Source organism: Manis javanica, chromosome 17 (genome assembly GCF_040802235.1).
Source record: "Manis javanica isolate MJ-LG chromosome 17, MJ_LKY, whole genome shotgun sequence".
In the NCBI taxonomy this organism is placed as follows: domain Eukaryota; kingdom Metazoa; phylum Chordata; class Mammalia; order Pholidota; family Manidae; genus Manis; species Manis javanica.
The window spans coordinates 11871861-12148138 of record NC_133172.1 but is presented as its reverse complement, the minus strand read 5'-3'; the positions used below and the strand labels follow the sequence as shown (position 1 = coordinate 12148138).

The window sequence follows — 276278 nt, the reverse complement described above, 5'->3', positions numbered from 1 at the left end:
TTTGTGAAGCAGGGTCTGGGTGCAGTGATGAGAGATGTGTACCGAGGTCTTGGGCGTAAGGTTGGGCTTGACAGCATGCTTGTACAGCATTCTTGAAGCTGGGTTTGAGAAGACAAGAAAAGAAAAGATTGTCCCTCCCTGAAGTCTGCCAGTCCATGGAAACGTTCCCTGGCTCTTCCATAGTAACAAAGCGTCCCGTGTCAGGGAGTGGCAGGTGGGCCAGGAGGGAAGCAGGTCAGGGCTGCAAGCAACATCTTCAGTTGCTGGTAATGTGATTTCACGTCTACTTTCTAATTTCTGGGTGATGCTGGACAGAGGCCCACCCGTGCCCATTGTAGAGGTCCAGATCCCCTTTTCCCCTGAGTTGCTGGCCAGCCTATAGTTGGTTGCAATAACACTTCTGGGGCCTTGGTGCCCCTCACTTCTATCAGTCTTTGCAGGGAAAATGGAGGGTTTCTGTGGCAGAGGCGGTGGTCGGGAAAAAAACTCCGTGTGTGAGTGTTATGTGTGCATGCTCACACCCATGCTGTGTGTGTGATGGAGGTTAGCCTTTACATCCCAGATAGCATGCTGGCCAGATTTTCTTCCAGCAGGTCCATCAGAGGCCACCCCAGGCCACCTCCTTTCTGGTTCATATATACTTGCTCCTTGTATGCAGGAGCCATAGTCCAGAACACTTCTCCCGCCTATTTGACAGCTGAGCTAGGGACCCCAGTCTCAACACCCCTCTGGTAGAGCTAGTCAGAGCCCAGGTTCAAATCCTGATATGTGGAGACATGATGTAGGAGTATGGGGACAGATGGCCATACCAGGGAATGCTTGGTCCTCACTGGGGGCAAGGGAGCAGTTTCCATGTCTGTCATGTGCTGATTAATTTCCAGGATTTTTTTCAGAATTGAAATGCTTGAGAAACCCAGATGGGGAGAAATTGTCAGAGGAGTGGGTGTGGGGTATTCTCAGACTGGTCTCTGTTCTTTCCTCTAAAGATGTATCACCCATCATTTTTCCCTGGGGCCCAACACCTCCTGGCCTAGTAATACTAATAATGACAGGGCCTCCTACATCCACCTAGCTCTTAAGGACACCCTGATTGTACCCCTTTCACAGAAAAGGATTTGAGGTCCATACCATTGTCTTACCCTATAAGGAACCAAGCAGTGTTGGGACTGAGGTCTTTGGACTTTTAGTACTGAGTTTGGCCTGTCTTTAGACGCCTGTGCCTCTCCCCTGAGCTGTCCCAGCACCATTTCCTTTTTCTAGGTTGGCCCCTCCCCCTTCCTACCTGCCCCTTGAGATGTCCATCCACAGACCTGTCCCCCAGCCTGCTGGGTGGATGGATGTCTTATGTGACTCAGCAAGGACTTCGAGGATCTGGGTCTTGATCTGTATCCCGAAGGGATACCCTGCACATAAGGTCAAGAGCCCACTCTGTTGCTGAATGTTTGGGGTTGGGCTGTTCAGAGACAGGGATAAGGAAGAGCTTATGTTCCCCCAACCCCTGCTGCTGAGCAGCCACCTTCCCAGATGTATCTTTCTTCACTCACCCATAGCCCCACCTGCATAAGATCCTCAGGGCAGGCAGCTTTTCCAGCCCTCACACTCAAAAGGAGCCTGGAGGTCGGGGGCCCCACATACTAGGTCCCCACATTCAGTTGCTATTTATTGAGTGGTGTGAGTCCCTGAGTGAATGAAGTAGTTAGTTTCCTAAGGTATTCAGGCAATCATTACATGATCACTTCTTAACTGCAGACAATTGTTAGGCACCAGCTATGGACTTTGAGGTGGATCCCATCCCAGCCTTAGACAAGATTGTGGGTGCCTGGGCTGTGGGCACAAAGGAAGTTTCTGGGTCACTGGGAATCTGGAGAAGGAGGGAGGTATGAATTTAAACAGGCAGGTGGGTCTTTGACTATGCTCAGGCATTGAGGGCAAGGGAGGTGGGAGGGCAGAAAGATGGCCCAGAGAAGTGGAGAGGAAGCAGCCCAGGTTGGGGGCATGGCCCTAAGAGCAGAGGTCTGCCTAGTGTTGCAGAGCCTGACTATGGAGGCTCTGAGAACTTTGGACTTGATCTGGCCTGCCCTGGGGAGCTGTACTGAGTACAACTGCATGCACACATGTACATCTCTTGACAATGTACCTTGGACAAGACAAACTAGTATGTGAGCATGAGTGTGCATGCATACACACACATACAGATAGCACTTCACCCTGGCATCTGTTGTGATACAATCTCCCTCACAAAAACCAACAAGAGGGGTACTTTAGCCCTCACCCCCAGGATCCTATACCATTCAGGGCTGTGACCCACACATGTGAGTGTAAGTGCAGGCTGGGGACCCTCCCCCTCCAGGGTGGGGACTCATGTGGCATTCACAGACTTAATCCACTGCAGTGAGGCCAGGGAGGCAGCATCTGTCACTTTCACAAACACAAGGAATGGAGTCTGGGAGAGACACACTCCACTTGCTCACAACCACTTGAGAACAGATGCCTGTAGCACGCTATCCCCTGTGGCCCCCCACACCAAGGCCAGACCTCTATAGCCAGTCACTCCCTGCATTAAAGCACATGCATGCACACACATGTGTACACACATGCAGCACAGCCCCTGACATCCTAACTCTCCATGTGCACAACCATACACTCAGACTCTTTGACTTTAAGCACAGCTGCTGGCATCCTAACCCCTTATTCAGACACACACATGCATGCACACACACTCCTTTTGACTTAGAGCACAGCTGTAGCCATCGCACCACCCATACACACATGCCTACAAGCGGACTTACACACACACACACACACTCAAACACACAGCCTTTTGATCCACCAGAACCACCGTGGCCAGCGGGCACTGAAGAATGACAGCATGAGCAGTGTGCCGAGGGGGGGTTGCCCTGAGGCATGGGCCGTGGGTCACACAACAGGGACCTTGGACTCCCTTGAGGAAAGAGTCAGGGAGACCCTGAAAGGGCTCCATTGGTTTGGACAGTTCTGCCAGGTAAGGGAGATTCAATAAATGCAGGCCAGAGGCGGGAGTCGGCTAATGGCCGAGGCTGCCGATGGCCGAGATGGCTGGTCAGTGAGGAGGGGAAGCTCTACAATTGATGTGACTCAGGGCTGGACAAATGATGGTGCATTTGGCTAGAGCTGGCTGGGGGCTATGGACCAGAGCCAGGTGGGGAAGGGGCCAGAGTGGCTGGGTTGCAGCAGTCTGGGCTTTGCAGCCTGGCTCTGCCATACAACCTGCCTGGTATGTGTGTCTTGGGGTCTTTGTATGTGTGAGTTTGAGTGTGCCTGCATATATGTATTTGTGCACATGTGCATTTATCTGCGATTGTCAGTGTGCACCCACCTCAGTAGAAGTTTGAGTCTTTGGGGTTCTTGATATGCATCTGTGTGTGCACCTCTGTGTGTGTTTGCTTGTGTGTGTGTGTGTGTGTGTACATGCCTACCCACAAAGTATTCAGGGACCTTTTTTGTTGGACCCTGTGCACCTTTGTGTCCAAGGATGCATGTGTATATCGAGCGTGTAGAGACCTTTCTTATTGTAAGATGCTATGTGCTCTTGGGTGCTTGTGTTATTTCTGGCATTGGGATGAAGGTTGCAGTGAGGGAGATGGGATGGTTCTGGCTCTGGACCCCCAGCTATCTGTGCATCTGGTGGCCCACAAGCCCATCTTTGTGCACTCGTTTGAGCCTCTGTCTGGGTATCGGCAGGTGTGAGCTTGTGTGTTTGCCTGCTCCAGAGTTGGAATTTCTGTGCGTCCACAGCAGTATCTCCTGCTGAGCATGGCTGTGGGTGGGGTGGGCCAGGATGAAGGGGGCATCTCCCTGAATCTCATCATCCTTCTGGAGGCAGTCACATAACCCATGCTAGGCCTGGTTGGGACCCAGCAGCACGGCACAGTGCAGACCACCCCTCCTCCTCCTTCTCCCCCCATGACCTTTGAGCACAGCAGCCCCAAATACATATTTATCAGAGGGGCTGTGGGGACCAGCCCCTCCCCCACCACTCCCCTCAGGGCCCAGCCTGCCTGGCTGCGGAGAAATTAACCTTGTGACACAGGAGCTCGCTGACACCCCGACCCCCTCCTCATCTGCACTACACATATGAGCTTGGGTGGGTGGGCGTGAGGGAGAGAGACAGAATAGGTACTCATCCAGACTGGGAAGGCAGCAGCAGCCAGGGGAAGAGACACACAGGTATACACATGTCCATGTCACCCCTGACACACACACACACACACTCCAAATGACAGAGGCTACAGAAGTCTCAGACAGATACACAGGCAAATTTTGAAATAGATACACATACAGACATATGCTGTGGCCCTGAAATCGACACACACATGGCTTTTCAGACACATAGTAGACATTGGTCTCCGTGGGTCCTGAGACCCAGAGACACATATCCTTGGTCAGAGATTCTCTTAGAAAATGTGTAGATAGCAAAGTCTAAAGATTCACACAAACATTTGTGCACATGTGTACAGAGATGTTGAAATGGATGCATAGATTTGGAAACAAGGATAAGCATGTACTCATACAGGTATGAAAGCCTAGACATCCATGCATGTGAGTAGGTACCAACACATCACAGGACAGGACAAATACCAAAACACTAGGGTGCTCCTCACATAGAGATTTTTTTTCTCAACAGAAGAGATACAAAAACAGATCCTAAAACCTGGCAGCATCCCAGCCCACATGCCCATGGGTGCTACAGGCCGTGTTCAGAAGTCCCATGGTGAAGCCACACACGGTGACTGGAAGGGGCAGGTCCTGAGTCATAGCACACAAACCTTCCCCTCTTTAGACTTTTTCCCTTAAAGCAAAATGAAAATGGGTAGTTGCTCAAGTCTGAAAATGTTCATGGAATGAATTTACTCATATAGGAACTGAACTGTAAGCCAGACCCTGTCTTAGAAGCTGGAAAATAGTAATTTACAAGACAGACCTGGGCCTTGCTCTTCAACAGCTCCAAGCCAATAGTATGGGCACTGATCAGACCTCAGTGTATAGTTAGCTGTAAATGGTGATAATATCTGGGAAGGAAAGAAACAAGGGGCAGTGGGAGGGGTCATGAGAGAGCCTGGTTTAGATTGGTGGGTCAGGTAGAACACCTCTGAGGAAGTGACATTTAAGCTGAGCATTAGACACAACACACAGATTCTAACTGTGCACACACATCCCTCCAGAAACTCACTGAGACCACACAGGCATAAATAATGCAGGACACAGATGCTCCTACCCAACACTGATGTGCCTCAGTGTCCCTCTTGGAGACTCCCCTGGTGGGAAATCGGGTCCCCCCAGCTGAGGCTCAGATGTCTGACTGACAGAGGTGCACAGAACATCCAGGGGCTACACTGAACGGGAGGCCAAGCTACCTGGGATTGTCAAGGGGGCTTCACTGAGGAGGTGACATGGAGAAGGTTGGGTAGGGTCTAGAGGAAAAGGCGGGGGCAGAGGGCTTTCCAAATGGAGGCACTCTTTGTGCACAGACACAGAGGTGTGAGCAAGTGTGGACATCCCTGGGCAGGTAAGTATGTGCAGGAATGGGTGAGAGATGAGGCTTGACGTCATTGGGAAGGGCCAGGAGGTTCAGGATTTATTCCAGGAGCACCATGTAGCTGGAGGGGCTTGAGGAGGGCCTCGCCAGGATGTGAGCTGATACTATGTCAGGAATCCTTCAGAGTCTGGTGTGGTGGAGGGACAGGAGGAGGATGGGGAGACCTGGAGAGAGGGATCTCCGGCCCTGCCCATCCGCTCTGGCAACCCTGGATAAGGCCTGGCCAGGGTGGTGGCACAGTCTGCCCTCTTCTTGCTTCCAGACCCATTTCTTGGCCACTGGACAGAGTTGAATAAGCTACCACTTGCTCCTGCATGGAGATTTGCTGGACAGTGGCAGCAAGGGTAACAGTCTGCCTTAGTAGCCACGATGCTCTACTATTTTCTGAGGCTTCCTGTGGCCAGGCCTGAGCTGAACAGATGAGCCAGACCCTTCCCTGCCCCAGAGGAGTCCCCAGTCTGGGGAGGCTGACCCTAACAAAGCCCTGTCAGGGACTCTAGAGGTTTATTGAAGGCTCTTGAGCTTGTTTTTAGAGAATGAATGGGTCAGTAGGCCCCAAAGGGTATATGGGAGCGGGGTGAGGATGGAACCTGGGTTTTGGAGGTGAGACCAATCAGTACCTGCCACAGTGAGAAAGCCTGTCTTTCCCTTCGTCACACTCAGAAGCCCACACTTCCTTAGCCTAGAAGCCCTATATAAGCTGGCACTTCCTTGCCTCCTTTCCTCTTGCCTCAGGAAGCTCAGCCACCCTGGCCTTCTTGTTGCTCCTCAGATGCACCAACCCTGTTTCTGCCTCAGGGCCTTTGCACCTCCTGTTGCCTTTGCTGGGAATGCTATTTCCCACACTTTATTTGGGCTGCTACTCAAAACCTACCTTTTCCCAAGGCCTTTCATGACCTCAGTCTAAAGTAACATCATCTTGTAACCTACCCCTTCACCTGCTTTATCTTCCTTCTTAGTTCTTATTATATCTTTTCCTCCACAAGAAGGTCAGTGACTTTATCTTGGTTACAGCTGTATCCCCAGGTCCTAGAAAAGTGTTCACCACAGAGTAAGTACTAAGTGGATGTTTGTCAGATGAACAGGAGCTGAGTCCCCTATCATCCTAGTTGCCCAAAATAATGGTGGAAGTGGACGCTTGGCATGCCGAACAAGCGTAGAGGGAGCTCACTTTCTGGAGGGTGGCACCTACCAGTGCAGTAGGGGACATTGGCAAGTCAGACCACCTACTGCCTGAGCCTCAAAGCAGCCAGACTCCAAACCCATCTTCCTGGGACTGTATGTTCTGCTTTGCCTCCTTCATAAGGCTCCCCTCACCCCAGCCAACTCATCCTTGCCCCCATCATCATGTCTGTTCACTCCCCCACATGGCTGGCCTTCCCCCTTCTTCACCTCAGACACACACCTTAATGCCCCTCCTCCTAGCCCCCTGGGAGACCCCAGAAGGTGGAGTCGCACGCATCCTGGCCATGTGGCAGTGTGCAAATCACATCCCTCCTTTTCAGCCTTAACTTTCCTCGTCGGCAAAATAAGGTTTTTGTGGGAATGAAGAGTGATCGCGTGTGATGATGATACTAATAATAGCTGCTATTTTTCGAGTACCTGCCAGGTGTTAGGCATTGTGCTAGGTGCTTTGAACCTTTTTTTTTTTTTCATTAGAAAAAAAACGGAGGAAGAAAACCTGAGCATGGCGTGTCCCCAGAGTGTCAGCACTGGTACATGGTGCTGTGAATCACAAAGGTGAACATAGCCGGTCTGAACAGAAGCTTAATATTCCGGTGTGTGCTCACATGCACACACACACAACTGAAGTATGGTGGGGGCCCATTTCAGAAGAAGCCCCAAGAGATAGTTTGGAGGCCACTAAGGCAGCAACTTTCAGATGAGAGACCAGCCCCAGCCATCCCTAATTCCCCTTTACTAACCCACTGGGAACTTCCATTGTTCATATCTGGATTTCAGGGCCCTGCACGGGGTCTGGCCTAGAATTGGCCTCAGGAAGTGCTTATTGAATGAATGAATGAATGAACAAAGGAACATATTTAGCCAGGTCTCTTTATTGCTTTTGCTCACCCCAAGATAACCAGGACACACCTTCTCCCTTCCCCTCCCACTGTGTTCTGCCCCTACCTTCATATCTTACTCACATATATCATTTGTGGCTGATGATCTGAATATCCTTTCTGCCACTCACTTGCCCCTTTCTGTGTCAGCCCCTTTGCTAAGTTAGTTATAAGCAGGGTCTTACTGACTCCTTACGCCAGCACTATAAGGCAGGTGTTATTATTATCTCCATTTTATGTTGAGTAACCTAAGGCTCAGAGAGGTGAGGTGACTAGCCTGGGGTCACACAGCACAGCGGTGGTAGACCTGCGTTTTGACCACCGTGTTCTTCTGCCCCATGGAAACGCATCCTCTCTCACTGTTCTCTGGCTCATGTGCACATTTGCTCTTGCAGTTTTTCTCCTTCCAGCACTGGGAGGGCATGGTCCAGGATCTAGCAACTCTGCTTCGGTCCCAATTCTGTCACAATCTACTGTGTGCCTGGGAAAATTCTTTCCCTCCCTCTGGTTCTCAGCTTCCCCTCAGCTGTTTCTCCTGTCTGTAAGCCCTCAGCTAGTTTCCTGAAGAGGAAACAGAATTGGGCTCAGTTTCCTGAAGAGGAAACAGAATTGGGCTCAGTTTCAGCCTGCTCTCTCAAACAGAGAAGCTAGAGGAGCATGTGCCTCTCCAGTTGGCAGGTCCCTTCACATTCCCAGGGGCACTGGGCTCTGCTGGGCCTGGGCACCATGGGAACGTAAAACAAGCCTGGGTGGGGAAGGGAGGGGGGCAGGGAAGCCCTGCTTGTGGTGGGTCCACTGACTGCCCAGCCACAGCTCTGCTGACACAGGGTTCTTTAGCCCTACTTCTTGTAATACAAACAAGTGTTAACTGACATGGCACATGTTCATTGTAGAAAAAATATAAAATGAAGATATTCAAAGAGATGAGGAAAACAACCCATCAGGATAATCTAGTTAAATGAAGAAAATTAACTTCTTGATGTCTACCCTTCTAGATATCTTTTTCTGAAATGGGAGTATGCTGATGAGTTTACCAAAGAAATTATTAAAATTCAGATGCCTGGGACCAAACTCAGCATTTTGACTTCTGCTCTAAACCTTTTATTTGGGAAGAAAAACGTCTGTGTGTGTATGTGTGTGTTTTATTAAAAATAGGATTGTGTGCTACATACTGTTTTATAACCTGCCTTTTTTCCTTCCTAACAATGTCTTACGAACATTGCTCCCATGTCAATGAATTTATTTCAAGCATATTTCTACAACTCTGAAGTCCTTTATGTGGCTGCTGGGCCATCATTTATCATACCAGTTCTAGTCGCAGGACATCTACATTGTTTTCTGGCATTCTTGGTTATAATTATCCCCAGGTAACAGATGAGGACACTGAGGCTTGGAGAAGTCCTTCACATGTGTGAAGAGCTATGGTACATCCTAAGGGGAGCTGGGGGGGGGAGCTTGGGTGCAGGGTCGGTTCCCAGCCTCAGTCTGGGTGGGGCTGAGGGGCCCTGAATTGGAGAGAGGGGCTTGGGTAGGAGCGCCCAGACAGAAGGTGGGGTGCTTGAGGAGACCACCCTCCTCCAGGCCGCCAGACCCAGGCATGTTGTGGGCTCGCACGCTGCCGCATATGGCTTCCCCCAGCCCTCTCACTGCCTCCTCCCCGAGCCCACTCACTGTCTGCTCCATCCTTGCCAGCTTATCAATAGGTTAAGTGGTCAGGTCAGCGATATTGACCATTTGATTAGGACCTTGTCAGATCAATCCCTGGCTCATCTCATGGGTCTCCTCCCCTGCCCACACCCCCGCCCTACTCTTCCGCGCCAGGGAGCAGGCGGCCACAGAAGCCTCCAGCCTCCCTGCACAGCACCCCAGAATGGGGAACCTTTTGGCAAGTTCAGAGAGAGTGAGGGCCAGCCTTAGCCTCACCATCTCTGTTCTAGTCCTGCCAGGTTAGGAGCCCAGAGGGCCACCTCCAGTTCTGGCCCTGCCTTGCTTGCCTGCCCCCCACCCTAAGGCCCTGTGAGGTTCCCTCCTGATCCTTCTTATAGGTGCCCATTTCCTGCGCTCTCTCCTTGCTTCCTATTCTCTTGCTCACAGTCATAGATCTTATTTGCTTTATGTCCTGTGCTTCTCAGAGTTCAGTCAGACTGAGCTGTCCCCTCTTGGCTGTGTGACCTTGGTCAAATAACTTCACCTCTCTGAGCTTCCATTTCCTCCTCTGTGTCATGGGGATGATACCAGGCAGTCATGAGGATTCTGCGAGATCATATCCCAGAGCACCTAGGCCCTCCTGGTGGCCTGACGAGTAGCTAGCACTCAGGAAGCATGGGTGCTCTCACTAAGGGCTGCTCTGCGGCACTTACCCAGCTGTGTGTTTGTAGGGGCCAGTCATCCCATCCCCCATCTCTCAGTGGGGGTGTATGTGGGCAGTCTGTATGTGGCTCCAAGGGGTACTGTCCTCTTCAAGCTCAGAGCCATAGCCTGTGCTGGGTCATGCTGGGGACCCCAGAGGAGCTGGGCCCCAACCTACCCTCCCCGAGCTCACAGTCTGGCAGGCAGATAACAGACACAGCCAGCTAGGGAGAACTGAGGGTCCAGGACCAAACGCTGAGCTAGCATCACAGTCTTCTCTGTAAGGGATCGAGATCCCTGTAAGGTACCTGTAAGGGACATAGACTCTGGAGTTAGAGAAATCAGGGCTCAAATCCTAGCCCCTCCATTTCTTGTTCCAGGTTGCTATGGGCCAGCTGTCTCCCTTTCCTGACCCTCAGAGTCTCCGTCTGTGAAATGGGGAGAAGGCATCTTCTAACTAGCTCCCACTCCCACCATTTTCCAGTCTTAAGGCACTGCTGGGAATGCGGCTCCCAGCTCCCACAGGGCTGTCTCGTCTGCAGGGGACATGGGTCTGTGCGAGGGCCTATGGGGTGCGAGGGCCTCCGAGGTGAGGTGAGGGGATCTGGAGGCAGACAGGCCAGGGGTGGCACTGCCCATGGGTGTTGCAGTTGAGAGGCAGAGGTCAAGGGGGAGACGCAGGTGCAGGGGCTGTTGCTGGACAGAAGTGCCAACACGGGGTGCTGCCTCAGGGAAGACCCCAGCCCTAAGGCGCTGTCTGACTCCAGGCCCCTCAGAGGCCCAGGGATTCCCCCACCCGCCCTGCCATCACTTACACCAATATTGACGGTTAATGCCGTGTCGCCACCGTGTTCAACACTCAGCGCGGCTAATTGTTTTGACTGGGAATCGGCAAGGCGATTAAACGCCATCGATTTTGCCCTGCGCGCTGCATCGATTTTTAAATTTCCTATTGATCCCGGCCCTAAATCTCCTTAACCAAGACCTCACGGTGGAGATGACAGCCGCTGATTAGCTCCAGACTTGGGTGGGGGGTGGGGGGTGAGGGAGTGGGGGAAAGTAGCCCCTGAAGGGGGAGAAACCCCAGCTTCCCCCTCCCCCCAGGGAACAGGTGTCTTGGTCCCCTTTCCCCCTGAAGATGGAGGCCCAGGTACAGAGGGGGAGTTGGGTGGGCTCTTTCTTTTACCCTGTTTTCTTTTTCCCATTTGGGCTTTTCTCTGGTCTCTGTCTGTGGCTCCCTCCACTCCTCCTCTCTGTCCGTCTTTGTCTTCCCTTCTCTTCTCTTCCCTATCTGTCCACCCATCCATTCATCTATCATCTCGATCCCTGCTACCTCAGTCCATCTTTTCTCTTTCTCTTTTCTCCTCCTGTCATGCCTGCACTAATTCCTTGTGTCCTGGCTGGTCCTGGGCCTCAGTCTCCCCATCTGTGCCGGGAGATTTGCCAGGAGATAGTAGTCTGCCACACTTCAAAGTCCATGGCCACCCTGCCCGTCACCTTCTCGCCTCCCCTCTTGGGACTGCGCCCACAGGGACACACAGGCCTCAGACAAATGTGGGCTTACTGGCTTTGTTCCTGCCCCCACAGGGCTCTCCCTCTCTGAGCCCGGGCTTCAGGCCTTGCTCACTGTGCATTCATCAGAACCCGCCTGGTGGGAAGGGCTTTACTCTGGGAAGGCTTTCCTTATCCTGCAGACCCTGCCCCTTCCCTGAATGCCCACAGCAAGCAGGGGCAAGGGTGGTCTTTGTGTGGGTTCAAGCAGCTTTTCCAAACTCACATTCCCAGATGTAGGAAAGCAGGTTTTAGCGGGAGGCAGGTAGGCCTGAACTCTCGAACCAGCTCCACCACTCACCCAGCTGCACAGGACCCTGGGGAAGTCACATCTCTCAGCCTTGCCCACCGCGTCTGTAGAGTGGGAGATGATAGAAGCAGTCACTGCCTTCCTGCAGGGTTGCAAAGAGGCTCAGCAAACACTCTGGGGGTGGGCCTCCCCATGTCTTGTATGTCTTCTCCATCTTCTACACAGCACACAGCAGGACCTTTCTGAAGACAAACTGGGCCGTGACCCTCCCCCAGCTCCTGGACCAGGCCCTGTAGGGTCCCACCTCTCTCATTGAACCCTGGGTGGGCAAAGCCCTGACATTCTCTTCCCTCCCACCTCACCCTCCGCTTAACTAAAATTTATTTGTTGCCAGGTGTCACTCAGGGGTCGCATTCTCCCTAGGTCTTCCCTGACGTCCCCTGGGATTCCCACAGCACCCTCTGCTCACCCCATGGGATTGGCATTGGTTCTTTATCCCGTCCCCAACTTGCCTGTGAGCCTCCTTGTAGGCAGGGCAGAGACCTTGTCTAATCCAGCTCTGCACGTTCCCATACTTGGTCCAGAGCCCAGCTGACACAAGCCTTGGTATTTGGTGACTAACAAAATGAATGAATGAATGACCAAATATACAGGTAAAAATATCATCACGACTTCTATTTTCATTTCCCCACAGCACATAGGCACCTCATAAGGAGAGACCCTTTCAAATTTCTTTCTCACTTGTTCTTTTCAACAGTCTTTTGAGATGTATAGTTTGTTAATTAATTCCCCCATCCATCTAGCCATACACACAGTCATGCATTGTGAACTTGCTGAGCATGTCGTGTTTGCCAGCCCTCTGCCAAAGACTAACACTTCAGTCTCTGCCCTTAAAAAGCTTCCAGTCTGATGGGAAAAGTGATGTTCAACAAGGGCAAGCAGCAGTATGCCCACTTATGAGATGGGGACACTGAGGCTGAAAGCCTGCAAATGACCACTGAAAGCAACAAGTGGCTGACAGGGTCTGAGTCCACATTCACCAACTTGTGGCTCCTGATGGTATGACAGGAGCAGAGTCCCTCTCCTCAAGGAAGGCGTCATCCTGCATGATTTGGAGATGCTGCTTAATTTCCCCAGGATGTTGACTCCCTTCTTCTCTCTCTCCAGGTTCTCAGCTGGACCGGGTTGGTGGCCTGAATGTATTAGTTTTGCTGCATCTGCCTAAGAGGTAAGGGCCAGGCCTCAGAGCTTTGCTTACGGCTGTGCTTTGGGGCCTGTTTCCCCTTGGAAGCACCTGCTTTCCCATCTTCTTCCCTGTCCCCGTCCTGGGGGCTGCCCTTCCTTGTTCTGCCTCCGCCCTCCACGAGGTTAGTCTGACTGATTTGTGTTTTCATAATCGCTGTGTCCTTAGGTCTCTGACCAAACCAGTGGTTCTGGGTGTAGGTGAACGTGGAGTTTTCTGCTTATGAGTGTTGGGGCTCAGTAGGAGAGAGATGGGATAACTTGGTGCTCAGATTACAGCTTGGAGTCAGTGTCTAAAACCCTTTTCTCTCCTTTCCGAACTGCCAGTGACTTCAGAGCCTCCATTTCCTTATCTATAAAAGGGAGTAATAAGAGAGCCACCTTAAGCTCCTGAGGACTAAAGGCTAGCGAGACAGTTCAGTTTCCAGCTCCAGAGCTGGATGGCACCAGCTCTGTCCCCTGCCAGCTGTGTGATCCTAGTTTTCCCATCTGTCAAAGGAGGGGAACAGCAGCACCCACCACAGAGGATGTGAAAGTGAAAGAAGTTACTCCCTGAAAGCATATAGCCTAGGAAGTGGGGGCTCAAAATTCAGCTGAAAGTTCCCCTGGGCAAGTGAGGATTTGTGAGACCCCTCATTGGAGCCTCCCAAGTCTCCCAAATGAAGCAGGAGCTCTCAGCTGCTCAGCTCTGCAGGAAGCAGGAGCTCCAGGCATTTGTTCTTGTGTTTGTTCCACTCAGCCTGGTGAGGCTCTGGCAGACAGCATGTGGAGGGGGTGGGACAGGGCCTCTGGGGTGGACCCCCGCAACATGCTGCCACTCTACTCCAACCAGAGGAGGTTAATCCACAGGCCTCAGGACACTGGCAAGGCCTCTGGTTGCCTTTGGAGGGCCTCCTCCCCAGGTGTCCTTGCTGCCCCAGGGATCCCAGACTTTGAGAAGCAGATGAAAGCTGTAGCCCAGGGTTTGTGACCGGGTGTGGTAGAGGCCTTGGCAGACTGGAAAATGCATTGTGGGGGGCTGCTTTTCAGCTTCACTGACTGCCCACCTGCAGAGATGCAAACCCACCCCCACTTGCCAGATTTTCTGATTTTTCAAGAAAAGCCAGAAATCCACTGTTATGTGAAATCTCCCAATTTTTAAATGTTGGCAACTAACACAAAAATTGTGAAGTCCCATTGTAGTCCAAACCACATGTTTCAGGCAACCTTTGGCCCAAAGATTTCCAGTTTTACAACATTTAGTATAGACTTGCTCCCAGGAAAACACCTCCTTATAGCTACCAATTGTCTCCCGGCTCAGGATGTTCACAGACCCCCTGAAACTCATCGTGGACCCAGTTCTAACTGGTAAGGAGTCTGAATACAGGATGTGTGTTTTCTCCATGGAACCAGAATCATAGCTTTCTCAGGAACCCCTGTGTCCTCTGATGCTCTTGACATGGTAAAGAGGGTCAAGGAGCTTCCAAAGGTTGCAGAAATGGGGCTAGTGGCTGGTCTTGAGGAATGCCTGGAAGTTGGACTAAGGAAATGAGATTTGAAAGGAATTATCTTTCAGAGTTGGTAGATGTTGCAGTCAGGTCTATGATTTTAGTTTTTTGTGTTCAAATAGATCTTTGTATCCAAGATTTCATGGAAATATGTGTGAGGGATTTGGTAACATATGCCAGAAAGCTGTTACAACCTAATGAGTAAACTGATATTTATCAGGGACCAGCTGCTCTATGCCAGGATGTGTTCTGGGCGCTTTGAATTTAATCCCCATGACAACCCTGTAAAGTGGATATTAGTCACCAGTTCAAGAGAAGGAAATAGCAGCACGGAGAGGAGAGGCATCATGGCCTTTTTCCTGAACAAGTGAGTGGTAAAGGCAGAATTTGCACTCAGGTCCGCCTGAGCTTTGAGCTCTTACTCTTCCATCTCATCAAAAGCCACCCCAGGCTTTGGAATCTCCTCATGGCGGCCAATCTTTGTACTTTGGGAATGAATTTACTTTGGGGGAACACCCTTGGATTTACTTGGCACCAACTCTGATAAATTTAGCAATGAAGGGGTTGGATAATACCGGGGCTACCTGGTTTTTTGATAGAAACTAGAGACACATATACAACAGAGAGGTGTTTTGCTGATGGAGTCTGTAAATTGGCCTTGACGGCTGTCGCCAAAATGTCTGAGTGGTTCAAGGCAAAGCTCACCCTCCTAGGGAGAGGGTTCGGATGAAGCCACACTCTTTAGGTGTATACTTTTGCCACAAAACAACAACAAACATTGCCCCTAGCCCCACTGTCTTTCCTTTATAGCACACTTGGACGGTGAGTGAGTGAATCCCCAGAAGTGTCTGGGAGGCCTCCTCAGTGCCCTAGTAGGTGCTGGGGCCTGGAGCCCCAGAATGAGCAAGACCCCCCCACCAGCCCTGGAGATACTGGGGCAGCCTCTAGTGCCCACGTGGCTCCCCCTCCTCTACTCCCTCTGGCCCTTCCTCCGGCTTCCCTCCCACCTGTGCCAGGCCCTTCTCTGTACTCGTGGCTGGGTTCACTCCTCCACCTCCCTGAAACCTCCACCTGCCCATTCTTCCTTCTTGAGCACTGTCATCATATCTGATCATATATTATGTGTGTAGGGTCTTCACCTGTAAGCTTCATGGGTGGGGGAGGAGCTTTTCTATTTGTCCAACATGTCTGCACCCTGTCCCTGGCACAGTGTAAATGCTCAGTATTTGCTGAATGAATAAATAAGTGAGTACACAGATGCATAAAGCCATATCCATCCATTTATTCCTTCAGCCAACATTTCCTGGGATTTCTTGTGTGCCAGATCTTGTGTCTGTGACACAGAGTGAAGGCAGACCTGTGTGGCCTCTGAGGGGTCCCCAAGCTGATGGGGAGAGACATAAACACCATTACCCTAAACCTATGCTTTTGCAAGGTGCTGGGTCAGGACAGGATGAGCAGGATGTGATCAACACGCCTCAGGCGTCTTTGCAGGGAGGCAGTGGTATGGGCATTCCTGAAGGGTTAAGAGAAGCCAAGGAGTGAGAAGGATTCCAGTGGGTGGGTCACCACTGGGGACATGGATGCTGGCCTGGCCTCAGAGTGCCCATGGCCAGCTTCCCAGCGCTGGGCAGGAGCAGGGCTGTGTCCTCACCTTGTTTCTCCCTTCTGTCCCTCCATCCTTCCACAAACCAGTTGGTGGTCTTCAGTGTGGACCAGGCCCCAGGGTCACCCAAGCACCAGGGCATGCCCACAGTGCTCACACACCCCATGAGGGAGTCTGGAATGCCTCGGAAGCAGGAGCTTAGCTGTGGCTGATGGACTTCCCATTGCTGGATCTCATGAGGTGACTTGGAGAAAACCCAGGGCTGCATAAGGGGCAGGGACGTTGAGCTGCAAGGTGGGCATGTCCTCCCATGGGTGAGAGTGTGGGTGTGATAGCAGAGGCTCCAGGCTTGGAAATGCAGGCCCACATGGCAGCATAGGCGTTCTGCAGACAAGAACCAAGAAGCCAGGAGGCAGGGTCAGGGATTTGCCCAGACCCCCAGGCTCTGTTAACCACCTGATTGTGCATGTGGCAGGACTTTGGCTAGTGAACAGCCTAGGTACTCTTACAGGTGGGGCTTGGGGGGATGGGCTGGGAATGGAGCTTCAGCGTGGGTGTGGCTCCTTGGATGCTGGCAGGCTGCGACTGTGGCTGTGGGGTGGACCCCCCAGGGGTGGTCCTAGGGTGTGACTGTGTGAGCTGAGCAGGCCTGTCTGCTGCACGTGTGTTGGCTGGGCTGCAGGCAGTGGCTCTCCTGCTGGATGTGGAGTTGTGGATTCCAGGTGCTGTTTGCCACTGTGGGATGCAGGGAGGTAGGAAGAGATAAGTTGAACAGTTTGGCTGCCTTTGCTGCCACTGGGTGGATGGAGACGGCTCTCACCCACCCAGGACTGGGAGTGTCTCAACCTCGGAGTGGTGCGTACAGATGTGGAAGGGGTAAAAATGGCTCTCACCTCTCGGCGGCTTCGGGGACTGATGGGTCCCTGGCATCCCTGAGAGTCCCAGAGCAAATGAGGCTGAAGTGCCCCCTGTCCTGGCAAGCGTGGTTCCCCGGGGCCAAGGCAGGCACTTGACCCTGACTCCCAGTAGAGGCTCTGCACAGACTCTGACCCTAGTTTTAGCCGTGATTATTGGAATTCATGCTGAGTGCCTCCTACCCCCCACTGGGCGTCGTCCGGCTCATGTTGCCCTGCCAGCCAGTCTCTGGTTCTGGTTTCCTTCCGCTCCTCTTCCTCACCCTGGGGCTCCACCCCACCCTCTTCTTCCCTTTGCTTGGTCGTCACCTGTCGTCGTGACCTCTCCATTCCACCAGGCTGCCTCCTTTTTCTCTGAGCCTGGATCTGTTTCCAGTCTTGCGTGGGGTGTGTATGGGTCCTCGTCCAGCTTTCTGTCTTGAGGGAGAGCCTCATGGAGACACGGACCTGGTGAGGGTGGAGAGAGTGGAATGAGGAAGAGGGAAGGAAAAACACTCTTGAGGGAAAAACAAGAAAGGAGGTGCCCCCAACCCCCAGAACAGCTTCTGAGGCCCCTGCACAGCATCTACGATCCTCCCTTTGGGGCACATGTATACAGGCAGGCCAGAGGGGTCTTCAGAGAAGGGGGAGTCCAGAAATGGGCCACAGATAAGTAGAGTGGGAGAGAGAGTTGGGGAGACTCAGAGAGCACCCCATGACAGAGAAATGCCTGGAGAGAAGGAGCGGAGGAGAAGACCAGACAAAGAGGTGCGGAGATAGCAAAGTCAGACAGTGGGAGAGCCTAGGAAGAGAGTCAGAGGGAAATAAAGGGCGTGCATGGGAGCAGGGAGGCGGAGGAGCTGAGATTGAGGCCAGCGGGCTGCGGGGAGGGGACAATGGGAGAGCGGGGGCAGAGGTGGCCCCGGGACTGGTGGGTGGGCAGGGCTGCGGGGCCCACCCCTCACTTGGCTAACGTGGCCTCTGTGGCCGAGCCGGGCCCCTGGCGCGTGTGCCCCTGTGTGTGCAGGAAGAGGGGGACAGGGAGGGTGGGGATGTACTGCTCTCACCTGCCCTTGTAATCATGAGCCTTGTGTGGTGGGTCCCCTCCCTGCTGTTGCCCAAGACCATCCCTGTCCCTCTGTTCTGTCCCCTTCCTGCCCTCAGCTCATAGGGGCCCAGAGGACCACGAAAAGGGCTTGGGCACCCCTGACTTCTGGCCTGGTGGCCTGGATAAAGTGGTGTGCGTGCGTGTGTCTGTGCATGGGGGTGTGCCTGTGTGAGGGGCTGCTTTGGACTTGGTCTCCCTCTGCCTCTAGCTTTGCTGCCTCAGTCTCCCTGGCATCACCAGCTTCCCTCCCCCTCCGGCTGTGTGTCTCTCGAGGCCTCTCTCCCCATCTGTCTCTCTCTGTCTTTATCTCTGGCTTTGATATCATCTCACTCTCAGTCTCTCCATTTTTCTCTGTTGCTCTCCCCAAACCCCAGTTTCTCTGTTCTCTAGTGCCCATCTCTGCCCCCCAACCCCCCTCTCTATCTGTGCTTCCCCTCTGTTGTGCTTTGGCTCTGTCTCCTGCCTCTCAGTCACTTGGGGTCTCTGTGCTTTGGCGTCTGTCGGTCCATCCTCCCACCTCCTCTGCTCTCTCGCTCCCCTTTGCCCCCAGGGACTGCCTCTCCTCCAGACTCTTTCATCCTGTGTCTCTCCTGTTCTCTGTTTCTCTGTGGTCTCTCTCATCCCTGGCTCTCCAGATCTCTGGCTGTCCATCCTGGCCTCTGCGTGTCTCTTGCTCCCCCTCCCTCTCCCCCCCTTTTTTTCTGTTTCTAACACCCACACTCACATCCTACCTCAGGAGTAATTGCTTTTGTCTGGGTTGGACTGGACTTGTGGTGGGGGGAGGGTGGGGGGAGCGGGTGGCACTGGGGGGGTTCGGAGGGACGGAGGTCGCTTGGTGGAGTTGAGGTGGCATCTGCCAAAGCAGGGGGTACTGAGGAGCAGAGGTCCGGCTGTCCCAGTGGGGAGGGGGCAGCAGCTAGAGGCCCAGTCCCATCTGGGCAGGGCTCTGCAGCCTCTGGCAGGGAAGGGAAGAAGTCAGGTCCTCAATTCAGGTTTGGGGACAATGTAGCGACACAGTGGCTGGCCGGCATCACTGTGACAGCCTCTGCTGTCTTGCCACCCTCTTCTACTCAGAGATCCCCCCCCAGTGCTGTCGTATGTGTCGAGTCACCATGACACACCTGAGGACACATCCAGAGCCTCCAACCCACGTGTGGAAACACTCGGCCATTGGCACACAGGGACACACAGAGTCACGTAGACACACAGAAAGCACACAGGATTTCTGACGTTCAAAAAGAAAGAGCCTCTGATACAGAGAGACAACCACACCTATAGCCACGTGCCGATAAAGGGACAGAAGCCCCCCACACAGATGTGGGGGACTCACTTCACAGTCCCACGCACTCACAGAAACATTCAGGCTCAGACACACTTGGGTGGGAACTTGTATACACCAACACACAGGTTTCCTGGAACATAGGAACATGTAGCCACCACATTACATGGGGACAGGAGGTCACTGAGATATTCCCAGGAATACATCCACACCCCTTCAAGGGACAGACAGATCTGCATATCCACATTCAAACATCTGTGGACACCCAGAGTGGGGGAGACACTCATGGAGGTACACACACACAGAGCCACCTGTTCACTGGTGACACACACACAGATCCGTGGGTGCACAGACATGACTCAGTATCATGAGACACGGGGACACATAGACCCGGAGTTCCACAAAAGAGCTTGAGGACTCAAAGACACACGGCCACCAAGGCACACAGGGGACACATGCACACCCGACACCACAGCCCTCCTGGGAACCTCCTGTCCGGAGCCTTACAAGCCTCCTCAACATACACACACACACACACACACACACACACACGCAGGCCAAGCCCTTGGGGAAGGCCAAGGCAGCTTCTGCTCACAGAGACCCAAGGATGGGTGAGCCAGGGCTGTGGGTGGGCAACAGGCTGCCCAGGGGTTTGCCTGCAGATGGTGGCACTCACTCACTCTAGCTCACTCCGGCACCACTCAAGCCTTACCCCACCCTATGGACTCAGGACAATGTCTCCCCAGTGCCCCCCAGGTGCCCCCCTGCCCACCTCCCAAAGGTCCATCCCATCTCCCTGAGCTGCTCCCAACTGAGGGATGTCTGCTTTTCCCCAGTGGGACTGTCCCTCAATTTATCCCAGCCCCTTACCTGCCATTGTGATCCCCATCCCATCTGCTTCCCTGCCCACCCCCATACTCACCCCTGTCCTGGCTGTCCAAGCTCTCAGCCTCCCTAAGCTCTCCTGCTGGAGGGGGTGGTAGTGGTTGGCCCAGGCCCCTCAGAGGTGTGGGTAAGAGGTACACAGGGGTGGGGGGCCGGGGTGCGGCTCCAGGAAAGGGAGGCAAGGCAAGCTGGGAGAGAGAGAGGCAGAGGCAGGCAGCCAGCCAGCCGGCTTTATATCCCTGCCGTATTGATCTACCATGTCACAGCCCCGGTCGATAGCTGAGAAAGAGAGGGAGAGGAGGGAGGGGAGGTTTGGGGGAGGGCAGCGGGACCCCTATAGTCCTCTGCCCATCTGGGGCTCCTTGGCAGGCTGTGAGGACAGGTTCCAGCTGGCCCCCCACCAAAAGGTCTACCTATTCTCCCCCTCTTCTTGGCTGTGGCCCTTTCCCCGAGAGCCACCTTGGTAGAAGAATGTAAGCACAGATTTGCCCATTTCTGCCTCTGACAGCTCTTCCTCTCTCACGACATGGGGCCAGGGGTCAGGGAGGCTCACAGCTGTTCACTGTCTCATCTCCCCTCCAGTCAGGCTAGGCAGGTGGGAGGCCTTGAGGCAGTGCTGGGTGAGGTTGGGGATGGATAGGTGTGTGAATACTCCTTCCTTGCTGTGTGACCATGGACAAGAGAGAGAACCTCTCTGAATGCCATCTTCCCTAGTGATCTCGAGCCAGGCACTCAGGAGGGGACATCCACGTTGGTTTCCTGCCTATTCTGACTTGAAGTTCCACCCCCAAGCTGCAGCAGGCCAGTGCTAGAAAAAGACCATATTCAGAATTCTTCCTTCCAGCTCCTCTGCCCCCAGTGGTCTGAGAGAGAAGAAAATTGAGCCTTGCCCTCTCAGCCTCCTCTTCCCTCCATACAGAACCTTTTACCACCTGCCCCTGACCCAGGCCAGGAAGGAAGGATGTCTCCCGAGTAGAGGGGAGAAGAGGAAGAGGTTCCTGACAGCGCTGAGAACCTGGGCCTGTTTCTCTATCATGGATCCCAGCCCTGGCTGTCTCCCCTCTCTGGGCCTCAGTTTCCCCTTTAACACCCACCCAACTTGGCTCAAGCTTGAAGATTTTGTATGGCTCTGGGATCTGCAGGGATTAGTGCAAATGGGAGGCAAGGCCATCCAGGGGGTGAGGCCAAGGCCAGAGGGGTGCCTGGCGCCCCTCCCTCAGCCTGGGCTGCATGGGTCCCAGGTGCATGCCCCCAGCCCCCAACTCCCTCGGGCTTTCCTTCTTTGTCTGTCCAGATCCCCCTCCCTTCCCAGCCCAGCCTCCCAGAGAGGTTGAGGAATCACCTTAGCCTTGACCCGAGGGGGAGGGCAGAGGAGGGGCAGGCAGGCCCCACCCCCACCTCCTGCCCATGGCCATCCCCACAGCCCCTCTCCTCCCTGCTTCCCTGAGTACCAGGCCACCCCCCAGCATCACTGCTGTTCCCTTTGTTAGGAAGGGGGAGGGGAAGAGCCGAGCTGAGGGGACGTGGCCTGACCTTCGACCTCTCCCCTTCCCTCCTCCCATCTGGGTCCCCAGGGGCTCAGAGCCCCCTTGACGGACAGTTCTGACCATCAGCCAAATGGCTCTGGGAGTGAGCAGTGGGCCAGGTAGGGGGGAGGGGAGGAAGGCCTGGCCAGGGCCCTGAGCCCACCAGAGTGGGGGTGAATCATGGGTGAAGGGAGACCCCCAGGATGAACAGTAGGAGAGACAGGTATCCACAGAGGCAGGCTCTGGGGGGATACTGATTGAATGGGGGATATGGAGGCAGAGTGGGGCTCAGCTTAGAGCTGGCAGCTCTGGATGCCTGTGGGTAGGGGCCTGGCCTGGGCAGACGCCCCCACCCAGCCCCCCACCCAGCCTGCAGCATTGGGAGCAGAGCAGGTTTTAAAAAAAATTAAAAGAAAAAAAATAACAGGAGCAGGAGAAGCTGGGGGAAAAATATATAAGAAAAAATATAATAAGAACTAAGCGGTGGCTGCAGGAGAGAGAAAGGGCAGGAGGCGGGGAGGGGGGCGCAGGGGGGAGGGCAGCTCGGGCCCTGGTCGCTGCGGAGGCCCGGCCGCCGGCCTCTGTGCTGAAGCCTCCGCGTCCCCCCTGCCGGCCCCCTCCAGCCCCGATCGATCCAGTTTCTTGGCAATAAAGCATTTTTATTGTCAGCTGCCCTGAATGCCAAATGTGAGCCTGGTCCTGCTCCCCCACTCAACTTGCTTCCTCACCACCCCTCCCCCAGCCCTCCTCCACCCCTTCCCCCCAAACCCCCACCGCAGAATCAGCATTGTCCATCACCAAGACCCCCTCCTCTTCCTCCTCATCCTGTCAGCCGCAGTCCGCTACATCCTCAATAATCCACCAGGCCCCCTCCCCATCTGGGCCGCTAGGCTCCCTGCCCCAACCCCAGACCTGCAGGGGAGTAGAAAGTGGGCTCTGGGTGAGTGGTCTGTGGAGGGTACAGGACCACGTTGGAGTGGGCAGGCCGGGAGATGATGGCCACAGGTTGAGGGAGGCTGGGCGGAAGTCAGGAGAGCAGAAGGCACCTGCAGCGCAGCCGGCAGGGGAGAACAGGTGGGGAGGGCAGGCGTGCGCTCTGGGCCCTGTCCCGTGCCCTTCCACACTGAACTTGGGCCCCTGTCTGGGGGCAGGGGGAGGAGATGGCTTGGGGTTGGCACCTGTCCCTCACACCCATCTCATCCTGGGTTTATAGGAGGTCCTGGCGGCCCCACCCCAGCTTGCTCTTCTTGTCCCCTTTCTGTTCCCTCTTTCTCTTTGTGTCTCTTTCTTCGTATCTTTTTGTCTCTGTCTCTCTCTCTGTGACTCTGACTCTCCTCAACTGCTGCTTCTCTCTCCAGGGATTTAAGCACCCCCACCCTCTTCTCTGTGATACCTGCAGGGCCCCCAGTTTTTCTTCTTCTGCATCCCTCTTTTCTCTGCCCTGCTACATGCTTTTCTCTCTCACCTCTCCAACCCTGCCTGCCCTCCACATCCCTTCTCTCATTCCTTGTCTCTCAGTTTATCTTTCCTTCTGCAGTGGGAAAATAAAAGAGGCACAGGCCCCTGGAACGTTAGCAGAAGTGCAGAGAAAAGGTCTCAGTCCCCTCTTCCCTTCTCCTGGGGGCATCCGTGTCCTGAGTTAGAATGTGTCTACGGCTGCAGAGATGGAGCTGGAGAATTTAGGGTTGGGTCCCATCTGTCTGCCACAGATGTGCTGCGTGACTGTCGCTCAAATCACTCACCTACCCTGAACCTTGTTGTCCCCTGAAAAATGAGCTGCTCAGATAGCATGTTTGGCCCCTCCTATTGATAACCTAGGCCTTGAAGGTCCAGAGTTCTCTCAAGCTCCAGGGGAGGGAGCAGGGAGTTGGGGGACAGGATCCTCTCGTTGCAGAACATGGTCCCTGCTCCATCCAGGTGCCCCCACAGCGACATCTCAAGGCTGCAGGCCCTCTCACCTCCTCCAGGCAGCTCAGGAAGGTGAGGCCCAAGATGCCAAGACTTTTCCTGTCAGGAAAAGGGTCTGGATCAGGGTCATGCTTTAGAGAATGGGGCAGGGCATGGATTCAGCACCCCAGGTCCTATCTCCATTGTCAGCTCTGGAGGGCAGGGGCTGCGTCACTTCTTGGCTCAGTGTCGGCCACATGGAGGCTGTTCAAGAGATATCTGTAGAGCAAGTGAGTGAGGAAGTGAGAAAGAGTATGTATGGGCAATAATGAGTGAAAAAGAGAGAGAGAGGTGCCTCAGGATGGGGCAGGTGGGGGCAGGGCTGGGAGTAGTGGGGGAGGAGCAGAGGAATTCTGACATCTCTGGGTTGAACTGATGGGAAGTTGACAGATGGGGGCATTCCAGAGGCAGAGGATTCTGGGGTGACCCCAGGTTTCCTTTTCAAGCGACTACCCTTCACCTGGGACTCAGTGGCCCACCCAGTCAATCAATCCCTGTGTTGGGGCAGCACTCACACTTCTTGCCTTCAGGCCTCACAGCTATGGGCTTTGTGGAGAGGAGCAAGGAGCGCTGAGTTAGCAGAGATCAGCACGTGGAAGAGGCAGTTTGTGTTAAAAAGCTGGTGTATATGCACACATACCTGCTCACATGTCATATGCTTGCTTGTGCCTGAAACAGCTCTTACTTTTCACCATTAGGCATCTTTGGTACTATCTTCAGATGATAGTTTTCTAGTTAGTAAAGGACCTTCCTAACAGAAGAGAGAAAGATTGTTGTGGGCAACATAGGGGAGGCCAGGGCTTGAGTGTGAGGGTCGGGCTGGAGCCGGGGCTGGTCTGGGATGGAGACCAGGCTGGTGAGTAAGTGAGGTGTTCTGGGTTCTGGTTGAAGCCCAGGAGACCTGAAAGGAGGTGAGCGGTCTGGGGTTGGAGGGTGAGAGAAGGACAGGAGATGGGGAGATCCTTCACTGGCAGCAGCCATTTCTCCTCCTCCCTGGCTGCCAGTCCCCCTGCCTGGAGCCACTCTTAGGAGTGTGGGGCATGTCAAAGCTTGCCCACCTTGATAGCCCAGCACAGACTTGAGAGTCCCTTGCTGTCTGGCTCCAGGTGCCCCTCTTGTAAGAGGTCCTCTCTGATTGACCCTCTCTCCACTGGCCTCTTGTCACTCCCCAAACCTGCCCTCAAGCCTCTCCTTATGCTGTTCCCTTACGTGGAAGTCACAAACCTAACAGCAGCTCACAGACTGTTTATTCCATGCTGTGCACTCACCCTGCTAGCTCTTGCTGAATCCCCCAAGCACTAAGTGGTGAGCATGTTCATTACTCCCAGTTTGTAGATGGGGACACTGAGGCTTACAGAAGGAAAGTGACTTGCCCAAGGTCTCCAGCCAGTACGTGGCAGAGCCAGGATCGCCATTCAGGCCCAGGTGACTCTGGTTAGCCCTCTTCACTGATCCAGCCCATAAGTGTTTGTTAAGAGTCTAATGCAAGGGGTCAAGTTCTGTTGAAGGTGCATGGGAAACATGACTGCCTCTGTGTGCAGGGCTCAAATCCTGGCTCTGCCATGGACTCACCATGACACTGTGGGCAGGTGCTCTGTCTGGGTCTTAACTTTCCTCCTCTGGGTCATAGGTACCATCTCAGAGGATGCAGCAAATGAGGAAATGTAACATTTTTGGCAGATAAGGTTACTTGACAAGTGCCTATGCCCTTCTCTCTTGCTCTTCATCTTGCCCATCCTCTAGGCTCCAGCTCTTTCAAGCATTTATATTTGAAGAACATTTTTTCCAAAGCACAGTCAATATTCATTGTCTCTTTGGATCCTCACCACTACCCTGTGAGGGGGGTATTATCTTCATTTTATAGAAGTAGAAACTGAGGCTCAGAAGACTCAAGTCCTCTGCCTCAGCTGTTTGTCCCCATAAAGGACCCATTTAACTGACACATTCCACACCTCTGCTGGGCCCTTGCTGTGTGCTGGGCCCGGTGTTGGTCACTGGAGATAAAGCAGTGAATGAAACTGGCATGTCTACTTTCATGTTGCAGAGAGGATGCAAATCTTTAAGTGTAAATATCAAATAAATAAGATCAGGAATTGATAAATTCCCCCAAAGAAGAGACAAGAATAGGGAACCAACAGAGAGAAGGCAATACATTTAAACAGAACCTTGAGAGATGAGTGGAATCTAGCTAGACAGAGAGCATCATTCCAGGCAGATGCAAAGGGAACAGAATGTGCAGAGGGCCTGGGGTTGGAAAGAGCTTGGTTTAAGGGACAGAGAGGAGGCGGTGTGGCTTGGGGCTGAGAAGGTGAAGGGGAGAGTGACAGGGCAAGAGATGGGAGGTGTGGGCAGGAGCCCTGTCCCACAAGACTCTGTAGGCTGGGTTAAGGGGTTTGGACTTTATTCCCAAATACAGGGAAGTGTCTGAAGAGTCATTAGCAAGGAAGTGGTGACACAGCCTGATTAAGGTCTAGAAAGACCCTGTTGGGCCAGGGTAAGACAAGACTATAGGGTCGGGCATGGGAGCACAAAGACCTGCAGGGAGGAGGCTCTGGAGTTTCCCAGGCCAGAGACTTGGTGGCCCGAGGAAGTGGGGGGAATCGGAGAGTGCTTTTAGAGTTGGTGCTGCTGTTGGGGCTCAGAGACATGGAGTTGCAGACCCAGGGTTCCTGGGTTGGTAAGGCAGAGAGAGAATCTGACCCTGTATGTACCCAAGCTTTTCCTTTTACCAGGAGAGGTGCTGCTTTCTACCTAGGAAGCCAGGAAGCCTCTGGAAGGCAGAGGCCTGGGTCACATCTGTTTGGTGTTCTCCACTTGCACCTCAAAGTAACTGGTGTTTTCTGCACTGAAGAGCAGTTCACTGCCAGACAGAGTTCCTGCATGGAGGTGGGAGGCCTTCCTTTAGGAGATTCCATGGAGGAGGTGAGCTCTGATCAAGGTGGTACCAGCCTTGCAGTGTGAGCTTGGAGAATGTACCAGGGCCCCGGGGACACTATGCAGTGTGCACGCCAGCATTGCTGTGATTCAAGGAGGGCAACCAACTTGAAAGCTTTTAGTGAGTGGCTCCTCTTGGCAGGAGGCCATAACTGGAACAGGAATGGAAGATACGTGGATGTCTCAGTGCAAGCCCAGGTCTAAGTCCAGTGTTTCCTGCTGAGCCACAGAGAAGAGGTGGGCAAGGGTCTTGACAAGAGGTAATGTGTGGTGGATGGCAACATGGACTTTGGAGTCCAATTGTCTGGATGCAGATCCTGATTCCATTTGTGTGACCCCAGGTAAATGATTCAGCCTTCCTGAGCATCAGTTCCTTCATCTGCAAAATGGGCATGTTGACAATGGTTCTCTTGTAGAACCATTTAATTAGAAGATTTAGGGAGAGAATGTGTGCAAAGGGTTTCTAACCAGTAGGTGCAAGGTTCCTCCTTTAATTGTCTAAAGCAGAACTCTTAATTTCTTGTCCCTGTCACAGTAAATGATTGTCACACTAAAAACCTACACTTCTTCCCTAATCCCTCGCTTTCCTTCAAGTGTCCAAAGGTCAGAGTTCGCTTCTGAGATGGCAGAGGCTGTCTCACATAAGTCCATTAAGTTAAACTCCGAATAAATGTTTATGGAGCACTTCCTGCAGGCAGGGCCCTCTGTGGATGCTGCTCAAAGGCCTTACAGTCCCAGGAGAGGCACAGAGAGGTTGGGTGGCTTGCTGGAAGTCACACAACAAGGACTCAGCAGGCTCCATAGAAGCTAAGAGAGGCTGAGGCTGCTTCTAAGTTTTGAGCTTCCCAGTATGCTGAGAATGAAGGAACACCAAAATGGAGTTACAAATTTGTGCTTGTAGCAATGGCAGCAACAAAATGCCTCATTAACTGATATTTACAAGGTCATTTCAGGATTCATTAAAACAAAATTCATTGTGTCCTACAGGAGGTGTCATCTGGCAGAGGCTCCCAACTGTAAAATAAAAAATGCACATCTTGTTTAACAAGGCTCTTAACGAATGTGACACCTAGGTCAAGTAACCCCCCACCCACACTTCACTGAGCCCTGCAGCTGGGACCTTACCACCTATTAAGTGACTCCAAAGTGGATATCTTTTCCACCATCCTCAGTTGCTTTTGCAGAGATGTAGGAGACCCAGGACCTCACAGACTTTTGAGGGGAGAAACAAGCATTTGACACAGGCAGCATGCCTGGCAGTAAGGAGAGCTGGGCTCTGGAATCAACCTGTTCCTTCCTGACTCTAAGTGAGTCCTTGCCCACTCTGACCCACCTCAGGGTGCTCCTCTGGGGAGGAAGGATAATAACAGCACCTGCTTTATTGGATCACTGGGAAGATGCCAAGAGATGACGCAAGGAAAGCAGTGAACACATGCCTGCACAGAGCAGGCGCTGGGCAGCTGTTCTCATTGCTTACGATAATAGTAGATAGTCAAGGAGCTGGAGGCATAGAGGTTTGAGAATTCCTCAAGGGCATGGCCAAGCCTGATGAACCCTGTAACCCCAACTCTTGGCAACTCTGGCACAGCAGGCCCTCCAGGAAGGCATAGAATTGAATCATACTGAAAAGGCTTTTGGCCCAACTTAGCAGGGTTTGGGAGCACCAGGGAGGATAGGGGAGTTTAGCAGAGGCCTGTCCTGTGATTTCTCCTCCACCACCATCTACCTCCTTGTGAGGCCAGGCGGGCACTCACTCCCATTAGCTCCCTTTTGCATGGTGTGGAGGTCACTGTCCCTCAGCCTCTTCAGCAAATAGATACCAAATGCCTCCTATGTGGCAGGCACAGGGGACACAGTGGTGAATAAGACATGAATCGGTGTGATTATTGTCACAGTTCCAACCTGAATGTTGAGTGGTGGGTTCGTGTGAACATTTTATTAAAAACAAACAAACAAATAAATAAATAAATAAAATAAATTGGCAAATAAATAATGGAAGAGGGCTCTGCCCAGCCCAATGATGGGAGTATGCCATGAACCAAAGATTATGATTAATATAATTTTATGCAGCTGAGGCCCTTTTAAAAAGGAGGATAAAACCAAACAGGACAGACATGCTCCCTCTCTTCCTGGCATGCATATTCAAGTGGGAAAAGGTAACTAGAAAATAAGCAGAGAACATGCAGAAACTTGAGTGTTAGCGAGAGGCTGGAAGAAAATGCAACATGGTAAAGGACAGGGAGTGAGGAGAAGAGGAATGACTACTGACCAAAAAGATTCCTCTGTGGAGAGGATGTGGAAGCAGAATCCTGAATGGGCCATGGAACATCTGGGGAAAGAAAGCACCAGGCAGAGGGTAGGACAGCAAAGGCAAAGGTCCTGAGGCACGATGGAGCTAGGGCTTGGGTTACAGGAAGAGAAAACCAGCGGGGAGGAGTGAGCGAGGACTGCGGAGAGATGGGAGGCATTGTAGTAGAGGTGGGCAGGGGCCAGGTCACATGGCCAGGTCCAGGGATGGCCGGTTAGGATAAAGAATCTTGAAGCTGGCTTCTTTGGCCAGCCTCCCCTGAGGTCTCCCAGGCGTTAGTACCCTGGACAGCAGCCTCGGCCTCTCCGAGTACTTGCAGCAATGGGGCGCACCCTACCGAGCATGGGCTTCCATTAAGGTCTGCTCCTGGGCAGTGGGGAGCAGAAGACACCACAGCGTGAACGAATTGGCCCCTGCCCACAGGAAGTGCAGGTGTGTGGACTAATCATAAATGTACAGTTTGATCGATTTATTGAGCAAACATCTATGCAGTCACCACTTAGGTAGGGATAAAGAAGGTGGCCAGCGCCCAGCAGCCACTACCCCTGCTGGAAGTAACCACTCCTCACTTTGGGGATGATCATTTCTTTGCTGTTCATTGTAGTTAGCCACCTGTATATTGTTTAATATATTCTAAGTTTAATTCAAAAGATGAATACAACCTCATTATGAAAATCAAAACCATTACAAAAAAGGCTAAAATCCTTCTGCTTTCCTGTCCTGGTCCCCTCAGAAAGCATTGCTGTCATTAGTTAACCAGTTACCTTCCAGATATTTTTCTCTGTGTTTATCAATATCTGCACAATCATAGAAAATGGATAGTGATTTTTGTATGTGTTTTACAGAAATGGTATTAAATTATACAAATCATTCTGCAACTTGGTTTTACACTCAGCAGTGTCTTAGAGAACTTCACATGTCCATATCTGTAGGTTTGTTTAATTCTCTCTGTGACCACATACTGAGTATGAATACACTACAACTTACTTAACCACCATCCTATTGGCAGCATCTAGGTTGTTTCTGATTTTTTTTTTTTAGGTTAGCAAAGGCCCATGTCCACTTGAGCTTGGAGAGCCAGCTTTGGACTTCATTCTGTGAGGTCTTGGAGCTGGAGGGATTTATTCATTCAGCAGATAGGGTTCGAGCACTTGCTGTGTGCCAGACACTATTTTAGGTGGTAAGAATACCACAGAAAACAAGTCCAAAAAGGACACCTGCCTTCAGAGAGCTTAAATTTCAGAAGGGGAAATAGTAAAACAAGTCAACAGTAATTGAGTTCCAGAGAGTGCTATGAAGAAAATGAAATGGTGATGGAGTGAAGAGAGGCTCAGAGAGGGCCTCTTGGAAGAGGTGGCCATGGAGATGAGTCCTGAAGGATGGGAGGAATGGGAAGAGATGGAACAGCCTTCTTGGAGAGGGGTCGGCAAAGTCAAAGGCTCCAAGATAGGGGCAGACTTGGCTTCCCTCAGTGTGGCTGGTGTGGGGTACTCTCTTGGGGAGAGGTGAAGTCCTGCAGGGCCCTGAAGGCCATGGTGAGGGGGCTGCATTGTTCTGGAGGCAGCAGGAAGTTATTGGAGGGTTTCTGGACCGAGGGCGACTGCCCTTGTGTTTCAGCATTTGGACAGCTCCCCGCACTTGGGGGACAGAGGTGGCCTGGAGCCTGCAGTCATGCTGGGTGAGTGGGAAGTCCTGGCTGGAGCCTTGTCAGGGAAGTGCCCAGGGTCAGGCACCTGTTTCTTTGGCTTCTTTGGAGGCCCTGGTGGGTATGTGGTGATGGCTGCCAAGAACCCTGTTCTCAAAGGACCTTCAGTCTGACAGAGATATGTACAAGCCAAGGTGAGGATTGGTGAGCTCAGCACAGCAGTTTGGGCACAGGCTTTGGGGTCAGAGAGACTGCGGGTTTACGCTGGCTTAGCTGTGGGACTGTGGCCCTCAGTTTCCTCGTTCCTAATATGGAGATAATAAAAGACCCCAATAAAAGGTGAGGAGTCAGTGGAACCCTGAGTATACTCAGCCAGGTCCCCCCTAGAGTAAGCTTGCAAGACAACTCTGTCCTGTAGCAAGTTGATCCAACAGACTATGTTGCCTGTTCTTGTTTTTTTCTGCCACAGAGTATTAGAACTGGAAGTCTTAGAGTGCTCCTCCAGCCTACCTCCCACTTACAGGTGGGGAAACTGAGGCCCAGAGCATGCAGGGGGCCAGCCCTAGGTTATTAGATGGTCAGTTCAGAAGGGGGACCTGACTGGTCTTCTGACTTTTATCTTCTTAGAGTCATATCACAGTGCTTCTTGATTTCTTCTTACTTGAGGTGAACTCCTGGGAATCCTGGTTGGTTTGGGAATCAGTCGCAGTGGTGGGGGGTGCAATGAGGAGTGTCTGTGTTAATGTGGATTTACCAAGCATCTGATGGCCTCCTGGTCCATAGGCCTCGCTGCTTCTGAGATGCCTCTTCCTGATCTTTCCCCTGAACTGACCAGAGCATCTTCCCCTAATCCGATCCTTTGGTGGTGGCCTCAGTGTCCACCCAGCCACCCACTTACAGGCCTACTAGAGTCCTGTGGACTCCTGCTTGAGGTTGTACCCTCATGGTCCCATCCTCCCCTGTTGTCTGGGCCATTGTTCCATTGTCCCAGCCTCCTCTCCCAGGTCATCTGCCCCCACATTACACCCACCAGCCTGTCCTTATACCAGTCTCCAGTGAGTCTCCATTGCACAGATTCTCCCTGCTCAAAAGCTTTCCACCTTCAACATCAAATCCAACCTTTAGGCACATACAGTGCCTTGCTCCTTTTTCATCCAAGCTCCTCAACCCCTCCAATCTTTCTGTGGCAGGAAAGGTACTTATATGTTCCTGGACCCCATTCTTGACTCCTCCCTCTCCCCCACACCCCACCTTCAGCCAGTCACCAATTATGTTGGGGTTATCCTCACAATTGCTTCTAGGGACACCTACTCCTTTCCTTCCCCACTGCCACCTCCCTGGTCCCAGCTGTCATCATCTCATGTGGACACTATCTATCACATTCTGGCCCTCCAGGCTAGCCTCCCACAGCAGCCAGGATTGTCCATGAAAATATTCACAGAACCATGTCACTTCTCTGCTTAAATCCTCCCAGTGGGATCCCACTGTACTTTCAGTAAAGTCCAGATGCTTGTCTGGCCTGCAGGGCCCTGTAGTCTGGCCTGCCCCCCCAACCATGACTCCCTTTCCTGTTCACCCTGCAAGCCCCACGCACCTCCTTCTGCTCCTGGAGTTGCCATGCTGCCTGCTGCCTCGGAGCCACCATCTCCTCTATTTCTGTTGTCTGCAATGCTCTTCCCCACATTCTCTGCCTTAGGGAGAGTGGAACTGCTGTGTAAATGCCACCTCCTCACATGACTTCTGCACCACGCCACCCTCCATCTTACATTGGTATCATCCTCTTCCTATTTTTGAAAGCACTTTTCCAAACTTTAATTACATATTTATCTGATAGTTTAAAAAAAAACTGTTTTCCCCCAAAAGACTGTAAGCTCTACAGGGGGAGAAAGAACATCTTTGTTTTGCTTTTAAAAAAAATGTCAGCTTTACTGAGGTATAATTGACTGTTTTGCTTTTAACCACTGTATTCTCTGAGCCTAGCAATGACCTGCGCATAATAGTGTTTATCGGATGTTTACTGACTGAGTAAAGGAACAGCAGGGTATTTTTCACTAATTCTGGTCTTCCCCTGACTGTGGACTCCTTGAGGGCAGGTTTCATATCTGGCTCATCTCTGGGTTCTTGGCCTCCAACCCAGGTCTTGGCACTAAGGGACATGTAGGAAATGTTTGAATTGAAGGAAATGGGGAAGTGCTGGCCCACCTTCAGCCAGGAACTGATGGGTCACAAGGAAACTGATGCATTGGTGACTATCAAGAACAGACTCAAGGGCTGTTGGGTTTGGCCTGTGTGCTGTGAGGGGATCCTGGTGTCCCTGAGTGCCAGGGAGTTGCTTTCTGCTGTCCACCAGAGGATGGGGGCATTTCAAAGCTCTAAGAAAGCTCATAGCAAAATAGAGCAAAAACTGTGAGGACAGGTCTGGGTTTGAATCCTAACTCCACCGCTCACATGCTGTGTGACGTGGGCAAGGTGACTTCACTTCTCTGAGCTCCAATTTATCAATAAAATGGGAATGACAACAGAACAGACCTTGCCTCCACAGACTGTCATGAAGACTAGAAATAATGTACTGGCTAGCACAGCATATGGCAACTAGCTCAGAATAGCAGTGATGGAGCAGCTGCTGTTGATGACAGTGATGACGGTGATGATGGAGAAGAAATATTTTAAGTTCCCGGATGCTGGTTGCTCCTAAGCAGAACATGGGGTGGTTACAGCTTGACCTTGACAGAGGGTCGCAGGAGAAGCAGTTCTGAGGGCGGAGTTGTGTCAACAGGAAATGAAGTCTTCAGCCCAGAAGCCAGGAAGGTGGGGAAGAGGTGGGCAAGCAGTGTCCAGGGTGGGCCAGATTCGAGAGTATTTGAGGCCCATTGGAGGATCCGATGGTCCTGCAGCAGGACCAGCCAGGCAGCCCTTTGTTGGTGTGTCTGTCTGCCACCCTCACTGTGTTTTCCTACGTGTTGAGGTCTCTAAGCCAGCCTTCCGTGACCCCCTGGAGGCTGCTCTGTCCTGGACTCCGTGGAAGGCCGACATGCTAAGACGCAGAGGGAGGTTACTGGCAATGGATCGGGAGTTCATCTCCTGATCCGGCCCTTGACTCACAGTGTTGCTTGTAACATGGTCTTCCTATCTTCTGCCAAGTTGGGGGTCTAAGGGAACTCTCTCAGCTCCCACACACTACAGACGTACAGATGAGGCAGTGCTTGTGGGGAAAGACCCTTTGGGTCCCCATGCAGAGTAGGGATGTGGCAGGGGGCTGAGTGGAGAGGTCACCAGAGACAGTGGGAGTCCAGAGTGAAGCTGGGGAACAGAGCCACAGAGAAGGTCCCCAGGGGCAACTGAGAGGAAGAGACCATGGCTGGGGGCCCTGAAGGGTGAAGAACCCTGCTCTGCTGTCCCCGGTGGGCTGGCTGCTCCCCCCACCACTACCCGCCAGGCCCCCGGGGGACCTCGCTCTAATAATGTATTTGATCGACTCGCCGGCCGCGTACAAGCGATTATTGTCTTGTCGGGAGTCAAACGTATCGATCCGGTGAGAAATATGAGCAGAGCAATGGGGCCCGCGTGTCAGTTACCAGCCCCGCTGGCCCTGGGGAGCCCCCTACGTCTCCTTTAATTACCGCTCAGCCCTGAGCCTAGCCTGGCCTCCTCTGCACTGCCTCCCTCCCAGGCTCCCCACACCCCAAGTGGCCCCCGCTGCTCCCCAGCTCCCATGACTTACCTACCTTGTGCAACATGGCTTGAGGCCTCTTCTCCAACTGAGAAGCTACCATATCCCCTTCCTGAGCTTCCCCATTCGTCCTACACACCCACTGTGCCCCCAAACTCTGCCCTGCTGCCCTTTTCTTGGGCAGGCAGAAATCTCAGGCCCATTCTCCTTCAAGATTTCCCGATTCCAGCATAGGGACTCAGTTCTGGTCTGCCTAAGGTGATAATAGCAGAGCCAGCATGGGAAGCAAGGTGGGGGAGTCGGAGGCAATTTCATCCCGTGGGGGAGCAGGTAAAACTTTCCCCCGCTCCCTCACTCATCTGCAGACCTGGAAAGGCAGCTCCAGAAATGGGCTGCATCTCTCCTTGCTCACATAAAGGGCTGACACCAGGTCATGTCCAAAAACATGCTCCTGACATGGAGGATGTTGACTATGTCTGGGGTAGGGCATGGGGGTGGCGTGGTGGGTTTGTGGCTCCCCATAATATCCCTGTTGTCCTAATTTCCAAGCCCCCTAAAACGTAAGTCCTAAGTCAAAACAACTTACTGGGCCAATGCAGTTTCAAGACAAGTCTCCTGCCACCAGATTGTCTGAAAAACCCTCATGTATAGAAATCCTGCATCTGAGAGAGAGAGAGATGGGCCAGGAGGCAGGAGGTGTGAGCTGGAGCCCTGTTAATGTTGTGTGGTCCCTGGATCTCAGTGAAATGGCCTTTACGATATGAGATGTTGTGGAGGGTAGATGACTGGGAACTGTCTCTTCTGTATGCAGATATAAAGACCGATGGTCATTTCCATGAAGTGGGCCTGCCTGCCTGGGTGGGCCTCATGAAGGTCTGTCTGCATGTGTGTGATATCCTGCACCAGTGTGCCTAGTGTGAGTATAGGCACACATGGCCACGAGGCATTCCTGGACACACTGTAGATGTGTTCTTGTGCCTGTGTGTCCACCTGGGGGAGCAGAGGGGGTGTCCATATGGGGAGTGACTGGTGGTGGGTAGAGAAGGTTAGAGTTGGTGCCTGTGCTCACAGAGGAATGTTCCCGTGTGTCTGCGTGTGCACGCGTGTGTGTGAAATGCTGGGGTCCATGTGTAGAACTACTTGAGTGTATGTATGTGTCTGGGTGGTTCCAGGCGTTCCTGTACGCGTGTGTGGCTTAGTAGGGTCTCCCAATGTAAGCGCAGAGTCCTGCGGGACAGGGGCCAGCCGGCGGGCTGTTTGGAGGCACCAGGCAGCCGGACAGCCTCGGACGGGGCGCCGGGAAGAGTAAGAGGGCAGCAGGCTCAGCCGCGCCTTTGTCTGCGCGGCCTGGCGCCGGGCGTCCTGCGCCTTTGTGTGACCCTCGCAGGTGTGCACGCGGGGCTAGAGGGGGGTGGCGGGAAAGGGAATGGAGGGAGGGACTCCTTCCTCCGCTGCCGGCCCCGCCCTCCGGCCTATTGACTGGGCGCTTCCTCCCTCTGGCGGGCGCGGAGGGAAGAGCCGGGCCGGGAGCGCCGTAGCGCGGAGGGTCCGCTGGCAGCTAGGCGACCCGGTGCTCCCCTCCACCGGAGCCACGTTGAGCGCGTACATCTGTCCTCGGGCCGACTTCTTGCCGCTCCCGGCCAAGGCGCCGACCGGTCGCCCGCACTGCCGCTGCCCACGGGCAACGCGTCTTTTCAGTGGTGGGCCCGGACGTCTCATCTGCAGACAGATGAGGGGCTGGGTCTTCCCTCCCCAAAGCCAAGGCCTCCTCCTGCCTCTCTTGAAGGCTTTGCGTCTTGGCTCTAGGCCCTTGGGAAAGCCACCTCACTTCTCTAGTCTTGTCTTCTCATCTGTAAAATGGGACAAATAGTGATCACATCAAGCGATGACATCTGTCAAGTGTGAAGTGCAGGGCCTGGCATTGGGAAAGAGCCCCCAGAACTTCTAGCCAGTGTTTTAGGGTTGGTGTTGTTATGGGCTCACCTTGTCACCTAGGCCCCCATGCCCTGTGCCAGGTCAGCCCTGGTGGAGGTGGCAGGAGAGCTGGGGCAGCTGCAGGTGCCTCCTGGAGGGTCCAGCTATGGGAGTCAGCTCTTGCCGCCTGTGCTCTGCCACACTGCCCCCACTTCCCAAACACACACGATTTGGGATCTGCTGCCTGCTGGGGTGGGCCTTTGGGCCAGGGTATTTTCCCTTCTGAAGGAGGCGGACCCTGTGGTTTCCTCCCTGGGTAACTTCCGGCAAAGAGGGTTTGGCCCCCCCAGAGAGGGCGGGGAGATGACACAGTTGTTCCCCCAGCCCTGCGGGGCGGGCAGCATGGTTCACTCCAGCATGGGGGCTCCAGGTAAGGGGCCAGGGCCGGCACCACTTCCAGAAGCTCAGGCAGCAATTTGGGGTTTTTCCTGCTGTGCCTGGACCTCCTCCTTAGCTGTTGTCTTTGCCCCTTTTGCTCTGTACCTTAGCTGCTCCCTGCTTCCCACTCTGGGTTGTGCCCCCAGCAACTCTTTCCCCTCCCCTTCCACATCAGACACCTGGGGGCTTCCGTTTCTCCCCATCTCTGCTGCCCTGTTCTGAGGGCTCTGGGGGAGGGAGATGGAGCCCGGTGTTGGTAGCAGGCTCTTACACAGAGGGCCAGTGGGTGGGCAATGTGAGTGCCCCCTGGGTGGGGGCAGCAAAGAGATTGGAAGACTGAGTTGCTTAACTTTTGAATGTGTGCACGTCTGTATTCGTGTATGTGAGCGGTAGTTCTGTGTCTCCTGAGTGTGACTGTGTGTGGCATCATGAGGGTAGTCTTGGCAATTATTTCTTGGCTCACTTCCTCACTTCATTGGCTTCAGGTGTCACCTCCTCCTGGAGGCTTTCCTTGAACTTCCAATCTAAACTGGCAACCAATCCCACTGTCTTGGGTCCCCTCACCCTGCTTAGTCTTTTCTTTATGGCACCTATCACTGCCTAAAAGTTCATTATACATCTGTGTGTGTATTAACTGCCTCCAACTACCAAATGTCAGTTGATTGAGTGGACATTGTGCTCCAGGCACTATACAAGGTGACGTGTATTTGTTGGCTCATCTGGTCTGCTGTGTGTATCTGCATAATGATAGTTCTCTCTCAGTAGTGCTGATGGGAGAGTTAAATGAGGTAATGTGTGTAAATGTTTAACACGGAGTGCCTGGAACACGGCATCAGTACTTTGTGCTCATTTCATTTGCGGTTGTATAGATGTGACTGTGGGTATGTCACATTTGTGGGTGTGTGCAGGGATGAGTCTTGGTTTGGCATGTGCCGTCCTACGTGAATCTGTATGCAGGCATCCCTGTGACCCTTCAGCAACATGTATTTATCAAGCAGTTCTGGGCTGGGTATGCTGGAAATACAACCAAAAAAGGCAGCTTCAGGTCTGTTGTCCTGGAAACCCCAGTCCTGTGGGGGAGACAGACCTGTCCCCAGACAGTGGAGGGAGCACAGGCGACGCAGTCAGGCCTGGGGCGCAGGGGACCATGGGAGCCCAGAAGACCTGCCCAAGGCAGCCGGTGGGGTGCCGGAGAGGGCTGCCTGGAGGAGGGGATGTCTGGGCTGAGATGTGAAGGATGAGTGAGTTTGAGCAAGCCAAGGAGGTAAGGGGGAGTTGAGATGGAAGAATACTACTTGCAGGATGGCATGTGCTTAGTTACTGAGGTGTCTGTATGTGCAGTGGTGTCTGTGTGTATACACATACAGTGTAGACACAGAGATATGGGGTGTCTGTGCATGCATGTCATCTGTTCCACAGTGACTTGTCCCTGTCTGGGGTTGAATGTGGCGTTGTATGTGCTCACACTGGGTTAGACCCCTTACTTGGAATTTCTCACAGACCTGGTCTGCCTTGGAGGCCTGCCCTGGGTTCCCCTGCCTTGACATGAATTAAAATTTCTGTGGCTTTGGGCAGGTCATGTGTTCTTCCTGGTCCCAGCTCCACATCTGTGAACTGGTTCTAGGGGTCCACCCTGGCCACCTCCCAGGATGGGGAGACTCTGGGCATGTGAGCATGTGCATGTCTGTGTGAGTGACCTGGGTGTGCGTGTTTATGCACGTCTGTGTCTATCTGTATGTCTGTGTGTGGCTCTGGGGTATGAGTGTGTGTAAGCACAGGTGTGCATACACGTGTCTGGATGTGTGTTTTGCATATCTACTGGTATCATTGTGTGTGGGCATGTGTCTTCATCTGCAAACGTTCCCGTCCAGGATCTGTGCACACCTGTCCCTGTGTGTTTGCATGGTCTCCTTCCATGTCTGGGGTGCTGCCTGTCTGTAGCTGTGGTGTGTGCAATGTGGCAGCTCTTGCCTGTTGTCAGCACAGCTGTGGGGCTACCTCTCTTGTTGTGTCTGCCGCCCATATCTCCATCCCTCCCTCCTGACAGTTCACAAGTGTTTACTCCCTTGTGGCCACCCAGGGACAGATGTGGGGCAGGGAGGTGTGAGGTGCTGCTCCTGCGGAGGCTGGGACTGGGCCAGCTGGGCCTGCAGAGGTTCCCGGCAGCACAGACCCTGCCCACAGGGGCTCCCAGGCCACAGCCTTGATTGAAGCGGGCTGTGGAGGTAGGGGACCCAAGGGACAGGCCAAGCAGGGCCAGGAGGGGTGAGGGGCAGCCCTTGGGCCCTCTATATTTAGCCCAATTTTCGGTAAGTGCTAACGAGAAGCTGGCCCAAGTCTGCTAAAACTGGCTGGGGGAAATGCAGAGGAGAAGTGAAAGTCCGGGGAGGGAGGGGCAAGGGAGGGGTGTGGAGGGTGGAGGTGACCCAGGGTCCCAGGGTCCCAGGCTGGGGCAGTCGGGCAAGCGACTGTGAGCCCAGGGGCATGTGCAGCCCTGGGAGGGTCTGATCCAGGATGGTGGGATTCACCCGGCCTTGCAGGGTTCTCCACTGCTCTTCCCTGCCCAGTTTCCTGGGAAGTTATACACTGTTTGGGATGGGAGAAGGGCGAGGGACAACCAAGCTTTCTAAGCAAGTGAGGCTTTAAGAGGGACTTCCAAAGGTGCTGTGGGCTGGAGCATATTAGGATCACCTGGGTAGACTTTTAAAAATCTGATGCCCGGGTCTCACCCTGTCCCAGTGAAACCAGAGTGTCTGGGATAGGAATAAGCGTCAATATTTCTCTGGGGTCAATAGAGGGGGCCCCGAGAGTGCTGCCTAGGACCAGCCGAGGCAGTGGCAGAGGCAGCGCTGAGACGGAGGCAACCGAGGCCCTCAAGTCCCCACAGAAGCATCACTTGGCTTTGGGTGCATGGTGGAAATGGAGTCCCCTCTTCATCTCTGGTGGGGGTGATTGGATGAGACTCTTTTCTCAGATTGGGCTCTGGCAGGGGAGAAGGAAAGAGTGAGAGGCCTGGTGAGGGGCAACTCCGGGCCGTTGGCCACTGTGGGTCTGGCCAGGTGCTGCAAAGTGCACAGGCTATGTGTGGGGGGTGTGGGGGGACGCAGGGAGAATACGGAGACAGAGTGGTGGAAATTTCCCCTCAAACTACTTTTGCCTCTCCTGCCACTCTCCTTGCTTACAGGATATTACCTTAATGGTTTAGGGATTGGGGCTGAGGGTTGAGGTGTCAGGTGACAGCAGGGAGAGGGGCTTGTTCAGGTCAGGACTAGGTAGGGGATTCTTCATATGTTCATTTGTTTCAAAGAAACTGTCCAGTCTGTGCAGTAATGACTCCAGCCTGGGCCCTAGGGAGCCCCTGACTCTCTCTGAGAGAGTCACTGCCCAGAAGGTCAGGATGTGTTAGGGAGGGCAAGGGGAGCCCAGAGGGAGAGGCACTGACCACTGGGCAGTCAGGGAGGGCATCACGGAGGAGGTGCCATGTGAGCTGGGGCCTTACAGAGGAGCGGGAGTTTGCTAGTAGGGAAGGAAAAGGTCACCCCAGGTGGAGAAAAGCAAAGGCCAAGGCCCGGAGAAGTGAGATCAGGGCCTTGAGGCCTCCCTTGTTCATTCCACCCACATGTCCTGTGCTGGGCAGCACTGGGACCCAAGATGAGTCAGACCTGCCCTCGAGGGGTTCCTGGTCTGCTGGGGGAGACATGCTGGGAGACACATGGCCTCTAGGACAGTGGGAGGTAAGATGCCTGGCCAGGGGGAGCCAGGATGGAGGGAGCCGAGAGAGACCTGTGGGAGCATCAGGGGTGACTTCATAGAGGACAGAGCCTTTGCTGGGTCCCAAAAGATGAGTAGGAGGTCACCTGGTGAACAGAGTGGGGCACCAGATTTTACCAGAGGGACCAGCCCATGCCAAGGCCTCAGGAAACATTTGCTAAATGGCAGAGACCACAGGGCAGCTGCAAGAACAAGTAAAAGAGCTTCAGGGAAGGACTTTCAGCAAACATAACCCATTCTTCTGAGTTGGGTGATGCTGGGGACCCAGCAGTGAGTCAGACCAGGCCTGTCCCCTAGTCTGATGGGAAAGGACGGGGACACACAGCAACAGCCCTGCCGGCTCAGGGTTAGGACAGCGAGAGGGCATGACAGTGGGAAGCTGTGTTTGTTTGCTGGAGTTGCCGTAACCAAGTGCCACAGACTGGGTGGCTTAAACAACAGAAATTAATTTTCTTGCAATTCTGGAAGAGGGAAGTCCAGGGTCAAGGTGTCAGCAGGGTTGGTGTCTTCTGAGACCTCCCACCTTGGCTTGGGTTGGCTGTCTTCTCCCTGTGCCTTCACATGGTCTTCCCTTCATGTGCCTCTGTCCCAATCTCCTCTTAATAAGGACACCAGTCATAGTGAATCAGGGCCTACTCTAATAGCTCATTTAACTTGATTACCTCCTTGAAGACCATGTCTCTGAATAGTCACATTCTGAGGCCCTGGGGGTTGGGACTTCAGCATAGGAGTATTGGAGGACACAGCTCAGCCTGAAACAGACCTCGGAGGAGCACCAATTCTCTGGGGCGGAGGTGAGGTCAGAGGCTGCCCTGGTCTGTGGGCAGGAGAGGCATTCACCACTTAGTCAGGGAGTAGGGGCACAGCAAGCTATGGTGGCCCCGTCAAACAGAGCCCCAAGCAGAGGGAGACACCTGACATGGTCCAAGGGCAGGATGCTTGAGTGGCAGGAGACGGGCAGTGGGCGGTTTGGGACCACACCCCTCAGGCCAGGTCAGGGGGCCTGGGCTCATACTGGGGAGATGGGAAGCCACGGGAGGATTCAGAGAGTGCTGGGTGTGGGAAGGCTCTCCATGGGGCAACGCGGACACCAGCTGGAGGGACAGGCTGGGGAGAGGCCTGGGGCAGGGGTTTTGGGGGTGCTGGGCCAAGTGGAATTCAGGGCCATTAGAGTTAGTGTTACATGGAGCAGGGCCAAGGTCTGGGTGAATTAGAGGCCAGGAGCAGGCAGGACTCCTGCCTTTGATGCCCCAGAGTCAGGAGCCTCATTGCCTGGTACCCTTTGCATCCTGTGTCTCTCAGGGTCATTAGCCACTCTGTGCCCCAGCCCCAGTGCCCGGAAACAGGCTTGGGCACCTGCTCCCCACCCCACCCGCACCAGCCTACGCCTTAACAGACTATGTGCTGGCTTATCACTAGTGTTTTTTTAGCCTTGAAATGTTCTCTCTTTTCTTTGTGAAAACACAATACAGTAAAATGCTCAAATTTTAAGTGTTAAGCTTAATAAATTTTTACATATGTGTAGACCATGTAGCCACCAAACAGATCAAGATTGAGAACATTTCTAACTCTCTGTAGGCTAGGCTTCCTTACGCCCATTCCCAGTACCCCAAAACTATACCCACTAATCTGATCTTGATCATCTTATGTTATCTTGCCTATTTCTGAGCTTTGTGTAATTGAAGTCCTACTGCCTGTTGGATTTTGTGTCCGATGCCTTTCCCTCGGCATCCTGTCTGTGAGATTCAGTGGGGTGAAGGACTGCGATGGCAGGAATTTGTTCTTTTCTTTGCCATGGAATATTTCATTGTATGGACATACCACAGTGTGTTGATCTGTTTCCCCCATTGATGGCTTTGGAGTTATTTCCAAATCAGGGCTGTTAAAAAGGGCTGCTGGGAACTTGTGTGCGCATGAACCTTGGTTGGGGTGATTTTCTCGGGTAGATGACCCAGAATGGATGGGCCAGATCTTAGGGGCGGGATCCCTCTTCAGGCTTCCTGAAATGTGCTTGTATTGATTTACACTCCCACCAGCAGCATGTGACCTGGCTTTTTAATCAGGAATTTTAAGCTGGAGTGGCATTTCATGTCAAGTAATCCTCAATCGCAAAATTCCTGGATGTTTTTTCTTCAGTTGCTAAGGATGTCCAAGCTCTCTCCTCTGCGGGCCTTAATATCTTGGGTGCAGAGCACACTAGAATTGGACAGCTTCTTTGACAGGGTGGGGTCATGGTTTAGGCTGGGATTTGGAGTGAGTTGTGGCAGTTCCTTTATGGTCAGAGTCAAGGTCATGAATAAGGTCTGAAGCCAGATGAGAGTCAAGGTCAGATGAAGGACTTAGACCCTCTGGATGGGAGAAGGGATTCGGGGTGGGTGAGGGGATTGAGAATGGGTTGGACAGAAGCCCAGATTTTACCTGGGGGTCTAGAACCAGGAAGGGCTGGGTTCAAGTCAGTGTCAGGGCAGTTTGGGTTGGTGTGGCTGTTGGAGATGAGGTGGGTGGTAGTCACAACTGGGCTCCATTAGACTGCAGCAGTCCTGATGGAAAGCGGGAACCCCGGAGTCATGATGCCTGGGGGTTCAATCAGGGCACCTCTGCCGTCTCACACTGCTCTTGGGGAGATGACACCCCACTTTGAGCCTCGCTTTCCTCCTCTATAAAATGGGGATACTAGTACCAACTGCTAACGTAAGCTCTGAATCATACTTAGCACTGTGCTCGACTCTGGTAAGAGCTTGTCCTTCTGTCAGCAGCATCAGAGCGCTGTGAGGACAGGGCATTTGTCTCTATTGCTTTGTGTCTCCTGGTGCAAGCTTGCTTCCCTGCCACCTTCCTTTGGGCACATCCTCTCATTTCCTGGGTCTCTGGGACCATAGAATAGGACTGTATTTGCCAGGGTGGGGTGACTAGGTTGGATTTGCGTGTGCAGTTAGGTTTCAAGGCTGAAATCCCAGCTGAGGTCTGGGATGAAGTTGGAGTACCAGACCAGAGTGGGTCAGCTAGGCCTTTGTGTGAGCATAAGAAGGGAGGCTGGTGGGGAGTGAGGTGCGGACAGGAAAGTGGTGGGCCTGGGGGAGGGAGCCAGAGGGCGGCTGAATCACACTGGGAGATCTGGAGACTCGCTCTTCTGGGGATGCTGCAGTCCCTTCACATCCCCCAGGCCCCACTCAGAGTGGAAAACATGCCTCACCCTACACCTGGCGAGGCAGGACAGGCGCCTGGGCGACATGCACAGGGAGGCCCAGGGCTGACTCTCTGCTTTGTAACATCTTCACCCTCCTCCCAGGGGGCCAAAGCCTTCTCAGGAGCCCACTGTTTACCTCCCCTCCTGCCCCAGGCCCTCATGGGGTGACCCTTCCTGTGACACCATCTGGAGGGGTGAAAAAGATGAGGCAAGGTCTCCAAGGCCTGAAGGCCTCTTTCTTGTCCTGCCAGAGGAGGGCAGAGGCCCAGAATAGAGGGCATGACTCCAGGAAAAAGACAAGATGGCAGGGGGTGAAGAGAGTCTTGGAGGAGGCTGGGGTAGTGCCGGAGGAGGGCATAAGGGTCCTCCTGGCTGCCCCTCCCTCACCCCACTTGTATCCCTCCTCTATCTGCAGAAATAAGGATGTCTAAGCCCTTGGAGGCCGAGAAGCAAGGTCTGGACTCCCCGTCAGAGCACACAGGTGGGTGGGGAAGGGAGCAGGGGGGCAGAGGGTCACTGGGAGCAGCGGGCAGGTGTGGGAGGGGAGCTGCAGGGGGCGGGGGTGACAGTCAGACCTTTCCCTCTTGTTGCAGACACCGAAAGAAATGGACCAGACACTAACCATCAGGTCAGGACTGAGTGGCTGGGCAAGGGTGGGAAGGGGGAGGAGGAAGAGGAGGGGACTCTGTGGGGGAGGAGCGGGGTGTCAGAAGCTGCTTCATCTCGCCCTTCCCATCCACCACTCCACCTTTCTCTTCACAGAACCCCCAGAACAAGACCTCCCCATTCTCTGTGTCCCCAGCTGGCCCCGGCACCAAGGTAAGCACCTGTCAGAACAACCAGGGCAGGGAAACAGGGAGAGGTGTCCTGTGAATGGTGGTGTTTGGTGGGTGGGAGAGGGTCCCACAGGCCTGCCCTGGGCCCAGGGCCTGAGGAGGCATGGAGCCCTGGTACCTTGCTGACAAAGCTCCTCCCTCCCCTTCTCACCCCTGGGCTCCCGCCCCAGGCCTGTGACTCACCCAGGCTCCTTCCCCTTCCCTGGGGGGGTGGGGGTGGCCAGGGAAATCCCCCCCAGAGCCCCAGGGCGATGAACAACAGGAAGCCAAGGGCCCCACCCCCATCCCAACTTCCCTGACGGGGACCTGCCCCACCCCCTCGCCCCCCAAGACACATACTCAGGGGCCAGCCCATGGAGGGAAGCTGGGAGCAGAGGCTAGTTAAGGGATGCCATGGAGAGGACCAGGGGGAGGTGGGAAACAGCCAGACAGAGCAAATCCCAAATCCAGATGGGGCCCTACTGCTGGGCACTGCTGGGCTTCCTGGGGTGTGTGGGGCTCAAGTCTCTGTCCTCTAGCCTGGTGTGGGCAGCTGGCAGGTCCAGAGGACCGAAAGCAGCATGGAGGACAGGGACAGAGGGGGCATGGGCCAGACTCGGACCCTGACCAAAGGTGGTAGAGGGATGGGGTGGGGGGCTGGGAACTGCTCTGTGACCATGGGAAAATCACTTCCGCCCTCTGGGCTTCTCAGTTTCCTCTTGTCTAACATGGTGGGTGCAGTCAGATTGGATAGCCTCTGAGGTCCCTTCCACAGCTGGTGCACTCTGATCCTGCTTAGTGTTTGGGTGTCTTGTCTCCAGCGTGTAGGACAGGGCCCAGGGGAGAAGGGCTTCAGCTCTGACCTCTTTCCCTCTGATCTCAGGCTTGGTTCTGGCCTTGACCTTGGAGCAGAGGCCATCCCTACCCCTCCATCCTCAGCTGAATCTTGGCAGCCTTTGCTCGCCCCACAGCAGCCCTGCTTCTTCCTGGGGAGGCCAGTGGGGCCCAGGGAAAGAAGGGCTCTCACTCCCCTTCCCTGGCCTCCCTGGCCTGGGTCCTGGTTCCCAGGAAAGCCTGAGGCAGGCAGGGTAGTGGCCTCTGACTTGCGTCTCAGTCCACGTCTTAGCCTGTCCCTCTCTGCCTCAGCCTCTCCGCCTCACACTGCCTCCTCTTTGTCAGCCTCTCCACATGCTCCCACCCCAATTTCAGACACATCCACACATCGCCCTACAATTATGTACAGTATAACTATGTTAATTGCCTGAATTTTAAAAATTATTTCATTACGGAAAGTGTGAAACAGATGTAAAAGGAGAAAGAATACAATGTTATGAAAATAACCCCCCCAAGTACCCAAAAACCAGCTTCAACACTTATCAGCTCATGAACTGGCTCTTTTTCAACAGCTAAAACAAATATTTTTTAAACGGAAATTTCACGAATGGAAAACCAGAATCACTTGCCATGGAAATAAATACAGTGATTATTAAAATGTACCCGGAGACTCTTGCCTGCTGAAGCGGCTAAGCTGGAGGCCTGTTCTCCATTTGTTAAAAGGGGAGATCAGCCAGTGTTGGGGAGGTGGTAGAGACATCCTTGCATCTAACGGAAACTTCCGTAAGAGAACCAGAAAGAACGGAAGAGGACTGAAAGAGGAATAGTGCTTTCACTGTGGCCCTCAATGGTGTTGGGTTTATTTCCAAACTTTTAATTAAAATGTGACACACATGTAGATCGTCAGTGTACAGGTCTGGATTTTCGAACTGAATACCCATGTCACCAGCACCAGATCGAGAAGCAGAACACGGCCAGACTTCTGAAAGTCCCTTTGTTCCCCTAGGACTGTCCTAGGCTTCCAGTGCTTACTGTTGTTTCATGCTACAACCCTGTACCCCTTAAACTTTCTGACATTTGTTACCCACGCTTTGGGGCATGCTGCTCGCCCTGTTATTTGGCCTTTCCCAGGCCTCTGTCTGTCTTCTCAGTCTGCATTCCAAATGCCGCTTTGTGTCCCTGCCAAGTTGCTGTGTCACTATGCACAATTGCTTTCCCTCTCTGGACCTCCTTTTGCACAATGGTGCTGGGACATTGGGCTAAAGGATGATTTCTAATGTCCCCTCCGGGCCTGACAGTGATCCATCAAGCCACGCCTCCTCCCACCCCAACGTGTCCTTTGCCAACAGACCTCTCCGGCAAGCCCAGTGTCTGGCTTTTTATGCAAGAGAGGCAGAAGGCTAGGATGCCCCTGTGCTGGTCTGCCCTATGTGTTTGATGTGAGATGTGTCCTGCACAGAGATGCATCCACACTGACACAGAGAGATGAGGAGGGGCCGGGCCGCCTTCAGGCTGGGACGGCTGCTGGCAGCCCCTGGGCCACATCTGGCCCACAGCGCTCTGCCTGTCCTGCCAGGGTTTTTGCTTTAAATTTGAAGTGAGTGGTCAGTGGGAGCAGAGTAGAGCTTGGGGGCCTCCCCTTTGGGTGGGTGGGTCTCTCCAGCCCACACTGTCCACGGCACCCATTTATACCGTCTGCCTGCTCTCATATGCATTTGAATTTGTGACCTGTGTTCTAAAGTGGTGATTTAAAAAAATAACCTGAGGCCCTTTCTTCCAATAAAGTCTTATTCCATTGGGCAATAAGAGAGACACCTTTGGCTGAAGCAGATGAGGGGTGCGGGAACCAGAACCCCCTTATTTGGCATCCTGTGCCTCCTACTGGCATCACTTCCCATATTATAGATGGGGGAATTGACTCAAGAGGGGAGAAGCGCTCTCCAGAGGTGATCCTCTCCTCTAGGAGTTTGGGTGCAGGGCGTGCATTAGCCTTGACTGTCTCATGAGGAAACTGAGGCCAGAGAGGTGGTCTGAGGCTCCCAGCTGGTCAGTGCAGGGTTTTGCCTCTGTAGCCCAGTCTGCTCCTCCTGTGCTGGCCTGAGGCTTCCGTTGCCACACACATGCCCTCTCTTTGGTTCACAGGTGGGCATTCTCTCTGGCCTCCACTTAACATTCTGGGGTCCCGGACCCTGCCTCTCTCCCCCCCAGATCAAGGCTGAAGACCCCAGTGGTGACTCAGCCCCAGCAGCACCCCCGCCCCCCCAGCCGGCTCAGCCGCATCTCCCCCAGGCCCAACTCATGTTGACAGGCAGCCAGCTCGCCGGGGTAAGTACTTGGGGAAGACCGGCACATGGGCACAGACCAGCTGCCTCCCATCCGTTACAGGCCTGGTGGCATGGGGTGTCCTGCCAGGGCCACGGCTTCTCTCATGCCTGCCTCTTGCCCTCCTCTGTCCTCCTGGAAGACTTGCCCCCTAACCTGCTCGGTTCAGGCACTAACCCCTCTCTGCCTTTTCTGCTCCTCTCCATGCCCGGCCTCCGGCCCTGCCGCCCTCCCACACAGCTCACTGCTCTGATGCCAGCTCAGCAGCAGCTCCTCCTGCAGCAAGCGCAGGCCCAGCTCCTGGCCGCCGCCGTGCAGCAGTCCAATGCCGCCGCTGCCGCTGCCGCCGCCTCCTCCTCTTCCTCGTCCTCCTCCTCCTCCTCCTCTGCCTCCTCCTCAACCTCACAGCCCCCAGCCTCCTCTGGGGGCAGCGACCTGCCACCACCACAGCCTGCCAGCCAGCCCCCAGGGACCCCACAGCTAACCCTGTCCCAGCCCATCCAGCTCACAGCACAGGTAAGGGCATCCCCCGGGGAGCACCCTCCCTCCAGGAGAGGACCCACAGAGGCCAAGAATGTGCAGGGGGTGAGCTATTCTGGCCACCGGCCACATGCCGGGCAGTTCTTAGCAACCCTGAGAAGCCTTGGGAGCTGCTGCCCCCATCTCGCAGAGGGTAAAGTAAGGTGCAGAGGGAGACATCCCCTGTGTGATGGAGTGCCTGGCTAAGTGCTTTCTATGCCTCTCACTGGGGGTTCACAGCCACCTGGGAGGTTGGTGCATTATCCTCAATTTACAGCTGAGGCAACCGGGAGGCTCCCCTGGGAACCATACTTATGTAGCTGCAGAACCAAAGGCAGAGAGACAGAGCTAGTGCCCCACATCGTGCCCCCTGACACATGCAGTGAGACGCTCTTTCAGAAAAGGGGTCCGGGATGCCTGAGTTAGGATATGCTGCATCCTCTCTTCCCAGTCTGGAGACTTCTGGGAACGAGAGGCTGTATCTATTTCCTAGGGCTGCCATGACTAAGTACCAAAAGCTGGGGGGCTTGAAACAACAGAGATTTATCGTCTAGGACCAGAAGTCCAAACAAACCAAGGTGCTGCTCTGAAGGCCCTAGGGGAGAATCCCCCCTTGTCTCCGCTAGCTTCCAGTCATGCCAGGACTCCTGGATCGCCCCAATCTCTGCCTCTGTTGTCATATGGCTGTCTTCTTTCTGTACAAATCTGTCTCTGTGTCCAAATTGCCCCTTCTTATGAAGATACCAGTCATTGGATTAGGGCCCACCCTAATTACCTCATTTTAACTTGATTACAGCTGCAAAGACCCTATTTCTAAATAAGGTCATATTTATAGTTACCAGGGATTAGAATTTCCAACATATATTTTTGGAGGACACAATTCAACCCTGTTTAACTTCCCTTAGTCCCGTGATTCCCACAACTGCTCAGCAGATGGCTTTTCTCTCTCTATCCACCCCCTTCCGGGGATGCCCTGGGGCAGAGGCTGTGTACACAGGGGAGTTGTCCGGCACCAGGAAGCTGTTCCCTTGACAGAGTTAAGCCTCCGATGAGTCAGTTGCATTACTGACCAGCACTCCCATTCGGGACTGTCCTTGTCACTGAGCTCATATCTGCCTCCTTAGAGCTTCTTGCCGCTGGGCCTGGTTCTATAGAAACACAGAGCACCGTGCTCACTGCTCTGTGACAGCTCTTCCAAACATAGCCCAGCTCACCACAGTAACTATAACTTGAATCTGGCAGGTGCTGCCTTGTGTCGGGCCCTGTGCTAATGGTGACCCCTTGAACCCACAAATCCTCACCACAGCCAAGGCTCCAAAGGGCAAAGTAACTTGCCTGCTAATACTCTGCTCACACTCAGGGCTCCTCGCTTGTCTCAAATTTTGGTGCCCTTGTTCCTGTTTCCCTTTCTACCCCTTTACCTTGGCAGCTGTCTTCATTCTTTAAGCCTCATCTTGGGAGTCCACACCTCCAGGAAGTCTTCCATGACTTATCTCCCTCCAACAGATTTGATTTCCTGCCTCCTGCCTCCTCTGGGGTCCCCCAGCCCATGCCTCTTCTTCTGCCAAGGCCCCTATCACCCAGGGCTCTATCCAGGGAGCATTCCTATATGCCTGAGGAAGTATCTGTGCAAGGAACAAAGACTTCAGGGAGGAGGAGGAACAGGGCAGTCTGTTCCAGACCCAGTCAGGCCGTCAGCCCCTGGGAGCAGCAGACATGCCTTCTGTTCATAGGCCTCTAGAACCACCTCCTGCACACTCCCCGCAGACCTGGCAGCAGCAGGCCAGCCCTCTGCCACCTGCTGTCCTGACCAGGTCCTGATTCTCAAGGTCTCTTTGAACCCTGCCTGCAAAGCCTTTCGTCTCCCTCCTCCTGCTCGGCTTCCCTCAGCTCTGATCTGCCCCTGTGTATCCTCTGCAAGTGCAAAGCTGGGCCAAGTTTGTTTTTCTGTTACACGGTCACCCTGTAACCTCATTTGCCCAGCAGACAAACATTTATCCAATACCGCCTGTGTGCCAGACGCCATGCTGGTGCAGGCTGCGGTGGGACTACCTTCTTCCTGCCTTAACTGCCCACTGCAGCCACAGCTGTCCTGGCCCCTGGGCTTGACCCCTCTCCTCAGCCTGTCTGCTGTGCCCATCCACTTCCCATGCCTGCTCAGCTCTGTCCTACAGTCATTTCACAGACATTTCCTGGCATCCTGTGTGTCGGGCCCTGGTGGGAAGCTGAAGACTTAGAAGTGACTCAGACCCATGCTTGTCTCTGTTCTTGTAGGGAACAGATACACCAATGAACCACTGAGAAATGCTTTACTTGAAAAATACTAAGAAAGTCAAAAGCACCCATAATCCTATCACTTTACATTTATATAAAGTATAAGGGAAAGTCCCCCATCCATCCCTTTAACTCAGCTTCCAAAGTAGTGTTGCTTAAACAGTTTGGCAGGAACCTTCCCTGCATTTTCCTAGCTTGTACAGAAAAAGGAAATGATTATAACACAGTTTTGACATGTATGTCCAACACTCAGCCCAGTGCGGCATGGGGGTCGCATGCATGTTTGCTGAATCAATAGGGGGTTTTGTTGCAGCTTTTCAATCAAGGGTTGGGAAGACACCTCTCCAGGGGAGTAATTCAGAATGTCTGGGATGGGGTAGGCATTGATTGAAAATACACATTAACTATTAAAACATTATTTTGTATTTGGAGAGTGAAAAAAGAAGCCCCTATTTTCTTAATATGAGCATGGCAGATATAACTTGACAAAATCTTTTAGACTGGTAGGACCCAGTGAATAAAGGTTTCCTAGAGAAGCCTATGCTTTGTGGTGGGAATATGGGAAAAGAGAGGGGACCTGTGTCTGAGGGAGTCAGGAAAGGCTTCCTGAGGGAGGTGGTAATATGAGCCAAGGGATGACAAGTGGTAGTTTGCCAGGTGGATGAGCTGAGAAAGGGGTTCTGGGCACAGGAATGGCAAATATGAAGTGAGAGCAGGATGGGCTCAGGGAGTTGGGGGGCGGGAGCTGGTGATGGAAGACAACGAAGATGAGCCAGGAGAATGTTGGTTGGGTCAAGCTCCACTCCAGGTGGCCAAAGAAGAAAAGGCAATATTTGGCTCATATCACTGAAGAGGCCCAGCCTGGAGCATCAGGCCTGGCCCCAGGAATCTGTCTCCCTTTACATTCTGGGGAAGGCAAAATGGGTGACTTGCAGCCACCCTGACCAGAGAGATAAAACATGCCCACTGGCCAGGTTTGAGTCAGTGCCTCCAATCTCTGAGCAGTCGGGGTCAGCCTCACCTAGACCGTGTGACCTGAAAGTGGGGAGGGCGAGTCCCCAAGAGGAAGAGATGGATCCTGTTGCCTGAAGAAGGGGCACTGAGTACCAGGCCAGCCGAATCAGCCCCCTGGAGGTGTGTTGGCCGTGCACCCACATGCCCCTGAAGTCCAGAAACGGGCCGAGGCATACCAGTCACTCCATGGCTCCTGTGCTGGGGTCTGCTGTTGCCTGTCTATCCCAGAACTTTAGCACGAGGTAGCGTGGGAGTAATGTTGAATGGTTCTCTTCTGCGGTGTTCTGCCCCGATTGCTGGGACTTCTTTGGCTCCCTGTGGCAGGACCAACCTCTTGGGAACAGGGGTGTATACAAGAGCCCATGCTAGAGACAGGCCTCTTCTGCCCACCCCCAACCTTTAGAACTTCCCTGGGGGAGTGACTGGAATAATCATCGTCATTTATTCATTCAATTAACATTTATTGAGTACGTTGTGTATGACAGGTGCCCATTAATGGCCCTGAGGGGGCAGCTGTCAACAAGGCAGGGGTGGCTGCTCTTGATGACCTTACGTCCTAGTGGAGAGACAGATAGTAACAAGTACACAAACCAGCAAAACAAGACAGTTTTAGAGTGAGTGTAATGAAGAAAATGAAACAGGAGTCATCATAGAGAGGGGAAGCCGTGTAATGGGGCTGTCAGGAAAATTTCCACTAAGAAAGTGGCCTTGAAGAGCCAAGGCCTCAATGAGTCAGTCATGAAGAGCCAGAGGTAGTGGTTAGGAAAAAGTAACAGCAAGTGCAAAGGTCCCAAGGCAGATGCCAGCCTCACTTGTTCAGGGCACAGAAGAAGGTCGTATGGCTGGAACAGAGCAAGTGAGAGGCGAGGGGGAGGCAGGCAGGACCAGGTTTTACAGGGCCTGTAGGATAGATCAAGGAGTTTGGAATATATGCTAGGTATGATGAAAAGCTGTTGGGGGACTTTAAACAGGCAAGTGGCATGACCTAACTGACCCCTTACAGAGCTCTCTCTGGCTGCCAATGGGAGATGGATGCTGGGGATGGGAGTAGAAGTGAGGAGCCCAGTGGGAAGAAGGCCTTACAAACATCCAGGTGGGACATGAAGGGTGTGTGTGTGTGGGGTACAGGATTTTGTATGGATTGGATAGATTAAGGATGCCTTCTGGGATTTTGGCTTCATCACCTGGTCGGTGGGGAGGTGGTTTCTGAGCTGGGGAAGACAGGGCAGGCCCCGGGTGTTTTGGAGAGCAGCAGTAGGGAACCAGGAGTTTCACTTCGGACATGACAGGGTGCAAAGCATCTTTGAATCATCCAAGTGCAGACATCAGATAGGCAGACAGATACTTGAGGCTGAAATTCAGCAGAGAAGCTGGGCGGGGACTGCAAGTTGTGTTTTCAGGCAGGGGATGAAATGGAGAGCCAGACAGGGCTCCTGCCCTCAAGAGCTCCTGGGTAAGCCAGTGACATGAAGGGGGTGACATGAGGGGACAGGGGGAGCAAATGCTCATGTTGGAGGAATATGTTGTGATTTCCAAAATGCTTTGCAGATAATATTACTCCAGCCTCAGAACAACCCAGTGAAGAGTTATACATTATCACCCCCATTTTGTGGATGGAAAAAGTGAGGCTGTGAGAGAGAAATGACTCAGTAATAACGACCCCCATTTATGGAGGACCACTTAGGTGAACAGGGATCAGGCAACACATTCTACATGCATTGTCTCATTTAATCTTTTAACGGCCCCATGAGGTGAGAATTATTGAGGTCCCACCTGAGGATATTGAGGCTTAAAGAGGGTGAAGGACTGCCCATGGTCCCACAGTGTGTGACAGACAGAGTCAGGTTTCTGGACGTCTCCACAGCCTGAGTCCAGGACAAGATGCTCCGTCACCCCACACAGGGGCTCAGAAGAGAGAGTTGGCTTCACGCAGCAAGAAGCAAGTGAGAGGGTCAAAACCACAACAAATGCCACCAGTTCTCAGCTGGAAGGGAGCTCTGTCCCCCTCCAGTCCACCCTCCCACCCAGCGTGGGGCACGCCCTCCGAACTGCTGGGCGTGTGGGGGTGTGGTTCCACCCACGTGGCTCCCAGGATGGGTGCTCACCCCTTCCCAGGCAGCCGGTCCTGCCTGCCACTGGGCAGACTGACACTGCTCAGAGGAGCAGGAAGCCCATCTGTTTTGAACACAATCCATCACAGTATGATTTTCATGGTCTCTAGATCCCCACTTCCTGTCCTCCCCACTCTGTCTGAACTTAATGCTAGGCCGTCCATGTCTTATAATCGCTGTCCGGAAGTGGTCATAGTTTGCTGTATCAGAAACCTCCGTGAGCGCGGCTGCCTGCCTTGTGGGGAGGCTGTAGGGCATGGGGCGTCTGCCACTGGCACTGGACACGGTCACTGCACGTGGCCACCGGCGCCCCAGGGCCCAGCCTCCTCTACCTGCTTCTTGATGCTTTATCCCCACCATCCCACCCAGGGTGGAACCAAGCCCAGAAAGGAAAGAGGACAATTACACTCCAGCTCCCCATGTGTCTCAGTCTTCCTGCCCTCAGTCTGTGGCCAAGGTCCCAGTTGTGGCAAAGCACAGCCAGTCAGTCCCTAGACACTGACAGTCCCAGGTTTTACCTCATTCATTCATTGAAAATTCATTGATCGCCACTTAGGTGCCTGTGCTGGAGTCGGCGGTGTTCACAATACAGCGAAGAGCAAGAATTGATTCCTTCCCTTCTTGGCTTCAATGGGGTCTGCTAGCCTTCTGTGTTCGTTTTTTCTGATGGGTTAGGGACTGAGGAGATGATATGATAAATACCCTGGCCAGGGGCAGTAGGCATCTCTCTTACTCTAACTTCTTGACTGTCTGACTTGGTCCTAACACGCCCCCAAGTGGCTTCAGATGGCAAGCTGCCTGTAGATTGTGGAGAAATTGGGCCATCCTAACTGGCTAACTCCAGTACTGAGCCAGCTCAGCACCCAGAATCTTCTCTCTTTCTCTCATTCTTTAATTTCTTTAGTTAGCAAGCATTTAATGAACATCCACCATGCCCAGGCACCTTTCTGCATGGTGGATACAGTGAGGAATAAGGCAGATAAGTCTGTGACCCTGGCAAGCTGGCACCTTCCCTTGTTGAGGATATAGACAAGAAGCTGATAACTGCTCTGAAGGAAGGTTCAAGTATAAAGTGACAGTTACTGAGGAGAGGAAGTCTCTTCATTAGAGTGGGTGCCCAGGAGGGTGCATTTTAGGAGGATCACTTAATAGAGGCTGGAATGATTAGGAGGAGTCATGTGCAGATCAAGAGGAGGGGAACAGTATGTGCAAAGGTCCTGAGGTGGGGACTTCTTCCTGGGCTCAGTAACGGGAAGGAGACCAGTGTGGCTGGATCAGAGTTAGGGAGTGAGAGGCTCATGGGAGTTGAGGAAGGCTGGGTCATGCAAGACCATGGTATGGGTTGGATTACATTATAGATGTGATGAAAGCCACTGGAGGCTTTATGGTTCAGTTAATATTTTAGAACAGGAACCTGGATTCCACAGACTTACCCCTGGAGGGTTCTCTGGATAGAATTCAGGGGGATCTGTGAACTTTAGAAGTAAAGAAGTTATGTCTCAAGTGTTACTATTCTCTGTCCAAAAAGGTAGCATTTCCTGCTATTGTGAATATAGGCAATGGACCACAGTGGCATTAGCAGGACCTGGACTTTGTCACCAGTGGAATGCACAGATGATTCCATATTCTATTATGGTTGTTACAGATCTCTTGAAATTATTGTTTTCATTCATCATTGCTTTGAAATTATAGTAGTCATCTGACCTATTGGTTGATCTTGTTATTTAATGTGCTAATAAAAAAGTCCATAGATTATCCTATTATCGTAATTCAAAATGTTTGATGACTGTATTTCAATATATTTCAAATTTCATTTGAGATCCTACATACTTTGTTTCACAAATTTTTTAATTCTGAAAAGGGGTAGTTTAGAACTTTTTTTGGTAGAACTTGCAGATGGCTTGGATGGAGGAGAGGAAAGTAAGGTGGGAATCAGGACTGACCCCCAAGTTTCTGGTCCAAGTAACAGTGTTTTGGGCATGGTTAAATTCATCTGGACCCCTCACCATGAGCTTCCCTGCAAATTGGGATGCATTTTCCCTATCTTTTCCCTCCTTCATGATTCAGAAAGAAATCTGCCAACACCTCTCTTTCAGGTTTCTGGGAAGAAAGGGGGATTTTCACTTAGTCACACTGGGGAGAGATAGGAGTTAACAGATAATTTTTAAAATGAAGGTATCATTGCTATGCAATCTTATGAAGATTTCACATGAGCAACATTGTGGTTCCAACATTCACCTATATTATCAAGTCTCCCCCACCCCATTTCAGTCACTGTCCATCAGCATAGTAAGATGCTATAGAGTCACTACTTGTCTTCTCCGTGCTGGACTGCCTTCCCCACCTATATTGTGATTGTTAATTATAATGCTCCTTAGTCCTCTTCTCCCTCCCTCCCCACCCACCTTCCCCCACTCCTCCCCTTTGGTAACTGCTAGTCCCTTCTTGGAGTCTGTGTGTCTGCTGCTGTTTTGTTCCTTCAGTTTTGCTTTGTTGTTATAGGAGTTAACAAATATTTTAATCAATAAGTTAAGGGTTATAGGAAATCAGAAAAATACTAGTAATAAGACTTAATTTCAGTCCTTATTCATTTGATTCAATTCAGAGGGCATTTAATGGGGCTTACCAGGCTGTTTTAAGGGTTAGGGATAGTAAAAGACATGGTCTCTGCCTTCTAGAGTTTCAGTCTAGCAGAGGAAGAATATTTATAAGCAAATGCATTGTATCATGAGAAATGCAGTCAAGAGCAGGGTGGGTACAGGTTTGTGGAGCCTGAAGTTTGTATAATTTCTACTGACTTTTAGGAAAAAAGAAACCGAAGTTATGAGACCAAAATTAAGTACTTGGCCTTGGAAGGGTCCATTAAGGGGGGAACCCTGAAGCCCAACCTCCACTCACCTCATTTGGAAGGGAGGCAGCTATGTGAATTTTACTGGGGTGGGGTAGCTGAGAAAGGGAAGGCAGAGTGGACACGGCTTCAAAGATAAGAGTGGTGGACTTCAACACTTAAGCTGCATTCTTAGATGATTAGCAGCTACAGTGAGAAAGGTGAGTGGTCAGGAGCACCTGTGTACTCAGCTCACTTGCTAGAGCCCACAGAGAAAGCTGAGGCCTTTGCAGGTGGACAGGGAACAGCCTCGAACTGTTGAAACATGAATGGTTGGAAAAGCAGGGATGGTGGGTACTAGTGACTGTTAAACTGGGTGGGTAGGGGCAAGACCCCTGGATATTTATTTATTCCTTTATGCAGATTCGGTGAATGTTCAAAATTCTAGAAGTGTGGGAGGATTTATAGCATTGCCAGTTTCTGATACAGTTTTCCAAATACAGTCTATGCACACCCAATAAATACCTAGATATACTTTAAAAAAACATAAACTGGCACATCACACCCACTCTTCTGCCTTTTGAGCTTTCCACTCAACAGGACATCTTGGAGAATGTTCCATATCAGGACACAAAGAGTGTCCTTGTTCTTTTTGATGACTGCATAGTATTCCATCATAAGGATCCACCTTAATTCATTTGCCCATGCTCAGCTTATTTCCACTCTTGTTGAATATCTTTCTAGAGAGGTCATTTTGTGTAAGTGTAAATGCATCCCTAAGATAAATTCTTAGAAGTGGAATGGCTGAGTTAACAGGTAAAGTGCATTTGTAATTCTGATAGGCATTGCCAAGTTACCCTCTTCATCAGTGATGTGCAGGAGTGTTTCCCCACATGCCCCAACATAGTGTGTACTTTGCTGATATGATAGGTAAAAATAGCATCTCAATGCAGATGTAGCTGTTTATCTTATTGTGATTGAATCTGAATGTTTTTCACTCATGAAATTTTTGTGTTTTTTTTTTGCTGGGCTGTGGCTAGACCTATCTGTTGACCAGATTACTGTTAGGTTATTAGTTTTCTTTCTGACTGATTTGTAATTGCTTTTTATATACTAGAGAAACAAGCCCTTGTGTCAAGTTGCTTATATTTTCTCCCAGTTTTTTACCTTTTAGGACATTAAATTATTCTTTGGAATAATAGTAGTGTTGGGAGGAATTGAGAGGTATGTGTCATCTTCCCCAATTTCTCAGAAGGAAAAATATTGTAACTCTAAGTAACATAGCTTTCCACTACACATAAAAGTTGCTAAGAAAGTTATGGAGCATCAATCTTGGTTCATTGAACAAATGTATGTGGAGCACCTACTGGGTGCTGGATGCTGTTCTAGCTGCTGAGATTACAGCAGTGACCAAAACTGTTGAGATCACACTCTCATGGAACTGACATACCAGTAAAGAAGATGCACTGTGAAAGAGTAGACAGAGAGAGAGATACCTTGAGATAGTGAGAAGTCTTATAAAGGAGGTAAAATGGAGGTGACAAAGGGATGTGTGGTGGTGGGATGGGTTCATTAGATGGTCAAGGAGGTCATCTCTGAATAGGTGACTTCGTGTTAGGACCTGAGTGTCAAAAAGGACCCAGGCAGAAGTGTTAAGAACTAGAGCTGTCTGGCAGAGGAAACAGCATGTGCAAAGGCCCCAAGGAGGAACTGAGGTCAGGAAGACTAGCATAGTCCTCAGTATGTCAGGGGCCAGGTGGGGTGTTTTGAGTGTATTGTTGTGGGCTACAAGAAGCCATTGGAGTGTTTGTGTGTGTGGAAAGGGGTTTTGTTTTTTCTTTTGGAAATGGTAAAACCTAAAAATAGAGAATGATATAAGGAACTGCACTTAACCTTCACCCAGCTCAATGGATATCAACATTTTGCCAATCCTCTTTCACCTGTACTCCTCAGTTTTTTGGCTGAGGGGCTAGATTCTTTTTCTCTTTCTGTCTCATTTCCATTAAAATAAAATCTTTTCATTGAAGTATAACAAATACCAAAAAGTGCACACATCATTAAGTATGCAGCTCAATCATAAAAACTAAGCACAGCCATGTAATTGGCACTCAAATCAATAACCTGAATATAGCCCGCTACCCAGAAGCCCTCTGGGTTCCCTTTTCATCTCTACCTCTCAACCTTCTAACACACAAATGCAACATAAAAGAATCATACAGGATGTTCTCTATCTTGATTAGCTTGAGAAGCTTATATTGCTGTGTGTCACTGTAGAGTGCAGACAGCTCGCTCTCATTGCTGCACTGCTCCACTGATTCACAGTTCATTTAGCCATTCAGTTGTTGGGTGCTTGGGCTGTCTTCAGGTTTGGGCTATTACGAATGGTTCTGCTGTGAACATTCTACTACATGTCTTTGGTGAACACATGTATGCACTTATGGTGCCTTATGCCCAAGCATGGAACGACTGGGTCATAAGGCAGGTGTATGTTCAGCTTTAGTAAATTTAGTATGTTCAGTTTGTTAGAGCTGTCATAAGAAGGAACCACAAACTGGCTATCTTAAACAACAAAAATTTATTTTTTATCTCACAGTTCTGGAGGTCACAAGTGTGAAATCAAGGTGTTGGCAGGCTTGGTTCCTTCTGAAGGCTGGGAGGGGAGGGAAGGCTGTGTCCTCGGCCTCTCCCCTTGGCTTGTGGATGGCCATCTTCTCCGTGTGTCTTTTACATAGTCTTCCCTCTGTGCATGTTTCTGTCTGTGTGCAAATTTCCCCTTATTATATGGATGCCAGTCATACTGGATTAGGGTTCATCGTAATGCCTCATTTTAACTTGATCATCTACAAAGACCCTATCTCCAAATAAGGTCACACCTCTGGGGTCCTGGAGGTTAGGATTACAACGTATCTTTTTTTGGGGGGGAACACAAGTCAAGCCATAACAGTGCCAAGGAGTTTTCCAAAGTGGTTTTGCTAATTTACTCACCATTTGCGGGAGTATTTTAAAGCTAATTCCAGGTGAGATCATTCACATTGGGAGTGTTTTAAAAGGAAGGAAGACTTGGTCTGATTTACATTTTTAAACTATTCTATTTGTTCTGTGGTAATGTAAGACAAGGCAAATATTTCACCAAGAAAGAGAAGGTAAATAAAGAGGGAGCCCTCCCGGGACAGCCCAGATAGGATGCTCCAGCTCCCTGGGATTGGGGAGCCTCCTGGGGGCCCTTAGCACAGGGATGCTGTTCAGTCTTATACTCCATTCGTCACTGCCCAGTGCCAGGCCACCCTGTGGAAAATGCCTGGCAGCTCTGGGATGCAGAGGGAGAAGCCAGGCCAGGACTCAGGCTGTCCTTCTATTCATCCATTCCCTGCCAGGACATACAGCAGCTCCTCCAGCTACAGCAGCTCGTGCTTGTGCCGGGTCACCACCTCCAGCCACCTGCTCAGTTCCTGCTGCCACAGGCCCAGCCGACTCAGCCAGGTAAGGCCCCCCCACAAGATGGCCTCCCTAATGCCTCCACAGGACTCTCCCTGCCCCCTCCATCACCTTGTGCATTTCCCCTTGTCTCCCCAGGCCTGCTACCAACACCAAATCTATTCCAGCTACCTCAGCAAACCCAGGGAGCTCTTCTGACCTCCCAGCCCCGGGCTGGGCTGCCCACACAGGTGAGAGTGACCACCAACTGCCCCAGGGTGGGCCAGCAGCAGGGCCTGCTGGAGGCTGGGTAAAGAGGGATGTGGGGGTGAAGGTCTCCTCTCCAACTGATCCACCCCACAGCCATGGGGGCCAGGACAGGAGTAGGGAGACCTGGGGCCAGTCTGCTCTGCCACTAATTGGCCCCTTAGGCAAGCCTCTCTCCCTGTCTGGGTCAGCTTTTTCCTCTGTAGGATGAGGGGAGTCAACCAGACCAGTGGTTCTTAACCCCTCAGACCCATGAACTCCTTTGAGAATCTGACAAAGGTTTGTATCTGACCCTATGGACCCAACAAGCACACATGCACAAACACACAAACAGCCCGTATATTACAAATGCTCTGGGTCCCTTCCAGGACTCCAAATGGAGGGTACACTGAGGAAGATGTCTGCTTGGTACTGATTCACGTCCCCTTCCAAGACTGGATACTGAAAATGGGGGCCTACAAATGCATTTTATTCAGCCCATACCATATTTTAAAAATTGAATTAGTTGTCAACAAAATACTCAGAAAACACCAGCTTCCCAGCTTCTCTTGACAAACCAGAAGCTCTGACAAGGCTGGATCTTCATCCCCATGACACGGTTGCAGTGGGCTGCTGGCTGCTGGTTGGAGCAGGATTCCCCTCACACAGGGCATGAACTCTCCAGACCACCTCGGCGTCCTCCTGCCTGGCCCTTGTGACCTTTCTTTCAGCTTTCTGACTGGGGTCTAGACTTTAAAAATAATCCTTTACCGTCCTTTACAGATTTCAGAGTTCCCTCCTACCATTTTTTTTTAGCAGCCCCTTCAAAAAATACATGAACTATTTCATGTATTTCAGAAGACCCAAAAAGTTTAGAGGCTAATACAGAACTTAGCTGCAATTCTGAAATCCAGAATGTTCAGAAAATCAAGTTGTTATTGTAATGCAGGTACCAGAAGTCATTTGGCTTCAGAGCTGAGGCAACGCAGCAAATGACTTTTCTTTATTCTTTTTGTGTGTTATCAGTGTGTTGCTGAGAGCTGTTAATGTGCCCAATTATGGGGTGATGCCTTGACCCTGATGGGGGGGTCACATTACCTATGATATATGCCCCATGTAATCTTCTAAAATCTACAAAATTTTGACATTCCAGAACACATTTGGCCACAGGGTTTTGAAAACTGGATCAAGGACTTGTGTGACCAACATCCCTGCATCCACCACCTGGTTCAGATCTTTTATTTTTAGGGAAATTAAGCATTCCAGAGGGAACTCTTGCTTCCTTGTAAATCCTAATAGCCCATGTATTTTTAAAAGTACTTTTAGTTCATTTGCGACCTACTCATCTTTACTCAAATCTCCCAACAACCCCATGGGGTAGGCAGGGCAGCCATGATTGTTCCCATACTGCAGACAGGGAAACTGAGGCCCAGGGAGATTAAGAAATTTGCCCGGAGTTAACCCAGCAATTCGACAGCAGAGCCAGTTCTTGAATCTCTGACTGAGAGGAGGAGCCCCCAGCTCTAGGAAAAGAGCCCTTGGTGAAAGGAGCTGACTGCCCCTTTTGGGAGTTTGGAAGTTGGGAGGGATGTGCGGAAAGAAATGAGAAGACCCTTGTGGAGCAGGAGAGTGTCATCTTGATTGGACTGACAATGAGCCCGGAGGAGACTCTTGGGGGCAGGCGGAGGGGAGTCTGCAGGAAGAGCCTGAGCAGCAGGGAGGGCGGGTGGGAGAAGGAACCGCGCAGCCTTTGGTGAGCCCCATCCAGGTCCTCGGTCCTGTATCCCACCACCTGCCCACCCCACCAGGCCGTGACCCGCCCCACGCTGCCAGACCCGCACCTCTCGCACCCGCAGCCCCCCAAATGCTTGGAGCCACCATCCCACCCCGAGGAGCCCAGTGATCTAGAGGAGCTGGAGCAGTTCGCCCGCACCTTCAAACAAAGACGCATCAAGCTGGGCTTCACGCAGGTCTGCGGCCCACCGGCAGGACTGGCTGTGGGCGTGGGGGTGGCGGGCGTGACCAGGCGCTGGACCAATGGGCGTGGCCATATAATGGGCGGGGAGAAGGGTGTTACCTCTAGTGGGCGGGGCCATCTGGTGGGCGGGGGTGTGCCAATTGCCCGAACCCTCAGTCTTGACCACCACCCACCCCTTCCTGCCGCACGGGCCCAGGGTGACGTGGGCCTGGCCATGGGCAAGCTGTACGGCAACGACTTCAGCCAGACGACCATCTCTCGCTTCGAGGCCCTCAACCTGAGCTTCAAGAACATGTGCAAACTCAAGCCACTCCTGGAGAAGTGGCTCAACGACGCAGGTGGGACTGGGCTGGGGCACCACCGCGGGCGGCGCGCGGCGGGGTCGGGGAGGCGCCCGCTCATGCCCTCGTGTCCCCGGGCACAGAGACTATGTCTGTGGACTCAAGCCTGCCCAGCCCCAACCAGCTGAGTAGCCCCAGCCTGGGTTTCGACGGGCTCCCTGGCCGGAGACGCAAAAAGAGGACCAGCATCGAGACAAACGTCCGCTTCGCCTTAGAGAAGAGTTTTCTAGCGGTGAGGTCCCGCCTCCTGGGCGGCCCTGAGGGCTGGCGGGCGGATGGGCCCGGGCTAACAAGCCCTCTGCCTGCAGAACCAGAAGCCTACCTCAGAGGAGATCCTGCTGATCGCAGAGCAGCTGCACATGGAGAAGGAAGTGATCCGCGTCTGGTTCTGCAACCGACGCCAGAAGGAGAAGCGCATCAACCCCTGCAGCGCAGCCCCCATGCTGCCCAGCCCGGGGAAGCCGGCCAGCTACAGCCCCCATCTGGTACCAGGAGCCCCTCTGGGGGTGGGAGCATAAAGCTCCGGTACCCCCGACCCCCAGCAACCTTGCCCCTCGGCAGGCACCTTGTGTGAAGCACAACTTACCTGGTTGTCCCCTGTGCCTAGAACAGAAGCAGGGAGAGTCACCCTTGGGGACAGTGACACATGAGTGAAGCAGTCACACAGGGGCAGAGTTTCCAGGCAACTAGGGGTCTTATGTGGGGGACGCAAGCACCCACGGACACACACTGGCAGAGCCAGTTATTACCAGATGTAGCCATACGCGGGTGGGTATCGGGGAATAGAGGCCCCCCCCCACAGGTTCACAACCACAGACACAGGTAAGGACATCATCACACCCCTGGGTGTGCGCTCAGGTTCACAGCTGTACCCAGACACACTGGGTCATCCCTATATTCCATCTAGTGTGGAAAGAGTGGTGATGCTGAGGAAGGGAGTGAGGGCCCAGTGGAGCCCCCACCCCCTGGTGTGGAGGAAGAAGGGACCATGTGAGCTGAGTCCACAGGAGTACCTTGGGGGCTGCTGGGAGAGGGTGGCCTAACCATGCCTTCCTTCCTCTCTTCCCAGGTCACACCCCAAGGGGGTGCCGGAACCTTGCCGTTGTCCCAAGCTTCCAGCAGTCTGAGCACAACAGGTCAGGGAGGGCAGAAGCTGGTAGGGGTGGGCTGGAAGAACACAGAGCAGGTCTGGGGTTCTCGAGTGGCCCAGGGCTTCCATGGGCCTCAAGACTGCACCTGGGGATAAGAGGAAGGGGACGGAGAGGGCAAGAGAGGGCAACTCTACCCCACCAGGCTCAGCTTTCTCGGCTCCGTGATTTCATATGAGCAAAGCGTAGAGTGGCTGAAAGGCAATGTACGTGGATTCTGTTCCTGGCATTTGTGAATTGTATGAACTCCAGAAGAGACTACCTCTCTGAGCCTCAGTTTTTATAGAATTTAGGTGAATGTATAATAATAATACAGAAGTTGTATGTGTGAATACATACACGTATATATTGGTATCCAAAGCCCTTCTTTCCCCCTTTCTGAGAGGGTGTGTTTAACACCACATACAAGAATAATATAAAACAAACACCCATTGTTCATCCTCAGATTAAGAAATAACTGATTTATAAAGTAGGAAGTGTGTGCCTGGCACTATTCTAAACTCTAAAGAATGTCGATTTATTTAATCCTCACACCCATTTCACGAGGTAGGTTATATTATTATCCCCACTTTCCAGGTGAGAAAACTGAAGGCCAGAGAGGTGAAGGCACTTGCCCAACGGCACAGCTGGGACCCAACAAAGCCCAGAACTGCTGTCCAGGCTTTTGGCCCCTGAATCTTGCTTGGTTCTGAGCTCTCACCTGCTCAGCGTGCACAGCCGCACTGCCCTATCTTGCCCCTAGAGGGAGCCACAGGGCTTTGTCTTCTGGGCACCCCTGGTTCTTGTCTGTATAAAAGGAGCCAGGCAGTGAAGGTTCAGGGTGGGGTCTCGGGGTGTGCATGCACAGGGGCACGGGGCACATATCTAGTAGGTGGCAGCTACTCTTACTGAGATTATGTGACTGCTGTTATATGGCATAAGCACAAAGAAATGGCCGTGGGAAGAGAGGGCAGGAGGCCTGAGTCTGTTTTCATGGAGGAGATACTGTGGGACAGGGTGGGGAAAACAAGCAGGAACTGGCCCTAGGTTCCTTGGTGGAGGACAAGTGGAAGCTGAGGTCTCCATCTCTCTGTCTCTCTCTGGCAGTTACTACCTTATCCTCAGCTGTGGGGACGCTCCACCCCAGCCGGACAGCTGGAGGGGGTGGGGGCGGGGGTGGGGCCTTGCCCCCCCTCAATTCCATCCCTTCTGTCACTCCCCCACCCCCGGCCACCACCAACAGCACAAATCCCAGCCCTCAAGGCAGCCACTCGGCTATCGGCTTGTCGGGCCTGAACCCCAGCACGGGGTAAGTGGGCAGCTGCAGGTGGGGAGGCTGTGGGAAAAATCAGGGTCCTGCTGCTTCTAGGGTGGGGAGCTGTGCCCCAGTACTTCTGGCAGGTCCCCGCCCCTGCTAACGCCCCTGCTTTGCCTCTTGCAGAAGCACAATGGTGGGGTTGAGCTCCGGGCTGAGTCCAGCCCTCATGAGCAACAACCCTTTGGCCACTATCCAAGGTGCGTGCTGCCTCATGTCACTCCCATTGTCACCAGCCCAGCCCCTGGGGCCTCGAGCCCCCCCATTGCTGCTCCAGCCATGCCATCCTGCCCCTGCTCACTGCATTGCTCAGCTCTTCATACACATCTCACCTTTGGGGAAGGTGTGAGGGGTGCTGATGGGGGTCCGTGGGGCCAGCGGGAAGCCAGGGAGCTCTGTGGGCAGGACGCCGGAAGGCGACCCCCCCCCAGCCCAGACTCTCTCTTTCCCCACCAGCCCTGGCCTCTGGTGGAACCCTGCCCCTTACCAGCCTTGATGGCAGCGGGAACCTGGTGCTGGGGACGGCCAGCGCAGCCCCCGGGAGCCCCGGCCTGGTGACCTCACCGCTCTTCCTGAACCATGCTGGGCTACCCCTGCTCAGTGCCCCGCCTGGCGTGGGCCTGGTCTCAGCAGCTGCTGCGGCCGTGGCAGCCTCCATCTCCAGCAAGTCTCCTGGCCTCTCCTCCTCTTCCTCCTCGTCCTCGTCCTCCACTTGCAGCGAGGTGGCAGCACAGACCCCTGGAGGCCCAGGGGGGCCCGAGGCAGGGTCCAAGCCTGAGTGAGGGCCCGTCATGCTTCTCCTCCTACTCCTCTGAGCCCCGCCTCAGCCCCCAGCCTGGGAAGATGGCAAGGGGACCAACGGTGGGGGTGCAGAGGGTCCTCGGAGCAGGAGTGACAAAGGAGGAAAAACCAAAAAAACAAAAAACAAAAAACCCAACCAACCAAAAAGAAAAAAGAAAGAAGAAACCAACCAACAAAAGAAAACCAAAAATAATCACAACAGAAACCAGCTGTCCCAAAGGAACCAGAGGTGAAAAACAAAAATAACCAAAAACAAACAAAAAATTCCCCCACCAAACCAAACCAAAAACCAGTTGCGAGCCAGACCTCAGTGTGCTCACCGCTACGACACCAAATAAGAACCCCAGCCAGGGGCAGAGAAGCCTCAGCAGGGTGGACCTCATGCCGAGCCCCTGGCTGTGGGGCCAACCCCAACCTTGCCTCCCCCCGTGGGGGCCAGAGAAGGAAAAAGGGAATGTGCCAGCCTCCTAGCCCCAGCTCCTAGCCCTGGGCCAGCGAAGACAGGGCCAGCGTGGGGCCGATGGGGTGGCTCAGAACCATCCTTCAAATGTTCTTTTCCAGAAGGTTAAAGAGAAAGGGCCTGAACAACCTTACACCAAATATTCAGTAGCTTCATCCAAAGGATGTACAGAATTTTTAGCATTGTGCTCAACAGAATGTGTCCCTACCATGTGTCCCCGACCTCCCCTGGCCCCCAGCTCTCCCCACCTGGGCAGGTGGTCTTGCTTTAACCTCTTTCCTCCCCCAGCCAGGGGAGAGTTCAGTGGCAGGCCTGGGATGACTTTGCACCCCTATACCTCCCCCTTTCCCTGTGAAGGGTGGGCTAGGCTGTTTTTCCAAGTTCTAGCTCTCACATGTCCTCCTCAGTCCTGTCACCATCCTCTGCTCTGGAATCTATCCCCCTCCCCAACCTATGGGGAGGTGGAAGTTCCTGGCAGGAGGGGATGACTTGAGGGCATTCAAGCTTTTTTTCCATCCTTGTCTGTCAGTTTCCCTGAAAAAAAAAAAAAAAAAAAACTCATATTCCAGTGCCTATCCGTGGGATCCTTCACGTTCTTTGACATTGACCAGAAACCAAAAAGAGAACTCACCTCTCTTCCAACCCTGTGCCCCTCTGATACTGGTGGATGCCTCCCCCCTACCATGCACACACACACACACACACACACACACACACACACCCAATGGTGGGGTTCCTCCAGGTGGTGTCCCCATCAGGGTCCATGTGGTGGGGACAGTGCCATGACCTGTGGTCCCCATCCAAGAGGGCACTGTGGTGGCCACCACTCCCATGAGAACTCCGTGGAGTTGTGGCTGGACCCTGTGATGCCCAGCTCTGGACACACCTCGACGGACAGAGGAGAGGTGCCGCTGGGAGCCACTTTGCCCTCCTACAATTGTGGAGGCCAACAAAGTTTGAACCAAAAACAAAAATACCAAACAATAAATTAAAACTAGAAAAGAAAAGAATTTATAGATATATATATATTTAAGGGAAAGAAGATGAGGACTCTTCAAGAATAAGGAGGAGCCGCAAGGCGGAGCCAAGCCCCTGCACCTGTGGTCCAGGCCCTTGGTCCCCCAGTCGGATGGAAGGACGGATGCTTCTTTCTCTTCACAAATACCTCATGGACGTCGTCTTCGGGAAAGCTGGAGGGGTCGGCTGGGGCAGGGCCTGTCCCTCAGCCAGGGTGGATGGGAGCGGGTGGGCAGGGCCGAGAGGGTGTCAGGGACAGGGGTGAAGAGCCCAGCTCCCTGCACCCCAATCAACTGAAAAAGCTTTAAAAAAAAAAACAGGAAAAACAAGAATAGGGAAGCAAAAAGAATGGACAAAGGAAAACAAACTTTCGGGTGGTTTGATTCCTCTGATTTCTTTTTCTGTTCTTTTCGGTCTGTCCTCTCCCCTCTGCTCCCTCTTTCCCTCTCCCTCGCTCGTCCCGCCCCTCTCGATATAGTACTTTCAGTGTCTCTCCTCAAACCAAAGTGTTGCTGTGAAGGACGCGAGCCATGGAAAGCAGAGCGGCCCTGTGGCCGCTGGGCGGAGCAGGGGAGCCTGGACCCTCCCAGGAGAGGCAGACACAGCTCGGACGCCACCCTGGGCCCTGGGGCCTCAGCGTTCTTTTTTGTCTCCCTTCTCCCACCCGGGAAATGGAACTGTTGGGCTGGGCCGTGGAGGCAGCAGAGACTCGGCTGTTTCGGGGATCTCGGGGTGTCTGCCCCCCAACATTGGCACCTATGGGACCTGGCATGCCGTCGACCCAGCCTTGCCAGAATGTAAGCATCTCCGCCGAACGACTCCCTGCCCTGACCCTACCTCTGAGTTTGTCCATTTTTATTTCTTGAAGAGAAGGGACTGGCGAGAGGGCCTGGGCCTCAGCCTAAGGGTGGAGAGGCAGCCAAGGGCTCCTGAACAGCTAGGAAAGATATTTGAGCAGAGCAAAGTGAAAGGAATTACAACCAAAAAACCCCTCCGAGAAGACAGGAAGCATGGAAGGCATGGTGGAGATGACTCAAACAAAAACTATGATCCTAGACCAAAAAAAAAGAAAGAAAAAAAGGAAAGAAAATCCAGGACTCATCACCACCCACTTCATCCTGCTTTCTCCTCATCGAGTCCTGTCCCCCCCACCTCTCCCTCACCCCAGTGGTGTTGGGGGGAGGGCAGGGCAGATAGGATGGGAGGAATCGGGGGCAGGGATGGGGCCGATGCCCTGACATTGGTGGAGGGAACCCCATGCAGCCGGGGGTGGTGGGGACCCTCCCCATCCAATCCCCATAACTGGGAAAAGGAAACAAGAAAAATGAAAATTCCTGGGAGGGGGAAAAATAACCAAATCCCAAGCTTTAACTACAGCTGTGAAACCAAATATTGGGAAGGGGGTGGGAGGGAGGGAGGGGCAAGTGTGCCCCAGGTCTCCCTCCTGGGCCCCCCTCCCCCGAGGACTCGAGATAAGGCACCAAATACCTCATAGAACTTTAATGTTAAAAAAGGAAACCAAATATCGTTGGCTGGGGGCCAGCCAGGGCAAGGGGCTGGGGGGCTGGAGGGAGCCAGGGTTGGGAAGGTGACGGGGGAATTCATGTCCCCCACCCCACTCTGCCCCTTTCACTCCAGTACCCCGGTCTCGACTCCGGGAAACAAAACTATCTCATCGTTTTTATTTTGTGGTCTGTGCAGAGCCTGTGTCCGTGTGTCTGTGTGTGAGCGAGAGAGAGCTAAGGGCTGGGGAGGGAGACCCAGGCCGGGCTCTGGGCTAGCTGATATCTGAGGTGGGGGGCCAGGGTCCTGGGCCAGAGATGAAGATGTGTGGACTGGGAGAGCCTTCTGAATTTCTCTTCTCCCGAACCCTGACCTCCTCTTAAGAGAGGGACAGAGACTGGGTCTACCCTAGTGGTGGGCCTTTTAATTGTGCCAAAAAAAAAAAAAAAAAATGCCAGTAACTTAAACACCTCTCTGTTCTCTTCTGGGAGGGTGGGAGCTGGAAGTGGGAGGGAGGGGATGGGAGGTAAGTGGGGGTGGGTGGCTATGGGGAGCCTGATTCCCTGCCTGAGTAGGGCTAGGGTCAGGAGGGGGAAGGGTGTGTTTCCCACACAGTGCTTCCCTGGGTTAAGGCCTAGAGAGGGTCTCCAAGCACCCCCACCCTGGGAAGATGGAGTAAGGGACTAGCCACCTAAGGGATGACTTCTTGATCTAAATTTCCTCACCCACCCAAACCCCAGGGTGCCTCTCTCTCCCTTTAGCTCAGGGTAGGGGGAATGGAGTGAGCGAGCGAGAGAGCGTGAGACAGACTAAGCAAGACTGAGACACGCGGGCCCCCACTGGCCTCTGAGTGGGAAAGGCAAGTGCGAGAGATAAAGGCCTCCAAGAAAAAAAAAGAAACAAACCAAAGATTTAACCATTAAAAAAACCCACAGACAACTCCGCTACCTTTTTATATGTTGGAAAAAAAAGTGAAAAAAATTAAAAAATTAAAATAAAAAAAATACACAAAAACTCCAAGCCACAGTTCCTTCATGCGGCTTGAACTTTGACCTCAGCAGTCTCCAAAGCAAGATGACGATGACAAAGGCGAAAAAAAAAAGAAAAAAATAATGTATATTTTTAAGTATTTGTTCTTGAGATGTTAGCTCCTTGTTGAACAAACACAAAAAGGAGAGAAAATTCCAGAGAGAAGTGTTGATGGGACGGAGACGACTATTTACTATGTCTGTGACTCCCCCCTTCTTCTCCTCCACCCCTGCTGCCCCTCCCCCAGCCTCTCCTCCAAGCCCGGGGTGGGGGGCTCAGTATTTATTTATTTATGTAAGTGCAGGGTGACTAGAGGCCTCTCTCGACCACTTGTAGAGAGGGCCTTTGGATCATGGTGGGGTGGGCGAGGGGCAAGGAGTTGGGACTAGCAGGGGCCTCTGAGCAACTCCTCTCTGCTCTTTTCTGGCTTCTTATCCCACTGCTACCCCATCACCTCCCAAATCTAAGTCTGCACTAGGCAAGGTGACAACTCCACCTTGTGAGGATCTGATTGGCTTGGTCTTTTCTGGGTGGGTGTCTCTCACCCACTCATTTGAATGACCAAGTTGGAATGGAGATGGGAAGTGGCGGCAAGTAGTGGGCAAGGGAGACCAAGCCGTGGCATACAGAAAGAGTGGGCCCTGGAGGAGACATGCCTTTCCTCCATTCTCACCAAGTTAGCCCCCCTTTGAGTTCTGTCTGACTCCTGTGTTGTTGGTAGCCCCTCCCTTCCCATCCTGCAACCCTTCCCTGTCTCTTCTTGTGGTAGCGGGTTAGCGTTTCAGTGTTCTTAACTCCAATCTGCTTGTTCATTGTACAATGTGCTTCTTTTAAGGCCCCATTTTTGTAACTTGAGTGTGTCATTCATCTGACATCAAAAAATTAAAAATTAAAAACTGTACAGAGAAATGCTGCCTGCTCTTGCTGTCTCCTCTGTCCTGTGAAGGGTGGTGGGGCAGTCAGGGTTTGGGGTGTGTATGCATGTGCTGGGGAGAGGATGGCTTTCCTTCTCTTTAAATAGTGAATGTTCAGAAGCAAGGCCTGAGCAGTTTTTTCACTAATCAGAAAATCAAATCTTTAAACTTAGGATGAATTCAAATTCCTGTATTTCAAATCCCATTTCTGGCATTTTACAGATGGGTGAGCTTCCGTGTCCACATCTGTATATGGGCAATACCTGTCCTATGGGGTTGTAAAAATTGAGTATTGCATGTGCTGACGAAAATTCTCTCGTACCTAGGCTTCAATAAACAAGAACTATGAAAAAGCCAGGATGCCAGTGAGTACTTCCCCATTTCCGTCCCTGAGGACTAACAAGACCCTTTAAAAAGAGCTGACTTTGAAGTCATCTGGCAGAACAAGAGCTTCACAGGCCAGGCCATGGGCTGACCCCCAAGATCTCACCACTGAAAGTCAGAGATGGTGTCAGTAACTGGGTTTTTCCACTGCCATCAGGTCTCCTTGTCACTGTTCCATCCATAGGTACTGGAATTCTACAAATTTAATAGTGAGGGATGAGGGGACAGGAGAAGAGACAGAGGGGTTTGATCATCTAATGAGATAGAGTATTAGTACCACATTGTTTTGGCAAAATTGAAAAACAGCACTTGTCCAACTCTCAAGTCTGTAGGGATAGGGGAGTGGAATATTGGGATAGAGGTTCAGAATAGTACCTCAAGGAAGGTCATTTAGTTCAGCCCCCTGCCTGCAGGGTGGTGCAGTCAGAACCAAAAGTTCCTTATCTTACAGGCCATCCTGTGACAAGCAGAAGGCACACTTGAGAGCACGATGGAGCTGAACTAGGCATCCACTTGTAGCCCTGTGAATGTGCCTAAGAGACCCAGACATGCTTACTGAATCCAAATCTCTGGGGATACTGCTTAACACACATTGGCGTTTGAGAACCTTTGCCTACTTAACTTGAACGCCAGCATCCAACAAGTTTGATCAGTGTCACCTTTTTTGGGACAGTGGTTCAACTGAGGACCATGTAAATTTCAGGGGTGGGATAGTAAACTTTTGTTAATAACATGTTTGCACAGGAACATTCATTTTTTCTAGAGTGGGATTCTGAAGTTTTCATTAGAGGCCCTAATAAGGGTGGTAATCCCACCATCAAGGGCTATTCTCTGCTGAAAGCATCATTGTCTTGAGGTCAACCAGTACCCTCAGATTTTCCCAATTCTACCCCTTTTCTTGATTCAGCCTGATTATTGCCTGGTTTTACAAGGATAAATTCTCCAATTTTTCTAAGCACTTATTTGATATGGACTTTCAGGATGTTATAGTTCTTGAGAGAAGTTTGAGAATCAGTCCTTACCTCGGGACTAAGGGGGTCTGGCATACTGAACTAAGATGGCTCAAGTCCTTTCTGCAGGTTAGGTCGTCCAAGGTCAACACATTCTGGTCAAAAACTGTTTAACAGGTAACTGCTCTTCATTAGAAGCTGTAGGATATCAAATGGATGAGTGCTTTTTCTTTTTAAAGATGACTAAAATAAGCATAGTATAGTAAAATCTTCATTCATGCTTGGGAGACCTGGTTTCCAGTCCTGGCTCCACCAGGCCTCCTTCCTCTCTAAGTTTTCATTTTCTCACTCCAGCAACAGGCTAAACCAGTCTGTCTTTGAGCCCCAGAGAGGCTGTGTTTGTGTGGCTTGTGGGCCTCCATTTCCCCTGGCTTCAATGCAGCTTCCCTTTCACCCCTCATTTATTAAGGTTCCAGTTAAGAAATTCTCTCCAACAGAAAGACTGGAGTAATCTTGAGGAGACTTACTTTTCTTGGGGTGTGGCTCTTAAGAGACAAGATTGGCATTACAACTGCGCATTCCCACCAAGTCACACACTTGTATCTCCTTTCTCCACAGTCTGAGCCAAGTACGCAGGAGGCAGCAGAGTACAGTGGAAAGCACGTGGGTGATTCACCCAAATGAAAGCAGGCTTGGATTCAAGCTCTGCCTTATCTGGGTTGAATGACCTTGGGTAAATCACCTCACTGCTTCTGACTGCAAATTTCTTCCCTACAAAATTTTCTCCTAACAGGACCAGTGTGAATTATTCCAGTTAAGTGTAGGGAAGTACTTGAGGCAAACTAGACATGTTTGAGGCGTTTAGATTATCAGTCAGCCACCAAAACCACCCCTTGCTCTATAAGACTGTTGGCTGAGCCTGAGTCCAATCCAGGTGGGTGTTAAGGTACCTCCCCGTAAGAGGATTCCTACCCCCAGGGAAAAGTTACTATCTCTACTTCCACAGCTGGGCCTGGCCCCAGGAGCTACCCACCTCTACTTGTTAAGATCATGCCTTTCCCACACCTGCCTTTGCCCTCAGGGAGCCACAGTGTGAAAACCAGATGGCCCTAGGGGAGATGACTCACCTCAGGCTGTGGTGGTGAGAATCTGAACATTTTCCCAAACGTTCTTGCCAGTTAGAAACAGCTTCCAGTTCTTCTAAGGGGCTGTGGGGGCCTCTAGTGGCTAAAGAGCCACAGTGCCTTCCATGAGCACCGGAGTGAAGCCATGCCTATGGATTCCTTCCTTTTCAGCAAATGTTTACTGAGCTCCTGTTACTTGCCAGGCACCCCGTTCCAGACACTGGGAACAAGCCACAAAAAATGAGCCCCAAGTACCTGGGCTCATAGCTCCCAAATTCCACCCCACACAGCCAGGCCAGACAAAAGCACATAAATGTCCAACTCAGTCTTTATTGACTGCCTCACCTTGGGGCCACCAATGCTAACAGGTGGAAGGTGGGTTTTATGCTTACTTTTCAGGGACCCCAGAGCACCCCTTCAGAAGAGAGAATCAATCCAGTTAGAGAACTTACATGACTGTTGGGAGGGGTGGAAAAAGGGGCACAGCAGGTACAGAGACCTAAGGGGCTGGTGGAGGAGGCTCTTTTAGCAACAGGGCACGGTGGCGCTTAAGAGGGAAGCGGGGCAGGGTCAGCCACTAATCTGAACTCCCTCAGCCTCAGCCAGAGGGTAGATTTCAATGGCCTCCACCAAGGGCAGCGCCTCCACTGCAGTCTCCATCACAGCCAGGCCAACGGCAGCCTCGGCCTCTGCCAGCTGCTGCCGCACAGCTGCCTGATGCTGCTGCTGGTGGGTCTTGCGGTGCTTCCACAGGTTGGAGAAGGAGCGGTAGCTCTTGCCGCAGTCGGGGCAGGAGTAGGGCCGTTCCCCAGTGTGAATGCGGCGGTGCTCTGCCAGGCGCATAGAGATGGCAAAGGCCTTGCCGCACACTTCGCAGGCAAAGGGCCGCTCGCCTGTGTGCAGGCGCCGGTGGTCCTTCAGGTGCGTACTCTGACGAAAGGCCTTGCCACAGTCTGGACATGGGTATGGTCGCTCACCTGTGTGGATGCGCCGATGTACCTGCAGCGAGGTCTCTGTGCTGAACAGCTTCTTGCACTCACTGCACTCCAGGCCCCGGCGACGGGCTGGGGCTGCAGGGGCGGCAGGGGCTGCACTTCCAAGGGTTGTCGGGGAGGCAACTGGGGTGCGAGTGGCCCGCGGCGCCCGCGGGGCCGGGGGCTCCTTCGCCAGGACCTCTCCGGGCCCAGCAGCTGCATGGGCAGCCTCATGTGCCTGCAGCCGGGCAGCTGAGCCCACTTTCTTGCCACAGGTGCCACACTCAAAGCGCCGTGGGGCCTGCGCGGCAGCAGCTGCACAGCGGTGCTCACGGAGCCGCAGTGAAGAGGGAAAGGCAGCCCCACAGGATGGGCAGCGGTGGGGCTGGCGCCCAGCATGGGCCACAAGCTGGTGCACCTCCAGCAGCCGGCGAAGCAAGAAGGAGCGGGGGCACTCACGGCACTTGTAGGGGTACTCGCCTGTGTGGTGGTAGCGGTGCATGAGCAGGCGGTAGGGGCGGTGAAAACGCACCCCACACTCCTGGCAGCGGTAGGGGAAGTGCTGGGCATGAACCAGGCGGTGCTGCCTCAGCGTGGAGCTTTGCGTGAAAGCCTTGCCACAGTCCCCACACCGGTAGGGCCGCTCCCCTGTGTGCGTGAGCCTGTGGCGAGCCAGGTTGGCAGGTGAGTTGAAGGGTTTGGAGCAGTCTGGGCAGGGGAAGGGCCGTTCCCCTGTGTGGGTACGCAGGTGGTTACGCACATGAGACTTCTTCTTGAACATCTTGCCACAAATGCCACACTTGTGGCGCCGTTCCAGCCGGTGCACAAAACGCTGGTGCCGGGTCAGCTGCAATGCCTTGCCAAATTCCCGGCTGCAGAGGAGGCAGCGGTAGGTGCCTGGAGCCGCAGTCCCTGCTGAGCTCTCCTCGGACACAGGGGGCTCTGGAGCCTCTGGCTCTCCAGTCTCTGCTGAAGCAGGCTCAGGGAGACCAATGACAGGCTCCTCTGGTGGGACTGGTGTTGTGGGCAAAGGGACACCCCCAACCCCATGGGTACGCCGATGATACAGGAACTTGGTGAGGTTGACAAAGGTCTTTCCACATGGACATGAATGCAAAGGATTTGGGGTGTGGGCTCGCCGGTGGGCCAGGAGGAGGGCCTCTGTGCCGAAGGCAAGGCCACAGTCCACACACAGGAAGTGAGACTCGCTGCTGTGGTCTCCAAGGTGCTGGTCCAGACTGGAAGGGCTGGGGAAGACGCGACTGCACAGAGGACACTTAAAGACGCCCTCTCGGTGACTCCGCAGGTGCTGCTGCAGCTGGTGAGGCGAGAGAAATAGCTGGTCACAGGCTGAACAAAACAGCTCCTGGGTGGCTGCCCCACATGGCTCTCCACTGTTGTTCCTCCGGGCCTTGCGCCCCCGGCGATCACGTCCAATAGCTTCACCATTGCGCAGCTCGTAACTGTGGTCAGAGGATGGCAGGGGGTCAGGCTGAGACACAGGCACCTCTGCAGGTGATGGGGTCAGAGTCTCTTGTTGCAAGGCAGGTTCCTGAGACTCAGGGGTAGGAGCAGGGAAGTGGGTGGCCTGGTGCTCCAGGAAGTCAGCTGGCAGCTGGAAGAGTTGGGAGCACTCTGAGCACTTGTAAAGGAGCAGCTCCACCTCAGTCACCACCTCAGTGGTGGCGGTAGCGGCAGAGGGGACAGCCGCCCCTTCCCCACCCTCTTCTGCCTTCCGGTACGAGTGCTCCACAGCTACACGGGCCTGGCCCATGGGGGGCCCTAGAACAACTGGAGAACCCAGGACAACTGGGGCTGGAGGCTTGGTGGGAGTGGCCCGGAGGTGAGTTTGCCGGTGGTTCAGCCAGAGCTCCTGGCTGGCGAAGAGAGCCTTGCAATCCACACACTCATAGTGGATGGTACTGGAGCTCAAGGGGGGCACCTTGGGTGGTGGCTCAGCTGGCACTGCATCCTGGGGCGCCATCATCTTCAAATGCAGCTCCTGGTGTTCCAGGAGCTGGCTGGGGGACATCAGCAGCTGCCCACACTCCAAGCACTGGTACTGGCTCTCCTGTACTAGGGTCTGATAGAGGCCTGTGCCAGATGCTGCCTCTGTGGCCACAGTGACTCCAGGGTCGGCCACACCCACCAGCTCAAAGTGCTGCTGGGGCACGTGAGAGTTCTGGTGCATGAGCACCTCCTCCAGGGATCCATAGAGCTGGTTGCACTCTGAGCAGACATAGCGGTGCTCAATGTACAGAACTGTCTCCTCTGATTCCTCAGTCATGGTGGCAGCAAGGCCCTGGGCTGGTAAAGGGGAGAGGTGCAGACAGATCACAGCTAAGCCACTGCCTCCTCAGTCCTTCCCAGGGACAATTCTTTCCCTTTATCATCCTCCCACCAAAGCCTTGAATCTATTTCCCCCTCTAACTTCTTGCTTCCACTTCCCCACTCCCACCAGCCTTCTTAATAATCCTCCCTCTCCTGAAAACCCAAGAGCACCAAGCACAAAACCTTCCCAGCAGGCTCTCCCCAGAATATACCCAAGCCTCACCTCTGAATCAACTTGCATCAAACTCCACCCACTAGATCCTTGTAACCTGTCCACCTCCCGCCACCTAGTCTCCAATACCTCACAACTGGCCCAAGACCTGTATCCTCTCCACTGAAATCTCCTTCCACCGACTCCTTTCCAACTCACTATCCCATCCCCACTCCCAGGTGCCCAGTAGAGTCCTCACACAGGCCCTGACAGCACTTCTCCCACCCCATTCAATCTTTCTCTTCCCACTCACCCCCACCCCCATTCTAGACCTCTTTTTACCCGACCCCTCAAGCACCCCCAATGTCCCTGCCACTTTCAGCACCCTCACATGATACAACTCCTCTCCTTTACACACAGCTCCCTGCTACCCCTCCCACTCTGGTGCCCAAGCTCCTCACATCAAACTGTCCCTTCCTCCAATCAACTTTTCTCCCAAGGCCTAACCCATCTCCACACCCAGACTCTTCCCACTTTAAGCACTTGCTCAACCAGATCCTCCTCTTCAAACTACTTAACTCCCTCTACAAATCAAGGCCTGAGCACCCCCCTACACTAACCCTCTATCCAGAATACCCAGACCCATCTTGCAAAAACCTAACCCTTTCTTCACACCCAGACCCTTCTTACCATCATTAGTCGTTTGTCTCCTGGGTACAATTCTCTTCCCCTTAATCACCTCTTCTTTGCACTGAGACCTCATCTACAACCCAGATCCCTCTTCACACTGACTTAAACCCCTTTTCTTCAAACACCATCTGAACCCATTCAGGTATTCCCAGACTCCCTCTTCACGTTTGTTTTCTTTGCAAAACCCCTACCACCCTAACCCATTCTAGAGATGCCCACACCCCTCCTCACATCAAAAACTAGGCCTCCCACCTTCAGAAAAAGATCCACTCCCAGGTCCTCCCTTCACGTTATTAACCAAACATTTTCTTCTTTGCAAAAAGCCCTTCTCCCCTCAAATCCATTTAAGGGATGCCCAACACTTCTTTTTAGGCTAACCCAAGCCCCTCCTCTGTGCAAAAGGGCCACCCCCACCCTACCCATTCCAGAGATGCTCAGTCCCTCTCTACATCAACTTAATTCCTTTTCTTTGCAAGAAGATCTGCACATACTCCAACATAATGCAGGGATACCAGGCTCCTCCTCACAATGACTTCAACTCCTCCCTTTCGCACACAACTCTCCCTCTGCCTCAAACCCATTTAGGGATACCCAACCCCTCCCCCACCCAACCCAGCCAGAGGACAGACAGATCCGGCTTCCCCACACCTAGACCCCTCTCACAGCCCTGGGGACACCCTGACCTCCAACTTCTCAGCAACGTTTACATTTCATTCTCATTCGAGGGATACCAACCTCCCCGCCCCAGACGAGCACACAGCTCTCTCACCCCACCACCCCAGCACCCTCTAGTGATACCCACTTCTCACTCTTCACCTTGACCTAATTCTCTGTACTTTTCAAAAGACTACCTCCACCCTGTTTACTTTAGGGATACGAAGGCACCTTTGTCACATAACCCTTCTTTGAACATATTCTCAATTCGTTGCAAGGGTACCCCATTTTGGCTTAACTCCTCTTCGCGTTAACGTAACCCCATTCTTCACAAGGACCTCTCCATCCGCTCTAAATCTCTTTAGGGATATCCATTTCCTGATCTCTTTTCACACCAAGACCCCTCTCACTGGCCTAATTCCTTCCAGGCATAACTAGCTTTTCTCTTCACATTAACCATGCCCACGCCCTTAACCCTTCCCCGGTTCACTCCCCTTCGGTCCTAAACTGCCCCACCGCCAAACGCTTGGCCCCGAAGCCCCGCGCACCGTGGAAGCCTTCTGGGGATAGCGCTAACGCATTCCTTCCCACCCCGGACGCTCCCAGTTCCCAGCCCGGGCCCCGCCCCTCCTCATTCTGCCCTTCACCCGACTCTAGCCCCCTACCCCGCCCGCCACCGCGCCCGGCCGACCGCCCGCGCGCCCCGCTGGCCGTTGGTGCCGCTCCGCCCTCCCCACCCGGCGCGCGTCCCCCAGCGGCCCTTCAGTGCGCAGGCGGGGTGGCGAGGAGAGGCCGCGGGTGGGGGCGGGGAGGAAGCCTGCCGACCGCGCGTCGGCCTGTACTCACCCGCCTCCGTTGTCTCGCACACCCCGGCCCGGAGCAGGGCCGCTGCTCCCCTCTCAGAGCCACTCTAGCGCTGCGCCCTCTCTAGCTCCGCCGTCTCCTCTCGCCTGCTCCACAGCCTCGCTCTCGCCCCTAATCGCCCTCAGTAACGCTCCGCCCACCTTCCTCCTCGGCACCGCGCGGACGGCCGAACGCTCCCAACCATCGCCCTCCTCGCCCCCGCCGTTTGGCCAATCGACGCTCACGTCTCTGAGCCTTGGGCCAATAATATAGAGCGTCTGCATCCCCTCAGGGCTCAACCAATCCTCTAGCGACATTTCTTCACCGGTCAGCCTCCCGGATGATAGTGCCCGCCTCCTTAAGCCTCCGGAGGATGCACCTCCTCTGCCTCTTCGTCGGCTCCTGCTGATGGCTCAAGATGGGAGGGCTGCGCGGTGACGTTAGGGGCGGAGCGAGGCGGCGGGCGCCATCTTGGGGGCGCAGGGCCAGAGTCACGTCGGGGTCGGAGGGGGATGTCGGGGAAGTTGGGTCACGCGACACCTGGAGGACGGAAGTTGGGGACCTGAGGCGCTGGAGGCTCCGGGAAACGGAGGGAGAAACTGAAGCAGCAGTCAGCGCGAAGGGGAGAGGGAAAATGGCAGCACCAAGTCCCTGGAGGGAGAAAAGGGAATCAACGCTGCAGACTAACTTCGTTACCGAGGAATGAATGAGGCAGCAAGAAGAGAAAAACCTAGGGACTCTTGAGGGAGCGAGAAGGAGAAATGTCAAAATGAGGAACAGAGAGAGGAGATCTGAGGGAGCCAGGAAAATCTGAAGAAGGGAGGAAATGGGAAAATGGTGGCAGTGGGGGAAAGCAAGGACAGGCAGTTTCATTTGAAGAAATAGGGAGTGTGGGGTGTGGAAGATCCTAAAGGCAATCACGGTGACAACCTGCAGGAAGTGACCCTGTAGCAGATCCGACTCTGCTTCCTGAGTGCCTGCCTCGCAGGCTGTTCCTCTGAGCTTAAGGGAAGGTGGAGTCGCCATGTGTCCAAGGGGCACTGGCCAGCCCTGGCTACTCTTCCCTTTTAGCCCTCAGGGCCTTGGGAGCCCATCGCTCTACGTTGTTAGAAATGTTTCCAGAGCCACTCCTTGAACCCGAGAACAGGATTCGCTTGTTAATAACCGTGCCCACACCATTTCTCAAATGAGTAAACTGAGTCACAGAGGATTTAGTCCTTTACCTTATAGAGGCCAAAAGCTACCAGGGGACCCCAAACACAAAGTAGGGCCTAGGTCTGACTCTTCAGCCATCACCTTTGCTGGGGCCTTCAAATGATTTCTAAGTGTGTGTCTTAACTTTCCACTAAATGCCCTCACACCAGACCCATGTTTAATTAAACTGGGCTGTCTGGATTGGAATCCTGTCCCTGTTACTTCTAGTTGTCTTGAGCAACTCCCCTATGCCACAATTTCCTCATCTGTGAAATGGGAATAATAGCCCCTGTCATGGTTTTTGTGAGGAACAGAGTAAGAGCTAAATAAGAACTTTATTAGGACTTGAAGGAGACCAGTACTTTAGTGGAGTTGATGTGCTAAGTATTGTGCTCAGTGCTTTCTGTGCATTATTCAGTTCAATCTCATCAACAACTCTAGGAGGGAAAAACTATTTCCTCACTTTACAAAGAAACTGAGGCCCAGAAAAGTTAAGTAGCTTGTCCATCAGGAAGTTAACTCCATGGTCTATGTTCTTGGCTCCCAGGCTCTATTGCCTGGCAGGTGGGAAGTCCAGAGTGGCATGTAGAATGGATGGATGCAGGAAGTAGAGGGAAGAAGTTGGTGGGAATCTGTGAGCTCTAAAACTGGTAATCTGGGTTTGCCCTCAGGCTGAAATAACCCAGGGTGGGAGCTGGAGAACCTGAAAGCTAGACTCAGGCTTTGACAGGCTCCATTCCCTCAGGCAGGTTCTCACTCCTGATGAGACCTCTCCCTACTTGAAAATGCAGGGGGTCCAACTTGGCTTGCACGTTCTGCTTAGACTTCCCAATTTATCTGGGTTGTCTTGGTCCCTTCTCTTAGATGATGCAGAGTAAGATCAGGCCTGGATCAATCTTTTTGGAGATGGTGGCATGGGACTAGAACGTCTGGGACAGGTCCAGTTTAGAGAGGATAGGCATTCTCTGCTGGGGTCCCTGTGTAAGCAAAGGCCTGCAGGCCAGTGTGAGTCTGGCCTTTCAGGCCTACCTGGAGCTAAGGGTTGATGCTGGGATGTTGGTGGGGTGTAGGGTGAGGAGGTGTGGGCAGAATTGGTGGTCCTTCAGGGTCAGATGTACGTCGGGGATTACCACATGCCAGCTGCAGAGGGCTTCCTGTGCCAGGCCAGTGTGAGAGGTGCCGTGTGCCATGTGTGTGTGCGAGGCATGCAGTCACGTGTGGTGGAGGCTGCACGTGCATGTGTCAGTGTCTCCTCCCCATCACGAGCGTTGGAGGTGGTGGTGAGTCACGGGCTCAGCCTTCAGCGCCAACTGTCATGTTCCTTCTCCCCAAATTCCCCCCCACCAGCCTTGCACCACCCACCCCAACTCCAAGATCTGTGTCACTGCTTTTGTCTTCCATCCCCCTGCCCTGCTTAGCTCCTTCCGGGAGGCTGCAGAGTGCTCCCTGGGAGGGGGTCTCCCACTTCTGCTGGTCCTGCCCTCCAGTTCCCTGCCCTTTCCCACTGTCTTTCTGCTCAGGTGACTAGAGGACAGGGTCTCTTCACCCCACCCAGTCATCTCTGTGGGTCCCGAGGATTTCACTATGCATTATGAAGAATTCTCATACTCACCACCCATCCCTTCACTTCCACAGGAGCTACTTCTATTTCTGTGTGCTTGTCTCTTGTTTCTAGGGGCTAGCTGCCCCTGCCTCTTGGGTCCATAACCTTACCTTGTGGGTTCCCTGGTGTCTGTGGGCCCCTGCACTTTTCCATGGCTTGCTCCCACTTCCCTTAGCCTTCCTCTCTGTCCCTCTGAGATGCGTCCTTGTTCCCTTTTCTGCAGGCTTCCTGTCCATGGCCTTCTCCCCTCACCATGGACCACTCCCCATGCCCAAGAGGTGCTCTCAGTCCCCAAGGGCCTCTCTGAGTCCAAAAGCTATCCCATGTCCCCATGGTCGGGGTGGGGGGCTCTGTCCACCAGTTGCCCTCTTCTCTGAGGTCCTTTGCTTGTTTCTGAGGTCTGCACCCTTGTCTCAATGGGCCTTTCTCTCTTTTCCCTGGGCTTTTCCTGTCATTGTCATTGTGGGGTTTGCCCACCTCTATAAATTTTGATGGGCTGTCTTGCTACTTTTCTGCATTTTTCTTCATCTATATAGCCCTCTGCCCCAAGCTCTATGGCCTTCTCCCAGGTCTCTCTGCCTCTCATCTCCATGGGCTCCTGTGCCCAAGGGCTGCCTGGGCAGGGCGGTGGCACAGTGTGGTGGAGGGGGTGGCCCGGGGGTGGGCCGTCCATCCAATGCAGCGCCTTCCCCTCATCAGCATTCTCCTCGTGGCCCCCCAGCCCGGACCAATACGGGCTCCCCCTCCTCCGACTCCCCTCCCTCCTCTTCTGCCAGCCTTCCAGCCTTCCTCCTGCCTGCCCTCCTCCCTGCGCCCTCCCTCCCTCATCTCTTTCCCCCGCCCCCCGCGCTCCAGGACCCAGCGCAGGCGGCAGGCGGCGGCCTCAGAGGGGAGAAGGAGAGGTGGCGGCGGTGGCAGTGTCGACAGTGGTGGCGGCCGGCGGCAGGGAGGCAGGCCCAGCTGGGGACCAGGGCCGGCGGCTGCCCCTCACAGGGGACCGGAGTCCGTGGCCAGGCCCTCCCCCCGAGGCCCTGTGCTGGGCGCCCCGGGACACCCCACCCTCCTCGGCCTTCCTCTCCTCCCTCCTCCTCTCCCTTCTCCTCATCCCTCTGTCTCGCCTGCCCCCTTCTCAGCTCTCTGTGTCTTCCAGCACCCCATCTTACTCAGCCCCTCCACTGCCCAGCCTCTCCCAGCCCCCAGCATGCTTTTCTCTTGGGGGCTGAGGGCTTGAGGACCCCAGGCCCTTGCCTCCTCCGGGGCAGGGCCAAGGGTCCAGGGGGGAGGGGGGAAGGGGTGGCCCCCTCCCCCCCAGGAGGCCTCCCCTCCCCCACTTCTCCTGATGGCCGGCTTCCTTGTCTCCACCCAGTCCTTGCCCCCTGTGGCCCCCCCAGGCCGGCCCGGCTAGGGGAGGGGGCAGGGGCCCTTTCCTGGGCCGACTTCCCCCTCCCCCGGCTTTGCCTGTGCCCCCTCCCTTCCGTTTTCACCTTCCTCTCCATTTGCTCCCCCCTCTTCTGTCTCCCCTTCTCTCCTCCATTTTCTCCTTTCCCCTTCCTCCCCTACCCGGCCTGCCCTCTCCTCTTCCACCTGTCCTTCCTCCCTGCTCCTGGGAGCCCCCGATTTGGATTAGTTGGGGGCCACCACTGGAGGCGGGGGAGGGGGCCCTGTGAACTGCCCTCTCCCCCCACCCCAGCCACACCACCACCCAGCACCAGAGCATCTCCCCGTTGTCTTCCTCGGCCTCGAGGGAGCCCAGCCCTCCGTCCCACCAGGATCCGTGAGTGTCTGCGGGGCGGGGGTTGGGCTGGGGCAGACTGGGTCCTGGAAGGCTGGGCTCAGTGCCGCTGCCTCCCCCACAGGGTGCCTGCTCCCTCCTCCTCCAGCCTCCGTTCACCCCAGCCTTTTCTCACCCCTTCTGCTGGGTGCACAGTGCACCCTGGCACCCCAGCACCAAGCTGCTGGGGTCCTGAGGGGCCGACTGGCTCTTACTTGTGTCCTCACTCCTTCTCCAGGACTCCCGATTGTCTCCGCCCCTGCCTTCTCCAGCCTTGGTCCCGCGGTGACCAGCTCTGCTCTCTCACTCCCTCTCAGCTTCTCTTTCCTTTGAGCCTCATCCTCTCTGCCTGACACGGGCCCAGCCCCATCCCATCCGGTCTCTATCTCCTGGAAGTGTCTTTCTGCTCTTGATCTCCATTTCATGTGTCTCTTGGGCCTCCCACTGACTGTCCAACTTCTCTCTTCTTTGCCATTAGCCCAACCCTGCCTTGCTGAGTCTGTTAATCTCTCCCTTTCCCCAACCCTCTCAAAACTGGCACTCATCTCCCACACCAGGTCTCACCCTCTGTCTACTTCTGTCTGTTGTTTGCTCTGTCTGGGCTTCTGCCCACCTGCCCTCCTCCGGCTCCAACTCTGGGCTTGGAGGCTGGCTTCCTTCCCTCAGTTTGCTGCTTTCCTTCCCAAATCCTCTCTGGGTCGTCTCCTCCATCCCTTATGCCTTGGCTTCCTGGTCCATTTTGTCTTTTCCTTGGTGGCCTTGCCCACCCCCATCCTCCCTTCCCAATTATGTGTTCCCCACCTGGCCTTTTAGGTCCTGTTCCTCCCCATGCCCTGGGGCTTGCAGGCTCTGGGACTGACCACCCCTCAAGGCCTGCCATTGTTAATGCCCCTCTGTGTGGACTTGGTCCCCTTGTATGGCACTTGCCTTGTCTGCTAGTGCCCCCTCCAGATCACTGACTCTTTCTCCACACCTCAGTTTCCCTCCCTGACTCACTGCTCCCCTCATCTGTGAATCTGTCTCTTCCTGTCAGTGTCTCAATTTGTTGTCTGCCCCGCTTGCCCCTTTCTTCTATAGGTCAGCTCTGTGGCTCTGGCATACTTCCGCTCATCTTTCTCTTCCCAACAGGCCCTTTCTTTTCAGAGTTTTGTGATTTCCTTCCTCCCCACAAATCTTGTTGGTTGTCATTTTTTTGTCCTGTCCCTCACTCCAGTTGCCTTCTCACCTTTGCTACATCCCTTGCTTGCCCTCTTTTCTGTCACTCTCCCCTGGCAGAGCCCCTACCTCAGCCCCTTTTATTCAGTTTGCTGCTGTGTTTCGACCTTTATCTGGCGTAGCCTAAGACTCGGGGCCTGTGGGGCTCAGGTCTGCCTGATTCCCTGCCTCCCCTCTCTCATATCTGCCACCATCATGTCTCTGTCCCCTTTGGTGTCTCGCTTCTAGGTGATATCTGTGGGTGCTTCTCTTTCTTTTAGCCCCAGTTACTTCCTTCTGGTCTGCCTGTCTATCTGTGCCTTCCTGTACCTTTTTGTCCATCTGTTGCCCCCAACCCTATCCCTATACTTCATCTTTCTGTTCCCACCTGTGTCTGCCACCTGTGGGCCCCTGCCTTTCTGGTCCCTGTCTCTTCCTCAGTCTTTCTGTCCTTTAGTCTCTGCTACCTGACCTGCCCCCAGAAGCCCCTGGTGTCTCAGGATGACCCTCCCCACCCTGGCTCCTGCTTCACTCCTGGCTCTGCCCTCCACACCCCTTCCCCTATGAGTTCTCCTTCCAGGTCTCCCAGCATTCCCTGCTCCTCCACCCATGACAAGCCTTCACCTTAGATCCAAATTATAGTCCTCAGTGCCAGCATGACCTCCCATCCTGCAGCCTGTCTGGCCCAGAGTCCCTGAAAGACTGGGACTTGCTCAAGGTCACAGGAGAGTCAGGGGTTGAGCAGGGACTGATGGGGTCTCCTGCTGCCCTGACCCAGGCCATAAGGGATGGTCTGAGGCGTGTTGTGCCTCTGCCCTCCCCTAGCGGCTTTATTCTTCTATCTCACCAGTTCAAGAGCTCCTTCCCTGAGAATTGGGTGAGGTACAGGGAGACCCCCAGGTTCACCTCATGGTACTCCAGGCCTCACAATAACCATTCCCACAGAAACCCAAGGGTCCCTTTCCTTGGGACAGGGCCCTTGGCTAGGTTTGGCTGTGCATCTATCCAAACCCGACTCTACCCAGTGGCCACTCTGCAGAAGTCAGGGGTAGCCAGAGGAATCTTCAACTGCTGGGAATGGAGCAGTTGTGGGGAGCAGGGGTGTACTGTCTCCCCCTAATCTTCAGCTTCCCAGAGCAGGGTGGGGACCCATGGTTTGCCACCTGCCTGGGCAGACAGCACAGTCCTGCCTTGCTCACTTTTCCCTCCTCCCTTCCTGCTTTCTCTAGTGTCCTCTCAAGTGGGTTTATGTCTTCTCTCCATACCCTGTCTTCCCATCATATTCTGTTTCTCTTTTATGTCTTGATGCCTCTCTTTTCTGCCTGCCCTCCTTTCCCTGCCCTTTTCTCTCTCCTGCACATCTCCCTATCTTCCTGTCTCTTCTGTCTTTCTCTTAGTCTCATCCTTATCACCCTGTTCTGTTTCTCTCCAGTTCTATCCCTGTTTTTCTGTCTTCTTATCTTCCTGTTCCCTTATATTCTGCCTATTTCTTGATTTCTCTTTGTCCTTTCCTGAGTTTCTTTGTATTTCCCCTCTGTTAGCCTCTCTTCCTCTTTCTGTCTCTGTTTTTTTCTTCTTCTCTTTACTCCTTTTTCTTTTAGCCCCTTGGATGTTTTGGGTCCATCCATATGTTTCCATCTATGTTTCTCCATGCATGTGTCTCTCTGTCTCCATCTTTCTCTTTCTCTCCAAGTTTCCTAACTTCCAGATACTCTCCCCTCCAGAGCCCGGATGTCCAGGCCTCTCTCCCCATGGGATTGTGGGAACCAGGGACGTCAGGAAGGTGGCAAGTGAGGCCTGGGATGGGGTTGCCTAGCAACCACCGCATCCTCTCCAGCCAGTTTCTGTTGCCTAGTAATGGCTGCCTGCCCAGAGACAGGGGCACGACAGGGTGGGGAGTAACACTTCCTGGTTTCCTGTTAGGGTAGGGATGGTCCCAGGAATTCACTCTTACCTGAGATCCGCATCATGCTTCCCTCCCTTTTTGGTAGCTGTGACTGTCCTCTAGCAGTGTCTCCCCAACTCAGTGCCTGTGAGCTCCTCCCTGGTGGTGCTCCTCAGAGCCTGCACTTCCTTCTGAGCAATGCCCTCAGCATTGTCAGCTCCTAGCAAGGAACATCTGTTCCTTCCTTCATGTCTGCTCTGCCTTCTCCTTCTCAGAGCTCACCAACAATGTCCTGGGGTCTGTGGCCACCACTCTGTCCAAAAAGTCCCCATTTCTTCAAAGGGACTCTGAGGTCTCCATATCAGCAATCTCCCCATGGGTTGGGGGTCACCCTACAGGTGGCGAGTGGGGGCCGCGGCAGCTGCGTCCCCATGAGGAGGGGAGGAAGATGCCGGCTGAGCTGCTGATGCTGCTGATTGTTGCCTTTGCCAGTCCCAGCTGCCAGGTGCTCTCATCACTGCGCATGGGTGAGGCCCTACAGCCCCCTGCCCCTGCCTCCTCAGACACCCTCCCGTTAGGCCCTGGAGCTCCTTGTGAACCCATGCATGCCAGTCCCTCAGGACCCAGGAGTGTGGGCATCAGGCCTCAGCTTTCCTCAGCAGCAAGGAGCAGCAACCTCCAGTCCCTTCTTTCCCCTGGATGCAGCAGTCCAGACCCCCAGCTCTCTCCAACCTTAGGACCAGGAGTCTAGACAGTTAGTCCCCACCCCCACCCCCACCTCAGAGCCCAGGGGTTCAGGATCCCAGCCCCTCCTCTCTTAGGACCCTGGAGTCTGGTCCCCAACCTCTGTGTTCCCTCAGCTGCAATCCTGGATGATCAGACAGTGTGTGGCCGCGGTGAGCGTCTGGCCCTGGCCCTGGCCCGGGAGCAGATCAACGGGATTATTGAGGTCCCAGCCAAGGCCCGAGTGGAAGTAGACATCTTTGAGCTGCAGCGGGACAGCCAGTACGAGACCACGGACACCAGTGAGCAGGGTGATGGGGCGTGGGGTGAGGCAGGGCAGACTAGTGGCCTTCAGTCCATCTCTCAGCTCCCAGCCTCCTCAGCTCACCGTGTCTTCTTCTAACTCCATCTGTTCCTTCCTTCATGTCTGCTCTGCCTTCTCCTTTTCAGATATGGTGCTGTTAGGTGTGGGGAGGTGGGGAGAGCACCAGCCCCAGTCCCATCCTGAAGGAGCCGAGGGTCTCATTTGAAAGATAAGCTTCATAGCTGGCTGGGGACACTTAACCCCCAGAGTTGAGTAATGAGGGGCCCAGGCAGTGAAGCCAGGGGGACTCAGGGGCAGGGACAGTGAAGGCATCTGGAGAAGGCTAAACTAAAGCTGAGCTCTGAAAGGTGAGCAGGATGTAGAAAGAGTGGTGTTGCTCAAAGTAAGCCCTGTGGAGTGGAGTGTCACCAGCCACATCGTAGGGATGTGTGAGTGTTTGTTGAATACTAATGGACTTAGTGAGTGTTTGTAGGTGTCCTTTAAACAGACCTGCTGGGGTTGCAGACCTTCAGGGGATGCTGCCTTGAAACATGTTTTAGACAGGTTGCTTTCTTGCAGGCCTTATCAGAGCCTTTATCATGTTCATATGTGTTTCATTATTAAGTTCATGTGTGTTTCAAATCACTGAGAGGGGGAATGGGATATAGTGTTTCCTGGATTTTTTTGACTGGTGCAGCACAGAACACAAATTAGTATGGAGGGTGAGGAGGCAGATGTTGTTCCAGGCATGTGCCTGTAGTCTGGAGCTGGGGCAAATGAGAAGGGTAATATTAAGAGTCAAGGAACAGGGTGTGGGGTTGCACCCATTCTGATCACCTGGACTCAGGACATGCTTAGGGTGATAGAGGATTCTGGGCTGGAGTGTGACGGGGCACCGGGAAGGGAGGCTGGGCAGATTGACAGACCAGCTTGAGGTGGCCTGCATTGGCAGGCTGAAAGGTGCCACCTTCATCCACAGGCATGGGGGGCCATGAATGGGTTTAGACCAGGGAGCTGGGCTTCCAGAAGGTGAATCTGGAGGCTGGGTTTGGGTGAGTAGTGTGGAGGTATATGTATGCTGAATCAAGAGCTCTAAAAGCAGGGCAGGGGAGGAGAGGTCCCAGAGAAGGGGACAGATGTGAGGAAGTTTGAGGACAAAACAGAGACAGGACTTGGTGACTACCTCGGCTATGGGAAGAAAGATTAACAGGTATTTGGTCTGTGCAAATGCAGAGGCCTTCCCTGACATGGAAGGCACAGAAGGAACAAGTTTGGAGGAAGATGAGGCATTTAGTTACGATGCTTTTGTTTGGATATGGTAGAAACCCTACTCAGGCTGCCTTAAGGGAAAGAGAACTAATCAATTCATGTCACTAAAAAGGCCTAAGGACTAATTTCAGGCATGGTTGGACCCAGATATTCATATGATGTCCCGTGATTATTTCAGGCATGGCTGGATCCAGGCACTGAAACAATACTGTAGAAATCTCTCTGTCTTCCTCTGTGTGTCCTGCTTTCCTCTAAGTTGGCTTCACTTTCAGGAATGCCCTCGAGGCAAAGATTGACCAGTGGCATAAAACTTACATCTCACCAGTTCAGCAAACAGTGGTAATTGTAGCAGAAGACCTCAGGAAGGTTCTCAGCGGTCTGGTTTAAGCCTGTTCCCATTTCCAAACCAATCACAGGCCAAGACAGTGTGGTTCTCTGATCTGGATCAGGTGCCAGTCAACCCTGAGATCCACATGGTTCCCTGAGGAAAAGTTAGGGTTCTGCCACGAGAGAGCCACCTGCTGGGGAGGGCATTCCTGAAAATGAAACCAATGTAGAGGAAAGAAGGACCCACAGAGGAAGACAGATTCCTGCAACTCATGGCAAAACAGCTTCCATCTCCAAGTAGTGAGATGTGTTAAGTGTTTAAGGGAAAAGAAAGCAGAAGAAAGGGGAACAACTGAATGCAACTGCAGACTGGTATGTGGAGTGTAGAGTACAGAGGGGATGTGGGCTGTGGGTTCACGGAGATGGGGGGTTTGATGGACCCTAGTTTGTAGTGTGGTTAGCAAGCTGGTGAAGGATGAAGGCTGAGAACCTGGGCACAAATTTGCAGCCAGAAGGAAGCCCCTGGTGTTTCCTCTGCATCCTTCCTTTGTTTCTGTCTTGGCCTGACCTGTCCCTCTGTTGCTGTTTCTCTCTGTCTCCCTGTCTCTCTCTCTTGTACCCCTCCTTTTATCCTCTGTGGTGTGTGGGGTCAGGGATTGGGTCTCCGGGTCCTGGGCGAGCAGGGTCAGGGATCTGCTTCTGGCTGGGGCAGTTTCCTGAGGAGTGGGTCAGAGAGAAAGGTCCCTGACTCTGCAATCTCCTTCCGCTCCTCGCAGTGTGTCAGATCCTGCCCAAGGGGGTTGTGTCTGTCCTGGGGCCCTCCTCCAGCCCTGCATCTGCCTCCACTGTGAGCCACATCTGTGGGGAGAAGGAGGTGAGCAGGGAGCGGAGGGGAAGGGCACAGCGGGGGTGGGGGTGGGGGTATCTCAGGAAGGCCAGTCTGGGGAGGAGGGAGCAGGGTGGAAGCAAAGGCTCCTTCTCTGTCCAGATTCCCCACATCAAGGTGGGTCCCGAGGAGACGCCCCGCCTGCAGTACCTCCGCTTCGCGTCTGTCAGCCTGTACCCCAGTAACGAGGACGTCAGCCTGGCAGTCTCCCGAATCCTCAAGTCTTTCAACTACCCCTCAGCCAGCCTCATCTGCGCCAAGGCCGAGTGTGAGGGAGGAGAACTGGATATTTTATTTTCTATTCTCCCAAATCCCCCTTCCCAAGAGATCTGGTCTCCCATATCATCGGCGTGTCCCCAGGCAAAGGCTTTCCTCGTCCCCACCATCCCTTCCCTTGAGGAACCCAGATGGCTGATTCTGGACCACACAGTCCACAGATAGGGCCTAGCACCAAGGTCAGGCCCTGGCGGTGCAGCAGTGAACAGCGGTAGGTGTGTTCCTGACTTCACAGAACTCCAGAGCTAGCAAAGGGCACAGTAGCTGAGCAGTGGTGATGTGGAGTGATACATGTTCTGTCAGGAGATGTGGCTGTGGGTTCAGAGCCTGCATTCCCAAGAGAGGAACTCTAAGCTGGACCTGAAAGTGGGGAAGTGTTGGGGTGGGGGAAGAGTTGGTGGGAACAGGTTCTAAACAAAGGGCATGGCAGGGCAGTGGCAGAGGGCCCAGGGGACCTAGGCTTCTTTGAGAGGTCCAGGATTCCCCCAGTGGCCAGAGTGTGGGAGCAAGGAAGTGTGGACACGGCAGGTGTGATCACTCAGGGCCTTGGGTTTTATCCTGAAGGTGATGGGGGCTATGGAAGGTTCCCACACAGGGCAGGGCAAGGGGCCATGGCCTGATGCGTAGTGCAGGAAGAGCCTTGGAGGCGGTGTGGAGAAGGGACTGGAGAGTGACATGAGATGTGGCAGGAGACCGGTGAGAGGCAAGGAGAAACAGTACTGGTTAAGGTGCAGGTTGTGGCAGTGGGGTGGAGAGGCCAGGGTGGACTTGAGAGTCGTGAGGTGGGGTCATGGATGGTGACAGGGTTCTGCCCAAGGAGGGAGATCAGTCATTTCAGGGGCACACTCTGGGTTCAAGGTGTCTTTGAGACATTCATGTGGAGATGTCCAGTGGGCGGTGGGTTTGTGGGTGAGTGGCTGCAGAGAGAGAGGGCTGTGCTCAGTAACTTCTGGGAAGAAGGTGCTGAACGCCTTCTACGGCTCAGGTAGTGTTCTTGGTATCAGGGATATAGCAGTGTGAGAGCTGGGCCAGGAGTCCTGGCCTCGTTAGACCTGCTTCTGACAGACAAGCTAGGCAATGGACGCAGATGAGGGTGTTGAATGGTCATGACACCTTTAACATGTCACATAGCAGTAAGAATATAATGTATAACACAGTAACAATAATATGTGACATAATAGTAATAGTTATATAATATAGTAATAGGTGTGTACCAGATTATAGTTTACATGTAATATATGATGTAGTAGTGATGATATAAAACATAGGATAAGTATATAATATGTAATAAAGTACTAAGTATGTGATATAGTAATAATTACAATATATAATACAGTGATAAGTATATAACATGTAATATAGTAGTAAGATATATGATGTAGTAATAACATACAATAGAGTAATAAGTATGTGGTAACCCACTAACAAGCAATAACATATAATCTAGCAATAATGATTATAATATGTAATATATTAATAATTCCTATGGACCAATAGAAGAGGATAAAGGGGATCAGGAGTGCTGGAGGCAAAGAGGGAGGGAGCCGTGTGGAGATCTGGGAACAGAGTGTTCCACAGAGGGAACAGCCAGCACAAAGGCCACGGGGCGGTGGGCGGGCCAGAAGGGGAGATGGAGTGGGGCCTTAGGGGCTCTGAGGACTCTGGCCTTCACGCTGAGTGAGTGAGAAGCCGCTAGAGTGTTTGGAGCAGAGGAGGGACACGTGCTTTACATGGTTCTGGCTGCTGTGCAGCGATGGATTCTCAGGGACAGGTGTGGCTATGGTAACAGGCAAGAGATGACAGAAGAAAAGTAATGGGGCCATGGCAGTCATGGTGGTGTGGTGCCATGGGGTCTAATGTGTTTTGAAACTGGGGCCTAGGTGGATTGGATGTGGGTGTGAGAGAGGGAGAGGAGGCCAGGTCGGCAGCAAGGATGTTGGCCTGCGTGACTGGCAGGCTGGAGCTTGTTCACCCACTCACGAGATTTGGTGGTTTGGGTACGAAGAGCTGAGTGGCTTTGCACTGTCAGTCATCCCAGTGGGGTCAGAAAGGTGGCAGAAGTCGGGGGCCTGGATGTCAGGGAGGTCTAGGTTGGGATTTTCATTTGGGAGGACATGGGCCTCGGTCCCCAGGCCCAGGACCAAGAGAGCCAACTGTGCTGTGGACAGCTGCCCCATCTCCTGAACATGCCCTGGTCCACTCGCTGCCTGCCCCATGCTGGGGAGAAGGAGGCAGTGTCTCCCCATGTCTGGGCAAATGGAGGGGCTCTAACCCATGCCAACCCTTCCCTCAGGCCTGCTGCGATTGGAGGAGTTGGTGCGTGGCTTTCTCATCTCCAAGGAGACACTGTCAGTGAGGATGCTGGATGACAGCCGGGACCCCACACCCCTGCTCAAGGAGATCCGTGATGACAAGGTGTCCACCATCATCATTGATGCCAATGCGTCCATCTCCCACCTCATCCTCCGTAAGGTGGGTACCCCTGTCTCTGATTCCCTACAGGGTCAGGACAGAAATGTGGTGACAGAGCAAATTACCTCCTGCCCACAGGCCTCAGTGGGCCCATGGGGCTATGGAGACCTGTTTCCTACATGCACATGATAACCTCAGCTCTCAGCCACTTCCCATTTGCACCCCTCATTGGATTCTGGATCCTTGTCACCTCCCCTCTCTGCATAGCTGCTGCCTCAGTGGGTTGATGTGAGGGTTGATGAGTTAACAGTGGGGAATGCCTGGGACAGTGGCTGGCCCAGAGTAAAGCTGCTGACATGTGGGGAGCTCTCTGAGCTTTACTACATGCCTATCTTGCTCTGTGTTGAGGCGCTCTGCATGTATTCTTTACCTGGGCTCCCACCCCACCCTGCAGGGCAGGTATGATCATTTTGTGGATGAGGAAGCTGGGGTTTCAGGAAGAACAGACTGGCTCAAGGGCACCCCAGCAGGGCCAGCACCAGGACCATCCCCTATGGGCCTGCACATGCCGTCCACCAGCGATCCATGTCCATTAATCATTGCTTCCCTGCTCTTAATTGCTCCTCATAATCTAATCTGTATTATTTATTTTTCTGTAGGTTTTTTTCTTTCTTTCTTTAAATTAAAACCTTAAGTCATTGCTGATCATAGCTTAGGGGAGAAGTGTGCACAGAAGCCATAGGGCTCCTGAGCAAGATGGCTTAGAGAAAAGATTTTGGACTTGGGAGGCAGACTGGCATGGGCTGGGGTCCCGGCCCCTCCTGTGCGAGCTGAGTGATCCTCTAGAAGGTGGAATGGGCTCTAACCACATAGTAACAGCTCCTGCCTCTCTGTGCCATTTAATGTTCTAACGATCACAGGGGATCAGGGTTGGGCACTCATGGCAGGAAGAGCTCTTCCAGCTTTTTTCTGCTCGAGGATGGTGAGAAAGGAGGCTCAAGGCATGAATATTAAGGTTCCAGTTGGCTGCCTTTTGCTGCAAGGGCCTTTGAAGACTGTATGGGGAGTTTATCTGTCTGCTGAGCAGGCTGAGCCCTGTACATTGGCAGCCCAAACTTGGCTTTGGGGCAGCCAGGGTTAAGATTGAGGTTGAGGTTGCCCTCCACTCCTGTCCCATTTCCAGGTGTCCCTTTGCCTGTTGGTCTCCAGAAGGCAGTCTTCTAAGTGCCTTAAAGAGGGACACAGGCACTTGGGGGTGCCATTCTCTCCAACAAAGTCTTCATCCCACTTGAGGCACCATGGTCTCCCCCTGCCCCCATGCATCTCCTCCTTCCATCTGTCTCTGTCTGTGGTGTCTCTTACTGTGTTTTCCATGGTGTCTTCTGGCCAGGGCTGGCTCTAAATCTCTCTCCTCTCTGTCTTCTCTCATGTCTGCTTATGGGTCTCTGCCTCTCACACCAACTCTTTGCCTCTCCACGTTCTCCAGGCCTCGGAGTTGGGCATGACCTCAGCGTTTTACAAGTACATCCTCACCACCATGGTGCGTACCTCTCCAGCCCCTCTGGCCCCCACTTCCCTCCCACAGCATCTGCCTCACGTGGCACCTAGCCGCAGGCCTCACCCCCACTTCTTGGTCCCAGGACTTCCCCATCCTGCACCTGGATGGGATCGTGGAGGACTCTTCCAACATCCTGGGCTTCTCCATGTTCAACACCTCGCATCCCTTCTACCCTGAGTTTGTGCGCAGCCTCAACATGTCCTGGAGGGAGAACTGTGAAGCCAGTACCTACCCGGGCCCCGCGGTGAGCATGTGCCCTTGTCCCTGGCACACAGACCCTTCCAGGGGCCCCTTCAAACCTTGGTCAGGTGGTGCTCAGAACCTGGTTTCCCAGTACCTGCCACGCGGCCCCATGGTGTGGGCCCTGGGATAAGTCTGACCCATTTTCTTTCTCCACCCTCCCCAGCCACACTACCTGCTCCAAGTGCCTCTGCTGCCCAGCATACACGCACCTCAGGGCCTTTGCATTCACTCTTCCCCGCTGCTTCACTTGCACTTCCTGAAAGAACCAGTGACTTGCTTCCTCATTGCCAAGTGATTGCTCAAATATCCCCTTGGTTATAACACCAACCTTGGTCCCCCTATTTAAAAAATGGAGAACTCCCCACTATTTAGCCTCATCTAAGCCTATCTTGCTTAGATTCAGATACAGATATATAGATTGTAAGTTCCATGAGGGCAGGGGTTTCTGTTTGTCTGGTTCACCATTGTATCTCCAGCATCTGAAACAGCCTGGCTCAGAGTAGGTGTCTGATAATATATGTTGAATAAATGCAAACATACAAAAAATGAATATTTATGTGTATTTGTTCACAGACATCTAATCATATACTAAGATACTGTGACACCCCTATGTGCTCAGAAATACATATAGACATCGGGCTTTGCAGCTGGAGGCGTGCATGCAGGGTCCTCACACCCATACACGGACAGAGGCACATTCGTACGCACCCCTACACTTGCCTACACTGCACAGATACTCACCTTCACACCAACCCAGCTAGGACACTCTCAAGCGCACACATGCAGACACCCTGTCCTCAATCACAGCTCTGGCCAATAGGTGTTGAGCGCTTGCTGTATGCTGGGTGCTGTTTTGTGCTCTGCATTACATGCATTACCTCGCTTGGTCCCCATACTAGCACTTGGAGGCAGAGATTTTGATGATCCCCATTTTACAGGGCAGGGAACTAAAGTTTAGAGAGAGGTGGGGACTTGGCCCTTTATAGGAAATATGAGAGCTGGGCCACCAGCTTGGAGCTGCCTGCCTCCCAGGCCCAGGCTCACAGCCATTATGCTCTCCTGCCTCCTAGACCCCACACCCATGCTGTGTATGGACCAATGGGTACATTCATCCAGTCCCACCCACGTAAACCTGCCCCAGGCACACTGAGATGGGCTGTGGCCATCCTCCCCAGCCTGCATCAACCACACAGACACAGATTCCCAGGCACAACCTCAGGCCCACAAACATCCCCCCGTGGGGGTGACACAGCTCGCTGTCCAGGTAAACTCTCCCAGGTGTGCCCTTTCCTAAGCAGACACATGGCTGTGTGCCTTCAGGAAGAGCTGTTCCCACAAAAGCACAGAGAGCATGCACATCTGTCCCAGTGTTGCCCACGTTCCCCGGAAAAGACACCCAGAGACCGTTTCACCACTGACCTGCATGGAAAGAGAGGAGTTGTCTGAGGTCTTGGGGTAGTACCAGAGGGGCTTCAGGGCTTCCCTGGCTATGCTGCCTCTTTCTCATCCTGCGCCACCTCTGTTCCCCTAACCACAGCTATCGGCTGCCCTGATGTTTGACGCCGTGCATGTGGTAGTGAGTGCCGTCCGGGAGCTGAACCGCAGCCAGGAGATTGGTGTGAAGCCACTGGCCTGTACATCAGCCAACATTTGGCCCCATGGGACCAGCCTCATGAACTATCTGCGCATGGTGAGCTGGGATTGGGCCGGGCAGAGGGGTCAGGACAGCCCACCTCAGGCGGGGGCACTCACTGTGTCCACCCTGCGGCCCCTCTGCCCTCTCCCCTCACCTTCAACCTCACCCACCCACCCCCTTCTGCTATCTATGGGCCTCTTCTGGTCTTCCTCTGCCCACTGCTGCTTTATTCTATCTCCCTTCTTTTGGTGGTGTGCTGTGTGGTCCTTCCTGGTCTCTTTCCCTCTCTCTTGTCCCCTCCATCTCTGTCTCCCCTCCCCTGGGTCTCTCCCACCCATCTCTCTGGGCCCCCTCTCTGCCACCCTTCCCTCTGCCCGCCTCCCGCCCTGCTAGGTAGAGTATGACGGGCTGACTGGGCGGGTCGAGTTCAACAGCAAAGGGCAGAGGACCAACTACACTCTGCGCATCCTAGAGAAGTCCCGGCAGGGCCACCGTGAGGTGAGCAGGCCCAGGGTGACACCAGAGCCGTGACAGGGTGGGGGCAGGCCCAGTGGGCTGACACATCCTCAGGCTTGGCCTGCACTGACAGCACCCTTTCTGCCCCAGATCGGGGTATGGTACTCTAACCGGACCCTGGCCATGAACGCCACCACCCTGGACATCAACCTTTCTCAGACACTGGCCAACAAGACTCTAGTGGTCACGACCATCTTGGTGAGTGTCCTTTGCAGTGGGTGGGCCATAGGTGAAAGGGCTTTTCCCAAGTGGTGCCCCAGCACAGTCCTAGTGAAGAGGAGGGATGCCTTGGCTCGTAAGCACACAGACCAGTGGGGGTTGTGACTCACACACCCCGCAACTCCTGACTGTGACCATGGTGCCACCAACCTAATTGCTGTGGGAGCTAGAGAGGGCACAGATTCTGCCATCAGAGCCAGGTCCAGTGCCAGGCTCTGCCAGTCTGCTGTCGCACAGTGGGAATGGGAATGACCGGGGTTAGGAGGATTCCATGAGGCAGTTCAGTCAGGGTGCCTCGCACATGTCAGGCCCATGGCAGGTCCCTGTATATCATAATCACACTTGCCAACTGAGTATGTTACCACGTGCCAACTTGTTTAGTATCCATCTTGAAGATGTGGAAACCAGGGCTCAGAGAGGTGAAGCAGTTTGCCCCGGGTCACACAGTACAAGCACGGCTAAGCCAGGACAGAAGCCACATTCTGAGGCTCCAGAGCCCAAGTCTTAACCACTGTGCTCTGAATATTTAGTCCTGTCATCTTTGAGCACCAGCCAAGGGCATCATCCGTTAGCCCTGGGGTGCTGCTCCTGCATTTTACCAGATCAGAGACCAGGGAGCCTTGTCAAGGAATATTTATCTCGTACGCCCTCCCATTCTGCATCAGGCATTGTGCTCAGCCCTTTTCGGGCCTCAGTGTTTAAATTTCTTAGTTGCTCTGTGAAGTTCATCTTGTTTTCCTCATTTTGAAGGTTAGGAAACAGGTCACAGGGCAAGTCCCTGATGGAGCTGAGTGACATGCTCCAAGTCAGTGCCCTCTCCCCTGCACCCTGCTGCCTCTACCAGGCATGGTGGGTTTCTGGGAGGTCAGGGAGGGGTGACCCACAGGCCCTGGTGAGCAGGAGGCTGCCCAGAGCAGCTGGGCCTGGAGGCGGGGCACGCCAGGCAGCCATGCTTTTCACTGCACCAAGTCCCTGGCCTGCTGGCATCATTTGTCTATGGGAGCCCCTCAGTAACAGCGAGCTGGGCTGAACTGTGAGCACTAAGGTTGAGAGGATTGCTGCAGGTTCCACAGGGTATCAGACTCACCCTAAAGCAGCATGGTGCAGAGCTGTTCCCTCAGTCCCTAGGGAATTACTACCAGGGAGGGACAGATGGCCTGTAGGAAGCCAGACCCTTCGTAATAGCCTTACTGAGGACCCTGAAGGCCACAGGTCAGGCTGGCTGGGAGAAGTTGCACCTCCATGTGTGGGGGATTGTGGTCAGTCTCAGAGGCTTCCTGGGAGGGGAAGAAGTGGGCGTCCTAGGTGGGGCACAGAGGCAGCAGTCAGGGCGACTGAGCCATGACCTTGGGGGCTCTGAATCTCTTTCTCCACTTGTCTCCCCTTCTTCCCAAAGCCCACAAGCCAATGCCATTTGCGTCCTGATGATCATTCTTCTTTTGATGGATTCATTTGTTCCACAAATACTTACTGAAGCTGTTGTGCTCCAGGCTTTACACAAATATGACACAGAAATAGTCATAGGTGGTCTTGTGATTTCCCTGCTCTTGGGTGGCACTCGAGGAGGGGATCCCAGTCTGATGGAGGAGACACACCTGGACGTAGTCCTTCCAGCACAGGGTCATAAGGGACCCCTGCGCAAAGGAGGGACTGACTCAACTTTAGAAAGTTTAAGGAAGGCTTCATGGATGAGGTGGCATTAGACATAGCTTTAGAGGCTGTGTAGAAGTTGGGTGCACAGGGAGGGAGGGCATCCCAGGAAGAAGCCACACAGGAGCAGGGGACTCAGGAAGCATTTGCCAGACTGGACACGGGCAATGACATTGGTAGACATGCCTATCTGATTACCAACATTTTCTGACTTGTGTTTCTGGGCACTTGTGTGTCAGACACTTAGGGATTCAGATATGAGTCAAACTGGGTGGCTGGGGCAAGGTGAGTCAGGACTTGTCTTACTCCCTACTCTGTCCCCAAGGCCTAGCAAGCACAGAGGAGTGGTGACAGAGGTGGCCCAGAGGCTGTGGAGCGGCAGGTGGGGAAGGGCCTCGAAGGACTCAGTCATGCTTATCCTGTACATTGGGGAGGGTTGAGCAAGAAGGGGCAGCTCCCAGGTGTGGGGCCTGATGGACTGAGCCAAATGAGGGGGGCAGGCAGAGGTCTGAGATCGGCTGGGATGGGAGCTACCTGTCCCTGGGCGGGGCTCACTGGTCTGGAGCTGAAATGGGGGATGGTTGGCGCAAAGACTGAGGGAGGCCCCGGGAGGAAGCGGAGGTGCAAGCGAAGGCCAAGGGAGATGAGAGTCGGAGGGGCCTCCCCTCCCGGAGTGCTTTCTCAGGACACTCATTGGTCCCCACGATTCCCTTCATCAGGCTGTGATGTCTCATCCTGCTCTTCGGTGACTCTGGGGTCAGACATACCTCCCTCCCCCTCCCTGGCTTTGCCTCCTCCCACTTAAGGTGTTCTAACTCCAGTTTCTAATCCTTCTGTAAAATGAGTCTCCTAATTGCACCTTGCAGGGCTGCCGGAGGATTGCTTGGGAAAGGAGCCTGGAAGGCATGCTGACCGCATATGCATCCCTCCCCCTCTCCGGGTCTTGCTTTCTTGATAAAATAATGACCATCATGGTGAACACTCAGCCCTGTGCCAAACCCTTTGCTTATGTTACTCAGTCTTCATGGCAGCCTGGCGCCTGGCACCTGTGACCCTCCCCCATTCCAACCATATTGTGGTTTTCATTTTCATTATTTCTCTGATGGTCAGGGCCAGTGACCACCTTTTGGGGTTTATTGGCTATTTGGAAATCTTTTAGGAAGTCCCTGTTGAAATCTTTTCCTATTTAAAAGAAATTGGGATGTATGACCTTTTTATTGATCTGTTAAGTTCCGTATATAGTCTGGATTCAAGTCCTTTGTCAGATGTCTTCTCCTACTCGTGGCTTGCCTTTTCCTTCTCAATGGTATCTTTTGATGAAAACGTTTTTAATTTTGTTGAAGTCCACTTTTTCTTTTCTGTTATGATTAATGCTTTTAGAATTTCAAGGTCATGAAGATAGTCTCCTGTTTTCTAAAAATGTAATCATTTTACCTTGTATGTTTAGATCTACAGTGCACCCTGAATTGATTTCTATGTGTCATGTGAGGCAGGGGGTCAAAATATATTTTTTCCATGTGGATGTTTAATGGATTAGCACTGTTTATTAAAATAGTCATTCTTTTCCCCTTCACCACAGTTGTACATTTGTCATAAGTCAACTGTCCATTTATGTGTGGATTTCCAAGCTCTTGATTCTGCTGTCAGTGTGTCTGTTTTTGCTCTGATACCACATTGTCTTAAACACCATACTTTTTCAATGAAGTGTTAATGTCTGCCAGGGTAAATCCTCCAGTTTTCATGATCTTCTTTAAGAGTGCTTTAGTTCTTCTTGACCATTTGCATTTCCATCTACATTTAAATATCAAACTCAAAAATTTTAATATTTAGCATTAAAATTTTTAAATTTAAAAAATTCATTACACTGGGAGAAGAACAGAAATTAATACAAACCTATTTAAAGTAGAATTCAAAGAGTATGTGGGAGTAAGGGATAAAAAATCAGTCCCTTTCCCTTTCTAGTCTCCCATTTTTTTCCCAGGGGCCATATCCTTCCAGAAATGTCTATGTATATACAAGCATGTTCCCACTTTTTCCTTCACAAAGAGTAGCATGTCATACACATTGTTCTGTAGCTTGTTCTTTTTCCTCTTTATTTATTTATTTTTATTTTGTTATCATTAATCTACAATTACATGAAGAACATTATGTTTACTAGGCTCCCCCCTTCACCAAGTCCCCCCCACAAACCCCATTACAGTCATTGTCCATCAGCATAGTAAGATGCTGTAGAATCACTACTTGTCTTCACTGTGTTGCACAGCCCTCCCCATGCCCCCCACCTACATTATACATGCTAATCGTAATGCCCCCTTTCTTTTTCCCCACCCTTGTCCCTCCCTTCCCACCCATCCTCCCCAGTCCCTTTCCCTTTGGTAACTATTAGTCCATTCTTGGGTTCTGTGATTCTGCTGCTGTTTTGTTCCTTCAGTTTTCCTTTGTTCTTATACCCCACATATGAGTGAAATCATTTGGTATTTGTCTTTCTCTGCCTGGCTTATTTCACTGAGCATAATACCCTCTAGCTCCATCCATGTTGTTGCAAATGGTAGGGTTTGTTTTCTTCTTATGGTTGAATAATATTCCATTGTGTATATGTACCACATCTTCTTTAGCCATTCATCTACTGATGGACACTTAGGTTGCCTCCATTTCTTGGCTATTGTAAATAGTGCTGTGATAAACATAGGGGTACATCTGTCTTTTTCAAACTGGGCTCCTGCATTCTTAGGGTAAATTCCTAGAAGTGGAATTCCTGGGTCAAATGATATTTCTATTTTGAGCATTTTGAGGAACCTCCATACTGCTTTCCACAATGGTTGAACTAATTTACATTCCTACCAGCAGTGTAGGAGGGTTCCCCTTTCTCCACAACCTCGCCAACATTTGTTGTTGTTTGTCTTTTGGATAGTGGCGATCCTTACTGGTGTGAGGTGATATCCCATTGTGGTTTTAATTTGCATTTCTCTGATGACTAGCGATGTGGAGCATCTTTTCATGTGTCTGTTGGCCATCTGAATTTCTTCTTTGGAGAACTATCTGTTCAGCTCCTCTGCCCATTTTTTAATTGGATTATTTGCTTTTTGTTTGTTGATGTGCATGAGCTCTTTATATATTTTGGATGTCAAGCCTTTATCGGATCTGTCATTTATGAATATATTCTCCCATGCTGTAGGGTACCTTTTTGTTCTATTGATGGTGTCTTTGCTGTAGAGAAGCTTTTCAGCTTGATATATTCCCACTTGTTCATTTTTGCTTTTGTTTCCCTTGCCCGGGGAGATACGTTCATGAAGAAGTCACTCATGTTTATGTCCAAGAGATTTTTGCCTATGTTTTTTCTAGGAGTTTTATGGTTTCATGACTTACATTCAGGTCTTTGATCCATTTTGAATTTACTTTTGTGTATGGGGTTAGACAGTGATCCAGTTTCATTCTCTTACATGTAGCTGTCCAGTTTTGCCAGCACCATCTGTTGAAGAGACTGTCATTTCCCCATTGTATGTCCATGGCTCCTTCATCATATATTAATTGACCATATATATTTGGGTTAATGTCTGGAGTCTCTATTCTGTTCCACTGGTCTGTGTCTCTGTTCCTGTGCCAGTACCAAATTGTCTTGATTACTGTGGCTTTGTAGTAGAGCTTGAAGTTGGGGAGCGAGATCCCCTCCACTTTATTCTTCCTTCTCAGGATTGCTTTGGCTATTTGGGGTGTTTGGTGTTTCCATATGAATTTTTAAACTATTTGTTCCAGTTCATTGAAGAATGTTGTTGGTAATTTGATAGGGATTGCATCAAATCTGTATATTGCTTTGGGCAGGATGGCCATTTTGACGATATTAATTCTTCCTAGCCAAGAGCATAGGATGAGTTTCCATTTGCTAGTGTCCTCTTTAATTTCTCTTAAGAGTGTCTTGTAGTTTTCAGGGTACAGGTCTTTCCCTTCCTTGGTTAGGTTTATTCCTAGGTATTTTATTCTTCTTGATGCAATTGTGAATGGAATTGTTTTCCTGATTTCTCTTTCTATTAGTTCATTGTTAGTGTATAGGAAAGCCACAGATTTCTGTGTGTTAATTTTGTATCCTGCAACTTTGCTGTATTCCGATATTAGTTCTAGTAGTTTTGGAGTGAAGTCTTCTTTTTTCTCTTAACATATCTGATAGAACTTATTTTAGTAGTTGCCTGGGATTCTTTGACGACATCAGTAATCTTTTAACCTGTCCCAAATTAGGCTGTTTCAGCCCTTGTTCTGCTGCAAGGCCCTGCTGCCGTTCCTCTTTCGGACCTATATTTTGTGTTCTGGTGCACAGCCATGTGTAGGATGAACTCTCAGAATCAGACTCAGCAACAGCCCACTGTCTGTCTGCAATGCTGCCACGGAGGATTTGCTTCCAAGTCTGAAAGCCCTTAAGGCTCTCCATTCTGATGGTGTGTGGCTCCCAGTTGAGTTCCAGATCATTGTTTTCTGATCTTGAGTTCTGTTTATAGGCCTCAGTCTCAGTTTCTGGCCTCGCAGCTCAAACCCTGATCCTGATGCCTTGAACCCAAATCCACAATCCATGTACCTCAATCTTGAATTTGTATATCACTTGGCCTAGTGGAAGGAACAAGAGTTTCAGAACGCACGGCAACTGGGTTTTGCATCCCAGCTCTGCCCCATCTCCCCTTCTCACTGCCCTGCTTCAGCTGTGTGGCCTTGGACAAGATACTTGACCTCCTTGAGCTTCAGTTTTCTGCTTTGTATGTCAGGAGAGATGTGGGAGAGCCTTCCAGCACTAATGCTAGTGCTAGTGTAGAGAATTATTGATTTCTGATTCTCCAGCTCTGACACCTGGCCTGGGTGCCCTGTCTCTGTGTCTGGCTTCTCCTGTGTGTCTCTTGTTCTGTCCAGTTGTGTTTAGACAGGGCTTACGACCAGAGTTTTGGAGTCACACCTACTGGTCCATCTCAGCCACTTACTACTTCACTTGTTGGGACCTCAGTGTCCTCATATCTAAAGCAGAGGTAATAATACCAACCTCCCACACTGACAGAATAACTGCCACACAGCAAGCCCACAAGAGATGCTAGCTGCCGCCGCTATTTTTAGTACAATCTCACATTCCTACTCCCAGGTCTGCAGTTCTGGGTTTGGAAAGGCAGCTTGGCAGAGAGAGAAAAGTACTAACTTCCCTCCATCCCATCACCCTCAGCAATGGGGCTTCATGGGGTCCAGGAATCTAGAGCCGTATAGGATGTGGCCTCAGAGTATCTATTGTTGTGTGACAAACCACTCCACTTGACCTCTGTGAGCCTCAGTTTCCACTGTATAAAATGTGTCTAATAATACCTCCTGTGTAAGGTCACTGTGAGGAGTGAAAGTGAGGTAATCAAGGGCACACACAGTGCGGGCTGGTACTCAGTAGATACTTGATGCCTGGTCACCAAATGCCATTATTGCCAAAGGTCTTCTGGCTACTTCCTAACTCCTTTTATTCCTAAGTCCCAAGTGACAAGGTACAAACACCCATTTAGACAATAACCATGTCAAGAGAAGCTTCCATTTTGTTACCATCACCTTCATTTGCCTCATCTTAAACCTAAGCTTTCTCTGCTTTTGTGCTTCTGTGGCCTAATGGGGGTCAGTGAAGTTTGCTGGAAGCCCTCAGGAATAAGCATCAGCATTGCAAAGCAGCTATCAGCTAGAAAGCACAAACTCTCAGGTCTTTGTTTAGCCTACAAAGCATTAAAAAAAATGGTATTAAATTGTTGCTAGCCTTATAATCAGGAGATATGTACAAAACAACCTTGGTTTCCAAAATCTCTTAACATTGGACCTTCTGGCATCTCAGGCCTGCTTTCCTCATGGTGGTATCAGGCTGAAGCTAAATCCTGGTAGGGCAGACCCTCTTTGAGCCATTGCTGGCTCATGGAGTCAGTTCAGTGGGTTTCTACTGGTCATATAAAAAAAATGAAATACAGCAGACCAAAAAATACCAGGCTGTATCACCCATAGTCACTAAGGGTTTTGTGGAACTGAGCCTCATTATGTACATGTGTGTGCACGTGCAACTTGGTTTGCAAAATTTGTAAAATGTATCTCTTAAAGTGGGGCATAGTCCAAAACTTGAAAGACCCTCTTCCAGTTGGGCACAATCTCTTGATTCACTCTTAAATTACCTGTTTCCCTCATAGGTATTTAAGCTTGAGAGGATCAAACATCAGGTTGGCTGGTGGAGATTAAAGTGGCTCCCTGTGATCTGCTAGGGGTGGGCAGTGGCTCTGTGCTTTCTTTCTGGCCCATCCCTGACTCCAAGCACTTATAAGAAAGGAATGTGTGCAATGACTCCATCATCCCTACTCTGCAAGCAGATTCCTGATCTAGCTGCCCCGCCTGGGCTCTGGATTTTTGACCCAGCCCCTGGTGCCCAGTCTCTGACCCCTCTTCTTTCCTCCTTCCTCAGGAGAACCCATACGTCATGCGCCGGCCCAACTTCCAGGCCCTGTCGGGGAACGAGCGCTTTGAAGGCTTCTGCGTGGACATGCTGCGGGAGTTGGCCGAGCTGCTGCGCTTCCGCTACCGCCTGCGGCTGGTGGAGGACGGGTTGTATGGGGCACCCGAGCCCAATGGCTCCTGGACAGGCATGGTTGGCGAGCTCATCAACCGGGTATGGCTGGACTGAGGCTGGGGAAGGGGCCACGGCCTAGGTGTGTGGGGAGGGCAGGCCAGTGGGCAGCCAGTGGAACCTCTGAACTAGTCTACACAGAGTAAGAGGAGTAAGTCACTGAGGGCTCCTCACACCAACCATGCCCATGGTATGCTGTGTACCTGTTGTGCCTGGTGAGCACCGTGGAGTAGGCAAGTAGGGACAAGAGGTGATGCATCACCTCCTGGGTCCTGCTTTGCCAGATACTCCCCTCATGTCACTTTGGCTTAGTGTACAAAGGTTCATTGAGTGAATGAAAGACGTGGAGTAGGGAGTTGGGCAAAGGCCAAGAAGGTCGAGGGAGGCTCTCTGTAGGAGGCAGGATCAGGCCAGGAGGACAAGGATGGTGCCTCATTTGTGTGAGATGCCTGTACCTGCCAGGAGAGCCTGGCACATTACAGACATCAAGGCTGCCTGCTGAACTCACTAGTCCACTCATTCAGCAGGTTTTATTGAGCACTTACTATGTGCTTTGTACCATGCTGGGCTCAGGATATAGTGCCCCCAAGAGCTTAGGGTCACCACCTTATGGTACAGAAAAGCAAATGACTGTGAGACAGAGCCACTGGGGTTGTGATGTGAGAAACTCAGAGGAGGGACCTAGAGGAGGCTCCTGACCCAGCCAGGCATCCAAGGAGGGCTTCCCAGAAGAGATGCCATCCATAGGGTGTGAAGAATTCAGCAAGGTGAAGAGGATATGGCAGTTGGGGAATGTGTTCAGAGCAAAAGAAATGGCATTTACAAATGGGGGCAGGGCAAAAGAGAGTGGGTCACAATGGAAGAGCCAGCCTGGACCTAAGTGTGGGCAGGTTTGGATGCAGATGAGGAGAGAGAGAAGCAGGGGCGTGGGAGGTGGTAGCTGAGGGTGCTGCAGCAAGAATATTCTGGAGTTAGGCCACCCTGGGTTTGAATTCTTAGGTGAGTTGTTTCTCTTTCTTGAACCTTGGTTTCTTTCTACCATGGGGTAGTGATGCCTTAAGGGTCTAGTGTGGGTTACAGACTATGGGTATAGTGAAGGTTACAGGAAAGAGGGACAGGTTGCTTGTCAGAGAGGGGGACCCGATATGTAGTTCCTCTTTATTGCAGGCACAAGAAACCATGTGGGCAGTGGCCCAGAGGCAGGACTGTGCCACAGGAGACAAACAGACCCCTGGCTTGGCCACACCCAGGGCAGGGGCCCGTAGCTGAGCAGTCAGAGTGGCCTTGACATGGGACTTGGCTGATGGTATCAGGGATTCTCACTCTCCTATCTCTCCATTCCCAGAATTCACTACATCTAAGCTGCTGAATGTCACCAGGGTAGACTCAAGAAGGCCACTTTATTCCTTAGGACACTGATTTTCAAATGTTGTTTTGACTGCAGAAACTTTTTTCCAACTGAAAGTGCCCTCAGAACCCTGGACAAAGCACAGAGGCTCTGGTGGAGGCGGAGGTGGGGGTGTCCCCAGGGTCCTGGGGACTAGGTCTCCCCAACCCCATCCCATAGGCAGGCCTGAGGCACTGTCCCTCAGCTGCCAACTGGTTTGAAAGCTGTTGTGCCGGGTGGGCTTGAAGGGTCAGAATCTGGAACCTGAGGAGACAGCAAGTTAGGAGAGCTGGTGGCCTGGTGCCCACCCCACTGGCCGGCTTCACCAGGACCTCCATTTCCATGGCCTGGTCCTTAGTCTCAGAGCTTAGAACTTATTGTTCATCAGGGCCCCCAGAAATAAGCAGACTCCAGGAGAATACCCCCCAAATAAAGTCACTGTAAACTGGATGCCAGTTTATTCATCTACAAAATAGTGGAATGGGCCCATTTACAGCCATGTGATCTGGGCAGATCTTAGGCCCAGTGCCCCGGGCCTTCCCAGCAGGGGCAGAGAGGCTTTGGCACAGTGGTCGCTGGGGTTGGCATAGTGCAGTGGCAGAAGCTTTTCTGATGGGTTGCTACAACTGTGGTCCTGAGTCCTATTTGAATCTTGACTCCGCTGCACACGAGCAGTATAACCTTGGGCAAGTTACTCAACCTCCCTGTAATGCCATTTCTTCAACTGTAAAACTGGGGAAATAACAGCCACGAGCATGGAGGGCTGTCATGAGCCGAGTTACTCTAGGGGCTTAGAACAGGGTCTAGCAGGTAGCGGGTGCTGCATGCATGGACTCCTCATTTATTGTTAATATCGCTCCTGTTGGCACGGCCAACACAAACATACATTTGTGTGTTTGTCTGTTCTCCAGCCAACTAGCATTTATTGAGTGCCTATTCTATACCCCCTGGGGATACTGTGGCCAGGCATGGCCTTGCCGCTGTTGAGTGGGTTAAAGTTTGGCCTTCAGCAGGGGGTGTTGCGCCCCCAAAGTTTTTGAGCTGGCTCAACTGAGGAAATGGAATCAGTGGGCTGGAGGCAGCAGGGCCTGCAGGGTGAGCAGCAGGGAGGTAAGGGCTGGGCAGAGATGGAGATGAGGCAAACCTGGCGAGCGTCAGGGCTTGGTGACTGCCTGGGGTGGGGGTTGCAGGAGGGAGGCTTGGGCAGCTGGGCAATGGCGATGACATTTCAGGAGAGAACACTGGAGGAAGAGCAGGATGGGAGCACACAGGATGGGCAGTGTTTGGCCTTGCTGAGAGGCTCAGCTGCCTGCTGTGGGTTGGCCAAACAGGCTGAGCTTCTTGCAGATCTTCACAACCATCCACACAGCAGGGGCAGCTGCTGTTTGTTGACTTCACACCACGTGCCAGGAACTTTTCAAGAGTTACTTAATTCTCCTAACCATCTTTCAAGGCCCAGAGGCTCTCTGTTCCCCTGCTGATGCTGTATCTGGGACTCAGCAGCATCCCAGCAGGCACCTGGGAGCCTGGCATGTTCAGGATAATGCTCACCCACACCAAGCCAGGCCTTTGTCCAAGCTTTCTAAACTTGTGTAACTCTTTGACTCCTGGCTACCCCATGAGGAGGGCCTGCTATTAGCCTAGTTTTCTCTAATAGAGAGTAAGGTACCAGGGAACCATGTCCAGGCCACATGGCTAGGGACTGACAGGGCCAGGACTGGCACCCAAAAGGCTGGCTCAGAACCGATGAGTGATTTCCAGATGGAAGAAAGCCCGGGACACCAGCATCCCCTCAGTCACCCCCCGGTTAGGTGCAGGGCTCATCCGTGGGTCTTGTATTAAGGTCCCTTTATTCCACCCAGTGGCCACTGGTGGGATTGGCTTTCTCCCTGCCATCGTGGTGTGAATTGAGGCCCGGGCCCCTCTCACTGGCCTCCTGGCTTCTCTATCCTCTCCAGTTTGTCCTCCAGGAGGGTCTTTCTGTGGTACAAGTCTGACCTGTCACTCATATGCTTTAGCCACAGGGCCCCAGGACCCTCAGGATAAAATCCGCACCTTCTAGCCCAGTCCTTAAGGGCAGAGCAGATATCTTAGGTCAGGATCACAGGACACAGATTGAGATAGAGGTTAGCAGGCACGGGGTGTGTTGTGTGCCCTTGGAAACCAGCTCTGTGAGGGGGTGAAGGAGCAGGCCTGGGCAGAGGAAGGAGTTGAGTAGCAGTACAGTCATGGCTGGGCCTCAGCTGTCCCCCAGGCCGCTCTGGAGCTGGGGAGGTCATCAGAGACATCCCGCTGAGGAAAGGGGGGCAGCCTTTATATGCCCCACTGACATGTTATTGGAGAGGGCTGTCCTTAGGGAGGATCAGGACATTGGACCACACAGCTCTTCCATCTACAGAGCCAAGAACAATCAACCACCAGCACCCTCAGTAGCTGGGGCAATAAGTGCCTGATCCTGAAGGAGGGTCTGTGTAGCATCTGCTACGGCCATGAGCTGGTGAGTAGTCAGGCAGACCTCACTTCAGGTTGCCTGCGTTCCAGTGTGATCCCTGGCAAGCCACTTCATCTCTCTGAACACAATTTCCCCTCTTGAAATGGAGATGATATATTATCTCCCTCACAGAGTTTTGTGGGAAGTGGGTGAGGGAGATTGTAAGGTCCCAGAGCAGAGCCCAGGTCGTGGGAGCCTTGTGGGTGAGGAGTTTAGATGTGATTTTTTATTGTGTGTGAAGCCACTGGAAGGATTTAAGCAGGGAATATGCTATAATGTAATTTGTTATTTCTTCTTTTAGTGAGGTGAAATTCATGTACCAAAATTAGTCATTTTAAAGCATTTAATATATTCATAATGTACAACCATCACCTCTATCTAGTTCCAAAAACATGTTTATGACCCCAAAAGAAAACCCCCTACCCATTAAGCAGTCAATCTCCATTCCCTCTTCCCCAGCTCCTGGCAACCGCCAGTTTGTTCTCTGTCTTATGGATTTACTTATTCTAGATATTTCATATAAATGGAATTATCTAATATGTGGCCTTTTGTTTCAGGCTTCTTTCACTCAGTGTAATGTGTTTGAGTTCATCCACATTGCAGCATGGACTAGCACTTCATTCCTTGCTGGGGCTGAACAATATCCCCCTGTATGGATATACCACCTTGATTAATTTTTAAGTCACTTAAAAATGATTACTTTGGCTGCTCTCTTGAGAAATAACTGTAGTGGGGCAAGAGTAGAAACAGGGTGGTCCATTTAGAAAGCCAATGGGTTCAGAAGAGAGAAGAGGCTGGCTTGCGCTTGAGTGGTGGCTGTATCAGGTGTGCCTCCAGAGCACATGTGCACAGGAGGGAGAGAGGAAGCAAGGGTGACTTCAGGGCTTGGCCTGAGCAGCTGGGTGAAAGGTGAGGCCAGTTTCTACCATGGGGAGGACATGGGAGGAGCAGTTTGGTGGGGTTCGGGAAATAGTTTATCTCCTGGCATGGATTGTTTGAGATGCCTTATTTGAAATTCAAGTGGAAAAATATAAATTTCACTGTGTAGCTGAGCATGCATTATTTAACTCATCCCCTATTTGGGTGGTTTCCAGTTTTTTCTAGTATAGACAATGCTGCTGTCAACAGGGCCTATGGATATGTGGGCAGGTTCCTGAGGGATAACTTCCAAGCCGTAGAAACTCTGGGTCAAAGAGTCTGAATGTTTTTTAAGTATACACTGCCAAATGGCTGTTCAAAAAGGTTCCACCAATTTATATTCCCACCAAAAGTGCATGAGAATGTCAGATTTCCCACACTCTTTGCCAACAATGGGTATTATCAATCTTCTAAAGAAATCTTTGCCAGTCTGGAGGCCAAAAATAATATCTTATTGTTTTAACCTAAACAGAAAGTTACATGGCTGCATATTAATCCCCATGTGAATGTGCTGTAGTTTATTGAAGCATTTTTTGTACTTGGTTGTTTCTAGGTATTTTTGTTTGTGCTGTTATAAACTATGATAAACATCTTTATGCACACAAGTTTTGCCTGCATTGCAGCTGCTTGGGAATGAACGCCTGGAAGGGGAAGACTCTTTCTATGGCTTTTCTTATATGTTGTTGAACTGCTTTCCAGAAGGACTACACTAGTTTCTATACAGCCTCCTTTGCAACACTGGAAGTTCTGATTGGCTTTTAGATACTTGGACAACTTCCTGTCATTTTTATAGATGGTGAATCATTTTGATTTTTCCTGCTTTGCCTGGTGGACCACAGTGGTGCTTATGTGGTCAGGTGATAGATGGAGTCTGAACCTAAGTTCAACTCAGAATGGGCCTGATAGGTCTGTGTTTTCACCAGGTCCTGGTTATATAATTGGAATAGACATACACGGCAGCTGGCAGAATCATACACTGGCTCACTGATCCAGGGAGTCAGGGCCCTAATGATAGAAAGAGCCAATGGAAGCCTCTAGAATTTCCCATCTTTCCCAGGACAGTAATTCAAAAGCAATTCTACATCTTTCAGGGAAATTGCAGAGATTGGTGCTGCCATGAACAGCTTCAAAGGTGCATGGGTAGTGATCGCATTCCCATCCAACTGGCCTGTTTGGCCCATGCAGAAGGCGGATGGGTCTTGGAGAAGCACTGTGGATTACTGTGAACATCATCAGATGGTGACTCTGATTGCAGTTGGTGGCCCAAAATATCTTTACTAGAACAACTCAGCGCAGCCCTTGGCAGCTGGTGTGAGCTGCTGACCAAGTGCTTTTTGCTCCATTCCGCTTTTCGCAGACCACCAGCAGACAGCAGCCTTGCCTCAGGGCAACATCAGTTCTCTGGCTTCCTGTTGTCATATGGGCCACAGAGAACTCGATCTCATTAGCCTACACACCCTGGTCCACTCCACTGGTAACACTGTGCTGATCAGATCTCATGAGCGGGAAGCAGCATTTAGTAAGGGGGTTGCATTTAGTAAACAGTAGCAAATAATGCTGTTGCTGATACCGGTCACTCGGGGTCCAACTGGGAGACAAAAACACCATCGATTACTTGGACAGAATCACTCAGCTGTTTGAACAGAGAATTGGACAGAAAGAATTGTTAACTATATGTAAAGTTGTTGACTAGCTAACCAAAAAACTGAAAACTAAGAGATCATGGAGGTAGCTGCCACAGGAAGCAGCCACCACCCAAAGGTTGAGGGGACAAGGGAAGAAGTTTGAACGATTAGAACTTAGAAATCCAGGTAAAGGGCCCAGTGGAGCTGAAACTCTGAGGAGAAGGTACTATTTGTCTGGTTCTGGTGACATCTGATGGGATTTTTTTGGATTTGGGCAGCAACTTACAACTGGGTATAAGTTGTGTGTACTACTTCAGTCTGTTTACTGAGCAACCCATGAGGCTTTTCATTTTGAGAGAGGCCCAGAGCACTCAAAGTCTGTGCAGCAAGTTCCCACGGCCTGCAGGCTGGTCAGCTCCCTGGGCCTGATGACCCAGCAGCTCAGGGCTGTGCCGAGTGCTGGGGACAAATAGGGATGCAGGCAGCAGGAGACCTCTAGGGTTTTGGAGTAGATCATGTTCTCTTCTGCAGATAATACCCTTTTCAGAAACCATTACTGGGCCTTCCTAGAGAACCAACACCTGTCTGTGGACTGAAGTGACCATGTAGCCTGAGTACTCACTGACTGGACATTGTCATTTCTGCATTAGTCTGTATCTTGCCAGGAGATAAGCCGTGCCAGATATTGAATTAAGAGAATTATTTACTAGGAATAAAGTTGTTAAACTAGCAAACTGAGAGGATAGAAGTTGAACACCAAAGCAGGGATGAGAAAACTTTCTCTATAAAGGGCCTGATAGTAAATATTTTTGGCTTTTGGACCATAATGTCAACTACTCAACCTTTGTTGTATGGAAAGTAGTTAATGGTACCTAAACATCCAGGCATGGCTGTGTTCCAATAAAGCTTTATTTACAAAATCAGGCAGATGGGCTGGACTTGACCTGAGGGCCATAGTTTGCACTGCCTTGCTCTCAGGTGTCATGGAGGTAGCATGGGTGCCTAGTTCTGAAGGAACAAAGGGAAGAGCTGAAGCTACGGAAACTTAAGGGAAGGGCTCTGCGGGGCTGAAACCCAATCCCTGAGGAGGGGGGTGCTCGCTGGCTGGCACTGCTGTCCCCGAAGAGGGGTTTAGTGAGGCCAGTTCTGCAAGTGCTGGGAAGCTGCAAAGTGGAGCCACCTGCCGCACCAGGGAGGAACCGCTGCTTTGCCACCGGGAAGGAGCAGACGCCTTCTCCCGGCTCCAGCCCTACAGCCTCCTTCTGCTCCCCCTGTTGGCAGAGCCTGACAGGGAGCTGATGGCTGAGCAGAACCACACGGCTCTGGTTTAGAGGGCAGGTTTGGGGCTGGGGGACAATCACAAGTGCTTTGGGGGGCTTTCAGGCATCTAGACAGCCCTCCTGTCATTTGTATAGGAGGCTCATTATTTGGTTCCCCATTTAATCCTAAGATTAAATTGTCAGGGTCCCCTTGGGGAGAGAAATCTTCTCTTAAGAAATACATGTCTCCGCTAGGAAATAAAGGGTAGGGAGGAGGAGGTGGGAAGGGCACTTCAAAGGAGCCTAGAAGGAACGTGCTGCACTTAAGGATCTATCTGTCCTCTGCAGAAGGAAACCCCAATCTGACCTCCCGCCACCACCCCATAGGTCCACCCCCAGCTTCTCCTGGGACTTTTTCAGTCGGCCTCCTGGCCCCCACACCGCTTCCACTCTTGCCCCTGTGGTCTGTCCTCACAGCCAAATCATTGTCATCCCCCTGCTCACACCCTCTGATGTGACGTCCCTTGTTGCCCTTGGGGTAGAACCCAGCCCCCTTACTGTAGCCTCTAAGGCCCTACAGGGCCCTGGCCCCGCTGTGCTGCATTTCCTGCCCCTCCAATTCTGTTCCAGTCACTCTGGACCTGGCAAGTTTCCTCTGCCTTAGAGACTGGTCCCTCTCTGGAACTTTCTCTCCAGATCTTCTCATGGTTCTCTCTGTGCTTCCCCCATTTTGTGCCCCCAGCGGGGAGTGGATCCAGACTAGCCTCTTCTGGTAGTCTGTCGTGTGTCCTGCTTCATATGTCTTCATGGCACTGTCACACATGACCTTAGGTTTATTTTCACTGCTGTATTCCCAAAGCTAGAGCTGTGCTTGGCCAGTTGTGGGTATCCCACAGATTCTTGTTGAGAAGATAAATGACTGAATGGACAGAGGGGCAGAGTGCAACGGGACACAGCCCAAGATGGCAAGTGTCTTCATCCATTTGTGCTGCTGTAACAGAGCACCGCAGACTGGCTGGCTTGTAAACTGTAGAAGGTCATTTCTCACAATTCTGGAGTCTGGGAAGTCCAAGATCAAGGTCCAGACTCAGTGTTGGGTGAGGACGCGCTTCCTCATTCACAGATGGCCATCTGCTTGCTGCGTCCTCACGTGGAGGAAGGGTTGAGGAAGCTCTCTGGTGGAAGGGGTAGGGGCACTAATTCCATTTGTGAGGCTCCACCCTCACGGCCTGCTCACCTCCCAATACTGTCACATTGAGGGTTAATATTTCAGCATACGAATATGTTGGGGGGACACAACATTCAGTCTGTGGCAGTGGGGGATGAGGCTGGGGAGGTAGTAGGGGCCAGGTGGGGCAGAGCCTCCTGGGGCCAGGCCAGGAGTTTGGATGGTAGATTGCGAGCTATTGCAGGGGCTGGCATGACTGAATCACATTTTCTGGGGTCCCTTGGGCTGCCTGCTGAGCAGTCTGGGAGGGAGAGAAGAGCTTTCCAGCCCTGAGACTCTGATCTGGACAAAGGCAGGGCAGTGGAGGCCGAGAGAAGCAGCTCGATGCTGGAGGTGTTTGGGGCAGTGCTTGAGGATCGGAGCAGTGGGTGTTGGGGGAGCGGGGGGCGAATGGAGGGTCAAGGATGCCTCCCAGGCTTCTGCCTGCAATGGCACTGGGAGTGGGTGGAGACTGCGTCTGCTGCATGTTCACGGAGGCTCAAGGACTTGCTCTCTCTGGTCACTCTGTGCTCCCAGACCAGAGATTGTTGCACACCTAGACCCTGACCTCAGACACCCCTGGCCATGATTGAGGGTGCAGTGGATTGAGGGTGAAGCCCCCTCAGGGGGAGTGGTTCTGAATCTGGAGTCCACTGGACATGGTACTTAGCTTCACTATGCCTCCTTAGCTGTTACTTCATGTCCCTCCCATGTAGGATTGTTCTGGGAGTGAAATGAGCTGCTCTGGGGAGAGAAGGCCCTTGAACAGTGGCCGGGGCTAAGTGCCATGTGAGTGGGAGCCCCTGGACCCGCGTGAGGATCCACAGGCCCAGGGAAGAAGAGGTTGTCCCAAAGCCTCTGGGAGGCCCCAGGAGGGAAGGGGCAACATTCTTGGGCTTTCAGTAGAAGAGACACATGACAGTCTAGCTGGCCCTGCCTTTGAAGGTCTAGTAGCAGAGGCAGAGAAGCAAAGTTGTTTTCCAGCCTGAGCTAAGCTGGCTGAGATCAAGGGGTGTCTAACACATGGGGGTCCATGGTAGATGTTGCAGTGGTGGGAGAGTGCAAGAGGGCCCTGTAAGGATGGGTGGGTTCCAGTTCTGTAGGGCAGAGAGGATGCTCAGGCCAGAAAGCAGCTGGCAGGAGAGAGGTGGCGAGAAGCCCAGGAATGTGGTGAGGGCCTTAGCCATCTGGGTGCCATTCAGTGACCAGGCTTGGCCAAAACCAAGTGGTATTTGTTGCGAACATACTCTGCATAGGCTTTGGGGTGGACCTCTAAATAATCAGATAGGCAAGGAAAGTTAGTAGGGTAACAGGTAGTGGGAGAGAGGGTATCCTGGGGTGGGCATGGGTGGAATCTAGAGGCTGCTGGGTCGGGCAGCAAGGGTGAGGTATGAGCTAAGCCTCCAGTGGTGAGGAAGGGCTGGGGAGAGTGTATGCAAAGTCCTGAGGTGGGAACAAGCCTGTTGTGTTGAAGAGCAAAAAGCAGCTGTTGTGGCTGAGCTGAGGGTGAGGTAAGGCTGGCAGGCAGGGGGGTCTCAGGTCACGTAAGGCCTCTTAGCCATGAAAGGTTTTGTCTTAAGTGCCGTGGGAAGCCACTGTGGGTTTTGAACAGGAAGCTCTCCCTTTGGGTTGTGGGGTTATGAGTGGCAGCAGAGAGGCCAGTGAAGTAATGCAGTTGTCAGGAGAGAGTCATCCATGGTCTGGGCTTGGGGTTGGAAGTGGCGTGAGGCAGGTGGATCCCAATTGTGTTTTGGGAGCAGAGCTATGCTGCCCTTGCTGCTGGAGGACACACAGGGAGGCAGGAAAGAGAAGAAGGAGCCCCTAGGTGATGAGCCTGAGGCCAGGTCTCGGGAGTGGGAGAGGCTGGTTCCACCCAGCAAGGGGTGGAACGGGAAGGAGCCGGGAGCCCTGCAGTCTTTGGGGAGGAAGTGGGCTCCCAAATGCCGGGCCTGGGGACCATGGGGACCCTCCCGAGTCCATCTGAGAGGCTCCTGTCTCCTGCTTCCTGAAATGGGGACCCAGGCCCCTGTACAGGGCCTTGCCAGGACAGATCTCTCTGGAGGCATAAAAATAATAGGATTTCTTTACTGGCTGACATTGTTCCTGATAATTCATGTATCAGTCATAAACACGGCAGGTGCACAACAAAGGGGAGAGGTGCTCCTTAGTATCAACAACAGGAATTCCCAAGGGCATGTCCTGGGTCCCTGCCATACCGCTGCCTCTGGATTCCACTTGGGCTGTGCACCCGTCCTGCTGGGGCCAGTGCCATCTCCCTGTCACTGTGTTAGCTGTTTAGTTAGACCAATGCCATCTCCCTCCTCTTGGTTTATCTTTTGGGTCTGTCCTCTCTCCTGACATTGAATTATCTTTGAGGTCTGTCCCTTGTCTCCCTGACAGGGGCTTTCATTTCAGACCCATGTGATCTCTCCTTGACCTTGGTTTTATTTTCAGCCTGTGCCACCTCTCTCTACCTTGTGGTTATCTTTTGGACCTGTGCCCTCTCTCCCTGCCTCCATTCTAGCTGGGCCTGTACTAACTCATGTGCTCTCAGTCTCAGCCCCTTTGTGGTGAGCGTGTCTCCTCCTGGACCAGTGATCCAGGACCTTAAGCCTTATTTCAGCCCTAGGTGGAGGTCTCTGCTTGGAGTCAATTCTGGGGCCTGGTTGAGACCTGGTGGGTGGGGTCAGCATGCCTGGAAGGGGTATCTGGGTACCAGGTCCCAACCCCAGGACCGGGAGAGCTGTGTGAGATATTTTGCCCAACTCCACCTCCATTATACAGATGAGCAAACTGAGGGCCAGAGACACGGAGGCCCTTGCCCAAAGTCACCCAGGGCACTCGGGCCTAGCTGGGACTCCCTAGCCCCTTGCCAGGCCCTTCTCAGTACCCTGCCATGCCCGTTCTGTCATGTATGTACACACAAGAGCCGCTTGTGTGAGTGTGTGCCCCCACCTCCCACGTGGCTCCTCTCCTCCCTATGCCTGTGCACAGGGCCTGCGTCTCTGTGGGCAGTGTGTCACTGGGTCAGCCTGTGTCTGGGCCCACACGTGTGGGTATGGTGTGCACATAGTGGTGGCATGGACATGACCATGTACAGTGCTCACATGTGCAGGACATATGTGTGTGTCAGTGTGTGGGGTAGGGTGTGGAACTTGCCGGGTTGTATCCCAGTCTGTGTCCAGACCACAGCTAAGGGTTTGCTAGTGTCCACTTGGGCCAGAGTGAGATGGGTCTTTGGATCAGATTTTCCTGAGTGCCAATCCAGACCATTCTCTCCATCCCACCCACCCACTTCCCATGCCTCACCGCTTCAGACCTGGGTCCCAGGCACCGTTCCCCTACTCCAGACCCAGGGCAGCTTCCCTGCATCGTTATCTCAGTTGAGCTGGGCGCTGCTCCAGCGCCTGAGGAGTGCCTTCATGCACACATCCAGGCCGCCAGTGCCTGATGGGGCAGGAGAGTAGAGGTCCCATCTCAGCTTTGTGGTCCCCAGCTCCTGCCTGTCCCTTTTGAGATGCAGTTTCCCCACCTATAAAATGGGGCTAGCAGTGGCCCCAGGGAGCTGTTGGGAGGGGTATGCTATGGTAATTTATATAAATCTATGGTAATCTATATGAAGTGCTATCTAGCATGGAGCCTGGCCCACATAGTGAGCACATAATAAATATTCCATGTCTTTAATTGTTAAGACAGAAAAGGAAAACAAAGCCCAAAGAAGGTCCTGAATGGTTCAGTATCCAGGCCTCTCGACTCCAATCTCAGGCTTTCTCCAGGACCAGGTGGTGGGGATGGTCAGGGAGATGGGGGTCAGTAGTAGGTTTTATAAAGTAGCATCTTACTGATGAACTTGATGGGAGCAGGGGGAATTGGAGGGTGTGTGCAGCCTGGCAGGAAGGAGGCCACAGGAGCCTCTTAGAGTAGATGTGGGATGATGAGCATCTAATTTCTGGCACACGGTGCACCCCTGGGGCCAGTGCAAACTCTTGTCTCCTTCTGTCCTCCTCTCTTTTGGCTTCTGATAGTTCCTCTCAGTTGCACTCTCAGTGCGTTTCTCCCTAACTGCCCGTCTGTCTCCCTGGCCCACCCCCATTCCCCCACCCTGCTTCCCCTCCAGCAGAAGGCAGACCTGGCTGTGGCTGCATTTACCATCACAGCCGAGCGGGAGAAGGTCATTGACTTCTCCAAACCCTTCATGACTCTGGGAATCAGCATCCTGTATCGAGTGCACATGGTAGGTTCCCCTGGGGACGTGAGGCTGGGGCAGGGGCTGGCAGCGGGCTGGACCTCCCATGGTCCAGGTGGACTGCTGGGCCCCTGAGGGCGGGGGAGGGCTGGGGATGCAGCTCAGGTCAGGGTGGTCCCAGGTCTCACTGCCTCTGCCCCCAGGGCCGCAAGCCTGGCTACTTCTCCTTCCTGGACCCCTTCTCCCCTGCTGTATGGCTCTTCATGCTTCTCGCCTACCTGGCTGTCAGCTGCGTCTTGTTCCTGGCCGCCAGGTGAGTCCGCCTCCTGCTGCCCAGGAAGAAGGGGTGGGAGGAGCCAGGGCCTCTGTGACTGACCTGCACACTCTGTCATCTGTTGGTACCATCCTTGACCTCTGTCTGGGGCTTGGGGTTCCCTGCACCCCCGTTTTCTCCCTGTTTCAGGGCCCTGTCTCTCTCTCTCACCCTGTGGCTCTGACTTTTGCTCTGTGGTTCTCTCTCTGGGCCTCTCTCCTTCCTGTTGTTTGTGTCTCCTTTCTTTCTTTATCTCTGTGCGTGCCTCCCTGTCCACCTCTCTGTCTCTCTTTTCCCCTCCGTTTTCTCTCTCCCCCATCTCTTATAACCATGGCGGCTCTCTTTCCTGTTTCTCTGCTTTTTCTCCCCACCTGTCCACCCCCCACCATGTCTCTCTCCACAGGCTGAGCCCCTACGAGTGGTATAACCCACACCCGTGCCTGCGGGCACGCCCCCACATCCTGGAGAACCAGTACACACTGGGCAACAGCCTCTGGTTCCCCGTGGGGGGCTTCATGCAGCAGGGCTCGGAGATCATGCCCCGGGCGCTGTCCACTCGCTGCGTCAGCGGAGTCTGGTGAGAGGCTGGCTGGCTGCCTGACCCGGGGCTGGGTGGAGCCATCTGGAGGCTGGGGTGAGGGGATCCCCATTCCCACTGCCAGCTGTGTGACAGGGCATGGGGTGGGGAGCTGAGCCTGAGCTCTACCACTCACTAGCTGTGTGACCTTGGGTGGGCCATATCCCCTCTTCAGGCCTCAGTCTCCTCTCCTGAAAAATGGGGATAAAAGTGCTCATGTCTCAGGTTGTAAGGATTGAGGTAGGCTGTTTTAGCACCTGACGTGAGGTGCTACGGTTGGGGCAGCATTGGTGCCACCTTTGCTGGCTGGGACTTTGCCCTGGCAGTCATAGAGACCTAGAAGCCTTGAGCAGGGTCAGCCTTCACTGTCCAGAGGCTGAGGCTGAGGCCTGGGCCCATACAGGGACACCTGCTCCCTCATGGTACCTTGGGGACCCAGTAACTTGCAGAGAACTTATTTTGTGACAGGCTCCACGAAGCCACGTGTCAGAGAGCAGACACTGACAACTTGTGGTGTCTCTTTGGCCCATGGTTTAAAAAAATTTTGAATTAGTTCACAACATTTAAAAATTGGGCGAATTCACTCACAAATCCAGATTTGTCACTCTTCTTGAAAATTCAGGAGATCGGGTAGTACTCAGCTAGCATTCCCACCTGGCGTGGGCCTCAGTCCTTGCCTGGGCTCCATACGCATTCACATTCTTGCCCTGGCTTTCACGTGGCAGCTGGGCTTCATTGCAGTTCATGTAACTCTTCTCACCTCCTTTTCCTCATTAGAACCACAGAAAACTGAGGAGAATGCGTAAGACAGGGAATGTCTCCCTGTTTTATGGAGTAGAAGACAGAGACCCAGAGAGAGTGATTTGCTAAAGACCATGCATCCAGCAGGAGGCAGGGCCAGGTGGAGCCGGCTCCCTCCCTAGTGCCATCACCCCAGCGCTGCCTGAGCCTAGCCCTGCTCCCCAGGCCCTTGGCAACCTCTCCAGAGCAATCCCAGGGTCGGGCCTTTGGAATGCTCCTTCCTCACCTCCTCCCCATCGGTCAGAATTCACATGTCAGCAGTCATTCAACAGATGGTCCTTGAGCCTTTCCATGTGCCAGGCACTCAGGTGAAGAGTCAGCCCTCCAGGTAGAAGAGCTGAGTATAAATAAGCAACAGATAAGCATGGAGATGTCATGTCTTATTCCAAGAATATGTCCTGAAGATACTGTCTAATTCAAAACATGTTCAGTTCAACACTAACCTTAATGGGTAGCAGGTTTCTCTCCCACCTAAGTGGGTCTGCTTCCCATGCGGTTGTTTATAATTCCCCAGGTCCACTGGCTTGAAACTTTTGAGTCTTGATGATTTTTTTAAAACATTTTTGGATTGGCATCATGTCAAGTGCTAAACCCCGTATTGCTTAGCTGTGGCTACTGCAACAAATTCCCCAAACTTAGTGGTTTAAAACAATATCGATTTATTCTTACAGTTCTGAGGTCAGACATCCAAACTAGGTCTCACTGGGCTAAAATCAAGGTGTTGGCAGGACTGGTTCCTTTTACAGGCTCTGGGGGAGGGTCCGTTTCCTTGTCTTTTCCAGCTTTAGGAGCCACCGGCCTTCCTGGCCTCGGCCCCTTTGCACAACTTCAAAGTCAGCAGTTAATACCTTTAAATCTCCTTCTTCCACTTATAAGGACCCTTGCAATGCCATTGGGCCTGTCATGGTTATCCAGGACAACCTCCCCATCTCAAGATCCTTAACTTCATCACATCTGCAAAGACCTTTTGCCCTGTGGGAACATACTCGCAAATTCCAGGGATTAGAATGTGGATATCTGGGTGGTGGGGCTTTCTTCTGCACACCACACACCCAAGTGAAACTTACTAACATTTTCAATATAATGGTGTGTGAGATGCACTCAAACTGTGCTATTGAGGAACCACACAGGGTGCAGTAGAGAATGGGTGCCCAGTACGGGTGCCTCCTAGGAGGCGACATCTAGGCTGAATCCTCAAATAAGGTGAGGGAGGAGCATTCCAGACAGGCTGGAGAGGTCGTGTATGTGAGGAGGTCGCTAACTTGTGGGACAAATCAGGCCATGTCCCCAGGTGAGCCAGGAAATCAGTGACCGCCTCTTGGCAGGCCATCCCTTCTGCTCTGTGATCAAGTCCCTCTTCTCCAGCTGAGCGTGCTCTGCTCCTTCCCATCACTGTCACCGTGAAGCCCCCAGGCGCACCTCCTCCCTTCCTCCTGTCTCCACCTCGAATCCTCCCACACATTCGTTGGTTCAATAGATATTTCAGCAGGTGTTTATGCATCTCTATATGTGACCCTGGCACGAGGATTTGGCAGGTCAGGGCCAGTGGTGAAGTGGGGGTGGGTGCCAGTATCCCAGGGGACTTGACTGCCACTTGAGCAGCAGCAGCCAGACCAGAACCTGCCTCTTAGGACCCTCATCTCCAGCGTCCACTCAGGCCACAGCCTCCTGCAGCCACACCCAAGGCTTGTTGTCATTTTAGACAGCTCTGCCTCGGAAATCAGTGTTTCTCAGGTTAAGCTCAACCACAGCCTTGTCCCTCCCAGGCCCTCTCACTCACTCCCATGAAGTGAGTTCTCGGACCTCCCTCTTTCCTATCCTTTGAACCCCACTTGCTTTCATGTCTGGCCACCTGCAGGCAGGTTCCTAGGCCATGTCTCCAGCCATTTCTTTCCCTCTGTCTTCAGTTCCCCCTCAGGTCATTCTGTCCTCACACCCTCCTTGTTGTAGGGCAGCTGAGTCTGGGGAGGTCTCTCCCCATGCACAAGGTGAAACAGCCTGGACGGGGGAGGCTTCTTAACTCTGAGAATTCTCGAACAGGTTGAATGAGTGTAGGCAAGGAAGGAATTCATTAAAACAAGAGTAGCAGCAAATAGCAGCAACCATGCAGGCAGCAGAGAGAGCAAGGAAGAATAGAGGGAATAAAGGGAAGCTCATTGAACTCCTGCTTGGCACAGGGCAGATCTCTTGCCAACTCCTGAAGCCAGGGTCACCTGGCATCCAGTGTCGGCTTGAATCTGCACGGCATGGGAACTAAGCTTCTACCACTCCAGGATTGGGGGAGCTGCAGAGCATTGGATGGAGTGAGATTATGTTCTGAGAACTTCTGAAAGCAAAGAAGGCAGGCTACTAAAGAGCATGATCATACAGCTGCAGTCCTGTCCGGGTCACCCAGGTGATGGGAACTTGCAAGCTCAAATCAGAGATCTCAGTAGCCTTTCCCTACTGTTTGAAGTAGGACAGAGAGAGACATGACTTGTGCCTAAGTCTAGAAGATGGAATGAAATAACACAATAACAAAGACACCACTAGAAGGGTACAGGGACAAAACATAGTAAGTTGAGCAGTGATAAGGCTTATTTAAGGCAAAGTGCACACTCAAAGAAAGAGTGTGGGCAGCGTTAGAGAGGAGGCCTCCTTAAGGGTTTAGGATTCTGTCATTTAAGGCTTTCAAGAATGGGGCAAAGGGCCGGGGCCAGGTGGGGTATAGGCTTGATATGTGGTCACATGATGTTTCTCCAATGAGAAACATTATGTCATTATCCAAAACCAGTAGTCTAGATCTTCTGTAAGATAAACTTAACACAAGGAATTTCTTAATCCTGTTCTTCTCCAAGATAGTGGTTACCCACAAGCAGTGGGGACATACCATTTAGGACTACTTGCCCTGCCTTAAGAGTAGGGTGGGCTATTGGCTGATTACCATAAACTTTGTTAGGAGTCTTACCTCCTAACTCCCTGGTTTTTAAAATGGAATCTTAGCCTTAAGATGGAATCCCTTCTGTTCTTACTATACTATTTAGATACCATCATTTTTCATCACAGGCAGGAAAAATTCATCATGATGCTTGTCCCATGTCCCTGCTCTGCCTCATCCTGGCCTGCAACCTCAGAACTAGCCAGCAGCTTGGGTCCCCGACCCTGGCTCCTCCAAGGTCACGTAGAACCCCTTTACTGACATGTCCAGTACACCCTGTTAGCTATCTGTCCCCCAGAAAGTCCTCGCTTCTAGGCTGCTGTGGCCTAGTTCCTTCCTACCTCTTTGGATCCTCTGTTCAATTTGCTGCGGGTTCCTTTTTCCCTTGCCATCTCACATGGAACCTCCCACCCCACACCAGTGATGTTTCAGGGCTTCCAGGTCCAATGCCCTCTTTTTACAACAAATATTTTTTAACATACCCTTTTCCACCCTGATGAAATTCAACAGCAATATGTCTACCTACACCTGTGATTTAAAACGAATGGATAAAATGCCCTAATAACAATATAATGGAGAAAAAAGGAAGTGATTTATGGTAAAATAATACCATAGCAACACATAAATGCTTGGGCAGGGCTGTGACAGAAGACAATGCAGTAGCCAGGTGCTGCACCCACATAACGTGGTTACATTTAGAACTACAAGCAGTAAGCCCATTTAATAGAGTTATGTGGACACCTAAGACTTGACACTTTGGAATAGTTGGTAAATGACTATGTTTGTACAAATACAAATAACCATGAATGTAATGATTTAGCAATAATTAGTCCTCATGCGTTGACTTGGTGACTCAAGATACCAGGAGCAGGGTTGCTGTCAGAGACATGATCCCAAAATGGTAAACGGTTCTTGGCAGAGTTTTAGATAAAACAACATTCAGTTGTCCTCAATCTGAACAATAGGTGCATTTCTAGAAATTTCAGTTTCTTTTATAACCTTGCAAAAAAGACTGGTTTTTAAGTATCAAGGATTATCATGTACCAGACTTCCTCTGTTGTTCAGACTCAGCTGTATTGTTAGACCCCTCCCACTGACACCAGGAGCCACCCTCAATCACTCTGGCCACCAGAGGGTCACATACCTCATCAAACACCTTTCTCAGACACCTTCTGGGGCTGATCCTCACCTGGGGACCACTGCTGTACACACTCCAGGCCCATCTTATCCACCCCTGGCTTACCCGCCATTTGTAACACACTTCCCATGTCCTCGTCTCCAGTTGGCACCATGGGTGCCCGACAAGCATCCCAAAAACTCAGCTTGCCCCAAAACAGATTTCATGCCCTTGCTCCCAGATCACTCCTTGTCTGTGTCCTGCCCTGTCCCAGTGAGTTGTCCCGCCTCCCCACCCCATCACCACCACCAGTCAGCCACTCTGTGCCTTGGCTCTCGGTGGTGCCTGGTGTATACTGGGCACTGAGTAACTTTGAGTGAATGGATAAGAGAGGTTCGGAGGAGAGACTTGGCTTCAAAGAGCTTGTGTCAGACCCTGGGTCTATGTGTGTCAGGTTTGGGTTTTCTTTGGCAGGAGGCTGTATTATTCATCCTCCGTCCTTTGCTCCACCTCCACCTAGCATCTAGCACAGTATTAGGACACAGCAAAGGACAACTTCTGTTTTCACTATTACCTGCTACAGGAGGGGGTGGGCTGGGAGGCCCTCCCAGTGTCTCCCTATCTTCACGCCCCACAGATCTGTACCATCTGTAGGGAGCCTGGCCACTCACCTGCTAGGCAGGAGGACAGGAGCAGGTGAGCAAGTGGCTGCTCTTGAGTTGCACAGCTAGGCCAGTGGGCTCTTGTAAGTCAGCAAGGCAACGAGAGCACACTCTTGTATAACACCTGCTCTGTGCCCGGTGCACCTCGCTCTTACAAGAGCCTTGTGAAGAGGGGCCTATGATTGTGCTCACCTCACAGGTGAGTGCAAGGTCACACAGCTAAGCAGTGATGGAGCCAGGGTTTGGGGATTTTCCAGAGATCTTTCTATCACTGATTCTAGTTTAGTTCCACTGTGGTCAGAGAACATTCTCTGTAGGATTTTAATCCTTTGAAATTTATTGAGACCTGTTTTGTGCCTCAACATATGGTTTATTCTTGTAAACAGTGTATGTGTGCTTGCATAGAACGTGTATTCTGTGGGGTTGGGTGCGGTGTCCTATAAATGGCATTTAGGGCCAGTAGGTTAGATGTTATTCAAGGCTATATTATATATCCTTATTGATTTTCTGCCTGCTTGTTCTATCAATTATTGAGAGAGGAGTGCTGAAATCTCCACCTATAATTGTGGGGAAATTGTATCTGTTTCTGTCTTCAGTTCTTTCAGTTTCTGCCTCATGAATTTTGAGGCCTGTAGTTAGATGCATAAATGTTTAGGGTTGTTATATCCTCTTGATGAATTGATTCCTTTGTCACTATATAATATTCCTCTTTATTTGTGGTAACATTCCTTGTCTGAAGTTAACCTTTATTTGATTTTAATATAGCCACCCCAGCTTTCTTTTGCTTGGTGTCTTTCCCCCAACCTTTTACTCTCAACCTACCTATATCATTCTATTTAAAGTTGATTTCTTATAGTTAGCATATACTTAGGCCTTGGAGCAGGGGTTGGCAAACTTTTAAAGGATGGGGACAGATAGTAAATATATTAGGTTTTGCTGGACATAGAGTCTCTGTCACAACTACTCAACTCTGTAGTGCAAAAGCAGCCATAGACAATACGTAAACAAATGAGTGTGGCTGTGTTCCAATAAAACTTTATTTTGTGTATGCTGACACTGAAATTTGAATTTTATATGTCATATATCATGAAATATTATTTTTAAAATTTCTTTTTAACCATTTAAAAGTGCGAAGACATTTCTTAGCTGGAGGACTGTACAAAACAGATGGCAAGCCATATTTGGCCATAGTTTACCAACTCCTGGTTTTAGACCATTTAACCTTTAATGAAATTACTGATATATTTGTGTTTAAATCTGCCAACTTGCTATTTGTTTTTATTTATTCTTGGTTCCCTTTTCCCTCTTTTTCTACATTCTTTTGGATTTACTGAGAGTTTTGGGATTCTGTCTTATGTCTACTATTGATTTATTAATTATACTTCTTTTTTTATTTTTGTTAGTAGTTGCTCTAGGTTTGCAATATGCATTGTTAATTTATTATAAAATACTTTCAAGTAGCATTATACCACTTCACATAAGATGTGAAACCCTTACAACAATATACTTCCATCTTCCCCCCATCCTTTGAGCTACAGTTTCATGTATATTACTTCTATATATCTTGCAAGCCCCACAGTATACTAGGATTGTATATGTTTGCTTAACCAGTAAATGTCTTCTAAAGACATTTTTCAAATGAAGAATATGTCTTTTATATTTACCCATACATCTACCAATTCTGTGTTCTTCATTCCTTCTTGTACATCCAAATTTCCATCTAGTATTATTTCCTTTTACTTTTCTTCAATATTTCTTGAAGAGTAAGTCTGCTGGCAATTAATTCTCCCACTTTTTGTTTGTATGAAAAATTTGTGTGTTTTCTTTGCTTAAGGATCTTTTCGCTGGATGTAGAATTCTAGGTTGACAGTTTTTTTCCTTCAGCACATTGTTGCATCATCTTCTGGATTGCATACTTTTTGACAAGAAATCTACTGTCACTTTTATCTTAGATTCTCTGCATATGTTTTCCCCCTTCTGACTACTTTTAAGATATTCTCTTTGTCATTGGTTTTTAGAAATTGATTATAAAGTGTCTTGATAGGTTTTGTGTGTACGTGTTCATGCTACTTGGGATTTATTGAGCTTCTTGGATCTGCAAGTTTGTAATCATCATCAATTCAAAAACGCTTTGGTCATTGCTTCTTCAGTTTTCTTTTTTTCTGTTACCTTTTCTCTCCTCTCTTTTTGGGATTCCAGTCACTTATGTAACACCACTAGATATTATTCCACAGATCACTCAACTCTGTGCTCATTGTTACTTTTACCTCACTGCTTCATTTGGGATAGATTCTATTGCTGTCTTCCAATTCCCTTTTCTTTTCTGCTGCAGTTCTAATCTGTATAATTCCTTCCAGTAAAATTTTCTCAAATGTTGTATATTTCATCTCTAGAAGTTCCATTCACTTCTTTTTTTATGTCTTCCATTTCTCATTATGCTCATGTCTTTCTTTATATCCTTGAGAATTCTGAATATATCTATTAAAATAGCTGTTTAATATCCTTGTCTGCAAATTTCATCACCTGTCAATTTTGGGTCTGTTTCAATTGGGTGATTTTTCTCTTGGTTATAAATTACAGTTGCCTTGCCTTTGTATATCTGGTAATTTTTTGTTCGATGACAGACAGTGAATTTTACATTGTTTACATTTTGAATGTATTACTTTAGAGAATTTTTCTGGCAGGCTTTTAAGTTACTTGTGAATAATTTTAATCCTTTCCAGGTCTGTTTTTAAGCTTTTTTAGGACAGGTCTAGTATAGTCTTTATTCTAGGACTAGTTGAACCCTATTTCTAAGGTGTTTTCCTTTTTCTGGGTCTGTACTGAATGCCTCATGTATTCAATGAGATCTTGCTACTTTGACTGGAGGGAGTTCAAAAGATTCCCAGCCATGTTTGAACCCTGGGAATTGCTCTCTCTTTGAAAATTGTTCTTCTCCAGCCCCTTGGAGTTTCATGCTATGCGTATACAGGTTGATATTCAGTCAGAGACTCAAGGGGACCCTGTACAGATTTCTGGAACCCTCTCTTTCTGTGCAACTCCCTTTTCTTAGGTCCTTTGTCCCACAAATTCTAACCATTTCGGCCTGTCTGATCTCCAACTCTGCAACTCAGTGAGATTGCCGGACTGTTTGGGTTTCCCTTCCTGGCATTGCAGTCTGTAAATTACATCCAGCCTAACAGCCTGGACAGTGATAAGGCTTGCTTTGTTTCTCTTTTTACAGGGATGGCAGTCTGGTGATGACTCTTGTCCTGTGTCTCTAAGTAGTTTCTTATATTCTGTCCAGTTTTCTAGTTGTTCACAGTGGGAGGGTATTTCCAGACCATCTTATTCTCTCATATCTGGAAGCAGAAGTCTCAGGAAGCAATATTTAAACAGAATCCAGAATCTGTGTTCCTAGCCTTTCCACTAGTCAACAGTCACCGAGCCTTTTAGATGCCAGGGTCACTGAGAGGGCACCACCAGTGGGGCCACAGGCGTAGGGTGGTAGGGCTGGCTCCAGCCTGTAGCTTACTCCTCCCACCCCTCAGGTGGGCCTTTACCTTGATCATCATCTCCTCCTACACGGCCAACCTGGCTGCCTTCCTCACCGTGCAGCGCATGGAGGTGCCTGTGGAGTCAGCCGACGACCTGGCGGATCAGACGAACATTGAGTATGGCACCATCCACGCTGGTTCCACCATGACATTCTTCCAGGTGGGACCACTAGAGCCATCCAGGCTTGGTGTTGGGATCCCCACCATGCAATGCAGCTCAGAGTGGGGTCAGACAGGGCCTCCTGGAGCAGAGGGGACTGATTGTCGGTGACATTTAAGGAGGCTGGGGAGCAGAAGGACGTGCTGGCACTGTCAGGGAGCACTGCCGTCTGGCTGGGCAAACTGGGCTTTTGTCCAGGGAATGGGAGAAACAGGGCAGATGTGGGATCTAATGTCGAATCAGTGCTGGATGGGCCAAATGGAGTCATAGAGGCTACTAGAAGTGTCAGGGGAAGGCCCTTCGTGGTGAAGGCATCTTGTCTTGTGTATTTTTGAGTGGTGGGAAGGAATTGAAAGCAAGCCTGGCGAGAAGGCTTGGGTGAGCCTGCAGAGGCCTTGAATACCAGGATAGGGCTGAGATTGAACCCTGTAAGTAGGGAGGTGGGAATGGTACCTGAGCAGAGGGGTGACCCATTTAAAGCTAGATGTTCCCTCTGGGGCAGGTCGGGTAGACTAGTGGTCTGAAGGAGGCTGGAGCTGGGCAGGGGCCAGTGGCTAAAGGGTAAAGATGAGGAGAAGGTGAGTCCCAGGTGTCCCAGGTGGGAGACCAGATGAAGTTTGAGAGGTTGCCAAGCTATGGGGAGTGGCCTGTGGGGCACCTAGGAGGAACAGTGTCAGGACCTCAGATCAGAGTGGGAGAGGCAAGTGTGGGAGGGCACATGTCATGAGTAGCATCAGGAATCCTCTTTCCCAGGCTGGCCCCCACACTTCTGCCCCTCAGGGTTTGCAAAGCCTCGGCTATAACTGGGGCAGGGCAGGGCATTCCCCAGAATTCCTGCATGGCTTATAGGAAGTAAGCTGTCCTGGTTGGCATGGACATGGGTCTCTCTGAGTCAGGCTGAGCCCTGGGTAGATTTAGGGTTGAGCATCGCTTCCAACTTCTGTGAGTAAGGCCTGCGAGGCTAGGAAGACAGGGCTGAGAGTCGGACCAAGACAGGCCCAGGGGTAGAAGAGAGAAGAAAGGTTGAAAACAGACCATGGCTGTTTCTTCCCAAGCCTTTGGCTCTTTTGGGGCTGGTGGGTGTGTGGATGACTTGAACTTGGCCTTGAGCAGGCTGTGTGTCTCGTCTCTCTCTTTCTGGCTCTAACTGTCTTCCTCTGGTCTCCTCACTCTTTCTCGGGTTGAGGGAGACTTCCTGGAAGGCAGGGGACAGGGCTCAGGGGAAGGCAGAGGATGGAAAGACCCTCACCTGACCACCCTTTGTGCCCCCTCTGCCCAGAATTCACGATACCAGACATATCAGCGTATGTGGAACTACATGCAGTCAAAGCAGCCCAGTGTGTTTGTCAAGAGCACGGAAGAGGGCATTGCACGTGTCCTCAACTCCCGCTATGCCTTCCTGCTCGAGTCCACCATGAATGAGTACCACCGGCGCCTCAACTGCAACCTCACCCAGATCGGGGGTCTCCTCGATACCAAGGGCTACGGCATCGGCATGCCACTGGGTATGGCAGCAGTGGTACTCACAAATGTGGTGGGGGCCCTGGGCTTCTGAAGCCAAGCCAAGTGAGCAGGCGGGGACTCGGCCAGGCACTCCTAAGGCAGGCTGGGTGTATTGTGTGTGGTCTCTTGGCTGTGTGACCTGGGGCAGGTGACATCACCTTTCTGAGCCTCTGTACCCTTCACCTGCAAAGACAGGCCTTGGAGCAGTGAGTTCCAGCCCTGCAGACGCTGGGGGGACCCAGTGAGACTGTGTGTATGACTCAGTACACCTGGGCCCTGAAGCTTATGACTGCCCACACTGGCCCGGGACCCCCATGAGGATGAAGCCCTGGCTTTATTGGCTTCATAGTCTCTGCACCAAACACAAAGCCTGGTTCAGAGCAGCTGCTCATAGAACGGATGATGATGTCAATGGATGGGAGGGTGGATCTGCTGGGGAGGCCTGGATATGTTTTCCCAGGGTTCAGTGCAGGGAACCCATTGTCAGTTTTGTCACCAAGTCTTGATATTTTGTCTTTTAGATTCCTCTGTATGCTGATGACTGCTACATTAGTTATCTGTTATGGCACAACAAATTACCCCAAATCTCAGCAGCTTTTTAGTAGAGTCAGTGCTGTGCCAGGGAAGCGGTGCAACCTGGTGCCTTGTGGGGACAGACTCTGTAGTCACACCAACCTGGAATTCAAATCCAGCTCCCTCCCTGACTCAGCACATGACCTTAGAGTGTCACCTGCCTCATACAGAAAACGGGGGTGGTAATACCTCTTAATACTAGGCTCACTGAGAGATTTGAATTAATTTCTATAAACTGAGGGTTGGGCAAATATAGGTGCCTGATAAAATACTAATCACCCTACTCACTCGCCCCGATCCCTAGCTCCTGGCACTGGTAGGTGCTCGAGGAGGATGGTAGTGAATGGAGAAGGGGTCACATAATGGGATATGTGTAGGATGTGTGGGCCCAAGGATGGTTGAAGGGGAGACTCTGAGGGCAGGGAGGAGAGAGATGGTCCAGGGTTGGGGCCAAGCAAGGAGAGGTATGGCTAGTGACTCATTCACTCGGCAGACCTGTCTGATGCCCTGTGTGCCAGGCACCATGCTGGATGCTGGAATACCATAGCAGGGAGCTGCCAGGCCTTAACCTCCTGCCTTCTACTGACGGGCAGACAGCAGACAATACACAGATGGCTTTAAATGTGGTGTCAGGGGTGACAGCTGCTCAGGGAGCAGGGTGCTTGGCACATTTTAAATAAAGTTAGAGAAGACCCTCTGAGGAGGCACCACGTGGGCAGAGACCTGAATGGAGTGAGGGAAGGAACATTCTAGGCAGAGGCAAAGGTCCTAAAGTGGGATTGTGCCTGGCGGATATGAGGACCAGCCAGGAGGCCAGTGTGGCTGGAGCTGAGCACTGCTGGGGCAGCTGCAGGCCTTGGGGGGGGGAGTCCAGCGAGTGCGGGATCTTGTGGGCCAAGGCAAGGACCTCGTTCCAGCTGCTCCAGGAAGCCAGTGAAGAGTTTAAGTTCAGGAGGCGTGATCTATAACTGCTTCCGAAACTCCCTCTGGCTGCTGTGTTGAGCGGAGACTGGGCGGGGGGTGAGGGGAGGCCGCAGGGAGGGGACTGTGACAAAGGTGATGGGAGATGCAGTGGGGGCTTAGCCTGGGGTAGTCTCAGGGAGGTGGCAGGCAGTGTCAGACTCGCAGGTGGACAGGGAAGACCCTGGGGACACAGCAGAAGCAGGAGGAGCAGCTGGGCTCTGGGGCCCCGACAGCCAGTCCACTCCCTCATCTGCCCTGTCCAGGCTCCCCGTTCCGGGATGAGATCACACTGGCCATCCTGCAGCTTCAGGAGAACAACCGGCTGGAGATCCTGAAGCGCAAGTGGTGGGAGGGAGGCCGGTGCCCCAAGGAGGAGGACCATCGAGCTAAAGGTCAGCCACCCCATCCACCTTGCCCCCCAGAGACCCCTGGCGGCCCCATGTGCACAGCCCTGACCTGTGGCTCCCCCACCAGGTTTGGGCATGGAGAACATTGGCGGCATCTTTGTTGTGCTCATCTGTGGCCTCATCATTGCTGTCTTCGTGGCAGTCATGGAATTCATATGGTCCACACGGAGGTCAGCAGAGTCCGAAGAGGTGAGTAGGTTGTCAGAGGGCGTGGGGCCGAAGTGGGACCCTGGGGCAGAGGGTGTGAAGATGGTGGCCTTGGGAGCCTTACTGCAGGGATGCAGAGGCAGGGGTCTGGGAGGTGAGAGACCTGAGGAAAGGAGATCCATGCGGAGGTGAGAGCAGACAGGAGAGAAGCCAGGGGCAGGAGAGGGACAGAGGAGGATCGGCGCCTGCAGAGACAGGGATGCAGGGGAGAGGAGGGAGAAGGGGGCAGAAAGGAGCTGGGGAGTGGCAGAGGTGATGAAGCAAGGAAAGCTAGGAGGAGAGAGGCGAGGAGGCAGCTGAACACGACGGAGGAAACAGGCCTGCTGACTGGCCTCACCGCCGTAGGGTGCTACCCGAGGTCCTCCAGTTCCGGGCCCACTCGCGCCTCTGTGCTCCTGGATGCCCACTGTTCCCTCTCCACCAGTCCTTCCCCCTTTCCCCCGCCTCACCTCCGGCTGACAGGCTTGCTCCCATTGCCCTGAAAAAGCACAGGAGTGGGTGGATGGGAGCACACAGACCCACTTTCCCCAGCCAGCCGCTACCCGCTTTCTTCGCTCACCCCATTAGGTGCCCCCGAATGAGCCTGCTCCTGGCCGAGGCACCCTCTGCCTGTGTTCCATCTTTCTCATACTCCCAAGGACACCCCCAAGTCACAATATTGGCCGAAGGCTCACCCAGGGCTGGAGGGTCCACTTCCAAGAGGGCACAGTGTCTCAAAATGTACCTGTGAGGTTTTAATTTATGGGGGTGACTGAAGGATGACACAGAGGAGCCAGTGCTGTTGGAAGATTTTGATTACTTATGCTTCCAAGAGGGCGCCCACCATGCTGTGCAGGGCCTCAGTAGAAGCACCAGGTTTGGCAGGAGGGAAAGGCAAGAGTGGTGGGAATGCCCAGGCCACAGACGTTACTGGGGTCTCCACAGGAAAGGCAAGGCTGGGCAGGGGAAACAGGAGTGGCTAGTGTGGGTACTGTGGGTGGGCTCTGGGTTAGAGGGATGGTCCCTAGTTGTCTGGCACCTGCCCTCAGTTGATTTAGGGCAGGGGAAATACTGGCTTGGTGTATGAGTTGGTTCAAGAGGCTGATTGTTGGGGGTATGTAGGCTGATAGGCTGGGGTTGGTCGGTTTGCATGAGAGGTGAGCTCCCAGCACTTTGGTCTACCTAAAAACTGTTTAGCTCTGGGCAGGCCAGTCTGTCCCTGGCCAGCAGGATGGATTTTTAAGACATCAGAACCTCCTAAGATAAAAAAAACATGATTAATACACTCATTCCCGAGACAGTGGGCAGGAGGCCTCAGTTCTTCACATAGGGTCCTCCCTGTAGGGCTGCTTGAGGCCTTGGCAGCTGATGTCCCCCCGAGTGAGTGATCCAGGGGAGAGCCCTGCAGAAGCCAAAATGTCAGCTTACCTAGCCGTATTCTATTGGTCACACAGCAGTCCTGATTGGCAGAGGGGACCAGACAAGAGTGGGAACATGGGCAGGCAGGATCTTGGGGCTACCTGCCATAACCCCCAAATGTGCATCCCACATGGCACCTCTCCCTGAACCCAGGGTTTGTAAATTCAGTTCCGTACCTGACATCTAACAGGTAGCACACGTAATGTCAGGTAGCCAATGCAGAGCTCCTGCCCACCCACCAGGCAGCACCATCATTCTGCTTGCTCAGGCCAAAATACACAGAGTTACCCTTCACCCCTCCCTCTTTCCTATCCTCTGCCTCAGCAAATCCTGTTGGCTCCACTTCCAAAATATGCCCAGAATCCAACCTCTTCTCACCAACCTGGCCAGTACCGCTCTGGTCCAGCCACTGCCCTCTTCTGTCTAGGTTATAGTAGCACCTCCTCAGAGGCCCTGCACTTTGTTCTTGGCCTCCCCTCCCCGTTTTCAACACAGCACCAGAGCCAATCCTGGGAAGGCATAGTAATCCTCTACTAAAACTCACCAGTGGCCCCCATCTGACTCAAAATGAAAGCAGAATTCCTGCAGGAGCCTGTGAGCCATAGAGAGCTGCCACCATTGCTCCTCTAGCTCATCTCCTCCCCGCTCCCACTTGTGTGCCCCAATCCAGTCATCCTGACCTGCACTGGGTCCCTCCAACACCCCATGCCCCTCCACCTCAGCCCCTGCCCAGCTGCCATGTCTGCCTGCTCTCCCCACCCCCAGCTAACCCAGCACCACCTTGCCTTTCTGCTTACTTGGAGGTTCATCCTCTTCTCAGTGAGTTTCCCCTACTTCCTGTCTTGAAATTCAGCATCCCTCCTTCCCCACATTCCCCACCTCTCTTCCTGATTTTTTTCTTTCTCCAAAGCATCCATCACCAGCTGACATAGGACCTACATTTACAGATGTGTTATTTTTGTCTCTGCACACTGGGACACCACCACGAGGGCAGGGGCTTCTGTTTCGTTCTCTGCTGTATCTGCAGTGCCCAGAACAGTGCCTGGCACACAGTAGGCACTCAGTGTCTTGCAATAATGATGGCATGAATCAGAGCCAGAAGAAAAACAAGTAGGAGGGAATGACTAGAGGTAGTTAGAACCTTTGGAGTGAAAAGGCAGGAGAAAATATGAGCCTGAACAGGAGGCAAGGCTCTCTGGGGAGGAAACCCAGGGAATGGGAGTGGGCAAAGGTGGGGAGGGCGTCGAAAGGCAAAGAGGTGAGAGCATAAGAGCGCAGGGGGATCAGGAACTGCAGGGCAAATAGGTTAAGATGGGAAGTGACGAGAGAAGGCGAAGGAGGGACAGGAAGAAGGGAGAAGGGCGGAGAGGAGCTGGAGGAGGGGAAAGAAGGAAGGAGAAGCGGGCGACGAGCGCGTGGGATGGTGACACCGCGCCCCACTACCCGCAGGTGTCGGTGTGCCAGGAGATGCTGCAGGAGCTGCGGCACGCGGTGTCTTGCCGCAAGACGTCGCGTTCCCGCCGGCGCCGGCGCCCTGGCGGCCCGAGTCGGGCCCTGCTGTCGCTGCGCGCCGTCCGTGAGATGCGCCTCAGCAACGGCAAGCTCTACTCGGCCGGCGCGGGCGGGGATGCGGGCGGCGCGCACGGCGGCCCCCAGCGCCTCCTGGACGACCCGGGGCCGCCCGGCGGGGCCCGGCCGCTCGTCCCCACCCCCTGCACCCACGTGCGCGTCTGCCAGGAGTGCCGGCGCATCCAGGCGCTGCGGGCCTCCGGGGTCGGCGCGCCCCCGCGCGGCCTGGGCGCCCCCACCGAGGCCACCAGCCCGCCCCGGCCGAGGCCTGGCCCCGCCGGCCCCCGCGAGTTGGCCGAACACGAGTGACCACAGGAGGGGCCGGGCGAGCGCCCGGACTGACTGCAGGGACGGGACCCGGCTCAGGCCCCCGCCGCCCCTGCTTCCCCAGCGGGCGAGGGACGACGCCTCGATTTTGCCTTCGGTTCCCGGGGAAGTCCGAGGCCCGGACCGGAGCCTGCCTGCGCCCCCTAGTGGACTCGACAGAGTGTGCCGCGGATTCTGTACTCCGCACCCACTGCGGACGAGAGGAGTGCAGGAGCAGAGGACTCCAGGGGCCGGGGGCTGCGGGGCCTTTCCCGGAAGCGGAAAGCAGTCCGCAGGGAGAACCCCATCCTGGGACTGCTCAGGCTCCCCAAGACTTGACGCAGCCCTCCCCACTTCTGGAGGAGGGGAGGGCCTCTGGGCAGATGGGTGTCACCTGGCGCCTCTCTATTCTTCTCTTTCTCTCCTTTTTTTGGGGAGAAACCTCGGAATTTCTATGAGACCCCCAGGGAGGGGGTCAGTTGGGCCCCCATCCCTGCCCCTGCCTCACCCCAGTCCCCGTTGGAATAAAAAAAAAACAAAACCCCCAAACCGGGGATACCTGGGTCTCATTTTCTGGGTGTGTGAGGATATTGAGGGCTTGGGTCCCCCAGGGAGCCTGCTGAGAATCACAAACGGGATGTTTGCTCCTGCACTCCACTCTCCGTCCCTGCCCACAGCCAGCAGGTCAGCCCAGGTCCCAGCAGCCCACGTTCTCCCCTGACCTCTCAGGACAGAAGGAGCCTGTGACAGAGAACCTGAGACAGATGGAGAGATTTGGGGATCTGGAGAGGCGGAGACTCCAGGGAACAGAAACACAGAAAGACAGAAACCAGATGGGCTGGGCGGGGTGGGGGGAGGGCAGGCAAACTGTTCAGTGTGGCAGGGCCCTGGGTGGCCTATGTGACAGCAAGTGTGTGCCTGGGCCAGAGTGATTTGGTGACTTTGTTATCACGTGTATGTGTTTGTATGTATGTCAGTGAGGCCCTCTTCAACTGTCTGTGACTTTGACCCTGTGTTTCTGCTGAAAACGTATCTCCCCACCCCCCAAGAAAGCAAGTGAGAAATCTCAGTAGAATTGGGGGTGGGGGTCTGAAGGACCGGTAGAGCACGGAGAAGGGTTGGTCTGCTTTTGGTTCCCACCCTCCCCCATGCAGCTGGAGGTTTCTGTGGAAACTGCAGCTGAGGAAGGATGAGTGAAGGTCACCCAGCAAGATCCAAAACGAGGCTGAGTAGAAGGGGGAGAGGTGGGGAGACAATGACAGGGTGCGGGTGGGGAGAGGCAGAGAGGGATAGAGGCAGAGATGGGATACAGGGGGAAGAGAGAAATGAGAGAATGAGGGAGGCCGAGAGGAAAGGAGAAAGAGGGGCAAAGATGGGGAGGCACCAGACCGCTGTGATGAGGTGAGATAGAATGGACAGGGGGACAAGAACAAGGGGTTACAGAGATGAAGTAAGGAAATTGAGAGGCCCAGGGAGTTGTGGCTGAGAGAAGCGGAGATTGAGGTGGGACAGAGGCAGGTGAGAGACCAGAAGCCATAGAAAACTAGTGGAGATGGGAGGGGGCCGGGGCAGTGAGGAAAGCCAGACGGGAGAGGTACTGAGAGGGAGAGAGGCTGGCCCGGCCCTCGGCTGGCGGCCCGAGCCAGGGAGCTGTCCTTTCAGCACCAACCTGTCTCCAGGGCCTGCCTACTTTCACAGTCCTCAATGGGCCACACCCCGAGAGACCCTCACCTGGCACACAGCACCCCCCTGGCTGTCTCTCAACCTGGCCCCATGTGTGTGCTCCTCGAGGACAGGTTGTAGGTAGGGGCGAGCTTGTGTCTCGGTCTCTATGCTGTCTCCACATCTCTTGTGCAGACTTAATCAACATCTCTGCCCTTGGACCTGACTGTCAGTCTGTTGAGGTGGCTAGAATATGACTGCAGAAATTTGTGGTCTATCCCCCTCTCTGTCCCAATACCACACAGCTGATCTCTGGGGCCTCTTCCTGTTTCTGAGTCTCCCCTGACATTTCTGCTCTGAGTCTCTCCCCAGTCTGTATCTTTTGAGTCTCCCTAGTTTGCCAAATGTGTCTCTGCCTGGCTCTCTCTGTCCCTGTGTCTGTCACCTTCATTGAATAATTCTGTTGCTGTCTCCCTCAATTTGTTTTCTCATCTCTGTCTTTGCTGGTGTCTCTGTCTGTCTGTATCTGCCTCTCTCTGGTCCTGAACTGTGTCTGTTTCTTTTCTTAAGTCTCTCTGACTGAGCTCCCCTGTCCCCATCCATCCCTGTGACCTTCCTAAATCTTCCCTCCCCCCCGCCCAACTTCTGCAGAGCCTTGAGCTGGGAGCACGATGCATAGTCATCAGTCTCACCAGGCTCATGTCTGAGGAGGTTGTGCATAAGGGGGGACAATGGCCTGTGTCTGGGGTATGCTGTGGAGGGGCTGAAGTCTTCCCCAGCCCAGCTGGAGAGGAGAGAGGTAGAATCTCTTGGGATCCAGATGCTGCTCCCCCCCCAGGCTTCTCTGTGCCCCCAGTCCCCTTCCCCAGGGTCCAGCCCATCCCTACATGACAGGGTTTCAGGAGAGGGAGGGAATAATGACATGCTGACAGGTGCTCCCCTAGGAAGAGGGCAAAGTTAGGAAGGGGATCTGGGGGCCAACTACCTGGGTCAGGAGATGTGACTCCCTCTTCCCCAGTCTCCATGGAGACAGGCCAGGTCTGCAGGCCCAGCCTCCTTTGCTGCAAAGTCAGCCTCCTTATTACCATGGCAACAAGGGACAGCAGGCTGGGATGGGGACAAGTCAGAGTACAGGATTGACTCTGAATACTACGGGAAGCCAAGGAACCTGATTCCCTGCCCCCTTTTACTTTCTGGCCCTGTCTCCTTGTCCATTCCTCTGTGGCTCTGAATCTTTGTCTCTGTCTCCCTGTTTTTGTGTCTTACTCTGGCCTTCAGCCTTTCATACATTTCCCTGACCAGGTCCTTAACCTTAACCTTCCCCTTCCCCATACCAGGCTCGCCTATCACCACCACACCTCCATTCCCAAAGTGGGAGGGTACCCTCATTCTAAGAAGGTTATGGGGACATGCTCTCATGTGCTCTGTGCCCCTACCATCTGCAAGGAGAGTCTGGGAGTGTTCCTTGCAGAGCAGCCCCCTAGGGGTGAGAGGCTGTGACTCCTCAGGCTTCAGTGTGTGGCGGCCCTGGAGTGTGGGTGCCAGCTGTGTGTCTGTGTGTGTATACACATACCGAGATGGGATGTGTGTGTAGTGTGGGTGGGGGCACTGGGGTGTTTGCAGGTGCAACAAAGGTGTGTGTGAAGCACTGCAATATGTGTAGGGGGTGTGTGGGATGGTGCCGTGTGATCCGCTTCGGTGAATTACTGTGCCATGTGTGTCTGTGTACACCTTTTTGTCTCTCATTCACAATTAGCAACACTTTGGCAATTTTGCCCTGTGGCCCTTTGCTCAGGCCCAGATGTAGAGGAGAGGAGTGTGTGATGATGTGTGACTGAGCAACAATGTCCTCAAAGGCTCGTGTGGTGTCTGAGGCCTGAAAGTGTGCAATGGTGCTGGTGTGGACGTGTTGGATCATGCGTCCGTGGGTTACATCGTTGTGGGTATCCACGTGAGATGGTTCAAGTCCACCTACGGTGAAGCGTGTGATGTATGTGTCTATGATGTAGTCTTCTGAGGGTGTGTTTAACATACATGGCCCTTTGTGGCTGTGATTGTGATTCTGTTGTGATATGATGGGTGTGCATTTTATTTCTGCATGTTGGTGAGTCTCTGGAGTTGTGTGGCGGGGTAGTATAGTCTGTGTGAGGGTACATGCTGGGGTGTGATGGCTGCAGTGGTGTGATGGGGTGGTGTACGTGTGCCCCCACATCCGGGCTAGCTGGTGTTGGTGATGTGTGTGGCACCCGGTGGGTCCTCTGGCTGTGATGCACCTCCTGTGTGCCTCTGCAGTGTGTCTCACTGGATAACTGCCAATAGTAGGGGGGCACACAGTGAGGGGCCTCAGGGCTCCTTCCCCTTCTTATGCTGGGGTCTTCCTTGCCTCTTGGGCCCCTCCAGTTTCCCTCCTGAACAGCACTCCCCAGCACAGTCTCCAGGGCCCCTTTCCCCACTGAGGCGGGAGGTGCTCGGGTCCCCCTGCGTTGTTGCGGTGGTTTACGGGGCTTTCCCCCACCGGGTGTCCACCTCCCGCAGCGCACCCTCTCCCTGGTGACACACCCCTACAACGAGGGGATTTTCGGAGCTCTCCCCCCTCAGCGGCCCCCTCCTTGGAGGGGCCACCGCACACTGCGGAGGTCTCCAGTTTCCTCGCTGCGGGGTCTCCGGGATCCCCCCGCCCGCAGCGATCCCCCTTCGCAGCGACGCCGCCACTTTGCGGAGGCTGGGGGGAGGGGAGGACAGCTGCAGTACTGGGGGCGGGGCCTCGGGCCGTCCGTCAGCGCGGCGGCGCCCCTGATTGGCCGGCTCCGGCCCCCCAACGGGCGCGGGCATATGAGGAGGCGGAGGCGGCGGCCGCCGCAGACTGTGCACAGGGCTGCCGGCCGGACCGTCGCGCGGACCAAGGCGCGGGCGCTGCAGAGCCCCCGGCCCGAGCCCGCGCCTGAGCCCGCCCTGAGCCCCCTGCCCCGGCCCCCGCCCTGCCCGCCTGCCCCTCTCCCCTGGAGCTGCCAAGATGGGGGTAGGTGCTCGGGAAGGCCAGGTGGGGCGCGTGTGCGACATTGTGGGACCAGTGGCATTGGGTGTCTGCGGAGGTGGGGGCTCCGGGGCCGGGTCTGCGGGACCTCGTGAGCTGGCTGACCCGGCCCGTCTGTGTGGTTGTGTCTCTGGTTGAGTGTACTCGGGGCCGCCTGGGGCCGCGGGGGTCGGTGGTGCATGTTGCCGTGTCTTTGTGTATCGGATTCTCAGGGACACGCACCGGCCCTCGCATCTCTTGCCTAACACGGAGTGTTCGCTGGCTCGGTCGTATGTGTGCGTGCGTGAGCTCTTGGCTGTCAGGCCCTGCCAGCACGTCTGCCTGTGGCCCAAGTGTGTCTGTCTGTGGCTGTGTCTGGGTGTGTCTGAAAGCTTGTATATGTGTCTGGGGGTGTTGAAACCCCCGTTTTCCTGGCCAGGTGGGGACAGGTCCAGGTCCCCGGATGAACACCAGATGACCTCTCTTTCTCCTTCCAGGCCTGGAGGGGGGGGGTGTGTGCTCCGCAGTGCAGTACAGCCTGGGGCTGCAGTGTGTCCAGCCCCTAATCTGGGGGAGTAGACATGGGGGTCTGGGAGGAGAGGGATAGCCATGGCAGGGAGACTGAGTGCCTGGCTGAGGGCATACGTGTGCAAATGCATGGTGAAAGGGGCATTGTGCATGCCTGGCCATGCCCTTATCTCCGTGTCCGTGTGTCCTTGTCTGAGAGTCTCTCCAGCAGATGCCGCCTCTTCCCTGACTGACCACCTGACCCCCGCTGCAGCCCTGGATTCCTCCCTGCGTGTCTGGGGCTGGGCCATGGGCGGGAGTGGGGGAGGGAGGCGGGTGGGCCGCGCTGGGTGGGATGAAGAAAGAGGGTAGAGATGGGAGAGGCTAACGGAGAGGGAATATGAAGGATGGGGAGAAAGATGGCGGATAAAAGCTGATGAGCCCAGGAGGGAGGTGGGGGTGGGGTTGCAGATCTCTGGATTGGGGTGGGTGAGGGGGGATGGAGAAGAACCGGGTGGAGAGAGGACTGGGAGAGAGAAGGGGGAAGGTGGGAGTCAGTGATGGCTTCCAGGTAAGTGGAATTGGGGGAGGCAGAAGCCGTGGGCAGACTGAGGAAAGGGCTGAGGCCAGCTGCCTTCTAGAAGGAGGAGGGGGCTCAGGAAAACACGTTGGGGCCAGAGAAGGGAGGCACCTCAGACATGGGAGGCAGGGAAAGAGGCAGAGACATATGGAAAGACAGTTAAATGGACAGAGACAGAGAGATGCTCCAAAACGACAGAGACAGAGAGAGACACAGGGGAGACACAGGCCAGAGAGACATGAGAGAGACATAGACATGGAGAGACACAGAGACAGAGAAACTGAGGTTTAAATAAGGAGACCCAAGGACAGATGTTTCCTATCCAGAGACAACCAAATTTAGCCTCAGTGATGGGAAGAGGAGGCAGAGGGCAAAAGGGGAAGTCAAGGGAGAGATGCTCAGAGATGGCAGCACTAGACACCCTGAGAGGGGGAGGGGGGCTGCGTGAGCTGGCGGGCATCACGGGAGGCGGAAAGCATGGAAAATGAAAATGGCGAGGAGCCGCAGAGGCGGCTGCAGCGAGACAGGCGTGTCCCCCACCCTCAGAGATACTCCTGCCCCGCAGTGCGCCCATCTGGGCCTCCTGCTTTGACTGGGAAAGCCTCGGCTCCCCCTCCAACAGATGGAAGCCCGCCCCCAAGGGCGTCTGGTCATAGCGAGGGCCAGCAGGAACCAAAGCTCGCCTGCCAGGGACTGGGGTGTCCCAGGCCCTCCTCCCTCAGCCCCAGGAGCGCAGGCCCTCAGCGGCCCTCAGCCCCTCCCCCCTCAGACCCAGGAGCCCAGGCCCCCGGCCCCTCCTCCCCCAGAGCCAGGGGTCCAGGCCCCCGGCCCCTCCTCCCCCAGAGCCAGGGGTCCAGGCCCCCGGCCCCTCCTCCCCCAGATCCAGGAGCCCAGGCCCCTGGCCCCCTCCTCCCCCAGACCCAGGAGCCCAGGCCCCCGGCCCCCCCCTCCCCCAGACCCAGGAGCCCAGGCCCCTGGCCCCCTCCTCCCCCAGACCCAGGAGCCCAGGCCCCCGGCCCCTCCCCCCTCAGACCCAGGGGTCCAGGGCCCACCCTGGGCTCATAGGAATTCCATCATCAGTTCCCTGCCTTCCCTGCAGTTTCGGGGGCAGTTTTCTCCCCAACTCCTGCCAGGCTGCCATCTCTTTCCTCTTATACCTCCCCCGTTATATCTCTACTGACCCATAACCTCACATCTCCACATTCTCCGTCCCTGGGTCTGCCCCTCCTGGGAGGCTGAGATGGCTCCTGGTATGGGGAGTGGAGGGGCGTCCCACTGTCCCCGAAGCCTTCCTGCTCCGTGTCAGACGCAGTGCTGCTGCAGGGCTGGCCTGGGGCCCAGCCTCCCTCCCACCTACTGGAGCCCTGTTAGAGGCTGTCAGGCTCCAGGCTGCAGTACCCCCGAGGATCAGCCTTTGGGTCTGGGGGGAAGAAAGCAGGCTGCTCAGCCCTCCACAAGGTCACGAGAGGATTAGCACTGAGCCGCACCGAGCCTGGGATCCTGGCTTGGCCCTGGGCCTGTAGGATCTGTCATCAGCTCTCTACCAGGACCTGGCTTCCCTCACGCCTCCTGCCAGCTTCAGAGGACACTGCCTTCCCCATCTGCCCAGGCCCCCAAACTGGAACCTCAGTCACTTCCCTTCACACCACATCCAGTTGAAGCCAAGCCCAGAGCTTCTGCCTCTTGCTCCTCTGTACCCCAAATCCCAGCCAGCTTTTAGTCTGTGGCCCAGAGACCTGACCATGCCACCCCCTGTTCAAACCTGTCTGTGGCTCCCACCAGCCCCCACGAGAGAGACCAGGGCATTTTAACACATTTTAACCTCAGTTAAAAGGCCCATGGGTGGGCTACATGTCCAGCCTCCCTGCATCTGCCCTGTGTCTCTGCAGCGAAACAGGCGTGTCCCCCATCCTCAGAGATACTCCTGTCCCGCAGTGCGCCCATCTGGGCCTCCTGCTTTGGGAAAGCCTCGGCTGCCCCTCCAAAAGATGGAAGTCCGCCCCCAAGGGCATCTGGTCATAGCGAGGGCCAGCAGGAACCAAAGCTCACCTGCCAGGGACCGGGGTGTCCCAGGGCCATGGGACGGGCTACATGTCCAGCCAGGCCACCATCCTTGCACAGAAGGCTGCCTCCCAGGCTTTTGGTCCAGCCGTGACCAACACCTAGAGTGCCCTTTCCTCTCCATTCCTGACAGGTCCCCCAAAATCTGCTAGGTCCTTAGAGAGACAGAGACTGAGATGTCCATGGGGCTGGGGAGAGAGGCCCAGGAAAAGAGCTGGATGGAGGAGACCTGGAGCTAGAAGGACGAGATACCAAGATGGACCTGGAGGGCGCGACAGACACAGGGAAGACAGGAGGATTACAGAGGGAGATGGGGAGAGACGGGCAAGATAGTTAAAGCAGGAGGGACAAGTGGGAAGAGACACACCAAGCCTTACAGAGTAGGAGACAGCCTGGGAGGTAAAGGCACACACAGTGACAGAGAGAGGCAGAGATAAAGCTGGAGGAAGACAGGAGGCAGAACGTGTGGGCACGTAAAGATATTCTGAGATCCCAACACATCGACGTGGAAAGAGATAGGACCCCAGAGAGAACTCAGAGAGACAGACTCAGGGAAAGAGAATTCAAGAGGCAGAGACAGACATTGTTTGAGACAGAGAGATATAAAGAGCCAGAGATCTGAGAGAGACAAAATCATAGAGAGACACACAGACTCAGAGACAGAGAGAGAAAGACAACATGAAGTGATGAGAGAGAGAGAGAGTGACAGTCTCAGCGCGATAGAGATGGAGAGATAAAGAGGGAGAGGGAGATAGAGACAAAACAGAACAGTGAGACAGAGAGGCACAGAGACCTGGTGAGGCAGATTAAGAGAGCTAAACAGACAGAAAAAGATATATATAGAAAGAAAGACAGACAGGCATAGCAACAGACAGTTAGGGAGGTTGGACAGACCCAGGGACAGGGAGAAAAACACAGAAAGAGATCAAAAGACATAGAAAGACTGAAGGGAGAGACCCACAAAGATGGCACAAAACAGGAAGAGAAGCCCAGACAGACCCCGACGGAGATCCTTGTGGACAGAGACCAAGAGGGACATGGAGCTAGAGCCGGTGAGGCCAGTTGGAAGAGGTGAGACTCACAGGTTCTGAGAGACACCGAAAGCCAGAAAGGAAAGTCACCCAGAGACACAGGGCAGACGCAGGTGAGCCCAGAGAGGCAGACTGAGAGCCCCAAGCCATCCACTATGCAGAGAGGCCGCGCGCAGATGCGGCGTGGAGGGCCGCTGTCCCCCTGTAACCCCCTGTCACCCGCAGTCTGGTGGCTCTGACAGCTATCGTGTCGCCACCTCGCAGGACAAGAAAGATGACAAGGGCTCGCCCAAGAAGAGCAAGGGCACCAAGGACCGCCGGGACCTGGACGACCTCAAGAAGGAAGTGGCTATGGTAAGGCCCACCCTCTGCGCCCCCTCACCCTCTGGGTAGGCCTGCCCCACCCCTGCTCAGCATGGACACTGACACACCTCCCCCCAAACCCCTGTTCCTCAGACAGAGCACAAGATGTCAGTGGAAGAGGTCTGCCGGAAGTACAACACAGACTGCGTGCAGGTGCGGCTGGCCTCGGGGAGGAGACCCTGGGGGAGGAGGGCCTGGGGGCTACGCTCTCCAGGTGCCTGGGGGCACTCATGAAGTGTTGGGGTGCCAGAGTTGCTCAAGAAAGTTTCTGTGTGAGTCGTGTGTCCCCCAGGGTCTGACCCACAGCAAAGCCCAGGAGATCCTGGCCCGGGACGGGCCCAACGCACTCACGCCACCGCCTACCACCCCGGAGTGGGTCAAGTTCTGCCGACAGCTCTTTGGGGGGTTCTCAATCCTGCTGTGGATTGGGGCCATCCTGTGCTTCCTGGCCTATGGCATCCAGGCAGGCACTGAGGATGATCCTTCTGGCGACAACGTGAGTGCCCTCCACTGCCCCAAGCAAGGGCCTGTTATTTAGGGACACGCTTCTACCCTCCCTTTAGACTTTTCAAAGCCAGTCTCCAACTTCTTATCTAACATTAACACTCACCCATGAGAGGAGCAGAGAAGGTAGGAGGAAAACTGAGGCTCAGAAAGGCCAAGTAACCTGTCCAAGGTCACACAGCAGGACGTGTGAGCTGGAGCTCCATCCCAAGACTTCAGTGGCCCTGGGGACAGACCACCAGGTGGTCATGGCCTGAAAGTGTGAGTGAAAAACCCAGAGTGAGTGTGCTCATGGGAGACCCAGGCATACCCACCTGCTGATCTGTCAGGACCCATCCACCCAACACAGGGGACACTCATGGGTACACAGTCCCAATGCCCATACAGTCTCTTACACTTACTACGTAGAGATACTCACATGCACGCATGCACGTGTGCAAAGAGTCAGTGCAGACAGTCATGCAGATGGTCACACTTGAATAGAGATTCAAACACAGCCCCCCAGCACAGCACACAGGCACCGACAGACACAGACACAGGAACTCAGTGTGCATAACCAGTGACAGAGAGATGAAAGAAATAAGCAGACAGACAGTATTCTCAGAAATAAATTCTAAACAGGCAGACAGACACAGTCTCAGACCTAGGCAGACCAACAAAAGCAGAAAGAGACAGATCCACATACAGAGACTCAAACAGTCCCATAAATTTAAAGCCAGGTGTGCAGACAGACACATGGACCATAGCAAACATTCATATTCTCTAACACAGACAGAAAGACAGAAAAAACAGAGATATGGATGGATCTAGAGACTCAGACACGGATAAGCAGATGGACCTACAGACAAGGCCAACTCAGACACACAGACCCTCAGATGGACACAACCTGGGGTCAGACACACAGATACCTGCTGCATTGACTTAAAGCTTCCTTCCCAGATTCCACAAACCTCCAGGTGGCGCTGGTGGGAGGCAGCTCTGGGGCGGACGGTGACCCTGTGTCTCCCCACAGCTGTACCTGGGCATTGTGCTGGCGGCCGTGGTCATCATCACCGGCTGCTTCTCCTACTACCAGGAGGCCAAGAGCTCCAAGATCATGGAGTCCTTCAAGAACATGGTTCCCCAGGTGAGGGGTGCCAGGGAGAGGCCAGGTGGACAGGGGCCATGCCTAACCCCAGGGAGGGACAGCTGGGAGGTGACTCCTCTCCATCCTGTCCCCAGCAAGCCCTGGTGATCCGGGAAGGTGAGAAGATGCAGGTGAATGCTGAGGAGGTGGTGGTTGGAGATCTGGTGGAGATCAAGGGTGGAGACCGAGTCCCAGCTGATCTACGAATCATCTCAGCCCATGGCTGCAAGGTGAGCCTGGGGTCTGGGGCCCAGCTCTGCCCTTCCTGGAGTGGCTCAGGAGTCCAGACCCCAGCACCTCCTCCCCCAAACCCAGGGGTCCAGGCCCCCAGACCCCCTCCCCCAGACCCAGGGGTCCAGACCCCAGCACCTCCTCCCCCAGACCCAGGGGTCCAGGTCCCCAGACCCCCTCCCCCAGAGCCAGGGGTCCAGGCCTCCAGCCCCTCCTCCCCCAGACCCAGGGGTCCAGGCCCCCAGCCCCTCCTCCCCCAGACCCAGGGGTCCAGGCCTCCAGCCCCTCCTCCCCCAGACCCAGGAGCCCAGGTCCTCAGACTCCACCTTTCAGATCCACAAGTACCTTAGGCCTTGGCAAGAAACCGTGCACCCTCCCCACCTACAAGAGCCAAACCTCTGGCCTCCCAGATACCACTCACCCACCCAGGCACCCAGGGGTGACCTCCAGGGGTACAGGGTTCAGCCCACACTCCTCGGGACAAATGCAGGGGCAGATCCCAGGCACAGGGCTGAGCCCTCTCTCCTCTGCACCCTGCTCCCAGGTGGACAACTCCTCCCTTACCGGCGAATCAGAACCCCAGACCCGCTCTCCCGACTGTACACACGACAACCCCTTGGAGACACGGAACATCACCTTCTTTTCCACCAACTGTGTGGAAGGTGAGGCAGGGCAGGTGGGGGCACCCAGGTTGGGGCAGGGCTGGTTCGGGGTCCCCCTGAACCCCCACCCCCGCTTTAGCCTAACTCCCCCTGGCCCCACAGGCACAGCCCGGGGCGTGGTGGTGGCCACGGGTGACCGCACTGTCATGGGCCGCATCGCCACCCTGGCTTCGGGGCTGGAGGTGGGCAAGACACCCATCGCCGTCGAGATCGAGCACTTCATCCAGCTCATCACTGGCGTGGCTGTCTTCCTGGGTGTCTCCTTCTTCGTCCTCTCCCTCATCCTCGGCTACACCTGGCTGGAGGCTGTCATCTTCCTCATCGGCATCATTGTGGCCAATGTCCCAGAGGGCCTGCTGGCCACTGTCACGGTAAGACCCAGGCCCCTGGGTTTGCGGGCCTGGCTGCAGTGTTCTTGGTGTGGGTAACATGGGCATCGAGGGCTGAGGCTCCAAGATCTTAGATGAGGTGAGTCTGGGACCCAGAGCCTCATTAACAAGACAAAAACCTGGAGAACCACACCAAGACAGAAAAGGCTAACATTCCCGTCACTTTTTAAGTTAATTTATAAAATTAAGAAGTACACCCTTCTAGGAAAAAGGCTAAAAAATATGTTAAAGTAGTTAAAAAATAAAATAACGGACCCCCCCGCCTCCCACTGCCCAGCAGTCAGCCTCGCTGCAGAAGCACACGCTCTGCCCTCCTCCTGAGGTGTGGGCACAGTGCCGTGTGTGTTAAATGTTGTTTTCAGGGTGCATGGAAAGGACCGTCCTACCATTCTTTTGCCTAATATAGCCTGCAAAGTTTTCCATATTAGCATACTCGAAGCTGCTTTAGGTGGAAGGCTTTTCATGGCACATAACATACACACCAAGGGTTGCCCATGTGAACGCACAGCCCGGCGAGCCACACCCACTGAACACAGCCGTGCCAGCCACACCCAGACTGAGTTCCCCAGAAGCCCCCTTGAGACCTCATTCAGCCCCTACTCCCCAGCCCAAGGGTACCCCCTATCTGGGCTTCTAATAGCATGGCTGTCATCCTTCCTGTCAGCAGACTAACTCAGTGTGAGCTCGCTTCTGCTTTTTTGCTGAACGTTGTGTCTTTGAACCTCATCCATGCAGCTGCAGGGCCTCAGACAGCAGTAGGTTGTTAAAGTCTTCTGTGTTCTACTCTACAATTTACCTATCCCTTCTGCCATTAGTGCACACCTGGGCTGTCCTCGGTTTGGAATAAGTGCTGCCATGAACATTCCAGTCTTTTGGGGTGCATCTGAGCCCATTTCTGTTGTTCTGCTCCATGGGGTGGATTTGCTGGACTTGCTGGGCGACACCCTTGTCTTCTGCAGGCCACTCCGGATTCTTCCTGGACTGGGCAGTTGGCTTGTTGGCACTCAGGTTGCTGGTGCAACTTGCCACCCAGCTCTGCCTGTAACTTGCCTGCCCCCAGGTGTGCCTGACGCTGACTGCCAAGCGCATGGCTCGGAAGAACTGCCTGGTGAAAAACCTGGAGGCTGTAGAGACCCTGGGCTCCACGTCCACCATCTGCTCTGACAAGACAGGGACCCTCACCCAGAACCGTATGACGGTTGCCCACATGTGGTTTGACAACCAGATCCATGAGGCAGACACCACCGAGGACCAGTCAGGTGAGCATGGGGCCTGGGGGGGAGTCGAGCGGGCCTGGCCCCAGGGCGCCCCGGCCTTGACACACGCCTCCTTCAGGGACCTCGTTCGACAAGAGCTCACACACCTGGGTGGCCCTGTCCCACATCGCCGGACTCTGCAACCGTGCCGTCTTCAAGGGTGGTCAGGACAACATCCCTGTGCTCAAGGTGGGCCCGGCCTCCTGCTCACCTTGGCCTCACTGGAGCCCAGCCCCCGCAGCTCTGCTCTGACCAGCCTCTCTTCCCCAGAGGGATGTGGCTGGGGATGCCTCCGAGTCTGCGCTGCTCAAGTGCATTGAGTTATCCTCCGGCTCCGTGAAGCTGATGCGCGAACGGAACAAGAAAGTAGCTGAAATTCCCTTCAACTCCACCAACAAATACCAGGTATTCTGGGCTCCCTGGGAGAACAGCCTGGACCTCAGTTCTTCCATGATGCCCCTTAGCAGTCACCTCTGTGCCACTGCCCTTCTGCTGTGGGCAAGTTACTAATCTTCCCAGAGCCTCAGTTTCCCCATCTGTAAAATGGGAATGATAGTATCCAGCTAGTGAGAGGAACATGCAAACCCCAGGGTAAGAGCACGGTCTCTGCCGGAGTGGGAGGCAGAGGAGAAAAGATGTGCCTGCAGCAGAGTGGGAGCCCACTAGAGATCTCTTTCATTTGTTCAACAAACTTTTTTTTTGAGCAGCCACCACATGTCAGCCACATGTTTTGGGTGTTGGGGTACGTACAGCAGTGAGGGGAACAGTGAAGTCCCTCCTGTCATGGAACTTACATTGTAGTGCTAGAAAACAGACAATGAGAAAGGCATGGGGAAACGCAGACTATGTGGGCAGGTCATCATGCTGTGGGAGTAAGCCCTGCAGGTGCCCTCAGGAGGAGTGTTCCAGGCAGCGGGCACAGCATGTGCAAAGGCCCAGGGGCAGGAGTGTATTAATGTGTCTGAGTAGCAGCCAGGAAGCCTGTGTTGTGGAGCAGTGAGCAGGGAGTGCAGTGGGAGGTGAGGGCAGCGGGTGCTGGGCTCGTGGGCCATGGAGAGGACTCGGGTGTGGCTCTGAAGAGGGACATGAGCCAGAGGAGGGCTCCCAGCAGAGAAGAGATAGGACCTGACTCACCTTTCTTAAAGAACTTTATTGAGACATAATTCAAATATTGTAGATCACCCATTTAAACTGCATAATTCAATAGTTTTAGTATACTCACAGTGGTGTGCAGTCATCGGCAGTCAATTCTAGAACATTTCATCACCTCAGAATGAAACCTCACACTTGGCCCTAAGCAAGCACTAATTTACTTTCTGTGTCTATGTACTTGTCTATTCTGAACATTGCATAGCAATGAAATCATATAATATGTGACTTCTATGTCTGGCTTCTTTTACTTACTGCAGTGTTTTCAAGGTTTATCCACTGTGTGGCATGGACCGGCACTTCAGGCCTTTTCGTGGCTGGATGGGGTGTGGGGCATGGTGTGATAGTCCACGTTTTGTTTTTCCGTTCATCTGTTGGTGGCCCTTTGAGTTGTCTGCACCTTTTGGCTCCTGTGAATGCGCTGCTGTGGACACTAGCGGACAAGTTCTTATGTGGATATAGTTTGCATGTCTCTTGGGTGTATACCTGGGAACGACTGGGTCATATGGGGACTATAAGTTTAACCTTTGAGGGAACTGCCAGGGGGGTTTCCAAAGTGGCTGCTCCATTTCCCACTGACTCACATTTTTTAAAGGACCCTCCTAACGGCAGTGGGGAAGAAGTGTGGGGTCGGGAGGGCAGAAATGGGGTGTCCCTGTGAGGCTGCTGCAATATTCTATCTGAGATGGTGGCAGCCAGATGGGGCCAGGAGGCCAGCAAGAAGATACACCCAGAATCTGGGTGTATTTCAGAGGTGAGCTGACTGTATCACTGATGGGGCAGGTGTGGTTGAGAGGTTACTGGGGCGAGGCAGGGAGAGAGGCACATAACCTAAGGCAGCCAGGAATCCTGTGAGACAGAATACCTGCAAAATGGACAGACAGATGGGCACGGGTGAGCAGAGATCCCTCCGAGAGTGTCCAGGAACAGGTGAAGATCTCTTGGATAGAGAGATTTGGGCAGTGCTTCCTGGGGACTCCAGCAGTGGTCTGTCTTGGCCTCCATGGCTCTGTGCCGGGGTGGGGGTGGTCCCCTTGCCCAGCCGAATGCAGGCAGCCTCCAGGTCCCTGCAGAGCTCAGGCATGCCCACCCTCTGCTCTGCCCACAGCTATCCATTCACGAGACAGAGGACCCCAATGACAACCGGTACCTGCTGGTGATGAAGGGCGCACCGGAGCGTATCCTGGACCGCTGCTCCACCATCCTGCTGCAGGGCAAGGAGCAGTCACTGGATGAGGAGATGAAGGAGGCCTTCCAGAATGCCTACCTTGAGCTTGGCGGCCTGGGCGAGCGTGTGCTTGGTATGCACTGTGGGTGGGGCCAAGCTGGGGCAGCTCTGGGAGCCCCTTGAGGCTAATGAGGGGTGTGATGCTGCTCAAAGCTTGGCTCAGAATACAGCCTCCCAGAATGCACTGTGAATGAATGAAAGAATGAGCAGGGAGAGCATCTTTAGGAAATGAATGTTTGACTGGCAGACTGGGAGATTGACAGTGGAGCGCTGTGGGGCAGGAGGCATGGAAGTCCAAGGCTGCAGCCCTCACGCCCCACCCTGTTCCCACCACCAGGTTTCTGCCATTACTACCTGCCTGAGGAGCAGTTCCCCAAGGGCTTTGCCTTTGACTGTGACGATGTGAACTTCACCACGGACAACCTCTGCTTTGTGGGCCTCATGTCCATGATCGACCCTCCACGGGCAGCCGTCCCTGATGCCGTGGGCAAGTGCCGCAGTGCAGGCATCAAGGTGAGGCCAGGTGTGGCTGGGGGAGGCAGGGCTGGGGCTGGGGCGGCGGCGGGGCTGGAGCATCTGAACACCGTGCCTGCAGGTCATCATGGTCACGGGCGACCACCCCATCACGGCAAAGGCCATTGCCAAGGGCGTGGGCATCATCTCTGAGGGCAATGAGACTGTGGAGGACATCGCTGCCCGGCTCAACATTCCCGTCAGCCAGGTCAACCCTCGGTGAGCCCGGCGCAGCCCGCTCAGGGCCCTTCCCCACCCAGCCTCCCTCTGGGACTGCAGGTCCCCCTTCCCTCTGGGTTTCCCCTGTTGACTCAGCGCCTGGCTCCTGTCCCTCCTCCATGCATGAGGGCGGGCAGCCTGGCATAGGGCTACATCCCAGCTTTGCCACTCATGGGGGCTGTGTGACCTTGGGCAGGTCCATTAGCCAACCTGAGCCTCAGTCCCAGAGCCCAGTCCTCGGCCTCTCGTGTTGTGGGTCTGGCCTGCCTGGCTGTCGGCCATCAGTCGTTGCACCAGGCCCCACACGTCCTGACCACTCTCACTCTTCCCAGGGATGCCAAGGCCTGTGTGATCCACGGCACCGACCTCAAGGACTTCACCTCTGAGCAAATCGACGAGATCCTGCAGAATCACACTGAGATCGTCTTCGCCCGCACATCTCCCCAGCAGAAGCTCATCATTGTGGAGGGCTGTCAGAGACAGGTGGGCTGGGGCTGGGGTCTCTGGGAGGAGGGGCCGAGGCCTCCGGGCTGCATCCTCACCTTCCTCCCTTCAGGGAGCAATCGTGGCTGTGACTGGGGATGGTGTGAACGACTCACCTGCTCTGAAGAAGGCTGACATCGGGGTGGCCATGGGCATTGCCGGCTCTGACGTCTCTAAGCAGGCAGCTGACATGATTCTGCTAGACGACAACTTTGCCTCCATTGTGACGGGCGTGGAGGAGGGTGAGTTGACCAGGGGGTCTCTGCATGAGGCCAGAGCAGGGAAAGGTAAACAGACCAGGGCTGCAGGAGTGTGCAGGGCAAGGAGACTCCACGGCTGGGCCCCAGTGGAGCCTGAGCTTGCCCTTTGCCCTGCGAGGTTGGGGAGCACTCTAGGGGCAGGACTGAGCTGACACACTTCTGGGTCCAAACACACCCAACACAGGCCCATTCTGGTGGGCGAGGCAGATTTGGAAGCATTTTTTAAATACTCATAAGTGTAACCACATGGAAGCAGAGGACCCTGGGTGTCCCTTGGGAGCCCCCTCACCAGTCTGGGGTCAGAGATCAAAGAAGCTTCCCAGAGTGGACAGGGACCTCTGTGCCGAATCTGAGGGCCATGCTGGCATTTCACGTAGAGCAGTACCAGGAAGGGAGCTGCAGGTGGGGGCAGCAGACCATGCAGAGGCGAGGCTGTGTGAAGGAGCCCGGGTGAGGCCAGACCCGGTGTGTGATGCGGGCACTCCCGGAGGAGCCCAGGCCTCAGAGCCGCCAGACACTGCCTCCTGATGGGCCTTGATGCTGCCGCAGATGGGGCTTGTTCACATTTAATTTTATTCTGAGCATAAAAGTAATTCATGATAATTATGGAAAATGCAGAAGGATGTTAAGAAGAAAATTGGAATCACCCGTAACCTCACCATCCAGAAATAAGAACTGTTCATGCTGTTTCCAGTTTCTCTTGCCCATATGAAGTGTCCCTAATGTAAAAATAATGTGTGATAAATGAGAATTCAAACAGTCAAGCTGAGCCTAAAGTGACAATATAAATGCCCTTATTCCTTGTCTCCTATGTCCCAGAGGGACACCACGGTTAACCCTTCCTTATCCCTTAAGGCGTCATCTATGCACTCCCGGATGCACACGTTCACACCGTCCATTTACTGGGCTCCTCCTTGTGCATCATGCCAAGTGCTGGAGACGCAGCTCTGAGCAGAGCAGACACGGTCCTGTCCTCAAGGATCTGGGAGAGGCAGCCTTCAACAAGTTAACAAATTGTGACATAACAAACATAACCACACATGGTGACAAGTGCTAAGAACACAGCAGGGTGCTATGATAGATAATAACAGGGGTCCTATCTAATAGAGTGGGATGAGAAAGGCCTCACTTTAAAGAGGCCCATTGGGGACATTCCAGGTACACACAAAGGCCGGACAAATGGCACAGCGAGCCCCGGTGTCACCATCGCTCAGCTCCACCAGTTACCATCTCATGGCCTGTCTTGTTTTGCCTCACCACACACACTGGATTATATTGAAGCACATTTAAGTCATATTTCACCCATAAATATATTAAGATGAGACCCCAGTGGGTTACAGGGATAAGTAATAACAGGGGTAAACACCCAGGCGTCTTACCTTTTCACAAAGGCAATCAAACCATCCATCCCACCAGGAGCCTGCTTTTCTGATCCTTCCTAGAGACACATCTTGTTGCTCAAGCCTCTCAGCACACGAGGGAGGGGCTGGTGGGTTCATCCTTAGTGCCTTTCTATTTTAAACACACCATACTGGTTGAATGTCACAGAAGGTGACATAGGTACATTGGGTCGGGCAGCTCAAGGACTTTTTCACACATACATACCCAGGCAACCACCAGAACCCCATCAAGAGAGAGAACATGCTGGCTTCCCCATTAGGGTTCTGTCAGGTCCCCTCCAGTCTACCCTCTCCCAGGGATACCCACCATCCTGACTGTTAGCAGCGTAGATTAGTTTTTGAACCCATGATGTGAATGCTTTTGTGTCTGGCTGTTTTCATGCAACATATCATCTGTGAGATTCATCCACAAAGTTGGGCATGTCAGCAGTATATTTCTTTTTCTTACTGAGTGGTATTCTGTTATGTGGATGGACCACTATTTATTCACCCACTCATGTGCTGATGAGCCTTGGGCTCCGTTCTGGTTTTTGGGTGTTATGACTAATGCTATGATAACATTCTTGTGTTTGCTTTTTGGTGGCCATAACAGTCGTGTCTTTTAGCTATAATTCTAGGAGTAGGATTACTGGATTAATAGGATAGAAGGATGTTTGACTTTAATAGAAACTGCCAAACTGTCTTCCAAAGTGGTTGTATTTCAAGAGCAAGGGTGTTTGAACAAGGGTGATATGGTTGGTCATTTGTGTGGAAAGGCAGGTGGGTAGGATGGATCAGAAAGAACTCAGGGGGTGGGAAGGGAGGGACAAGGGGGGAAAGGGGCATTATGATTAGCAGACATAATGTAGAGGGGGGCACGGGGAGGGCTGTACAACACAGAGAAGACAAGTAGTGATTCTACAGCATCTTACTATGCTGATGGACAGTGACTGTAATGGGGTATGTGGGGGGACTTGATAATAGGGGAAGTCTAGTAACCATAATGTCACTCATGTAACTGTAGATTAATGATACCAAAATAAAAAAAAGAAAGAACTCAGGGACTGGGCAGGGAAGAGGCGAAGGGCCATGTTGGCCCGGGTCTGAGCGTGCCCTTGCTGCAGGCCGCCTGATCTTTGACAACCTGAAGAAGTCCATCGCCTACACCCTGACCAGCAACATCCCTGAGATCACCCCCTTCCTGCTGTTCATCATGGCTAACATCCCGCTGCCCCTGGGCACCATCACTATCCTCTGTATAGACCTGGGCACTGATATGGTGAGCCCCAGCTGCCCTGGGGCCCCGGGAGGGTGGGGTCCCCCACTCCCTGGCTCACCTGGCCTCTCCGGCCCAGGTGCCCGCCATCTCATTGGCGTACGAGGCTGCTGAGAGCGACATCATGAAGAGACAGCCCAGGAATCCACGCACTGACAAGCTGGTCAATGAGAGGCTCATCAGCATGGCCTATGGGCAGATTGGTGAGGACCTGGGGACCCCGCCTCATACTTGGCTGCTTGCCCAGGGCCCACACCGGGCATGCAGGAATCTCGTATTGGACGAGTGGAGTAAGTGTAGGATCTGGTGCTGGAGGTTTGGAAGGACCGACTTGCACCAAGGTGGGCCCAGCACAGCCCTGGGGGGTGCATCGGGCAGCATATGGGACACTGTATGGCAGACCAGGCTTGGCCCCAGGTTGGCCGCTCAGGAGCTCAAGGCACGATAGGAACAATAAGAGCAGCCTGTGAGCTCCCTGAGGGCAGAAGTGAGCCTCACCCCTCTCTGCCTCCTTCTCAACCTGCTGCTTCAGAGGATGTGTGCAGAGCCTTAGAGGCACTTAACCCCCTCACCCCACCAATGCTGGGAGTAACCCAGGAAGCAGAGGCTTCTTGACGGAGCCTGGGGAGCTCATTCCTGCATGGAGTGAGGGGGGCTTCAGACTCACACCCAGGGATTTTCTGATGTTCAGGTGGCCTGAGTCAGGTGGGGGGGAGCCTCTGGGTCACCCCTCTTCAGAGAGGCCCCTCCTCGAGGTTCCTGTCCCAGGCGGCCCAGCTCAGATGCTCACCGCCAGGTAGCCCCCTCAGCCTGCCCCCTGGGCACCCAGTCCCAGATGCTGCTCCGGCGAGAGGACTGCAGTAACCCCCCGTGCTCCTGGGCGGGGAGTCTAGGGGCCTCAGAGCTGCACCAGGCTGCCAGCCGGGCCCCCATGCCTCTCCTCATGCCTGGTCTCCTCCCCCAGGAATGATCCAGGCTCTGGGTGGCTTCTTCTCCTACTTTGTGATCCTGGCAGAAAACGGCTTCCTGCCCAGCAACTTGGTGGGCATCCGGCTGAACTGGGACGACCGCACTGTCAATGACCTGGAGGACAGCTACGGGCAGCAGTGGGTGCGTCCCGGCCTCAGGAGGCGCGCAGGGCAGCCATCCAGGGCTGCTTCCTGCCACGGCCCGCTGCCCCCTGGGGTGGCATCAAGAACCCTGGTGCTCTTGGCACAGCCCATCATCCTCCTGATGTCCCCTGGCCATGCTCTCTGTCCCACCAGGCAAGATGCCTTGGCCGCCCTCTTCCCTTTAAACCCCAGCTGGCGTCTGTCCCTTCGGGAGCCCCACAGGGCCCCTGCTGACGATGGAGGTCACCACTAACCTCTGCCCTTCCTTGTACATCTCCCGACTCTTCCTGCCCCACCTGGACGGAGTCCCCGCTTTGCCCTGGGACCCCACACAGGGGTGCAGACCGGGAGCCCAGGGGCAGTGGGGCTGTGCATGCTGACGACGCCCACCACCCCCGGCGCTCTTGCAGACCTATGAGCAGCGGAAGGTGGTGGAGTTCACATGCCACACAGCCTTCTTCGTGAGCATAGTCGTCGTCCAGTGGGCCGACCTGATCATCTGCAAGACCCGCAGGAACTCCGTCTTCCAGCAGGGCATGAAGTGAGGGCGCACGCACTGCGATCTGCCCCGTGCGTGTGTCTGTGCCTCCCCCCTGTGCTCTGTGTTTCGGCTTTTGCCTCTGAGTTGACTTTCTCTCCCGTGGTCACATCTCGGATTCCCTCTGTGTGTGGGGAGTGTGTCCCCGTGCCCCTCTCCAAACCTGCATTATCTTTTTATACCTCTGCTGTCTGTCTGTCTGCCATCCTCCTGCATCTGTCTGCCTTCCTCTTTTTGTTTCTACCTCTGTGCACCTGCTTGTCTGTGTCCCACCTCCCTTTGTCGTCCCTCTCTCTGTGGGGTGGGGGTGCGGGTCAGGTTCTCTGGGTCCAGCCTGCCTGTGCCTCCAGGAACAAGATCCTGATCTTCGGGTTGTTCGAGGAGACAGCCCTCGCTGCCTTCCTGTCCTACTGTCCCGGCATGGACGTGGCCCTCCGCATGTACCCTCTCAAGTGAGTGCCCCTTGCCTCTCCCACCACCAGCCCGGGGCCTCTGAGGGACCCTCCCCGCAGCACCTCTGCGTGGCCCCGAGGCCTCAGCCCCGATCGCAGGCCCCATCTCTCCTGGAGGCTCTCTGGACCTCCACTGCCGTCCTGGTCTGGTGCCACTGAGCCTTCCGCCTTGGGACATCATCACAGTGGGGGAGTCTGCAGACCCCAGCCCACAGCCAGGGCCAGGGCGCCCCTCACCTGTGGGCGTGAAGGATCAAGGGAGAATCCCCTAGGGTGGCCCCTCCTGTCCTCTGAGGCCCTGCCCCATGGCCCCCACCAGCCCCCACTCTCATCGCCCTGCCCCATGGCCCCCACCAGCTCCCACCCTCATGCCCCCTGCCCCATGGCTCTGCCCTGTGGCCCCCACTGGCCCCCACCCTCACGCCCCCTGCTCTCTCTGCAGGCCCAGCTGGTGGTTCTGTGCCTTCCCCTACAGTTTCCTCATCTTCGTCTATGACGAAATCCGCAAACTCATCCTGCGCAGGAACCCCGGGGGTGAGGGGCCCCAGGGGCTGGAGGGGGCGGCTGGGGGAACAGGACAGGGTGGCTGGAGGGCTGGGGAGGAGCCCTGTGGACACTTGGGCGCAGCTCACCTCTCTGTCTACCCCCCTCCCACCTCCCCTCTGTGCTGCCTCCCCTCTCTCCTCCCGTCTCTCTGGTCTTCCCACGGGTCTGTGTCTCTGTCCCTTTTGGTGTCTCTGGGCCGCTGTCTCTCTCTCTGTCTCTCCCTGCCCATCTCTCTGTCTCTTTCATCCTTGCCTCTCCAGGTTGGGTGGAGAAGGAAACCTACTACTGACCTCAGCGCCCACGTCGCCCATCTCTTCCCTGCCCCCCAAGCCCAGGACAGCCTCCTCCAGGCCCCCCATTTTGTATTCTGGGGGGGGCTTTCTCTCCCCATTGGCCCCAGTGCAGCCCCCATCCCCTCAAGTTACCTCCTGCCTCCCTCTCCCCCGCTGGCTGGCTTCTCTCCCCGCCCCAGCCCCACCTCTCTCCTCTCTTCTGTCCCCCTCCTCCCCCTGCCTCCCAGCCCCTCCCAGCCCCTCCCAGCCCCCTCCCAGCCCCCTCCCAGCTCTCTCTTCACCCCTGTCTCCCAGCCCCTCCCAGCCCCTCCCAGCCCCCTCCTTACCCCTGTCTCCCAGCCCCCTCCCAGCTGTTTTTTACTCCCCGTCACCCCGGCTGGTGCCATCTCTGGTTCTGGACAATTATCAAATATATCAGTGGGGAGAGAGAAGTGGTGCGTGTGTCATGCTTGCTTCTGGACGGCGTGTGGGCGGCTGCATCCCGTGTTGGCACACATGGCTGGGTGACTCATACCACCCGGAATTTAGCCTGGCAGGAGCCTGGGAGTTGCAGAATCTCAGTCATTGAAAGTTAGAGTGAGGGCAGCCCCAGTTTGCCTGGGGATGGGATTATGAGATCAGAACAGGGTAGGGGAAGGGAATCAGACTCTCTCATGTTAGAGAAGGACCTAGGGAGGGGATGACGGGCCGGACGATGCCGACGATGGTAGTGATTCAGTAAGCGCCCGCTGTAGGCTGTGCCCTTTTTAGGTGCTCTGTGTCTTTAATCCTCACAAGGTGTGCAGCACAGAGAGGGAAAGTGACTTGTTCAAGGTCACACAGATGAGAGGTGACAACCTGGGATTTGAACGTTGGCTATACAAGTGCTACATCACTGTTGTTTTCGCTCTCTTCTTATTGAGATAAACTTTCATACATTGAGGTGCACACATCTTAAGGGTACAGCTCAAGGATTTAAAAAATTACATCCAGTGGAGCTAGAGAGTATTATGCTCAGTGAAATAAGCCAGGTGGAGAAAGACAAGTACCAAATCATTTCACTCATCTGTGGAGCAAAAGAACAAAGCAAAAACTAAAGGAACAAAACAGCAGCAGACTCACAGAACCCAAGAACGGACTAACAGTTACCAAAGGGAAAGGGACTGGGGAGGGTGGGTGGAAAGGGAGGGAGAAGGGGGAAAAGGGGGCATTATGATTAGCACACATAACATGGGCGGGTCACGGGGAAGGCAGTACAGCACAGAGAAGGCAAGTAGTGATTCTAAAGCATCTTACTACGCTGATGGACAGTGACTTACGGGGTATGTGGTGGGGACTTGATAATGGGGGAATGTAGTAACCACAATGCTCCTCATGTGAAACCTGAGCATTAAATTGTATATAAATGATACCATAATAAAAAAAAATTACATCCAAGTAACCACCACCCAGATGCAGGTATAGAGCATTTCCACCCACCCAGAAAGTTCCGTCCTGCCCTTTTCCAGTCAGGCCCCTCCAGGGGCAATGGTAGATCTGATTTCTGTCACCATCCTTTAGTAGTGCCTGTTCTTGGACTTCATATAAATGACATTTACAGCATGTTTTCTCTTGTGTCTGGATTATTGTCCTCAGCATCATGTCTGTCATCCTGTTGTTGTGTGTATTGGTACCCTGCTCTTTTTCACTGCTATGTTGTATTCCATTGTGTGACTATAACACAGTCTATCCATTCTGTTGATGGATATTCGGGTTGTTTCCACTTTGGGAGCTTCTAGGAAAAGGAACATTCCAGTAATGTCTTCTAGTGATACACGTATGTTGGGTTAAGCCAAGGAGTGGAATTTTTCATTGTGGGATAGCCTGTGTTTCACTTTAATAGAAAGAGCCACAACCTTTCCAAAGCTCTTGTGTCATTCTGCATTCCCCCAGTGTATGAAAGTTCCAGCTGCTCCACATTATCTCCAACACTTGGTATTGTCAGTCTTTTGAATTTTAGCCATTTGGGTTGGGCAGCTATACCACTTCCATTGAGGCAGCCTCAACATAACCCAGGAATGAGAGTCAGAGGAGGGCCTGGGGTCAGACCCTACCTGCCTCCCAGCATGAGTATGAGTGTGGGCATGCCCACTGTACTGTGCATGAGCACCTGAATTGGGGGAGGCAAGCAGAGAGCACAATCATGTGTGCCACACGTTACTTGTGCTGCCCAGGAAAGAGCCTAATCTTGGTAGGGATTGAGCGAGCGTGGACCTCCCCTAGGGAGGCTGCAGAAACTACATCATTCATTGGGTGCTGGGTAAGAAATACTCCCATAGACACATGGGCAATCGGAGGCCTAGAAAGGGCAGGATTGTCCTTGAGGTCACACAGCATGGATATAACCCAGGTTTCTGATTGTGTATGCTGAGGCCTTCCTACCCTCCCAGTTCCATTTCCTCTGGGGGTCCAAGAGGCAGGACGGATGCCTCAGACTGGAGGAACCACAGGGTCAGGGCCCATTTCCCACTATCTTTTCAGGTGTCTCTTTATTTCCTGCCATCCCCCTAATTCAGGGCCCATCTGCCATAGGCCCCTTCTCCCCCCATCTCCCACCACCCCTGTCTCAGGGATCCTGCCATCTCACACTGTCTCTGCCTCAGGCCCCCCTCTCCCACAGTGTTTCAAGGGGCATGTCTCCCACATTTCCCCTGCCCCATCTCCCAAAATCAAAGCTCCCCCCACTCCTGCTCAGAGGGCCCCTCTCCACTGTCCATGACCCATGCTCTTCGGCACCTCTGGGCCCTTCACCCATTATGGCCTCTACTCACAACAAGTACTGGTGGGCTATGGAATGAAATCGCTCTCATTGAACCCCTATAAGGAAACCCAAGAGATCATAACTAAAGTCAACCCTCAGTTTCCCAAGTTGGGCCGTGGGAGGAGGCAGCTGGACCTCTGCCCCTCAAGACTCACCTTCCTCTTGGGGGTTCTCCTGGCCGCCTCTGCCCCCATCACTTTGAACTCAGGGGCTGCTCCCCCACTATGCTCTGGGCTAATAGTGTGTTCACAGCCCCTCTGGTTTCCTGAAGCCAAGCTGGACCCAAGTGGGAAACAAGATTCTACAGGAAGCCTGGGGCTGGCAAAGGGGAAATAACCAATAACCGTCCAATCTGATCTTCAAAGTACGGCCCATTCCACTTGGGCTTGGGGCCCCTCTCCTCCCTGCCTGCCGCTCACCAGCCCCGTGGAGCCTCATGGGTCCCTCCTGCAGGACTCAAAGCCCACACCCAAAGGGATGCAGACCTCGGAGGACAGCGCTGTGGTTAGCAGTGTCAAGGTTAGCAGTGTCGACTGAAATCAACACGGCTATCCTATCAAGAAAGATGGAGTTTATTCAGTCTTACTGAGGACCATGACCCAAAAACCATTAATCAGACAGAGTTCTGATCAGACTGTTCTGCTGGCCTTCTGTCTAAGAACAGCTTACACACCTTTTACAACAGGGACCGCATCAATCAGCACGTCAGAGCCGTGTGCCGGGGGTACATTTGCTCAGGGTCTTAAAAGAACAGATCATGCCCTTCAGTGCTGTATGTGAGGGGATGCAAGACTTAGGGCTGTTACACATTCTCCTAAAGAATTATATCCAGGACGTGAGGACCAGGCTCCCGCTCAGGCTTGCCCTCTTTGAGCTTGGCTGTGGGTGAGGGGCTGCGGCAGTCTGGCTGACACAGGCGAGACTGGCTGTATGGTATCCACACAGCCCAGCATGGCATCCTGGCTGACTTGGGGCCTCTGCAGCCTGCACAGCTCTCCTTGCCTGTGGGACCACAGGGGGACCATAAAAATTTCATTTAGTTCACAAATTCCTCCTTATGGCCAGTTAACAACCCTCAGTTGCGTATCATGATCATAATGCGTTGCTACCGTCAGGGATGCTGCTGCTGAGTGGGTGTTCTCCTCTTGAACTCCTTTCCTTCCTTAACTTATTTATCAGACTATGCTTTCCAAAGCATTTCTCACTTTCTAGCTCTTTCCCACAATTGCCTTCTCCGGTACCCAGCACAGTACCTGGGTGCTACAGTAAAAGTATAGTTGGGATCGCAGTAGTGGTTACACTTTGAACAATGTCTATGTGTGTGCAGGAACCAAAGGGGCAAGAAAACCATCCAATAAAGCCTGAGCAAACATCAGCATATTCCCGTATCAATTTGACTGTCCTTTTTCCCGCTTCTCTGCAGTCACTTGTGTCTGGGGTAAGTTTTGTCAGACTGGCGCACGCCTCCTTTACTCCCCGAGAGGCCATGTCCAGTTTTTCCTCAGGCCAGTCATCTTCTGTTATTTTTTACCTCGGCTGGAGGTTTTAATTTGAGTTCCCAGGAAGCATAATTGTCCTCAGCAGTATTATCGTTATAAGTTCTACTAACCTCAGCTAAGTATATTTTCCCTATAATTGTTGTATCACGCCATAGATAGGAAGTTGTTTATTTTAAATTCAGTTTGTCTGCAATAGTGATTGGATAATGGACAGCCTGATTCTCAATTCCTTCCCGACAAAACTGTCCCCTTCCCCTGTACCATATATTGTTTTGTGTAGGAGTTTTTACCATGGGCCAAGCTAAGGTTATCTAGGGAACCCAGTGCTCTTGAGGGTGCAATCAATTTCCTTTGTGCTGTTCCACTTTAGGACTGAGATGGGTTCCCAGGGAGGGGAGGTGTCATTTTTCTCAAGGAGGGCCCATCAGCTACCCATGCGAAGCATGCAGTTATTTTCATGAGTGGTGCTATTCCCACCGGCTGTACTACTTCCCATTGGCTTTTCACTGATTTAATTTAGGGACCAGTGCTGTTAGAGAGCAGTGGGGTAAGTTTCAAGTTCCTTCTATTATTTCCCATAAGTTGGGAGGACCGTAAGTTTTCCGTAAGTGTCCTTTTTCCCAAAATATCATTTGAGTTTCTCTAGGGCTTATTAACTAAAGCGGTTTAGGCATGCATATGGACTAAAAAAGGACTGAAAAAGAGAGGTGCTAATTTGGGTGTTATTGGCTTGGTCCTGATTCTTGGGAAAGCTGTCCACACCAGCTGTCAGCTTCTTCTTATCCTGGTCACACTGATGCAGTTCCAGTCTTCGATCTGATGCTGTTTCCGGAGACCATTCTGGAGTAGGCGCCCTTTTTAAGTGAGAAGCATGGATCCAGGAGTCAACATCCAGCAATTTTATAGCACAAGAATTAGGAGGATTTGGAAAGGTGCTTTCCATTTGGACTGTAAGGACTTTCTCATTCAGTTGGTGATTTTTTCAGTATGTATAGTCAGTTGATTTAGGGTCATGAGTCTGAATTTCTTCCTCTGTTGATACATTTGTGTTATGAATACCAATAACCAACCTTGAATGTTCCTTAGTAGCTTAGTTGTTTATAATAATGCAATGCATCCTCTTCTAATAACGTAGGCTCCTATAGCCCATCATCTCTTCTCCTGGGTCTGCTCATAATTTGTTTACTCTTTGGGTGGTTGCCCTTCCACAAGGAAATGTTGCAATCCAGTAAGAAAACATGTATTTGATAACAAGAACATCTATAACTCATTCTAAGTGGCAGTTGAATGAAGTCTAGCTGCAGGTGTTCACAAAGTACAGAAGGAGGAGGTCTGAGGCCTCTGGGACCAAGACAGCTTTCTTCAAAAGCATTAAGGTGAGTGGAGGAACGCAAAAACCAAAATAAGGAGTTTGCCAGGGGCCAGGGAAGGACCAGGAGGCCGTTTTAGATTTCCCAAAGCCCTGACTGTTCCTTTCATTTATAATTATTGTTTATTTATCATAATTTCTCTGATTTAGGAGGATGGCAAAGGCCTGGCAATGGGGGGGCCAGTATTTGCAGAAGTGGAATGCGCTTCATTCATGTGTGTCGTTATGTTTACAGATCCTCTTGTGAAATGGCCTTTGCATGAAAATCAGGGCATTTCCCTGATAGTCAGGTTTAATTCCTTTAGTGTGATCCTCAGTTTTAATGACAGCAATTTCAGAAGGTAAGAGAACAATTATAAATGATAACAGTGTATCAAGACATCTTAGATTTCTAGGAATTCACTAAAAAAGTTTCAAACATTTGGTCAAATAGGATCCTAGGTCATTGTGAAGCATATTTAGTTCTCTGTTTAATCAAATGCAAGATTTCATGGGCAAATATAAAAGCTTACATAGTTGCCAGCAAAATTTAGGTCTTTTAATAGAGAAAACTCAGTTTTTGTTTTTGTTTAGTATTCAAGGATTTGATGAAGACTATGTTAAGCACAGGAAACATTTTCCTAAGACACAGAGTCTTTGTCTCCCAAGCTGACCCATATTAAAGGCAAACAAACTTTGTTTATATTTTCTTACTATGAGCAGAGGAATAGTTTAAGAAAATTTTGTCTTTTTAACAAAGAGAATACCGAATTCTAATCTTGCAGTGTATCAGTATACTTTTAAGAATAAAAATCTCCCCCCCTTTGTTAACTTAAATCTATTTCAACCTTGGACAGCTTGTCCACACATAAAATTCCTTTCATAAGACTCCTTTTCATGAACTTTTTGCACCTTGTTGTATCTGTTTGGGTTTTGTCCTTTTTTCCATTCTTACTCCAGAACAATCATTTTCCTCTAGAACAAACTTACTTTTTTCCTTCAATAAAAATGCATCTCCATTCCTCACATTGTTTTTTACAGACACTATACATCCTACTTTCCTTAACCCGTAAAAACTTTAATCGTGTTTTTCATTAAGCACCATAACATTTCCCTCTTCATTCTTATCATTTTCCCAGGCCTCCTCTTTCTTAGCTCTTAGCGTCCTAGCGGGGCTTTGTTAGAAGCGGTCAGATCTTCATCCATGGCTCATGTGCCCTTCTTGCTCCGCAGGACGATACGCTACGGTCTTCGACTTACCCTGCTTTCCCGCCTTGTCCGACAGCCCTCAAGCGGGTAGAGCAGGGGACCGCTCTGTGTCCTTTCCTGATCTCAGCTCTTTTCCAACTTTCTAACTCTTCGTCGTTTTTGCTTTTTTGTGAAATCTAGGAAGTAGGCGATTGGGAATTGTCTATCTTATGTTAGCATCCTGTAATAGAGTACAAACATATATATGTCTCAAAATTTTTAGAAACATAATGCTTCTTCATAGCATACTATTTTAATAAAATGCAAAACACATTTACCAACAGAGCCAAATTCATCTTTAGTTTCTCTGTATAAGGAGACAAAAGTAGGTAACCTTAGGCTTGTTTAGTAATTAACACTTCAGCATTCTATCTTATTTGGAAATGATCTAAATATTTAAAGAACTTCCATCCTTTAATTTAACCTAGTAAAATCCTAACAGTGAAAGTTACCAGAGATTTTGGGAAACTCTTTTAGTAGACATACCATAAAACATAAATATTGCTGAAAAGTTCACTTATATACTTTTATCTTACATCTGTTTGACTTGTTCTTGATTATATTGATTACCTATAAAATTTCCTGAGACATCAAATTCTGGCATTTTTCCAAGCTATTTTTTAGAATATTATGTAACAGAGATAACATCAACCTATTTGACTTTAAGTAAACCCAGGCAGAATAAAAGTTTTTATTTTAAATGCTGATGACTCTGAAGACATGTCTGTTTAATTAAGCCAATATCCTGCAATTAACTTTAATACCAAATATTTCCTCAAATCATATGAACTTGAAAAACATTTGGGTTAGTTTCTTTTATATTTCTGAGGTTTAGAATATTTAGTCCTGACAAGTGCTTACTTTTAAATCCATCAAATGAGCTTTTATAAATTGATTTTAGCAATACCATCCAGAAGTAGAAATACCATACATTTACAACACATGGACATAAAGATAGATGCAAACAGAGACTTTATATAGTTATTGCTGAAAGTCTTTTAGCCATGAGACAAGTATGATAATGCAAAATTCACTACTGTAGTTAGCTCCAAACTATTTTCTGGCAGATGAAATAAGTTAAGGCTACCTGTTAGGCTGGCTAAAGCTTCTTCTATTAATGCCTGTGGAGAAGACATTTAAGATTTGTATTTGTCCTTAGAAGCTGTGGGCTAGATTTTCAGGCAAGGGGCTTCTATAGCCATTTACATTTTTAAAAGGCTTCTTTTTCCATTTTTTTCTTCATTCTCAGGGGATTGTGGGCTGTGTTTACATTTCAAAGACATAAGATTTATGACACCAAAATACAGAGAGGGAATGCAAGTTTTTTTCTTTCCCTATCAGCTTTTTGTAACAAAACTTTTAATGAAGCTTTTTTTTTTTTTGCATTTTAAAGCCTTTGCTTTTAAGTGCATTCTTAAACTGATTTTATTTAATTGGAACGTTCTTCATAACGGCCATAGTTATTTTAGTTTGTAATTCCCCTGAAGATTTGGCACAGTTTGCTAGGACCCTAGCTGTAAATGGAGTTTAATCCATATTTGTGTTCAGCTATAAGGTCCCTAACCTAAAAGTGATTAAGTCAAATTCTCAGGACAAAATAAACTTAGTAAGATTTTGCTGCTTTTGCTACTCACAGCTTCTGGAACCACAGTGCTAGAAGGTAGCATGCTTGACTTCTTAAAATGTAAAGATTACTTTCCCCCTTTGGATGTTTCTAAGTAACAATCAAGATATGAATCTCATTCTGTTTTTTTAATCTTGTGGCCGGCTTTCTCTAATTGCACATGCCAGAACACTAGTTTGGGCAAATTGAAACAGAGTGAGATCTGCTTTTATTCTTCCCAGTATCTTACAATTGAGGTTTTCCTTATTATTCTTTGCAATTCCCTTTCTCGTCACTGACTACAGAAGAAACACCTCTCAGGGGGAGTGTGCAAACAAGTATTGAATAAACTCAAGGACAATCAACCAAAAACAGGAGGTCTGGGGCTCAGGGAAGACACCTGCCAGAGCTGGCACTCTGGGGAACTGGCTGCGCTCAGGGGGCCCTTGCCAGTACTAAGGCACAGAGTCCTCAAGGTGTTTCAGGGGCCTCAGTCTGTGCTGGGTCCCTTTGTGGTATCCAAGAATCATCAACTTAAATCAACATGGCTATCCTATCAAGAAAGATGGAGTTTATTCAGTCTTACCAAGGACCACGACCCAAAACCATTAATCAGAGAAAGACTGTTTTGCTGGCCTTTTGTCTAAGAACAGCTTATATACCTTTTACAACCGGGACTGCATCAATCGGCACGTCAGAGCCGTGTGTCACGGGTACATTTGTTCAGGGTCTTAAAAGAACAGATCATGCCCTTCGGTGCTGTCTGTGTGTGAGGGGAGGCAAGGCTTAGGGCTGTTACACGTTCTCCTAAAGAATTATATCCAGGACGTGAGGACCAGGCTCCCATTCAGGTTTGCCCTCTTTGAGCACTCCAGGCAGTTTCTCTTCTTGGCCGTGGGTGAGGGGCTGCGGCAGTTTGGCTGACACAGGCGAGACTGGCTGTATGGTATCCACACAGCCCAGCATGGCATCCTGGCTGACTTGGGGCCTCTGCAGCCTGCACAGCTCTCCTTGCCTGTGGGACCACAGGGGGACCATAAAAAATTCATTTTATTTCATAAGGGTCACCTGGATATCTCAGGTGGGTATTCTCCTTCAGTGCCACCCAGCCTTGGAAAATTAGGACCTCAGTTCATGTAAGGGAGCCCTGGCTTCCAGACACTTTCACATGTTTCTTGAGGCTGTTCCGGTGCACCTCTTTAGAACTCTGGCCAGTTTCCCACAGTCCACTCAGGGGCAAGAGCAAAGACCAAGAGATAACTATAGGAACTAGGGGAAAGGCCTGTGTCTCAGATGCCAGCCACTCTGGGACATCGAAGGGACCATGAGTCCCTCATATGTTACTGTTAAATTTGAGAAGGCTGAACTCTAGAAATAAGCATAACATTTATGATAATGTAATTGAGCAGTTATAAAGTATCAAGACTTTCAAGCATGGATCTTTTAATTGAATCGTGGTAACTCTATGAGTGAATGTGGCACTGTCAAGATCTCCACCGTCCAGATGAAGACACAGAGGTTAGGGAAGTGATGAGGTCAACACAGCCTGGATTTTCACCTCTGACTCCAGAATCTCAATTGTTTTGTTAACAACGTCCTCTTTTAAACATCCTCAACTCTTTTCCTTCCTAACTTTCATCTTTCCTGTCCAAAGGGGGTAGGAGGTTTTTGGAGGCCTCTAGTCCTAACCCATTCAGCCCTGGGAGCTCAAGGGTTTCTCAGAGAACCCCTCCACCAACCATGGCCCTCTTGCTGGCCTCTTGAAGGAACAGATTCCTGAGAATTCTCTACACTTTCACTATTCAAAATGTGGTATATGGACTGGCAACATCATCATCTAGTACCTTGTTAGAATTGAAGATTAATGGACTCCACTCCACATCTGCTGAATCAGAACATCTGAGAGTTTTATCAGCCCTCTAGATGTTTTTTATGTCCTGTAGTGAGAACGACAGCTCCACACGGTCCCCATTGTTCCCTGCACCGGCGAGAGCACGCAAAGCTTGCTTCTGCCTTTAGTGCTCAGACCGCGCAGACGCCTGACAACTCACCTTCCCCGACAACACACGCCCCGCTTCTGAAACTACAATTCCCACAATGCCCAAAGGGGCTTAGCGTCACCTTAGGTGACTATTTCCCGCGGGGTTCCAGGAGCCGGACCCCACCCGTCCCGACCGCACCAGGACTACAATTCCCACAGTGCTCCACGGCAGAACCGCCGCCGCCGCGGCTCCGGTAGGAGCCACGTCGGCTCCGCTGGGTGAGGCCGGGCCCGTGCCGGGCTATCGGAGTCTGCAGGGCCCGGGCTTGTTACAGCGGTTCTGCCCCTCAGAACGCGGACATGGCGGCCGAGAAGGACCATCAGAAGGATGTCGAGGCGGAAGGGCTGAGCGCCACGTAAGCAAGCCGGCTCTGGCACCACCTGACCGCGACCCAGGCGTCCTGGCGCCCCCACCCCCCACCCAACCCCTGGCCCCCTTCTCCCTCGGGTCCCAGGAATCCGGGCCTTCAGGCACGAATCCAGGCGCCTGGCCTCTTCGAGGACTCTGGAGTCTGGGCCCTCAGTCCTCTTCTCCCCTAGGATACAGGAGTCCTGAACCTTTTCCCCAGGACTCCGGACATCAGTCCCCCTCGGCCCGCTTCTTGCTCGGGGTCCGGGCTCCATCCCGGTCTACCGCTGACCCAGCCCCACCCACCAGGACCCTGCTGCCGAAACTGATCCCTTCCGGCGCCGGCCGTGAGTGGCTGGAGAGGCGCCGCGCGACCATCCGGCCTTGGGGCTCCTTCGTGGACCAGCGGCGCTTCTCGCGGCCTCGCAACCTCGGCGAGCTGTGCCAGCGCCTCGTACGCAATGTGGAGTTCTACCAGAGCAACTATGTGTTCGTGTTCCTGGGCCTCATCCTGTACTGTGTGTGAGTGCCTCTCCTGCCCTGCCGCGCCCTCGCCCCCACGGAAGAGCCCCCCGAACAGCTGGGCCCCGCCCCCGTGGGGTGGCTCTGCCAGACCTTTTCACCAAGCGGCCAGGTCCCTACACCCGTATCAGCCTTGCCACGATACAGTGTGACCAGATGTGACCTGGAATTGCTTGGTCTCAAGGACATAGCCTGCCAGCTGCTGGTGTAGAGGTCAGGGTCCCGATGGCTGGCCCAATACCAGCTGCCTGACCAATGATTTCCTGCCCTTAACCAGGGTGACGTCCCCCATGCTGCTGGTGGCTCTGGCTGTCTTCTTCGGCGCCTGTTACATCCTCTATCTGCGCACGCTGCAGTCCAAGTTTGTGCTGTTTGGTGAGAAATCCCCTGTCCAGACAGGGTCTGATCCTTCAAATCCTGGTCTTTTGGAACACAAGCCTTAGACCCCAAACCCAAGTTTGCCCAAGCCTAGATCTATGCTAGATGCCCCAAACTCAGTCCATTAAAATCTCAGACACACCAAATGCTCCTATCTAGACTCAGCCCTCTCAAATTGTTATTGCTCGAATGTCGTGTGAAATACTCCAGATCCACTCTCCCGTGCCTTAAACCTCTTCCCTCCCCCCTCCCTAACCTCTGGAGAAAGTATCAGCTGCAGGTACCCACATTGGACGCCAGGTGGCACCCTTACTCTGGCCTAGATCTCCCTTTCCTGCTTCCTGGGTGGAAGATCCTTGGACTTCTCAGAGCAGCAGGAAGCTGAGGCTTGTGGTTTATGTGGGCCTAGACTGGTGCCAAACACCACTGGGAAAAAAGGGGGGCCTGAGTCCCCACCTAGGGGAAGCTCTAGGTTTGGAGTGAGATCAGACAAACAGGTAGACTTAAGACAGAGTCCTTCAGGGGCCTGTGAGTTATGTATAGGATCAGGGTGGCTGGGGTACATCAGGCACACAGAGGGCATGGAGGGGGTGCCTGGAGCACAGCCACAACTTGGCTTCAGCCACTGCTGCCACCAGGGCATGCCACTGGGCGATGTTCCAGTTCTGCTACCCAAGAAGCCAAAAGTCTGTATCATTATGTGAAATCACTCAGTTTCTCTTGTCCACCACAATTTAAATTCTTGGAGAACAATGTGCAGGCTCAAAACCCACATCTGCGATCAGACTTGGCCCTTGGGCCACCAGTTGGTGACTCCTCATCTCCTGGTCTTTGTGTGCAGGTTGGAGCAGGAGAGCCTTAGTCTGGGGGAGTGGGAGGCTGGGAGCTTCCTAGTAGAAGGCAGGTTGCAGGGTGGGGGGTTAGTGTTTGAGGAAGGTGTTCGGTATTCTGGTGGACACTGGGCATGTCAGAGAAATGGATGGGGGCAGGAGGTGGAGCATCTTGGCGTGGGAGTTTGGATGATTCTGAGGCTCCCAGAGTGTGTGATACCAGATGCTGAGGGGCATCTGGGATTACTGGGGGAGAGGGCACCTAGTGTGGGAGCAGCTACTGCAATGCCATCTGCCCTCCAGGCCGAGAGGTGAGCCCAGCCCATCAGTACGCTCTGGCTGGGGGAGTCTCCTTTCCCTTCTTCTGGCTGGCTGGTGCGGGCTCGGCCGTCTTCTGGGTCCTGGGTGAGTACAGGGGCTGTGGGGGTGGGGTGGGTGGTGCAGCCAGGTGAGGGCATGAGGCCCTGAACTACCTGCTTTCCTTCAGGAGCCACCCTTGTGGTCATTGGCTCGCATGCCGCCTTCCACCAGATCGAGGCTGTGGACGGGGAAGAACTGCAGATGGAGCCCGTGTAAGGACCTGCCAGCCTCCGAGCCAGTTGCCCCACGCCTGTCCACTCCATGCTGCTCTGTGGCTCTGGCCAAGTCCTCCTTCCCATCACAAGCCCAGGAAGGAACTCCAGCTTTGGGAATAAAGCTGTTACAGTTGTCAATCAGCAAAATTCTCCCAGGATCTTCTGTGGGTCTGTGCGCATTGAGGCTGGGGCACTGCAGAGACCGAGACGGGGGCCGGGCTGGTGGGGAGGCAATAAGCAAGATGAATAACTCAAATACGATAAGATGGCAAATGGTGGCTTAAGTGCTAAGAAGAAAGAGTAGGGAAGGGAGAGTGTGCCCGGGGTCCACCACATCACCCCTGTGTTTGATGATTTCATAGTTGTACCCCTGTCATTTATTATCATACGAAGCAAAATCACACAAGGACACAAAGCATAATCAGGGAAAAGTCACACAGGACGAGTCCAGAGGAAGCCAGTGCAAACTTCCCCGCGTCCTCATGGTGCAGTCACACAGGACAGCTCAGTTCCTCCAGCAACAAAGGAGACAGCACATGTGAAACGTGTGCCGGGCAGCTCATGAGAGGCTCAGTGCCCAGGCTTTGTATCCGGGGTAGCACAGAAAACCCTCTGTCTAGCATGTACTGAAATTCTGGGCTCCTGGAAGGAAAGAAGGGCTTCAGCAGAAATACCATTTTCACAGGTACTCTTAATAAGTGGGGAGTGGCGAGAACCCTGCTGAAATCCAAGTCCCCAGACACCAGCCGAGGGCCAGCCAGGGAAGTGGGCCCAAGGACAGCAGGCTCAGGCCTACTGGGTTAACTTATCTACCTAAAGCAGGTTCTGGGGATGAGTCACAGGTTAAAGACCTCCCTGAGGTGACATTAGTGGAGACCTAAACTGAGTGAGGGAGCAGCTGTTCTGTGCAGAGTGTCCGAGACGGCATGCCTGGAGGTTTGAGGAACAGCAAGGAGCCCAGGAGGCTGGCGTAGATGAGCCTGGGGCAAGTGGGAGACTGGCAGCTTTGGCTTTACTTTGAGTGAGGTGACAGTGACACAATTGGCCTTTCGTTATAATATGAAGACTGCCAGTGGGGATGGTGATGAAAGAGAAACAGCTGGCAGGGAAAGTACTAGGCACCTATGGCAACAGAGTGAGGTGACAGGCCTTGGGAAGCTACTGCAGATGGGGCTGGTCAGGGACGGCTGTCTGAGGAGACCACATTTCAGCGAGCCCTGAGGGACACGGAGCCAGCCACAGGAAAAGCTGCAGCTCGGGGGGCCTAAGCAGAGGCATGGCACCACCCAGGCCTTACAATGCCATCTCCCAACCTCTCTGACTGTATATGTCATTACCAAAACTCACCTGTTCACCATTTGTTCAGAAAGGGTTTTATCCAAAGCCCCCACTGAGTACACAGCATTGTTCTGGGATCCTGTCCCCTATGGTGGCTGCCAGCCACATGTGGCTACTGAGCACTTGATACATGAGTCTGAGTCGGGATGTTCTGTGAGTGTAAAATACACACAGATTTCAAAGACTTAGTAGAAAAAGAGTGTAAAATGTCTAATAATTTTTCGTATTGGTTATGTGTTAGAAGGACAGTATGTTTGATATACTAGGTTAAATGATTTTCATATTTCTCTTTAGTTTTTAAAATGAGATTAAATAGAAAATATGAGGTTACATCTGTGGCTCTTACTCTGTTTCTACGGGACATGATGGCTGAGGAAACAGCAACGCCACAAACAGAGGAGAGGAGGCCCTGCCCTCCCGGAGCTCACCATCAGTGGGTGAGGCGTGTGAAACACAAGCCAAACAACCAACAGACAGGAAACTCTCAGTGATAAGCCTCTGAAGCCAATAACATGGGACTGGGTGAGGCTAGAGAGTAGCTGAGAAGGGCAGGGGCTCTGAGTGGTGAGGCAGGGCCTTGCTGGGCAGTGAAGAGGAGACTGCCCCTTGGAGGTCTAGGGGAAGAGTATTCCAGCCAGACAGAACAGCAGGTGCAAAGGTCCTGAGGTCACGTGTGCTCAGTGACAAGGCAGCGCTGACAGCTGGGTGAAGGGAGTGAGGGAAAACAGTCATGGGATTTGATGGGGAGGATGCTGGGGGCCAGATCACGCAGCACCTGCATGCCCTGGGGAGGCTTTGGATTTTAGCTTTAGGCAGTGCGGAACTGAAGAAGCGTTTTGAGCAGAGGAGAGACAGGGTCAGGTGTGGAGGTTAGAAATTTGCCTTTGGGGTCGTGTGGGGGATGCGATGGAGGGAGTGGGACTGGGGAGGATGAGCCATTCTGGGGAAGATGAGCCAGGGACATGGAATGGAGAGGAGGGACAGAGAAAACGGATTCAGGAGGAGGAGGGCCTGGGCTTGGTGACTGACCTGCAGGGCTGCGGAGTGGGAGGGGGCAGGCAAGGTCGACCACCCCAGGCTTGGAGTTGCTGGCAGGATGGGAAGACCAGGGGCTTTGGGTGTCTGGGTCCATGCTGGTTCCCAGTCGCCAGGGCCGCGCTTCCAGTGGCTGCCACTGGAGGGCGGAAAAGGACTTCCTGCAGACTTCCCGGGAGGGAGCCAGAGGGGGACATCTCCCCAGGGAGGAAACTGGGGGTCTGGGGCCGTCAGATCCCCGGTCTGCTCCAAGGCCAGGGTCCCGATTCCCGTTCTGGAGTAGCAGAGGGTGTTTTGTCTGCGGCTCGAGATGCCAGTGTTACCAGGGGAGACTGAGTCTTCATGCCCAGTGGGTGGCCACTACGTCGCCTTTGCCCTGGGCCTGGAGTGCATGTGGTCAGGCTGTCTTGTCTGGGGCTGACTGAGGCCTGGAGCCCCAGACCGGGGACTGAGACCACTGAGGCACGTGGTTATCAGCCTTGGGGCTGTGGGTGGCAATGGGAGGGGGAGACTCGGTTCAGAGGCCTATTCTGGGGGTGACTGATTATAGGTCCCTAATTCTGATGTTGAGTTATTGAGACCAGAGGCTTCCATTGGGGATGGTCAGGGCTGGAGGTCCATTCCGCACCCATCCCCTCCTGAAGGACCTTGGGGTTGGCAGGTTTGGATCAGGGCCATGGAAACTGGGGAGCTTGGGGTCTCATCTGGGGGACAAAGGTCTGGTTATCTATTTTGGCGATAGGGGGTCCAGTTGGCTGTCTGGGGGTGACAGACTAGGGATCTGGCTGTTGACTTTTGTGATTAAAGAGCCTGTGGGTCCAGTTTGGGGTGCCAGGGATGAGGGATCTGGTTGTCCAGTGTGGGGTGGCAGAGCCAGAGAATGCCTGCCCCTCGCTTTGGGTATCATACTGGACATCTTGTTGTCTCATTTGGGGTGATAGCCTGGGTCCAGTTTCTGGTTTGGAGAAATAGAAATTGGGGATCTGCTCTCAGCTTTGAAGTGACAGAGACTGGTGGTCACTTATCTAGCTGGCATGACAGAGAAGGGGATTCCCGAGGCCAGGTGTCTAGGTGGCAGGTTTGGGGTGGTGACACTGGGAGCCCAGGAGGTTTGGAATGACAAGGGAGGCTGTCCTCCTGGCTGGAGGTGACCTGGTTCGGGTCTTGGAGAAGCAGAACCTGGGGGTCCCGTTGTGAAACTTGGAACAACAGAGGTGGGGGGCTCTCATTGCCTAGTGTGAAGTGACAGCAACTGCGGATCATGTTTTTTAGTTTGAGGAATGTCTGCTTGTGTAGCTGGAGGTTAAAAACATAATTTGGGTCTAGTTCTCACATTTTAAGTGACAGATTAGGGACTCCAGTCTGGCTGGGAATGACAGGGACTGGAGCCGTTCCCAGTGTCAGGCTGGGGTTCTTGTCTAGGTTGGGGTGCTGGGGGCCGGGGTTCTAGGGTTTAGCTGGAGGTGATGGACAGGGGGTACTATTGTCTCATTTTGGGTGACCAAGACGGGAGTCCCAGAGCTTCCTTAAGGGTATCAGAATTGGGTTCGAGTCTCTTTTCAGCTAAAAGAATGGTAGTCAAGTTCCTAGGTTAAGATATCAAAATGTTAAGGTTTGGTACCCCAGACTGAGTGGTCAGTTACTAGTTTGAAGCCACAGAAATTGGGGATCTGGGGAACTCCACTGGGGTGTCTAAGACTTGCAGTCTGATTATGTTTGGGGTGCCAGACACACAAGGCCACTGTCTACCTGGGCTTTGGTTTGGGGGCGAGACACTGGGTGGCCTCTTGGCTAGTTTGAAGTGGCAGACGCTACAGGCCTGGATGGCTCGTTGGGGTGACAGACAGACTGGGGTCCTATTGTTTGGCTTGGAAGGCAGATGGGATCTGTCTCATGCTGGAGTGCCAGGCGCTGGGGCCAGGTGTCTAGTTTGGGACATAAGAAGTAGGGCTTTTGTCTCCATCAGGGTGGCAGAGACTGGGCTCCTGGGATCAAGGGCCTGGCTGGAGCTGACAGAGACTAGGCAGTTAGTTGTCTAGCATGTGATGACAGAGTGGAAGCATCAGGTGTCCCTGGGGTGCCAGGGTCCTATTTAGGGTGATGTAGAATGGGCGTTTGCTCATCTTGTTCGGTGTGCATGGGATGTGGGTTCTGGTTGTCTGGTTCAAGAACTGGTGAGTCTTGTTGACAAGATGAAGGTTAAAGGGACTGTAGGTCTGGGTCTCTTGTTCCAGGTGACATTTTATGCAGCCAGTTGCTCACTGTAGAGGGACAGAGACCGCAGGTAGTATTGTCTTGTTGGGCAAGGCAAGTCTGGGGGTCGCTGTCTTGCCCTGTGGGATAGAGACTGGATCCGGGCATACTGGGGGTGACTGAGAGTTTGGTTGTTCCTTTTGTGGGAGAGCAACTGGGGTCTCAGATTCTGGAGGTCTGGTTGATTAATCTTGTGGGATACAGACTAGGGTCACTGAGGGTATCTGGGGTGACAGACTGGAGTCTGGTTGTCTAGTGTTAAGTGACAAACTGGGGGATCCAAAGAGTATTGGGCAGGGAGGCTGGGAACTTGGCTGTCTAGTTTTGTAGGACAGAGACTGGGGCCCAAGAGTATACTTGGGGTGACCAACTAGGGGGTCTGGTTGTCTAATTTGGGGGACAGGGGCTGGGGTCCCAGGGCATATTTGGGGTGAGAGAATGGGGGTCTAGTGTGCTTAGGAGAGTGACGGGGATCTCAGAGCGTATTTAGGGTGGCAGAGACTGAGCTTATGAGACAGGGATCAACATCCCCAGGGTGCTGGGGTGACAGACTGGTTGAGACAGGAGCTTCGGCTGTGCAGTCCGGTGCGGACTGGTGCCTGCTTGCTGATTGTGGAGATGGTTTGAGTGCTGGTTGTCTGGTTTGATGCGGCCGACTGTGTTCACCCATTGTCGTGTTTGGGGTGACAGAGACTGCAGGTCTAGTTGTCTAGATGGGGTGAAAGAAACTACTGTTCTTATTTTCTAGTTTGGGGTGTCAATGACGGAGGCCTTTGCCCAGTTTGGGCTGACAGTGATTGGGGTTCACTTGTCTAGTTGGGGGAGACAGAGGCTGGGACCAGTTGTATAGTTTAGTGATGAGACCAGGTGTCAAGGGCGCTGGTTTGGGGTGGCATAGGTGGGGGATATAGCCTCTCAGCTCCAGGTGACAGAGACTGCCTGTCCCTGGGGCCAATTTGTGTAAACAATGATTCCATTTAGGTTCAGAAACCGAGAGGACAGTCATCTGGTTTGGGATGATAGAGTTGGGGTTCTCCTGATCTCTTTGGAGGCAGTGGGATGGGGGTCTAGTGGATTGCTTGAAGGAATTAAGTTGACTGAGGGGGTCAATTTGTCTCCTGTGGATGACAGAGAGTAGGGCCACCCGTTTGGGGGTCTGAGAGACTAGGGTCCACTTTGGGGTGGTGGACTAGCAGCTCAGTGGTCTAGTCTGGGCAAACACAAACTGGGGAGCCAATGGCCCGAGATGAGATGACATGAGCATTGTGGAGACTGGTCGTGTTTCCATACCGAGGATCTGGTGCCATTTGGGGTGGTGTGACTGGGGGTGTGGGAGCCTCACATCATATATAGAGATTAGGGTCCAGGGCCTAGGCTGGGGCCTTACACTGGAGTCCTACCGTGCAGCGCGTGACGGCATGGAGGCAGGTGACTAGTGTGGCACAGAGACGGGTGCTTGTGCCGTGGGAGGTGGGGAGACAGCACTTCCTTTTTAGTTGGAGAGAATTGTCATCCCATTCCTCCAATTTAGGGTGCAGAGCCCAGGGCCCCAGGGCCTTTCAAGTGCCACTGAGTCAGAGAACACTGATGGCTGAGCGTTCCTGGGGAGACTGAGCTGGGGGTTTCCTGCACCCAGATGTGGGGTCCCTGGATAAATGTGGACTTCTGAGTGAGTGTGGCCAAATGTGTGAGCCCTGTCTGGGGGTTACTGTGCTTGGAGTCTGGGCACTGGGCACCAGGGAGTCAGGAGGCTGGAACCTCAGGGTTCGGAATCCACTGGATTGGGCTTGGGGATGTCTGACGTACAGGGCCAATGGTTCTCATGGCTGAGGTGCCTCTGCACGAGTGTGGAGGTGGTAGACACTGGGGTAGATGGCCAGTGTGGGGAAAGCTGGGGTGGGGCCTGACTACTGGCCTACAGGTCTTGGAGGCTGTGGCACAGAGAGCTGTGGGGCTTTCTGGCCCAGGGTGGGGGACTCGGTTGTCTTTGTCGTACACAACGAGGTCCCTAGGGTCAAAGCCTAGTTCAGGGGCAAATGGTTATGGTGGTCAGGTTGCATTGTTGCAGGTGAGAAAATGGAGGACCCAGATCCCTCCTTTGAGGAGATGGATGCTGGGCCTCAGATACTGAATTTGGGGTGACCAGAGTCCCTCCTGCACAGTTCTGGGCATTTGGAGCCCATGTTACTGATTCGGGGTGCCTAAAGTGAGGCTCTAGATCTGCAATAATGCGAGCTTACATGAGGCTGGAGCATGCAGGGGACTAGATGTCCGCATGAGACGGGACCCCTGCCTGGGGAGCCTTGTCTGTTAAGTTTGGAGGGAGCGAGTCTGGTGACTCAGTGTCTAGCTGGGAAGAGCTGGTTTGGAGGTTTAGTGGTGACCATGTTTGGCAGTCCATGTATTCACTTGAGGTCCTATTAATTACTTTAGGGCTGCCTGAAGTTTGGGGCCCACATGCCTAGTCTGGAGATCGCAGAGCCTGGACATCCCACACCCTGGTTTGGGGTATCTGAGACCTGGGGGATCAGATGCTGAACTTGTGGGTGACCAGCCGTGGGGTTCAGATGCCCATTTTGAGAGTGATTTGCTGTGGTTTTACTCTGGGGCCCTGGAGGCTAATTTAGGGGCGAGTGAGACTGGTCTGCATTCTAACGGGGACTAAGGCTGGGGCCCAGAGGCCAAATTAGAAGTGACTTACCCCAGGGTAGATGGGAGTTCTGAGGCTGGGGACCCAGCACCCTAGTCTGGGGACAGCTGAGGCAAGCCACTCAGATGTCTAGTTCAGGGGTTTAATACAGGCTGCCAGATGTTGAGGGGCTTACTAATTGAATTCCTAATACTTACATGCAGTTTGGGGCTCATGGAGCCAGTTTGCTAAGGTTTGAGGTGACTGTCACTGGCATTCCTTGTACCTGATTTGGGGTGGTGGAGTTTGGGGCACTATTGCCTACTATGGGGTGTCTAACTGGGAATCTAAATCACACCAGTTTGATGTGATAGTGGGGGCCCAGGTGTCATTGGTGGTGGCCCCCAAGTCACCTGTGGTGGATTGTCATAGATGCCTCCCACTGGAGTAGGAGGTGTCATTCTTGCAAATCAGAAGCCTAGTTTGGGGTAGGGGGCACTTGAGGGGGGCTAGCTACCTAATTGGGGTATAACAAATTAAGAGTCCCTAATACTTACATGCAGTTTGGGGCTCACTGAGCCTCATGGCCTAGTTGCTGAGGTTTGAAGTGATTGTCACTGGGGTTCCTTGTGCCTGGCTTAAGGGTGATGGTGTCTGAGTCTAATCACCTAGGTACCTAGTTAGGGGTGGCTGACATTAGGCTCAGACCTCGGGGAGCCTACATGCTTGGGGTAGGGGTGGCTTAACATGGGGTCTTGATACCTAGTTCTGGGGAGGACTAACCTTTGGGCCCAGATGCTGAGTTTAGGGTTTACCAGCCAGAGGGGTTCTAATGCTTATTTTGGGGGTGATGAGACCAGGGCCCAGCTGCCTCATTTGAGGTGTCTCAAGGTCAGGTGTCTGTGGGGATCACGGCAATGAAGAGACTAGAGGTTACTGTCTGTGGGAGACACCAAACTTATTTTAGTGGTGACAGTGACTGTAAACCCACATACAAGCTTCGGGGCTGAATGAGCCTCAGGACCTAAGAAGGCTGGTCTGGGGAACACAGGCTAGTTTGGGGCACTTGGCTGCAGGGGAACACATCTCTAGTTTTGGGGGTTACTGAGTCTAGACATCCAGAGGCTTGGCTTGGGGGGCTGTATTAGTCTCCTGTGGCTGGTAACCTACCTGGGGGCTTAAAACAGCAGGAATGTATTGTCACAGAGTTCTGGAAGCAGAGCAAGGGGCTGCGGGGCTGCGCGGCCCCAGAGGCTCTGTGGCGGACTTCCCTGCTCTTCGGCTCCTGGTGGCCGCCACACACTTGCCTCCTCTTCACTGGCTTGTCTTCTCTCTGTGTCTTCTGTCTGTCTGTTACAAGGACACATCACTGGATTTAGGGCCCTCCCAGTAACCCAGAATGATCTCATCTCAGGACATTTCACTTAATTACAGCTGCAAAGATTTTCTCAGTAAGGTCCCATTAGCAGGCTCTGGGGCTAGAAGATGAACATACCTCTCGGGGCACTACCATCAGTCTGCCACAGGGATGCAGCAAGCACCCTAAGTTGTGAGTTTGAGCCTGTCTGATTAGGGGGTTCTCAGAGTTTGGTTTAGGATGACCGACCTGACGGTCAGCTCCAGATGCCTACTTTGGGGGCTCTTGACTTTGATTTGCCTCCCTCTGGGAGGTAACAGCCTATATGGTCCTAATGGTTACTAAGGGGTAACTGAAGTTTGGGGACCAGGAGTGTAGTGTGGACATCACTAGACTTCGGTGCCATGGAGTCCTATCGTTGGGGGTGTCTGAGGTTGGGAGGCCAGCTGCCCGGTTTGTGGGTTAACTTACTGAAGAATTCCTAACTCCTATGAATGGGGGTAAGCTCTGTGGGGGCAAGCTCAAATGTGGATTTTAAGGGGAGCTGATGCTGAGGTTCTAGGTGCCAAGCTGGGAAGAATCTGGAACACCAGATGGTTGTTCAAATGGCTGGTTGTGCAAAGGCCTAGGTCAGGGTCACCTTGATAGGTCCAGATGCAAGGTTTGGGGATAATGGTAGAGACCTAGATGACTGTCAGGTGACTTGCTGGGGGGTCCTGATATTGGTTTAGTGGAAACTGAGTCTGGGGAGCCAGATAATTAGTTTAGGGGAGTCTTAAGCTAGGTGGGGCTTAGATCCTAATTTTGGATTGGTTGATTCTGGGGATCAAGACTGGGGTTGCTCACTTAAGGAGTGACTGAGTTTCAGTCTCATTTCCTAGTTTGTGTTGAGAATGGGGGTCACTTCCTGAGTAGGGTGACAGAAGTTGGGGGCCCATTTATTTAGATCACAGGTGATTTATCCTGGGGTCCTGCTGTCTGTTTAGGGTTCAGTGAAGAAGGTCTAGCTTAAGTGTACCAACTTCGGAGCCCTTAATGCCTAATTTTGGGGTGACTGAGTCTGGGGAGTAAATGCCTATATTAGGGGTAACTTGTGGAGTTACTGGTGCTTATTTTGGGGTGACAGAGCTAAGGCCCATCTCCCTTATCCTAGCTGGAGGTTTGGGGGGGGTGAATGGGGCTGAGGCCCAGAATCCTTGTTTTGGGGTGCCTGGTCTGGACTAGGGATACATTCTTGGTGTTTTCTTCTGAGTCTGGTTTACTATTCACCTGGCCTGGGGTGACCCAGCTCAAGGTAGAGGTCCTCGGTCTGCTCGGAGATTCTGAGGGAGGGTGGGTTTTCACACCACATGCCTGGGTATGTGGGTGTCTAGATACCTCCTTTGGAGGGAATCTGAGACTGGGGCCCAGAGGGGTTAAAGCTCTAAATTCCAGGTCTGGGGTGGGGGGGCTCCCAGCCCCGCGCTGCTTCCAAGTCTGGGCCCCTCCCGTGGGTCGTCAGGGGGAGAGCCCATTTCGGGGGTGACTGATTGGGGGTCACGCGCGTGGAGTACGTGCCTCCGGCGGGGGCTGGGGGCCCGCGGTGGGGGACGGTGGGGGCGGGGGCGCCGCGGCGCAGAGCCGGGCTGCGGCCCCCGGCCGGCTGCGGCGGGGCTCCCGCGGGAAGCAGAGCGCGGCGGGGCAGCCGGCGGCGGGAGGGCGAGCGCCGGAGTGACAGGAGAGGAAGAAAAATGGGCCAAGAAATCAGAGTGGACGCGCGGGGGGCGCGGGCCCGGGAGCGGGCGGCGGCGGCGGCGGCGGCGGCGGCGAGCGGGGGCCGCGCTCTGCCTCGAGGGACGCTGCCCGCGCGCCGCCCCGGGCCCCCCGCCCCTCGCCCGCGTGCGCCCGGGCCCCCGCCCCGCCCGCAGCCCTCCCACGCTCCGGGCCCCCCGCCGGCCGGCGCGCCGCCTCCCGAGCTGCTCCTCCTCCGGCGAGGCGCGTCCTGCCCCGCGTTCCAACCCGCCCGCCGCGCGGCGCTCCCCGCCGCCTGCTTTCGGCGTCGCCCGATTTCCAGACTCTGCCTCCGCGCCCGCCCCCCTGCCCGCCGGGCCCGGGCGCCCTCCTCCCTTCCTAACTCAGCCCCTGCGTCCCCACGCCCTCCGCCGCCGGCGCCCCCCGGGCCCCCGCGCCCCCCGCGAAGGTTCGAAGCGGAAACGGGGCGCGCGGCGGGGGGGAGGGGCGCGGCGGGGGCGGCGGCCGCTGGAGCGGGAAGCAGGACAAATGAGGCCCGGCCCGTGCGGCCGACAGGCCCCTCCATCTTCCCATTAGCGCCTAATGGCCCCCCCGCCGCCGCCTGATGAAGATTTATCGGCCCCGGAGCCCCCGCCCCTCCGCCCCTCGCCGCGGGCCTCCCTCGCCGCGGGCCTCCCTCGCCCGCCGCCCGGACACCTGATGAAGCCGTCAGCGGGGCGGGCGGGGCCGGCGAGCCCGACCCCGGCGGCCTGGGAGCCGCTGAGACCGCGGACGAAGATCCCGAGACGCGGAGCCAAGGGACCCCGGGCGGGAGTCGAGAGAAGGGTCTGGTCACCGGCCCAGGGGGCCCCCCACAGTGACTCGGCCCTTTGCCCGTGGGCGCGGGGCGGGAGTGGGAGTGGGGGCTCCGGGCGAGTTCGCAGGAGTCGAGGCCTTCATGGGTCGGCGGCGGAAGTTGGGGCGCAGAAACCTGGGTCTGAGAGAGACCCTAACTTCTGGGTCCTGGGAGAGAAGAAGGTTGGGGACCAGGACTCCTGGGTCCTGGGAGGAGGGGCTGGAGGCCAGGCCTCCTGGGTCCCGGGGGGTAGAGGGGGCCGGGAGCCTGGGCTCCTGGGCCCTAGGCTGGGAGCTTGGCATTGGGGGGGCTGGGTTGGGAGGCTCCTGATTGATTTCTGTTTACCGGCTGTCCCTGCAGGCGGAAGAGCGAATCGCGCCCCATCCATCAACAGGCTCGCAGCCTCCCTAATAAAAACATTTTACTCCTAAATGATCTCGAACTAATTAACTCAAAGTGTTAATTAAAGTTTGCGCAGACAGCATTGTCATCAGGGAGGGCGGTGGATCCATCTTCCTGAGAGAGAGAGAGAGACAGGGTTTGGGGGGGCATCTGGAGAAGAAGGGAGGGCCCCCAACCCCCCTCACACTGGCCACTGCCGGACCCTCATTGGCCTAGCAGCCTCCCCTGGCTTCTCTCTTTGCATCTCTGTCTACTTTCTGAGTTTTCTGCTGCTCTATTGACCTGCCTGTGTCTCTCCCTCTCTGTCACTACTATGTCAGTCTCTGTCTCTGAGTCCCTGTCCCTGTCTCCTGTTATCTCTTGCCAGAACAGTCTCCCCATGTCGCTCCCACCTCCTGTTAATGCAGAACCTTTATCTGTGTGTATGGGGGGGAGCTTGGGATTATGTGTGTGGACAGATGTGTGTATATGTCAGGATACATGTGTGGCTGTGTGTGTCAGAGTGTACACATGTGTGTCTGAGTCCAGAGGTATGTATGGACACGTGAATGTTGGGCTTAATCACAGACGTGTGTCAGTGTTTGTGTGTGCACAGCTATGCATGAGCCCAGAGGCATGTGTGTGGGCACATGTGTGCCTGGATGTGTGTGACCAGTGCCAACAGGCAGGCTGTGTAGGAATCCAGCAGAGGGTCCCTGAGACTGTTTGAGAACATCTGTGGGTCCCTTGGGTTAGGACCTGAGGCACCTTCCTGTCCCCCAGTGGACACAGACAGGCAGGAGCAGATCTCAGGTACACTAGGTGAGTGACCAGGTGTGAACTCAGCTGTGAACTCAAGCAAACTTGTGCCCATGTGCGTGTGCAGCTCCTGCCTCTTCCCCTGGACAGGGCTTCCTCCTCCCCAGCCTGCAGGGCCCATCTCCTCTTCCCCTCTTCCCAAGCTGCCAGCCAGCGGGGCAAGGGAGCTGGGGCCAGGACAGGCCACCAGTCCATGGGCATCCGTGGGGTGGCTGGCTGGGCGGCCCCGGTGTGAGCTCATACATCAGGGCTGACAGGCTCCGAAAGCCCCGGAATTAAAACCTAAATCGAATATTGATCACCCGCTCTGGCCGTGGCGCCTACTGCGGCCCCCCCAGCTCCCTCGCGCTTGCTCCCTGCTCCCCGGCTCTCAGGGATTGCCACTGTCCTGTCTTTCTCTCTGTCGTTCTTGCCTCCTCTCTTCCCTGCTTCTGGCGACTTGTCTCTGGCCCCAGCAGGTGCCCTCTCAGCCAGAGACAGAGAAAGAAACACCCAGAGATTGAGAGAGACAGAGACACATGTCACAGAGACATGGGAACGCACAAAACTGACCTGGACATGAAACAGTTAAACACAGACCCACAGTTAGACCCGGAGTGAGCAACACACCGACACAAACCCAGGAAGACAGACAGATGGACACAAACACACAGGCACCCACAGATGAACACACAGGAAGTCACAAAACAGTCACACCCTTAGTCACACAGACACACACACACACAAATACTACACACAGGATGCACATACACTTAGGCAGACAGACATCCACCGGCCTATGGAAACACACTCAGGATCACGTAGGCTTGGGGGTGATGACAGAAACAGGCAGTCACAAAGCAAGTTACCACAACACAGAACGAGACAGAGACAGAAAGTACAGTGATCCATGCAAGGCAGACAGACACACAGAGCTCTGAGTGGCAGAGAAAACACACACACATTCCCTGTTCCCCCATTTGCACTCATTCTGTTATAACGGCCAACTCCCTCTGACTCACCCCCCAGATGCCACCCTCACTCCTGGGTCCAGAGCCCAGAAAGGCCTACTGCACAGGGAGGAGGCTCAGACCTCATTTCCCCTCCGTGGACCAACACTCAGCAGCCAAGGTCCTGGGCTGGTCCACGAAGCGAGCTGGAGACGTGGACCCAGTGGGGACAAAAGGGCTCCCCGCCAGAGATGGGCAGAGATGGGGCCAAGGTCATGCCACCAGGCTTGTCCAGGGATCTGGGGTCCAGTCTCTGAGACCACCTGAGGGATGGAGGCCAGACAGTGGGAAGAACTTCCCTGGGCCACAAGAGCTGGGGCCCCACAGAGCCAGCTGGGGTGCTGCCCCAGCCCCCACCCCACCCCCTGGCTTCCCAGCTGGGGTGGGCGGCAGTGAGGCAGGCGGTGGCGGCTGCCGGGGAGAAGATGAATCTTTCATGAGTGATTTGCGGCCGCCTCTTCTCGTCCCGTGTTGTTTAATGTTTCAATTTGGGCGAAAGCAAAACATTCAATCAGGCGGATTAAGTGCGTAATGCGTCTCATCGCTCAATCTGTCGCCTCCGCCGGGCAGCCCGCCGGGTGGGGGGGTTTGGGAGGGGGTGGCAGGCAGAGACCCCGGCCGGGGGGCGCCCTGTCCCCAGCTCCACTCCTAAGCTGCCCCTTGAGAAGCCCCTGAACCTGGAACCCCTGCTGGGCCACAGTCTCCCCCACTCGAGTTCAGTTCAGCCTCATCCCACCTACCACTTCCTGCTCCATCTCAGGGTGTCCACTTGGCCTGGGGAGGCCTGGGTTCTCTGTACGCCTCTGTCCACCTGCCTCATTTGGTTGGCTGTCTCTCTGTGTGTCTGCCTGTCTTTCTCTGTGTCCTAGGTGTGCCCATCTGTCTCTCCATGAGCGTCTGCCCATCCTCTGCTCTACTCTCTGTGTCCGCCTGTACCTCCTTTTCTTGGCTTCTGTACATCTCCCTTCTTTAGATCTGCTATCCCCCATCACTTAGTCCTTCTTTCCACGGACAGGCTCCTGTCTGTCTCTCATGCTGTAGTACTGGAGTCTTCACATCAGCCTAGCGGCAGTCTGTCCAGCAGCAGTCTCTCTGCCACCCTTACTCTGCCCCCTTCTTCCCTATCCCCCTCTAACTTGGCCCCTGTCTGCCATGTCCTCTCTTCCCCTCTTTTCTCTTGCAATCAGGATCTCTAACTGACCCTTGCCCCTCTGGCACCTATTTCTCTGTCCCGCCTATGTCTCTGTCTGTGTCCGTCTGTCTGTCTGTCCATCTCTCCTTCTCTGTCTCTGGTCCCATTTGGGTCTGTCACTCTGCCTTCCTTTCCCCCAGGTTCCTTGACCTGCGGGCTCCGTCCCATGGCTGGCACAATCTCCACGTCCACTAGGGGGCAGCAGGTACAGGCTTTTCTGGTGGGGAGGCTGACGACGGCTGAGGAGCTCCCCAGCCAGCCCCGTGGCTCTGTGTGGACCACCCCACTCATGAGTGTCCATGCAGACCAGCCCCTTCCTCCCTCGGACTCAGGAGTCAGGGTCACCAGCCACCTTCCCAGAACCAAGGGGTCCTGTCCTCGAGCTCCCTCTTTCCTCTCTTCCAGGCAGCCCGTGACTTGCTGGGGGATAAATGGAGATTTCAGCTAGAGGACTGACAGGCACTAACCAGAACTGTTCTCACAACTGCCTGCTGCTGAGACCCAAGGGGCTGCAAGGCCAGGGACCCACAGCGTGTGCAGCAGGCACAGGAACAGGGACACACACAGATGGACTGCAGGAAACACACAAGCCATCAGACTGTCATAACATGCAGGGGCTCACATGGCAGCCAACATGTGTGCCCCCATCCAACACACAGCCCTGCTCAGACGACCCCTACGCCCCCGAGAAGCCTGTAGACACGGCACACATAGCCACACTCTGCCTCAGCCTGCCTTGCTGTTTGGGACTGTGTCACTCACACACACACACACACACACTCCCCCATTCAATTCAGAGTTTGGGGGTCAGCACAAGCAGGGCAGGAGGCTCCCCAGACTCCCATCTCCGTGTGCACCCTCAGCCCTGAGCCTCTCAGCCTCTGCCTCCCTCCGGGGGAGTGCGCACCCCCTCCTTCCCTCTATCCCCTTCTCGCCCTCTAGCCCCGTCCACTTTTCCCTTTCTCTTGTCTCTGGGGTCAGGTCCCCCTCAGTGTCTCTCTCCCCAGCTCCCTAAGTTTCTCCTTTGGCTCCCACCTCAGTGTCTCTTCTGACTAACTGTCACTTTCTCCATCTCTCTCTTTCTCTGCATTTGTCTCTGTCCACTTTTTTGCCCCTCTGTGGCAGGTCTCTAACATCTGGGTTTCCTGTTTGTCTGTGTGGCATTTCCCTCACCCTCTCTCATCCTGTCTATCAGTCCCCGAGTCTCTCCCGCAATGTCTCTCTTGGTCTCTGTCTCTGTGACCCGAGGCTTCATGCTGTCTAAGCTCCTCTCCGTGTCTCTGCACACCCCGGCCCCCGGCCCTGGGCCTCTCCCAGTCTGTCCCAGTCTCTGTCCCTGTCTCTCCGTCCATCCATCTCTCTTCTCCCAGCCCCTCCTGCCCTCCCCCTCTCTCCCTCTCTGTCTCACTCTTCGCCTCTCTCTTTTCTCTCTCAAGTGTTTTCAATTTTATTCTGAGTGGAATTAACTACCCCTGATGTCAAATTGCCGCCGAAATCGATAATAATATCTTTACAAAAGAGGATATTCTTCTCTCGGAGAACGGCCTCTGAAAAATGGAAAATTTAGTCGAAATTGATTCATTACTTGACACTTTATAGAACGGCTGCGTATTGATCGCACCTGTCATGTCCCATCTCCCCTAATCGAAGCTGAAGGCCGGCTCCGATGCCTGCTATTTTTCATAATTCCACCGCAGCCGACAGCTCCACAAACACCGCCGCTCGCCCGGCCTCCGCCTCCCGCTCTGGCCGCCACCGCGCGCCCTCGGCCTGGCCCTGGCCTCGCGGGCCGCGCCTGCACTGCCGGCCCCCCGTCCGGCCGCCGGTTCCCTGCGTGTCCTCTGTCCATCCCCAAGTCCTAGGTCTATGGGGCCTTTTCCCGGGATCGCCTCCCGCGACCTGTCCACCAGACTTCTCAACACCCCTCCCTTGTCCGTCTGTCGTGTCCCCCGAGCCCACCGCGCCCACCCCGGCTGGCTGCCTCCCCACTGCTCTCGCGGCCATCTGCCTGTCCTCCCCGGCATCCCCTGCCTGCGTCCTTCCGCCGCCTTCCATGGCTGGGGGGCGGGGTGGGGGGATGGGGTGGGGATGCTCTCCGCTCCCCGTCCCGCAGCAGACCCGCCTGCCCTGGCTCTGGGTTCCCTCCCACTCCCCAGCACGCTGGGTGTGGCCTGGCCCAGTCCCAGCCCCGCCCCTGCCCTCCGCCCAGAACCCCTCTTTGCTGCTTCTCCCCACCTCCCCTGCCCCCTCTTGCCCCTCCCTCCCTTCCTGGGTCTCCCCAGGCCCCCCAGTGCCAGGCTCCGCCCTCAATGGGGACTCAGAAATGAATTAGACACCAGGCCCTGACCTCAGTGAGCCTTGCGCCAGGTGGGAGCCCAGGGGGGTGTGGGTGGGAGTGTCAGACTATGCAGAGAGCCTGAGGGTGGGTAGCGTGGACTCTGCTTTGGGGGTGTCAGTCAGAGCTGGAGACCAAAGTCTAATATGTGGGGGGTGGGCGGTGGAGGTGGGGGTGTACACAGCTGTGTACTGCATGCTGGTGGGATTAGGAACACAGATCCTCCCCTGGCCCCTGCTCCCAGCAGGGTCAGGCTGCCTGGGCTCAGGTTCCACTTCCAACACTAACAAGCTGTGTGTAGGCAAGTGATCTCTGTGCCTCAGTTTCTCCATTGGTAAAATGGGAGGGAGGCCAATAACAGCACCTCCCTCAGAGGGTTGTGGTTGAGAGAATTAAGTGAGTTAATCCATGTATAGAGTTGGGGCCAGTGCCTGGCTCAGAGCAGTAACGTGTTCGTAATCATGGCTGGCATAATTGTGCACAGAGCCTGTTCAGTAAACCCCCTTGTGTTCCTGTGGCTCAGGGAGGGCTGAGGCAGGAGTGGGTTAGGGGGATGGATTCTTGGGGTTAGAGGTGAGCTTCATGGCTTTACCTTCTGCCACCTTTAATGCTGCTTGCTGCCCTCTTGCAAGGGTATTACAGGCAAGCTAAAGGGAGGCGTTAGACTTAACAGAGGGGGTCCTTTCACTACTTAGGAGTTTAAAAAGAGTCTAATGGATGTTACAAACCCCGAGGTGTTCTCTCTCTTTCATGGGTAATAAATTCAGTCCACTGGGTGTTACAGGCTGGTGAGGGGGTTTCTCTCTCTCTCTGTCTGTCTCTCTTGCAGGGGGCATTAAACACCCTGAGGGTGTTCTCTCCCAGTGGGGTGTTAACTACAGCTGTGATTACAGCCTCCCTGGGGATGTTAACTACAGCTTAATGGTCCCCCTCCTGTGAGATGCTTCCTTCAGTCAAGTAGGTCTGGGCAATACTGCTGATGACTGACTCTGTAGCCTCCATGGGTGTCACACCCCTCCTCAGGAACGCGCACAGCAAGAACTCTCACTTTTATTGAGCACATATTATGTGTTTACAGGGCACAGTCCACTGATGTCCATCTTCTCATGAATCTTCCCAACCACCTGGGGCTCAGAGAAGGAATCCAGTTTGCCCAAGGATGCACAGCCCAAAAGGTGGAACAAAAATCAGGAAGGTGTCTTGCTGGGAGTGGGGGTTCTGAGCAATCAGATGAGTGCTTTTCATAGGACCAGTGGCAAGTACAGCCTAGCTGGTCCTCATCCCTGCGGGCATCAGTGCTCTCCCTGGGAATCCCCCATACCTGCTGCCTGGGCACTGTAAGCCCCTCGCAGGTGTTACCTACAGTCTACCCCTGGCATGCTTTCATCCCTCCTCGAGGCAGGGCATAGAGATGAAGCATGTGGGAGCCCGCTGGACTGATGCTCTGTGCTGGCTTACGGGTGTCAACAATGTTCCAATGGTGCTCTGTTTTGCAGAAGGGTGTTGTGAACAGTGTAGCAAGTGATGCCTTCCCAGAGGGGGTGCAGTCTCATGAAGGGTGTGACATACAGTCAATTGAGTCCTTTCTGCTCAGAAGGTGTTCTTTCTCTCTTTCCAGGGGTCCTTCCGTGCACTTAATGGTCATAAAATACAATCTAATTGGTGCTCCGGATGCCCTCATGTATTCTAGCTCTCCTGAAGGATGTCCTATCCACCTGGAGCATGTTGTCTCTCTCTCCCAAAGGGTGTCATGTGCAGATGAAGAACCTGCTCCTTGACAGTCAGAGCCCTGTACCATGGAGGTGCTGGGAGGATGTTCTCCAGTCTGGTGGGTGTCACAGACACCCAAGGGTACAAGTCTAGCTGGGAGTTCTCTTCAGAAAGCTTGTGTACCATCCCAGGTTGTTCCAGATATCCAGAGGATGGTGGCTGTCCTGTGGGGTCTCAGGCACAAGCCTAATGAAAGGGTAGCACACCAGTGCGGGGGCTTCCTGCTGGCTTCCTGAAAGAGTGTTTTTCCATGTGGAGACAAATGAGGGACTCCTCGACTTCTCAGAATGTTTAGAATTTGTAGCATGATTGTTTTGAAGTAGTAATGTTCATGGCAAGTGTGTGTGTTGGGTGCTTGGCCCAGGGCCCAGTGCTTGCCATGTGTCCTGCTGTTTAATTCTCTCAAACTGTCTAGAAGGTAGTTGTCATTACTGCCCCATTTTGCAGATGAGGAAACTGAGGCTCCTGGCTGCTTAGGAACTTGGCCGAGTGCGTGGTGAGTGGCGGTGGAGCTGGAGCCTGCCTGAAGTGCTCTCACATCCTCTCATCACCTGGGTCTGGGTACTGCGGTCTGGGGGCTGAAGAGCCGTCCTGGCCACAGCATTTGGGAACTGTCGTCTCACCCTGAGACACTTTCCCCTCCGGGGACAGGTGACTCCAAGGGTTGGGGCTCCCTTGGGAATGTGGCCTTGGGGCTTCCGGGACGTAGCCTGACCTAGGAGTGGGGGAGGGAAGCGGCCAGGGGGAGAAGGAAAAGGCGTGAGGGGAGGACAGGGAGGGAAGAGGAGGGTGAGGGCGGGGGCGAGGGTCTGGCTGGACCACGGAGTCCGGAGGGGAGAGGAACTCTGGGGCTGGGGCTGTTGTTGCCTTCTGGGCCCCAGGGCTGTTTCCCTGTTATTTCAAAGGGAGCAGATCTGCTGGGCTGGGCAGGCCCTTCCCCGCCTCTGCAGGCGTGCCTGCGTGCTTCTGTGACCTCGTGGGCGTGTGAGGGAGTGTCGGTGCACCTGCCCTGGGTTGTCTCGGTGAGTGTATGTCCACCCTCCTTGGGCTTGTGTGTCGTTGAGGGGGTATGTTAGGGGGTGGAGTGCAGTAGTTGTGTGTCACCAAGCATCTGTGTGTGTGTGTGTCCAGTGTGTAGGGTCAGGGCGTCAGGGCACCAGGGTCACGATAGGTCTGTGTGTGCAGGCTGTGTGTGTGTCTCAGTGTTTGGGTTGTGTATTCCACTTTTGGCATTACTGTAATTGTGTTTGTACAGAAGGTAGGTCCGCGTGTGTGTGTCCATGCGCCCAGTAGGCTCTGTGTCCTGTGTGTGTGATGCGTGTGTCCCCGTGTCCGTGTGTCTGCTGAGGGTGTGTGTGTGTGTGTTCGGATCCAGTTCTGCATGTCCGGCAGGCGTCGTGGCCGCGTAGCTGCTCCGTCCACCGCAGCCCGTCCGGGCGCCCGCGCGTCCTCCTCGGGCGGGGGCTGCGGGCGGGGGGGAGGGGAGGGGTCTCTCCACCCCTCCAGCCACCCCGCCCCCACCCCACTCCCTCAGTCCCGGGATCGAACCTTATTTAGAGTCGCGATTCGACATCTGTTTTCAAATTTGATCAGCTCTGAACTTTATTTTCCGAGTTTGAGGAAAATTATATTCCATCGATCGCGCTCCCGCCCCCCTCCCCCGCGCCGCCCGCCGCCGCCGCCGCCGCCGCCGCCTCCATATATCTGCGCGCCGAGTCGGCCGGGCGGCCGCGAGGGCGGGAGGCGCGCGGCGCGCCGCGGAGGAGCCGTGGGCGGAGGGAGAGCGGGAGGCGGCGCGGGGGGCCGGCCGCCCTCGCCCCGCGCCCCCGCCTGGCCCGCAGGCCCCGCGCCGGCAGCTCCGTCCCCGCTTCCCGCACCGCCGTCTCTCTTCGCGCGCCTCTTCCGCGTCTCTCCGCAGCTGCCCGTGTCTCTGCCCGGCGCCCTCTCTGGGTCTCTGCGGCCTCTCCGTCCCGGTCCGCCTGGGACTCCCGCTCGCCCCTCGCGCCCCCTCTGGCTCCGCCCCCCAGCGTCTCCGCGCCCCGCCCCCCGCGCCCGCCCCGGTGCCCCCTCCCCAGGGCGCCGCGGGGGCCATGGCTGCGGGATCCCAACTTTAAACACTTCTCCCCGGACCGGAGCGGTGCTGATGCGCGAGCCCCAGCGAGTGAGTGAGCGCGGGGGCGGGGCGCGGAGGGGAGCGAGGGGGTCGCTGGCCCGGCCGGGGACGGCGGGGGGGAGGCTGCGGGAGGAGTGGGGCCTGGTGGTGCGCCCTGCGGGAGGGGTCCGGGGTCCGGATGTGGGCCCGGGGTGTGTGAGAGTGCGGGAGCGGGGGACCCGGGAGGGCCTGGGGTCTGAATATTTGGGAGGCGGGCTGACCTCAGGGGGGCTGTGGAGGTCTGGGACTAGAGTCCTGGTCTGGTGTAGAGGCTGGGGCTGAGGGCTTGAAATATGGGACCCGGAAGCTCAGAGCCAAGAAACTGGGTATTTGGGGTTGAGAGCTGATTCTTAGAGGCTGGGGGTCAGGACTGGGGATGTGGGTATTTGGGGCTGGGGTCATTTTAGGGGTTCGGGCTGGGGGAGCTGGGGGGTCTGGATTTGGAGCTGGAGTCCAAGGCTGAGGCTCTGCAAATTTGGCTCTGGATATTTGGTGTGAGGGGTCACAGGGGCTGTGGGAAGGACCTTTGGGCCAATTCTGGGGTCTGCACCCTTCAGGTCTGGAAGTGCAGGCCTGGCCTTGACCTTCAAGGGGTCGTGTCCTTCTGGGTACAGGTGGCCCAGTGTGCCACACATTTTCTGTCCCTGTCATTCCAGTACTGTCCCTGGGTCATGTTAGGCCACCTCTGTTCTCTCTTTCCTGGCTGTGTCTTTCCTCATTTCCTCTGTCTCTGTCTCTTCTGGCATCTCTGTGTCCACCTTTAACTCTCCCAGAATCTGCCTCTCTGTCTCTCTCTAACTCTTTATCTCTGTCTCTCACAGCATCTCTCTCTACTTCTTCGGGTCCAACTCTCAGAGTACGTGCCTCTCTCTCTTCCCATGTCTGTGTCAGCATCTCTCTTTCTGTCTCTGTCTCTGCCTCTCTCTGTCTCCTAGTATCTCTCTGTCTCTGCCTCTCCCAGCATCTCTGTCTCTGTCTCCCCCTCACTGGTTTCCGCTCAGATTAAGCCGGGGACCTAATTCCAGGCCCAGGATCGAATTTTCTGGCAACAAAGGGAAATAGCGAATCGATCGGTCGCTCCGGAGATTAAGAGACAAGCGGCGCGCGGATCTATCACGGCTAAACGGCCCCCCCCGCCCGCTCCCCCTGCCCGGCCAGCCCGCCGAGGCCCAGACGCGCTCCGCATCGCCAAGCAGCCTCAGGAGCCCCGGCTGCCCGGCAGGCCTGGCCTCGCCAAGCCCAGAGCTAACTGCGTGCCCTGCCTAGGACCAGAGCCCTGGGAGGGACCCGCGAGCCAGAGCTGGCCCCTGGGGCGGGGAGGAGAGGGCGTGAGTGAAACTGAGACAGCAGACCACCCTGAAGACTCACCCTGCACACACCTGTGGCCTCAGGTAACACTTTTCATGCACACCTGTCTGTCAACACACCTGTCGCACCAATGCTTCCACCTCAAGTCCCCACACCTGAACCTCCAGGTAGCATTTGTGTCCTTACCTGTCCTCTGCTGGTTAACACCTGTCCTCTGCACCTGTTCCCTTTATCTGCACCTGTAGCTATCACCTATTTCCTCTCACCTACCGTCCAGGTAATACTTGTCCCTTGAAATCTACCTTAAAGATACCCATGATCTCTCAGGTGACACACAAATCCTCTTACCTGCACCTCCAGGTATCACCTGTTCTCCAAAATCTGTCCCTTCCCTCTGAATCCCTGCCTCTGACTCATTTCATACCACATTATCTGCTTCCTACATGTGCCTGCACTACATCACCTGTCCCCTAAAGCTCTAAGCACACTTGTTTCTCACACGTTGGTATTTCCTCACCTCTGCCTCTCCTCAGGCGGTACCTGGCACCCTATCTTCACACACAGGCATACCTTCCTTTGCACATAAGCACTCACACATGCAGCCTTCTAATCTGTCCTCAGGTAATGCCTGCCCCTCCTACCCTCCTGGCTGTCACACTTCTCCCTTTCAAAGCTGACCTTGCCCACCCTCACACCTGTCCTTCCGAAAGAGCTTTCCAGCTGAGAACATACCTGCTTCACACCACTTTCTCTGCCTGCACCTCACTCATTCTCCATCTCCCATCATTTAACACACACACCTTCTTCCAGTTGATTGCCCCATACCTGTCTTTCCCACTTGCCGTTTCAGGTAACTCATCCCAGACGACACGTGCCCGCATTGCACCTGTCCTCTGACCCTACACCACCCGACTGCTCCTACAGTGGTCCCAGGGTATCACGTGGGTCCTTCTTCCTCGCGTCCCTCCCCTGCCATGATGTCTTCCGCAAGCCCTTGTCCTCTCCAAGTCCCACCTGGCCCACCTGCACACTTGCTGCTTGCCTTGTGTCTGACTCTTTCTCACTATCCCTCTGTCTCTGCCTTTCTGTGTCACTGTCTTTCACAGCACAGCACCATACACACATTTGGGCAGGGAATCTGTCCTTGGCCATGGGTCTGCCTTACCTGTATCCCCCAGGTACTGTTTATCCATTTCTCTTCTTTTCCCATGTATGTAATTTCCTATGTTTCTCACTTCTTCTTTCCTTACTGTGCAAGATCACACCAACATCTGCACACACCTGCCTGTTCTTCACCTGTCTACCTCAGGTATCACCTGCTCTTGTGCCATGTCTACTCATTTCTTCAGCAAACAGGTACTAAGACCTCCACACTGCCCCTCCTTAATCTCTCTCTGCTTTTTATCTCTTCAGCCAGGTGTCTGCCACACCCCTGGACTCCCTAACTTGTCCCCAAGGAGAACACCTACTCCTGGCCATGCTCCTGCCCCACAGACGTGCACCTGACTCCCAACACTGGTCCCCTCTATCCTCCTCCTCCCCGCAGCGTTCATGCAACCCTGTGCCCTTTGTAGCTTTTTCAGACATTGTGTGCCCACCCCACCCCACTCAATCACCTTGTCTCATGTTCACTACCTGCTCACACAACTGTCACCCCCACACCTTTAGGGCCAGACCTTTAGCAGCTCCCTCACACATGTCTCCAGCCTGAGCCCCTCTGGAAATACCCTTTTCACAGAATGTGTCACCAGCCGTCTATCTCCTCAAGAAACACCTTTCTTGATGAGCATGAAGAATACCTGTAGTATTTATTAAACACATGTAAAACCTATTCCCAGCCATCCACACACCTGCCTGCTGCATTGTACAGAATCCCTTAAGTCAGAGGTTCTCAGAATTCAGCGTGCATCAGAAATACCTTGGAGGGCTTGTTGGAGCACGAAGGCCTGGCCTCACTCCCGAGATTCTGGCACAGTGCTCTGGGCTGGAGCCTGAGACCCTGCTTTTCCAACAAGCTCCAGCTGGGGCCTCTCCTTGAGTAGCACCTCCCCATGTTTTCCCAGCTTCTGCTTATAATCCTGTCTCTGTGACATGCGTGTTCTCAGTTCTTCCTATCCATCGTCTCATTGCATCCTCATGAGACCCGTATAAGGCAGGTGCTTATATCCCCATTTTACAGAGTGGGAAAGTGAGCCCAGAGAAATGGAATAATTTCTTTGAGGTCTCAGAACCTGGCAGATACTGGAGATTTGAGTCAAACTGAGTCCATCTGACCTTAGTCATCCTGGTGTCCTTGTCTCCCACCCTGCCTGTCAGGTGACCCTCCCTCCACAGACACATCTGTCCACATAGTCCCTTGGGCAATGCCTGCTTCTCCATCACCCCACAGCCCTCCTACGTCCAGCCTCACATCCTCCCTCCATGCTGGCCCTTGGGCACAGGCCACCTCTGCGTGTACACCTGCCTCTCATGACTCCTGGGCTGAGCTTCCCCTGCATCCTCACACCCACCTGTCCCCTCAAGCCACATGAAGCCAGCTCAACGCAGCCTCCTGCCAGCACACACCTGTCCCCCAAGACACACCTTAGTCTCTGAAACTACCCATCTACACACACACACACACACATGTGCACATGTGCATGCACACACATACCCCTTTCCCAGCTCATGTTATCTGCCCATCCCTTCTTTACTCTCCTTAACCATCTCCATCTCTGCCTGTCTCTGGATCCGAGTCTCTGTCTGTCTCTGTCTCTGTCTCTTTCCCCACCTCTGTCTTTGTTCCCTGTATTTCTTCATTTCTGTCTCTCTCAGTGTCTGTCTCTCCGTGGCTTTTTATAGCGCCCTATTTCTCTGTGTCCTGCACTCTGTGTCTCTGTCTCATTCTCTCTGTCTATCTCTTCCTCTCCTGCCTCTGTCCCTTGTTCTCTACTCTGAAAGTGCAAATACTGGGGAGCTTCAAGTCCTACTGACCTGCGCTGAGTCTCATCACCACCACTCGCTATGTGGGACCCGGGCCAGGTGACCTTCCCTTTCCGGGACTCGGTTTTTGCATCTGTGAAATGGGCGTCATGGCGGTTGCTTCCTTCCAGGTCATGGTGAGGATGGGTGCTGAGTGACCCAGGACTGACAGGGGCTGCCCTGCCCTCCGAGGGTCTCTCTCTGTTCCTGTCTCTTCCCTAGGGCTGCAGACCCTCCTGGTGCTCCAGGAGTGTGTGCGGTGGGGGAATGGAAAGAGAGGTGGGCAGAGGTGTCCCGGCCGAGGCCTGGGCATGGGACCTGGTGTGGGTCTGGGGACAGGGATCGATCCGCCTCGGCGGCAGTGCAAGGGCCAGGATTGCATCTTGTCACAATAATTTATTGCTTTCATCCCGTCTGATCGATGGAGCTGAATTAGCACCGTGCGATGCCCCTGGAGCCCCGAGCCTCCCCCAGCCCAGCCGACCCCAGCCCTTCTCTGGCCCTTGTGGGACCCCCTGCAGCCCAGGCACCCAATTCCAGCTGGCCCAAGCCCCACACCTGGCCCTAGGCCCTTGGGCCCTGGCCCCTGCCCCCTGGCCCCCTACCCCCACTGTCTCGCCCCCACCTGCCCCCCATCCGTCTTTGCCCCTCATATTTGTCTTCCTGGGTCTTTGATCCCATTGACCTGTTCCTCATTTTCTCTGAGCCTCAGTCACCCACTTCTCCCTCATTTTTGTCCTCATTTCCTCCTCGGTTTAATCCCTGTTCCTCTGTCTCTGTTCCCATCCCTCTGTCCCTCTGCCCACCTGGCCTTCTGTCCTCTGCTCCACCCTTCCATCCTTCTATCCCATTACCCTGCCCCTCTCCCCAGGTTTTGCTGCCCACTTCCATTTCTGTCCCTTGGTCTCTGGGTTTCTGTCCTTCTGATTTACCGTCTCTGTCTCTCTGTTGCCCGGCCTGGCTTCATTTAATCTGAATTCCATTTAAACTCTATCTCCTGAGCACCATCCTGGTGCCACGGCCCAGGGCCAGGCCGGGCAGCACCCTGAGCCGAGGCCACTGCAGCCCACAGGGCCCCTCGGACCCTCTGCTCCGGGTGAGCTGGCCGCACTCGCCTTCCTTTCTGTCCCTCCGCCCGTGCGCACCACCACCACGCAGCCATCGCCCTGACACCACTGCCTGACGGAAGGCTCGGGGCCAGGCAGCTCAGCCCAGGTGGTGGGACAGGGCCTGGAGCGTGGGGACCAGGCCGGGCCGGGGCCAGAACTGAGGAGCCACGAGGCGATGGGAAGAGGTTGAGGTTCAGGATGCGGCAGGAGGTGAGGCGTGGAGGGGGCCGGCAGGTTTTGGAGGTTGAGGTCTCAGAAATTGGTAGATAGTGGAGATCTGAGTCAAATTGAGTCAAACTGAGTGGCAGCTGGGAGCTCGGTCAGGCCCCAGGGACAGGTGGGCATCTGCTGGCTGTGAACCCACCCCGGAGGTCTGCCTGAGGGCCGTACTGGCACCGTTCCCACAGCTCGCGCCCCCGCCCGCGGCCCACTCTCCCACGCTCGGCCCTAATCCCTCAATTTTCCGCATCTCTGCCCCCCACGCCTTCCTCCCTGACCTGGTCCCCCCAGCAGCTCTCCCATGGCCTCCAGCTCCCCTCTCACTTTGTGAACCTGCCCTTCCAGGGTTCCCCTAACTCAGATCCCCCCGCCTCTCTCCCTCCCTCTGTCTCTGCCTCCCCTCTGTCTCTGCCCCTCTCTCGGTGTCTCTCCTTCTCTCATCCCCCCCCAATCCCTGGGCTTCCCCCCACCCAGCTCTCTGGGTCTGTGAGGGGCAGGGCAGGGGTGCTGGGCAGGGGTGGGGAGCAGCCTGAGCTCGTTTGCACCGTCCGCAGTTGCGCCTTCCACCCTCCCCCTCCCCTCCCCCAGTGCTGTTTGGTAGGCGGGGTGCGTGGCACTGCGGCTCCCACCTCCCTGGGGAAGCTCCCTTACTACCACCCTAACTGACACCGATCCGCATGCTGGCCGCAGCCCCAGGGGCATCTATGCAGAGACTGAGACTCAGAAAGAGAGACAGAGACCCTGAGATAGACACACACAGCCCCAGACAGAGATGCTGGCTGGAGGGAGAGACAGGAAGAGGGTGGGTGCGAGGTCTCCATCCCTGCCCTGGCTTGGTGCCACCCAGCCCACCCCAAACCGGGCATCACAGACGCACCTTCTCCAGGCTGCAAAGCTGGTGCCCCATCTGTCTGCCAATCTGACCTCTGTCTGTCTGCACGGTGCAGCCTGGACAGAGGTTCCCATGGAGGCGGGGGTGGGGTAGTGTGTGTGCATGTGTGCAAGCTATTGCTGTGTCTGTGTGTCTGTGGTGTGTGACACTGCATGTGTCAGGGAGGTGTCTTTAGTGTGACTACTGTGTTGCCCCACATGTAAACGCAGATGTGTGTGTTCCTGGGCACAGGTGACCGGGGGAGCGTGAGACCACAGGGCTGGGTACAGCCACCGGTGTAGTGTTCGTGAGCACGTGTGTGAGTTCAGTCTGATGTGCTTGTGCAGAGCTCTGGAGTTGTGCTGTGTCTGGAGTTTCCAAGCTGGGTGGTCATGGTCATGCGGCATGTCTGAGTGACCAGGACAGGACAGCCCACAGCTCTGAAAGTGAGACAGGGAGGCTTAGTCCAAGGGAAACAGGGTGAGAGGGCTGAGCACACCCCAATAGGACCCCAGGAGCTGGGCTGGTGAGTGTGCATGGGAGGAACACAGTTTTGGGATATGGTCAGAAAAGTGCTCCCAAATCTGTGCGTCAGGGATCAGCTGTGTGAGCTTGTGTGACCAGTGTGTGTGTGTGTGTGTGTGTGTGTGTGTGTGTGTGTGTGTGTGTGTGTTAAGGGGTGACTGTTGTGTCTCCGAGCCTGTGGGCTTGTGTCTGAGTCTGGGATCAGATGTGGGTGGTGGCAGTGCAGTGGGGTGTGTGTATGCACGTGTGCGTGTGTGTGTGTAGTCATTCTCGGGAGCTGAATGTAACGGGCGGCTATACACTATCAGCTCATAACAACCCTGAGTGTAACCAACCCCAAAGAGGGCTGAAGGCTGTGTGTTGGGTTTGTGTGTGTGTGTGACCGTTGGGTGGTGCATGTGTGTACTGCTTGTGTGAACTGATGCACAGAGATATGTGGGGCTATGTCTCTGATGTGTGAGCACTGGTGTGTCCGGTGCCACGGTGCTGCGTGTGTTCCAGGGGCCTGTGCGGCAGGTGTGCCGTGTGGGGATGAGCCGGCTCGCGGAGGAACCAGCCTCTGGTGGGATGACAGTGTGTGGCCTTGAGAAAAGTAGTGAGGGCTGTGTGTGTGTGTGTACACAAGAGTGTGTGTCTGTGCACACCCCAGGCAGAGATACTCCTGCCCAGGGTCAAGCTGGAACATAGGCTTGATGTGGGCAGGGTGGGAATTGGGGTCATCGCAGGGGTAGCTACAGTTCCAGGCAGGAAAGCCCACCACCCTCCTGACTCCGTCCTCCTTGGGACACCACGGGGTCTCCTTGGTGCCTGCGGTGGGACAGTCCTTGATCCTGGCTTTGTGTACACGTGGACGAAGCCATGAACTGTGTGGACAGGTGTGTGTGTAAGCACACGTACATACAGTGTGACAGCAGGCAGCTGGGCTGTGTGCAGCAGATAGGACAGGGCATGTGTGGTGTGCACAGTGGGTCTACTGGTGAGTGTCCAGAGAGGGTTTGCACAGGGGACTGTTGTGTAGACACAAATGTGTCTACTGTGCATATAGATGTGTCTACACAGTGTGCGGTGTAGGGAGGGGCACGTTCCCAGGGTGGGCACAGCGTCAGGGTGCATGTGTGTGTCCGAGCGTGATGTGTGTGCCTGGGCGTGATGTGTGTGCCTGTTGGTGTGTGCGTGCAGGGGCAGCGGAGGAGAAGGGTCTTGGGCCGCATCTCTCTCCTCTTTAGACAGAGCCCCGGAGAAGATATGAAATTTAAAAAAAAAATCAATTTTCATTCCACTTGTGCAGATTGTGTTGGGGGGGGTGCTGGGTGAGGGATGAAGGGGCTGGGGGCGGGTGTGAGGCCCGAGGCGGCTCCCGAGGCGGCCGGAGCAGCTTAGAGAAATCAAAACAACTGGTTAAACCCCAGCCCGGGGGACTGGGTGATGTGGGGTGAGGAGACAGAGGCGAAGAGAGACGCAGAGAGACAGGATGGAGACAGAGATGCCCAGAGACAGAGATACTTGGAGATAGAGGCAGACAGAGACTTGGAGCAACAGAGCCTCTCAGTGAGAGAGAGAGAGACACTGACACCCAGTGGGGCCTGAGAGGGGCTGGGGGACCTGTCTCTAGAGAGGACAGCAGAAGCAGGCCTGGGACAGGCATCTCACACACACCCCCACCACACGCAGAGACATGCCTGTGAAGCCCACAGATGGGTGGATGGACAGTCAGACCGCTGGACAGATGGCAGCTGGAGCAGCAGGGTCCCTGGGTGGGTTACCCCTGAGTGCCCCTTCCCACCCCTACACAGCCCCTCAGTCGGCCTGTGGGTCTGCCTGGGTGCACATGCGTGTGTATGTGTGTGTGAAGCCATGTGTGCTTTCAGGCTGGTGGTGTCTGCAGTGTATGCATCTCTGTTCCCATGTGTGACAAAGTTCATGTGCATGCAGGGTCTCTGGTGCTCGTCTGTGTGACTGTGTGCTGTGTGTCACTTGGGTACGACTGGCTCAGCTGAGCTGGTGCATGTTCTGGGTGCCAGGCGTGCCTCTGTTTCTATGCTGGCTTTGTGCCAGAGTGTGCTTGTGGGTCTGAGTCTGGGTTTGATCGTGAGACTTGGTGTATGAGTAGGTGTTTATGTCAGTGCATATCTGTCTATGATTTGTGGCTGTGTGCCTCTGCTTCCATGTGGGACCGAATTGCTGTGTCCTGTGTATCTGTGTATAACTGGGTATCTGTCTCTGACTCTGACCTTGATGTGTGTGTGACAGTCGTGGAGTGTGTGACTATTTTGACATGAGAGCTGGGTGTTGTGTGTGACATGAGTTGCCTGGGTTGCTGTGTGGGTCTGTGTGATGTATGCTGGTTGTGACAGCCTTGGTGTGTATGGTTTTGCTCACACGTGCATCACACATCTGTATGGTGTGTGTTGTGTGTGACACGGTGTGTTGCTTTGTTGACCTGTGTCTTGCGGTGGGGCAGTGTGTATGCCTGGGCTGGTGTGTGGGCCTGTGTAAGTGCCTGGCAAGGAGAGCAGGACGCAGCCCCGCATGCCCAGCCCCTCGCCACACTGCCGCACACTCAGCGCACACACATTCTGTACCATGGCTGCTGGCGGTGGAGATGGGGGGCGGCGGGGGGGGGCGGTGTTGGAGGAAGCAAAATAAAATTAAAAATTAAAGCTTGCCCGGAGTCCCCATCTGCACCTTGCCAACCGGCAAGGAGGGGCGGGGGCTGCCGAGGCTCCCACTCCACAGCCACCCGGGCTGGGGTTGTCTGTCTGTCCATCCAGTCATCCTACCGGGCCCCTGCCCACCCCGCAGGCCCTGCTCCCTCCATGGGTCGATCAGCGATCGATGGGGCCAGGAGGGCGCCAGGGGCAGGGTGAGATCAAAGGGACCCCGAGAGACGTACGCCGGGACGGAAACAGAGACGCAGAGACCGAGACCGAGACAGAGACAGAGAGTGGGGAGGAGAGACGTGGGGACCCAGAGACATAGCAGCACGGTGGTGTGGAGGCAGGGAGACGTGGGGACCCGGGGTGCGGCACCTCGGACCTGACGGTCAGGGCAGACCTGCAGGGACAGGGACGGAACGGGACGGGCAGGGACCGTCTCTGTGCGCCCGACGGGACAGAGGCGGGAGGAGAGGCAGGCAGAGACCGCGAGACGGCCGAGATGCGCGGGAGCGACGGCGGGGGGAGCGCGGAGCAGGGCCCCGAGCGCCGATCCCACGGCTCCTCGTTATAACGTGTCCGGAGGAGGCGGCGGGGAGTTGAAAGCGTCGGGAAGAGAAATCAAAACCAACACGGAAATGAGAGGGGCCGGCGGGGGGGAGGGGAGCCCGAGAGGCCGCGGCGCGGAGGCGGGAGAGGCGGGGAGGGGGCTCCGCCGGTGGGGCGGGGGCCGGGGAGCGGGGCGGGGAGCGAGGGGCCCAGGGGGTGCGTCCTGGGGGGACAGCAGGAGAGGGGCGGCGGCGGGGCCGGGGACAGCAGAGACTGAGGGTGGGGGGCGGGAGACACGGGGAGACGCGGGGTGGAGGGGAGCCGGGGAGAGAGGGAAAACGGAGAGGGTGTGGGGGAGGAGACCGACGGGAGCGGAGGGGAGAGGGGGTGAGGGGCGAAGAGGGAAGGAGACAGGGACAGGGACACACGGAGCTGGGGAGCTGGTGGGAGAGGGGGGCGGGGCAGCCGGAGGGGCTGAGCGCCGGGGAGGCGGCCCGGGCCGGGGCGCGGGGAGGGGGGCGCTGACCGCCCGTCTGGGGTCCAGACTGTGAGGTGGGCTTCACGGGGGGCAGAGCGTCTGTGGGCTCTCGGGGAGCAGCGGGGTGTCTGAGATGAACGGTGTGTGATGGGGGACATCTGCAGGGGTGTGTCAGGAGGGAGTGAGCAAATGCTGAGGGGTGGGTTCCGGAGGGTGGGGTGGTGAGGGGCTGCAGAGTCTCAGCAGGAGGGTGTGCTGGGGCGGCTGCCCAAGAGGAACACATGTCTGAGGGTGTGGGTGTCTGAGGACCGGGTCTGGGGTGGTGGGGCATCTCAGGGAGGCGCTGTCAGAAGGGAGAGGTTCTGAGACAGGGGAGGGAGGGGATGGCGTGTCTTAGGGGGGTGAGGTATCTGAAGAGTGGGCGTCTGAGAGGAAGCAGCTGTCTGGGCGGGGAGGCATATCCAGGGGAAGGGGCATCCCAGAGGGGCTCTCCTGGGAAGGCAGACCTAAAGGGACGGGGGTCCGAGGCGGCTGTCTGGTGGTGGAGGCGGGTCTAAGTGGTAGTGGTCCGAGGGGGAAGCAGCAGGTTGGGGGGTCATCTGTGGGAGCGCTCATGCGGGGCGCTGGGGTCTGCTTTGCGGGCTGGGTGGGCAGAGGGCAGGGAGGGCAGGGGCTGGGCCTGCCACCTCCTAGCCCCAGCCCACGGGGTAGGAGCCGGGTCTGGCCCGCTTGGGGCGGCAGATGAGAGCAAGGGCCTGCGCGGGAGCAGGAGGAGCCGCGGAGGGGAGGGGTCGGCCGAACGGGTCTGGTTGGGGGTGAGGTTTGGGGCCAGATAAATCTGGGGCAGCCAGAGAGAGGCGGAGGGCCCCCAGAGACGACCCGAGGGGTCACAGGAGAGACGGACCGAGAGACGGTGCAGAGACCACGCGGGCGCGGGTGGGCACGGGGGCCGGGGGTGTGGGCGAGTGGCAAGGAGCGAGCCGGGAGGCCGGGAGCTGCGGTTAGTGATCAAGGCGCAGAGTAAGGGGGAGAGGAGAGGCTGGGAGGGAAGGAGGGGTGGCGCAGGGCCAGAGGGGGACCAGGAAAGATGGGGACCAGCGGGCGAGAGGTGCCTGCGGGAGGAGGCGGGCGGGCATCGGGCGGGCAGCCTGGGCGGAGGGGCAGCCTCTGCCCCCGCTGACCCTGTCTGTCTCTCCCGCCTGCCCCATCCTGTCCCTGCATGTCTGTCCCGGCTTCTCTGCAGGGCCGGCTCCACCATGGATTGTAGCTGCGTCTCCGACCTTCTCTTCGCCCCGCCCGCCCTGCCAGCTCTCTGGACCCCTGGTAACTGGCCTGGACCTCCACCTTCTTCCCCCAGCCCTTGGGCCTTCCCAGCCCTTCCTTTCTGCATCTCTTTCTTTCCCTTCCACCTCCCCAGGGCTCCATCAAGAGTCCCCTGAATACAGCTTCTTAATGAAAAACTTGGCTAAAAACTTCACAGTCAGATGTCCCTGCCACCTACACGCTGGGACGTGAGGCTCTTTTGCAGGGTTGGTGAGGCAAGTTCAGAGCGGGACAAGTTCAGAGTGGGACAAGGATCTAGGAGCCTGAAGTCCAGGGGTCTCTGCCTTATTTATCTCAGCCTGCTGCCATCCAGGACCTGGGGGCAGAGAGAAGCAGGGAACTGGGGACAGACAGATGCTAATAGAGCAGAGACAGAGACCAGGGTGGCACCACCAGGTGCTGGTGGACAGATGGACAGATGGGCCACCCGGGCAGCGGGACGTGGAGACATGGCCCAGCCAGCTGGAGCCCTGGGAGAGAGGACAGCTTGTTGGGAAGTGGACGCTCAGAGCTGGGGACGTGGACAGTAAGACTGGCTTGGACACACATTTGAATCCAAGTCGCATGCTCTTGCAGATGGGCAGCACGTGTGTGTGTGTGTGTGTGTGTGTGTGTGTGTGTGTGTGTGTGCGCGCGCACTGACAGTCTGTGCCCAGTCATTTGGGGTCTCAGAGTATGTGCCTGGGTCACCCTGGGAGAGTATATTTGCCAGCGTTTCTGTCTTTGTGCGAGCTGATGTGCCTGCCTGAGTATCTGAGGCTGCTTGAGTGTCTCTGGGCTGGCTGTGTCATGTTTCTTTGGGACGTTGAGCATGTCTATGTTTTAGAATTGGGGAGTGTCTGCCAGCTGTCTGAGTGTGTGCTTGCCTCGGTGGGGTGAAAACCCTCAGGCTCTGCCTCATGGGTCCTTCACCAGGTGTGTGGCATTCCAAGTGAATGTCTTGGTACATTTCAAGCTATGTGGGTGTCGCCAGGCCTCTGTGTTGGGGTGTGAGTGTGAGGTTTCTTGCATCTGTGTGTCACTGTGTGGGATGTGTATCAGGGGCTGTCAGTCACAATGTGTATCTGCGGGCTGGGTCTGCGGGGCCTTAGTGGTGTGTATGTCTCAGCAGGTACAATACCTTCGAGAACGTGCTTTGGAGGACAGGTGGTGTTTCTGGGTTGGGCTGTGCGTCTGCATGTGTGAGGCCAGTAGCACATTGTCACCTTTGGGGTTGTGTGGATGTGTTTGGGATACAGTTGCTTCCCCACTAGGACATGTTCTGGGTGTGGAATGGGCCAGAGCTTGCATGTTGATTGAGCCCTGTCATCTGAGGTGCCAAAGACCCAAAGTGGAGTTGAGAGAAAAAGTCTCCCTTAGGGAGGAAGCTGCCTGGCCTCCAGCTTTCTGGCAGGGAGGCATTAGCACCCACTTTTATGCACCAGGCAGCCTGCATGGGACCCTGCTCCTCCTTACCTTTCACCCATGAAATTCTAATAAGCCAGAAGGGAACAGAAGATGTGGCACAAGAGTGGGCACAGAAGCGGGACCCAGGGCCTGGGGCCTTCTGGATGGGAGGTGAGATTTTGGGGTGGGCAAGAACCTCCCATTTGCACCCAGCTTCTGGGTGTATTTGGAGGGTGGGCACAGGATGCCCATCTGTGTGTGGAATGTGCAATGCTGAGTGGACTGTGGGTGTTACAAGAGTGGCGCTTGTGGGTTTGGAAGGCTGCTTGTGCCTGTCAGGTTGACACGCGTGGTGTGACACTGCAGTCTCCACTGCCCTGCTCTTCAGACCTTTGTGGTCCTGCATGTCTGGTTGTGGTGGTGTGAGTGGCTACCAGTTCTGAGAGTCAGAAAGTGTAATTGTGGCAGCAGGGGTGGAATGTGCAGTGCTGCGTACCTGACGTGTCCGCCTGGTGGCACCCTGCATGTGGTGAGTTGTGCCCCAGCCAGAGTGTGGCACCCTGGTGCACCTGTATCCACAGTGTAGCTGGGTGTCCCTCACGGGTGAGTGGGCGTCTGTGTGACGTGTGCTGTGGGTATCTGTGTACACACTGCTCCCAGACCAACAGCATGGACAGAGGAGGGGGACATGGGACATGAGCAGTATGAATACATGGGCTGGTGAAGAGGCACTTGTGCACAGAGCCCAGCCTGGCTGTGCTGGGGAGGGGTCAGTGGGGGGCTTTGGGGAGAGACAGGGCAGGGGGCAAGGGGCACGAGGGGAGACACCAAGAGTCAGGGATCTTGCAGAAAGCAGGAGACACCAGGGCAGGGCTGGTGGGACAGTGGACAGGGGCTACTGATGTTGGGGGGGGGCCTTCCTGGCAAGCTGCCCTCTCCTTCTCCTTCCCATACTGCACCCCAGGACGTGAGCCTGGGAGAGTTGTGTCAAGATAGATGATCAGGCTGCAAGTGCCAACCCAGGGACCCCAGAAGACTGAGTTCTCTCCCATTATTTGGACAATTTGGGGACTAGACACCAAGTGGGCACAGGGTGGGAACTGGATCCTAAAGATGCCTCAGGCTGGATGGTTGCCCATCAGGGTGACCAGGAATCAGGAGGACCGGATGCCTCCTGGGTTCCCAAGTCCAAGCAGGACCCAGAGCCTCACCTTGGCTTCCTAACCTGGGGCCACTCCCCTGTCTCTGTCCCCAGGGTTTGCCTTCCCGGATTGGGCCTACAAGCCGGAGTCGTCCCCTGGCTCCCGGCAGATCCAGCTGTGGCACTTTATCCTGGAGCTGCTGCAGAAGGAGGAGTACCAGGGTGTCATCGCCTGGCAGGGGGACTACGGGGAGTTCGTCATCAAGGACCCCGACGAGGTGGCTCGGCTCTGGGGCATCCGCAAGTGCAAGCCCCACATGAATTACGACAAGCTGAGCCGGGCCCTGCGGTGAGGCGGCCCTTCTCCCCTCACTGACCCTTGGCACCCTGTCCTTCCCAGGGAGCTTTCCAACTTCCTGGGGCAGAAGCTACTGGCTGTGCTCCATGGCTCCAGTCACCGCTCGCCTGCGGGGGGAGGGCAGAGGACGGAGCCACACGGGCAGGAGTCCCAGCCCCTGCCTTGGCCCATCCTTGCCTTGTCTAGGTCAGGGGATTTCTGCCCATTTCCCAAAATTGCTGAGCTCTGTGCATCAAGGTTCAGGGGCTCTCCCTCTCCCTCTGCCAGAGCCCCTCCCCAGCACCCCCGTCCTCCCTCTCCCCACAGCTACTACTACAACAAACGGATTCTCCACAAGACCAAAGGGAAGAGGTTCACGTACAAGTTCAACTTCAGCAAAGTCGTGCTTGTCAATTACCCACTGTTGGACGTAGCAGCGGCCACCACCGGCTCCCCACTCTTGCTCACACCTGGTCCCTTTGGGGGTGCCCCTGGGCCAGATGCTCCTCCCCTCACCCCTGAGGTGAGTTAGGGCCCTGGGTCCTAGAACCAGGCATTTGGTGTCCCCCCAGCCCTGAGCCCCTGGGGACAGTGCAGCTTGTCTGAGTAGTGCCACCTTCCTCACCAGACCCTGCAGACCCTGTTCTCAGCCCCACGCCTGGGAGAGCCGGGGGCCCGGGGGCCCCTGTTCACCCCTGAGACAGACAAACTGCGCCTGGACAGCCCTTTCCCGTTCCTGGGCTCTGGTAAGGGCCTGGGGTCCAAGGGTGTGGGCTGGGGACATGCTCATGTGTTTGAGGGAAGAGGATGTACAATGATGGGGAGACACAGGACGCATGGAGGTGGTCCAGGGCAGGGCTGCTGCGCACAAGTGTATGCATGCATCTGCGTGTGTGCACATTGTGTTACATGTGTGTGTCTAAAAGCCAGAGAACAATTCCAGGAGAGGCGAGGAGGGGAAATGGGGCAGGGGCACAGACTGGGAGGGTTTTCAGGGGGGCTAAAGAAGTGGGGAGATGGGGAGGTGAGATGGGGGAAGCTGCTGAGGGTTGGGGGGCACTGTGCGGGACAACAGGCAGAATATGGCAGGGAGGTGGCACCCTTTGCTAACCTCCCCTCCTGCCAGTGAGTGGCCCTGCCTGACCCACCCATGTACCCCTCAGGTGCCACCAGCTACTCCAAGCCTCCTGGCCTGCTGGGTCCCTACGGCCGCACCTTCCCAGAGTACCCCTGGAACTTTAACCCGTACCTCACTGGCCCCTTTCCCAAGCTGCCCCCCTCCCTCTACCCCCCCCATTTCTACCCTAATCCTTTGGCTAGTTCCCTGGGACACCTGTCCTCAGCAGGGGCAGGTGGGGGCCCTGCAGCTGCACCTCTGCTGGCTGCGAGTGGGGAGGGCCTGAGCCCTGAGTGCCCTTCAGGCCTGGCAGCAGCTCCACGCCTGGCATTGCCGGGGGCTGGGGGTCCGGAGGCCACGCTGGGCGGGAAGGAGGACAGTGACTCGGAGCTGGAGATCACCGACGTCAGCGGCTGCAGCTCCGACAGTGAGGGTGATGAGGGTCCCCCCGTGGCCCCGAAGGCCAAGGCCAGCAAAGGGGGGGTTGGCAGCTGAGCCGGTGTGGGGTGATGGATTCCGCCGAGGTGGGGACCGGGGCAGCTGCCCATACAGCCTTGACTGGTCTGCCCTCAGTGTCCCACCCAAGGTGGGGGACCAGCTCTCGACCCCTCCCAGGGCCAGGCACATGGCTGCCCATCTTCTTCCCTAACCCCAGGCTGGGGCTTTCATCTCCCCATCCAGAGCAAGGAGGGAATGTGATGGCCTCCAGCTTCCTTCCCAGGTTCCAGTTTGAGGGGGGGTCCCCACCTGGCCCGACTCCTGAAGTGCAATACGGCGCCCAGCCTCCCTGCCCACCCCTGTGCTGTGACCTGTGTGTTTGTGCAGCCGTGTGACCCCCGTGCCGTTCTCAGTCCCGACACCTTGACACACAGGCCCCCTGGGGACAGGGAGCTCAGAGCAATAACCCCGCCCCCAGCCCCCACCCAGGAGGGTCCCCTCCCCACCAGTTCCCCACACCCTCTGAACAGCCACCTCCAGAGAGTTTACTACAAAAATAAAAGAATGGAAATGAGTGAGACGTGGGGCGCCCAGCATTGTGGGTGACCATGGGGGTTTGGGGTGGGAGTGGGTGTGTCTGGGGCCTGGGGACTAATTGTTAAAAACACCAGAATGAATGAATGAACAATTAGACAAAGGCAAGAGGCACAGAGGTTACATGGTGGGACAGACCCAGGAAGACAGTGCCAATCATGGAAGGTTCCAGATGCCACTCCAGGACCCCTAAACACCAACCTCTCTTTAGATAATATATATTAAAAAATAAACCTCCAATTCAGGGTATAAAAACAGAGCAAAGGCACTTTGGGGTGGGGGATGGAGGGATTGCCCCCCACCCAGGCAATACTGAGATGGCCCAGGAAAAGGAGTCCACTGCGGCACCTCCAGAATGAAGCCCTGAGTCCCCCAGGCAGAAGGCAGGAGGGAGAGAAGGCCGAGGCCAGTGGGAGGTTGGGGGAGGCCGTGATCCCAGCTGGGTCCCTCCAGATGTGCCCGGAGGCCCGGCTCCCTCTCCTCAGGCCCTTGGGGTGGGAGACGCTGCAGCAGCTGTGCAGTGGCGGGTGGCCCTCCATCCTCTGCTTCTTGTGAAAGGCCTGGGGGGTGCGGAGGAAGGGAGATGGAGAGAAGAGGGAGAGAAACAGCAAAAGAGGGAGAAAGGAGCCAGAGAAACCAGGTGAGAGGAGGGACAGGAGGTGGAGCGGGGAGATTCCGAGAGGCGAGGATGGAGGGAGAGAAATGGGGCTGTGGAGGGCCTCCCTGCAGTGCCCGCTCGGGTCCCCCCTTCTCCCCATCTCACTTGGGCCCCCAGCCCACTCACTTGCCTGGAGCAGGGAGCCTCAGGTACAGCCAGGCGGGGGTACGGTGTTCTCCCCCATCTGAGACAGGAGCAGTCGCAGGCGGCAGAATCCCTCTTCCACTTCCTGTTTGGGGGGCATCAATGAGGGGGGTCCCTCCAGTGAGTCAGCCCTTCCTCCCCTTGACCCCCAGGCCACCACCTCCATCTGTTTAATGGTCTCCTCCAGGCTTAGCAGCTCCTCCCGAATTTCCTGGGTCTGCGTGAGGCTCAGGGGGCTGCCCCCTGGGACCCCATCCTCTCGGGGAGGCCCTGCCCCGCTGTCTTCCTCCGTGGGAAACAGGAGCCGCTTCAGGGACAGCACTGGACAAGGATGAGGGGAGAGTCAGAGGCAGGGCTGCGGTGGGGGGGCAGCGGGGGCGGCTGCGGGGCTGGGCCTTAGGTCAGCCAGGCCCAGGGAGGATCAGAGAGGCTGCCGAGAAGGCTGCCGCGGCTGGGGTGGGGCGGGGCGGGGCGGGGCGGCGGCAGCCCTGGAGGGTGTGGGGCTTGGCTACCTTTCCGCAGGGCCTTGGCAGCCAGCTGGCCCTCAGGGCCAGGTCTGCAGAAGGGCAGAAGGGCACTGGGGAGTCTCTCTGTCCGACCTGGGGTGGGGGAGCAGAAAGGGTCCTCAGATCCTGCCGGGCTCCCTGTGGACACCCGCTGCCCCTCGCAGTGCCCCTCCGGGCTCACCATCAGCTGGGGGCATGTCTCGGCTGCCACTGCCATTCTCGGAGCTGCTAAGCAGGGGTTCCCGGGTGCTGGGGAAGGAGGTGCTGAGTGACGCCAAGGCCCCAGATCCCCCAGAAAGGCAGGGGCAGGGAGACAAGCTAGAGGTTGGGAGGCAGAAGGTCCCAAGACAGAGACAGAGGTCAAGGTTGGGAAATAGGGAGACAGGCCTGGACAGGAGCCAGTTGGGCGGGCAGCGGTCGGGCAGCACACCCCACACCCCCACAGGCACACACACACACGGAGACAGGGCTAGAACGTGGGTCCTGGGCACCCACAAGGAAGAGGCCCCTGACCTGGGCCCCCCTCACCTGCTTGGGCTGGGCCGGGGTTTGGGGCGAGAGGCAGGTGCAGGGACCTTCAGGGATCCAGCAGTCTCGGTGATGAGGGCACACCAGCTGGGAAGACAGGTCAGCCCCTGGGCAGTCAGAACCTCCAGACCTTGTGCCAGAGCCTCCCACCCCACCCTGACCCTGGAAACCCAGAGGCCTGGGTCTCCTCCTCCACCTGAGCTTGGAACCCAGACCCCCTCACTTCTTCCGCTCTGACACGGTCTGTGCCACCAGCTCGTATATCTGGGCCTCCTGGTCCCAGGTAAAGATGACATAGAAGGCTTTGTGATCTGCAGGGGGAGGGAGAGGAAAGGCACAGGGCCATGGTCACCCCTGCGGGGCCCTTCCACGCCTGGGCCAGAGGTTAAGGAAGCCCCTATGACGGTGAGGTCCTTAGGGCTCCCACAAATCAAGCCCTCCCCACCCCCACCGTGCCCTCCTCCTCACACCCCCTTCTCAGCCGAGCCCCCAGCGTGGCTCTACTCACAGCCCTTGGAACTACTCCCACCACCACGGCCCCGTGTAGCCTCTTGGTGGCATATTTACAAATCCTGCCTTCCTGGGCTTCTGCCTTCTACCCACAATCCCACTGCCCTGCCACCACCAAGGGACAGCCAGGGTGTCTTCCCAAAATGCCAGTCAGACCTGGCTGCTCCTCTGTGCAAAAACCTGGGGCGGTTTCGCTAATAAATCCACATCTTGCCTCACCTAATAGACCCACAGCCCAGCCTGGCCCCCTGGATATGCCGAGCCAAGGGCCGCCCCATTGCAGCTTCCAGCCCGCCCAGCCTCCCCTGCACCAGGCTGTGTGGTCCGGCCCCGAGGGCCCCCTCCGCTCCCTGGGCACCAGGCCGGGCCTCACCAGTAGCCACCTCGCGGGTCATGGCGGAGGTGAGGCGCAGCACCGGCCGAAGCATGGTCTTGCCGTCGGGCGTGGGTGTCAGCGTCCGGCTATGCGACTTGAGCAGCAGCCGCTCGTCCTGGCGCTGGAGCAGCAGCAGCAGGTCATCCAGCAGCAGCACGTGGACCTCTGGGGGGTCGAGGCCGAGCTCAGCAGCCCCCAACCTGAGTGCCACCCCACACCGCCCCCTCACCGCCCTGGCGCTCACCCACAGACTTGTCCTTCGTCACCCGCCATGTCAGTGGGCCCTCATGGACCAGCTTCCTCTTGGTGATGTCCAGGCTCTGCAGGCATGAAGGAGTGCTGTTTGGCACGGGCACGGGCAGGGCAGGGAGGGTGGGGACGACTATGGGGCCAGGCACTGCAGTCGGGGGTCAGGACGGGCATCCTGGCTTGGAAGGAGGACGGGGTCAGAGCCAAGGGACCCCTCTCCCTCCCCAAGGCGGCAGGCCAGGGTGGGGCGAGGGCAGGGCAGGCAGGGCCACCTTGAACTCGCTCAGCATGGGGTCGCTGCTCTGCCGCAGGTGGGACAAGTCCAGGCGCTTCTGGTAATCCTTGAGCCGCTGGGGCAGGGAGGGGAGTGTCATGAGGACAAGCCAGGGCTGGGGCTGACCCTCACTGACCCCTGACCGTGAGGGGGACAAGCTGAGGGTAAGGCCCGACTTCTGGTGACCCTGAAAGTGAGGGGCTAAGGACCCTCCTAACCCTTGGCTAAACAGTGACCCCGAGGGGGACAGGCCAAGGGCTGGGCTTGACCTCCAGGTCAGAAGTGACCCTGAGGTGGTCCAACTGAGGGCCAGGCCTTCTCCTGCACACACCCGCCTGCGGCCCTGGGCCTGGGGCCATGCCCAGGCTCACCAGCAGGTCCTCCATGTCTCGCACGGCTTGGTTGACGTGGTGCAGAATTTCCCTGCAGCACTCGGCCGCCAGCTCTACCTTCTCCCGCTCCTCAGGCTCCTCTGTGGGCAAGGGGGACACCAGCTGAGGTGGACTCCAACCCTGGAAGCTCGTGGTCTGGCAGCCAAGCGCAGACAGGATGGCCGGGTACCTGTGTTCTGCCCGATGCTCTGCAGGAGCAGGGGGTACTTGGTCAGGCGCTGCATCTCAGTGGGGATCATGTCCTTCAGCTGCAGGCGGCGGCACCGTGGGCGGCTCTCGGCCTCCTGAGGGGACAGCGGTGCTGAGGTGACCCATGCATGGACCCGCCTCAGGGACAGGGACACTAGCCTCTTCCCCCCGAAACACCCAGCCTCACCCACCCCTGCCTCACCTGCACAAAGGCAGAGAACCGAGGCTCCTTGCGCTGTTTGGCTTTGAGCTGCTCTAAGGCAAATGACTGGCGGCTGCAGAAGCGGGAGGAGATTTTCTGGAACCAGGAGCCCTCGGGACCATCAAACTACAGCAAGATTCAGGCCAGGGAGGATGTCTCAGGTGGGTTCCAGAACAGCCGGGCCCCACACGGGGATGGCAGCCTAGACAGGAGGACAGGGCTAGGGGCCCGGACCCCTGACCTTCACAGGGGAAGGCTGGACACCTGGCCCGCAGGGCCTGGATTCCAGTTTCCTGGCTGGGAGGAGGGGACAGGGGGCTGGGCTGGGCGCCCTCACCCGAGCCAGAAGCACATCTCCGATCTCCTCAATGAGGTAGCCACTGTCCTGTCTCCGCTTCATCAGGCAATCGAGGAATAGGGCTGTGGGGAGCAGGGAGGAAAGGGGGTGTTGTCAGGGCCCGCAAGACTGTATGTAGAGCTGGTGGAGATCTCGAGGGGTTGGGCTGCAGGTGCCTGTCTGATTCTTGGGACTGGTGGGCCGGGCCCGTGACCCTCCCACTCCCTGCCATGGACTTATGGAGGTGCCCCCTGGGGGTCTGGGTGCTAGAACAGGTGCTGCCCAAGGCAGGCACTCAGGAGAATGTGCTAAGCTCCAAGGAGCACGGTGGGCTGCCCACTGGAGACGCAGCCCTGCACTCACAGTGCACCTCGATGAGCTCGTCCAGGCTGGGGAAGATGTTCTGTAGCTCCTCCAGGGGAAAGAAGCCCCCATCCGCCATGGGCTGATAGAAGAGGTCATGCAGCACCCGGAGCATGCGGACATGGGCCGCCTCAGTCACCAGCAGCTCTGTGGGGCCACCGAGCAGGAAGCATGGTTGGGAAGACTGCAAACTACAGGGGATGGTCTGGGGGAGGGATGAGACAGACAACTCTCTGGGTAGAATCATTTGCCCCTGAAGTAGCAACTGAGGACTCCTAGACCCACTGCCTGCCTTTTTTGGCTTTGGCAGCCAGCTGGGGTGACAAGTGGTCCTAGTGCGCTTGGCACCAGTGGGCTTCCCAGGAAGTGGGATTTTCAGTGCTAAAACCAGGAAGGTCCCAGGTAAACTGGGATGCGCTGGTCACCCCACTGCCAGCAAGCCTGCAGCTGTGTAGTGTCTAACTGACCAGCAAGTCTCTCGGCCTTGGTTTCTGGAACAATGAACTCCCTCCTACGTGCAGGCTGACAGTCTCAGATCCAGGGACCCCAGAGGGTGCATGCCCAGGTTCCAGGGGCCCCAAGAGTCCCTGGAGACTAAATGCACGAATCTGTGTGTTATGTGTATTTTTCTGGTTAGTAAAATTGTATGCTGCCTGGTGTGGTAGCTACTAGCCACATTCGGCCCTTCACATTTTAATTAAATGAAGTGAAACAAAATACAAGAATCACTTCCCACTCATAGCTGTCATTTCAAATGCTCAACAGCCATTATGTGGCTGGTGGTTACCATGCTGGGCAGCGTGGATAGTTTATGTTTCAGTCATTCTAGAAAGTTCTATTGGACAGCACTGCTTGTTTTGATCATACCCTCAGAAAGATCTGTGACCCAGAAACTTCACCTGCTGCCTTAAAAATGTGAATGACTACCCTTCCTACTATTAAGTAACCTCTATATAACTTCCAAAAAAGTGTGCTGCTTTTGCCAACCCTGATCTACACACACACAATTCAAAAATCACAGAAAAGAATCAATGATGGGAAACACCCCCATCGTTTTTCTGCCCAGAAGCAGGCACTGCTAATGCATTACCCTCCCAAGCTATTCCCTCTGGGAGCCTTTCTTCCTCCAAATGGTTAAGATCAGAGTTAACAGCAGGGGCACTGGAATGTTCCCCTGCGCACCCAGGCCTCCACCCAAATCCCCTCAGCTCCACAAGCCTTGGAGGCAGTCTGCGCCTGCCCTATTAGTAATCAGGTTACACTGGAAACACGACTATATGCCGCTTCTAGCCCCCAACACCCGCACTGTTCTGCACTGCTGAGGATTCCTAGGAAGTGTCCTTTGGCAGCCACATTCCTGTCCCACCCAGGGGCTGTTCTACAACTTCCTAACAAATGGCCCTCTGCCAGAAAAGGGCTGCTTTCAGGTTCTGCCTGTTCTAAGTAACACCAAGACGGACATCTGCCTGTCTCTGCCAAGACGGATTGTGTCCTGGGCACACGGTGGGTTGGAATGGGTGGCACTCACCGCTGATGACTTCCTGGCGCTTCACCTGGCTCTTGGGGAGGCTGTGCAGGGTGCCTGGGGGCATGAGCTCCCGCCAGCCAGGGGGCTCTTCTGGTTCCAGCTCCAGGGCTGACCGTCCGGGCTCCCCTTCCTCTCCAGGCTCGGGGCTGTGGGACAGAGGCCTCGTTAGGGCCCTGGCTTGGGGCGTCCCAGGGAGACTTCCGCTCCTACTGCCCCACACTCCTCTGTGGCCTCAGCATTTGATTCCCCCAAGGTGGCCCATGCTGCAGAACAGCCCCAAATCTCCAGAAAGAAGGGACCGACCCCTCTCCTGGGCCCACAGGAGGCCCTGAGTGACCTTGGCATCCGACCCCATTCTCTGTGACTCTGGCAACAAGTCTCCCAGCCCCCCACCAACCTCCCTGACTCTTCAGGCTGCCTTAGCAGGTGGGAGGAGTGACATACGTGGGTCGTCGGGCAGGGCCGAGCACGGCCGTGGCGGAGCTGGGGTCCATGTCCACGTCACTCCGGGAGCGGCCCCCACCCCGGCCCTTAGCCCCGAGGCTGCCCCGGGAAGGCCGGCGGCGGTCACTCACCCGCAGGCTCTCTGAGCGCCCCAGACGCCCTGACAGCCTGGACTCCGAGGCCAAGGACAGAATCAGGTAGAGACCAGGGCACAGAGAGGGAAAGACCAGAACAGGGACAGACCAGGACGAATAGACAGGGAGAGACCAGGACAGGGACAGAGGGAAGAGACCAGGACAGACCAGGGACAGGGAGAGACCAGGACAGGGATCAAACATGCAACAGAAAAGAGAGTCAGAAGGAGCAGTGGGATCTCAGGGTGCTGGGGCAGTGGGGGGTGGTCAGGAGGGATACTGAAGTCGGGGGGGGGGCACCCAGGATGCAGCGTGGCGGAGCCCTCCCTTCCCTGGGGCAGGGGGATGTGGGCAGAGGGGGAGTCGGCGGGGGAGGGGGAATTCCAATACTTAGCTCTTTGGCTGGGAGGGTGACGTCCCCACCCACCCCTCACAGGGGTGAAGGGGAGGGGCGGCCCATGGGGAGGGGGAGGGGCTGGGAGACGTGGGGGAGGGCTAGCCCTCCCCCAACCCAGGGCCCAGGCACCCACCTCTTCCACTTTCTGGGGAGAGAGGGGCACAGGATCAGAGATGGAACCCAACTCACCTCTCCCACCCACCAGAGGGTCCCCAAAGCAGCGGCACAAGGACGGGCAGGGGGCACATCCTGCCCCCCAGCTGTGAGGGGACAAGGCCCCCGAGCATGGAGCACAGAGGGGCGGGGAACTGAGGCAGGGGCACCAGGAGGCAGGAGCAGGCTGGGCAGAGGCTTGAGAGGAAGGGAGGAGGTGAGCACCTGCAGGGGCAGGGACAGGGCCGGAGGGGTGAGGCAGGAAGGGGGGTACAGGGGGGAGGAGGGGAGGGGGAGGAGGAAGAAGGGGAGGGGGGGATGGGGAGGAGAAGGAGGGGGAGGAGGGGGAGGGGGAGGAGAAGGAGGGGGAGGAGGGGGAGGGGGAGGAGGGGGGAGGAGGGGGAGGGGGAGGAAGGGGAGGAGGAAGTGGAGGAAGAGGGGGAGGAGGGGGAGGAGGAGGGGGAGGAGGGGGAGGAGGAAGGAGGAAGGAGGAGGAGGAAGGAGCAGGCCAGGTGGAGGAGGAGGAGGATGAGGAGGAAGGAGGAAGGAGCAGGCCAGGTGGAGGAGGAGGAGGAGGAGGAGGAAGGAGGAAGGAGCAGGCCAGGTGGAGGAGGAGGAGGAGGAGGAGGAAGGAGGAAGGAGCAGGCCAGGTGGAGACGGCTCGGGACAGCAGGTGCAAATGGCAGCGCAGCCCCTCGCGCCCCCCCAGCCCCCCGTAAGCCTGGTCCCGTGCCCAGCACCCCGCGCCCCCGCCCTACGCACCTCTCGGAATCAGCTCCCTCCTCAGTGCTCTCCGGGGGCGCTGGGGGCTCCAGGCCCGCTGGGCCCTGTGGGGGCAGGTCCCCCAGCTCCGGTGGGGCATCGCCACCTGTGCAGGCAGCGGAGAGGGAGGCTGGCTGCAGCGCCCGGCGGACACCGAGTGGCTGCTCTGTACTCCAGTGGGATGGACACACGGACGGGCTTTGTGCTCTGCTCAGTGGGGGAGGAGGGTGTACCCCATGTAGGGATGAGGACACTGAGACTCATGGGGTGACCTGGAGCGACTTCCATGATACAACTCCAGCGAGCCGCAGAGCCAGGGTGTGAGCCATGCAGCCGCCTGAGACCCACGGGGCTGGGGGCCACACGGAGACTGCAGCAATGGGGCCGCCGGGCGCACCACCTCGGGGGCTAATGCGCTCAGAGCGCTCTGGGAAAGTAAGCCACGGGGGCTGACGGACACGTAGTCCCAGGAGGAGGGAGCCCGTCCCCCCATGATAGAGGTCAGAGCCTGGGAGGAAAGCCCGGAAAGGGTCGACTGTGGGCAACGGGTGGTTCTATTAACAACACTGGTGACCAGGAGCAGGTGGCGCACGCAGAAAGCCAAGGGGCGGCCTCACCGGGGGGTGACCAGGAAACTCTCACCTGGTTCCCGGTCGGGACTATCCTTAGACAGTGGGTGCAGAGAAATTCCGGGGGTGTCCTGTCCAGACACCCCAACATTCCGGTCCCGGGAGGGCACCCCCAGGCCTCCCTTCCGTTCCATAAGGCCTGGCTTCTCAGCTGGGGAGACAGTGAGAACGGAAGGCAGAAATGAATGTCTAGCAACACTAACCCGCGACAGCCTAGGGGGCCCAAGATGCAGGCTCCAGTCCCCTCCTCCCCATCACCCAGGGGACCCTTCCCAGCCTTCCTCAGGTCCCCAGGGGGGAAGCTCTGGCTTCAGGACCATTACCATCAGCTTCCACTTTGGGGTGTCGAAGATCCGGAGCTGAAACGAGAGGTGGACCATGAGGTAGGGGCAGCGTGGGGAGGTGGGGCCAGGGCCCAGGCCAGCGCCTCACCCTGCGGCTCTCCCCGGCTCCAGCGGGCAGCATCCAGAAAGATGCTCAGTCCCTTCTTGGTCTTGGTGGGCTCATCCGCCCGCCGGTTCCCCATGACCTGTGGGAGGCAGGAGGGGCGGGGCACTAGTTATTTCTGAGATGCCAGTGAAGTGGAGCCAGCCCCCAGGGGCACAGAGTCGGGAGGCTTCCCAGGGGTCTTTGGGAAGGAAAGGGCCAAGCTTGGGCACTCAGGAAAGCACCTTTTTTCGGAAGAAATTCCTCCCCGACTTCTTGTCCCCACTCTTGGTCCGCACCCCAAGGTGGCGCATGTACAGGCTGATGGCGTTGACCACAGCGGCACTGGGGATGGGACAGTGAGGGTCCTGGGACGCACACACTGCTGCCCCACGGCCTCCCCCCAGGTCCCCTTCCCACCCCAACCCCACCACTTCCCACTGAGCGGCTGAGGGAAGGGGAGAGGGTCCAGGGGACAAGCCGGGTTGGCGGGCAATGCCCAGGCCCCTCCCTCCTCCCTCTCGCTGTCCCCTCTGCTTCCATCACCTCTTTTCCTCATCAGGAGAAATGGTGTGTCTGTGAGAAGAAAGAAGTTTGTGACAAACTTGCTAAGCCTGGGGTCCCTATTCCCCAAGCACAAAGGTCCAGGTCACTGTCCGCCTGGGCAGGCAGAGAGGGGACTGTCAGGGCGACTGGAAAGGAGGCCCACATGAGGAAGGAGAATCTCATCCAGGCAAGAACAGGACCCAAACACCAGGCCCGAACAAGAGACCATGGAGATCTGGAAGCTGGAGGGAACCCCAAAGCTGGGAAGGGAAGACACAAAACCAGATGAACTAAAGGGCTTGCGCTGGGGAACCAGATGTCAGGGAAGAGCCCGCATGCTGAGGACAGAATGACCCCTGGGCAGGGGACGCCGTCCCCACTCACTGCATCTCCTCCAGCTGGGTCAGCTGCTGCTCAGCCAGGTGCCGCTCCCGGGCCTCGAAGCCCAGGCGGTCGCGCCCAGCCCAGGCCTCCAGCTGGGCCAGCTCGTGCTCCCAGGGCGTCATGCCCATGAGCCGCTTGGAGCGGAAGTCCTCCAGCTGCCGGCTGAGCATTGCCTGCTGGCTCTGCCACACCTCCTGCACAAACTGCCGCTGGAGATCCTCAGAGATGAGTTCCGGCCGGGTGCGGTCTGCGGGGACATCGGCAGGGGCTGGGGCCGGTTCCTTGGGCCTCTGACACCCAACCACCCTTCCCTGGGCTCCAGTGGCCACACTTCCTGGGGCTGCTATCCCGCTGTCCATGGGAGCATGGGAGCGTGGCCTCCCCTGCCCAGGGCTCCCGGGGGACCTGGTCCCTGCTAGAGACCTCACTTTCACCCTGCAGCCCCCTCTACTCCTTACCAAGTTCAAAGGCAACTGTGGCAGGGACAGGCACCCGTAGAAGCTGCTTGGGAGAGAGCAGGGAGTAAAGGGGAGGACCTCAGGCCAGGGCCCACTGGGGAGGGAGCAGTGGAGGGGCAGCGGGCTGGCGCAGGGGCTCCCCAGGCCCGGCCCCCTTCACACTGCCCTCAGTGCGGTGGAAGCTGGGAGGTGCAGTGGCTCTCCAGGGCCAAGGGGCAGGAGGCCTGGGGCCACTCCAAGGTCTCTCACCGCTGTCTTGTCCAGGAAGCTGTGGTAGAAGTCGAGGAAGGCCTTCTTGGCCTCCTTGGTGCCCAGGGAGCCCAGCATGTCCGCGTGCAGGTAGCACAGCTGAGGAGACAGAGGGTAACTAGTCCTGCCACCAACCCAAACCACTCCCCCTGGAAAGCCTCCGGGCTCAGATCCTCTGGGAAGTGCTCCCTGGTCTCTACCATCCCCACACCCAAGTGCTTGCCTCCTTGGGGCCACCACAGGCATTTGCCCTTTTTCTATTCTGTGAAATGGTTCCGTGTGGTTCTATTTGCTCCGTGCTACCGCTCCCACCACTAGGCCAACCACTGAGGGCTGCACGGACGCAGGATGCTGTTCTGAACCCTTTAACACATGTTAGCCTGTTCAATCACAGGGAATGTCAATATCCCATTTTATAGATAATAAAACCAAGCCCAGGAAGCCTGCACAAGGTCACACAGCCAGTAAGGGGGAGAGCTGGGATTGGGATCCAGGCAGCCCGTCTTGGCCACACTCCACTGACTAGAAATACTGTGAGCAACCTGAGGGGGTGTGTGTGGGGCTCGGATTCCTCTGTCCCAGACAGCCCATTGTGCAGTGAGGGCTGGGAAATAAACAGGTGGGCAGGTGGGGTGCACTCCTTCATTCATCAGGCAGGCGGTCTGGGTGCCAGCCATGGGCTGGATGATTCCAGCAGTGCAGGGGGGACTCTAGCCTGTCACGGCTCCTGGGGGGGATCTTGTCGGGTGAGGGGCACAGTCTGTGTGCTAAGGCCTTGCCCAAGTGGGGGTGGAACTCTGTTTCTCCACTGTAAACACTTTCAACAAATCTATGCCTGCACCCCCATAAAGTGAAACTCCACAAAAGGCCAGGAGGAGGCAGCTTGGGGGGGCTGCAACTATCTCCCAGCTGCTCCCCCAGCCGATGAGATGAGGGAGAGGCATGGGGACAGATCTGAAAATGCTGGAGGCCATCTGTGTCACCTAAGCCAAGCTGTGGCCCTCACCAGGCCTGTTTCCACACCTATACAGGGACACAGCAGTCAGTACCACCCTGGGCTTAGGAGGATGACCACGGAGAGGGCCAGGGCCTCCATGCCCTAGGGGAGGGGAAGCCAGTTTTCCAGAGAGAAAGCAACTTCCTGATTTCCTGCCAGTTTCTGAAGCTCTGGTGTCAATCAACTGGCCCATTGCTCTGCATCCCCCTGCATCCCACCTGGCATTTCTGTGTCTCCTTATTTTTCTGGAGGGACCCGCTATGCATTCTAGCACAATGCCCTGGGCTAATCCCCGCTCGTGGCCTGTGCTGAGCTGTACTGGGTCTCCATGGGATGGGACCCTTGTCCACAGAGTCCCCTCCAGCCAGAGTCGTGGCTTTCTCCTAAGTCACCTGCTGGGTTCTCTAGACTGTGCAGATGTTTCTGGACAACACGAATCTCCACCACACCTCCCAGGCATTTTCTGCCTGATACGGGACATCTCTGGGTCAGTTCCATTCTCTCTGCCTTGTGGGCTGGCCTGTGGTGGTTTCTTGTTTCTGGGCTGGGGCCTGGTGAGCTGCCTAGATCGGAAGGCTAATGGCTTTCTCCTGAGCACCGGCCCTGAACGACTGACTGGGCGCACCTGCTGAGGCCACACAGCAGAGGATTCCATTTCCAGAGTCCCTGGAGAGGGTGCCATCACTGATGGTTGACACTGCCATGGACACAGGGATGGGGGCATGGTTTCTGCCAGGCTTCTGGATTCCCTGTTGCTCTCTGTGTGACCCTGCCCTGTGTACCCTCCTGTCCTGCACTCTCTGCTCCCCGTGTCACTGTCTAGATCACATGGCAGGCTCTTTGGCTCTATTTCTAGAGCTTGGGCTGTACGTTCTGGATGTTTTCCAGACCCTCCTGGCTCATCCCCACTGGTGTACCCCGCTGACTGCTGTGCGCAGTCCCAGCCCCCCCTCACCAGGGGTCCCGGCTCAAACTGCAGGGCCACATGCTGCAGGAGGGCCATGAGGTGGGCTGGGCGCCGCTTCACCTGCTCCAGGCTCTGGAACTGGCTGTTCTGCTCCTCTGTGCTCTAAGGGGGAGATGAGAGGGAGACAGTGGGAGCAGATGCGGGGCCCTGGGCTTGACCTCTCCCTTCCCTGGCAGCCGGGACAAGCCAGGTGATGATGGTGTCGGGGCAGATGTCGGGCAGTGGGTGAGCCTGAAGGTCATGATCTTGGTGATGCGGACAAAAACAGAGAGCTGGGATGGGGCCCGCGCTGTAACTGGGGGCAGTGGTAAAAAGTGGGGTTTGAGGGCTGTCATGGGGCTTCAAGGATGGGGTGTGGGCTGAGGAAAGGGGGTACAGGAAGAGGAGGGAAAGAGTGGGCAGTGAGGTGAGGCAGGGGACAGCATCTGAGGGCCTGAGAACCGGACCTGGGTAGAAGGGGACACTGAGAACGGGAACTGAACTGAAAACCAGGGACAGGAGCTTTTCCACCCCGTCTCCCGCTCACCGACTCCAGCTCGTTCTCAAAATCCTCATCCTCAGCCCCGATGATACTGACTGGCACCAGGCTGGGCCGGGCGGGCCCTGGGGCCTGTGGAATGGGAGGGATGGCTTCAGCCCACAGCGCTCCCCGCCTCACAGCCCCCCAGATCCCTCACCCCTGGGCTCCCTCCACTCACCACCCCTCGGGAGATGTCCTCTGCCTCCATGGGCTCACAGGGCTGGGGGGACAGGAGGGGCCACGGTCAGGGGGTGGGAGGCGGCACAGGGCAGTTACTCACAGATTCCTGGCCTAGGTGTGAAGGTGAGTAAACAGCCTCCCCCCCATCCCGGCCTCCACAGCTCAAAGGGGCCTCTGTGTGGCGACAAAGAGCCCTTCAGAGGCCAGCTAGGGCGGGGAGCCCGAGGACAGGGAGCCTTGTTGTGGGGGAGGCTGGAAGCCCAGGAGCCCGGGTCTGTGACAGAGCTGCAGCTCCGAGGCTTGTATTCTCGGGTCCCTAATGGAGGTGGGGACTGAGGGCTCAGACTCTTGGGTCTGAGGAAGGCCAGGCTGGTGGCCTGGCCTCCTGGGTATGAGTGGGGAGGAGGCTGGGGTTGTGTCCTGTGAGGCAGGTCTGGAGGCAAGGAGAGCTGGAAAAAAAGGGGAGGCAGGTGGGAGCTCACTGGGGTGTAGGGGGCTCTCCTCTGATCTGTGACAGACTTGGGGCAGGATGCCACCTCTGAACCCACCAGCCCCACTTCCTGTGACAGGAAATCACAATGACAAATCCCTCAACCTCCAACTCTCTTCACATAAGAAAACGAAACTCTGAACCCTTCTCCTTCAGGGACCAGGAGTTCCCGAGTCCAGAAGCTCTTTCCCCCAGGGACGTGCCATCTTTCTGGCTCCCAGTCCCAGCAAAGAAGGGATGGTCCTGAGAGGGCTCAGCCCGGGTGGGTCTGTCTCCTGCTCCCTCCGTCCGTCTGTCTCATGGGCTCTTTCCCCAGCCAGGTCTCCCAAGCCGTCTCTCTCTTGAATCGGCCTCTTTCTCCCGGTTTCCTCATTATTCTCACTCCCTTGCTTCAGATCTGTCCCACTCTGCTCACCGGCTCTGCCCCCACCCCCAGCCCCCTGCTCCCTGCTCCCTGTCTGTCCCCTCTGCTGCTGCCTCTCTTCCGGTCTGCTTCCTGCAGCCACAGGCCCGCACCTCTCCAAGTCGCTGTCTCATCTCTCTCTCTCCCAGCTTGTCTCCCTCAGAGTCTCCACTTCTCCCTGTGTCTTCCCACCGACATCTTCTGTGTCCTTAATTAGTCTGACTAATGCCACGAGAGCCCGTGTCAGGCGGGAAGGAGCTGTGGAAAGAGGGGTGGGGTGGACCAGTGCGGGGGTCTCTCCCTATAGCCCAAAGCTATTTATAATCCCAGTCACCGGAGACCCACCCTTCTCCCTCTTCCACAGGCCTCCCTCAAGCTCAATAAATAGTACCTATGACTTTGATTACAATCATTGAACAACAGTGCTTTCTGGAGTGTCCAAATGCCACCCTATAGGTTCAAGCACCGGAGCTGGCATCGTTTTTATTACTTTCCATAAAGTGTATCTGCCCAACATCCAAGGTTGGGTAGTTTATGATTTGAGCACTTTTTAACATTCACGTAAATAAATTTGCAAGCCAAGGCCGAAAAATAATAGTAATTATTTATTATGAGAGCTAAGCTTACATAGCACTTAAAGGGTGCCAAGAATTGCTCTAAGTGCTTCCCACATATTAGCTCACTGAACCCTCATAACCACAAGCACCCCAAAGCTATTGGTATTCCCATCAGAGATGGAAAACCTTCATCAGGCCACCAGCTGCAACTTCTGGGCTGGAAAACTTAACCATGCACATGGAGGGTCCAAGCTCATCCTGCTTAGTGGTGGGAAGTTTGACAGAGCAGGGAGATTCCAGAGGGACAAAGGAGAGGATACATATTATTTGAGCGAATGCTCAGTGCCTGGCAGGCCCCAAATCAGGCACTTGTCATGTATTATCTCCTTTATTCCTCACCACAATAGAAAATAACAGCTGGCACTTAACGTGTACTACATGCCATTAAGTATGTGCCAGGCACAGCATTACTACTTTATAAGTATTAACTCATTTAATCCTCATAGTGACCCCATGCGGTTATAATTATTACCATACCCATTCTACAGAGAAGGAAACTGAGGCACAGCTCAGCTTCAGACCCAGGTAGTCTGGCTGCAAAATTTAGGCATTTAATTACCAGAATGTGCTGTTTCAGACCATGGGCACTCCAAACCAGCCTTAGAAACTAAAATCTGAACCAAAGCTGAGACACATGAGGATTCCTCATGGTGTCTGGGATGGTGAGGGGTATGTGGGCACTTGGCCTGGGCAGGGCCTGCAGGTTGGATTCAGCTGCTCCACAGAGCCCTGGGGCTCAGAGAAGATTCTGGCAGGGCAAGTTGAGGGTTGGATGCTTAGGAGATGTGGGAGGAGAGGGGTCCACAAAGGCAGGGGAATTAAAGGCTGAAGCTGTCAGATGTATCTACAACAACTGACAAGGCATGGGGTCCAGCAGAGTGGGTGCTGTGTGCATGGGGTTTTGGGGATTCAGGGCTGGTTTAGAAAGTCCCTAGGGGTGGTGGTCCTAGAGCAAAGTGGGCACGTGTGGGGGAGTACATAGGTGCCTGGGTTCTATGCAGCGCTCAGGGTCTTTAAGACACTGAGTGGATGACCCTGGTCTCCAAGAACCTCTGGGAGCCTTAAAGAATCTAAAATACATAGGGTGAGTCTATAAAGGGTCCTTGGAATGCATAAGGCCCCAGATTCTATTTGACACATGGTGTGTCTGCAAGGATCCAGGGATTACATAGGATCATGATTCCACAAGGGGAGTGGCCAGTCTATAGGACCTCTGGAGATTTAAAAGGGGATTAGAATTCTACAGGGGCATGTGTTGGTCCCGAGAGCCAGAATCTACTGGGTCCCGGATTCTAGAGGATGCTATTGACCGATGGAGTCCCACGTCTTTAAGGAGCCAAGTCTCCCTGGGGAGGGGGAGGTGGGGGCGGGACCGGACATGGTGGGTCTGCAGGCCCTTGAAATCTCTATATGGAATGTGGCGGGTCTACACGAGCCCCAAATCATACATGGAACGTGGCGAGTCTACACGGGCCCCAAATTCTACAGGGACGTTGCTATGTGCAAGGCCAGGGATGCTGGGGCGGACATGCGGAGTCAGGGCCTGACGCCCGCCACGGGACGCGTCCCTCACCTGCTCAGAGTCGGAGGAGAAGGCACCGCAGCTACCAGAACCGAAGACTCCGCGCGCCGGCTCCGGATGCCCCCGCCCCCGCGTCGCTCTAGCTGCCCGAGTGAGTCTTAGCATACAGCTCCACTCCTCCCGCCAGCCGCTCTAGCCCTACTCCAGCTAGGCTACTGCCCCAGCGACTCTACTCCTCCCGCCAGCCGCTCTAGCTCTCCACCGCGCCACGCCGGCCAGATAAAGGCTGCTCTAGCCTGTTTTGGAGGTCTGGCGTTTCCGTATCTCTAGTGCTCCCGTCACTCTCCTGGGCCCCGCCTCCTTCCTCCGCCTTCCCCGTTCCCTCCCCGCCCTCGTTGCGGACCGTTCCAGCCCACTCCGCCCGGGCTCGATCCGAGATTTTCCAGTTGTCCCGGCCCTGAGACCCCGGCATGGGCTCTCCGGCCTATTTTGCTTCCCTAACTCCGGAACCAGCTGAATTCCGAAAGCTCATGTATTAATTTTCCCCGCACCCCGCACAGCCCGCCCCCGCCGCTGCACACTTTCCGCTGGGGCTGGAAAACAAAAATTCTGGGTTCCAGCGTACCTTTCCCTGACAAGCTGCATAACCTGCGGCAATTACTGTACTTCTTCCCGGGCCTCAATCTTCCCGTCTGTACAATGGGAGAAGATCTCAAGCTCTGTACCCTGCAGTCCACCTCTCAGGGTCGAATTAATAGCCCCCCAAACTTCAAGCTTCACAGAGGCCCTCAGCTCTGTTACTGTTGTTTTTCTTTTTAGGTGGCCCTAAAGCATGCGGGGTTGGAGGACCGCGCCTGGCGGAAAGCACCTGCGAGTTCAAATCCCAACTCCACATGGTCTCCGTGTGTGTGTGCCCCAGGACGAGTGTTCGGCTCCCGAGCCTCAGTTTCCCTACCCGTACAATGGGAGTGATCATCCGTCCTCCGTTGGACTGTTGCGAGGCCCTGACCCCGGCCTCGCAGCCCTCGTCCCCACTTACTGGGCACTCAGCGGATATTCTCCTCTCTGTCCCCCCTTTGACAGATGGGAAAATCGAGGCTCAGGGAGGGGCGGCCGCTGGCTCAGCGGGGCCCCAGGAGGCCCCTCCACTGCGGGCAGCGCCCCAGCCCCTCCCTCCTCCTCCTCACTTCCCCTGGCGGCCGAGGGGAGGAGGCGGGCGGGGCCGCGGGTGGTGTACCTGGTGTCCGCGCGGGGAGGTGACCGGCGGGGCGCCCGGGGTCGGGCTCGGCGATCCCGGGCCCTGCGTCCCGGCTCCCGCTTCCTGGCTCTGGCGGGGCAGGAAGTTGGGGCGTTTCTCCGGAGCCCCCGCCCCGCCGCCCCTCCCCGCTTCCTGCCCGCGCCCCGCGCCCGCCCGGCACCTCCGCTTCCTTCCCCTTCTTACCGCCCGCCCGGCCCCTCCTTTCCCCGCCCGCCCGGGCCCCGCCCCGGCCCCGCCCGACCTCTCCCGGCTTCGTCTGCCTGTCAGTCGGTCGGCAGGGCGCGGGCTCCTCCGTTTCTCGCCTCTGCCTGCCCAGTGTCCATCGTCACCTCCCTGCGGGCAGCCCGCCCCGCTTTCTGTCTCTGCGTGTCTCTCGCTCTTCCTTTCTCTGCCTCGCTGCGCGTGTTTCTTCTGTCCGTGTCCCTCTCTCTCTCTCTCTCTCCCCTTCTCCGCACCCCGTCACTTTGTCCCCCAAAGCCCTTCTCTTTCCATGTCTGGGTCTCTATATCTCGCCATCTCGGTCATTTCCCCTGTTGCTTTCTCTAGAGGCTCAGGGGTCCACCTCGCCATGCCCACTTTCCTATGGAGCCTTCTTTCCTTTCTGTCTCTTCTGCTGTCTCTCTGTCTCAGTGTCCCTGTCTCTGATTCCCCTGTCTCTTGTCTTTCTTCACTTGTGTTGTCTCTCCACTACTATCTCTGTGTCTCAGTCTCTCTCCCCACTCTCTCAGAAACTCCGCATCTCTCTGCCTCTCTGCCGCTGACCCCTGGGTCTCTTCACCAGCCCCAAGTTAGGGCCACAGACTCTCCAAATCCCCTTACCACAATTCTGCTCTCGGGGAACAGGTGTGGCCTGGCTGTATCAGCCGCACCAGATGGGGACCGGTGTGTTTGTGGGACTTAAATATGCATGAATAAATGCAGTTATAAATAAATACGATTGCCTCACCTGACTCCCTCCTGTACCCCATCCCCCAGAGACAAGGCTCATGATGGTCCTCCCCAAGACACTTCCTGTTTCTCTCAGGAGGGCCGCTGACTGGCTACCTGGTCTCGCTGTGGGAAGTGGGCAGGGGCTAGGGCTCAGAATCCGCGGTCTGAGGGAGGAGGGGGTCTGGACTCCAGCGTCCCAGGGGAAGGGGGCAGTCCCTATGAGATCCATGACTCCTGCCAAGGTCTGCAATTGGGAGGGATTTATTATCACTAAGTGGCCATGACAGAGCAGGGAGGGGGCGGGGTGACACTAACGAGGCTGCTACAATCAGCTCCCCTAGAGGCAGTGATCAAGGGCTCATTACCCGCTGAGGTGGGGGACTGGGGAGGCAGCAGGCAGAGGACTGTATCAGGGGATGACAGTCTACAGGGAAGAGCAAACACCCCCAAGGGGAAAGTTGAGTCAGGGCACTCCCAGGAAAGATTGAGAGAAGAGGTCGAGTTTGAGTGGCAGGCAGAGACACGATGCAGTCACGGCTTCTCCAGCTGGACGTCTCCGATGTGGAGGTTGCCCACGTCCTGGTAGGTGCCCTGGAGGCCCCGGGAGATGTCCTCATACATGGAGCAGTCGTCCAGGTTCAGACCCTGGAGTGGAAATACAGTGGTGGCCCTGACACCTGGCTCCTGGGCCCTGGCTGACCCCGGGGGAGGAACTCCGTGAAATGCCCCCAATCCCCCCGCTCCTCCAGTGCACCTACTCCTAACCTGTCCCCACCTCCCCTCACCTCGTACAGATTTTCATCTTCGTAGTCATCCTGGCCATCGGGCCCGAACTTCATGTTCTGCCACCGTTTCTGTTGGGACATGGGAAAGCCTCAGTAAGGGCAATGGGGGAGAGTATGTGTTCAGACCCTCCTGGAAGGAAGAGGGTAAGGGATGTGCCCAGAGCCACATATCGACTAAGTGACAGTTCTCTCTGGGTCCAAGTCAGTGTCCTTCTGGCTGTCACCACTGTCCTGTGGCTCGCCACAGGCACAATAGGAATAGTAAATGGCAATAGTTGCCCTGTGACCTAAAGAGAGGCTGGTGCATGTCCGAGCCTCTGGGAGAACCCCCAGACCCTGTTTTCCCTGGCCTTGGCCAGTTCTGGAGGGCCCAGGGGAGGGCGAGGACAGCCCTCGGATGGGGCATTGAGGACAACCAGGGTGGGGCGGGCGGGGGTGCTGGTGAGGACAACCCCGAGGGGAGGCTGAGCCAGGACCACTTAAAATCCTGTCCCTATTAATTCATTCACCCGCCACGGCCCCCGAGGTGGGTGTTGTCATTCTCCCAGGTTTCAGGTCGGGACCCTCAGACCCAGAGGGCCCTGCCCCCCCGGGGGGCTCACCCTGAACAGCAGCAGCGTCCCAGGCACTACGGCGCAGAACAGCAGGATGATCCCCTCGGCAGTGATGATGTTGTTCTTGGTGCCCTCCCCCATGTCCAGGAAGGGCCTGGGCGGTGGCTCTGTAAGGAGAGGGCGCTGCTCAGAGCCTGGGCGCCTCCTGCCCCCCTGGCCCCGCCCGCAGCAAGGCCTGAGACCACTTGAAGCTCCCCACTCCGCAGATGAGAAAATTGTCAGTGTGTGGGAGCCACGAAGTGAGGATGCCCGCGACACGGGCCCTGGCTGGGTCCCCACTTCCCCGCTGGAGAGGGAGCGTCCCTAGCGCAGAATGGAGCCAGGGCCGGCACTCACCGCGCACGCGGAGGTAGGTGCCGCAGGACTGCTTGGATTCTCCGCCATCCTCCTCGATGAGGCACCTGTACAGGGCCATGTGGCTCTTGTTCACCTGAGGGATGGTCAGCTCGCCATTGGGACCCTTGCCCACACTCCAGAACACAGGGGACCATGTGGCATTGCCTTGCAGGATGCGCCACCACGTGACTTTGAGGTGGCTGGCTGGCTTGCTGCTGTTGTGCAAGCACAGGAGGCGGGCCTTGTCTCCCACACTCACCGTCACCGATGGCGGGCCCCCATCTACCCACAGGGCTTGGCACCCGGGGCCTGTGGGGAGGCAGGGAGGTCAGGGACTGTGGGAGGGGACACAGGCCCCAGCCCTGGTCCCCGCAGCTGCAGCACTCCTGGGTGTGTGGGAGGGTATGAGGACACCCCTAGGGGAGGAGCGAGGAGGGGAGAGGATTTCAGAGCTGCGAGCAGGAATGAGGCTGCCTCTGTGGGGCAGAATCAGGATCAGTACATGCAGTGGGGATGAGGGGAGACAGCCCTGGGGGTGGGGACAGCCTGGGGGAAAAGAGAAAGACTCCCTGGGTGGGAACACGCTCCTGGTGGTCCCCACTCACCTCTCCAGCACCCCTCTTGACACCCTCCCCACACCCACTCTATGCTTTGGCGGCACTGACCTCACCACATTTGGATATTTGGTTCCCTCGTGCTAGAAGTGCCCCTGCCCAGGCAGCTCTTTCCAGAATCCAATTGGGCATCTGTCCTCCTGCAGGCTTTCCTGGTCCTCTTTCCCAGCCCCAATCCCGGCCAGGCCTTGCACCTGGCACTCTATCTTGTGTAACCATTACACACTCTTAGAAGTAGGTTCTCTCCTTATCCCATTTTGTAGGCCCAGGGAGGACACGTTGGCCGCCCAGTGTCAGCAAGGCAGCGGTGGTGGCTCGAAGGTTCAAACCCTCGGCCCTGCTGGGCCTCTTCTGGTCAGTCTTTGGGCCAGCCTTTCCCTGTGACCCTGGCCTGGACCTCCTTCTCTGTGACTTGCATGTGTCCAACTGGGGGTCAGGGGTGAGTCTGGTCAGTGGCTGGACTGGCGGTTGGGGAGGGCCCCAGCAAGGTGGTTGGAGGGAGGGAGTTGGTGGTCCAGCTGACTACTGGGGAAGCCCAAGCTCTCAGCACCCTCAGGCTAGTCCACATGGCTGGCTCTGCCATTTCCGGGGACAGGAGGAGGGAGGTGAGTAAGAGAGGAGGAAGAGGTGAGGAAAGGGGCAGCAATCTCAGGGTCAAGGGCTCCAGTCGCGGCTCCGAGGGTAACCTTGCGTGAGGGACAGCCTCTCTGAACTCCGTCAAGCAGGGTGGTTACAGCCCTGCCAACTGGCATTGTGGGGGTGGCGAGGGCACTGTCAGTGAGAGGCCCCCTCCCACTCCACTAAGAAGAGGCTTCCTGCTCAGGGTGACTGAGATTCAAGGCAGAGAAGGAGAAGGCTTTTCACCCCTCTGAGGCTGAGCCCTAGCTCCACATCTCCTCCCTGCCCCCAGCTCTGGAGCTCAGTCAAGGGCAGCCTTAGTTCCTTCTTCTGACCTGTGGGGTCTGGCGAGTGGGGAAGGCATCTCTCACCTCTGCCTCCCTTCATGGGGCTGTGGACACCCCCTTGACTTCATTGAGGCCCCTCCAGCCTCCCTTCAGCCTGCTTGGGATAGTCTGGCAGACGGACGCCCTTTTAACTGGGCTTCTCCCAGCTCTGCCTCTTGCCGGCTCCTCTCCCCTACCCCCTGAGCGCCCTTTCCTCACCTGGGCCCTCTCTCCAGCTACCCCAGTTCCCCGCCCCACCAAATCCCCAGCCCGTGCCTATTAGCCACGCACCCAGGCCAGCAGCGGAGATCAAGAAGAGGAAGATGGAGGTGGGCAGGGTTTGGAGGACTCCAGGACTCTCAGGCATCTTCTCCCAGTGGGTCGGTTAGTCTGGGTTGCCGCGGTCCTGGGGTACCAGATTCCACCTGGCCAGACCCCAAACCCCGCCCCACTTCCTGCCCAGCCCTGCCGGAGATGGGCTCCACTGGCCCCACTGCTGCACCCTGTGCTGTTGTGCCAGGGGCAGCCCCTGCTGGCCTGCTTCAGGCCCTGGGTGGAGAGGAACTAGCTGCTCTCTGCACCTGTGGTGGCCACAATTCCCTGGGGCGAGGCTGCTGGGCTGGAGGAAGAGGCCAGCTTAAGGCCTGGCTCCTCACTAGCCAGACTGGGAAGGAAGCCGAGGGGGACCAGAGTTGGGGGTGCCTGCTACATGCAGGCGGTCAGGGTGGTGGTTCTGAGCTTGGTTTCGGCCCCTCACTGACCTTGGACAAATCTTGTCCCTTGTCTGAGCCTCTATGTTGTCACTTCTTGGGGTTGGAAATGAGGACTTTAGGGGCCGTGCATACATGGCACTGAACACATGGCCTCCCACACAGTAAATGTTACTGTTACTGCTCCCAAGGAAGAAATAAGGTGGGCCAGTCAGCTCCATGACTAGGTACTGGTTTCCCTTTCTGATCCTCAGCATTTTCAATCTGAGAGACGAGGATAAGAGTATCTCCCTGGTGTTATGACCTGGGATGATGGTCCCACCACCCAAATGTGTGCCCATGTTCCTCTGAGCATTTTAGGTCAAAGGGGAGAGAAATGAGGTCTGAGGGGTAGAGGTGGGGGGATGACATGAGGTTGTTGAAATGTTATGGGACCATCACACAGGCAAATGAGGAATGACATACAGGGAAAAATTCATCTCAGGAAGATTTTTGGTACCACAAATCTCAGAAACATGAAAAGCCTGTTTGCAGGAGAACAGATGCACGGACTGTGGTATATAGTTAGCCAACAGGGTCGCATGCAGCAGGAGACAGGCGGAGCTCCTGTTGATACAGCTGTCAGAAACGCAAAAATGTGAAAGAAAATGTAGCATATCTTGACTTAATTTCAAAAGGCAAGACCACACCTTGCGTTTCCACTCACATCTGTAATGAAGGCATAAACCCACACAGGGGAGTGATACCCAATTCCTGAAAGGGGTTCCCTCTCAGGGAAGCAAGGTGGGTCATAACTGGCAAGGGTACATATAAGGCTTTGTCTGAGTTTTCTGCCATTTTACTTAAGCCGGATGGTGGGTTCAGGCGTTTGTCAGTCATGCACGCTGTTAAGCATGCTTGAAGTATTTCCTAATTTAAAAAAATGCAACAACTATCACCCCCACAGAGGTGCACGGGCCTCAGGAATTGATGATTCATGGGCTTGAATCTCAATTCCACCAACGAACTGGTCATTTGAGCCTGTTTCTCCACCTGTAATCTGGCCACAGCTGCCTTATCACATGAGGCCCTAACATTACACCTTGCTTTGCACTGCTCCTAGGATAGCTTTCCTTTTCTGGCCCTGGCCCCCACCCCCTTTCCTCCAGAGACCCAGGTGCTCTGTGGGGCTCCTTGCTGGAGAGCAAGCCATTCACCCTTCTGGCATCAGTTCCTCCCCATGACCTCCACCTAGGAAGAGGCCTGGGTCCAGAGGCTCAGCCCTAGGAATTCACCTCCTTGGCATCCTTCAGCTGGTGAGCTGGCTTCCAGGCCCATGACTACTCCCCAGTGGCTGGAAGCATGGCCACCAGGTTGCCGTCTGGGCACCTCCACCTTGCACACACCCATCAGGTGCCATGAGTGTTTCTTGCATCATTTCATGTCAACTCAACCTAAGGTTGTGCCCCTAAGTGTAGCCTTTGGGCCTTGTTTCCCATTTCCCTCACTGGGGGACAGCGCCCCTTTGTGGCGGAACCCAGGCTGTCTGGGTTCACATGCTGGCTTCCTGTGGCATTCCGCAATTCTCCAAAACATGCTTTTGGTCCCTACCTCACAGGGTGGCTGAGCATATGACACTTTTAGGAAATGCCTTGCACTCGGCAGGTTCTAGGTGGTCATTCAGCACACAATCTTTCAGCACTGACAACTTCCCTACCTGTATAGGACTGATTCGATACTTTTCATTTGGAGTATCCGGGCCTTAAATTTGGGTAACTGGTGGTCTGCTGTTCTGAACCAAGGAGCCGTGTGCCTGCTACTTCCCTGAATCCCTCAGGAGTAAACAGCATTAGAGGCAGCAGTAGGCCCAGAGCATGCTTAGAGCAGCACAAAACTAGGGACCGAGTTGGAATCCGAGCCTTATCATTTGGAGTTCAAAGTCTAAGTACGCTTGGCCCTGGAAGATGGGACTGAGCTGTGGCTACCTTGGGGGCCTTGGCCATTCTAGCTGAGGTTCACCATTAGTGTCCCTCAACTAGTGGGTCTGGTCATACGGACTGTTAAGGGGCCCTTCCAGGCTTGCCCCTCCAGTGGTCTGCACGTGCCCTTTGGATCTCCCACCCCAACCAGGGATCCAATTGCAAGGCAGAGCTCCCATCCACTGGTACTGAGTCAACTGCTGTGCAGGAGGTCCACACAAACGGAGGGTTGAGTGGCAGCTGGCTCCCCAATTCCTCTTAAGCACTCCACCCAACTTTGGGGCAGTACAAGGAGCTCCATCTGGAAGCAGGGCCCAAGGCCATGGAGACCCCTCAAAATGAAGGCTCAGTCAGGCGCCCCCTGCCCATGTGTGAAAGGAGGTGCGGACCAGGCACTCCCAGGAGAGCTGTCCCAGGCCAGCATCTGAGCCCTGGCCCCTCCTCCCTGTTCAGCTGGGCCACCGCCTGAACAGCAGCTCCTTTCAGTTTCTCATTTTCTGAGAACTGCAAAGGCAGGATGTGGGAGAGGTACTGGGGCCTCTGAAGCCCAGCCCCACCCAACCACTGCCCACTGGGACATCTGGCCTCCTTGGGGCAGGACTGCTTCAACTGGGAAGTCTGGGTCTCAGGCTTTGGCAGCTGCAGGGTACACACCACCCAGGGATCCCTGGCCCCTTTCACAAGGGGAGGGAAATGTAGGGTTCCTTCCTCATGCCTGCAAATGGACGAGAGCCAATTAAGTGAGACCCAAGACTACGAATGAGGCAATTTATTAACCCAGCATCATTTGTTCTAATGCTTCTTGTTGGCAGCTGCCACCTGTGGGAAAAGATGGAAGAGTGAATAACCAGCTGTGGGGCCTGTAGTCAGGCATTTCCCTGCAGCCACCCACCACTCGCAGGTGCTGGGCATCCAGATTTGTGGTGTCACTTTTTATCTCCTCTCAGCCCGAGGTATCTCCTCATATTACAGAAGCACCCTCTGGGACTCAAGGAAAGGGGGTGTTGGGAGTGGCGCATGCCTCCAACCCTGCCCACTGCTCTGTGTCCACCACACAAATGTCTGCACCAGGCCCTGCTCTGCCCTGGGAGAGCTCACCATCTCCCTCCAGGCCACCCCCGACTCCCAGAGGGCTGACACCTTCCATTCTTTTCTGATACCTAAGTGACTAAACATTCCCAAGGCTCCTAGGAGGCCTGAACCCACCAACAGGTACCCTCCAGACCTGGGTGGCTCCTGCTGCAGCTCACTGAATCCTCACACCACCCTCCAAAGCAGGCAAGAGTAGATCCCTCTACGGACAGGGAGACGGGCCTCAGGAGAAGGGCTCTGCCCAGGATGTCCAGCGAGCCAGTCACTGGGAAGGAACCTGAGTTCTGAGCCCACCCACCTCCCCATCTGATGCTCAGAGTGAATAGGATGGAGGAACACCACAGCAGTTTGTAAGAAGGCTGACCTGGGAATGGGGGTCGTGCATGCAAAGCATGCCCTGTGTGAGAAGGGGTACTGGCTGCACCCCAGCTCCAGCATCAAGTCAGGCAGAAATGTTCTTTCTCCTGACTCTCTAGGAGGCCCTCCTCTGCCCCCCTGCATCCCAGGCTGTGCCCTCCAGGTGAGGAAATTCTCACCACCCAGGCAGTGTTTGAGGGACAGAGCCCTGGCTCACCCCAAAGCCTCACCTGTCCGGCGATTCTGTCCAGATCTCTCTGTCCCTGAGGTGTCAGTTTGCGGCCCCTGCAGGAGGGAAGGGTCATGCATCCTGTGGTGAGTGTGAGCTCTCTGCCTCGGCCCCACCAAGCTCCTCCTGGACGTGAGCCAGGGTTCCCAGGAAGGTATCTGGCTGCAGGACCACATGACGCCAGCCGGCTCCTACTGAGGCCCCAGTTGGCTGCATTCTAACAAGCTGGGGGCAGGGGTGGGAGCCCCCTGGGAGCTGACGGGGTGTCGTTTGTGCAAGCATTAGATCAAAAGCCCCGAAAAATCAATTGGGAAAAGTTAACGAGCAGGCTAATGAAAGCAGACAGTCGCTAAATTACCTTCCTGGAGCTCAGGGTAGTCAGCCAGAGAGGTTGGGGTGAGGCCCCTCACTGTTCGCTTTCTGCAGAATCCCTTGCCTGCCTGAGGGGCAGGTGCAGACTACGCAGGACAGACGTGGTACCTCTCTGCACGGGGGCAGTAGATGCTCCTACACAACTGCATCATAGACGATCTGCCCAAGACTCCTCCATCATCCCCTCTCCCAGCTTCCCTTCCCTGCTTACCCATCTTGGTCCTTCTCCACCATTTTCAGCCCCTCCAGGGCTTGGAGGACCCGGCGGGCCACACTCTTAGAGCCTCTGCTGAAGTGGCTGGGCATGACGCCATTTCTCTGACGTCCCCCATAGATCTTTGTCATAGAGCCGACCCCAGCGCCGCCCCGGAGGTACAGGTGCCGTGCTGTGGAGGCTGGGAAGGGTGTGAGGGAGACTTGAGGACCCTTCTCAGGCAGAGAAGACTCCTCTCCACAGCTGGGGTGGGCTGTAGGCAGGGCCTCACTCAGGTCACACATATACAAACCACAGTGGTAGCTAATTCTTACCATTCTGAGAATATATGCCAAGACCCAGCACCTGACCCCTCCTACTGTTCTGTGGTCGAGCTGCCTTGCACTCGGGTCAGGCCTAGGGGCCTGGCAGGAAGCTCACTGCCCCTGCCACGCTGCTATGAGGCTTAGGCCTGAGGTCCTGAGGATAAAGCCCACAAATATTTAAGTCATGACTGTCCATCTCCATGTGCCTGAGGGGCAGGAGTACAGGGACTTTCTGCCAATGGAGAGCAGCAACCCTTTGAGCCCCTCAGCCCCGGAGAACTCGAGGTAATAGTGAGGGGCAGAGCTAACACCCCAGGCAATAGCTGTTCCTAACCTGCAATGTGCACTGCTCCCTTTCTTGTCCTTAGCGTGGCATGGGCAAGTCCCTGATACATACGCACCCCACCAGCCTCCTTGGATATGCTCACACTTCTGTTCAATGGAGACACTTGTCTGCCAGGCCCTGTGAAACCTGCCTCTCACATTCTCTCCTAGAGACCTTAGGAGCTGGCCTGGTGGTGTGACTGGCAAATCATCCTTCCTCATCTGAGAACCAGGAGTGACAATCTCTTAGATGAGGACTGCTGTGAGGACTCCATGGTCTGTGTGAGTGCCATTCTTCTTTACAGAAAAGGGGCTCCGGAGGGTACTTGCTGGTCTCATGTCACCCAGCTCTGGGGGACAGCCCCTCCAGACTCTTCTGGTTTTCTACCTCAGGAGGCCACAAAGGTTTGAAAGAATTGGGGCCCAAGGTGCAGAAGTACCAGACTTCAGCCATCGCATAACCCTGCCTGGCTGGGAGCGCAAAAGCAGAGGCTCCAGGCTACGGGAAACCCCAGAGCCCAGCACATTAGGTTCTACTGCTCCTTCGATCTGATGATCAGCCAGGGAATTAAGGATTCACCCCTTCAGTAACTACTCACTGCTAAGAGCCAGGTGCCAGGTGGAACTGCCCAGGGGAGGTGAGCGCCTCCTCCCCCAAGTGGTCCCTTCCACAGTAGCTCTTCCACACCTTTCGTTACCAGTCTCCTCCTGCCCTGTCTCCAGATAAGCCACGGGCTCCTGGGGGCCAACACCGCAGCCCAAACCCTCACCTCTCAGGACCACTGTGCAGCCTTCCCCTGGTCTCACTGCCGCTGGCCTCTGCTCACCTTAAACCACTCTCCTTGGTTCTTCCTGTCCCATCCTACCCTTCAACCCAACCCCACACCCTGGCTCTGCCCTTCCTCCAGGTATCAAGCTGCCCACCTTGTACCAGGATGGAGATGCACCTGCTATAAGCTACCCCCACAATCTTTCTATCAGTGGACAGACATCATCGGAAACCTCCACCTTTTCAGACCAGTTCAAATGCCCAACAGCCACCACTGTCCCTTCTGCACCCTGGCCCTTGGGGGGGGATCTGCCTTCCTACTTGGGCTGTACCAAGGGCCCCCATGGCTGGGGAAAGCAGGACAACCCCAGAGAGGGGTTAGATGAACACTCTTAAGCGCAGACACCCAGGAGAGGCCTTGCACGAGGAATGGGGTGCCCAGCCTCGGTCAGTGCTCAGCCTACTCCTGGCCTGGCTCGGTATGGAAAGGGGTGGTCGGGGCCTGAGCTGTCCGCGAGATGGGGTACGAATCCCAGTACTGCTCATCAGCTGTGACAGTCTACCCACCTCCAGCGATCTGTGTGCTGGTACTAAAGGGGACAGCTTACTTAAATTCTGAGCAGTGACTGGCACGGTATAAGCTCCAGTGGTGCCCGACTATTAGTTTCTTCAAGGGGAGTGGGTTTACATTTTTCTCTCAATACCTTATGAAGCTGTCTAGTGTGGTGCCACACATTACAAGTTCCTCCCCCACCACCCCAGTTGGCAGTAATTATTTTCCTGGCCATCAGAAGGGACAGGAGGAGTATTAACTACACGATTTGGAAGCTTTAACAGTTGAAATACTGAGTTGTACAAAATACTGACCTCTTTTTTACCCCCCTCTCCTCAGCCCTGAGGACCCAGGCCCAGCCTCACCCTTTGCACTGGCGCCGTAACCACGCAAATCCAGGCCATCCTGACTGGTGTTGGAGGCCTCAATGAGCCAGGTGCCACCACAAACAGCGTCTCCATCAGTCCCTCTGAAAGCTGCCTGCTCCTCTCCTGCATCCTTGGGGTGACCACACACTCCTCCCGGGACACCCTGGTGAGGAGTCACTCCTCACCTTGACTTATAAAACAAAGGAGGGGCTGTGTCGCCCTACCCCCACTGAGAAAACCTCTCCAATTCTTTGGGCCAGGAGGCAGATGAGGAGGGTCCCGCTGCACTTGCATACAGAGCACGCCAAGCAAGTATCTGCACAGCTAACTTCTCAACAGCTGGTTTCAAGTTCACATTGGTGGCCCCGTCTTGACCTACTTACTGAGTCATAAGGTGGAGGAAGGAAGCCTCTGAGACAAATTTTGCCCTCAGCCCTTCTCTGACAAACTTCCAAGGAAAAAAAATCACTTCCCTGACTTTTGTGACCCCTCATCTTGCTCCTGCAAAGGCTCCCAGGCCTCACTGCTTCCACTCACATGGCAAAATTGGGCACCCAGCCCTGCACAGGGTCAGACGGATCAGTCTCCCTCCATCCTACCATAAAATGCATTCAGATGTTCCATTTGGGCAGTTGCTCACTGCCAGTCACCTAACAAGACACACTGGAATTTCACTTTCTCCTCAAACAGGGCCTTGAGAACTGAACCCAGGCCACTGTACCACCCCCTTCATAAAGCCTGTGTCCCTGCCCCGCCCCTCAGAGCAGGTCTCCTGACACAGGTTCTTTCTAGATCTACTCCATCCCTCACCCTACCCCCTCTATGCCACCCTCAGGAGGCTCTGGCCTCGGCGTTGGCCCCAAGGCCCTGGGATCAGGATCTGTCCACTCCTTGCCGGCTCCAGAGTGCCTCCAGAACACCTCCACTGCCCAAGCTCAGCCCCCCAGGACAGACCACTATCCCATGGCACTTTAGCCCTAAAGCCGTTGGGGGGGCTGAGGGGGAAGAGGCTAAATCCCCATGATCCAGAGAAGTAAAAAGCAAACAGAGCACAGACCTTGGCTCCAGAGTCGGCCTGCCATCCCCTCGCAGGGACACCTCACCTATCCATGCCTCAGCCCCCCTCTGTAAATGAGTATTTCCTATGACTCCAACTTGTTCAGAGTATGAGCTGACCATGAAACCAGGAGGGCACACTCTAGAACAGAGACCAGCAAGCCTTCCTTGTAAAGGACCAGACAGTTAAGTATTACGCTATGTAGACCATGCGGTCTGTCCCTGCATCCTTGCCTCTGCTGTGGATGTATAAACAGGTGGGGCTGTGTCCCAACAATAACGTACACAAGAGCTTGGTCTAGAACCACGACCCACCACCACCAGAGCAGCTGGCAAAGCAAGGCCAGAAAGGAAGCTTTGGAAACAGAGTAAGGGTGGCCAGCAGGGCACGCAGAGGATGCACACCTGTGTTGGGAGGTTGGGGAAGGGGCATGGTGAGCAGAATGGGGCCAACTGTAAAGGTGACCAACAGGCTCACCTAATCTAGTACCTTGGGTTTTGATCCCCCAATAATTTCTCCCAACCTAGAAAAATAAGGTTTAAATTTAACAGGAAAAGAGAGCTGAAGTCCCCACCCCGAAAGATGACAAGAGTTGGGTGGACTGTGGCATCACTAGCTGGCATATCCCAAGGATGTTACTTTGTACTTATCTCTAAAATCAGCCCCATTTTAGAGATAAGGAAACGAAAGGTCAGAACCTTTTGACGTCAATCACAAAACAGAAACCACCAGTCCTACTGGGGAGGTTTTTGATTATGTGCAGATTAAACCAAATACCTATCTTCACCTGATTAAATGGCAGTTATTATATCCTTTTTCCTTATTTCAGATCCAAAGCTGCCTTGACCTACTGTTTTTGGGGCACTGCCAAGAAACATTCAGAACCAGGTAGCCTTGCTTTTCAAGATGAGTGGATGGGGGTGGTGGTCTCATCTAGGTCCCATCACTGTTGGGTGTGCTCAGGGAAGCCAGCTTCCCTGCACCAGCCCATTCGTTTTTTTAAAGCGCAGCAGTGGGTGCGCGGATTGATCTGCCACCCACCCTACCTCCCTCAGAGAATTGACCTTTCAGTGTTCAGGGGTCAGAGGCCGCAGCAGGGTAATGTTGCCCTTGTGCCCAGTCTAGGGCTTGAAATTGAGTGGACCCCATGGACATTCAATATGAGTGCACCACCAAGCTACCAAATACTTCATGTTCTGAAGTGCTGGGCTACTTGTACCAAGGCCAACTCTTTTCAAAGTCATTCTGGAGTTTTGTCCATTTCCAAACTGCTTCCCACCTACTTCCTATGTAGAGACAAGCTTTGGCCAGGATGGAGCTCCCACTTCACAAAGGATGAAGGAAGGCAGTAGAGGCTGAACCTTGACAATCTAGCACCGACCTCATCCAGAAGTTAGGCCTTCATGCGGTGACAGCTTGCATAAACGTGCAATGTCAACGATAGGGGAGAACTAGCACTGAGCAGTGTTAATCCGCACATAACTCAATCCTTCCAAGTTATCCCTGGAAGACTAGTAAGAGGGAAGGCTGGTAAAAAGTCACACGGTGACGATAAGGGTTTTTCTTTTGGGTATTTGGGAATCTGTCGAGATTCAGAGTAAGGAGTGACCTGGTCAGATCCCCAACCACTTAGAACTTGCTAGAAACAGAGAAAATGATCTGCGCAATAAAAACAAGACAGCCGACTTTTCTCAAATGATTACTCTCTAACAAGAATGTCCTCAGACATTTTAACTGTATTAAGCTCATTCGATTCTATCATCCCCCATTTCTACAATCAGCCCCATTTTAGAGATAAGGAAACAAGAGGCACAGACAGATCAAGGCCACACAGCTAAGCGGTAGGGAAGGATGTGAACTCAGGGAATCTAGATTCCATGGACATAGAATGGCAAATGCCTCTTCCTAAAACAAACCACCACTAAGCAAAATAGGAACACTCATTTGTCCATGGGTTTCTCTTCAGGCACAGAGAAGCCATGGGTCCTCACATAAACCTCTTAACAAAGAAGATTCACAGTATGAGAGTTTTGAGTATCACACAAAGCATGCAATGACAGTCAGAGGTTTCTCCTTTCTTGCAATCTTGGGGATCAAGAGCTCACAGACCGAACACCAGAGGTATGGCTACACCAGGGGTCACCCAACTCCCCGCTTCCCAGCCAAACGCTCCAGTTCCTCACCAGCTCGTGTGTAGAACCAGTTCTCATCGTAGGGAGCCAGCTCTTTATGCTTGGCCAGCTTGACAGTGTCCACCCATTCAGGGACTTTCAGCTTCCCGGACCTGGGACCAAGATAGAAAAGCACAATTCAAGAGTATGCACAAACTCATTCCCCAAATCCCTTTCCCCTCAACACGACTGCAGGTTGACAGGAGCCGGGTATGTCCCACAACACAAATACGCTGAATCTCAAACAAACCCAGGCCTCATGCATAAAGAGTGAACTCCACAGAGACTCCAGTCAGATCTCCCCGACGAGATGAGAGAAACGTTGCTGGTCCTGAGGGATCAGGTAAAGACGACAGCTCCCGTCCACACACTCACTTTTTGAGGAAGGCTGCCAGGGCTCGGACGAACTCCTGCTGGTTCACGTCTTTTACAGTAACTCCAGGCATCTGCAAGCCAAGGATCAAGCGTGTGAACACAGGACTGCTGAAGACGATTGACAGAGGCGGGGGCCCTGCCCCAACACGACCTCAACCGCCGCACGCCCGTTTCTTCCGAAGGCCCCACTTCAACTCCAGGACCCAAAGGCCCCGGCGCCTGTGGGTCCTGGAGTTCACCAGCACCCGCGGTCTCTATGGGTCGCACAAACACAGCTCGTTCGCGTTTGTGGAGACGCTGTAGTGCCCTAGCCCCTGATTGAGGGTCCCCAGCATTCCCGGTGCCCACCAGGCCCAGGCTCGGTTCCCAGACCGCGCCGACCGGGCATGCCCGGGCCTGCCGTTCGCACGTGGCCGCGGCCCTAGGGGGCGGAGCGGCCCGTGCAGCAGACCCAAAGCCCCGAGGCATGCGCCCGGGGCTGCGGAGTGGGGCCCGACGCCCCGAGCCCAGCCGGACCGGGAGCGCTTGCCTCACCGTGTGGCCTCCGCGCTGCCAGCCAGGGGAAAGGGAGCAACAGGGTTTCCCGGGCGCACAAGTCGGGCTCAGAGTCTCGCGAGAGTTTCAAGCACTCGCGAGAATGAGATTAGAAAAGGGAGCACCGCCCTTCGCAGGGCGGAAGTGGCTTCGCCTCAGCTAAGGTGGGGGAGTGTAGTGACGGTGCGGCTGAGAGGCAAACGGGGAAACGAGGGGACGGCGTTGGAGGCCTGTTTCCAACCCGGCCTTCCTCCTCCTGGACTGTAATGGAGAGAGGAGGAAAGAGCGCCCGTCTTGAGCTGGGAGCATCTAGTTTCGTTCCTCCGTGGCTGGAAAAAACACTGGCGGAGACTATGATTGTGTTAATTTATTAGGTCTTTGGGTGGATAGGAAGAGACCGGGCTCCTGCCAGATCCCCCAGCGGAACGACCCCTTTTCCGTGTAGAAGTGGCTTTTCTGGCCGGAAGTGGGATATTAAGGGCGGAACTGTGGCGGGAAACCCGGGGGACGTGCGAGGAAGAAATGTGGGCACCACCTTCCCTCTTTTGCATACCTATACTCGCGAGAGTAGAAGGAAACGGAAGCTCCACCCTTCTTAGGGCGGAAATTGCTTCACCATGGCCGAGGCACCCAGTGGGAATGAGGCTCTAGAGACGGGCGGAAAATAAGGGCGGGGACAAGGGTGGAGGAAAGAAATTGGGAGAAGTTAGTTCAGCTCTGCCTCCTAGTGCCTGAATCTGTTCGCTCAGCCCTTAGTCTCATCTTGCCCACTTAGATTTACTTACCTCACTTACTGACTAGTGTAGCTTTAGGCTGTCCATTTACCCTCTCAAGGCTTCAGTTTCCCCATACAAAAAGAAAAGAAAAAAAGAATTTAAATGGAGACACTGGTAGCCCTTTTATTTGCACCTAAATTTTAAGTGGCTACTCCTGTACATGGTGCATCACATATTTATTCCATCAACAAATGGTTTTTTGTGTGCCTACCCTGTGCCAGGCACAGGTACACATTATGTAGTGTTACATCCATGATCCAATTTAATCCTTATAAGGTCCAACAACCAGGACCATGAGAGACACATCAATGGCCCGTTAAAATTGTTAACTTGTTGCAAAACGGAAACATTTAAATGGGTGTATCTTTTATATTGGAAACTTTTGGGAGTTTAAGACTTCAGAGCAAATAATATTGTTTTCCATAATCAGATACAGTGTATACAAAATACCTTAATTAGTAGTAAGCCAATATGTTATATCAATACCTGTTTAAAAATCTAAAACCGTCAGTTGGTTCCTGCTGATTTAACAAAATACCATGGACAAGATGGCATGTAAAGAACAGAAATTTATTTCTGACAGTTCTAGAGGCTGCGGCGTCCAAAATCAAGAAGCCAGCAGATTTAGTGTCTGGTGAGAGTCTGTTTCCTGGTTCATAGACAGCCATGTTTTTGCAGCCACCTCAAGGTGAAAAGGGGGAAGGGAGTTCTCTAGGGCATCTTTCATAAGGGCACTAGGGCTATACCCTCATGACCTAATTACCTTCCAAGGTACCACCTTTGGGGATTAGGTTTCAACCTTTGATTTGGGAGAGACACAGACATTCACTCTGTAATACTAACCAGGCTTCTAGCACGATAATCCATGTATTTACTTAGGGGCTTTACATTCACATAGAATGTTGTCAAAACCTATTTTACACTATTTTTGACACCTGAAAATAGTTTTAGTATCTCCAACTGCCCCCTCCCCTTCAACATATGTGTTTGAATATGTACTTGTCTGCATGTGTAATATAAATGTTCATATACTTGGGTAATTAATATTCACTTTTTATACATTCCTGATATTAATGTTGAATCATTTTAGTTTAATTCACTTGAGTCAATTCACTAAATATTTCTTTAAAAAAAAGGAAAGGAGAACTCATCAGAGGAACTGTGCACTGCCTCATTGGAACAAAAGAAGAGACAGGGTTAATACCGAATTGGGAAGGGTGAAGATTAGGTAAAACTTACATTAAGCAGTTTTGATGGACTCAAGGCACAGCAGGCCCTATGTAATGGAGTTAACATCATGCCTGGGCTGAAAAGCAAACACAGGGTCCAGTATCTTTGCAAATGACAGGGATAAGATAATGTACAATGCTGTCTCCAGAAATCCTTTCTTTGAAGCTCTGCACCTGGGTTTGAGGTCATGACTGCTTCTCTGTGTTGAAGTGACTTAGACCCTCCAGGTGAGAGTAATATTTCTCATTCTCCCTATTGCTATGATTTCAAAGCACAAACTTTCCAATAGTCTGTTGTTTTAGATAATATGGTTTCTCAACACTGCGTCTTTGGTGTTAATTTTTATAGGTGTTAGTTTTTATAGGTTTGGAATCTTAACAACTCTTTGAGGTGGTTACAGACCAGACAACTGAGGCTCAGAAAGTCAAGTCCAGGTTGTGGGATTTGAATTCACAACTGACTGATCCTCAACCTCTTTCAGTGACTCTATCAACAGAGACTTTTAAAATGGTTAGAGGCTGTGGTACATCCAAACAATGGAATACTACTCAGTGGTAAAAAGAAAGGTGCTATCAGGCCATAAAAAGACATGGAGGAAACTTAGGTGCATTATTATTAAGCGAAAGAAGCCAATCTGAAAAGGCTATGTACTGTATGATTCCAACCATATAACATTCTGGAAAGAAGCAAACAATGGAAATAGTAAAAAGATCAGTAGTTGCCAGGGTTTGGGCAGGGGAGGCATGAATAGTAGAGCACAGAGAAATCTTAGGGCAGTGAAACTATTCTGTGTTGATACTATAATAGAGGACATGTCATTATACATTTGTTCAAGCCCATACAATATACAACACTATGAGTGAATCCTAATATAATCTATGGACTATGGGTGAAAATGATGTGTAAGTTTATTGACTGTAATAAATGTACACCTCTGGTGTGGGATGTTGATAGTGGGGAAAGCTGTGCTTCAAGTGGGGGCAGGAGTATTATGGGAGGATTATTTTCCACTCAGTTTTACAGTGAACCTCAACCTGCTCTAAAAAAAACAACTCTTAAAAAAAAAGTGGTTTAAGGGTGGGAAGTAGTCTGTGTTGTGAAGAAGGGACAGGGGGCGTGAGAATGCAACATTGTAAGAAAAAGAAATTCCTAAGGCATCAGAAAAATGTTTTATCAGTCATTTATCCTGAGACCCCAGAGAGTAATTGACCTCAGGCCCTGTCTCCTGAAAGTACTTGGGGTAAGAGACATAGATGGACAGAGATATAGACACAGCTCAGGGTTATCAGGCTTGTTAAGTAGGGGCCAAGGGTTCCTAGGGAACCCTGCCTGAGGGGCTTATTATAGACATTATTGTAAGACATGAAAGGGATGAATCTTGCCTTCAGGAAGAGCTCAGGCTCTCATATGGGTCTATGCAGGGCATCAGTTATAGGACTTTGTCTATGTGAACATATGTTTGGGGCTGCAGAGCCCAAGGTGCACAATGGGCTGGGGGTACAGAATGAGGCCTGCATGGACCAGGCAATGGGGGTCTGAGTAGAAACTGCCTGGGAGTGGGTGTATCATGTCAGTTTTACATTGCAAAAGGAGTGTGGTCAGGAATGGACCAGGTTCACATAGGGCTGAAGTTAAGGAAGTATGGATTCCCAAAGGACAGAATGTTAAATGAGCTTCTGAAGTAAAACCAGGGTGGCTGTGGAAGAGGAATCTTGTTTGGAGAGAGGAGCAGGGATGGTGGTTCAAATTTGGAACCTCATTGGCTATTTCTGCAGACTGTCAACACAGTACAGGAAGGAAGCTTGGAAGGGTATGATTTACCCTTTTGGACCCTGGCAACACCTTTCCTTGCCCTGCAGTGGGAAATGGGAAAGGGGATTGCGTATGAAACAGTGCTCACAGTCCATTGGCTGTAATCCAAGGGCTGGTCAGAGACCAGGGGCCCACTGGCTCCCACCCCTGGAGGAGAAGGTTGCTGCACCTAAAGAGGCAGCGACATAGGAGCACGAGCAATTCTTAAATCTGCCTTTTCCCCCAAGGATGACCTCTGCAGGGCCTCTGCCCCTCTCCCTCAGCCACCAACGGGAAGCCCTAATGATGTGACAGACAAAGTAGGCCAGCTGTGGTATGAAGGGCCGTGCAGTGGCCGGCCTGGCAAGAAGGGGTGGTGGGCTGCAGAGAAATGAGAAGGGCCTATAAAGAGGGGTTGGCCCCCAGCTCCTTCCCCCAGTCTCCATCACTTTATCCTTTCTTCCCTTTCTCATGTCAGTCTTTCACCCCAAATTATAATTTCTCTTTTACTCATTCCAGCTGTGACCTTGGTATACTGGGACCCTTGGTCAGCCCTGAGTAGCAGGGTCTTAGCCGCACCATATGTTGCAGTGCTTCCCTTCTCCATGATTATGTGGGCTTGGTTGTCCATCACTGGGAGAGCATGGCACAGCAAGGCTTAGGCAGGGCTACCACATATCTAAGATTAAGGGGCAATCATATATCTAAGTTATATCAAAGGGAGGGAAGGAAGGTGTGAAACCAACTTTGGTCCTTTGATTATCTTGCCCTGAGTCCTGAGCAGTGTTGTGGATCTGTTAAATGAGTAGGACAAGCCCACCTTCTCAAGGCCCCAAACAAGGAAAAAAAGTTGTAATTAGATGCCACCGCCATCAGTTATCTCGAATAAAAAGAGGGGAGTAGGTAACATCAGGAAAAAGAATCAGTGATCTGGCATGTCTTTTGAGCTTTCTGTCTGCCCCTTCCAAGGGTGGGAATGGGGATGGGGGCCTCCAGGTCTTCATGTCTTTGGAATAGCTCAAGTCTTCCCTATGTTTGGAAGGGTGCAAGGAGAAGGACTCAACAGCAAAGGACTAAGAATCAAATGCAGGTAAGATCTTGTTATTTAATGATGTCTTGAATAGAAAAATATCTTGAGTTTTGGAAAACTCTTGGGACTCATGTCTGTCTTTTGGAGTTCTAATCTTTGATTCTGTGTTTTATAAAAATTACCTACTGATTGGTTTGGGACTGGACAAGTAGAAGGAATCTTCCCCCTATGTCTACCTAGAAATTTCCCCTAAAATACTTGGGCAAGTCACTTTATCTCTTTAAGCTTATTCCTTTATTTGTAAAATGGGAGTAATCATACATAACTTAGAGTTGCTATGAGGACACAGAGTGGGTACTAAATGAAAGGTAATAATTGTCTCTAACCTTTTATAAGTCCCTCAAAACTCAGACATATAAACTGCCCGAGTCAGGAAAAACCCTTGATGGAGACTCACTTGATTCTTCCTGCCCTGGTGGGCCTCAGTTTCCCCATTTGAAAATGTTATGTTAGATTAGCATTAAATTGGTATTCCACTGGCCAAAGCTGGTATGAAGATATGTTTACTACGGCCTGCATAGGCTTTAAAGAAGAAAACTAAGCCAATGTTTGAAAATTAAGACATTTTACATGAAAATCTAGTTTTCAAGCTTCTTTTGAAAAATCAGAAGATGTGGCAAGATCAAGCCCCTCCTGCCGGGCAACAATCCCTGAGTGCCAAAAGAAGGCTGCCCCCTTGAAAACTGCAATTTCCAGTTTTCAACTGCACTCTCAGTTTTTCTAGGGCTATCTGACCTTCCTTCCTCATTTAAATGATCTGCTTGGTCCTGTAGGCATTTCAGTTTATGGCCCTCAGGACACCTGGAAACTGTCTATGCCTGGCACAGAGCAGGCACTTAATTACTGAATCAATGAATCTCCCACTATCTCTCTCTAACACTCATTCTTGTCTGGCCATAATAAGTCCAAGTTTGTATTTATCTGTGGTAGTTACTGAAACTGTCACTTTGAGAAGTAAATTGAACAAGTCTCTTATGTTAGTCAGGATAGGCTAAGTTAGGCTGTGGTAACAAACAACCCCCAAATCTCAGTGGCTTAAAACAACAAAGGTTTATTTCTTGCTTACTCACACAAACATAGTTCACAGGAATGGAGACAGACACGAGTGCATGAGTATGGACAGAATCACATGACAAATAAATACTCTGGAACATGAACTCATGCAAAAACACATTTCGACACTGGCTAGCTTAAACTGTACATCTCTCTCTTTGTTGGGGATTTGAAAGACCCAAGGACCCAGAGTGGGTAAGAGAATATCCACCTTTGGCCAAAGAAATGCCCATGTTACAAAAGCAACCAAAGCTAACAAAGTATCTGAAAGCTTTAAAAAAAAAAAAAGCTTGAAGCTTGTACTACATTAAATTCCATGCATAAATCCAGAAGTAAAATACCGAATATGTAGTGCCTGCAGGCTGTTACCCCTGACCCCAGTGAGGTCTCCACCTCTGGGCTTCTAGCTTAGGAGGGAGATGGACCCCAGATGCCCAATATTCAGAGCCACGGAGGGAGCAGGTCTGGGTCAGAGAGAGGGGCCCACAGACTGGGATCCTCTTCCTTCGGCAGGACCTGTAGGCAGGAAGGAAGAGGGCAGGAATAGGTCACGTTCATTTCTCCCCCCAGAAACCCCTCTTTTCACCCTGTCCAATCCAGGACTCATCCTGTTTACCTGGATTACAGGAAACACTCCCTCCTCCTGATTTTCCCACCTCCAGTCTCCCCTCCTCCGATCCCTCTCTCACAGCTACCATACTTGGCTTTCCAAAGCTCAGAGTCTCTGAATATGTGCCTGCCTAGCTCAGAAACATCCCCTGGCTCCCCTACATGCACGTTGCTGGTCTAGACTCCTAAGCCTGGCATGCCAGACCTCCACGAGCAGAAGCCTCTCCAGCCTTATCTCCTTCTGTTGCAGCAGTTCTTCTAGGCTGGTTTCCGCCCGCTGACACACCATGCCCAATCCACCATTTTGGACAGGAGAATTTTTAGGTTTCCCCCGGTCCCTCTGTCCCCACAGGTGTTTTTCTTTCCTCAAGATTCCTCTAGTTCTCTCCAGGTTTGCCACTGAGCTTTTGTGAAGGCATCCAGGTACCCCAAGTAGAACAGAAGCTGCTTGAAGGCAGTTATCAGATCTTTCCAGGCCAGACCCTAGTTAGTTCTTTAGTTCCTCTCCAGACTTCAGCAGGCAGCTTGGATTCAGAGAGAGCACCTTGTGCTGAAGTCAGGAGACCAGGTTCTGCCACTCTTGCTATGTGCCCCTGGGCAAGTCCCTGCCTCTCTCAGGGCCTCACTTTACTTGACATCAGGGCACTGGACATTTGCTTTAAAGCACCAAACTGATAAAATGACCCACTGAACAACTGTCAACTGCAATCCTAGGGGCTAAGTTGAGAAGCTCAGGGCCTGGGCCTCAGGATGTCCAACCTGCTGCTGAACCTGAACTGCCTCCTTGGTTAGTCCCTGCATCCTCCAGTACCTCCACTTCCCAACCATCCTTATCCCATTCTCTCCTTTCAGGGAATAGGTTACCTGGTGAGTCACAAGGGTGGTGCGGGGAGATCCAGGCAGGGTTGGGGAGCACAGAAGGAGTCAGGAGAGGAGCCTGGGATGAATCTTTCAGCCCCATAAGAGCCTCAGCTGCCTCCTGCTGCAGCTGCCGTTCTGAGAGCTCAGAGGTCCCAGCCAGGTGAGAGGCTCTGGAGACCTGCAAAGGAAAGGTAGAGAAGCAGACTGTGGACCCCCACTTCTGTCCACCCTCCAAGTGCACCCTCAGCCCCTGGTTACTTTGCTACCTCCTATTCTTCCCTTCCCCAGGCTCAACTTCCTCCCAGGGCCCCAGATCCCACTTCTTTCCCAGGACCTGCGGCTGCAGCAGAAGAGAGTCTGGGGTGCCATGGGGCTGGAGTATCATGGTTGAGCATCTAGAAACAAGGAGAGAAGATGCCAGGGAGATTAAATGCAGGGACGGACATGTACAAGTAAAAAGAGGGGCAGGATTTTGCTATATTCCAATCTGAGAATCTGAATACCTTCTGGATCATTAGGCTTTGTGGCCTTGGGCAAGTCCCTCACCCTGTCTGGGCCTGCTTTGTGTTCTGTAAAGTGCAAATCCTTGCCAGCTTATTCCTCTCAGGGCTACTGAGGATTATAGGAAGTCATTGGTGTCAGTTTTATTAAAAACTGAAAAATCACCCAGAGGGAATGGGATGACTGTTCCTGCCCTTCCAGAGCCTGGTTTCCCTTCCCTTAGACCCCCAATCCCTACGGAACTGAGGAGCAGCTTGGCCCACCTTTAGGAAGCTTTCTCTAATGGCTTCTGGACTCTCTACTCCGCCCCTCCCCATTTCAGCAGGGAATTTGACCCCACTTTTTCTGTTTAAGCAAGTTTAATAGCCACTATTTGTTCAAGGTCAGGGCCTGTGCAAGGTGTATTCCATACGTTATTGCTAATTCTCATGACAACCTAAGAGGTAAATAATAGCATCTCCAATATCCTGACAGAAAAATAGGCTCAGAGAGGTAAAGATACATGTATAAAGGTTCACAGCTAGACAATGGCAAAGCTCAGAGAGATCTGCCTCACCCATTAGTCTTAGACCTTTCCTGTTTCTCTGTCACCTACTCTGGTGTCCAGCACAGGGTTCGGCATGTTAAACACATATCCCTCTCTTCCTACTCACATTTGGGGCAGGGCAGGGGGCCCTTGTGATTCTCCAGAAAGAGGAGCCATCAGTATCCGATGAAATCCTGGGCAGGTTGGGAGGGGACCATGAGCAGGCAGTCGGAGAGAGGTACCAGGGTTGACGCCTAATGAAAGTGAAAATGCGGAGTATACAGGGTCAGAGGTCATGGTTTCTGTCCCTCTTTCTGCCCTGTATCCTCTTCTTCTCTTTCTGATACAGTGGTATGCTGGCATTCAAATATCTGTTGAATGAATATTGAATTCATCTTACCAAGGAAGGGATGATGCAGAGGGATAGCAGTTTCTTGGCATAGCAAGCGGCATACCAGTGGGGGCGGCATGGAAAGGCCTGGAGGGGCCTGAGGGCCCGGAGGCACGGGAGTCCAGGACAAAGGCAAGGCTTCCAGGGGACGGCTGAGTAGCAGCGGCCCCTGGGAGTTCTCCTGCAAGGGCAGAGGGCACAGGTTGGAGTCAGGTACAAGGCTGGGGAAGGAAGGGGCATGTTCCAGGATGGGGGTAGAGCCCCCAAACTTCAGAACTTGGAGGGCTGTAAAGTCCTACCCCCTTGTTTTGCACATGGAAGAAAAGTGATTTGCCCAAGATGACATAGCAAGTCAGGGCTGGCCTAGAACCCAGGTGTCGAGGGTACAGAGGAAGGGGTCTGGGCAGGGGCTAGGAAAGAGTCACTCCTCAGGGCCTGGGCTCCTCACCTTCCCAGGCAGCGTCAGTGCCGGTGGGGCTGCCCCATGGGGGATCTGAGGCTGGGGCGCTGCGTTCTCCTTTACAGCTGGTGAGGGGTCAGGGAGAACCTTGGTGAGCCGATTCTCCTCACTCCCATGTCACTCCAGCTGCAGACTGAGTTCTTCTCTTCCCGGACCCTTTTCTACCCCCAGATCTCACTGCATCCTCCCAATACTTGATCACACTTCCTAGCTGGTGACGCTGAGACCAAGAGGGTAGCAACACCTTGCCCACAGTCACATGCCAAGTCAGTGGTGGGACTGGGACTCTTCCCTACTTATGCTTTTCCACCCAAACCCCTTCTCCCTTCCTGGCCAGAGACACTCACATGGGACTCCTGGTTGAGTGGCTCCCTTCTTGACACAGCTGGGAGCTTTAGGAGGGGCTGCCCCTCTCCGCACCAGTCCTTGAACCAGGTGCCTCTTTACTTGCGCCTCCTGCTGCCTACGCAAGGCCACCTGGGCAGCCATGACCCTCCGGCGCTCTCTAAAAGAGGGGTCATGAGTCAAAAGGCAGCCACCCTTCAGATGAGGCCCATCCTCCTCCCTTCCCTGGATCTCATACTCACAAGATGAGGACACATTTGTGGCACTCGCAAGCCTGGAAGAGGCAGAGGCGCTTGTGGCCCTTGAGGTGGGCAGTGACACCGTGGTTGCGGCAGCGGGCACATGTTGGAGAGCGACTGACGGCTCTCCTGGGGATGAGCACGGTGCCCTGGGGGGCTCTGGCCTCATCCCCTGTGGCAGAGTCTGAGGGGCAGTGGTGGACAGCAGGCATTTCATCCGTTTCCATGGATCTAGGGGCAGGCGTGGGGGTGAGGCTGGCCTCGTGGGCCCTCACCTGACCAGCCCCTGCCTCTGGGAGGCCTCGCCTGCAGGCTTTCTCATCGTGATTGTCTCCCACCCATTCCCCCTCTCAGGTGCATCTTCTTCCCAAGAACCCCTTTCCTCTGTCCTTCGTCACGTATTTTCAACTCAAACATTATCCTCTTCTGCTCATCTGTAGCTTCCCATGTACAGACCCCAGTTTTCGGTGTTCACATGCACTCTCAGGCCCCCTCAGAGAATTCTGCACCCCCTTTTCACCAACATCCCATTCCAACAGTTTCTCTAGGCACCCTCTGAAACAATTATCATCCTTCCCTCCTGCCTAAATCCAATTCTACAAATATTTTTATGCTCCCCGTTGAGGTCTCAGCCTCATGTATGCTCTGCAGTTCAATTTCCCCATTGCACCCCTTTTAATCAGAACACTCTCTTGCGTCCCCAGTAATGACATGATTCCCAAGGATTCCTTGCCCCACTTTCAAGAATTACGTTCCTTCACTCAACAAATGTTTGCTGAGCCCAAGAGCCAGCCCTGATCTAGGCCAAAGGTGCTTGCTCACCGCCTCGCGAATTCCTCTCCTGCACCATATGCCCTCCATCCCCTCGGGCACACCCTGCAGCTCTGAGCCCAGCGCTTCAGGTGCCCTTGCCCGCTCCCCCTCAACTGAGCTGGGGTATTGCCCATCGCGCCTCCCCGTAGAGCACCACCTCCTCTTGCAGCTGTTTCTGGGGAGCACCCCCTTCCAGCAGCTGCGCCCGCCCCGCTCCAGGGTCCCAGGGAGGGGGCAGGGCAGGGGGGCACGGCGAGGAGCCCGGGTGGGGGAGGGTCGGAGGGGGGCGTGAGGGGCGCGAGGGGAAGATGGTGGGAGTTGGGGGCGATGGGGGTTCAGCGCCAGAGAGTCCGGGAGAAGCGACAGGGAGTAGCAGGGCGTGTTCGCGTCGTGCCCGCGGTTACCACAATCTGAGGCAAGCTGAGCCAGACTCAGTCAGGAGGAGGTAAAAGACCAGAGTGAGGCAGCGGCGTGAGGAACGGCTCTGCTCGCGCTGGTTTTTCCCACCCCTTCCTACAAGGACCAATGAGCTTCAAGCACTGCCTCCCGCCGCTGTGGCAAGCGTCCAATGCGCTTCCAGATTCTGCCCTGACGACCTGCCCCTTACCTCCAGGCTGCTTCGCCTTGCGTTGGACTATCAGGCCAGCCAATAGCGCGTCGAGTTGAATCTCACGCCTCCTTCCCCTCTCCCTGTGGCTTCTTTCCCAGACAGTTCTTCCCTTTTTGTGGGAGGTGGCCAATGGGACGTCGAGTACTGCTTCCAGGAAGAAGGTGGCGCTGCCTCCCAGGAACGACTGCCCACCCCGCCCCCAGGCGTAGGCAGGGACTCGTGTGCGCGTGCGCAGTCTCCATCCGGCCTGCCAAGTGCAGAGGTGCCTCCTGCACTCCTGGCCTCTACTTAGCTCGGTGGCTTGTCTTTGCTGTGGGGCACCTGTGTTTTCTCTGACTTCTCTCCTGGTGCCCTAACCCGGATCTACCCTTTTATGTGATTTCCCTGGTTCCTGCCAGGGTCCCAACTTCTCAGGTTGTTCCCCTTTCCGTATTTCTTGTCTGTGTCAGGGCTGATTTTCCCAACGTCCTTTCTTGTTCTCTCAGAGTCTCTGCCAGTCCCCTCTGCCCATTTTTGGACCCGCTTTTGCCACGTGTGTCATTCCTTTATAGCCTAGTCCCCTTCCTCCTTTCTTCCCCTTGCTTCCCTAGTGTTTCTGTCTTTTCAACCCTTTCCACACTCTGTGTGCATCCTTCTGGATTTCACCCGATTCTCCAGGCTCCACTCTAATCACCGCCTTCTCTGTGTATTTCTAGTAGACCCATGTCGCGATTACCCTCCCCATCCTCTCTGTTTGCCCCCTTTTCCCAGTGCATGTCCCTCCCTCGCTCATTTTTTGTTTTATCCTCTAAGATTGTAACCTTTTCCCCGAGAGGCCCATCTCTGTGCCCCACTCCTCATTTTCCTGCTGCTCTGGTTGTGCGCTCGCTGCTGGTTCTCCTTTGTCTCCCTGCAAAGTTCCATTCCATCAGTTTGCATCTCTTTCCCTGTATAGTTTCCCTCTGACCACTTCTCCATCCTTTTTTTTTTTTCTTGAGGATTTCATTCCGCTCTTTCCTGTTGTGTCCCCGCTTGTGCTTAAATTGTCTGGCCCTGTGGTTTTGCATTCTGGGCTCGTGTATGCCGTCTCTGATTGGCCTAACTGCTGTGTGTGATCCTCTGTCAGCCTTCACTTCCCCTTCCTGTGTCCCATCTTTTCTGAGGGTCTTAGCCCCTTTGTTTGCCACAGATTTCTGGGTTACAGAGCCTGTGTCAGGCATTCCAGACAGAAAAGAGTGGCAGAAGTGGCCTCTAGTTGGACTTCTCTGCAGGGGAGTGGCACTAGACAAAGCTGGAAAGGTTATTTGGAGCCAATCTAGGGGTGGCTGCGTGTGTGTTGTGTGAGGCTCCAATGCCAGTTAAAGAGGTTGACCTTGATCCTTTATAGATAGTGGAGAGAGAGAGAGAGAGACAGGGGAACCAACGTTTATGGAGAGCTTAGCACTTGCCTGGTGCTTTGCTTATCTTATTTTCAACAATGACGTGATGAACATTGTCAACCCATTTTATAAACAAGTCCAACAAATTGCATTGGAATTGGAGGGGTAAAGATTCCAACCTTGGTCTACCTTTTAGTCCAAAGCCTATGAACTTTGTACCACTTACATTGTTTTAGTTATTTCTAGTGATCCCCATTCCCCACTTTCATTCCCTAACCTTCTCATATGTACTCACTGCAGGTGGCTAATGCCTATCTTTTGGTTTGTATGTGTGCTTGCAAGATGTGCACCATTTTATGTGGATGAGGTTTGAATTTATGCAAGTGATGTGCTATTTATTATTTAAACTAACATTAGCACTGTACTTTAATGATTGACCTCTGTACATGTTATTTGTACACCTTATCAGTTGCTTCTAACTGCTGCGTGATATTCCATGATGTGCCTCCCCTGCGTGTTGTGCATGCACTAAGTCTCAGGGAGGGTCCTTTACGTTGCCTTCAACTCACTGTCACCACAATAATGCTGCATTCTCTTGTGTGTTCCTTTGTAGATGATGGTGGAAATCTCTGTTATGTGTACCTAGGATGTACCAGAAATTGGTATGTGTGAACCTAGTTTGCTTCAGTATTGCCAGACTCCTCCCTGCAGCACTGCTGTGGGCCTGAGACACTGATCAGAACTCTCAACCTCTGTTCCTCAGAGGTTGTTCCTGTTCCTACTCCCCCCAACCACCAACAACCCCACGAGCAGCTGTCCGAAAAGGTCCCTGGATCCCCACATTTCCTACCAAATGCTTGTCTTTTTCCAGCTTTCTGATCCTTCACCAGTCTGATAGATGTATAGTTTCACAGACTGCATTTCTCTGATGGTCGCTGAGCTTGAGCATCTCTTCACATGTTGGTCAGCCTCTGGTTCACTCTACTGACCATCGCCTCTTCACATGCTTACCCATTTTCCTTACTGGGGTTGTTCTCTTGTCAGTTTGCTGGAGATCCTTGGACATTCCTGCTGGTTTAAGACATTGCATATACTCTTTTGAAACCATTTTGGAGGCATTTTCTATTATTTCAGAAATTTATCCATTTGGTCTGGGTATTCAAATTCATAAATGTAGAGTTGTTAATGGTACTTTCATTTTTTAAAAAACATCTAATGTCTGTCACTTCCTATTTTTCATTCTGTATTTTACTTGAATCTTTCCTTTCTCTTGATTAGCTATGCTGGAGAACTATTAATTTTGTCAAAGCATGAATGTTACTTTTTGTTTTTTTTGTTGTTGCTTTCTATTTCATTGATTTCTGCTGTCATCTTTATTTCTATCTTTTTTTGGAGGGAGGATGATTTGCTGCTCTCTATACAATCTTTTGCACTAATTCATGAGCATATTTTTTTAACTCTCCTTGTTTCCTGATACATGTATTTAAAGCATACATTTATTTCTAAATATTGCTTTAGTTGTGGCCCAAATTTTGATGTGTAGTTTAAAAGAAGACTTGATTTTGAAGTGATTATTGGCTCACAGGAAATTGCAAAAGTTGTATCCTGTTCAACCCTCCCTCCCATTTTCCCATAGGGGCATCTTAGATAACTGTAATAGAGAAGCACAAAATTGATATTGGTACAATACACTTAACTAGACTACAGACCTTATTCACTTTTCACCAGATTTTACATGTACTGTGTGTGTCTGTGTGATGTGTAGTATGTTCATTATTATTTAGTTCTAAGTATTTTTTACTTTCCTTTTCGAACAAAGGGTTATTTAGTAATATGTTAGTTAATGTCCACACACATTTGTTGTTCTGATCTCGGTTTCCGGCTGGAGAACACCCTTCTTCAGTAATAATAGTGATCCTTTGAAGAACCCAGCATTTCTGCTCAGCATCATGTCCAATGGGAGGACCTAAGTAGAGTGAGAGTCATGATTTGAGAAGCTAATGTAGTGGGTTTGGGCTAATTTGGAGGGGAAACTACGGAAATGGAAAAACCTGTGATCCTGAAGGTCTCAGGGATCCTATGGCACAAAAACTAACAATCAATTTTCTGCTTCAGAAACAGTGACCTAGAGGCAGGAGGATTGTCAGTGACTGACAAGAACTGAGCTTGAGACCTAGATTGCAGATGGTTTCAGACTGACCTCTAGCATCCAGGACCCAGACACAGGACCACGGGACCCCAGCGCTTGAGCCCTGTGCGGCTGATCTGCGTACTAGGGGCCATCTCCATCCTGCCTCGTATGTCTTGTGGGCTGGATGCTTTGGGACCCCCAGAGGGTGGGGAGCTGACTCATATAACTAGGGGAAGGGGGGCTGGTTATGTGGGTTCCTCAGGGGACTGGATCTGGGGAGACTGAGCTCTTAGTTGGCAGAGCGGGCTGAGAAGGCAAGGTAAGGGGCAGATGACTGGTAGAGCATTCTCTCTTTAGGGGCTGGGGCTCTTTTGTGCTATGAAGCAACCTCCTCACGCTTCTGAGCGGTTTCTCTCCACAACTGGAAGTGGCTTCTGATGAGGAGCATGGTATGTAAGCTGAGGGAGGGCTGTGAGGAGTCACTGGTGCTCATCGAGACAGGTGAAGGGAAGTGACCTTAATAAATGTCATTTTTCTTGCTCTTCCGAGAGCTCCATTCCGGGCATCCAGGGACTCTGAACTCGAGTTCCAGATATTTACCCATTATATCTTTGGGAATAATGTCAAGACCCTGGCAGGAGAGGGGCAGGACCTGGGGCAGCAGGGTGTGGTGTGGGCTCGGTAAGAGGGCAGAACGGAGGTGGGCACATCCCAGCAGGAGGGGGGCATTCTGGGAGGGAGGAAAGGAATGAGACACAAGGGAGAGAGGGGCAGAGGGAATCCTGTGCGGAGAGAAGTGAGGACAGACGGAAAGCGGGGATCTGAGCCCGTGCAACTGCGGCGGGGCTCCTGGGGGAGGGGCGAAGCCGGTCGTGGGGCGGAGCGAGCGGGAGGAGCAGGGCGGAGGGCGGAGGGTGGACTACGGGTGCGGCCAACGACACTGGTCAGCGCTCTCTAATCTGCTCCTCAGGGACCAGAAGGGCAGTTGTGGGTTTTAAAGGCTGCACCCAGCCTCGTCTTACTCCCCGCAAGTTTCCTACCTCGTTTCGCCGCCCGGATTGTCCATTGCCTCCTATAGCCGCGTCTGCCGGAGGTATCTCTGCAATAACCTCACCAGCTTGGATCCTTTTGTGAATATCAAGGCCAACTCTCTTGTGTCTACAGCATTTTCTTCGGAGAGCTGCCCAACCTGTGTGGGCCTGCACTCTACGGATTGCCTCCCAAATTCTGCTACCATCGATTCTTGCCCCCACGGTGCCTTTAAGTGTCACAGTTCCACCTTAAAATTTCAGTCAGGTGAGAAGAGAGAAATTATCAAGTGCCTGTTCTATGCCAGGCACAGTCTGGTGCCTTCCCATTACGGAGAGAGGCTGGTGGGATCGAGAGAAAGGACTGGGGTTGCAGCGACCAGGCGTATAAATTCCAAGGCGGAAGGAGAAGGATGCCTGGTGTCCAAGTCTTTGGTGGGAGAGCCAGTGATCTGGTCTGCGAGGGGTGTCTGGAAGGAGGGGCAGGGCGCTTGAGTCTTGAAAGTGTCCCTGACCCTCCCCCTCTCCCTTACAGGGTCTCTCAATACCACCTTCCTCCTCAAGGGTTGTGCTCGTGAACACCGGAAAGTGTTAGCAGAGTTTCACCATATTGGGAGCATCAGAGTGACTGAGGTCCTCAATGTCTTAGAGAAGGCCGAGACTGCTGGGGCAGAGCTCTCTAGTCGGCGTCCTGCCTGGGGCATCCTCTTCGGCCTTTTGCTCGCCTTCAGGCACTAGCCGGACTGGACACACACCCACATCCCTTCACATAACCAAATAAAGTCACGGAGTTGCCTTTCTGCTTTGTCCTGTGGTCCATGTGGGCTGTGGAGGCATGGAAGGTGTGAGGAGGGCCAAACCTGTCCAGGGAGGCGGAGGGGAGGCCCATGTGGCCGGTGGTGTGGGGGATGAAGTGAGCAGGGGGTGGCGAGGAGGCCGCTGCCATAGTGACATGTCATTCCCAGCAACCAGGAGGAACCCACATATTTCTTTTCTCCTCCACCTTCCTTTGGGGACCTGAGTTCTAGCCTGGGTTCAGCCACTGACTCAGGGATACTGGACAACTCCCCTTTTCTGGGATTTAGTATCCTCGCCTTTAAAATGAAAGGCCTTAGCATATGAAGAAAACAAATCCTACCATTTGCAAGAACATGGATGGAGCTAGAGGGTGTTATGCTCAGTGAAATAAGCCAGGCGGAGAAGGACAAGTACCAAATGATTTCGCTCATTTATGGAGCATAACAATGAAGAAAAACTGAAGGAACAAAACAGCAGCAGACTCACAGACTCAAAGAAGGAACTAGCAGTTACCAAAGGGAAAGGGGTGGGGAGGGAGGGAGAAGGGGATTAAAGGGCATTATGATGAACACACATAATGTAGGGGGGTCACAGGGAAGGTAGTATAGCACAGAGAAGACAAGTAGGGACTCTATAGCATCTTACTACGCTGATGGACAGTGACTGTAATGGGGTATGTGGGGGGGATTTGATAATAAGGGTGAATGTATTAACCACAATGTTGCTCATGTGAAACCTTCATAAGATTGCATATCAATGATACCTTAATAAAAATAAAAATAGGAAAATGAAGGGCCTTAGGAATTAGGGCTGAGGCTCAGCAAGGTGATTTTAAAATACTGTTGCTTCTCAAAAAACTCAAAATAGAAATAACATTTGACCCAGGAATTCCCTCCTAGGAATTTACCCTAAGAATCCTAAGTGTCCATCAGTAGCTGAATGGATAAAGAAGATGTGGTATATATACACAATGGAGTATTATTCAGTCATAAGAAGAAAACAAATCCTACCATTTGCAACAACATGGATGGAGCTAGAGGGTATTATGTTCAGTGATATAAGCCAGGCAGAGAAAGACAAGTACCAAATGATTTCACTCATATGTGGAGTGTAAGAACAAAGAAAAGAAAAAAAACCTGAAGGAACAAAACAGCAGCAGACTCACAGAACCAAGAATGGACTAACAGTTACCAAAGGGAAAGGGACTGGGGAGGATGGGTGGGAACGGAAGGATAAGGGGAAAAAAGGGGCATTACGATTAGCAGACATGGAGGAGGGGCACGGGGAGGGCTGTTCAACACAGAGAAGACAAGTAGTGACTCTCTAGCATCTTACTATGCTGATGGACTCTGACTGTAATGGGGTATGTGGGGGGGACTTGATGATGGGAGGAGTCTAGTAAACATAATGATGCTCATGTAATTGTAGATTAATGATACGAAAACATCTTATTTTAAAGAAAAAAAATACTGTTACTTACTGAGCTCGGTGGGTGTCAGATACTGTGCTAGTATCTGAGCTAGGGTTTTATATCTAGCAGCTCAGTCCTCACAAGACCTCAGTGAGCTAGGTTTCTCTCTATATTACAAAGAAAAAAAAACTGGCTCTAGAAAGTTGATACCCGCCCAGAGTAGAATCCTTCTTGCCTTCCCTGAAGACTGCTGTCCCCTCTGAGGGAATCTTAATTGAGAAATTTGGAGACCTGGGCTGCTTTCCTCTGTCCAGTAGTTGTTTCCTTGTGTAGGTTGATGAATAAGGAGGAAGGAGGAAAGAGCAGCGCTGGGGGTGGCTAGCTTTCACCCTAAATTCAGGTTCCCAGCTCCTAGGAGAGGACAGTGTAATTCCTCCCTCTGGACATAAGAGGGCAGCAGATAAACGACCTTGCAACTTCACGTGCTTCAAGTCGGGCAGAGGCTCCGAGCTCGTATAGGGGAGGAAGATAGGGGAGGAAGGGTCTAGCTGGGCCATTTACATGTGTGATCTCAGTTTAATTCTCTCCACTCTCCTATGAAATGGGGAGGCAGACAGGGTACTTTGACTGCAGCTGAAGCTTTTTCTGTTACCTCATTTGTTCTTACTACAACCTTACTAAATAGATATATCACTTTGGTATCCTCTGAGGCCCCAGACCCTACCTTTGTTAATAGCTCAGGCACGTGGGATCTGATGCACAGGTGCCTGCAATTGGCCTCAGAGGTGGGACTGGGCATGAAGACCTCCATTACTATGAAGAGGCTTTGGAAAGGTAGCTGGGGAGCCAAAGGTGGCCATGTTGAGTGCAATAGGTTTGGGGGGAGACCAGAGAGCCTGTGGCCAGAGGCTGTTAGGTAACAGATGGAAGGTTTTATGGGTGAGTTTTATCAGTGGGTTTCTGTACGTCTGACCAGTTGGGTGAGTAGACAGTTTTAGAGGGCTGAGCAGATGCCTGGGTAGGCCTAGATGTATTTCCACAGATTCCCTTGATTCCACTGGCAGAGGTGGTAAGGACATCAGTAACCTTCAAGGGAGCTGGGAAGTCAGGGGAGGTGGTATGCTTAGGTGTCCCAAGTAGATGGCTCCAATCGTGATACCAGAGATAGGACAGAATTACTATGTGCAAACGATTATACATAACAAAAAATGTTGGATATGGACTGTGATTGAATGAACCCCACAAACATATCACTCAACCTAAGAAATAGGGTATAGGGAGTAACTGCATGTTCCTTCCCATCCCATCTCTTTGCCTCGTCCAATGAAGTACTCACCACCCTACATTTATATGGCTGGGATTTTTATATGCTTTGATCACATATGTATACTATGTTTAAAAAATAAATGTTTATCTGTGGCATCTTACTATGCTGATGGACAGTGACTGCAATGGGGTATGGGGAGGGCCTGATAATATGGGTGAATGTAGTAACCATGGTGCTTTTCATGTGAAACCTTCCTAAGAGTGTACATCAATGATACCTTTATAAAAATAAATAAAAATAAAAAAAATGTTTAGATTTGCTTGTTTTTGACCTATGCAAAAATTGTTTATTTTACGTAGTTTTCTGGACCTTATTTTTTAAAAACTCCTTCATGTTTCTATCACTCATCCAGGTTCTAGCTATGGTTTTGTTCTTTTCACTGATGTATCACCTCCTATTGCATTATTGTATCACAATGCAATTCTTGTCAATTACCTTGGCTTCGCCTCAGTTTTTTAATACTTAAGGCCATGGCTGCTATGAATATTCCAGTACATGCCCCCTTCTGCTCATGCGTAAGACTTTCTCCTGGGTACATACCCAGGGGTGGAATTGCTGGGCTGTAAGGTTGGTTCTGCTGTGGGAGACAATGCCAAGTTGCTTTTCAAAGCAGTTGTGGTATTTATACATTACTGGTAAGAGAGTAAAGAATTCTTGCTGATGCACATCCGTCCAACTTTTCAGACGTATCAATTTTTGCTATCTGGTTGGCATAAAATGGCATCTCACGTGGCCTACATTCATATCTCCCTGAATACTCAGTAGGTTGAGCTTCTTTTCATTCGTGCGTTGGCTGTGCTTCTTTTGTAAAATGCCTATTTATGTTTTGATTTTCATCTCTTTATGGGGTTGTTTCTTAGTTTTAGGTAGGAATTCCTTATGTATGTTAACATATACACTAACCCTTTGTCAGCTTGATGGTTTGTCTTCGTTTCTTATGGTATCTTTTGAAGAACAGACTTTTAATGCTGACTTTTTCAATCTTCCAGTTTTATGCTTGAAGCTCCTGTGCCTTGCTTAAGAGATCCTTCTCTACCCCCAAATCCAAAGGGTGCTCTCCTTTTCTCCAAAAAGGCTGGCTTTTCACATTTAAATTCTTGATTTATTTAGAGTTGATTTTTATTTGTCTCTGAGGTAGGAATCTTTCATATTTTCACATGGCTAACTATAGCCCAGCCCCTTTATTGAATAATTCTTTCTTTCCCCATTACTTTGCAATGGCATTTTGGTTACATACCAAGGTTCCATATCTGTATGAGTCTGTTCTGGGCTCCATATTTTCCCCATTGATCTAATCTATTCCTGTGCCAACACTACCCTGTCTTCATTTTTATAGTTTGTAATAAATCTTATACCTGATAAAGTAAGTTGTTTCTCCGACCCCCAATTTGTTCACCTTTAGGAGAATCTTGGATATTCTTGAACTTGTGCACTTCTAAATGAATTCAGGATCAACTTGTCAAGTCCCTCAAAAATCTTGTTGGGATTTTATTTGGAATTTCATTGGATAATAGCTGATTTAGGGAAGAGCTTATATGTTTGTGAAGTTGAGCCCTTGAATCTACAAACATGTGATTGTCCCATTTATTTAAGTCTGCCTTAATATTCTCCAGTAAAGTTTTTTATTTTCTGTATTAGTATCTTTTGTTAATTTATTCCAAAATAATCTATATTGTTTGCTACTATAAATTGTCTTTTAAAAATTACATTTTCTATTTGTTTCTAATCTAATATTCTGTTTTTATAGAAGTGCATTTGAGTTTTGTACAGTATATTGATCTTAAAGCTAGACATCTTGCCAGACTCTTCCATTATTTCTAATAATTTGTTTATAGGCTTTTCAGGGTTTACTGTATAGAAAATACTTGTGAATAATGACAGTTTATCTGTGCACACCTGGGGCATCCCAGGGTTACTCTTGACTTTAAATGAAATTCTTCCATTTTCCAATTAACAATGTTTGCTGTTTGTTTGTTTAACTTTGGCTTTGGTGGGGGTAGATGCCTTTCATTTTTTTTCCAGCTTTATTGAGATATAATTGACACATAATAGTGTAAATTTAAGTTGTACAATGTGATGATTTGCTACACATATATTTTGCAAAATGATTCCTACCACAGCATTAGCTAGCATTTCCATCACATCACATAGTTACCATTTCTTGTGTCAGTGGGATTATTTAAGATTTACTGTCTTACCACTTTGAAGTATACAGTATAGTATTATTAACTATAATCACCATACTGTACATAAGATCCCCAGACTTTATTTATCTTATTCAGGAGCCCCCTTATTCATGAAGGATTTGTTCCAAGACCTCCAGTGCCTGAGACTGTGGATAGTACCAAAGTCTATATATACTATTTTTTTTCCTATGATAAAGTTCAATTTATAAATTAAGCACAGTAAGAAATTAGCAATAATAATAAAATAGAACTGTTATAACATTATATCCTGAGAAGTTATGTGAATGTGGTCTTTCTATCAAAATATCTCATTGTGCTGTATTCACTCATCTTGTGGTGATGCAAGATGAGAAAATGCCCACGTGTTGAGATGAAGTGAGGTGAATGACGTAGGCGTTGGGACACAGCTTTAGGCTATCATTGACCATGTATCAGAGGAGGATCATCTGTTTCCGGGCGGCAGTTGACCACAGTAACTGAAACCTCAGGAAGCAAAACCATGGATAAGGGGGGAACTGCTGTAACTATAAGTTTGTACCCCTTGACCAACACCTCCCCATTTCCCCTACTCCCCCACCCCCAGCCAAGCCCCTGGTAGCCACCACTCTACTCTCTGTTTCTATATGTTTGGCATTTTTAGATTCCACATATAAGTGATACCAGTATTTGCTTTCTTTGTCTGACTTACTTCACTTAGCACAATGCCCTCAAGGTCCATCCATGGTGTCACAAAGGGCAGGATTTCCTTCTTTCTCATGAGTGAATAATATTCATTGTATATATACAACACATCTTTATCCATTCATCCACTGATGGACACAGGTTGTTTCCTTGTGTGCAACAACTTGGCTATTGTGAATAATGCTGCAATGAACGTGGTATGCAGATACAAGAAGATGCTCTTTAGCGGGCTAAGGAAGTTCCTTTCTATTTTTAGTGTAACATAACCTGATGGCAAGTGTTATCAAATGATTTTTATGTATCTATTGAGATGATCATGAGTTTTCCTTTTGGTCTGTTGATGCAGCAAATGATGTGGAATTTAAAAACTTTAGAAATTGATGTGTTACTTATACAGAGAGATGTGTACACATAAGTGTACTGCTTAAGGAGTTTTGAAAAATTGAACACACCCATGTGTCTAGCAGCTAGATCAGGAATCAAAACACGTTGCTAACACCCTAGAGGCTCCTGCCCCCTTCCTTTTATAGATTCCAAATGTTAAATTACCTTTGCTTTTCTGCGATAAACAAAACTTAGTCATGGTGTATCATCTTTTTTAATACATAGGAGAGGGGCAGGTGAGGTCGGCAGAAGCCAGCAGGTAGCCAGTTGGCCAAGGAGGTGCAGATGCCCTGGCAGCAGGAGCGGTGGCCACAGTGACTCTACCAATAGTTTATTAATATCAAATATCTATTTTGTGTTTAAATTTCTTCAGTTGCCTCATGATACTTAAAAAAATAGTTTGTTTGAATTAGGATCCATACAAGGTTCATGCCTTGCACTTGCTTGATACATTCTGTAAATGTTTACTTTTCTCTCCGCCCCTTTAAATCTCTTGCTATTAATTTGTTGAAGAATTGGACATACGCCTTCAGCTCCCTATAGTTTAAATACAGTGGTTTCCTTTAGCATGTTTTCTCACTCTTTTCTTTCTTTACATGTGGTATTTAGATATGGAGCCATGATTCTCAACCTTGGTTGTACATTAGAATCACCGATCCTAATATCAGAATCAGGTATTATACTGTTTTTGTGCAACTCCACAAGTGATTCTGAATTGAACAAGGTCAAGAGCCAGAGATATAGATTAACCAAAATCAAGGCTTAATTCTACGGTAAGATTTCATTGTTGATGGTGTATATTTGGAGCCACACAGAGTTTGGTTATCTTTGGGATGATTTCTTTGTGGGCAGCTTTTCAACCATTGTTTCAACACCTTCACTAGTTATAGGACTACTCAGGTATTGTATTTACTTGAAGTTAGTTTTAGTAAGTTCTAGTAATGTGTTCATTTTGTCTCTTTCCAAACAGTGTAGTCATTGCTATATCAGTAGCTAAGTCCCCCCACTTTCATTCATAATGTTTTTACTTGTCCTTTCTATTTTCTTGATCAAAATTTCTGGAAATTTATCAGATTTATTTGCCTTTGTATAGACAATCTTCTAACTTTGTTGAATCTCTCCACTGTGTTTATTTTCTGTTTCATTGATGCCTATTCTTCATCATCCCTCTCCTTTTATCTTTGGGTTTTTTCTATTATTCTTTATATTTTTAAACTTCTTTCATTAGACACTTAAATCACCATTTTCCTGTCTTTATTCTTTCTTAGTATAACTTTTTGTGGCTATAACTTTCCCTCTAAGTGTTGTCTTTGTCACATTTTACAAGTCTACATATATAAAGTTACTTTTGTTTTTCCTTTTTTAAAAATTATTAAGGTATGATTGACATACACTCTTATGAAGGTTTCACATGAAGAACAATGTGGTTACTACATTCACTAATATCATCAATTTAAATTATTTGATGCGTGAGTTAATCGAAGTGCATTATAAAATTTCTGAATGTATGAGGGTATAAAACATCTTTTGTTACAGGTTTTAAATTGATTTGTTTTGTGGTCACAGCATGTGGACTCTATTGGTACTATTTATATGAAATTTAATGAAACATGCTTTATAACCTAGTACATGATTAGCTTTTGTAAATATTCTATGTGTAGTTGAGAAGGAATCTGCATATCCTACTTGGTGGGTATGGATTTTCACATATGTCCCATTAAATCAAGTTTGTTGATTTTGCTGTTCAAATATTTTAGACCTTTAATATTTTGCTTGACCTCTAAGTATATAAGAGATGGGAGAGAGGTCAGACTTTACAACAACATTGGATATAGGAAGATGATAGCATCTTTAGAGAACTGAAGGAAAATAACTTTGAACCTAGGTTTTTAAAAAATATGTAGTCAAACTGATATTAAAACAGGGCAGCATTATAAAAATATTCTCACATAAATACTCTTACTGAAACCTTTAGGAGAACTGCTCAAATAAGAGAAACAAACACAGATGCTAAGATAGAAATGTGTGAATAAGGGTGGCCTTAAATTTGTTGTCTTAAAAAGCTAAGACAAAAGAAAAAGTATGTTTCCAGCAACTCAGAATGCAAACAAGGTAGAGATATAGGACACTGAGTTATGAAAACACTAGCTCATGTGACAATTCCTAAATCTCAGTGGCTTAACCCATGTCTATTTCTCACTCATATGAGGGCCAAATGATGTTCCTGACAGTGGTGATCAAGTGATGCTTCAGGGACTCAGGGTCCTAGTCTTGTGTCTTCTCCATTTTCAAAATGTGGCTTCCAAAATCATCACAGAGGGAGAGGGTAGCATAGAGGACCATGTGTGACAGGTTTTGTGGAGCAGCTGTGTTACCTGGGTTACTTCAGCTTTTTAGTAGCATGGTTTTCTATATACACATCTAGATTGCTTTGTGTCCAGATGTCCCATCACATTATCTACCATGTCATCTACTCTACAGCCTTCTCCCTGCTGACCTCCCTCCTAGAGTCCTTCGTCGTCCTGCTTCAGTCTGGATCAGTTGTTCTCTAGGTCTCTTATGTAGCAGTCACTGTGGAACTACTCTACTGCTTTCTGGTTGGGATCCCTTGTTTTTAGCATCACAAGTCTTTTGTAGGTTTGTTCGTTTGTAAGTTTACTTGCTCATTTTGCTAGTGGAGCACATCCTCCAGTAAATTCCTAGGGAGGTGCAGGAAGCTCCATGTCTCAAATGTCTTCACTACACCTTCACATCTAATTGGTGGTTTGGCTGAACATAGATCTCTAGGATATTTTGACATTATTGGCTCTATTGTCTTCTGACGTCTAGGGTTGTTTTAAAAAGCCTTATGCCATTCTGATTTTTTCCGTTCAATGTGATATCTTTCTTCCTCTTGGGAGCTTTTGCAATCTCTTCTTCACCTCTGGAGCACTGGACGTCATCAGGTTGCCATGGTGTGGACCTTTTGAAAATGTCTTTCAATTCTGGGATTTTTTGTTTGTTTGTTTTTGTTTTCCGTTGTTGCTAATTTTGTCCCCTCCATTTCTCATTTTTTTCCTAGAACTACCCTTAGTCAGATGTTGGACTTCATGTCTTTTGTATTTTCTTTACTTCTGCTTGTGTTTATTACTCAAACCTTTTTTTTTCCTCACTAAGGGGAGGCACTGCCTGTTGACATTCTGTGAAAGAGAGTGTGGAAATGGGTCTGACTTTGTATAGACTTTCTACTTGTCTCTCTATACACACCCTGACTTTTCTTACCTGGGCCTTTCAAAGTCTGAGCCTTTCTGGGTTTGGGGGCTGTGTGATCATTTCTCATTGCTGTCCCTCTCTGACTGCACTCTAGGTTATAGCTTTCCTCTGCTAAATGAGTTACCTGCTCTCTGTTTCCTCAAAGTGTGTCTTTTCCACTGATACCACCTCTTTCATTCTTCTTGTTTTTTAAAAATTCCTGTTATCATTTTAGTAGTGGTCATGGATAAAAAGTAAATAAAATTGTGTGATCAATTTACTGTCTTTAACCAGAAGAACTATCTTATTCTCTTTAATGACTACACAGTATTCCATTGTAATGCTATAACAATTATTTATTTTCCTCTTAATGACGATGGCAGAGACTGTTTCTGCTTGATGTTTGTTCTCCCCTTCTTCCTTAAAAAATGAATATGCTGATTCTGATATGTGACCATCCAGGACTAAAGCTTCACTTTTAAGCTTCTTTGGAAACTAGACATAGCCTTACAACTAAGCTTTGCTACTGGGATATAAGTGGAAATGCCATATATGATTATGAGTTATATGCTTAAGGGAGGAATGTGTCTCCCTTTCTTTCCCCTTCCTCCATCCTGCTGGCTGGAATGTGGATGTGATGGCTGGAGTTCACACAGTCATTTTGGGTTGTGAGATGTAAACCATGTATTGAGAATGACAAGGGAACCACAGGAAGGCATCTAGGACTCTGATATCATAAGCTGCCATAACACCTGTGTTAGTTTCTTGGGTGAGTATAACAAAATACCCTAGGCTGGGTGGCTTAAACAACAGAAACTTATTTTCTCACCATTCGGGGGCCTGGAAGTCCAAGGTCAAGGCATAAGCAGGGCTGGTTTCTCCTGAGGCTTCTCTGGTTGGCTTGCACATGCCTGCCTTCTCCCTGGGTCCTCAAATGGCCTTTCCTCTGTGTGCACATGTTCCTGGAGTCTCTTTCTGTATTTCCTCATTTCCTAGGGACACCAGTCATATTAGATTAGAGCCACTCTAATGGGCTCATTTTAACTTAATTACCTCCATAAAGTCCCTATCCCCAAACGTAGTCACATTCTGAATACAAAATTCAACATATTAGTTTTGTTTTGAGGGGCACACAACTCAGTCCATAAAAAAACCTACATATCTCTGTTTATATGAGAAAAAAGTAAGCTTCTAACTTGTTTAAGCCACAGTTATTGTTATTATTATTATTTGTTGTATGTATTGGCTAATCCCAAGCAATACAACGATCACTTAGATTGTTCTGCTTTTGGGGGCTGAAGGCCGTTAGGAAGAATTGTGTGTGTGTGTTACATGTAGGGGCAGGAAATGGCTTCATATTCTCATTGATATTTTTCTCTAGAGGTAGGCTATACATTTGGATCTGAGCTGTCTAGCAATCAAAGCTAGACACCTTCTTTTTTTTACCAGCTTTATAGCTTTACAGCTTTTCATCTGTCCCAGAGAAACACAGATGGTCCTGGAATTGAGATCTGAGGGCAATTTCCCCATAAAGCGGCATTGTAAAGGTCGGTGGGGGGCATCCCCGATCACATTCTTACCATCAATGTTCCAATGGCTCTTCATGCGGTGTCTCTCATTGTTGGCAGATTGCAAAACTGGGCTGAAAATGTCAAGAGAAAAATGTCAGAATGGACTTACATGGCCTAAAGATGTTCCTTTACAAGTGAAAAGGGGGGACTCTTACCCCTTTAAACTTGGTATCACATGGGGAGGAGTAACAACAAAACAATGATGGCAGCAATAATACTGACAGATATTGAGCCTGACTCTGTACCTGGCACTGCTCTGGGGACTTTAATTTTCTTAATTCTCACAGAGACACCAAGGGCTAAGTCCTGAAATCTCCCTCATCTCTCAGAAGATGAGACCAAGGGGGACTTGCTCATGAGTTATGTATCCACAGCTCTTTTTGGGACCCCTGAGCATCAGTCCATGAACTTGTTTTCCCAGGTTGCTGCTTTGTAACCATCTCCACTTGCCTCCCACCCCACAGACCTTTGCAAAGGCCTGGGCCTGCCCTTCTGTAGTGCTGTAGGCAAAGCCGTGACTAGATGGACTGTTCCTGCCTCAAGGTTCTCATAAGTTTGGTAATTTTTAAATGTGTGTTATTAGGCAGCTTGTTTACTTATTTATTTATATATATTAAAAATTGATATATAATCTTATATTAGTTTCAAGTATACAACATAGTGGTTCAACAGTTACCCATATTATTAAATCCTCATCCCCACTAATATTGCTACTATCTGTCAAAATAGGAAGATGATACAGAATCATTGGTTATATTCTCCATGCTGAACTACCATCCTTGTGACCAACCTATATTATGATTGTGGGTTTTTGTGCCCCTTTATAACTGTCAACCTCACCACCCACCCACCCAATCCTTCTCCCATGGTACCCACCAGTCCCTTCTCTGTGTCTCTGAGTCTGCTACTGTTTGGTTCATTCTGTTTTGTTTTGTATTTATATTCCACAAATAAGTGAAATCATATGGTATTTGTCTTACTCTGCCTGGCTTATTTCACTGAGCACAATACCTTCTACATACATCCATGTTGTTGCAAATGGCAGTATTTCATTTTTATGGCTGAATAATATTCCATTGTGTATATGCACCACATCTTCTTTATCCATTCATCTGTAGATGGACACTTAGGTTGCTTCCATATCTTGGTTATTGTAAATAATGCAGCAGTTAGGCAGCTTCTTTAAGGAATGAATTGATCAAATTCATTTATGGAAACATAAAAAGGTAGTTGAGTAGTGTGGTCAGAAAAACAATGACTCCCAAATAATGTCTTAATTCCCAGAACCTGTGAATATGTTACTTTACATGGCAAAAGGGAATCTGCAGATCTGACTGGGTTAAGGACCTTGAGATGGGGAGATAATCCTGGATTATCTAGGAGGCCCAGTCTAATCACATGAGTCCTGAAAATTAGGGAACCTTTCCCTGTTGTGTTCAGAAGGAGCAATAATGATGGAGGAAGTGTCACACAGATATTGTTTTACTGGCTTTGAAGATGGAAGAAGGGGGCCATAAGTCAAGGAATGTGGGCAGCCTCTACAAGCTATAAAAAGCAAAAAAATGCTCCCCCTGCCTCGAGCTTCCAGTTAGGAACACAGCCTTGCCGACTCCTGGATTTTGGCTCAGTGAGACCATGTCAGATTTCTGGCCTCCAGAACAGTAAGATGATGAATTTGCATTACTTAAGCTACTAAGTCTGTGGAGATTTCTTACAACAATGATAGTAACTAAGACAAGGAGATGACCTGGTCTTCCCATTCTGGAACAAGATTGCTCCCTCTAAACAGACACATTCATCCCTGCTCCTCTCCTCCAAATACAACTAAATTCCTGGGAATTATCCAACAAACATTGGTAAAAGAATTCTGAAAGCTGGAAAGAAAAAGGCAGCCAGGTAGTGAATTCCCTGGGTTTTCTTTTTTATCTCCCATATAACCCCAGTGAAGCACAGGAGAAGCCTGAAAACTGGAACTGCCAGAGACATAGAGAGCCAATCCCCGAAGTCTAGTCCTTTTGGCCAAAAGACTAGGGGCAGCCTACCAGAGACCTAGCAGACAGCCCCCCAACATCTGGCCCACAACTGAGGCACCTGTGGGATGGAAGTCGATTTGGTGCAGCTGCAGCAAGAAGTTGGGCTGTCCCAGCCCCCACCTGACAACAGGGTAACTGGAAGTGGTTTGACCCAACTACCGGGGTCCCAGGTTGGAGCCTTGTCTCTCTCTGTCCTCCTTCTAGTGGCATAAGGAAACGCAGGCCTAACAACTGCTCCCCCACTTCCCTGGTGGCAAAAAGTGGCCCAGGCAGCCAAGGGAGACCCTTTCTCTGCAGGGAACAAACAGGGATTGAGTGGGAGTTACAGCAGTGCCAGACAGCAAAGCAGGCCAGGATAGCAGTACCTGGGCTCTGAACCTACACTGTCATGGGAATGAAAGCCTGCAAATGTAGGCCAGAATCCACTGGCACGCTGAACTGAAATAGGGCGATTGCCTGCTGAAACTCAAGATTTGATAAGATCACGTCTACTAGCATAACAACAAAAGGTCCAGGATGCAATAAAAAAATATATCACTTGTCATACCAAGAACCAGTAAAAACCATGATTTGAATGAGAAAAGATAATCGACTGAATCCAATTCCAAGAGGAATCAGATGTTGGAATTATCTGACAAGAATTTTATAAGGCAATCAGTATAAAAACGCTTCAGTAATTGATTATGGATTCTTTTGAAAAAGACTGAAATCCACAGTAAGAAAATAAAACTTATAAAAAAGAACCAAATAGAAATTACAGAACTGAAAAACACAACTGATGCCAAAAAACCTTATAGACAGACTGAATACTATAATAGAGATAGACAAGAATCAATCAACTGGGGACAGATCAATAGAATCTACTACTTCTAAAAAATAGAAAATAGATGGAAAGAAAATGAACAAAGTCTCAGGGATCTGTGGAACAATGACAAAATGGCCTAATATTTGTACCACTGAGTGCCGGAATTAGAGGGGAAAAAACATGGACCCAAAAAATATTTTAATAAGTAATGTCTTCAGAAACTCAATGAACCCAAAACAGGGTAAACCTAAACAAATTTCACTAAGACGTATAGCAAACCCTTGAAAACTAAAAACAAAGGAAACAAATCTTACAACAGCCAGAGAAACAATGTATTACCTACTAAGAAACACTAACTCAAATGACAGGACATTTTGTATCTGAAAACATGGAGGACAGAGGGAAGTGGCACGTTTTTCAAATGCTGAAAGGAAGGAACTGTCAGCTATGAACACTAGAACACAAATACTGTATCTGGTAAAATTACCCTTCAGAAGTGAAAAGGAAATAAGGAAATTCTCTCATGAAGGAAAACTGAGAATTCATTGCTAGCTGACCTCTCCTTAAAGAAACGCCAAAGGAAAGAATGTCCAATTCATCCTTTTGTTGCGTATGTTTGATGTCCGATCTAAATCTAACCAATACAAAAATAATCAAAATCAGAGTATGTTCCCTGACAGCAATAATCAAACAGAAAGACAACTGGAAAATCTCCAAAACAGCATGTATCTAAATAATCTAAGAGTCAAAGAGGAAATCTCAAAGGAAATAGCGAAAACACCAAAATTAAGTTAAGCACACTAAGTTAAAAAAGCAAAAATCAAATGAGAAACACCCAAACTTTGTGAGATGCAGCTTATGCAGTGCCCAAAGGGGAATTTTTTTTTTTGAGAGGGCATCTCTCATATTTATTGATCAAATGGTTGTTAACAACAATAAAATTCTGTATAGGGGACTCAATGCACAATCATTAATCAACCCCGAGCCTATATCTCAACAGTCTCCAATCTTCTGAAGCATAACGAACAAGTTCTTACATGGTGAACAAGTTCTTACATGATGAATAAGTTCTTACATGGTGAACAGTACAAGGGCAGTCATCACAGAAACTTTCGGTTTTGATCACGCATCATGAACTATAAACAATCAGGTCAAATATGAATATTTGTTTGATTTTTATACTTGATTTATATGTGGATCCCACATTTCTCCCTTATTATTATTATTATTATTATTATTATTATTATTTTTTTTTTTTTTTAAAATAAAATGCTGAAGTGGTAAGTAGATGCAAGATAAAGGTAGAAAAACATAGTTTAGTGCTGTAAGAGAGCAAATGTAGATGATCAGGTGTGTGCCGATAGACTAAATATTAATCCAAGCTAGACAAGGGCAACAAAACATCCACGGATGCAGAAGATTTCTCTCAAAACAGGGGGGTGAGGTTCTAAGCCTCACCTCTGTTGATCCCCAATTTCTCACCTGATGGCCCCCCTGTGACTGTGCCTGTCTTAGGTTGTTCCTCCCTTGAGGAATCTTACCCAAAGGGGAATTTTTAACCCTAAATTCTTACAATTTAGAAAAAAAGGAAATAGCTCAAAATCAACAACCAAAGTTCCTATCATAAGAAAGTAGAAATAACAGCAAAATGAATGCAACTGAGAACAGGAAAGAAATAAAGGTAACAGCAGCAAGGTGAACTTTACAAAGGCACCCTGCATGGATACACTGGACCTGAGACCCCAGAAAGGGCAGGGCTGGGTCTATATAGTCAGACTGGTTCTGTGGGTAGAACATAAACAGGAATGAAGAAGATGGGGTGGCTGTGAAGGCCCCAGTCTTTTCTCTTCTCCTGGGGTTAAAGTCAAGTGGAGCCTTTTGGTTTGGGGAGATTGGTCCTCACACCACCCTGTCCGTTGAGAGGTAAACGGGCTCAGTGGGGAGACAGCAGATGGGAAAGGCCTCTGACACCAGGTGCGGGGCTCAGCCTGGAGGAGCTGGAGGGCAACCTTTCTTTGTTGCTTATGTCTGATGTCCTACCTAAAATCTAACCAATACTAAAATAATCAAAATCAAACAGAGTATGTTCCCTGACAGCAATAATCAAATAAAAACACATAACAGAAAGGAAATAGGAAAATCTTTTTTGGGGGATGCTTATGCAACTGGCTGCTTGGGGGTCTAGGCTGGGTCTCAGGGACCAGAATGCTAGGTCACGGGCTGCTCCATGTGGGTAACAGGTGTGTTTCCAAGGTCAGCACCGAGGGCCAGAGGTTCATCACAAACCCTTCCTTGCTGTAGACAAGACAGTGGCCTGACTCTCAGGGGCAGAGAGATTTCCTGAGAGGCCCCAGCAGGCCCTCAGCCTCCCCAAGGCCTTACTACGATGCAGCAATCAGCCATGCGGGAGTTGCAGTGGATGTGCAGAGATTCCTGATTAATAAATCAGAGCAGAATCGGGTTCTCCCTGTAACACAGTCTGCCTCCTGGTGTCTGGGGTCCAGTAGAAATGGGCGGCCGTTCCAGCAGCCCCTCCCAGGGTGTCCTCCCTGCTGCAGCCCTGGAATGACAAGGCTGGAGCGCTGTCCATGGTGCTGACAATCCCGCTACCCAATGGCTGGGGGACCCGATGGTCCAGTGGGGATCAAGGCACTCTCTCATCTTAGCAGATGAGGACTAATGACAAGCAAGAGGTGGACAGGGCTTCAGGGAGTGTGGACTGGCTCTGTCTCCACCCTTGAGGGCAGTCAGGGGCTATGGGCATCACCGCAGGAACTGCCCCAGGAGCAGTTTGGCCAGCAAGATGATGAGCATGGCCTTGAGAGGAGCAGAGGACGGAACATGGGCCCTCAGTGACGGGCACAGCCTTGTCCCCCACGTGTGTGAATATGCTGCATAAGGAAACTTACACACTGAATCCAGGCCAGTGATTGGCAGGTTGCGGTGGTTTACCCAGTGGGCCTGATATAATTACAAGGGACCTTTCCTGTAGGTGAGGGAGGGAGATGGCAGTGGGAGAGCAGGTAGGAGACGTGGGATGGAAGCAGATCACAGCCTTCAGGCTGCTGCACTGCTGCTCTGAAGAGGGAGGAAGGCGCCCCAGCCCAGGAACACAGCTTACGGGCCAAGGAAACGACTCCAGAGAGAATGCAGCTCGGGGGACATCTCCATTTGTGCTGAACCGCACATGAAGTTTGTCGTGATTTGTTTCAGTGGCAATAGGAAATCAACAAGACGCATCACTCTGTCTAACCCAACACCCGGTGCATCGGGATAAGGAGCATCTGAGCTAAATGGGAATGTGACACTTTGTAGGTCATTTCCTTACCTCTCGCCTCATGCAAGGATGCTCGGGCAATGGGAGAACCTCCTTGGAGACTGTGGGTTCTGCACCTCGGTGCTCAGACCCTACATGGGAGCAGCACCCGCCCCAGGTCCTCGGGGAAGGACTGGGAACTGCGGGCCCGGATGTGTGGTGGGGGCTGCAGCTGAGGCCCAGTGGGAGGAGGCCCGTGGCCCTGGTGGACGAGGGACACTGGCCCTGTGCTGGGGAGCCCGGGAGGGTTAGTGGGGGAGCCCTCCCTCTGGGACATGGGCCCACATATGTGGTTGGAGGCGTGTCTCAATGAGGTCCACATTAGGGAGGAAAGGGGAAGTGGATGGGAAGCAGGGCCGGGAGCACCAAGTTCAGGGCAAAGAGAAGCTGCCAAGGGGAAGTGTGCAAAGGTGTGGGTCCTGCCCATGGCTGCTGCCCGTGGCTGCTCCTCTTCCTGCGGACATCAGATGGCCCCCTGTTCTGTGTACCTGAGACCCAGTGCGTGTCTGCAAAGGGGCAAACACTGGGAGGTGGCCGCGGCCCGGGG

General features: G+C 53.3%; 11 protein-coding genes and 1 long non-coding RNA gene across 56 annotated transcripts in view; 6 read left to right on the top strand and 6 right to left on the bottom strand.

The window, feature by feature from the left end:
- Window positions 1-70485, top strand: part of POU2F2 (POU class 2 homeobox 2) — a 73436-nt gene extending 2951 nt beyond the window's left edge. The window contains exons 2-17 of one of the 19 annotated variants that reach the window (XM_073226518.1): window positions 12956-13016; window positions 44044-44109; window positions 44222-44256; window positions 44391-44447; window positions 47420-47602; window positions 47840-48115; window positions 59719-59824; window positions 59918-60009; window positions 61813-61974; window positions 62179-62320; window positions 62407-62555; window positions 62632-62808; window positions 63393-63459; window positions 64558-64759; window positions 64892-64965; window positions 65222-70485. In XM_073226518.1, the coding sequence (XP_073082619.1) occupies window positions 44052-44109; window positions 44222-44256; window positions 44391-44447; window positions 47420-47602; window positions 47840-48115; window positions 59719-59824; window positions 59918-60009; window positions 61813-61974; window positions 62179-62320; window positions 62407-62555; window positions 62632-62808; window positions 63393-63459; window positions 64558-64759; window positions 64892-64965; window positions 65222-65547 (2106 nt within the window). In that variant the 5' untranslated portion in view covers window positions 12956-13016; window positions 44044-44051 and the 3' untranslated portion in view covers window positions 65548-70485. Of the gene's footprint in view, window positions 1-12955; window positions 13017-36612; window positions 36663-37472; window positions 37935-44043; window positions 44110-44221; window positions 44257-44390; window positions 44448-47419; window positions 47603-47839; window positions 48116-59718; window positions 59825-59917; window positions 60010-61812; window positions 61975-62178; window positions 62321-62406; window positions 62556-62631; window positions 62809-63392; window positions 63460-64557; window positions 64760-64891; window positions 64966-65221 lie in introns of those variants that run through there. The other 18 variants (XR_012126867.1, XM_073226522.1, XM_073226521.1 and 15 more) reach the window with 18 other exon arrangements.
- A 2772-nt stretch (window positions 70486-73257) lies between these two features.
- On the bottom strand, window positions 73258-78894 carry ZNF574 (zinc finger protein 574). Of its 2 annotated transcripts, none has more exons than XM_017654596.3 (2): window positions 78594-78894; window positions 73258-76228 (listed from the first exon to the last, which is right to left on the bottom strand). In XM_017654596.3, exon 2 carries the CDS (start codon window positions 76206-76208, stop codon window positions 73518-73520), a length of 2691 nt encoding a protein of 896 aa, XP_017510085.1. In that variant the 5' UTR covers window positions 76209-76228; window positions 78594-78894; the 3' UTR covers window positions 73258-73517. The 2 variants fall into 2 exon arrangements, with proteins under 2 accessions (XP_017510085.1, XP_017510077.2); XM_017654588.3 differs by lacking the exon at window positions 78594-78894 and adding an exon at window positions 77094-78402.
- A 3235-nt stretch (window positions 78895-82129) lies between these two features.
- GRIK5 (glutamate ionotropic receptor kainate type subunit 5) lies at window positions 82130-135491 on the top strand. Of its 4 annotated transcripts, none has more exons than XM_073226514.1 (20): window positions 82135-83161; window positions 86636-86764; window positions 87098-87262; window positions 89637-89734; window positions 89849-90014; window positions 92316-92494; window positions 93921-93974; window positions 94075-94236; window positions 95773-95925; window positions 96265-96369; window positions 96478-96585; window positions 104699-104902; window positions 117865-117981; window positions 118137-118246; window positions 118650-118823; window positions 127851-128016; window positions 129296-129521; window positions 131319-131447; window positions 131530-131651; window positions 134517-135491. In XM_073226514.1, exons 2-20 carry the CDS (start codon window positions 86686-86688, stop codon window positions 134943-134945), a joined length of 2946 nt encoding a protein of 981 aa, XP_073082615.1. In that variant the 5' UTR covers window positions 82135-83161; window positions 86636-86685; the 3' UTR covers window positions 134946-135491. The 4 variants fall into 4 exon arrangements, with proteins under 4 accessions (XP_073082616.1, XP_073082615.1, XP_036869796.1 ...); XM_037013901.2 differs by having other exon boundaries at window positions 82145-83161; window positions 117868-117981; XM_073226515.1 differs by lacking the exon at window positions 93921-93974 and having other exon boundaries at window positions 82130-83161.
- A 3979-nt stretch (window positions 135492-139470) lies between these two features.
- Window positions 139471-158206, top strand: ATP1A3 (ATPase Na+/K+ transporting subunit alpha 3). Of its 2 annotated transcripts, none has more exons than XM_037013966.2 (23): window positions 139471-139623; window positions 144061-144150; window positions 144253-144312; window positions 144452-144655; window positions 145676-145789; window positions 145885-146019; window positions 146565-146682; window positions 146785-147053; window positions 148132-148330; window positions 148407-148516; window positions 148598-148732; window positions 150585-150777; window positions 151042-151217; window positions 151300-151436; window positions 151769-151919; window positions 151993-152161; window positions 154683-154837; window positions 154914-155037; window positions 155799-155944; window positions 156357-156487; window positions 156835-156936; window positions 157379-157470; window positions 157743-158206. In XM_037013966.2, exons 1-23 carry the CDS (start codon window positions 139618-139620, stop codon window positions 157769-157771), a joined length of 3045 nt encoding a protein of 1014 aa, XP_036869861.1. In that variant the 5' UTR covers window positions 139471-139617; the 3' UTR covers window positions 157772-158206. The 2 variants fall into 2 exon arrangements, with proteins under 2 accessions (XP_036869861.1, XP_036869860.1); XM_037013965.2 differs by having other exon boundaries at window positions 139477-139644.
- A 2924-nt stretch (window positions 158207-161130) lies between these two features.
- Window positions 161131-168282, bottom strand: LOC118971638 (uncharacterized). 2 transcript variants are annotated; one of them, XR_005060152.2, is made up of 4 exons: window positions 168097-168282; window positions 166915-167267; window positions 164662-164830; window positions 161131-161556 (listed from the first exon to the last, which is right to left on the bottom strand). It is a non-coding gene; the product is annotated as an uncharacterized lncRNA (long non-coding RNA). The 2 variants fall into 2 exon arrangements; XR_005060151.2 differs by lacking the exon at window positions 161131-161556 and having other exon boundaries at window positions 161567-164830.
- Window positions 168283-168422: 140 nt separating this feature from the next.
- On the top strand, window positions 168423-171094 carry RABAC1 (Rab acceptor 1). Its single transcript, XM_017654626.2, has 5 exons — window positions 168423-168649; window positions 168952-169164; window positions 169442-169539; window positions 170676-170777; window positions 170860-171094. Exons 1-5 carry the CDS (start codon window positions 168594-168596, stop codon window positions 170946-170948), a joined length of 558 nt encoding a protein of 185 aa, XP_017510115.1. The 5' UTR covers window positions 168423-168593; the 3' UTR covers window positions 170949-171094.
- A 20582-nt stretch (window positions 171095-191676) lies between these two features.
- ERFL (ETS repressor factor like) lies at window positions 191677-209011 on the top strand. The gene is made up of 6 exons (XM_037013951.2): window positions 191677-191772; window positions 203681-203760; window positions 206402-206636; window positions 206952-207147; window positions 207253-207370; window positions 207788-209011. Exons 2-6 carry the CDS (start codon window positions 203694-203696, stop codon window positions 208234-208236), a joined length of 1065 nt encoding a protein of 354 aa, XP_036869846.1. The 5' UTR covers window positions 191677-191772; window positions 203681-203693; the 3' UTR covers window positions 208237-209011.
- On the bottom strand, window positions 208976-226867 carry ARHGEF1 (Rho guanine nucleotide exchange factor 1). 11 transcript variants are annotated; one of them, XM_073225265.1, is made up of 32 exons: window positions 226545-226867; window positions 226263-226381; window positions 222274-222315; window positions 222102-222185; window positions 221564-221677; window positions 219612-219710; window positions 219363-219405; window positions 218905-219151; window positions 218521-218550; window positions 218220-218319; window positions 217981-218077; window positions 217872-217907; window positions 217562-217699; window positions 216920-217025; window positions 216138-216149; window positions 215474-215641; window positions 215030-215175; window positions 213502-213648; window positions 213139-213221; window positions 212802-212927; window positions 212580-212694; window positions 212390-212490; window positions 212017-212094; window positions 211740-211815; window positions 211493-211660; window positions 210833-210920; window positions 210610-210696; window positions 210263-210399; window positions 210088-210174; window positions 209736-209896; window positions 209562-209660; window positions 208976-209333 (listed from the first exon to the last, which is right to left on the bottom strand). In XM_073225265.1, the coding sequence occupies exons 2-31, from the start codon at window positions 226281-226283 to the stop codon at window positions 209577-209579; spliced, it is 3021 nt and encodes a 1006-aa protein (XP_073081366.1). In that variant the 5' UTR covers window positions 226284-226381; window positions 226545-226867; the 3' UTR covers window positions 208976-209333; window positions 209562-209576. The 11 variants fall into 11 exon arrangements, with proteins under 11 accessions (XP_073081366.1, XP_073081360.1, XP_073081361.1 ...); XM_073225259.1 differs by lacking the exon at window positions 226263-226381 and adding an exon at window positions 223282-223426 and having other exon boundaries at window positions 226545-226695; XM_073225260.1 differs by lacking the exon at window positions 226263-226381 and having other exon boundaries at window positions 226545-226698.
- Window positions 226868-227740: 873 nt separating this feature from the next.
- On the bottom strand, window positions 227741-231237 carry CD79A (CD79a molecule). The gene is made up of 5 exons (XM_017654192.3): window positions 231080-231237; window positions 229231-229539; window positions 228883-229001; window positions 228281-228349; window positions 227741-228140 (listed from the first exon to the last, which is right to left on the bottom strand). Exons 1-5 carry the CDS (start codon window positions 231153-231155, stop codon window positions 228027-228029), a joined length of 687 nt encoding a protein of 228 aa, XP_017509681.1. The 5' UTR covers window positions 231156-231237; the 3' UTR covers window positions 227741-228026.
- Window positions 231238-234210: 2973 nt separating this feature from the next.
- Window positions 234211-242264, bottom strand: RPS19 (ribosomal protein S19). 5 transcript variants are annotated; one of them, XR_012126543.1, is made up of 8 exons: window positions 242177-242264; window positions 241643-241713; window positions 241280-241380; window positions 235718-235901; window positions 235493-235618; window positions 235136-235190; window positions 234682-234750; window positions 234211-234275 (listed from the first exon to the last, which is right to left on the bottom strand). XR_012126543.1 is itself a non-coding variant. In XM_017654729.3 (7 exons), the coding sequence occupies exons 2-6, from the start codon at window positions 241711-241713 to the stop codon at window positions 234703-234705; spliced, it is 459 nt and encodes a 152-aa protein (XP_017510218.1). In that variant the 5' UTR covers window positions 242177-242264; the 3' UTR covers window positions 234211-234275; window positions 234682-234702. The 5 variants fall into 5 exon arrangements, 3 of the variants coding, with proteins under 3 accessions (XP_017510218.1, XP_017510228.1, XP_073081679.1); XR_005060147.2 differs by lacking the exon at window positions 234682-234750; XM_017654729.3 differs by lacking the exon at window positions 235493-235618.
- A 5433-nt stretch (window positions 242265-247697) lies between these two features.
- On the bottom strand, window positions 247698-270683 carry DMRTC2 (DMRT like family C2). Of its 7 annotated transcripts, none has more exons than XM_037013969.2 (13): window positions 270589-270683; window positions 269587-269648; window positions 268836-268998; window positions 255680-255900; window positions 253469-254829; window positions 252052-252279; window positions 251812-251969; window positions 251453-251529; window positions 251014-251185; window positions 250741-250867; window positions 249921-249981; window positions 249590-249764; window positions 247699-248632 (listed from the first exon to the last, which is right to left on the bottom strand). In XM_037013969.2, the coding sequence occupies exons 6-13, from the start codon at window positions 252273-252275 to the stop codon at window positions 248586-248588; spliced, it is 1041 nt and encodes a 346-aa protein (XP_036869864.2). In that variant the 5' UTR covers window positions 252276-252279; window positions 253469-254829; window positions 255680-255900; window positions 268836-268998; window positions 269587-269648; window positions 270589-270683; the 3' UTR covers window positions 247699-248585. The 7 variants fall into 7 exon arrangements, with proteins under 7 accessions (XP_073081685.1, XP_036869864.2, XP_036869863.2 ...); XM_037013968.2 differs by having other exon boundaries at window positions 255680-255897; XM_017654748.3 differs by lacking the exons at window positions 268836-268998; window positions 269587-269648; window positions 270589-270683 and adding an exon at window positions 258001-258137.
- Window positions 253387-258726, top strand: LYPD4 (LY6/PLAUR domain containing 4). The gene is given in 7 exon segments (XM_073225589.1): window positions 253387-253489; window positions 253570-253676; window positions 257036-257126; window positions 257318-257461; window positions 257931-257966; window positions 257969-258256; window positions 258524-258726. Coding segments are annotated over 7 exon segments (972 nt in total).
- Window positions 270684-276278: the final 5595 nt, after the last annotated feature.

Bases quoted from the DNA above. Each gene is read 5' to 3' on its own strand.
- ZNF574 (XM_017654588.3), bottom strand. From the start codon at position 77,166: ATGAGGTCTCAGTGCAAAGAAGAGGTGATTAAGGGGAAGAGAATTGTA. The intron at 76,229-77,093 runs GTAAGAAGGGTC...CCCCTTTACCAG, and splicing joins GAGACAAACGACTAATGATG to CCCAGGGCCTTGCTGCCACC.
- GRIK5 (XM_073226514.1), top strand. From the start codon at position 86,686: ATGCCGGCTGAGCTGCTGATGCTGCTGATTGTTGCCTTTGCCAGTCCC. The intron at 104,903-117,864 runs GTATGGCTGGAC...CTTCCCCTCCAG, and splicing joins TTGGCGAGCTCATCAACCGG to CAGAAGGCAGACCTGGCTGT. The intron at 131,448-131,529 runs GTCAGCCACCCC...CTCCCCCACCAG, and splicing joins GGAGGACCATCGAGCTAAAG to GTTTGGGCATGGAGAACATT.
- ATP1A3 (XM_037013965.2), top strand. From the start codon at position 139,618: ATGGGGGTAGGTGCTCGGGAAGGCCAG. The intron at 156,488-156,834 runs GTGAGGGCGCAC...CTGTGCCTCCAG, and splicing joins GTCTTCCAGCAGGGCATGAA to GAACAAGATCCTGATCTTCG. The intron at 157,471-157,742 runs GTGAGGGGCCCC...TTGCCTCTCCAG, and splicing joins CCTGCGCAGGAACCCCGGGG to GTTGGGTGGAGAAGGAAACC.
- RABAC1 (XM_017654626.2), top strand. From the start codon at position 168,594: ATGGCGGCCGAGAAGGACCATCAGAAGGATGTCGAGGCGGAAGGGCTG. The intron at 169,165-169,441 runs GTGAGTGCCTCT...GCCCTTAACCAG, and splicing joins GGCCTCATCCTGTACTGTGT to GGTGACGTCCCCCATGCTGC. The intron at 170,778-170,859 runs GTGAGTACAGGG...GCTTTCCTTCAG, and splicing joins GGCCGTCTTCTGGGTCCTGG to GAGCCACCCTTGTGGTCATT.
- ERFL (XM_037013951.2), top strand. From the start codon at position 203,694: ATGGATTGTAGCTGCGTCTCCGACCTTCTCTTCGCCCCGCCCGCCCTG. The intron at 203,761-206,401 runs GTAACTGGCCTG...CTCTGTCCCCAG, and splicing joins GCCAGCTCTCTGGACCCCTG to GGTTTGCCTTCCCGGATTGG. The intron at 207,148-207,252 runs GTGAGTTAGGGC...CTTCCTCACCAG, and splicing joins CTCCTCCCCTCACCCCTGAG to ACCCTGCAGACCCTGTTCTC.
- ARHGEF1 (XM_073225256.1), bottom strand. From the start codon at position 225,472: ATGCTAAGACTCACTCGGGCAGCTAGAGCGACGCGGGGGCGGGGGCAT. The intron at 218,078-218,219 runs GTGCTTTCCTGA...TGCCTCCCACAG, and splicing joins GGAATTTCTTCCGAAAAAAG to GTCATGGGGAACCGGCGGGC. The intron at 212,928-213,138 runs GTGAGGGCGCCC...ATCTTGCTGTAG, and splicing joins GAGATGTGCTTCTGGCTCGG to TTTGATGGTCCCGAGGGCTC.
- CD79A (XM_017654192.3), bottom strand. From the start codon at position 231,155: ATGCCTGAGAGTCCTGGAGTCCTCCAAACCCTGCCCACCTCCATCTTC. The intron at 229,540-231,079 runs GTGCGTGGCTAA...GCCTCCCCACAG, and splicing joins GATCTCCGCTGCTGGCCTGG to GCCCCGGGTGCCAAGCCCTG. The intron at 228,141-228,280 runs GTGAGGGGAGGT...TTTCCACTCCAG, and splicing joins AAGATGAAAATCTGTACGAG to GGTCTGAACCTGGACGACTG.
- RPS19 (XM_073225578.1), bottom strand. From the start codon at position 241,713: ATGCCTGGAGTTACTGTAAAAGACGTGAACCAGCAGGAGTTCGTCCGA. The intron at 235,902-241,279 runs GTGAGGAACTGG...CACCCTTCCCAG, and splicing joins CTGGTTCTACACACGAGCTG to CCTCCACAGCACGGCACCTG. The intron at 235,619-235,717 runs GTAAGCAGGGAA...GCCCCCGTGCAG, and splicing joins GTGGAGAAGGACCAAGATGG to AGAGGTACCACGTCTGTCCT.
- DMRTC2 (XM_037013969.2), bottom strand. From the start codon at position 252,275: ATGGAAACGGATGAAATGCCTGCTGTCCACCACTGCCCCTCAGACTCT. The intron at 251,970-252,051 runs GTGAGTATGAGA...CCCCTCTTTTAG, and splicing joins CACAAATGTGTCCTCATCTT to AGAGCGCCGGAGGGTCATGG. The intron at 248,633-249,589 runs GTAACCTATTCC...TCCTGCCTACAG, and splicing joins CCACCCTTGTGACTCACCAG to GTCCTGCCGAAGGAAGAGGA.